The 288,358-nt window shown below is 46.3% G+C and overlaps 1 protein-coding gene across 1 annotated transcript; it reads left to right on the top strand.

Moving 5' to 3' along the window:
* Positions 1-72,858: 72,858 nt before the first annotated feature.
* On the top strand, positions 72,859-277,043 carry HCRTR1 (hypocretin receptor 1). Its single transcript, XM_085646848.1, has 8 exons — positions 72,859-73,098; positions 134,841-135,175; positions 143,582-143,760; positions 153,588-153,831; positions 223,267-223,382; positions 227,629-227,849; positions 231,828-231,949; positions 273,770-277,043. The coding sequence occupies exons 2-8, from the start codon at positions 134,956-134,958 to the stop codon at positions 273,940-273,942; spliced, it is 1,275 nt and encodes a 424-aa protein (XP_085502974.1). The 5' UTR covers positions 72,859-73,098; positions 134,841-134,955; the 3' UTR covers positions 273,943-277,043.
* The last annotated feature ends 11,315 nt before the right edge of the window (positions 277,044-288,358 follow it).

The raw sequence follows: 288,358 nt of genomic DNA, 5'->3' as shown, positions 1-288,358 counted from the left end.
TAGCGGTCTATAAGTTTTCCACACTATTGATTTTGTTTTTTTACCATAACGCCGTTTCAGCTTTTTTGGGGGAGATGGAGTATCTACTGTTATACTATTAACTGGGGGAGAGCCATCTGCGAATGCTTCCCCAACTGGATTTAATGGTAGGTTTCCTGGATAAGATAGACATAAATTATCTCCACGATTAGTAACAGGCACGGAGCTTCCATCTATGCTGATGGATGGCACGTGTGGGGTTGAAGATGTATTATTTAAACAACTTTTGGCACTAGGTAACCCAGTGAAAGATTGTGCTAGAAGTGAATCCTCAGTATTAGAAGAGGACTCCAAAGTAATATTGTTAGCAGTTGTGTGTAAGTCAAGATTTGGAAAACACATGTTTGGAGTTAAAGAAAGGCGCCTTTCCGTGTTTTGAATGGCGTCAGCAACTACACCTATGGTTTTTGGTAGCATTAAATCTATTGCCGTAAGTGTTGGAAGTGGAGTGGATGATGCATTTTTTTTTCTAGTTGTTGATCTTGTTGTTACCGGAGTCTTTCTTGATTTGGTCATTCTGCACAGGATAGCTAAACAAAAATAAAATGACTACCACACTAGGCAAGTAAAGAAATAAAGCACCCCTTTAACAGTTATATGGTCCTTCGCAAACACTCATGTAACCTATAACAATAATACCGCATTCATCACGGTATTTCGATCCAAGTTAGTGAATGACATAACAGGGGGGTGGCCCGTCCCGTCTCCTTTGGTCCCCTGAGGGCCACAGAGGGCCCGCCCTTTGCCCGGGCTTAGCCCGGCGGAGACCGCGACGCGGGGAGTGATTCCAATTTTAAAGCGCCTCCTGGCGCAGCTTCCGGGATGTTGGGGGCCGGGGAGGCTGGGTACTGTAGTCCTTTCCCCCTCCTTGCTCCACACAGCGGCCACGCGATGGGAAGCGCGGCAGCGGGAGGGAGGGAACGCCAAGGACTGCAATCTCCGCACCACGCTGACGGACCCACGGTAAGGATTCAGCAAGGGCAGGCAAGCACACTGCGCAAACAGAACACCCGCTCCGCCGGGAGTTATTCCAATTTTAAAGCGCCTCCTGGCGCAGCTTCCGGGATGTTGGGGGCCGGGGAGGCTGGGTACTGTAGTCCTTTCCCCCTCCTTGCTCCACACAGCGGCCACGCGATGGGAAGCGCGGCGGCGGGAGGGAGGGAACGCCAAGGACTGAAATCTCTGCACCACGCTGACGGACCCACGGTAAGGATTCAGCAAGGGCAGGCAAGCACACTGCGCAAACAGAACACCCGCTCCGCCGGGAGCGATTCCAATTTTAAAGCGCCTCCTGGCGCAGCTTCCGGGATGTTGGGGGCCGGGGAGGCTGGGTACTGTAGTCCTTTCCCCCTCCTTGCTCCACACAGCGGCCACGCGATGGGAAGCGCGGCGGCGGGAGGGAGGGAACGCCAAGGACTGCAATCTCCGCACCACGCTGACGGACCCACGGTAAGGATTCAGCAAGGGCAGGCAAGCACACTGCGCAAACAGAATACCCGCTCCGCCGGGAGCGATTCCAATTTTAAAGCGCCTCCTGGCGTAGCTTCCGGGATGTTGGGGACCGGGGAGGCTGGGTACTGTAGTCCTTTCCCCCTCCTTGCTCCACACAGCAGCCACGCGATGGGAAGCGCGGCGGCGCCGGGAGGGAGGGAACGCCAAGGACTGCAATCTCCGCACCACGCTGACGGACCCACGGTAAGGATTCAGCAAGGGCAGGCAAGCACACTGCGCAAACAGAACACCCGCTCCGCCGGGAGCGATTCCAATTTTAAAGCGCCTCCTGGCGCAGCTTCTGGCATGTTGGGGGCCGGGGAGGCTGGGTACTGTAGTCCTTTCCCCCTCCTTGCTCCACACAGCGGCCACGTGATGGGAAGCGCGGCGGGAGGGAGGGAACGCCAAGGACTGCAATCTCCGCACCACGCTGACGAACCCACGGTAAGGATTCAGCAAGGGCAGGCAAGCACACTGCGCAAACAGAACACAGATGGAGCAGTATGTCAAACGTATTTTTGTTTATTTTCAAGATTTCTTTTTGAAAGTGAAAAAAACAGTGCCCCCCTCACCATTGGAGTCATCTCCCATGGAGGGTTGGGCATTTTCAGTTTTTTTCTGACTGTCACCGCCAGGGTAAAAAATGTCTATATGTCAGCCCATCTAAATTGGACAGACGGACATATCGCCATTTCTCCGATGGGCCCTTACTCCATCGGAGAACTCTGGCCATGGTGGAGACTAAGTAGTCGTTGCCAAACTATTGTCGCCCTGCATAAAAAAAAATCGGTGGGCGGACCAATCTATCAGTTGCGATGGAGTATGCTTAACATCAATATATATATGAATCAGGCTGTACATTTTCTGTTGTTACCAGTCCTACCGGACATGGGGTGCTCTTTTACAGAAACAGGTGTGTGGAGAATCTGACCTGTTGCCTACACAATCAGACTGAACAGAGGTACTCTCTGATTGAGAAGGAAGCCATGTAATTCACGGGGGATGTAAGTATTTCACTTATACCTGTATAGTCATAAAATCACTAGGATCATCACCTGTGCCTCGTCCATGGATCGAAAAGTGGATTCTAGACTTTAAGAATTCTCTTTCACAGCTATCTATTTATCAGTATCCCTTCATTTAGCACACTACGGGGGATACCTTTTGTATCGGATCCCTGCCCCCACTGGCTCAGAGCCAAGGATATCAGCCACCAACTCACCACCATCCTCTATACATCCATCACCAAAGTCGCCTTTCCCAATACATGGAAACACACAGAAGTTAACCACTCCACAAGAAACCCTCTGCAAACCCCAGCAAACTCCAAAACTACTGCCCCATTTCGCTGCTCTCTATCACAGCCAAAGTCCTCAAGAAGGCCATGAACCATCAGCTCACCGAACACCTGGAGAGAAATATCCCGCTCTAAGCTACTCAATCCAGTTTCCATGCCAACCACAGCACCAAGACTGCCCTGATTGCCGGTAGTGACAACATCTGCACCCTCCTTGACAGGAGAGATTTGGCGGCCCTAATCCTCCTTGACCTCTCCGCAGCATTCATCACTGTATCCCACCAGACACTCATCTAGAGACTGCACTACAGCAGGATTCAGGGAGATGCCCTCAGATGGATCACATCGCTCCTCTCAGGATGAACTCAGAGAATCCGCCTTCCTTCCTTCACCTCTGGACCCAAGAGCACCATCAGCGGCATCCTTCAAGGTTCATCCTTCAGCCCCAACCTCTTCAACACCTTCATGACACCCATAGCCAACATCGTCAGAAAGCACAATCTCAACATCAGATCCTATTCTGACCACACCCAGCTCATCCGTTCACTCTCAACAGATGCCACCACCACAAAGTCCAAGTTCCAAAACTGCAGCCTCTGCATCATCCTTGACAGCAAACTCACCATGAAATAACAGATTAACGTAGTTTTGTCCGCCTGCTTCCACAATCTCTGCATGATCCCCATCGGTCTGAGGAAAACAGTCACTCAAGCCCTAATCACCAGCCAGCTAGACTAGAGTAACGCACTGTAAGCGCGAACCACGACAAAACTCATGAGGAGACTCCAGACGATCCAGAACGCAGCAGCAAGACTCATCCTCAACCTGCCCATTCAGATCCACATTACCCCACACGTTAGGAACATCTACTTGCTCCCCATCCAGAATACGTGCCAATTCAAGATATTGATACAAGTCTACAGAGCCCTCCACAACCTAGGACCAGCATACAGCAACCTCCACCTGAACTTCCACCAACCATCCAGTGACCCGCCTCCTTCGCACAGACACAACACATCCGCCGAAGTCACAGGAGAGGTCATACTTTTTCCTGCCATGCCGCCATGGCCTGGAACAGTCTTTCCTTCCACCTTTAGACATCATTCTCGCTGGTGAAATTCAGGAAGAGACTCAAGACTTCGCTTTTCGACAGCCCAGCAACCTGGCACCTGGATGTCACGGCGGGTGATTAGCAGCGCTTTACAAATATTGATTGATTGCTTGATTGACACATTCAAGTCACACATAGATGGCCTCAGGCTGGTGTGGAGGCTGAGAGGTTTATGCACACTCTAAACAACAAACTCAGCAATGCTCACACAACAGGACACAACCCAGAGCTGGCCTTGTGTTTGTCTTTGAGAAAGTACCACCACACTCCTCATATGACCAACAATTCCAAACAGTGCAACTCTGCATTGAAAGTCCAGTTGGTAAACATAGCCTCCTTCACCCTTGTCAAATCCTCTCCAGTCCGGAAGCATGCAAAATGAACATGTGACACAGGAAGCTAGCAACTGACATCTGTATTTCTCAGCATACAGCATTCAACTAGACTTCTCATTATCTCATGACCATTAATAACCACACCATAACACCTCCCAAATAGTTACGTAATTCTTTCATTTACTTCGCACCAGAACCGCAGGGTGCTAGCGCTCATAGTCATAAGACACTATATTGTACGCCTTGTTCAATAAAAAGTTATAAACAGCAGCAGCATTATAGTTCTTTGAAAAGTCGTCTAGGTGCTTACACTGTTCGGCCAGATCATGTGGTATAAGGTAGTTGAGCAGCACACTGAGTGGACACTGAGGGTACAGGAGCTAATGTTTGATCTAGACAGCTAGCTAGGACAGCCTCATCTGTGATTATAGGGGCTGATGAATGTCGAGAGAGATGTCTGAAATGTGGCGAGTCCCATGTGACAGATTTTCTGGGACGTTGCACCTTTATCATTTGGTCCTTGTGTGTCACAACTCTCATAAGCTCAGTAGCAAACATAGGATCTGTTTTTCGTGTCTGTTTTTGTTTGGCAAGAACTCAGTCACCTTTGCCTGAGATGATCTACCGACTTTGGTCAGTGCTCCACTGTGGTAGTTTGCTTCTTATAGCTCTTCCAAACAGCAAGGTGGCAGGATTCTCTCCGGTGGTGGAGTGAGGAGTTGAACGATAGGCATGGAGGGCTTGAGATAAGGCCTGACTCAGCCTGATTTCCTCCATTGATTCACATTGGAGCACTCTCTTTAGGGTGCTCATAAATTGATCCACAGCACTGTTACCATGGTGCCACAAGGGTGCACTTTTCTGATGCCTGAGTCTAGTTAGAAACTCCTTAAACTCCTCACTATTGAGCGGTCAGATTTAAGAATGTCTGGTTTGACCCATGCTGCAAAAATGTCTTCCAGCCACTCAATGACCTTGTCATGTGTTGATGACATTTCCTCCACCAGAATACTTTTCACTGACTACCATGAGACGATGACTATTCACCAGGGGCCCAAAGAAATCAATGAGCACTATATCTCAAGAATGTGCAGGAAGATCAGACATGGTTAATGGATGCTGGTTCACTTTAGAGGAAAGGAAATTAGATAAGTGGCACGCTTTTAGTTCCCTCTCAACTCTCTAATCCAGGCGCAGGAACCACACTTGATCCCTGAGGGCTCTTTTGGTGGCGACAATGCCATGATGTCCTTTGTGAGTGAGTTCAATGACTTGCTGTCTGAGACTCTCGGGTATGATGATCCTTGAACCTCTTAACACAATTCCTTCTTTAGTGACAAACAGTTCATCCTACACACTTTTGAATTTCAACATCATTACTCAGAGGTTGAAAACTTTGTCTCCATGACTACACTGAAAGGATGTCCTTAAGAGCAAGCATTTCCTTATCTGCATTTGTAGCAGCAATGATCTGTTCAATCGATAAGGCCGCTGGCTTGCTGGAACTTACAATGAAGTTGATGTTCTTTTCAGCTGTTTTTGATGGTGAGCAGGGCCGATGTAATGGTACTCATGAGAAGTAATCTGTAAAAGGTTGATTCTTGCCTGGCTTATGCACAATTGTATAGTCGTACTCTTGTAAATGCAACCCTCACCTCTTGATGCGAGGGGTCATCTTGACTTTTGGGTTTCTGAATATAATGAGCAGTGCTTGGTGGTCTGTAACAATTGTGAAATGCTTTCTGTAAAGAAACACATGAAAGTGTTCGCAGGCCCACACAATGGCCAGACTTTCCTTCTCTGGCTGAGAATTGGCACGTTCTGAGGAAAACAGACTTAGACTAGCATACGCCCAATCTATCTCTGAGCATTTGGATGTCCATTATGCTGAGCAAGGATTGCTCCCAGCCCCACCAGGCTTGCATTAACAGTAATCTGAGGATGTAATTTAGGATCAAAGTAAGCCATCTCAGTTCCATCTCCAATTGCATGCTTTATCCTGATGAAAATTTGGTCGCATTCAGAGGACCATCAGAACTGGGCATTTCATTTAGTCAGGTCTCTCAATGAGGCACTGTCTGTAGAAAAGTCACAAATGTCCCTTTACCAACAGCTGGCAATGCCCAAGAAGGATCGTAGCATGGTGATATCTTGTGGGGGTTTGATGGGTGACAGTGCTTGTAATTTATCTGCGTCAGGGCCTCAGGAGCAGCCACGGCCCATGCATGTAAGAGCGGTGAGGCGGTAGGGCCAGATGGGGGGGATTTCAACAGATGACAACGAGGGAACATTAATTATTTTTTTCATTTTCCCTCGTGGTCGTCTGTTGAAATCACCCCACCCGGCCCCACCACCCAACCGCTCTTACCTGCACAGGCTGCTGCTTCTAAGGAGTCATTTTCCCATCATGAATATGTGCCCCAAGAACTTGAGTTTGGTTTTGTGAAATTCATACTTTTCCACATTTAGAGTGAGACCTGCATTTGTAAGTAACTTGCAAACTTGTTTATGAGCTTTATCATGCACCTTTTGTGATGTCCTAAGTACCAGTATGTCAGTACTATAATTGATAGCATGTGTCATAGATTGAACTATTCCATGTTTAACATCTCCAAATATTTCTGCAGCAGATGACACGCCAAAACTCTACCTTTTGTATCTGAACAAACCAATATAGGTTGAAAAAGTGGTAATGTGCATACAGTTATCTTCTAATTTGAGTTGATGGTATCCCTTGTTCAGGTAAAGGAAGCAGAAGACTTTGTCTCCGTTCATCTGCATAATCATGTTTGCAATGTGGGACCCGATGTCTTTCTCTCTCGATTGCTTTGTTGGCCTGGCGCATATACACACAAATGTGCCCTGCTCCTTTACAGTCCTTTTTTGGCACTACCACTGTGGGTGACACCCATGGTGTGGGACAAGGTGAGCACTCAATAATGTTGTGCTTCAACAGTGTTTCTTGGTATTATTCATCCACTTCTTGCAAGTGAAATGCTATTCTTTGGTGCTGCTGCGCTACGGGCTGAATGTCTTTGTTGATGTGAAGTTGCACCTTTATTGTCTTCAGCTTTCCTAGGCCATGAAATAAGGATGGGAACAGACTCATGATTTCAGATTGAGTATGCTGTTTGTAATTGATAGATATTAGTCCCATGTCAGAAGCAGTTGCAAAACTAAGTAGACATGCACTGGATGAAGTACCATGAAGAACTTAAATTGAGACTTGGACAGACTGTCATGGCCCGGGTAGAAGCGCTGCCATTTTTCGCCATGTACACATTTCCTAAGTTTCCTTCTCTTTCACATAAGGACATTTGACACACATTTGATTGCTTGACAATTTATTTATTTATTTATTATTTACGGGTTTTGTATAGCGCCCGAATCACCCCATACGGGGTATCTCTGCGCTTTGGACTGCTGATTGGCCACTGAGGGAAATATGATTAGAAAAGATGTGTTTTCAGTAATTTCCTGAAAACCCCTAAATTGGTACATTGGCGAAGATGTAATGGGAGGAGATTCCAGTAACGGGGTGCCAGATAGGAGAACGCTTTACCTCCCATCCGGGCTAGTTTGATGCGAGGGATTTGCAGGTATGCAAGTTGGCTGGATCTCAGTAATCTAGTCGGAATGTATCTAACAAGTTTCCGAGCAAAGTAGCCAGGACCCAAGTTGTGCAAGGATTTAAAAACCATGCAGCAGATTTTGAATCTGACCCTCTTTTTTATGGGGAGCCAATGGAGGTCGTGAAGCAAAGGAGCTGAGGGGGTCCTGGGAAGTGCGTTATTTACTAATCGGGCAGCGGTGTTCTGGACCACCTGCAGTTTGCATAGAGATTTTTCTTTCGCTGCAATTAACAAGGCGTTGCAGTAGTCTAATCTACTGATAATCAGTGATTGAACCAAAGATTTACGGGTAGATAAGGGAAGAAAGGGGCAGACCTTACGCAACATGCGAAGGGTATGAAAGCAGGTGTTGGCGGTACTGTTAACATGTTCTTCTAAAGTAAGATCATTGTCCAGGCGTACACCCAGGTCTTTTACAACATCTTTGGGGGACGGGGCAGAGCCCAATTCCTCTGGCCACCAACTAGGGGACCATCTTAGTTTTGCCTCTCCAAACAACATGATTTCTGATTTGTCAGAATTTAATTGTAAAAAATGTTCCCTCATCCAATGCGCAACTCCTTTCATGCCCTCAGAGAACAAGTCCAGGGTGAGCGGATTTGCTTTGTCGAAAGACATCAAGAGTTGCGTATCATCGGCATAGGATATGGGGTCAAACCCAAGCCGTCTGAGGTATCCTGCCAAGGGGGCTACATAGATATTAAACAATGTAGGGCTCAAACAAGAGCCCTGAGGAACCCCCTTGCTGATCCCGGTGGTTGACGAGCTAAAGGGACCTATATTGACAGTTTGCGTCCTGTTGGTCAGAAAATCAGTCAGCCAACCAAGCGCTTTACCTCTTACACCCATCTCCTCAAGTCTGGTGATGAGGACCTGATGAGATATGGTGTCGAAGGCAGCAGACAGGTCAAGCAGGACCAATAACACTGCCTGACCCTTATCTGCTGCCATTCTGATGTTGTCTATGACCTCCACTAATGTAGTCTCCGTACTATGTTTTGGACGGAAACCGGATTGTGATTCGTCTAAGCAATGGGAAGATTCAATAAACGCGGATAGGTGTTTGTTGATGTGTTTTTCAAGGAGTTTACTGAGGAGGGGGAGCAGCGAAATGGGTCTGTAATTGGTATAGTCCTCCGGTGACAGTTTCGCATTTTTCTTAATAGGAATGACCTGGGCTGCCTTCCACTCCGCCGCAAGAACACCATCCTTTAGTGACTTATTAAGGATAGCACAAATAGGACTGGCGAGCGAATCTGACAAAGTAGCTGTAATTTTGGCAGGCATAAGTTTCTCTTAACCCACCCCGCTCACGAATTACACTTACTGAGAACATTATCATGACTCCTTGAACATCACATACAAGGCATCAACACACATTGGGCAAATATTGTTATTTATTTTCATCCACATGGCGACACTGCTATCAATAGAATCATAACACTGTGGGCCACCTAAGGTCTCGGCTCAAGAACAAGGATGTTTTTCATTATAAATAAACAGGCATTTCCAGGTTAGGCACAGGAGCACTTTTCTGTCATTGCAAGGTCACTCACTACACACCAAATCTTCAGCCCAGCTGTTCATTGATCCCTTGGCAGAGGATGTCCAATTTGTGATCAACACAGGGACTTACATTGTTTCCCTTCAGGTAATGGGTTTGGATCATCCAGATTGAGGGGTTCTTGGCACACACACCCTAGGCATCTAGGTTAGGGAACACAGAGTAGGAGTATGATATATTAGTGTATCAATATACTGGTTTTTATGCCTACATATATACATTGTTTAAGCAAGATGGTGAAGATTTTCATTCCGTTCACTGTAGTTATATGGCTAATCACTTTTATCTGCTTCTGGCTATTGATCACAGCATCATATATATTCTATTCAAGAATCATGCTAGTTCAATAAATATTGAAAACGTCCCATTGTGTATCTCTTGTATATTTCTCTGAGAGTAAGTAAGCATGAGTGACTGAGTGAAAAGGTTCTAGATCTGTTACCACAAGCCCAGAGAGGGGTTCAGGGTTGTCATATTCTGTGGTTGCCAAACCCATTTGCTACCGGTCTAGATTAAGGGGCACATCTAGAGGCACAGTAAGATAGCTGGTCTCTAGGATGGCATATCCTGTGGTGTGTACGGAACCAATCTGGCACCATCCCTACGTTTATGTTGCTCAACAAACCCGCAGTTCCTAGTGGGAAGTATGGAACAACAGGGTATGGTGCAGTCAAATTTGGTAGATTTGGTTCTTATTTAATGGATCACCTGGGTAGTTCTATCAGGTTTTCTCAGAGAACACAACTTTCCCCTAACCGGGGATGCCCATGGTGGCAGGTACTATCTTCCTCAGCTGAGTAGGTAACCCCTTTGTATTGGCTGTAGGTGGTTCAAGCGTGGACCTTTAAAAGGATCTATTCCCTTTGTGTTACCCTCCCTGTAATTCATTTGAACAATGGCTGATGTATATGCAGCAGCATTAAGCATACCTGAGAGCTACAGACATGCGGTTACTCGAAAGTATTACAACATGGTCTGACAGTTGCGGGCAGAGATGTTGTCTTCGTGGTTGAGGCTCACGAAGCATTTAGGAAAGAGGTCATCTATTCCTGGGTCACATTCCAGGCTGCAAATGGAGCTACGTGATTATTTCACACTTAGACAGGGTGAAGTACCAGATAATTACACACTGAATGAAGAGATTGAAATACCTCTCACTTACCACTTATGGTGCCCTACTTCACACAACCGTAAGCATTACACTTGGTTCTCTCAGTAATGAAGGAGCAACATGATCAGTCTTAGATGGATACACACTACATCTTAATGTTGATAACTTAGCAGCACAGGGCCCTACATATGTCTTACATAGTTTGTTATGCGAACACTTACACTTAACTCTGCTCGGGCTGTTCAAGCTGCACCACCACAATTGGTTATACCAGGTATCAGCCCACAAACGCTAAATGCAGTCATTGCAAAAGTTCGCGTCAGACAGGAGGAGATTCCATTCTGGATTGCACAGAAAACAAATCAGCTTAAGGAAATGTTTCTCCATACAGGTCCGCAGGAAAAACACAGAATATTAACAATTTGTTTGCCAATGGGGTGGCTCTCCCAGTGGAATACCTAGCAACTTGGGGTACAGCCTTTGCTGCAGTATATACCAGAGCACATGATACCCCTTCACTGGCTATTTTGCCTGTAGTACTAAAACAGGTACAGAATGAGTACGGAAAGCACCTGCCGTTCGACTTGGGGAAGAAACGGAGAGGTCATTTTGCTGCAGCATCCGCCATAATGTTAAGTAACATTAAAGAGGAAGCAGTCGCTCCAGCCATACGCCAGTGCATACTGGGTTTGGCACCTGCACAGCAGGAAAGCATTTTCCCTAAAATTTTTGAAGAAACCTATGCTACGCTGGATAGAGATAATTTGGGAGCCAGACCTGGTAAATCACAGTTAAAGAGTGATTCTGAAAAGGATAACTCTAAGCAATCACCGAGTCTTTTACAAAGAAGAAATGGGATAATAAGAAAAAAGAAAAGACCAAGATACGGGTGGGGTCTCCTCAACAGGAAGCCACTAAAAATGCTATAACTTGCGTAACCTTGATTATATTAGACCGCCTAACAGGTGTCAGGTTACTGATACGGAGCATCTCGTTCCTTTCAGGATTCATCCAATAAGCATTTGGAGAGAGTGGACAATGAGAGTGCAGATCAGAGAAGAACGTGAAACAGAAGGACTCACAATGCTCGTTTGACTACATAAATAAACAGGAAGAATAAATTAAGTCTTCCAAGCCTCACTTCAAAAAGAAGACTGTAGCCGGACTCAAAGCCAGGCATGCTTGAATATTGAGGGCTCTGCTTCTGAGCGGGGAATGGGCAGAGGCCATGCTGGACAGCATGGCAGAAGTCATGATAGTTCACCAGAAGCTGATGAATTGTCTGGTGGGAGTAGCACTGCATGAATATATCAGGGTTGAAAGGAAACATAATTTATACGAGATACTCAATTTGGAGGGGGACATACCCAGATTTATCAATGTTCTCTTTTGGGAGAACTGAATGCAAGGTTATGAGATTCTTTTGGATTAAATGGATTGGCCACCTGATTTCATAACGAAGTGCCCAAACAGAGAGATGGTAATTTTACCTGCTTTTTCCAACCTCGTTCCAGAATCAGTTTAAAACTCTTATGCCAAGGTGTGGGCGCTAGCTCCTGCGTTATACCGCAACCATGTGGGGTGAGATGACGGTTCCCCTTACCATGAAATACCATTGAGGACAACCCCACTACCTTAAAGACAATATCTAATAAAACCTGAAGGTAAAAAACAAGTAAGGGAAATACTTTAACAACTTGAATACCAAGGTGCTATAGAAAGTTGCACCTCATCAATGAATAATCCCTTGTTTCCCGTAATGAAACCTGATCATTCATATCGTCTAATTTTAGTCTACAGACATTTAAACACAGCTACTCTCACATTTGCAGTACAAAATGCACGCACTCATGAACAACATAGTGTGGAAGAAAATCAAAACAAACCTTGATATCTCTAATGGATTTTTTTGCCAAACTATAGTGCCTGGAAGCAGATATTTGGCCAAATTCATCACACTAAGCTCTCAGAGACAATTCTGTCAATTACCCCAGGGGTATAAGAATAGCCCCGCGCTGTTCTCAGCCAGGGTAACAGAGCTACTATAAAAGTTTGATGACCAGGCATTGTCCTATATTGGTAACGTATGCTTAATAGATTATGAGGTTTCAGAGCACTTGATGAGAGTAGACCACATAATTCTGAGGTTTGCTCATATGAGCTACAAATTTAATTTAAAAAAATCTGATATTGCCCATCTCAATATCCTTTTTCTGAGATAAGAGCTGTCAAGTGAAGACACAAGCCTTGCGATGCACTCCTTAGAGAAATGTGCACTACTACAGCATCCAAGGGGACTTAATTACCCAACTTAGAACATGCCAGGGGTCGCGTTTGCAGAGTGGTGCAGGGAGGGGGCGAGGCCTCTGGCGAGATGCCTGCTTTAAAAAAAATATAGGGCCATATTCACAAGGAGACAACTCCGATTTATCTCCACCTTAACACAACAAAAGCGGAGATAGATTTAACACCCCATTCACAAGCAGGTGCAAACTGCAGACAAGGCCTGTATTCCCGCGATAACTGCCCCAAAATCTAACACCACGGCGGACACCACCAACTAACTCGAATGAGATGCAGAGTAGGTGTTCCCGTGCAAAAACACACCCCTTTCACAATGAACTGACAGAACTGCGAAGCGAACCAAAAACAGGCGATACGCCGCGGTGGCCGCAGGTATTTAACACCTGCCTCAAGCAGGTGTAGAGACGGACGACTCCCTGCAGTAGGCAATGGAGCCCCATGCCATGGAGCTACTCATCATGCAGCTCGGAGCCCCAACAGGGCCACAACACCCACCCCCACCCCCAGGACCACCACCACCCCCAGGACCCGGATCCGCCCCCCCCAGACCACCACAGAGACAGCGTAAAGTAAGACAGCGGACCTACCAAAAATGCACCACTCTCACAGACCTAACACCCGCGGAAGTCATTGCCCACTACAGGCTCATAAGGACAACTATCCTCCGCATCATGACCCACATCGCCCACAGGCTGACGGTCCCAACACAGCGGAGAACCAATATCCCACCTCAGACAAAGCTGCTTGCTGTGCTGCACCTGTTGGCCTCTGGGACATTCCAACCAACAACTGCCAGAGTCGGAGGAGTCTCACAGCCAGCCCTATCAAAGTTCATCACACCTGTCCTGGATGCCATCCTCAGCTTCATACCTCAGTACCTTCACTTCCCCAACACAGCGCAGGAACAGCTGGAGACAAAGCAAGGCTTCTACGCCATAGCCGGATTCCCGGCCGTGTTGGGGGCAATTGACTGCACACATGTTCGACTCGTGCCCCCTGCGGATACTGCACACCACTACCACAACAGAAAGCACATGCATTCCATCAATGTGCAGGCAATAGTGGACCTCCGGGGAATGTTCAACAATGTCGTTGCCAACTACCCAGGCAGTGTACACTATTCTTTCATCTTCCGACAGTCCATCATCAACCAGCGCTTCCAGGATGGCACATATGGAACTGGACTGCTCGTTGGTAAGTACCAAATCAACACATCCCACAGCCACCAACGCACAAAGCACATCAGTGGGGATGCACACGTGACCAAGCCACATTCGACAAGTCAGACTGCACGACCACCTACCAGACACGAATATACCACTCCATGGTCATCCTGGGCTACACCTGCACCCAATACAGACATATCATGGCAACACAGCCACACAATGGCTGGACGTGTGGAGATGCGGAATGCAGCCAGGACACATGTGAGGCACTGCTCTGTCCTCATGACCCTACCCCAGTCTCCTGCAGGTCAGCGTCCCGTGGGGGTGGGCCTGTGTCGGCCGCTGTGCATCCGGGGCCACTGGCCCTGTGCAACTCGAGTCATCCCCCCTTGTGGTTCTGCCATTGCATGTCTGAGTGCCAGATGACTGTTGGTGTAGTTGCCAGCACCAGCTATTCCCTGAGGGCTGGCTAACACTCATCCCACACACAGCCAGCACAGGCATCACTAAATTGGTGGGCCTGCCATCACATCCTGCCGAACCAAGTATTGACTCTTTTCTCTCTGCACTGTCACAGGTGATCAAGAATATGCACTCTGCCCTTGGATGATGACACCCCTCCGGGACCCGAACACACCCGCCCAGAGGCAGTACAATGCGGCCCACATATGCACCACGGGCATCGTTCAACACACATTTGGCGTGTTGAAGTCACGTTTCAGGTGCCTGGACTGCACATGTGGGAAGCTCCTGTACAGCCCGGACGTCGTGTGCAAGATGATCGTTGCATGTTGTGTGTTGCACAACATCTGTGTTTGCACCAGGGCCCCAGGGATCCCAGTTCCAGAGGTACCGGACGATGATGATGTTGATGGGGCTGGTGGCCCACATCCTACTGCAACAGCGGCAGGAATGGCCCATAGGAACTACATCATTGACACCTACTTCTCATCAGCACTTCACATTGTGTCCGTCCGTCGCAATCATGGGACAGTGGTAGATGTCCGATTACACAACATGTGTGAATAAAACATATTTGCAGGTTACAGGTTGGAATTGTGCATTGTCATGTTACATATCCCTGGGGTTACAGATGTGATTTGCCTGGTTGTGCACATTTGCCGATCCAGTTGTGTCCTGTGTTCAGTTGTGGAGAGGTTGCTGTCTGTATCGGGATGTTGCCACTGTCAAGGTGCACTTCTGCTTATGTGCGTATGCGGCACGGTGGGTGTGTCGCTCCTAGGGCTCTGATTTGTCTGCCACTGGTGTCTTTCATGCGGTGTGCCTGTCGGTTCTGTCCTTCCACGGTGCTTCAATGTTGTGGTGTGCATGTTGTCCTCTGCAGTTGGCCAGGGTGCATCCGTGGTACTCCGCTGTTGCTGTATTTTGTTCAGTGGCATTTTCCGTATGCTGTTCTTGTGCTTGTTCACGCATTGCACGTGAGTATTGCTGCCCTCGCGCTGCTCATCCCTGCTTTCCTCATCGCAGTATTTGCTATGACAGGGCAGGAGCCATGCTCCCGCCCTGCCATAGCAAACAGTAATGTCCAGGGGTTGGGCACCCCAGGACATTGCAGGAGTTGGTCCTGGGGGGTGGCGGTCCTCAGGGTCATCAAGGGCTCCAGGAGGGGGTCTGCGTGGCCCCCCTCCCAACGTTTGCAAAGCCCTGGGAGGTGGTAGTCCCCGGGGCCTGGGGGTCCGCAACGGACCCTGTATTTAAATACAGAGTGCCCTGGGGCTGTGCTTTGAACCTAAAGATGGCGGTCGCACTCTAAGAGTGCTCCGGACCCCTCCATCATCCACGCCAAGATCTGCCGACATCGGCTGCCAGCCAACCCTGAATTGTGCAGCATCCGTGGCAAGATCTGCTGCAGTTTGTTTGCTATACCCTGTCTGCTCTGCCAACCTCTTCGGGCTGCCAGAATTCAATATGGTGGCGCTCGCTCCTTGAGCACCAGAGCCCAAACCAGTCCTGCTACTGCAGGCTCAAAGACGGCTCCAACCCACCTGAGGCTTTGGGGCCCGATGCGATAACGGGCTAGCCCAGCGATCCGCCTTACATTGGGGGGTGAAGAGCTACGTGGGCCGGAGCCGCTCCTATTCTGCAGCGACCAGGAGGTTTGGCCGCGCGGTCCGAGGTAGGCCCTCCTCTCCTCAGCACGGCCTCAGGAGCTGCTTCGAGGCCCTGTGCTGTGTCAGTTATGGTCGGTGACTGCCCTCTAACATGACCAAGGCTTCGGCCGCTGCTTCAGGCGGCAGGGTGATCTGATCGGTGGCAACTTTCCCCGTCTACCTCCCTTGAGAACGGTGACAGACCCGACCTACATGCGGCCTGGGGACCTGGCATGTGGACCAGCGGGTCTGGTGGCTTGCTGGCCAGTGGAGTGGGAGGAGCTGCGAGGCCCGAGGCCAGCCCCGGCTCCCTGGTGAGCAGGAGAAGGGTGTCTGACCCGAGGCGAGGCCTTACTTCCCTGGCTGGGTCCCCAGGATCGTTGGCCGCACCACAGCACAACCACAAATTTGACCGGCATTTTAAGTGGTAGAGACACGCTCCTCAGCTGTGCTGTCCCCTCCCCCCTCTGACTGCAGCCCTCCTGTGAGCTGGGGATGGCCCAGGTCTCGGTTTGGCCTACCGGGCCCGGTGCGGTGGTGCCATCCTGTGGTGCCCTTTAGATCGACGGGTGGGACCCCAGCGGCACAGACGGGCTTCAGGAGGCTCCTTGAAGATCCGGGTAAGTGTCGGCAATGGCTGCGAGGGGACGTGGGGGCCTAGTATGCACAATTCCCCCAAGTGCTGTGGTCCTGAAGCAGTATAGCAGCGGGCCTGGGGTGGTGGGCTCGGTCGCGCGATCGAGCGGTGAGGAGCTCCGGGAGGGAGCCCCCCCAACCATTCTCCCTCCTTTGCTCCCCGCTGGCCTCTCCAGACTTCGGCGGCCTTGACTCCTGGCCGGGGCCGATGAGGAAACACACCCATCCACGGTCAACCCCTGCCCTGCTGCACTCCGACCAACAGCTGAGGGACTATTGGAGGCTAGGATCCCGGGATGACCCCCCGAGACACCATTCTACCTGCACCACCTCTGGAGAGGGTTACAGTCTTCTCACCCGCCGGCTGCGGAGCCTCTTGGGCCAGCGGCCATGTCCCCGGTGGTCTGGCTGGGTTCTGAGTGGCTCCTTTGGGACCCCGGTAGGTGTTTGGGAAAGCAGCACAGAGGGGTGAGGGCCTGTCCTGCGTAGTTTCCCCCAAACGCTGTAATCCTGAGGCAGCACCGCAGCAGCACTGCAGTGGTAGATCTGGCTGCACCAACCGAGCAGCTAGGAGCTCCAGAAGAGGGGCTCCCCCACCATTCCCCTCCCTCCGCTCCCATGTTGGCTCCCCTAGACGTCAGCAGCTCTGGCATTTGACCAGACAGGTGAGGAAACCACCTACCGATGACGAATCCCTATGCTATCGCACTCCGTTCAGCAGCTGGGCAGCCACAGGCACCCGGGACCCCGGGAGGCCCCTTGGGACACCACTACAACCATGTTGCCTCTTGGGAGGTGAGTAGGAGGCCCCCTTGCCTTGATCTCGGTGCTTTCACACACCACCACCCGGGCGGATGCAGCCCTCCTCCTAACACCCAGGATGAGAAAAGACCGCTTCCCTAAGTCATCCAAGACACAAACTCAAAACAAAATGGACCAATATACTACAAATGATTGGAGTCCGGTGGAGGGGGCACTTGGGGTCCCTCCCTCCCCGGGAATGACCTATCGACCATCCTGCCGGCCATTGGTGCCTCTCAGGCCTCAGTAGAGAACAAGATCGGCGAGGTCCGGGTGGATATGGCCCTCATTCTCCAGGACCTGTGCAATGCCACAGCCCACATTTCAGAAGCGGAATCCCGCATTTCCACAGTTGAGGGTGAGCTCAGTCAGCTGAAGGAGCAGGTATCTCACCTGCAAACACGCACTACAGAGCTGCACCGCAGGGCTGAGGATGCAGAGAACCGTTCACTCCATAACAACCTCCTCCTGGTGGGATTTCTGGAGGGGGCCGAGCAGGGTCACACTGCTGCCTTTGTGGAAACCTGGCTGAACTCTTGGATGCCCAAAGATGCACTTTCAACATGGTTCACGATTGAATGTGCCCATCGCTCCCTGGCTTCTAAACTGCCTCCTGGTGCCCCGCACCGTCCATTCAATGCTAGGATCTTAAACTTTAAGGACAGGAATGCCATCCTGAACGCAGCCCGGGCCCTGGGTACCTTGAAGCTCCAGAACCACACCATCATGCTCTTTCCGGACAATACAATAGAGGGTCAGGCCTAGCGTCACACATACACATAGGTCAAGCAGAAACTCCGTAACTCGGGCCTGCGGTACAGACTCCACTTCCCGGCCCGCCTTCTTATACATTATTCAGAACACCACCTTCCACTTCCCGCGCAGCTGGTTTAAGGAGATGGACGAGGTGACCACGAGGTTTCTGTGGGGAGGGGGAGACCGCGTGTCGCCCTCGCCCAATGCAGGATCGCACCCTTTGACAGAGGCATGGATACGACCGTCTTCACCTATACTACCTAGCCACCAGACTCCTTGTCATTCACGACTGGTTCACTGGGGGCTGGTCTGACCCGGCCTACAAAACGAAGCTCAAGTACATGGACTTCCCCCAAATACAAGCATATTTATACGGGAACCCAATACCTAAAGCGATAACACCGATAACCAGAGCGGTCCTGGTGGCCTTGCGCACGGCCCTGCGGCACACACGATGGGACAAACAACTGAGCCAACATACGCCTCTCTGGCAAGGCTTGTGGTTAAGGGAAGCAGCAGCCCTTACGGGATTCAGACAATGGGATCACATAGGGATATCACTATTAGGAGACATTTGGGTAGGCGACCACATTAGGGCGTTCCAAGACCTGCAGAAACGCTACACCCTCCACACCTCATAATTTTATAAATATTTGCAACTTCGTCATGCCCTCAACGCACATATCTCAACAGGCACGTCACTCCCCGAATTCAGTCCGCTAGAAACTCAGGCCATGATGGGGAACTTGGGGAGGGGAGGTGAGGGGTGTCTCGAATATACCGTACCCTGGTCAATAACGGCCCAGCAACCCTTGATCCGCTCCGTGCCTGCTGGGAGGGATGGCTGGGTCCCCTGTAGGAGGAGGATTGGCGTGACGGCCTTATGGCTCCCAAAACCATCACGACCTCAGCCAAACTTCGCCTCATTCAGCTATACTATCTGCACACGGCCTACCTCACCCCAGCATGCCTACACAAGGCAGGATTGTGTCCCTCCCCAAATTGTACGCGCTGTGGGCAAGCATGGGCAGATTTTTATCACATGATTTGGACATGCCCAAACCTTGCCCCGTACTGGTCAGCGATAGAGTCGGAATTCACACAGGTCTTGGGCTGGCAGGTCCCCCACAATCCCATATGTCTCATCCGTGGGGTAATGGATGGCCTAGATGGCTCTAGATTGGACAGACTATTCCTTGGGCCGGCAGTTGCGGTGGCCAAACTGGATCCTGCAGCTACCTCGGCTCAGGTTAAACCCCCAAGCATAGCAAAATGGCGCCGAGGAGTGGACTGGTGTGCCGCTCAGGAAGAGCCCTTACTTAAGGCTCGCGGATGCCCAACCAAGTACAACAGGGTCTGGGGCAAATGGCTAAATCAACTGGAATATATGTACCAATGCACACTTCTGTACACATATGTAATGTTTTTATGTCACGGTGGTTTGCTCAACCAATAATCTGTCTGTATACCAAATTAACTTTTGTGGTAACGACTTGTATAATTGAAACATGTCCTATGCTGTTAATGCTTTTGTTCTTTAAATCAATAAATTTGATTAACAAAAAAACTGAGTGCACCAGCCGAGGGAAGTGGCTGTCCCCGTGGCTTGGGGGGCTCACAAGACCCCCCACCCAATTTTAATAAAGCCCGGGGAGGTGGCGGTCCCCGGGGCTTGGGGGGGCCAGCGAAGCCCCCCTGCACTTATTTAAATAAAGCCCAGGGAAGGTGGTGGTCCCCGGGGCTTGGGGGCCCCGCGAGGCCCGGGGCTGTGGGGCCCCCACAGGCCCCCACTACAAAAATAAAGTTGCCCCCGGGACCTGGCCCACCCGGGGGCTTTCAAAAACAAAGCGCGGGAGCCAGCGCTTCGTTTTTTGGAATTTTTGGGTGACCCCGCCTGAAAATTTTTAAGAAAATGCTTTTTTTGGGTCTGGGGGTCCCAGTGGGCTTGAGCCTGTGGGCTTGAGCAGACCTGGGAGGTGCTCCCTTTTCTTCTTTTTAATTTTTCACTCACCTTTTTCATCCTCCCTCAGTACCGAGTCACAAGATGTCTGCCAATACTTCCTGGTTTGAAGTGTTGGCAGCCAATGAGAGGCAAGCTCGTGCCTAGGAGGGCTCAGCCAATCAGATCTCACAATTCTAAAATATCAATATCTGTAAATCTTTAAATATCTTAAAACCTACTGAATGGATTTACACCAAGCGTGCTTTCTGGACCAAGATCTATCTCTCTGCCAAATTTGGTGTAACTTCATTCAGCAGTTCAGGCTGTTGCTGTATCCACAGTTTCTTAAGGAAATTAACATGGAGAAAACACATTTTGGGACCCCCCTTTTTTCTCGGCCCCCACTTTACGAATCACCCCAAAACTTTAAAGACAGGAGCTGACCTGAGTGAACAATTAGTTTAGAACATGTTATGAAGATTCGCCAAACAGAGCTAAAGTTATTGGCAAATCAAAAAGTGCTTTTCCTATAGAAACAGTAATTCATCTGAATTCTTTTATGAGGGAAACCAGCAATTGCATTGCTGATTTTCTTTTCCTTTGGTTGACTGGTTTCGGAGCCCCCAGATCCTTGTTCATAAGCACACTGAAATCTTACAGACGCTGCTTGCATGCTAATTAATACATTGCCCTCCGGTGGGGCTCACAGGTGAGTGTTTCACAAAGCATGCTGGATTTCGTAGTTTCTATTTAGCCAATATATATAAATATATATATATGTATATGTATATGTATATATATATATATTCACTTAAAAAACCATAGGTTTCACACATGTTATAGTTAGCTGGGCATTTTCCTCAGAAAAAACCAATGAAATTCCCCTGTTATAGTTAGTGCAGGCTACTATAACTCACGCGACCGTAATCCGCTGATGATGACGTCAGATATTACATCACTGTATTTACACATTTATATAGCCATGTCTTCTTCCTTTTTTTTTTAGCTATACATATATAATTTTTTTTTTTTCAGAAAGACACATATGTCATCAGTGATGTAATATCTGACGTCATCATCAGCGGATTACGGTCGCGTGAGTTATAGTAGCCTGCACTAACTATAACAGGGTAATTTCATTGGTTTTTTACGAGGAAAATGCCCAGCTAACTATAACATGTGTGAAACCTATGGTTTTTTAAGTGAATTGCAAGGTTTTTTAAATGCTAATTCCTAACTATAACGTGTGTGAAACCTATGGTTTTTTCAGTGAGTTTGTACGTTTTTTTAAATGCTAAGTTACTTTACGCCGTTCGTGCCGTGCACGCACGGTGGGCACGCGGTGTGCTTCGCGCACCGCGCGCCCACTTCACGCAGTTAGTGCCGTGCACGCACGGTGCACTTTGCGCGCACGGTGCACTTTGCGCACCATGCACGCACGGTGGGCACGCGGTGCGCTACGCACACCGCGCGCCCACATTACGCGTTATAGGCCATGTACGCACGGTGCGCTTCGCGCACCGTCCGCACACGGAGTATACATGATGCACATGATTTTGAAGGGTTTTGCCTTAAATTTGTTTCGGTTGATATGCCATGCACCCAAGCAGCGCTAAGCGCAGCTTGCGCACACGGGGTGATTGATATTGCAATTTTTTTGGGGGGTATTTTTGGGGTGCGCGCACGCTGCGCGAACCTAGTGGATATTTATTTAATTTCATTAGTGCGCGCACCCTATGCGCACTCGGCGATTTTACATAAAAAAATTAAAATGTTTTAATTACTCTTGGGGGACCGCATGGGACCTGTTGACCCCTGCTAGGGGGGCAGGAACTGTCCAGCCTGCCCCCTTTACATGTTTTTCTCCTTTCTGTTTCACCCCCCTCTCAATGCGAGAGACAAAATGGCGGCCGACACTTCCTGGTTTCGACCGATTCGAATGTTTACTAAGATGTAACAACCAATCAGAAGTGCGCTCGCGGACTGCCGAGTGCGCGCACCCAGCGCGCACCGAGCGCGCGTACAGATATATATATATTGATTTAAATGCTATTTTCTCAGAAAATACTAAACAGATTTATACCAAACCTGCAAAAGGCACCAAACGGACCTTATGGCTACCTCTCTGCCAAATTTCACGTAATTCTGTTCAGCCGTTCGGGCTGTAGCTGCGACTAAAGTCCCTATGGAAAAATGCATGGGGAAAACGTGTTTTGGGACCCCCCCCTTTTTCTCGGCCCCCGCTTGACGAATCACCCCGAGACTTTCAGGGTAGGAGCGGAGCGGAGCGCCCCATTAGTTTTGAAAATTTTGCGAAGATTCGTCAAACGGCGCCAAAGTTATTCAAAATAGAATTTTCAGATTTCCTATGGAAACACGGTCCTAACTATAACTATCTACTGGCGAGCGCCAGTAGATAATGTATATATATATATATATATATTCATCCCAAGGTTGCCCAAATACGGAGACGCACACAATGAAAAGGCTGACCCCAGTTTTCACAGCGGAGTCTTTATTCGGCAATCAGCAGACACATCCGGATATTTCCTCGCCTCACCCAACATGTTTCGGAGCTCCTGCTCCTTGATCACGGGTCGTGGCTTGCTCTGTGTGCAGATGCGTAGGGAGGCAGTCTCTTAATTAGCAATTTATCGCCCTCCAATGGGCTTCTTCCTCGCTTTGCTTTCTGGGGCTTGCAGTCCCTGCGCTAAAATATTACCCTGGATGGGTTCTGCATTGAGAACTATATTTTCAAACTCTTGATAGAGCCTCCAGTGCACCTGCTGACGAAAATATTGCCCCTTGTCATCCTGTCATAAGAACTCCCGTATATCGGGAATCGGCAGTCCGTGGTGTACACAGTGGTGCTGTCTCCCCGACCGAGGCTGGCCGGTAAATATTCATCCCAAGGTTGCCCAAATGCGGAGACGCACACAATGAAAAGGCTGACCCCAGTTTTCACAGCGGAGTCTTTATTCGGCAATCAGCAGACACATCCGGATATTTCCTCGCCTCACCCAACATGTTTCGGAGCTCCTGCTCCTTGATCACGGGTCGTAGCTTGCTCTGTGTGCAGATGCGTAGGGAGGCAGTCTCTTAATTAGCAATTTATCGCCCTCCAATGGGCTTCTTCCTCGCTTTGCTTTCTGGGGCTTGCAGTCCCTGCGCTAAAATATTACCCTGGATGGGTTCTGCATTGAGAACTATATTTTCAAACTCTTGATAGAGCCTCCAGTGCACCTGCTGACGAAAATATTGCCCCTTGTCATCCTGTCATAAGAACTCCCGTATATCGGGAATCGGCAGTCCGTGGTGTACACAGTGGTGCTGTCTCCCCGACCGAGGCTGGCCTGTAAATATTCATCCCAAGGTTGCCCAAATGCGGAGACGCACACAATGAAAAGGCTGACCCCAGTTTTCACAGCGGAGTCTTTATTCGGCAATCAACAGACACATCCGGATATTTCCTCGCCTCACCCAACATGTTTCGGAGCTCCTGCTCCTTGATCACGGGTCGTGGCTTGCTCTGTGTGCAGATGCGTAGGGAGGCAGTCTCTTAATTAGCAATGTATCGCCCTCCAATGGGCTTCTTCCTCGCTTTGCTTTCTGGGGCTTGCAGTCCCTGCGCTAAAATATTACCCTGGATGGGTTCTGCATTGAGAACTATATTTTCAAACTCTTGATAGAGCCTCCAGTGCACCTGCTGACGAAAATATTGCCCCTTGTCATCCTGTCATAAGAACTCCCGTATATCGGGAATCGGCAGTCCGTGGTGTACACACTGGTGCGGTCTCCCCGACCGAGGCTGGCCGGTAAATATTCATCCCAAGGTTGCCCAAATGCGGAGACGCACACAATGAAAAGGCTGACCCCAGTTTTCACAGCGGAGTCTTTATTCGGCAATCAGCAGACACATCCGGATATTTCCTCGCCTCACCCAACATGTTTCGGAGCTCCTGCTCCTTGATCACGGGTCGTGGCTTGCTCTGTGTGCAGATGCGTGGGGAGGCAGTCTCTTAATTAGCAATTTATCGCCCTCCAATGGGCTTCTTCCTCACTTTGCTTTCTGGGGCTTGCAGTCCCTGCGCTAAAATATTACCCTGGATGGGTTCTGCATTGAGAACTATATTTTCAAACTCTTGATAGAGCCTCCAGTGCACCTGCTGACGAAAATATTGCCCCTTGTCATCCTGTCATAAGAACTCCCGTATATCGGGAATCGGCAGTCCGTGGTGTACACAGTGGTGCTGTCTCCCCGACCGAGGCTGGCCGGTAAATATTCATCCCAAGGTTGCCCAAATGCGGAGCAAGCCCCAGAAAGCAAAGTGAGGAAGAAGCCCATTGGAGGGCGATAAATTGCTAATTAAGAGACTGCCTCCCTACGCATCTGCACACAGAGCAAGCCACGACCCGTGATCAAGGAGCAGGAGCTCCGAAACATGTTGGGTGAGGCGAGGAAATATCCGGATGTGTCTGCTGATTGCCGAATAAAGACTCCGCTGTGAAAACTGGGGTCAGCCTTTTCATTGTGTGCGTCTCCGCATTTGGGCAACCTTGGGATGAATATTTACCGGCCAGCCTCGGTCGGGGAGACAGCACCACTTTGTACACCACGGACTGCCGATTCCCGATATACGGGAGTTCTTATGACAGGATGACAAGGGGCAATATTTTCGTCAGCAGGTGCACTGGAGGCTCTATCAAGAGTTTGAAAATATAGTTCTCACTGCAGAACCCATCCAGGGTAATATTTTAGCGCAGGGACTGCAAGCCCCAGAAAGCAAAGCGAGGAAGAAGCCCATTGGAGGGCGATAAATTGCTAATTAAGAGACTGCCTCCCTATGCATCTGCACACAGAGCAAGCCACGACCCGTGATCAAGGAGCAGGAGCTCCGAAACATGTTGGGTGAGGCGAGGAAATATCCGGATGTGTCTGCTGATTGCCGAATAAAGACTCCGCTGTGAAAACTGGGGTCAGCCTTTTCATTGTGTGCGTCTCCGCATTTGGGCAACCTTGGGATGAATATTTACCGGCCAGCCTCGGTCGGGGAGACAGCACCACTGTGTACACCACGGACTGCCGATTCCCGATATACGGGAGTTCTTATGACAGGATGACAAGGGGCAATATTTTCGTCAGCAGGTGCACTGGAGGCTCTATCAAGAGTTTGAAAATATAGTTCTCAATGCAGAACCCATCCAGGGTAATATTTTAGCGCAGGGACTGCAAGCCCCAGAAAGCAAAGCGAGGAAGAAGCCCATTGGAGGGCGATAAATTGCTAATTAAGAGACTGCCTCCCTACGCATCTGCACACAGAGCAAGCCACGACCCGTGATCAAGGAGCAGGAGCTCCGAAACATGTTGGGTGAGGCGAGGAAATATCCGGATGTGTCTGCTGATTGCCGAATAAAGACTCCGCTGTGAAAACTGGGGTCAGCCTTTTCATTGTGTGCGTCTCCGCATTTGGGCAACCTTGGGATGAATATTTACCGGCCAGCCTCGGTCGGGGAGACAGCACCACTGTGTACACCACGGACTGCCGATTCCCGATATACGGGAGTTCTTATGACAGGATGACAAGGGGCAATATTTTCGTCAGCAGGTGCACTGGAGGCTCTATCAAGAGTTTGAAAATATAGTTCTCAATGCAGAACCCATCCAGCGTAATATTTTAGCGCAGGGACTGCAAGCCCCAGAAAGCAAAGCGAGGAAGAAGCCCATTGGAGGGCGATAAATTGCTAATTAAGAGACTGCCTCCCTAGGCATCTGCACACAGAGCAAGCCACGACCCGTGATCAAGGAGCAGGAGCTCCGAAACATGTTGGGTGAGGCGAGGAAATATCCGGATGTGTCTGCTGATTGCCGAATAAAGACTCCGCTGTGAAAACTGGGGTCAGCCTTTTCATTGTGTGCGTCTCCGCATTTGGGCAACCTTGGGATGAATATTTACCGGCCAGCCTCGGTCGGGGAGACAGCACCACTGTGTACACCACGGACTGCCGATTCCCGATATACGGGAGTTCTTATGACAGGATGACAAGGGGCAATATTTTCGTCAGCAGGTGCACTGGAGGCTCTATCAAGAGTTTGAAAATATAGTTCTCAATGCAGAACCCATCCAGGGTAATATTTTAGCGCAGGGACTGCAAGCCCCAGAAAGCAAAGCGAGGAAGAAGCCCATTGGAGGGCGATAAATTGCTAATTAAGAGACTGTCTCCCTACGCATCTGCACACAGAGCAAGCCACGACCCGTGATCAAGGAGCAGGAGCTCCGAAACATGTTGGGTGAGGCGAGGAAATATCCGGATGTGTCTGCTGATTGCCGAATAAAGACTCCGCTGTGAAAACTGGGGTCAGCCTTTTCATTGTGTGCGTCTCCGCATTTGGGCAACCTTGGGATGAATATTTACCGGCCAGCCTCGGTCGGGGAGACAGCACCACTGTGTACACCACGGACTGCCGATTCCCGATATACGGGAGTTCTTATGACAGGATGACAAGGGGCAATATTTTCGTCAGCAGGTGCACTGGAGGCTCTATCAAGAGTTTGAAAATATAGTTCTCAATGCAGAACCCATCCAGGGTAATATTTTAGCGCAGGGACTGCAAGCCCCAGAAAGCAAAGCGAGGAAGAAGCCCATTGGAGGGCGATAAATTGCTAATTAAGAGACTGCCTCCCTACGCATCTGCACACAGAGCAAGCCACGACCCGTGATCAAGGAGCAGGAGCTCCGAAACATGTTGGGTGAGGCGAGGAAATATCCGGATGTGTCTGCTGATTGCCGAATAAAGACTCCGCTGTGAAAACTGGGGTCAGCCTTTTCATTGTGTGCGTCTCCGCATTTGGGCAACCTTGGGATGAATATTTACCGGCCAGCCTCGGTCGGGGAGACAGCACCACTGTGTACACCACGGACTGCCGATTCCCGATATACGGGAGTTCTTATGACAGGATGACAAGGGGCAATATTTTCGTCAGCAGGTGCACTGGAGGCTCTATCAAGAGTTTGAAAATATAGTTCTCAATGCAGAACCCATCCAGGGTAATATTTTAGCGCAGGGACTGCAAGCCCCAGAAAGCAAAGCGAGGAAGAAGCCCATTGGAGGGCGATAAATTGCTAATTAAGAGACTGCCTCTCTACGCATCTGCACACAGAGCAAGCCACGACCCGTGATCAAGGAGCAGGAGCTCCGAAACATGTTGGGTGAGGCGAGGAAATATCCGGATGTGTCTGCTGATTGCCGAATAAAGACTCCGCTGTGAAAACTGGGGTCAGCCTTTTCATTGTGTGCGTCTCCGCATTTGGGCAACCTTGGGATGAATATTTACCGGCCAGCCTCGGTCGGGGAGACAGCACCACTGTGTACACCACGGACTGCCGATTCCCGATATACGGGAGTTCTTATGACAGGATGACAAGGGGCGGGGAACAACCTTTACAACGCAACTTTTACAACGCACTACCTTTACAACGCATTTTTTACAACGCATAATCCATTACAACGCATGACATTACAACGCATGACACTACAACGCATTTTTAAAAACTACCTTTACAACGCATTCCATTACAACGCATACTACCATTACAATGCATACCATTACAACGCATAATATTACACTACACTATCCAACACTTACCCTACTGTTGCACCCCCTGGAGTTAGAATAGTAATTTTTACCCCTATACTATCCAACACTTACCCTACTGTTGCACCCCCTGGAGTTAGAATAGTAATTTTTACCCCTATACTATCCAACACTTACCCTACTGTTGCACCCCCTGGAGTTAGAATAGTAATTTTTACCCCTACACTATCCAACACTTACCCTACTGTTGCACCCCCTGGAGTTAGAATAGTAATTTTTACCCCTATACTATCCAACACTTACCCTACTGTTGCACCCCCTGTAGTTAGAATAGTAATTTTTACCCCTATACTATCCAACACTTACCCTACTGTTGCACCCCCTGGAGTTAGAATAGTAATTTTTACCCCTATACTATCCAACACTTACCCCACTGTTGCACCCCCTGGAGTTAGAATAGTAATTTTTACCCCTATACTATCTAATACTTGCCTTAAATGTAATTTAATATTATGCGTTGTAATGGTATGCGTTGTAAAGGTAGTATGCGTTGTAATGGAAATGCGTTGTAAAGGTATGTTTTAAAAATGCGTTGTAGTGTCATGCGTTGTAATGTCATGCGTTGTAATGGATTATGCGTTGTAAAAAATGCGTTGTAAGTGCATGCGTTGTAAAAGTGTGCGTTGTAACGTCATACATCCCAAGGGGCAATATTTTCGTCAGCAGGTGCACTGGAGGCTCTATCAAGAGTTTGAAAATATAGTTCTCAATGCAGAACCCATCCAGGGTAATATTTTAGCGCAGGGACTGCAAGCCCCAGAAAGCAAAGCGAGGAAGAAGCCCATTGGAGGGCGATAAATTGCTAATTAAGAGACTGCCTCCCTACGCATCTGCACACAGAGCAAGCCACAACCCGTGATCAAGGAGCAGGAGCTCCGAAACATGTTGGGTGAGGCGAGGAAATATCCGGATGTGTCTGCTGATTGCCGAATAAAGACTCCGCTGTGAAAACTGGGGTCAGCCTTTTCATTGTGTGCGTCTCCGCATTTGGGCAACCTTGGGATGAATATTTACCGGCCAGCCTCGGTCGGGGAGACAGCACCACTGTGTACACCACGGACTGCCGATTCCCGATATACGGGAGTTCTTATGACAGGATGACAAGGGGCAATATTTTCGTCAGCAGGTGCACTGGAGGCTCTATCAAGAGTTTGAAAATATAGTTCTCAATGCAGAACCCATCCAGGGTAATATTTTAGCGCAGGGACTGCAAGCCCCAGAAAGCAAAGCGAGGAAGAAGCCCATTGGAGGGCGATAAATTGCTAATTAAGAGACTGCCTCCCTACGCATCTGCACACAGAGCAAGCCACGACCCGTGATCAAGGAGCAGGAGCTCCGAAACATGTTGGGTGAGGCGAGGAAATATCCGGATGTGTCTGCTGATTGCCGAATAAAGACTCCGCTGTGAAAACTGGAGTCAGCCTTTTCATTGTGTGCGTCTCCGCATTTGGGCAACCTTGGGATGACTATTTACCGGCCAGCCTCGGTCGGGGAGACAGCACCACTGTGTACACCACGGACTGCCGATTCCCGATATACGGGAGTTCTTATGACAGGATGACAAGGGGCAATATTTTCGTCAGCAGGTGCACTGGAGGCTCTATCAAGAGTTTGAAAATATAGTTCTCAATGCAGAACCCATCCAGGGTAATATTTTAGCACAGGGACTGCAAGCCCCAGAAAGCAAAGCGAGGAAGAAGCCCATTGGAGGGCGATAAATTGCTAATTAAGAGACTGCCTCCCTACGCATCTGCACACAGAGCAAGCCACGACCCGTGATCAAGGAGCAGGAGCTCCGAAACATGTTGGGTGAGGCGAGGAAATATCCGGATGTGTCTGCTGATTGCCGAATAAAGACTCCGCTGTGAAAACTGGGGTCAGCCTTTTCATTGTGTGCGTCTCCGCATTTGGGCAACCTTGGGATGAATATTTACCGGCCAGCCTCGGTCGGGGAGACAGCACCACTGTGTACACCACGGACTGCCGATTCCCGATATACGGGAGTTCTTATGACAGGATGACAAGGGGCAATATTTTCGTCAGCAGGTGCACTGGAGGCTCTATCAAGAGTTTGAAAATATAGTTCTCAATGCAGAACCCATCCAGGGTAATATTTTAGCGCAGGGACTGCAAGCCCCAGAAAGCAAAGCGAGGAAGAAGCCCATTGGAGGGCGATAAATTGCTAATTAAGAGACTGCCTCCCTACGCATCTGCACACAGAGCAAGCCACGACCCGTGATCAAGGAGCAGGAGCTCCGAAACATGTTGGGTGAGGCGAGGAAATATCCGGATGTGTCTGCTGATTGCCGAATAAAGACTCCGCTGTGAAAACTGGGGTCAGCCTTTTCATTGTGTGCGTCTCCGCATTTGGGCAACCTTGGGATGAATATTTACCGGCCAGCCTCGGTCGGGGAGACAGCACCACTGTGTACACCACGGACTGCCGATTCCCGATATACGGGAGTTCTTATGACAGGATGACAAGGGGCAATATTTTCGTCAGCAGGTGCACTGGAGGCTCTATCAAGAGTTTGAAAATATAGTTCTCAATGCAGAACCCATCCAGGGTAATATTTTAGCGCAGGGACTGCAAGCCCCAGAAAGCAAAGCGAGGAAGAAGCCCATTGGAGGGCGATAAATTGCTAATTAAGAGACTGCCTCTCTACGCATCTGCACACAGAGCAAGCCACGACCCGTGATCAAGGAGCAGGAGCTCCGAAACATGTTGGGTGAGGCGAGGAAATATCCGGATGTGTCTGCTGATTGCCGAATAAAGACTCCGCTGTGAAAACTGGGGTCAGCCTTTTCATTGTGTGCGTCTCCGCATTTGGGCAACCTTGGGATGAATATTTACCGGCCAGCCTCGGTCGGGGAGACAGCACCACTGTGTACACCACGGACTGCCGATTCCCGATATACGGGAGTTCTTATGACAGGATGACAAGGGGCGGGGAACAACCTTTACAACGCAACTTTTACAACGCACTACCTTTACAACGCATTTTTTACAACGCATAATCCATTACAACGCATGACATTACAACGCATGACACTACAACGCATTTTTAAAAACTACCTTTACAACGCATTCCATTACAACGCATACTACCATTACAACGCATACCATTACAACGCATAATATTACACTACACTATCCAACACTTACCCTACTGTTGCACCCCCTGGAGTTAGAATAGTAATTTTTACCCCTATACTATCCAACACTTACCCTACTGTTGCACCCCCTGGAGTTAGAATAGTAATTTTTACCCCTATACTATCCAACACTTTCCCTACTGATGCACCCCCTGGAGTTAGAATAGTAATTTTTACCCCTATACTATCCAACACTTACCCTACTGATGCACCCCCTGGAGTTAGAATAGTAATTTTTACCCCTATACTATCCAACACTTACCCTACTGTTGCACCCCCTGGAGTTAGAATAGTAATTTTTACCCCTATACTATCCAACACTTACCCTACTGTTGCACCCCCTGGAGTTAGAATAGTAATTTTTACCCCTACACTATCCAACACTTACCCTACTGTTGCACCCCCTGGAGTTAGAATAGTAATTTTTACCCCTATACTATCCAACACTTACCCTACTGTTGCACCCCCTGGAGTTAGAATAGTAATTTTTACCCCTATACTATCCAACACTTACCCTACTGTTGCACCCCCTGGAGTTAGAATAGTAATTTTTACCCCTATACTATCCAACACTTACCCTACTGTTGCACCCCCTGGAGTTAGAATAGTAATTTTTACCCCTACACTATCCAACACTTACCCTACTGTTGCACCCCCTGGAGTTAGAATAGTAATTTTTACCCCTATACTATCCAACACTTACCCTACTGTTGCACCCCCTGGAGTTAGAATAGTAATTTTTACCCCTATACTATCCAACACTTACCCTACTGTTGCACCCCCTGGAGTTAGAATAGTAATTTTTACCCCTATACTATCCAACACTTACCCCACTGTTGCACCCCCTGGAGTTAGAATAGTAATTTTTACCCCTATACTATCTAATACTTACCTTAAATGTAATTTAATATTATGCGTTGTAATGGTATGCGTTGTAAAGGTAGTATGCGTTGTAATGAAAATGTGTTGTAAAGGTATGTTTTAAAAATGCGTTGTAGTGTCATGCGTTGTAATGTCATGCGTTGTAATGGATTATGCGTTGTAAAAAATGCGTTGTAAGTGCATGCGTTGTAAAAGTGTGCGTTGTAACGTCATACATCCCAAGGGGCAATATTTTCGTCAGCAGGTGCACTGGAGGCTCTATCAAGAGTTTGAAAATATAGTTCTCAATGCAGAACCCATCCAGGGTAATATTTTAGCGCAGGGACTGCAAGCCCCAGAAAGCAAAGCGAGGAAGAAGCCCATTGGAGGGCGATAAATTGCTAATTAAGAGACTGCCTCCCTACGCATCTGCACACAGAGCAAGCCACGACCCGTGATCAAGGAGCAGGAGCTCCGAAACATGTTGGGTGAGGCGAGGAAATATCCGGATGTGTCTGCTGATTGCCGAATAAAGACTCCGCTGTGAAAACTGGGGTCAGCCTTTTCATTGTGTGCATCTCCGCATTTGGGCAACCTTGGGATGAATATTTACCGGCCAGCCTCGGTCGGGGAGACAGCACCACTGTGTACACCACGGACTGCCGATTTCCGATATACGGGAGTTCTTATGACAGGATGACAAGGGGCAATATTTTCGTCAGCAGGTGCACTGGAGGCTCTATCAAGAGTTTGAAAATATAGTTCTCAATGCAGAACCCATCCAGGGTAATATTTTAGCGCAGGGACTGCAAGCCTCAGAAAGCAAAGCGAGGAAGAAGCCCATTGGAGGGCGATAAATTGCTAATTAAGAGACTGCCTCCCTACGCATCTGCACACAGAGCAAGCCACGACCCGTGATGAAGGAGCAGGAGCTCCGAAACATGTTGGGTGAGGCGAGGAAATATCCGGATGTGTCTGCTGATTGCCGAATAAAGACTCCGCTGTGAAAACTGGGGTCAGCCTTTTCATTGTGTGCGTCTCCGCATTTGGGCAACCTTGGGATGAATATTTACCGGCCAGCCTCGGTCGGGGAGACAGCACCACTGTGTACACCACGGACTGCCGATTCCCGATATACGGGAGTTCTTATGACAGGATGACAAGGGGCAATATTTTCGTCAGCAGGTGCACTGGAGGCTCTATCAAGAGTTTGAAAATATAGTTCTCAATGCAGAACCCATCCAGGGTAATATTTTAGCGCAGGGACTGCAAGCCCCAGAAAGCAAAGCGAGGAAGAAGCCCATTGGAGGGCGATAAATTGCTAATTAAGAGACTGCCTCCCTACGCATCTGCACACAGAGCAAGCCACGACCCGTGATCAAGGAGCAGGAGCTCCGAAACATGTTGGGTGAGGCGAGGAAATATCCGGATGTGTCTGCTGATTGCCGAATAAAGACTCCGCTGTGAAAACTGGGGTCAGCCTTTTCATTGTGTGCGTCTCCGCATTTGGGCAACCTTGGGATGAATATTTACCGGCCAGCCTCGGTCGGGGAGATAGCACCACTGTGTACACCACGGACTGCCGATTCCCGATATACGGGAGTTCTTATGACAGGATGACAAGGGGCAATATTTTCGTCAGCAGGTGCACTGGAGGCTCTATCAAGAGTTTGAAAATATAGTTCTCAATGCAGAACCCATCCAGGGTAATATTTTAGCGCAGGGACTGCAAGCCCCAGAAAGCAAAGCGAGGAAGAAGCCCATTGGAGGGCGATAAATTGCTAATTAAGAGACTGCCTCCCTACGCATCTGCACACAGAGCAAGCCACGACCCGTGATCAAGGAGCAGGAGCTCCGAAACATGTTGGGTGAGGCGAGGAAATATCCGGATGTGTCTGCTGATTGCCGAATAAAGACTCCGCTGTGAAAACTGGGGTCAGCCTTTTCATTGTGTGCGTCTCCGCATTTGGGCAACCTTGGGATGAATATTTACCGGCCAGCCTCGGTCGGGGAGACAGCACCACTGTGTACACCACGGACTGCCGATTCCCGATATACGGGAGTTCTTATGACAGGATGACAAGGGGCAATATTTTCGTCAGCAGGTGCACTGGAGGCTCTATCAAGAGTTTGAAAATATAGTTCTCAATGCAGAACCCATCCAGGGTAATATTTTAGCGCAGGGACTGCAAGCCCCAGAAAGCAAAGCGAGGAAGAAGCCCATTGGAGGGCGATAAATTGCTAATTAAGAGACTGCCTCCCTACGCATCTGCACACAGAGCAAGCCACGACCCGTGATCAAGGAGCAGGAGCTCCGAAACATGTTGGGTGAGGCGAGGAAATATCCGGATGTGTCTGCTGATTGCCGAATAAAGACTCTGCTGTGAAAACTGGGGTCAGCCTTTTCATTGTGTGCGTCTCCGCATTTGGGCAACCTTGGGATGAATATTTACCGGCCAGCCTCGGTCGGGGAGACAGCACCACTGTGTACACCACGGACTGCCGATTCCCGATATACGGGAGTTCTTATGACAGGATGACAAGGGGCAATATTTTCATCAGCAGGTGCACTGGAGGCTCTATCAAGAGTTTGAAAATATAGTTCTCAATGCAGAACCCATCCAGGGTAATATTTTAGCGCAGGGACTGCAAGCCCCAGAAAGCAAAGCGAGGAAGAAGCCCATTGGAGGGCAATAAATTGCTAATTAAGAGACTGCCTCCCTACGCATCTGCACACAGAGCAAGCCACGACCCGTGATCAAGGAGCAGGAGCTCCGAAACATGTTGGGTGAGGCGAGGAAATATCCGGATGTGTCTGCTGATTGCCGAATAAAGACTCCGCTGTGAAAACTGGAGTCAGCCTTTTCATTGTGTGCGTCTCCGCATTTGGGCAACCTTGGGATGAATATTTACCGGCCAGCCTCGGTCGGGGAGACAGCACCACTGTGTACACCACGGACTGCCGATTCCCGATATACGGGAGTTCTTATGACAGGATGACAAGGGGCAATATTTTCGTCAGCAGGTGCACTGGAGGCTCTATCAAGAGTTTGAAAATAAATATAGTTCTCAATGCAGAACCCATCCAGGGTAATATTTTAGCGCAGGGACTGCAAGCCCCAGAAAGCAAAGCGAGGAAGAAGCCCATTGGAGGGCGATAAATTGCTAATTAAGAGACTGCCTCCCTACGCATCTGCACACAGAGCAAGCCACGACCCGTGATCAAGGAGCAGGAGCTCCGAAACATGTTGGGTGAGGCGAGGAAATATCCGGATGTGTCTGCTGATTGCCGAATAAAGACTCCGCTGTGAAAACTGGGGTCAGCCTTTTCATTGTGTGCGTCTCCGCATTTGGGCAACCTTGGGATGAATATTTACCGGCCAGCCTCGGTCGGGGAGACAGCACCACTGTGTACACCACGGACTGCCGATTCCCGATATACGGGAGTTCTTATGACAGGATGACAAGGGGCAATATTTTCGTCAGCAGGTGCACTGGAGGCTCTATCAAGAGTTTGAAAATATAGTTCTCAATGCAGAACCCATCCAGGGTAATATTTTAGCGCAGGGACTGCAAGCCCCAGAAAGCAAAGCGAGGAAGAAGCCCATTGGAGGGCGATAAATTGCTAATTAAGAGACTGCCTCCCTACGCATCTGCACACAGAGCAAGCCACGACCCGTGATCAAGGAGCAGGAGCTCCGAAACATGTTGGGTGAGGCGAGGAAATATCCGGATGTGTCTGCTGATTGCCGAATAAAGACTCCGCTGTGAAAACTGGGGTCAGCCTTTTGATTGTGTGCGTCTCCGCATTTGGGCAACCTTGGGATGAATATTTACCGGCCAGCCTCGGTCGGGGAGACAGCACCACTGTGTACACCACGGACTGCCGATTCCCGATATACGGGAGTTCTTATGACAGGATGACAAGGGGCAATTTTTTCGTCAGCAGGTGCACTGGAGGCTCTATCAAGAGTTTGAAAATATAGTTCTCAATGCAGAACCCATCCAGGGTAATATTTTAGCGCAGGGACTGCAAGCCCCAGAAAGCAAAGCGAGGAAGAAGCCCATTGGAGGGCGATAAATTGCTAATTAAGAGACTGCCTCCCTACGCATCTGCACACAGAGCAAGCCACGACCCGTGATCAAGGAGCAGGAGCTCCGAAACATGTTGGGTGAGGCGAGGAAATATCCGGATGTGTCTGCTGATTGCCGAATAAAGACTCCGCTGTGAAAACTGGGGTCAGCCTTTTCATTGTGTGCGTCTCCGCATTTGGGCAACCTTGGGATGAATATTTACCGGCCAGCCTCGGTCGGGGAGACAGCACCACTGTGTACACCACGGACTGCCGATTCCCGATATACGGGAGTTCTTATGACAGGATGACAAGGGGCAATATTTTCGTCAGCAGGTGCACTGGAGGCTCTATCAAGAGTTTGAAAATATAGTTCTCAATGCAGAACCCATCCAGGGTAACATTTTAGCGCAGGGACTGCAAGCCCCAGAAAGCAAAGCGAGGAAGAAGCCCATTGGAGGGCGATAAATTGCTAATTAAGAGACTGCATCCCTACGCATCTGCACACAGAGCAAGCCACGACCCTTGATCAAGGAGCAGGAGCTCCGAAACATGTTGGGTGAGGCGAGGAAATATCCGGATGTGTCTGCTGATTGCCGAATAAAGACTCCGCTGTGAAAACTGGGGTCAGCCTTTTCATTGTGTGCGTCTCCGCATTTGGGCAACCTTGGGATGAATATTTACCGGCCAGCCTCGGTCGGGGAGACAGCACCACAGTGTACACCACGGACTGCCGATTCCCGATATACGGGAGTTCTTATGACAGGATGACAAGGGGCAATATTTTCGTCAGCAGATGCACTGGAGGCTCTATCAAGAGTTTGAAAATATAGTTCTCAATGCAGAACCCATCCAGGGTAATATTTTAGCGCAGGGACTGCAAGCCCCAGAAAGCAAAGCGAGGAAGAAGCCCATTGGAGGGCGATAAATTGCTAATTAAGAGACTGCCTCCCTACGCATCTGCACACAGAGCAAGCCACGACCCGTGATCAAGGAGCAGGAGCTCCGAAACATGTTGGGTGAGGCGAGGAAATATCCGGATGTGTCTGCTGATTGCCGAATAAAGACTCCGCTGTGAAAACTGGGGTCAGCCTTTTCATTGTGTGCGTCTCCGCATTTGGGCAACCTTGGGATGAATATATATATATATATATATATATATATATATATATATATATATATATATGTATGTATGTATATATATATATATATATATATATATATATATATATATATATATATATATACTGTTTTATATGCCTGAATATATGCATTGTTTTAGCAAGATAGTGGAGCTTTTTGTTCTATTGACTTTTGTTACATTGCTAATCACTTTTATTTGCTTCTGTCTATTGATAATAATAGGACATATATTCTATACAAGAGTCACGCTGCTTCAATAAATATTGAAGATGCCCCATTGTGTATCCCTTGTATATTTGTCTGACAGTAATAGAGCACGAGTGACCGAGCAAAAAGGTTCTAGAACTGTGAACATTAGCCCTAAGAGGGGTTCAGGATTGTAATGTTCTGTGGTTGCCAAAATCATTTTCCACCTGTCTAGGTTTAGGGGTGCATTCGGAGGCAGTGTGTGCTAACTGGTCTCTAGGACGACATATCCTGCGGGGGTGCACGGAAACAGTCTGGCACCATCCCTACGTATATGTTGCCCAACAAACACGCAGTTCCTACTGGGAGGTGGTAAGCTACAAGACAAGACATCTTTCTATGTTGTAAGGTCGCTGTGCATGATCCTTGACTCTGCAATGGTTTGAAAGCAGCCCCTGTGTACAGCCTTGTGTTTGATGTGTTGAGTCACGGTACAGGTGACAAACTGTGAAACTGTTCGACTGGCAAGATGTTGACCGATGCCAATTATAAAGGTTATGGGGCAACCATTGACTTTCCTCGCCAGCCCAGGAGCATGCAAAATGGACAGGCCACACATGGAGCTTGGAACCAACATCTTAATTCATTAGTGTACAACATTCATCTTGACTTCTCATTGTCTCATAATCATTTATAACCATACCTTAACACCTCTCAAATAGTTATGGCATTCTTTCATTGAGTCCGCCCAGAACCATGTGGTCCTTGTGCTCATAGTCTTAAGACACTACAACCCTGACTGGTCTTTAACTCCACTGATGATTAAGACTTTCTGAGAAGATGAAGAGCCAAAAATGGCTGTGACCGTGTGAGCTGGCGTCATTAAATGTGCAATATCAATTTGGGAGACCAAATGCTAGTCAGGAACAGACATCCGAGAAGAAACTTTAGACTTTCTTATGAACCTCACCAATGCATAGCATCTGACAACAATGTTCCTCTAATCATCACCTCTAGACATGAAGAAACCATCACATAGAATATATCCTTTTTCAAGAAACTTTAAGGATCAGGGAAGTCTCAGTTAGGAGAAGACCATTGTGAACTTTATCAAATGGGATCAAGGGAATCTGGCAAACAACACCATAGTCCCCTGGAGGATCAATGGAAAAAGCTTCCGAACCTGGTTCGCTGCATGTTGTAAACCTGGCTGAGCAGCCATATTCCTCTGATCAAGGTAACTTTTTGATGGTTTCTGTGACCTGTTGCATTTCCATGACAAGGACCCCTGATCCTTCTATCCAGACTAGGTATAACCTAAGAGCCATTCCAGCACCCTCCTGAGATACCAGACCTTTGATCATTAACTGTGATCTGGAGCATCTTGATGGCCATCTGTTAATGCTCGTTTGAAGTATGCAATATTGTGTGTATATTATGGTTATTGCTCATTTTGGGGAGGGATTTAGCAACAGCATGTGCACTTAAAAGGGTGACACACAGTGCCTCCAAATGTGTTTTACCCATGGCATATGTGCACTCTCAAACAAAATGAACCACATGCTAGGCACGTGTTTCATGGAGAACAAACTGATCACTTCTCCTCAAGCAACAATTCTGCGATACATGCTTATGACCAGCAACACAACAGAGTGGCACCGAGGATACTAGGAGACACCTCCAGCCCCAAATCCATCCATTTTACCTCTTCCATGGATGAATTCCAAGAATAGTGACCGGAGCCCTAGCAACTGACCCACTGATTATGAGCTATGTTGAAACTCAAGTTCCCCTAATCCTATCTAGGGGGCACATGGGACTTTAGGGACAGCAAGTGATGAGGAGTAAACTAGAGAAGAAACAAAAGGGTTGGAATAGAAATGGGAGCTGAAAGAGAAGTGTGTCCGCTCCGACACTTTGTGTGCTTACCTCCTTCAATCACGTGCCTGGTCATTTGCCCCTTTCCCTCTTCTGTGCACACTTCCAGTTCCCTTTGTTATCTGGCCTCGTAAGCATGTTTTTCTCCTGTGCACGATGCTTCTTCCTTGTGCACTCTGCTTATCATGAGCACTATACCTCAGCATGAGACTCGCTGAAGCAGTGCTACCTCTGTGCACAGTGTGCGCAACACTGATCTGTCTGTAGACTAGAGACCACTCACTGTACTGTGTGGAAATGTGAGCTCTACAGACCTCTCACTGGAGTATGTGCAACACTGAGATCTCTCTGTAGACTACGGACATCTCACTGGAGTGCGTGAAACACTGAGCTCTCTCTGTAGACTACAGATCTCTCACTGGTGCGTGCACAATACTGAGCTCTCTCTGTGGACTACAGACCTCTCACTGGAGCATGTGCAACAAGAACCTTCTCTGTAGACTACAGATCTCTCACTGGAGTGTGTGCAACACTGAACTCTCTGTAGACTAGAGACTTCTCACTGGTCCGTATGCAAAAGTGAGCTCTCCAGACCTTTCACTGGAGTGTGAGCTAGACTGAGATCGCTCTATAGACTATAGACGTCTCATTGGAGTGCGTGCAACAATGAGTCCTCTCTGTAGACTCCAGACCTTTCACTGGAGTGTGTGCAATACTGAGCCCTTTCTATGGACTACACACTTCTCACTGGAGCATGTTCAACACTGGTCTCTATAGACTACAGACCTCTCACTGGATTTTTTGCAACACTGAGCCCTCTGTGTGGACTACAGAAATCTCACTGGAGTGTGTGCAACAATGAGTCCTCTCTGTAGACTCCAGACCTTTCACTGGGGTGTGTGCAATAGCCCTTACTATGGACTACAGACTTCTCACTGGAGCATGTTCAACACTGGTCTCTCTCTATAGACTACAGACCTCTCACTGGAGCTTGTGCAACACTGAGCCCTCTGTGTGGACTACAGAAATCTCACTGGAGTGTGTGAAACACTGAGCTCTCTCTATAGACTACCTTACCTTTAACTACCTTTAACTGGAGCGTGTGCAACACTTAGCTCTCTCTATAGACTACACTCGTCTCAGTGGATTGTGTGCAACTCAGAGATCTCTCTATACACTATTGAGCTCTCACTGGAGTGTGTGCAACAATGAGTCCTCTCTGTAGACTACAGACCACTCGCTGGAGAGTCTGTAGCAATGAGCCTTCTCTCTAGACTACAGACCTCTCACTGGAGCATATTCAACACAGGGCTCTCTCTGTAGACGACAGACCTCTTACTGGAGGGTGTTCAACACTAGGCTCTCTCTGCAGACTACACAGGGGGAACCGAAACTGGCCCTGGCAAACTGCTCGGCCAGGCCCCCTGGTGGGGCTGAGTGGGTGCAGCTGAGCTGTTTGCAAGGGCCGGTTTTGGCCGATATTGTTACCGGGGACAATTTTGGAGCCCCCAGTAACAAAAACGGCCCCTTAGGGGCCGGAAACCGACCCCACCCTGGCGGTCCACCAGGGAAACGCCCGGTGCCCACTATGGCCGGTCTGGCCCTTAGACTACTGACCTCTCACTGCAGCGTGTTCCACACTGGGCTCTCTTTGTAGACTACAGAGCTCTTACTGGAGTGTGTGTAGTACTGAGCCCCATCTATAAACTATAGGCCTCTCACTGGAGAGTGTGCACTCAACTCGAAACATAGCTTGCTTTAGTCTTCCCTTGATTTGTAAAATGAACCCTGCAACAGGCCGGAGTACTCTCAACCCAGTATGTGCACCTAGGTCTTGTCCTTATGCTACAGTACTCTGCTCAAGGTATGTGCACTGGTGTGTTCATCCAGCTCTTTCCCGAGACTGTAGAACTCTCTCTCTGGGTATGTGCACTCAGTTCTATCCCTCAGCTGCAGGACTCTCTCTGGAGTGTGCTCCACAGGTGGCCGTACTCTTCTCCCAGTCTCATCGCAGGTAATAGAATCAAGGCCCCTGAAAGTATGCTGGCTGCAGGACCATATTAGATGTCAATATAAGGTACATAATGCTGCATAAGGTGGCACATTCAATGGCAGTGCTATTTCACTATTTTGTCGTTTCCACGTGTATTCATTCTATCTCGGTAAATGCTTCACCTCATTAGACCAGGTTAACACATAAATATTGCAATCAAGAAACTAAAAGGCGACCAGCTACTCTTTGCAAAAGGTCTGCCTGTGTGCTGCACTACGTGGGACATTTATTTTAGGTTTTAGGTACTTGTTTGTCGCAGAGATACCCCTTCGGGGGTGATTCGGGCGCTTTATAAATTTCTAAATTAAATTCAATGAAATTGATGGAAAATGGCCCACTTTGAAGAGTCATCCCAAACTTTTTGCCTTCTTCCTCCCATTTTTCTAACCTATCTCTTTGTTGGATTCAGGACTCGAAGCACTTTACCACTTCTGACCAGTGCTAAACTGCATGGGCTTTCTCCTCTAAACATTGTATAATTGGTTTGCACCTGTTTGGCATATTTAGTTTACTTATAAGTCCCTTGTAAAATGGTATAACCAGGGCATAAATAACCAGAGCATATAACCGAAAGGCTACTAGTCGGCCTGCAGCACTGATTGTGCCACCCACACAAGTAGCCTTTCAAACTTGTCTCAGGTCTGCCATTGAAAGGTCTGTGTGGGCAGTTTGACTGCCATGTCGACTTGACATTTAAAACCATTTGCCAAGCCTTAAACTCCCCTGTTATTACACTAGTCGCCCCTAAAATAGGCCCTAGGTAGCCCGAAGAGCAGTGTGCTGTGTAACTTAAAGGGAGGACATGCAAATGTAATGTTTACATGTCCTGGTAGTAATAAACAGCTAAATTAGTTTTTCACTACCTTGGGGCCTACTCACATCAAAGGCTAGCATATTTGATTTCCTTAAAACACTTTAAATCTGCAATTCCTGATTAAAAAGGAGTAGCTACATCATGTTTCATATCTTTGGAGTGGTAATGATAAATCCTCTTTACTGGGAAAGTGGGATTTAACATTACTGTGTTACAAATGCCACCTTTAGAAAGTAAACATTTCTCTGCTCTTACTGCTCTGTGTGCCTTGCAGCGTGTCTTCAATACACTTCTGGGATGAGTGACAACTACACTTCGTGCACTTACTCTAGACAGCCACAAACCCAGGCAGAGTGGGTGTGACAGAGAACTTATCTGCATTCATCAACATTCTGATAGCTCTTCAGGGCAGGAAGGGGGAGGGGAGCTGACACTTACACCTGAATAGGCAGTTTCCTGTGTCCCATACAAAGGGCTCCCACTGGAGCCAGGGCTGGGGTGAAAGTGGGACCTGTGCACTTCAAGGGCTTATTTTGAAGTCACCCCCACTTCAAAGGCAGAACTAGGTATAAAAACTGGGGCTCTGACCCTATCAAGACAGTACACTACTGTATCTGTGAAGGACTCTGCTCACTGCTGTGATACAAGGATTGCCGCACTACCTGCCCTGTTTTACAAAACATTCAGCTCGGAGCTCACTCCTCATTTGGTGGCCCTCTTTAATTGAATGACAGTCAGAAGGGAGGTCACTGCATCCATGAGTGAAGCTATCATTTTGGTTATACCAAAACAAGGCAAAGATCCTAGAACTTGTTGATCATATAGGCCAATAGCTCTTTTAAATTTGGAGCAAAACTTTATTCAAAAATCTCAGCCACTAGACTAGACACTAAACTTCCTGAATCGATCCACCCGGACCAATCGGGATTTATCAAAGGTCGCCAGACACACAATAACATCTGGAGAGTCATGCATCAAGTAGAGAAAAAAACCAAAGAAGGTGGTCCCGACAGTCCCGGTAGCCCTCAACGCCGAAAAAGCTTTGGGCCATGTGGATTGGGCTTTTCTGTTCTATACGCTAAAGAAATTTGGCTTTGGTGACCATTTCATTAATATGATTAAGGCTAATTATACGGCCCGAAAGCCACAATACTTGTTAATGGTGTGAGCTCGAAGGTCTTTCGGCTGGGTTGAGGAACTAGACAGGAGTGCCCGTTGTCACCCTTTTTATTAGCGTTTATCATTGAACCACTGTTTACTAAAATACGCTGCACAGCACAGTTACAGGGTGTCAACTTTGGCTCCACAGAGCACAAGAACTCTTTATTTGCAGACGACATCCTACTATCACTGACCTATTCCCAGACTTCGCTGATCACCCTTACGGGGAAATTCGATAAATTCAAACATGTGGCGGAATTCCGAATCAACCTACCAATTCCTTTTTGCTCAACTTAACTTTATCACAGGCGGAAAGAGACTCCCTGGAAAAATACACCCCCTTCCAGTGGGCCAAGAGGATATTACATATGTGGTAATAAAGATTACCCCCTGCCTGGATGGGTTATACAAGGCCAACTACCCCCCACTGATGCAACAATTGAGAACAGACTTTAATAAGTGGGCTCCACTATATTTATCCTGGATTGGACACATTCAGGTAGTTAAAATAACGGTATTGCCCAAGTTCGTCTATCTGTTAGAGGGTCTACCCATCGAACTGGATAAAGGGTTCTTCTCGCTGTTGCGCTCTTTAGTAACGCGGTTCATATGGCAAGGTCAAAGAGCTTGCCTATCATACAAAGTGCTGCGTATGCCCAAATCAGCTGGCGGCCTTGCACTGCCGGACTTTAACCTCTATTACAGAGCAGCCCAGCTCCGAATGACCCCTGAATGGTCTGCAAGGGAATCAGACAAACATTGGCTACACATGGATAGGGAGGTAGCGGAAAAATACTTTTGGGACTTGGTCCCAAGCCAAGGAGTGACCACCTCGCAAACGTCTATTTGAGCACCCCCACACAGACTACATTGATAGTATGTGATGAAGTAAATAGTCAGATGGGACGACTTTTCCGTCTCCTTTCACTCCCATACAATTTAACCCTGCATTTCCCCCAGCAGTATGAATGGGACCTTACGAGGCGTGGCAACTAGGAGATTGTTTGACGATAACAGATCTGTTCCATAAAACTTTTGAGCATTATAAACAAGACTTCAAACTCTCTGGCACAGAACTATTCCGTTACACTGAACTTAAAGACTGGGTCCTGCGGTCGAATATGAGGGAAGTGGCCATTAGAGAATTAACCCCAGTAGATCAATTTGCAAAGAGAGGCTCTGAGACAAACGGTTGTATCTCTTTCCCATATGCACAATTATTAGAAACACTGAACTCATTTAGGCCACGACATATGGCACATTGGGAACATATTTTAGGGGAACCTATCTTAGACTCTACCTTATCAAGTTTGTGGCAAGACATTACATGGTGCAATCACTCAATAGGTATGAGGGAAGCACACTTTAAATTCCTGTACGATTGGTACCTATCCCGCACCAAATTAAATAGAATCTTTCTCTAGATGTCAGAGTTGTGCTGGAGAGGTTGTGGAATGCTAGGGGATTTTAAGCGCATATGATGGGATTGCCCGACCATCCGGCCCTTCTGGGTGGGAATCCTTACCTAAGTCAATCAATCAGTCAATCAGGGGAATTGTAAGGCCACTACTAACCCGTGAGGGTCTCACGGCGCTGAAGGGGGCGGTCCGCAGATCTGTTAGCCAAAGAGCCAGGTCTTGAGGGTCTTCATGAAGGTGTTCAGGGAGGGGGCGTGTCTGATGTCTGCTGGTAGCTCAGTCCAGGTCTTGGCTGCAATGTGAGAGAAGGATCTTCCGCCCAAGTCAAAGTCATAGTTGGATACCCGATACCGGAGGACCCAAGACTAGTCTTACTGGGGTTGCTAAACAAAAATCTCAGGTATCAGACGACAAATTAGTGATGTGGTTGTGCCTGGGGGCTGCAAAAATGGCAGTTGTGGCAGCATGGAAACAAAAATCTGCACCCTCTCTGAACCAATGGCACACAAGACTGTGGTGTGCAGTAACAATGGTATCGCCACGGACTAATACAAGAATTTTGAATATATCTGGGGCTCCCTGGTTTGCTATCTCTCCACCGGTCTGCCTCTGTGTGCATGCCCCACTCACACAAGGGCACTACACCTTTTCAAGTTATAAAGTGAGACTTCAAAAGGAAATCATGGGGTGGGCCCTACCTCTTCACAACCTTTTAAGCCTCCATGAACCTCGGGGGGACTCTCCAATACACAAGCCTAGTAACACCTATGTACCAAAGGTTATGCTTTCAGGGTTGTCATGAGGGGAGGGGGAGGGAGGGGATTCATAGTTGTTTGTTTAAGGGTAGGTCTCAAAGGCAGCAGTGTAAAGTACAGCTCTCATGACATGCAAACTGCGTCTTCTATTAACTATGTTATGTTATGTTATGTTATCTGTGATTTGTAGAGCGCGCGGCTACTCCAAGGAGTGTCCCGCCGCTATGGAAGGCCACAACAACTAACAAACAAACGCCCCAAGTCATCGTACCAGGAAAAGAAACCTAAAGCTGGAAAAGCCACGTCTTCAGGTTTCGTCTAAAAGTCAAAAGGTCCGAACTCCGACGCAGTGAGAGAGGAGGATTGTTCCACAGTAGGGAGGCATTACCCTGAAACGATCTTCCTCCTACCCGCGAGAGGCTGAACCTTGGAATAAGGGTCAGGGACTGGGAGGAAGATCTTAAGGAACGCTGAGGTGAGTAAGGCTGAAATCTTTCCCGTAGGTACAGTGCCCCGATCCCATGGAAAGCCTTAAAAACCAGGACTAGGGCTTTAAAAAAAATTCTTTTTTGCACTGGAAGCCAGTGGAGTGAAGACAGAAGGTGTGAAGTGTGTGTCCTAGGCTTCGTTAGAAAAATAGCCCTGGCAGCCATATTCTGGATGATCTGCAGACGACTCAACAAATACTCGAGGAGTCCCAGGTACAACGAGTTGACATAATCCAGTCTCGATAACACCAAGGCCTGGACCACTGTTTTACGATGTGATACTGGCAAAAGTGGAAGAACATTTTTCAACATCTTCAAAATCCCAAAGCATGTGCCAGCCACAGATTGGACTTGCATCTACATAGAGAAAGTAGAATCCAATTTACCCCCCAGATTTTTCACAGTCATGACTTCTGATAATGGGGGGGACATGTCCTGTGGCCACCAGGAGTGCCAAGCTTCATGAGGCTGAGAACCAAAAAAGATGATCTCCGATTTATCAGAGTTACATTTTAATTGGTGGCCATTAAACCATGCAAAAATCTCCATGAGGCAGTTTTTTATGCAGTCCCCATCAAACTCCGAGCCCTTCTCGCACGTGAACAACAGCTGAGTGTCGTCCGCGTATGACACTATTTTAGCGCCATACTTCTCGGCGAGAAGGGCAAGAGGGGCAATGTATAGATTAAACAACGTGGGACTAAGAATAGATCCTTGCGGGACCCCCACATTCAAGGAGGGAATTTCAGCTGAAAAAGGGGGTGTCCAGACTGTTTGAGAACGGTTACTAAGAAAAGATCTCATCCATTTCAGTACCGAGCCTCCAAGCCCACTCTCCTCCAGTCTTTGTAACAGACGCTCGTGAGGGACGGTATCGAAGGCTGCGGAGAGATCAATAAGCACCAGAACTATCAGGGAGACTGTTCAAGTGGTATTGTAGTATTGAATGCCTATCTGGCATTCAATACGGGAGTTCTTATGACAGGATGACAAGGGGCAATATTTTCGTCAGCAGGTGCACTGGAGGCTCTATCAAGAGTTTGAAAATATAGTTCTCAATGCAGAACCCATCCAGGGTATTATTTTAGCACAGGGACTGCAAGCCCCAGAAAGCAAAGCGAGGAAGAAGCCCATTGGAGGGCGATAAATTGCTAATTAAGAGACTGCCTCCCTACGCATCTGCACACAGAGCAAGCCACGACCCGTGATCAAGGAGCAGGAGCTCCGAAACATGTTGGGTGAGGCGAGGAAATATCCGGATGTGTCTGCTGATTGCCGAATAAAGACTCCGCTGTGAAAACTGGGGTCAGCCTTTTCATTGTGTGCGTCTCCGCATTTGGGCAACCTTGGGATGAATATATATATATATATATATATATATATATATATATATATATATATATATATATATATGTATATATATATATATACTGTTTTATATGCCTGAATATATGCATTGTTTTAGCAAGATAGTGGAGCTTTTTGTTCTATTGACTTTTGTTACATTGCTAATCACTTTTATTTGCTTCTGTCTATTGATAATAACAGGACATATATTCTATACAAGAGTCACGCTGCTTCAATAAATATTGAAGATGCCCCATTGTGTATCCCTTGTATATTTATCTGACAGTAATAGAGCACGAGTGACCGAGCAAAAAGGTTCTAGAACTGTGAACATTAGCCCTAAGAGGGGTTCAGGATTGTAATGTTCTGTGGTTGCCAAAATCATTTTCCACCTGTCTAGGTTTAGGGGTGCATTCGGAGGCAGTGTGTGCTAACTGGTCTCTAGGACGACATATCCTGCGGGGGTGCACGGAAACAGTCTGGCACCATCCCTACGTATATGTTGCCCAACAAACACGCAGTTCCTACTGGGAGGTGGTAAGCTACAAGACAAGACATCTTTCTATGTTGTAAGGTCGCTGTGCATGATCCTTGACTCTGCAATGGTTTGAAAGCAGCCCCTGTGTAGAGCCTTGTGTTTGATGTGTTGAGTCACGGTACAGGTGACAAACTGTGAAACTGTTCGACTGGCAAGATGTTGACCGATGCCAATTATAAAGGTTATGGGGCAACCATTGACTTTCCTCGCCAGCCCAGGAGCATGCAAAATGGACAGGCCACACATGGAGCTTGGAACCAACATCTTAATTCATTAGTGTACAACATTCATCTTGACTTCTCATTGTCTCATAATCATTTATAACCATACCTTAACACCTCTCAAATAGTTATGGCATTCTTTCATTGAGTCCGCCCAGAACCATGTGGTCCTTGTGCTCATAGTCTTAAGACACTACAACCCTGACTGGTCTTTAACTCCACTGATGATTAAGACTTTCTGAGAAGATGAAGAGCCAAAAATGGCTGTGACCGTGTGAGCTGGCGTCATTAAATGTGCAATATCAATTTGGGAGACCAAATGCTAGTCAGGAACAGACATCCGAGAAGAAACTTTAGACTTTCTTCTGAACCTCACCAATGCATAGCATCTGACAACAATGTTCCTCTAATCATCACCTCTAGACATGAAGAAACCATCACATAGAATATATCCTTTTTCAAGAAACTTTAAGGATCAGGGAAGTCTCAGTTAGGAGAAGACCATTGTGAACTTTATCAAATGGGATCAAGGGAATCTGGCAAACAACACCATAGTCCCCTGGAGGATCAATGGAAAAAGCTTCCGAACCTGGTTCGCTGCATGTTGTAAACCTGGCTGAGCAGCCATATTCCTCTGATCAAGGTAACTTTTTGATGGTTTCTGTGACCTGTTGCATTTCCATGACAAGGACCCCTGATCCTTCTATCCAGACTAGGTATAACCTAAGAGCCATTCCAGCACCCTCCTGAGATACCAGACCTTTGATCATTAACTGTGATCTGGAGCATCTTGATGGCCATCTGTTAATGCTCGTTTGAAGTATGCAATATTGTGTGTATATTATGGTTATTGCTCATTTTGGGGAGGGATTTAGCAACAGCATGTGCACTTAAAAGGGTGACACACAGTGCCTCCAAATGTGTTTTACCCATGGCATATGTGCACTCTCAAACAAAATGAACCACATGCTAGGCACGTGTTTCATGGAGAACAAACTGATCACTTCTCCTCAAGCAACAATTCTGCGATACATGCTTATGACCAGCAACACAACAGAGTGGCACCGAGGATACTAGGAGACACCTCCAGCCCCAAATCCATCCATTTTACCTCTTCCATGGATGAATTCCAAGAATAGTGACCGGAGCCCTAGCAACTGACCCACTGATTATGAGCTATGTTGAAACTCAAGTTCCCCTAATCCTATCTAGGGGGCACATGGGACTTTAGGGACAGCAAGTGATGAGGAGTAAACTAGAGAAGAAACAAAAGGGTTGGAATAGAAATGGGAGCTGAAAGAGAAGTGTGTCCGCTCCGACACTTTGTGTGCTTACCTCCTTCAATCACGTGCCTGGTCATTTGCCCCTTTCCCTCTTCTGTGCACACTTCCAGTTCCCTTTGTTATCTGGCCTCGTAAGCATGTTTTTCTCCTGTGCACGATGCTTCTTCCTTGTGCACTCTGCTTATCATGAGCACTATACCTCAGCATGAGACTCGCTGAAGCAGTGCTACCTCTGTGCACAGTGTGCGCAACACTGATCTGTCTGTAGACTAGAGACCACTCACTGTACTGTGTGGAAAAGTGAGCTCTACAGACCTCTCACTGGAGTATGTGCAACACTGAGATCTCTCTGTAGACTACGGACATCTCACTGGAGTGCGTGAAACACTGAGCTCTCTCTGTAGACTACAGATCTCTCACTGGTGCGTGCACAATACTGAGCTCTCTCTGTGGACTACAGACCTCTCACTGGAGCATGTGCAACAAGAACCTTCTCTGTAGACTACAGATCTCTCACTGGAGTGTGTGCAACACTGAACTCTCTGTAGACTAGAGACTTCTCACTGGTCCGTATGCAAAAGTGAGCTCTCCAGACCTTTCACTGGAGTGTGAGCTAGACTGAGATCGCTCTATAGACTATAGACGTCTCATTGGAGTGCGTGCAACAATGAGTCCTCTCTGTAGACTCCAGACCTTTCACTGGAGTGTGTGCAATACTGAGCCCTTTCTATGGACTACACACTTCTCACTGGAGCATGTTCAACACTGGTCTCTATAGACTACAGACCTCTCACTGGATTTTTTGCAACACTGAGCCCTCTGTGTGGACTACAGAAATCTCACTGGAGTGTGTGCAACAATGAGTCCTCTCTGTAGACTCCAGTCCTTTCACTGGGGTGTGTGCAATAGCCCTTACTATGGACTACAGACTTCTCACTGGAGCATGTTCAACACTGGTCTCTCTCTATAGACTACAGACCTCTCACTGGAGCTTGTGCAACACTGAGCCCTCTGTGTGGACTACAGAAATCTCACTGGAGTGTGTGAAACACTGAGCTCTCTCTATAGACTACCTTACCTTTAACTACCTTTAACTGGAGCGTGTGCAACACTTAGCTCTCTCTATAGACTACACTCGTCTCAGTGGATTGTGTGCAACTCAGAGATCTCTCTATACACTATCGAGCTCTCACTGGAGTGTGTGCAACAATGAGTCCTCTCTGTAGACTACAGACCACTCGCTGGAGAGTCTGTAGCAATGAGCCTTTTCTCTAGACTACAGACCTCTCACTGGAGCATATTCAACACAGGGCTCTCTCTGTAGACGACAGACCTCTTACTGGAGGGTGTTCAACACTAGGCTCTCTCTGTAGACTACACAGGGGGAACCGAAACTGGCCCTGGCAAACTGCTCGGCCAGGCCCCCTGGTGGGGCTGAGTGGGTGCAGCTGAGCTGTTTGCAAGGGCCGGTTTTGGCCGATATTGTTACCGGGGACCATTTGGGAGCCCCCAGTAACAAAAACGGCCCCTTAGGGGCCGGAAACCGACCCCACCCTGGCGGTCCACCAGGGAAACGCCCGGTGCCCACTATGGCCGGTCTGGCCCTTAGACTACTGACCTCTCACTGCAGCGTGTTCCACACTGGGCTCTCTTTGTAGACTACAGAGCTCTTACTGGAGTGTGTGTAGTACTGAGCCCCATCTATAAACTATAGGCCTCTCACTGGAGAGTGTGCACTCAACTCGAAACATAGCTTGCTTTAGTCTTCCCTTGATTTGTAAAATGAACCCTGCAACAGGCCGGAGTACTCTCAACCCAGTATGTGCACCTAGGTCTTGTCCTTATGCTACAGTACTCTGCTCAAGGTATTTGCACTGGTGTGTTCATCCAGCTCTTTCCCGAGACTGTAGAACTCTCTCTCTGGGTATGTGCACTCAGTTCTATCCCTCAGCTGCAGGACTCTCTCTGGAGTGTGCTCCACAGGTGGCCGTACTCTTCTCCCAGTCTCATCGCAGGTAATAGAATCAAGGCCCCTGAAAGTATGCTGGCTGCAGGACCATATTAGATGTCAATATAAGGTACATAATGCTGCATAAGGTGGCACATTCAATGGCAGTGCTATTTCACTATTTTGTCGTTTCCACGTGTATTCATTCTATCTCGGTAAATGCTTCACCTCATTAGACCAGGTTAACACATAAATATTGCAATCAAGAAACTAAAAGGCGACCAGCTACTCTTTGCAAAAGGTCTGCCTGTGTGCTGCACTACGTGGGACATTTATTTTAGGTTTTAGGTACTTGTTTGTCGCAGAGATACCCCTTCGGGGGTGATTCGGGCGCTTTATAAATTTCTAAATTAAATTCAATGAAATTGATGGAAAATGGCCCACTTTGAAGAGTCATCCCAAACTTTTTGCCTTCTTCCTCCCATTTTTCTAACCTATCTCTTTGTTGGATTCAGGACTCGAAGCACTTTACCACTTCTGACCAGTGCTAAACTGCATGGGCTTTCTCCTCTAAACATTGTATAATTGGTTTGCACCTGTTTGGCATATTTAGTTTACTTATAAGTCCCTTGTAAAATGGTATAACCAGGGCATAAATAACCAGAGCATATAACCGAAAGGCTACTAGTCGGCCTGCAGCACTGATTGTGCCACCCACACAAGTAGCCTTTCAAACTTGTCTCAGGTCTGCCATTGAAAGGTCTGTGTGGGCAGTTTGACTGCCATGTCGACTTGACATTTAAAACCATTTGCCAAGCCTTAAACTCCCCTGTTATTACACTAGTCGCCCCTAAAATAGGCCCTAGGTAGCCCGAAGAGCAGTGTGCTGTGTAACTTAAAGGGAGGACATGCAAATGTAATGTTTACATGTCCTGGTAGTAATAAACAGCTAAATTAGTTTTTCACTACCTTGGGGCCTACTCACATCAAAGGCTAGCATATTTGATTTCCTTAAAACACTTTAAATCTGCAATTCCTGATTAAAAAGGAGTAGCTACATCATGTTTCATATCTTTGGAGTGGTAATGATAAATCCTCTTTACTGGGAAAGTGGGATTTAACATTACTGTGTTACAAATGCCACCTTTAGAAAGTAAACATTTCTCTGCTCTTACTGCTCTGTGTGCCTTGCAGCGTGTCTTCAATACACTTCTGGGATGAGTGACAACTACACTTCGTGCACTTACTCTAGACAGCCACAAACCCAGGCAGAGTGGGTGTGACAGAGAACTTATCTGCATTCATCAACATTCTGATAGCTCTTCAGGGCAGGAAGGGGGAGGGGAGCTGACACTTACACCTGAATAGGCAGTTTCCTGTGTCCCATACAAAGGGCTCCCACTGGAGCCAGGGCTGGGGTGAAAGTGGGACCTGTGCACTTCAAGGGCTTATTTTGAAGTCACCCCCACTTCAAAGGCAGAACTAGGTATAAAAACTGGGGCTCTGACCCTATCAAGACAGTACACTACTGTATCTGTGAAGGACTCTGCTCACTGCTGTGATACAAGGATTGCCGCACTACCTGCCCTGTTTTACAAAACATTCAGCTCGGAGCTCACTCCTCATTTGGTGGCCCTCTTTAATTGAATGACAGTCAGAAGGGAGGTCACTGCATCCATGAGTGAAGCTATCATTTTGGTTATACCAAAACAAGGCAAAGATCCTAGAACTTGTTGATCATATAGGCCAATAGCTCTTTTAAATTTGGAGCAAAACTTTATTCAAAAATCTCAGCCACTAGACTAGACACTAAACTTCCTGAATCGATCCACCCGGACCAATCGGGATTTATCAAAGGTCGCCAGACACACAATAACATCTGGAGAGTCATGCATCAAGTAGAGAAAAAAACCAAAGAAGGTGGTCCCGACAGTCCCGGTAGCCCTCAACGCCGAAAAAGCTTTGGGCCATGTGGATTGGGCTTTTCTGTTCTATACGCTAAAGAAATTTGGCTTTGGTGACCATTTCATTAATATGATTAAGGCTAATTATACGGCCCGAAAGCCACAATACTTGTTAATGGTGTGAGCTCGAAGGTCTTTCGGCTGGGTTGAGGAACTAGACAGGAGTGCCCGTTGTCACCCTTTTTATTAGCGTTTATCATTGAACCACTGTTTACTAAAATACGCTGCACAGCACAGTTACAGGGTGTCAACTTTGGCTCCACAGAGCACAAGAACTCTTTATTTGCAGACGACATCCTACTATCACTGACCTATTCCCAGACTTCGCTGATCACCCTTACGGGGAAATTCGATAAATTCAAACATGTGGCGGAATTCCGAATCAACCTACCAATTCCTTTTTGCTCAACTTAACTTTATCACAGGCGGAAAGAGACTCCCTGGAAAAATACACCCCCTTCCAGTGGGCCAAGAGGATATTACATATGTGGTAATAAAGATTACCCCCTGCCTGGATGGGTTATACAAGGCCAACTACCCCCCACTGATGCAACAATTGAGAACAGACTTTAATAAGTGGGCTCCACTATATTTATCCTGGATTGGACACATTCAGGTAGTTAAAATAACGGTATTGCCCAAGTTCGTCTATCTGTTAGAGGGTCTACCCATCGAACTGGATAAAGGGTTCTTCTCGCTGTTGCGCTCTTTAGTAACGCGGTTCATATGGCAAGGTCAAAGAGCTTGCCTATCATACAAAGTGCTGCGTATGCCCAAATCAGCTGGCGGCCTTGCACTGCCGGACTTTAACCTCTATTACAGAGCAGCCCAGCTCCGAATGACCCCTGAATGGTCTGCAAGGGAATCAGACAAACATTGGCTACACATGGATAGGGAGGTAGCGGAAAAATACTTTTGGGACTTGGTCCCAAGCCAAGGAGTGACCACCTCGCAAACGTCTATTTGAGCACCCCCACACAGACTACATTGATAGTATGTGATGAAGTAAATAGTCAGATGGGACGACTTTTCCGTCTCCTTTCACTCCCATACAATTTAACCCTGCATTTCCCCCAGCAGTATGAATGGGACCTTACGAGGCGTGGCAACTAGGAGATTGTTTGACGATAACAGATCTGTTCCATAAAACTTTTGAGCATTATAAACAAGACTTCAAACTCTCTGGCACAGAACTATTCCGTTACACTGAACTTAAAGACTGGGTCCTGCGGTCGAATATGAGGGAAGTGGCCATTAGAGAATTAACCCCAGTAGATCAATTTGCAAAGAGAGGCTCTGAGACAAACGGTTGTATCTCTTTCCCATATGCACAATTATTAGAAACACTGAACTCATTTAGGCCACGACATATGGCACATTGGGAACATATTTTAGGGGAACCTATCTTAGACTCTACCTTATCAAGTTTGTGGCAAGACATTACATGGTGCAATCACTCAATAGGTATGAGGGAAGCACACTTTAAATTCCTGTACGATTGGTACCTATCCCGCACCAAATTAAATAGAATCTTTCTCTAGATGTCAGAGTTGTGCTGGAGAGGTTGTGGAATGCTAGGGGATTTTAAGCGCATATGATGGGATTGCCCGACCATCCGGCCCTTCTGGGTGGGAATCCTTACCTAAGTCAATCAATCAGTCAATCAGGGGAATTGTAAGGCCACTACTAACCCGTGAGGGTCTCACGGCGCTGAAGGGGGCGGTCCGCAGATCTGTTAGCCAAAGAGCCAGGTCTTGAGGGTCTTCATGAAGGTGTTCAGGGAGGGGGCGTGTCTGATGTCTGCTGGTAGCTCAGTCCAGGTCTTGGCTGCAATGTGAGAGAAGGATCTTCCGCCCAAGTCAAAGTCATAGTTGGATACCCGATACCGGAGGACCCAAGACTAGTCTTACTGGGGTTGCTAAACAAAAATCTCAGGTATCAGACGACAAATTAGTGATGTGGTTGTGCCTGGGGGCTGCAAAAATGGCAGTTGTGGCAGCATGGAAACAAAAATCTGCACCCTCTCTGAACCAATGGCACACAAGACTGTGGTGTGCAGTAACAATGGTATCGCCACGGACTAATACAAGAATTTTGAATATATCTGGGGCTCCCTGGTTTGCTATCTCTCCACCGGTCTGCCTCTGTGTGCATGCCCCACTCACACAAGGGCACTACACCTTTTCAAGTTATAAAGTGAGACTTCAAAAGGAAATCATGGGGTGGGCCCTACCTCTTCACAACCTTTTAAGCCTCCATGAACCTCGGGGGGACTCTCCAATACACAAGCCTAGTAACACCTATGTACCAAAGGTTATGCTTTCAGGGTTGTCATGAGGGGAGGGGGAGGGAGGGGATTCATAGTTGTTTGTTTAAGGGTAGGTCTCAAAGGCAGCAGTGTAAAGTACAGCTCTCATGACATGCAAACTGCGTCTTCTATTAACTATGTTATGTTATGTTATGTTATGTTATCTGTGATTTGTAGAGCGCGCGGCTACTCCAAGGAGTGTCCCGCCGCTACGGAAGGCCACAACAACTAACAAACGAACGCCCCAAGTCATCGTACCAGGAAAAGAAACCTAAAGCTGGAAAAGCCACGTCTTCAGGTTTCGTCTAAAAGTCAAAAGGTCCGAACTCCGACGCAGTGAGAGAGGAGGATTGTTCCACAGTAGGGAGGCATTACCCTGAAACGATCTTCCTCCTACCCGCGAGAGGCTGAACCTTGGAATAAGGGTCAGGGACTGGGAGGAAGATCTTAAGGAACGCTGAGGTGAGTAAGGCTGAAATCTTTCCCGTAGGTACAGTGCCCCGATCCCATGGAAAGCCTTAAAAACCAGGACTAGGGCTTTAAAAAAAATTCTTTTTTGCACTGGAAGCCAGTGGAGTGAAGACAGAAGGTGTGAAGTGTGTGTCCTAGGCTTCGTTAGAAAAATAGCCCTGGCAGCCATATTCTGGATGATCTGCAGACGACTCAACAAATACTCGAGGAGTCCCAGGTACAACGAGTTGACATAATCCAGTCTCGATAACACCAAGGCCTGGACCACTGTTTTACGATGTGATACTGGCAAAAGTGGAAGAACATTTTTCAACATCTTCAAAATCCCAAAGCATGTGCCAGCCACAGATTGGACTTGCATCTACATAGAGAAAGTAGAATCCAATTTACCCCCCAGATTTTTCACAGTCATGACTTCTGATAATGGGGGGGACATGTCCTGTGGCCACCAGGAGTGCCAAGCTTCATGAGGCTGAGAACCAAAAAAGATGATCTCCGATTTATCAGAGTTACATTTTAATTGGTGGCCATTAAACCATGCAAAAATCTCCATGAGGCAGTTTTTTATGCAGTCCCCATCAAACTCCGAGCCCTTCTCGCACGTGAACAACAGCTGAGTGTCGTCCGCGTATGACACTATTTTAGCGCCATACTTCTCGGCGAGAAGGGCAAGAGGGGCAATGTATAGATTAAACAACGTGGGACTAAGAATAGATCCTTGCGGGACCCCCACATTCAAGGAGGGAATTTCAGCTGAAAAAGGGGGTGTCCAGACTGTTTGAGAACGGTTACTAAGAAAAGATCTCATCCATTTCAGTACCGAGCCTCCAAGCCCACTCTCCTCCAGTCTTTGTAACAGACGCTCGTGAGGGACGGTATCGAAGGCTGCGGAGAGATCAATAAGCACCAGAACTATCAGGGAGACTGTTCAAGTGGTATTGTAGTATTGAATGCCTATCTGGCATTCAATACGGGAGTTCTTATGACAGGATGACAAGGGGCAATATTTTCGTCAGCAGGTGCACTGGAGGCTCTATCAAGAGTTTGAAAATATAGTTCTCAATGCAGAACCCATCCAGGGTATTATTTTAGCACAGGGACTGCAAGCCCCAGAAAGCAAAGCGAGGAAGAAGCCCATTGGAGGGCGATAAATTGCTAATTAAGAGACTGCCTCCCTACGCATCTGCACACAGAGCAAGCCACGACCCGTGATCAAGGAGCAGGAGCTCCGAAACATGTTGGGTGAGGCGAGGAAATATCCGGATGTGTCTGCTGATTGCCGAATAAAGACTCCGCTGTGAAAACTGGGGTCAGCCTTTTCATTGTGTGCGTCTCCGCATTTGGGCAACCTTGGGATGAATATATATATATATATATATATATATATATATGTATATATATATATATATATATATATATATATATATGTATATATATATATATACTGTTTTATATGCCTGAATATATGCATTGTTTTAGCAAGATAGTGGAGCTTTTTGTTCTATTGACTTTTGTTACATTGCTAATCACTTTTATTTGCTTCTGTCTATTGATAATAACAGGACATATATTCTATACAAGAGTCACGCTGCTTCAATAAATATTGAAGATGCCCCATTGTGTATCCCTTGTATATTTATCTGACAGTAATAGAGCACGAGTGACCGAGCAAAAAGGTTCTAGAACTGTGAACATTAGCCCTAAGAGGGGTTCAGGATTGTAATGTTCTGTGGTTGCCAAAATCATTTTCCACCTGTCTAGGTTTAGGGGTGCATTCGGAGGCAGTGTGTGCTAACTGGTCTCTAGGACGACATATCCTGCGGGGGTGCACGGAAACAGTCTGGCACCATCCCTACGTATATGTTGCCCAACAAACACGCAGTTCCTACTGGGAGGTGGTAAGCTACAAGACAAGACATCTTTCTATGTTGTAAGGTCGCTGTGCATGATCCTTGACTCTGCAATGGTTTGAAAGCAGCCCCTGTGTAGAGCCTTGTGTTTGATGTGTTGAGTCACGGTACAGGTGACAAACTGTGAAACTGTTCGACTGGCAAGATGTTGACCGATGCCAATTATAAAGGTTATGGGGCAACCATTGACTTTCCTCGCCAGCCCAGGAGCATGCAAAATGGACAGGCCACACATGGAGCTTGGAACCAACATCTTAATTCATTAGTGTACAACATTCATCTTGACTTCTCATTGTCTCATAATCATTTATAACCATACCTTAACACCTCTCAAATAGTTATGGCATTCTTTCATTGAGTCCGCCCAGAACCATGTGGTCCTTGTGCTCATAGTCTTAAGACACTACAACCCTGACTGGTCTTTAACTCCACTGATGATTAAGACTTTCTGAGAAGATGAAGAGCCAAAAATGGCTGTGACCGTGTGAGCTGGCGTCATTAAATGTGCAATATCAATTTGGGAGACCAAATGCTAGTCAGGAACAGACATCCGAGAAGAAACTTTAGACTTTCTTCTGAACCTCACCAATGCATAGCATCTGACAACAATGTTCCTCTAATCATCACCTCTAGACATGAAGAAACCATCACATAGAATATATCCTTTTTCAAGAAACTTTAAGGATCAGGGAAGTCTCAGTTAGGAGAAGACCATTGTGAACTTTATCAAATGGGATCAAGGGAATCTGGCAAACAACACCATAGTCCCCTGGAGGATCAATGGAAAAAGCTTCCGAACCTGGTTCGCTGCATGTTGTAAACCTGGCTGAGCAGCCATATTCCTCTGATCAAGGTAACTTTTTGATGGTTTCTGTGACCTGTTGCATTTCCATGACAAGGACCCCTGATCCTTCTATCCAGACTAGGTATAACCTAAGAGCCATTCCAGCACCCTCCTGAGATACCAGACCTTTGATCATTAACTGTGATCTGGAGCATCTTGATGGCCATCTGTTAATGCTCGTTTGAAGTATGCAATATTGTGTGTATATTATGGTTATTGCTCATTTTGGGGAGGGATTTAGCAACAGCATGTGCACTTAAAAGGGTGACACACAGTGCCTCCAAATGTGTTTTACCCATGGCATATGTGCACTCTCAAACAAAATGAACCACATGCTAGGCACGTGTTTCATGGAGAACAAACTGATCACTTCTCCTCAAGCAACAATTCTGCGATACATGCTTATGACCAGCAACACAACAGAGTGGCACCGAGGATACTAGGAGACACCTCCAGCCCCAAATCCATCCATTTTACCTCTTCCATGGATGAATTCCAAGAATAGGGACCGGAGCCCTAGCAACTGACCCACTGATTATGAGCTATGTTGAAACTCAAGTTCCCCTAATCCTATCTAGGCGGCACATGGGACTTTAGGGACAGCAAGTGATGAGGAGTAAACTAGAGAAGAAACAAAAGGGTTGGAATAGAAATGGGAGCTGAAAGAGAAGTGTGTCCGCTCCGACACTTTGTGTGCTTACCTCCTTCAATCACGTGCCTGGTCATTTGCCCCTTTCCCTCTTCTGTGCACACTTCCAGTTCCCTTTGTTATCTGGCCTCGTAAGCATGTTTTTCTCCTGTGCACGATGCTTCTTCCTTGTGCACTCTGCTTATCATGAGCACTATACCTCAGCATGAGACTCGCTGAAGCAGTGCTACCTCTGTGCACAGTGTGCGCAACACTGATCTGTCTGTAGACTAGAGACCACTCACTGTACTGTGTGGAAAAGTGAGCTCTACAGACCTCTCACTGGAGTATGTGCAACACTGAGATCTCTCTGTAGACTACGGACATCTCACTGGAGTGCGTGAAACACTGAGCTCTCTCTGTAGACTACAGATCTCTCACTGGTGCGTGCACAATACTGAGCTCTCTCTGTGGACTACAGACCTCTCACTGGAGCATGTGCAACAAGAACCTTCTCTGTAGACTACAGATCTCTCACTGGAGTGTGTGCAACACTGAACTCTCTGTAGACTAGAGACTTCTCACTGGTCCGTATGCAAAAGTGAGCTCTCCAGACCTTTCACTGGAGTGTGAGCTAGACTGAGATCGCTCTATAGACTATAGACGTCTCATTGGAGTGCGTGCAACAATGAGTCCTCTCTGTAGACTCCAGACCTTTCACTGGAGTGTGTGCAATACTGAGCCCTTTCTATGGACTACACACTTCTCACTGGAGCATGTTCAACACTGGTCTCTATAGACTACAGACCTCTCACTGGATTTTTTGCAACACTGAGCCCTCTGTGTGGACTACAGAAATCTCACTGGAGTGTGTGCAACAATGAGTCCTCTCTGTAGACTCCAGTCCTTTCACTGGGGTGTGTGCAATAGCCCTTACTATGGACTACAGACTTCTCACTGGAGCATGTTCAACACTGGTCTCTCTCTATAGACTACAGACCTCTCACTGGAGCTTGTGCAACACTGAGCCCTCTGTGTGGACTACAGAAATCTCACTGGAGTGTGTGAAACACTGAGCTCTCTCTATAGACTACCTTACCTTTAACTACCTTTAACTGGAGCGTGTGCAACACTTAGCTCTCTCTATAGACTACACTCGTCTCAGTGGATTGTGTGCAACTCAGAGATCTCTCTATACACTATCGAGCTCTCACTGGAGTGTGTGCAACAATGAGTCCTCTCTGTAGACTACAGACCACTCGCTGGAGAGTCTGTAGCAATGAGCCTTTTCTCTAGACTACAGACCTCTCACTGGAGCATATTCAACACAGGGCTCTCTCTGTAGACGACAGACCTCTTACTGGAGGGTGTTCAACACTAGGCTCTCTCTGTAGACTACACAGGGGGAACCGAAACTGGCCCTGGCAAACTGCTCGGCCAGGCCCCCTGGTGGGGCTGAGTGGGTGCAGCTGAGCTGTTTGCAAGGGCCGGTTTTGGCCGATATTGTTACCGGGGACCATTTTGGAGCCCCCAGTAACAAAAACGGCCCCTTAGGGGCCGGAAACCGACCCCACCCTGGCGGTCCACCAGGGAAACGCCCGGTGCCCACTATGGCCGGTCTGGCCCTTAGACTACTGACCTCTCACTGCAGCGTGTTCCACACTGGGCTCTCTTTGTAGACTACAGAGCTCTTACTGGAGTGTGTGTAGTACTGAGCCCCATCTATAAACTATAGGCCTCTCACTGGAGAGTGTGCACTCAACTCGAAACATAGCTTGCTTTAGTCTTCCCTTGATTTGTAAAATGAACCCTGCAACAGGCCGGAGTACTCTCAACCCAGTATGTGCACCTAGGTCTTGTCCTTATGCTACAGTACTCTGCTCAAGGTATTTGCACTGGTGTGTTCATCCAGCTCTTTCCCGAGACTGTAGAACTCTCTCTCTGGGTATGTGCACTCAGTTCTATCCCTCAGCTGCAGGACTCTCTCTGGAGTGTGCTCCACAGGTGGCCGTACTCTTCTCCCAGTCTCATCGCAGGTAATAGAATCAAGGCCCCTGAAAGTATGCTGGCTGCAGGACCATATTAGATGTCAATATAAGGTACATAATGCTGCATAAGGTGGCACATTCAATGGCAGTGCTATTTCACTATTTTGTCGTTTCCACGTGTATTCATTCTATCTCGGTAAATGCTTCACCTCATTAGACCAGGTTAACACATAAATATTGCAATCAAGAAACTAAAAGGCGACCAGCTACTCTTTGCAAAAGGTCTGCCTGTGTGCTGCACTACGTGGGACATTTATTTTAGGTTTTAGGTACTTGTTTGTCGCAGAGATACCCCTTCGGGGGTGATTCGGGCGCTTTATAAATTTCTAAATTAAATTCAATGAAATTGATGGAAAATGGCCCACTTTGAAGAGTCATCCCAAACTTTTTGCCTTCTTCCTCCCATTTTTCTAACCTATCTCTTTGTTGGATTCAGGACTCGAAGCACTTTACCACTTCTGACCAGTGCTAAACTGCATGGGCTTTCTCCTCTAAACATTGTATAATTGGTTTGCACCTGTTTGGCATATTTAGTTTACTTATAAGTCCCTTGTAAAATGGTATAACCAGGGCATAAATAACCAGAGCATATAACCGAAAGGCTACTAGTCGGCCTGCAGCACTGATTGTGCCACCCACACAAGTAGCCTTTCAAACTTGTCTCAGGTCTGCCATTGAAAGGTCTGTGTGGGCAGTTTGACTGCCATGTCGACTTGACATTTAAAACCATTTGCCAAGCCTTAAACTCCCCTGTTATTACACTAGTCGCCCCTAAAATAGGCCCTAGGTAGCCCGAAGAGCAGTGTGCTGTGTAACTTAAAGGGAGGACATGCAAATATAATGTTTACATGTCCTGGTAGTAATACACAGCTAAATTAGTTTTTCACTACCTTGGGGTCTACTCACATCAAAGGCTAGCATATTTGATTTCCTTAAAACACTTTAAATCTGCAATTCCTGATTAAAAAGGAGTAGCTACATCATGTTTCATATCTTTGGAGTGGTAATGATAAATCCTCTTTACTGGGAAAGTGGGATTTAACATTACTGTGTTACAAATGCCACCTTTAGAAAGTAAACATTTCTCTGCTCTTACTGCTCTGTGTGCCTTGCAGCGTGTCTTCAATACACTTCTGGGATGAGTGACAACTACACTTCGTGCACTTACTCTAGACAGCCACAAACCCAGGCAGAGTGGGTGTGACAGAGAACTTATCTGCATTCATCAACATTCTGATAGCTCTTCAGGGCAGGAAGGGGGAGGGGAGCTGACACTTACACCTGAATAGGCAGTTTCCTGTGTCCCATACAAAGGGCTCCCACTGGAGCCAGGGCTGGGGTGAAAGTGGGACCTGTGCACTTCAAGGGCTTATTTTGAAGTCACCCCCACTTCAAAGGCAGAACTAGGTATAAAAACTGGGGCTCTGACCCTATCAAGACAGTACACTACTGTATCTGTGAAGGACTCTGCTCACTGCTGTGATACAAGGATTGCCGCACTACCTGCCCTGTTTTACAAAACATTCAGCTCGGAGCTCACTCCTCATTTGGTGGCCCTCTTTAATTGAATGACAGTCAGAAGGGAGGTCACTGCATCCATGAGTGAAGCTATCATTTTGGTTATACCAAAACAAGGCAAAGATCCTAGAACTTGTTGATCATATAGGCCAATAGCTCTTTTAAATTTGGAGCAAAACTTTATTCAAAAATCTCAGCCACTAGACTAGACACTAAACTTCCTGAATCGATCCACCCGGACCAATCGGGATTTATCAAAGGTCGCCAGACACACAATAACATCTGGAGAGTCATGCATCAAGTAGAGAAAAAAACCAAAGAAGGTGGTCCCGACAGTCCCGGTAGCCCTCAACGCCGAAAAAGCTTTCGGCCATGTGGATTGGGCTTTTCTGTTCTATACGCTAAAGAAATTTGGCTTTGGTGACCATTTCATTAATATGATTAAAGCTAATTATACGGCCCGAAAGCCACAATACTTGTTAATGGTGTGAGCTCGAAGGTCTTTCGGCTGGGTTGAGGAACTAGACAGGAGTGCCCGTTGTCACCCTTTTTATTAGCGTTTATCATTGAACCACTGTTTACTAAAATACGCTGCACAGCACAGTTACAGGGTGTCAACTTTGGCTCCACAGAGCACAAGAACTCTTTATTTGCAGACGACATCCTACTATCACTGACCTATTCCCAGACTTCGCTGATCACCCTTACGGGGAAATTCGATAAATTCAAACATGTGGCGGAATTCCGAATCAACCTACCAATTCCTTTTTGCTCAACTTAACTTTATCACAGGCGGAAAGAGACTCCCTGGAAAAATACACCCCCTTCCAGTGGGCCAAGAGGATATTACATATGTGGTAATAAAGATTACCCCCTGCCTGGATGGGTTATACAAGGCCAACTACCCCCCACTGATGCAACAATTGAGAACAGACTTTAATAAGTGGGCTCCACTATATTTATCCTGGATTGGACACATTCAGGTAGTTAAAATAACGGTATTGCCCAAGTTCGTCTATCTGTTAGAGGGTCTACCCATCGAACTGGATAAAGGGTTCTTCTCGCTGTTGCGCTCTTTAGTAACGCGGTTCATATGGCAAGGTCAAAGAGCTTGCCTATCATACAAAGTGCTGCGTATGCCCAAATCAGCTGGCGGCCTTGCACTGCCGGACTTTAACCTCTATTACAGAGCAGCCCAGCTCCGAATGACCCCTGAATGGTCTGCAAGGGAATCAGACAAACATTGGCTACACATGGATAGGGAGGTAGCGGAAAAATACTTTTGGGACTTGGTCCCAAGCCAAGGAGTGACCACCTCGCAAACGTCTATTTGAGCACCCCCACACAGACTACATTGATAGTATGTGATGAAGTAAATAGTCAGATGGGACGACTTTTCCGTCTCCTTTCACTCCCATACAATTTAACCCTGCATTTCCCCCAGCAGTATGAATGGGACCTTACGAGGCGTGGCAACTAGGAGATTGTTTGACGATAACAGATCTGTTCCATAAAACTTTTTAGCATTATAAACAAGACTTCAAACTCTCTGGCACAGAACTATTCCGTTACACTGAACTTAAAGACTGGGTCCTGCGGTCGAATATGAGGGAAGTGGCCATTAGAGAATTAACCCCAGTAGATCAATTTGCAAAGAGAGGCTCTGAGACAAACGGTTGTATCTCTTTCCCATATGCACAATTATTAGAAACACTGAACTCATTTAGGCCACGACATATGGCACATTGGGAACATATTTTAGGGGAACCTATCTTAGACTCTACCTTATCAAGTTTGTGGCAAGACATTACATGGTGCAATCACTCAATAGGTATGAGGGAAGCACACTTTAAATTCCTGTACGATTGGTACCTATCCCGCACCTAATTAAATAGAATCTTTCTCTAGATGTCAGAGTTGTGCTGGAGGGGTTGTGGAATGCTAGGGGATTTTAAGCGCATATGATGGGATTGCCCGACCATCCGGCCCTTCTGGGTGGGAATCCTTACCCAAGTCAATCAATCAGTCAATCAGGGGAATTGTAAGGCCACTACTAACCCGTGAGGGTCTCACGGCGCTGAAGGGGGCGGTCCGCAGATCTGTTAGCCAAAGAGCCAGGTCTTGAGGGTCTTCATGAAGGTGTTCAGGGAGGGGGCGTGTCTGATGTCTGCTGGTAGCTCAGTCCAGGTCTTGGCTGCAATGTGAGAGAAGGATCTTCCGCCCAAGTCAAAGTCATAGTTGGATACCCGATACCGGAGGACCCAAGACTAGTCTTACTGGGGTTGCTAAACAAAAATCTCAGGTATCAGACGACAAATTAGTGATGTGGTTGTGCCTGGGGGCTGCAAAAATGGCAGTTGTGGCAGCATGGAAACAAAAATCTGCACCCTCTCTGAACCAATGGCACACAAGACTGTGGTGTGCAGTAACAATGGTATCGCCACAGACTAATACAAGAATTTTGAATATATCTGGGGCTCCCTGGTTTGCTATCTCTCCACCGGTCTGCCTCTGTGTGCATGCCCCACTCACACAAGGGCACTACACCTTTTCAAGTTATAAAGTGAGACTTCAAAAGGAAATCATGGGGTGGGCCCTACCTCTTCACAACCTTTTAAGCCTCCATGAACCTCGGGGGGACTCTCCAATACACAAGCCTAGTAACACCTATGTACCAAAGGTTATGCTTTCAGGGTTGTCATGAGGGGAGGGGGAGGGAGGGGATTCATAGTTGTTTGTTTAAGGGTAGGTCTCAAAGGCAGCAGTGTAAAGTACAGCTCTCATGACATGCAAACTGCGTCTTCTATTAACTATGTTATGTTATGTTATGTTATCTGTGATTTGTAGAGCGCGCGGCTACTCCAAGGAGTGTCCCGGCGCTACGGAAGGCCACAACAACTAACAAACGAACGCCCCAAGTCATCGTACCAGGAAAAGAAACCTAAAGCTGGAAAAGCCACGTCTTCAGGTTTCGTCTAAAAGTCAAAAGGTCCGAACTCCGACGCAGTGAGAGAGGAGGATTGTTCCACAGTAGGGAGGCATTACCCTGAAACGATCTTCCTCCTACCCGCGAGAGGCTGAACCTTGGAATAAGGGTCAGGGACTGGGAGGAAGATCTTAAGGAACGCTGAGGTGAGTAAGGCTGAAATCTTTCCCGTAGGTACAGTGCCCCGATCCCATGGAAAGCCTTAAAAACCAGGACTAGGGCTTTAAAAAAAATTCTTTTTTGCACTGGAAGCCAGTGGAGTGAAGACAGAAGGTGTGAAGTGTGTGTCCTAGGCTTCGTTAGAAAAATAGCCCTGGCAGCCATATTCTGGATGATCTGCAGACGACTCAACAAATACTCGAGGAGTCCCAGGTACAACGAGTTGACATAATCCAGTCTCGATAACACCAAGGCCTGGACCACTGTTTTACGATGTGATACTGGCAAAAGTGGAAGAACATTTTTCAACATCTTCAAAATCCCAAAGCATGTGCCAGCCACAGATTGGACTTGCATCTACATAGAGAAAGTAGAATCCAATTTACCCCCCAGATTTTTCACAGTCATGACTTCCGATAATGGGGGGGACATGTCCTGTGGCCACCAGGAGTGCCAAGCTTCATGAGGCTGAGAACCAAAAAAGATGATCTCCGATTTATCAGAGTTACATTTTAATCGGTGGCCATTAAACCATGCAAAAATCTCCATGAGGCAGTTTTTTATGCAGTCCCCATCAAACTCCGAGCCCTTCTCGCACGTGAACAACAGCTGAGTGTCGTCCGCGTATGACACTATTTTAGCGCCATACTTCTCGGCGAGAAGGGCAAGAGGGGCAATGTATAGATTAAACAACGTGGGACTAAGAATAGATCCTTGCGGGACCCCCACATTCAAGGAGGGAATTTCAGCTGAAAAAGGGGGTGTCCAGACTGTTTGAGAACGGTTACTAAGAAAAGATCTCATCCATTTCAGTACCGAGCCTCCAAGCCCACTCTCCTCCAGTCTTTGTAACAGACGCTCGTGAGGGACGGTATCGAAGGCTGCGGAGAGATCAATAAGCACCAGAACTATCAGGGAGACTGTTCAAGTGGTATTGTAGTATTGAATGCCTATCTGGAAGCTAATAAAAACAGTTTTGACAAACATAAAAATACTGCACACAAGTTTAGAAAAATAGATTATATTTTTATGAGTAAAACAAGACCAAAGCAACAAAAATCCAATAAGTAAAACCAGAGATATTAATTTTCAAAGAATAAATCAAAAAGTTGTGTTTACACATTAGGTTACTTGAGGTCGCGCTGGACTGATATAAATCCAAAATTTCAGGCTGACTGCGATGAAGGGCAAGCCAGTTACAGGACTCATGCAGGTCCAGCTGAAAATGTACCTTGAATGGAGCAAGCACCAACATCGAAGACTCAATGCGGGGAGTCGAGGAGGCGCTGACTTGTCATCGATCCTGTGTAAGGAGGTGAAGCGTTGGCACCGATCCGCACAGTCGATGAAGGCTTCGTTGATGAAACTCTGTATGATGCAGGTGCTGTGTTGTCGTCGAGCTGTGCTGTCTGTTGAAGCAATGTCATCAATCAGCTCCTGCATCGGCGTCGAAGGGCAATGCATTGGTTCTGATCAGTTCAAAGTCATCAATGCGTTGATTCACCTTTCAAGGGCCCAGGACTGGATTGGCACCACTTGGGAGGGCAGGACTCACAGGAGGTGGAAGAGTGCTGGTGTTATTTCAGTGTTGAAGGAAGTCTTTGATGGCCCTGAGACTTTAGAACAGGGGCCAAGCCATCAAGTCCTTCAAGTCACTATGGGTTCAAGTGAGATGGGTCCAGTCCTTGCCCTCAGCAGGGCAGAGATCAGCAGACAGCTGTGCAGCTCGACAAAGCAGAAAGCAGTTCCTTCAGCCCTTCAGGTCCAGGAGCCTTGTGAGGTTTCAGGGTTCCTATCACTGTTCATACCTCCTCCTCCTTTATTTGGCTCCCTAACCAGTCATTATGCACCCTTGGCACCTGAGGGAGAGTAATCCTATCTAGATAGTCTTACTGGGCGAGCTCTGTCGGTTTCTCTGCCTCGTACAGGGTCTTGTCAAAGCGGCAAACTGTGTGTGATTTTTCGGGGTCTGCCCCCGTGATCCTCCCTGTGTCATCCCTGATTTCACCAATGTATTCCTTTTCTCTCTTGACCATCAGTTGCATGCCAAATGGGAGCCCACCTTGTTGCTCTGATCATATCCTATCCATAGAAGGTGCAGAAGGGTAAGCTCAGCCTGGTTAGTGTAGATAGCGTTAAGCTTCCCCCTCAGCACCGTCACCTTCCTTTGTTGAGCCAGAGTTGGATTGTCTCTGTGGGATTTTTCTGCCGCTATTAGTTCAGTCTCTAGCATCTGCCGTTCCATGGCTCTTTGCTTATTCATAGAGGAGTTTAGAGCTATGTATTGAACCCTCAGCACCACCTTAAATGCATCCCAGGTGTTTGAGGGGAGGTGTCCCCTGTAGTATTATGTTGGAAGTATTCCTCAATCGTTTTTTGCAACTCATCTCGCAGGACTCGATCTCAAGTTAAAGATCTGGGGAAGAACCATCGTCTATACCTGGTCGGTGGAGCCTCCCAGTCTATAGTCGTTTCTGTTGGAGCATGGACTGATGAGGCTATGGGATGCATTGTTACAGAGTGCAGAGCCTGAACCAGGGTTTTACTCACAAAGACGTAATCTATGCGTGAATAGCTGCGGTGTGAGTGTGAAACAGAAGTGTAGTCCCTGCCGTTTGGGTGTAGTGTCCACCAGGTGTCCACTAGTCCTAGTTCACCAAACTTCTTTTTCAGTGCTCTGGAGCAGCTGCCAGTGCTGAGTCAGGCAGGGTGTGTGCTATCCACATTGGGGTCCCAGGTCAAAATAAAGTCGCCTAACACCATAATGTCACCCTCTGCGAACCCCCTAGCATGTCCAAGAAGGTCTGTAGAAAGGGGCTCTGGTTAGAGTTAGGGGCGTAAAGCGTGGCAAAGGTGCATAAACGCCCACGCAGGTGGCCCTTCACCATAACCTTCCAACCCTCTTTATCTGTTTTAGAGCCCGTCTGAGTAAATTGTAGTGATGTGTGGAAGAAGAGTGCCAACCCAATATGTTTGGAGGTTGTGGATGATTTATACATCAGTGGATACTCTCTATGTCGCATTCTGTGTTCCTCTGATCTTTTTAAGTGGGTTTCCTGCAGGGCCACTATATCGTTTCACCTGTCAGTTATATATTTCCATATTCTATGGAGTTTTGCTGCGGAATTCAGACCCTTCACATTCCACATTAATGTGGTGATCACCATACCTCAGGACTGTAGTGCATGTGCCTAGCCAGCCATATCTTGACTTCCTCCTTCTCCCTCCCCCCGCCACCCACTTAGAAAGAGAACGTGTCTCCTGTCTCTCCCTCTTACCTGCCACTGCGAATCGTGATGGTGGTGTTCCATGTAACAGTGTTGAATAAAAATCGAAAATTCAAACAGTAATATGTAGAATAACATTTCTATACATTTTAAACCTTTCCAATGGAATGAAACTCTACTTCTTTCTGTGGTCTGATCCACAAAGGCAAGTCCATAACGACCTAGTAACAATGTAAATATATCATTGTATCGGAGACATGTTCAAAATTATATTCACGCCCTAAGTGTGCCCTTCAAAGCGTAGTCCCCAAACCGTTGAGGCCTATATCAACACATCAGAGCTTATCCGTTGCGGTGCAAGGAGGAAGCTTCGACCTGATTGCGTATCTGGAGGTGCCTCTGACCATCCTAACTGATTCTGACAGGTTGTTTCTTTTTGCAACTCTCAGCACTTCTTCTGTGTTTTTGTGCGTGTCTGGGTTTGCCATTGCTGTTTCTTCTTTACCGCTTATGAAGAGCTTGCGAGTTCCCCAGTTCCTTTGGCAGTCTCTCATTCCAAGTTAAGCGGTATCCCTAATATTTTCGTGGCTTTTGGACTTCGGTGCCTGTTATGGAGCTTGAATGTCAAGCCAAACAGGTAGGTCTAGCGATGTCTGATCTGGTCCTGTCACAGTTTTTCCGTTATTGATCTGAATTGTAGGTGGCGGGTCAATGTGGCTGGAGTAATGTCCTGAAAGAGAGTGCATGACATCCCCTGGAAGGAGAACTCTTCCACTTTGATTGCTGCCTGGAGGATAGCATCCTTCACCTTGAAAGAGTGGAGCTTGGCTAACACGTCGCTGGGGCGTTTCTCTGTTCCCTCCTCCTACGGTGGGCCTACAAGTTGTACCTGGTCAATTTTCACCTTTAGAGTCATGTTGCTGAGCAGTTCAGAGATCAGATCCTCTACAAAAGTCTCCATGCTTGGGACTTCCACCCCCTCTGCCAAATTGCGCATTCGTATATTGTCTCATCGGGACCTGTTTTCAAGGTCTTTGCACTTCAGGATTGTGGTTTGGAGTTGCGTCTCTAAGAGGTGTGTTGTGTCTTCTATTTTGTGTGCTTGCTGTTCCAACTCTGGCACCTTGGATTCCAAGTCTAGTGTCCTAGTACCCACTGAGTACACATCACTCTGGATTGTCACCAAGCGGTTATTGATGTCCGTCTTCAGGGACTCAAGGGAGGTATTCAGGTCTGCCCTCAGTTCCTCTCGAAGCTCCCTCTTAAAGTCTTGTAATGATCCCAGGAGGTCCTCCTTAGTTAGGACCATTGTGCCCTCCGTGCAGTGGATTGTGAAGTTGCTGCGTGTTTCTGCTTGGGTGAAATAGCTGAACACTCTATTCTGTTGGGTCTTCTTTGGTGGAATAGAGGCGTCTGATCAGGGGTCACGGCGTTGCCTGGGCCTCAGGACCGGCTAAGTTCTGTGGGATGACCACCCAGTCCTTGTTACAGTTAATGGCAGTTAAAGTCTCTTCCCAATCTGGTCTTTAACACTTATCTCTATAGGGGGTAACTTTATATCATGCTGGTGGCCCTCCTTGTGCAAGCCTCTGATTACCTGGTGTGGGACTCAAGTATCTTGACGATTTGCTCCCTGCATTCTCCTTTTACCCTTGCCTTGATGCCTGAGCCGAGCTACTCCCTTCTGTCCTGAGTCAAGACCTCAGAGCTTTGCTGATTTGCATGGTGTCTCGGCGGGGGTAGACGGCACAGTTCATTCTCCCCCAGGAATCACGCCACCATGGTAGGTCAAGTCGTACTCTGCGCCTGGGAGTGGAATAAGCATGCAGCTAGTCACAGTGAGAGACTGCAACGAGCTCACTGGACCTTCACCACCACCATCTTAGGGTCAGGCGCTGGCTGTTACAGTCATGGGCTTCTGCCAAGGTAGATTTCTCAGTCGGAGCCAAAGCGCACACCCGTCACGCACATCCGGCGGTCATGCCACATACCTCAGCTCCTGTGGGTCATCACAGTGGGTGTGTTGCTCAAGCCCTTTGGGTTGGGCCGTGCACTCTGTCGCTTCTCGCCATTCCTCATTTCTGGGGGTGCCGTCCAACTCCGGCCAGGACCTCAGAGCATTGCTACTGCACTCACCAACGGGGTGAGGGCCTGAGATCGCGGTCCCTTCTCCCCCGGCAGTCACGCTGCGGGGATCGGTCAAGTCAAACCTGTGCACTTGGAAGCTTAGTAGGCATACAGCCAGATGCAACTACCGACTCTGACTGGTGCAAGTTCACGGGGCCTGCCTCGCTGCCATCATAAAGTCAGGCACTGGCCGTTACCATCATGTGCCGTTGCCGGGGTAGATTCCTCGGTCAGAGCCATACCGGCCTCTATTTGTGCACCCTCACCAGTCCCATTACACACCTCAGCTCCTGCGGGTCATCATAAGAGGTATATTTCTCAACTGTTTAGGATAAGTCGTGTGCTCTGCCATCTCATGCTGCTCGTCGCTCCTGGGGGTGTCACCAACTCCGGAGCCCGGTTAGTCAGCTCTCAGGGGGGTCCCGCTTGCCAACCAATATCCTCCGCTGCTCGCCCCACTATCTTTCAGCCTTTCTGATTCCTTCCGTTGTGTCCCTTTCGCTACCCGTTCTGGGTCAGGGCAGCCCAGGCCTCTCTCAGTCGCAGCTACTGTGCCATCTGTTCTGAATCCTAGGCATCCTTTGAGTAAGGGAGGTGATTGTACGCCGTCATGGGATTACTTCGGCTGTGAAGCCCCCTGTGCCCTTTCCATGTCACTGGGGGTGTTGAAAATCTGCTTTTTACCAATGTTTAATTTGTTTTGCCGTGGAGCCCTCATGGATCTCGTCCATCTTGGTTGGCCACACCTCCCATGTGGCGTATTTTTGTAGTGTTTTCATTGCCCTCCTGTGTGGGTGTGTTGCACAAATACTTTACACATTGCCTCTTTAGATAAGCCTGACTGCTCTATGCCAAGCTACCAGAGGGTGAGCACAGGTTATCTTTTAGTGTGTATCTAGCTGACCCTGACAAGAGGGGTGGTTCCAGCTTGTACAGGGTGCATAATCTGCCAATCAGAAATCTCAGTACAAACAGTACTTTTCATGAGTCTGGATTAGAAACATTTTTCCAGTTTGCAATATCCTCCACCCAGTGCGTGCACCACATACACAGTGGTAGTATCCTGGTCCAAACACCTCTTAATTTGTTCACTGACAGACCCTCAATCCATAAATTGCTCTGTACATTTAGTTGGATGCATGGAATGACGAACTTCCCACCCAGTGTGCGTGCTGAGCTCCTTCCATTGGCTTCAGTGCTCTCTTTCTAATGGGGCCATTGAGCGCTTACCATCGGCTTGAGTATTGTCCTCCCACGGTATGCCCTGAGCTCCGTCTATTGGCTGTAATACCACCCCTTCCCCTTTTTGCCCCCTCCCCGGCGCGTTCACTGAGCTATATGCACAAAATGCAGCAGGGCTCTGTTGCGATCCCTTCTTCACCTGGGCTCGGGTCAGTCGAGGAGGGAAACCCTCGCTAGTGGGGGATGGGAGCACACAGGCCTCCCTCTGACTGGTCCGGAGCAGCAGACACTTCACTGGAGCCAAGAGAGAGGTCAGAGCTGACGCTCACTCAACACACCGGAGGGCGTCACGGGTTCTCAGAGGAGCTGAGGATTGTAACGGGACTAGGAGCCGCGCGCGCGAGACCGAGTGCCTACTGCCTGCACAGGACAGCGAGGAGCTTTTAATACAGGTAGGAGCTGCCTAACGGTGCCTCTGTGTGAAAGACTGAGAGCTGTCACACGGGAAGACACTCCTTGGCCGGGGCTAGGAGTTGCGTGTTCTGGGACTGAGCTTTGATACAGGTAGGATCTGACGAACGGTGTCTCTGAGAGAGTGACTGAGAGAGGAGAGATGTCGCACGGGAAGGGGCATTCGACGGGATTGGGAGGCGTGTGTCCGGTGACCGAGAGTGCTTACACTGTGCAGGAGTGAAGTAGGGAACTCGGATGCAGGAGAGTAGCTCCAGGGGGCGTCCAGGTGGTACAACCCCCTAATAACGTATTTTTACAATGATAAGCCAACGTGATTGTTGCCCCCTCGCCCCTTACTGACCAAGCTGCGCCCCTGGAGATCGGTCGGATCTCTCTAACCGTGTCTGTGGAGTAACTGAGGGCTGGGGCGGTCACCCGGGAGAGACTCGGGTAGTGTTTTCCGTGATAGAGTCCTCCGTTTGGAAGGGATATGTGATGCAGATAGGAGCTGTCTAACGGGGTCTCTGTGTGAGTGGCTAAGGGCTGAGAGCTGTCACACAGGGTAGGTACTCCCCGCTGGGGACTGAGGGCAGAGTTTGGAGACTGAGTGCTGACAGTAGCGGAGGGAGCTTTGACACAGGTTTGAGCTGTCGAACGGTACCTGTGGGAGGGGCTGAGAGCTGTCACCCGGGAGAGGGTCGGAATAGTGTGTCCGGGCACGGAGAGTCCCCGTACAGGACGGAGCTTTGATACAGGCAGGAGCTGTCGAACGGCATCTCCTTGGGGATGTCTGAGGGGGCGGGGAGGGGGGGGGGTGTCCCACGGAAGAGGCTCTGCCCTCGGGGCTCAGTGTGAACGGAGAGTAGTCCTGCGTACAGGAGGGAGGGTGGCAGGTGTGGGTAGAAGCTGTCTAACAGTGAACCTGTCAGCGAGGGGAGAGCGGTGAGAGCTGAAAGCATCACCCGGGGAGAGGCTGCCTGCTGGCCGGGTGCGGGGAGAGTCCTCTGTGCAGGAGGGAGTGCTCACTCAGATGAGAGCTGTTTATCAGTGTCCCTGCTGTTAGTGACTGCAGGTTAAGCCTCTGTGTGTGTGGTTCATTCGGCGTGAATAGGACAAGGGTAGATAGGGGTTACCCTTCGTGTGAGATTAAGCACTCCGTAACTAGCACTGGGGACTGGTGTCCCGCGTGCGAGCGGACAATTTGCTTTTCATACTGGTTAGCTGGTGCACTGATAGCTTGGGTTACAACACTCAATAGTTTCTCATTATTAGAGCCCCCTGATGTGAATCCGATGCCTTCCAGCCGACAGTGGCACCCCTATTGTTTGTGAGCGAAACCCTCCGATAGCTTCTCGATGTACAAGCGCTACCCCTGGCATGAGCTCACTCACGCAATGGCCTTGTGGCGGCCCAGTGTTAAACTAAATATTCAGTACTTTCTTGAGATTGGCGGTACACCGCCACCCCTGCCTGTGAGATTAAACACTCATTGGCTTCCAGTACCTTGTGGCAGCTTGGTGGTGATGTCGTCATTCAGTACGTTTTTGTATCGGCTGTACCCTACTACGCGTGGCTCACAGTGCTGTGGAAATTTAGTGGTGCACCGCTACCCATAGTGTGCTCTCACTCACCCAATAGCTGCCTGGTGTGGAGCTCAGCAGACGGTACTTCCTGGATATCGGTGGTACACCACGCTCCCATAACGGCCGCACTGCGCCCATTCCAGGAACCATACCATATTCGTGCATCTGCATTACTAGAAAACCAGCCAACAATCGTCGTATTATGTGGTGGTAATTGTTGGCCGCAGTTTTATTACACAAGTACAACTCCCCCTGCCACCCATTGGAGGCCGGGGTCATAAATCGTTGTCACACGTTATTACAAATGTGATGTCACGCATTGTCACCTGGACATCATAAATCATGGGCCATAAATCATTCTGCATCATAAATCATTCTGCCAATTGGCCCTTACTTTGTTGCCATAAATCATTCTGCCTGATTCCCATAAATCAGCAGCCCAACATCATGGGTCGTAAATCATTGGTCATAAATCATTCTATCACAAGCCATCATAATTTTCGTTATCATTTTGCCTACATATCATAAATCATGGGTCATACATCATGGGTCATAAATCATCGGTAGGCCATAAATCATTCTGTCACAATCTGTCATCATTCGGCTGTCATAAATCACTCCGCATGAGCATCATAAATCATTCTGTCACAATCTGTCATCATTCGGCTGTCATAAATCACTCCGCATGAGCATCATAAATCATCAGCCATAAATCATCGGCTGGCCATAAATCACTGGTTTGTCTTTTTGCTCATTTGCAACTCCTAGGGTCGTAAATCACCCTGACAGCTCATAGATTGTTCTTTGTTGTTTACCACGCCCCTTTGCGTGTGGGGGGGTAGCCTTTTCCCCGGAGTTAGGCCCCCAACTCGCTACCTTGTTAGTCTCTTTTGTGCCCCACCTTCTGGCGGGGGCTGGGCTGCGAGCGCCGTCTCCGTTTGCTACCCCGCTTCCGTCAGGCGCACTCACCCTGCCGTGCGGCATCCCAAAGTGAGTGGCCCTCCTTCTGCACACCGCCCTGTTGGTGTGCTCCCATACAATACCAATACACTTGTTTTTTCCGCCACGCCGCAAGGGAGGCTTACGTCTTCCTGCGGCTCCCCCCAAATCTGGTCAGCTCCGACGGCAATCTTCCCACAACTGCAATAATGCGCTCTGCTCCGTCTTTGCCGTTAGTGCCCTGGCACACCTGCATCTCACTTTGATGCCTGACACTACTGTCGCCCCCCGCAATGGGTCATACCTCTCGTGGCTGACGTCGGGTAGGCTCTGATGGTACTCTTCCATCCGTACGCCATGGTGCTCCACTCCTTCCACGCCTTTTTCCATTTTTGGGGCGGGACGCTTGCGTCCTGTTCGGAGTCTTACAGCGCTGTCTCCTCACACCATGGGCCAATCATGAAACAAAAATTGGGAGACAGTCAGCTACAGTTTGTGGTGGCATGATACAATCTACCTTGCTCACATCCCATCCTCTACTTCAGCCCTGCTCCTGGCAGGCTCCTCCGGTAGGCACCTCCACCCTGACCTCTACCTCTCCCAGGCTCCGCTACTACGGTTTCCGGTACCTACTGGCTGTGGTACACTGGATGGGGTCTTCATTACTATCCCGCCCACAGGATTGGATCAAATGTGAAGAGCATGTATAATCTTGCTCATGTCATCACAACCATCCGGTAATTCATTGTTGTGTGGGTTTTGCAGCAGGCCTGCTAACCCGAGGCGCTGCGTGCCGTGATCCAAACCAAACTGATCTTATTCCCCGGGGGTGAAATCACTAGTTGACATCCCACTTTCTGTTTTTTTTTTTTTCTTTTCTTTAAAACCCTGTTATTAACAGCAGCTTGCTTTCTGTCAAGCGCAACTGGTTTACCGCTACACCTTTCCTTATTCCTGCATTTTGCTGTGGTATTCTCGCGTCGGACCTTTTCCTCACATCCAGTCCACTGAACCGTGGGAGGGTGAAAATACCGAGTAGGCCCTACCAGGGGGCGCATTGAACCTAACCTTCGTATCGCTATGGGTTCCTCCATGCGGTAGAATGGGCGACCTGTGCGCAACGTGCCAGGCCACCCTGGGCACTACTTCGCTTGCAGATTGCCCTACCCAAGGCGGCAATCGATAGGTCGTGCGCAAGTTGGGTTGAAGGCAGACCCATTCATTTTTTTTTTTTTTTTTTATTGACAGTAATTTCATTGAATTTCCACCATAACTGCATGGCGATCCTAAAACAGCTAGGAATGGTATGTCAGGTCGCTGCCGGGAATTGAACCCTTGACTATTAAGCGTGTCGCCCAGATCTTATGAGCAAGTGTTTTAACTAAATCAAGCCACTGCTGGGACACTCTTTTAGCTAACTGTCCCGGTCCTCCCAATTCAATTAAAAAACGCAAACGATATAATAAACCTTTGCGCGCTATAACATTTGGACCAATACGCCCTTCCTCCATTATTGTGGCCTTTGCCTCGACACTTCCGCGGGAACGAAACGCAGTTCACCGGGGCACCCAAATACCTTCCACCCGGGCATGTCCTTTTTTTTTTTTTTTTTTTTTTTTTTTTTATATATTACCGGTCACACGGACCTGTTATCTCGACTCCGGTGTGGGTTTATGGGTTTTAACCTGGAAAGGCTGTCGAGCCGCCACGCGTTTTTTTTTTTTTTTTTGGCTCCTCCTTCGAAGGCAGGATGTGCCTCCGGTGCTGGGACTTGAACCTGGGTCCCCCGTTTCAAAGCGGAAAACTGTGTTGAGCCCGGGACCCCCAATCGCACGGCTGTAAGACCAAGGCTGAATGAGCACATCCGAATGGTGGGGTCCTCTGCACCCCAGGGGGCTGCAGTACACCCCTGATTCGACTTAAGGCGATACATTTGCGACTTCAGGATTTTCCTATGTCTTTTGTGACATCTAGCCTTGTTTATCACGTATAAAATAAGGACTCCAAGGTCCAGAATGCAAAGCAAAAGCTGACATGGGTGACCCGCTCACGCATAGACCGACGGAGCTTTCGAGCTGAAGCTCCACATATTAATCCCTGCAGCGGACGGTCGTCGTTTATCACCGCGCCACAGGTTGAGCTCTCGCTCTCTCCCATGCGCCTGTAAGTATTTATTGTCAAGTGTAATTATTTGTTGTCAAGGATGTGTTTTGCGCCCTCTTGCGGCACCTTCAGAACGTTTGACCTGGACGGATGGACAAAGTTACAAAGGGGGTAGCCGAGTTCCTTCCCCATTGACCATTCAGACCGCAGATGGAGCTCTGTATCGCCCATCCCCCTTTCATTTTTACCTACCCTACCTCAGCCTTTAGCAAGGGGACAAAAGAAGTGTTTCTCAAGGCAGTAATAATGGGCAACACCCCCTAAACTTCCTGCCCTCAGTCACGCATGCAGGGGCTGCCTTCGTTACCTACAGGCATCTCCTCCTCTGATCCCCATCCGTGGGGTGGGGGTCCCCGGCTCAAAGACTCCTTTAAAAACACCTTAGAAGAAGGAAGGCGCTCGCGGACGTGCACTAGTGCTTGATATTGCCGAGGCCGCCCGGGAAGGAACAGGTACTGGAGTACCGCACCTCCCATCCCAACGGTGCTGTTGACTGATAGCCGAGTAGCAATACAGTCAAAGGGAAAGAATTGCGAGCAATCAGTACCCTAGAGGCGCTGCAAGCTCTGGCGGCACCTTAAAGTGTTTTCTCGCAATTACGGTGTTGTATATTTATATAGCGCGAACTCGACCCTAAGGTATTGGAGCGCTTTACCTGAGCACCGTATTTACACTACATATCCAGACATGGGGACAAACTTTTTTTTTTTTTTTTTATATATACAGCGCGAACACGACCTGACGTTATCAGAGCGCTTTACATGAGCCCCGTATCTTCATTACACATTCAGGCCCGGGGAGATTTATTGCTTTGCCCAGCATCGCAGGATGTGGACGCGACCTCCAGGCGAACTATTTTTTTTTTTGCATCCGTAACTGTGAATGTGGCGCTTCCGTGGGTTGCCTTGAACCTTGAACCCGTCGAGGCCGAACAATTCTTAACACAGCCGAGCCCACTGGGTTGCGGTACCAATCGGAGTTATATTACTGGTGTGATCAGAGGTGGACAACGAGCGCGCGGTGCCTTTCCTCAGGGCTGTCCTCATCTCGAGCCAGCGTTAAAGAACCTCCCGTCCTGCATCGCGGGCCCGGGTGAATTTTAATTAAACGCCGCATTTCTTCCTGGTTCTTGAAAGCCGGAGAAGCCCTTCAAGAATTTGTTTCCGGGAGGGGAAGGCTACCTGCTTTTTACTGCTTCGCTACTCCCCCACATACCAATAGAAACCAGATTCTAGTATTTCTTTTTTTTTTTTTTTGCAACCTTGCGCGTCCTTTGTGAAAATAAAGATATTTCGGAAGCTACACACTTACACAAAATAACTTAGAGCATGCTAACTTTGTCACCTCTTCTTACAGGAAATACTAAGATGCCATATAGTGGTCCGTATTTGAAGTCTACGGTTGCGGGTCACTAGGGTGCACTCAGCTCTAATTTTATCGACTTTTATCTCGTTGGGATCCTTTCCGATTCGGGGTAAAGGTCGTAGGGGTTTCGAGGAACTCGTGCCGGCTAGTCACATTTCTGTTCCGTGTGCCCGACAGAGGGCGAGCAGGGGGGGGGGGGGGGTGACGCGAGGCTCGGATTGAGGGCTGGGCAGGCAGGAGGGGTTGCCCAACCGCCGCGTTTCGAGTTGTCCCCGCACGGGATGGTGTGAAAGCGCAAGGAGACGGCCGTGCGTTTTTGCAGAGGCCGCCCCCGCAGGGGGCTCGAGGGCAGTGTCCTCCCAGAAAGGGCCCAGACACTTATATTTCCACTCAACATTAAGCACAGTAAACACGTGTCAGGCAGACGCTGTTCTTGATAGCGCACATGTTTCCGCATAACAGCCCTCCGCTCGCTGAGCCACCATCCTGTATTAATGCCACATTTGCCTACACTTGCATAGCTCGCACATCGCCATTGCGCCATAGAACAAAAGCAGGGCAGGACAACTTATTACAATATTGCCACGGAGACCGGCAGAGACGCCGCCACTCCTCGCTCCTCGAGCCCTTACCCTGCCATCGCTTCCGGCGCTGCAAGCCTCGCCATACTGCCTGGGGAGCTGGGGGTTATGTCCGCGTGTCTCGACATCGGTCCATTCCTTCACGACCTTCTGTGCCCCGGCCGGGGTGGGGACACTTCGGGCACGTCGTCCTCTGACACCTGGCACCTTCTGTTCTTTCCTGCTGGTTTGAAACCTTCATCGCGTGAGTCATGATCCCGAGTCAAAATCTTCCATTTGAAAAACTTTGGTGCCGCTCCCCCAGCTCCCATGATATGCAAGTGGGCTGCCACAGGGGGGAGCGACGTCTTATATCTCCCCTTCCTATTGTTCTTGGAAGGGAGAGGGCGGGGGCCTCAGGGCATTCTGCCCTGCGGCGCTTCCCGCTGGTGAAAACCAGTTCCTGTTCCTTCCCGGGCTCTGGCGGCCATTATGGCGCCGGCCCTCGAGCCCCCTGCGGGGGCGGCCTCTGCAAGAGAGAGCCGCAGTGCGCCCACAGTGCCCCTGGACCTATGTCCAACAAGCCACTGAATCCCCGGCTATTCCAGCATTGGACTGACTCTCAGCCCTAAGGCTATCCTCTATTTTTTGTAGATGGACGTTTCAGTGCTAGGACGCCCCAGGACCTGCATACAAATAAAAAACAAAAAACGAAAAATGAAATAATTACAAAAAAAACAATACCGCACTGCACTTGACTGACTATGGCGGTAAACTCCTCACTGTCCTAAAATGACCCAAAACAATTCTTTGTATTCCATTTCTAGCATCGAAGGAGAGTACCCAGAGGAAGGTCACCCTGACTTGCCCACTTATAAATGACGTTTCAGACCGACAAGACAGCTCGGAGTATCCGGGGCTTACGGCAGGGTCCGCTGTAGGTCACAGGATTCCAATCTTGGAGATATTGATGCAACCTACAGACCACATCTTTAAATCACGACAAGGCCATGTAGTCAGTAGCAAGGATGCCCAGGCCCCATTGTGCACAAGTAACTTGGCAATGTGTCCCCAGGTTAGGTTGTAAAACACACAAATAGTTGTTTTGCTGGGGTCCCTCACAAGCCTCCAGGCCCAAATACCAGGTCCTGCTGCACCAATGACAGCTACGCCCCTGAAGGTACTGGCCTGGGCACTCAAACTATAGGTAACAAGGTTGGATCCAAGGAAGACACGTCATTGGCTTGAGCACCTGTCACAGAGATATGGTGTTTTTTCTTCTTCGGTGAATGTCTATTCCGGCCTTGGCTGGCCTTCCTATGGTGTCAGACTTATTTATAACTCTGATAAGTTTTCCTGATATGTAGTGCTCAGTTCATGCCTAGTAGAGTTTTTATTTTGTTTCAGTTTTAGATCCAGCGAGGATGGTTTTCTGACACTTAATATTTAGTTGCAGTATTTGTGGGTTTCCTGTGTCTGGCATTTAGCACCGGCTTAGGTGGATTTTTCTGCTGTTGTATATTTAGTTCTAGGCTAGCCCAGGTGGGTTATCCAGCTAGCACTGGTGGTGTTTAAGGGCCACCTAGGAGATAGTCCGCTGTCACACGTTCAGTCTTGGACTATGGGAATCTTCCTGCTGGTAGATGTTTTGACCCAGTCTATCTGATGTTCCTGCTGTCTCATGTTTACTACCATCTGCTGTTCTGTTGCTTTGCGTTTAGTTCCAGCTAGAGTGGGTTTCATGATTTGTTGCTGGTGCACCTCGTGTCTAGCTCCAGCCTAGAGAGTGTTTTCTGCTATTTGGTGTAATTAGATAGGCTGGTTTTTCTTGTGTCAGGGCTTCAAACATTGTCAAGATATAGAAATGGGGTTGGGGGGGGGGGGGGTGTTGGGCAAATATGTATGCCCTTCTAACCTATGTTAGAAATATCAGCAAAATGTGACTGTCCAGCGCGCATGCTCATGTTCACTAACTCAAGGAAATTACGGAAAATATGTTGTTAATATCAGAAAATGCTAAAAATATGTTTGTAATTTGCGCTTATGCACAATAGGTGGTCACATTCTCCCACTCTCCCAATGTTTGTGAAGGGTGCAAGGGAGAAGAGCACACAGCGCAGAGCAGAGAGCCGGTGCTGCATGGTGCACAAGGGACGGGCCGCCGCTGCCCACTTACGCGGATCTCTCCCTGTCCAAACTGGCCCATGGCAAATTGCGTCAAGCGCAGCAGGGCAGCTGTCTGCTTCCTCAGCCCTTCTTTTATTGTGAAGGAGTGCAGCGAGGCTACCTAAAGTAAGCTTTCCTAGCCCTTGGGCAAGGTGTAGGGACAAATGGACACCCCTGCAGTTAGTCAAAGAGGGAGGTGCTGGTCACCTGGGGCAGGTCAGGTGGAGGCGCAAAAGTACATCCACTCCTCCTTACGCTGGGCAATATGTGGTGGTAAATCTTGTACCCCGGCGGGGGAGGGACAAAGGTGCTCTCCTGCCCAAGGTGGGTGCGTGCTACCTTGGGTACCCTTCACTCTTGGACGAAGGGAAATGGTGTTGGGGCATATGTGCACTGATAGGGTGCTGAGGTAAATCTCCCCATGCTTTCAAAGTGGAGAGGAGATGGTATGACAGTCAAGAAGCACCCTCACCCTCACGCAAAGTGGGGGCTCTAGAGCAATCCCTCCTGCTCCTGTGTAATACGGGTGGGGGAATGAGGGTGAAAACAAGCACCCACAAATTTTGAGCAACATAGGGTGCATTCAGTCCCCTCACCCTTGAGCAAGGGTAAACTAAAAATCAACCCATTGGCAGGGAACAGACAACCACTCACCTTGTTCTGCTAGGAAAAGTGTTTTAAAACTATTTTTGTAAAATATCTCACCATCAGATAAGCAATAATTTGTTCCCAAAACAATATTATTTTGTTGCTTTTTTAATTATGACTACAAAACGACACCACACCAGTTCCCAAAAATAACCAATATTTATCTGAACCAAACAAGACCAAAATGACAAAAATCCAACATGCACAAGCAAAGATATCACCTTTAAAAGGTTCAAAATAGTTCAGCCCATAGAAAACTATGGATGCGTCACTTTTATCACAAAATAACTGGGCTGCATCAAAATCATGGCACGAGACGGGCGTACATGCAGGAACACGGCGTCCACCCACTATTTTCACAGGGTGGACGCTGTCCCCCCTGCCAAGCAGTTGGGCCCCACAGAAATATGTTGAACTTGTCCTGGCGTAAGACACCAGGACATGTTCAGCAGTACCTCCACGTTGTCTGCTTTCCATTTTCAGCAGTAACTTGCAGGTAGCAAGGGGTGTCTTTTTTTACCTCCAGCCAGGCAGAAGTTAAGCGCTTCGGCGCTCATGATGAGCCCAGCTCGACATGAGGCACAGTGGAGCTGTGCTCATGACGAGCTGTGCTCGTCATAACCGTCGTGGCCCGCCCTCGCGTGGTTGATTCCCCGCCTGTGCGGGAGAATCAATCAGTGGGCGAGGTCGTAACGAGCTCCGCTCGTCATGAGCACAGCTCCTCTGTGCCTCATGACGAGCTGGGTTCGTCACGAGCACAGCGCCACCGCCGTCGCCCCCCGCGCTGCGGGAGAATTAACCCAGCGTAGAAGGGGTTAAGGGGCCATCAGGCCTCCTTTTGTTTGAATATCTTGACTGGAGGCGGCCTGGAACCACACACAATTGTAAATGCCACAGAGGGAAACAAAGGCACACAGCTTGCCTTCTCTTCACAAGTACTTAAGAGAGGCATGCTTTTGCCTTTGTTCTGTACCTGTATATAAATGAAAACACTGTAAGACTGTCCAATTGGTCAGTCTGTCCCAGTATTTACACCAAAAAATTAAATAGCACTATTTTATTTCTTTTATAGCGCTACTTCGTGACGTCATGATGTTATTTGCATACTGTCTTACTTAGTCAGTCCCCCCACTTCTTGTTAAAATTAAGGATGAAAACAAACGCAAGGGAGGTGAGGCACCGGAAAAGCAAAACAATGCATTGGTTCCTTACTCCCAGGGGAGGTGATGCATCGGCTCCTTATTGCCAAGGGAGGTGATGCATCTTTTCCTCACTGCAGCGCAGGGGAGGTGAAGCGTTGGTTCCTTACTGTCAGGAGAGGTGATTTGTCAATTCCATACTTTTAGGGGAGGTGATGCGTCAGATTCTGGATACGTGGTCTTTGCATACAGGTGCAATGTGCCAACATATGGATGCGCTGGGTCAATGCAGCGGTGGTGAAGCAGGCACTGCATTGATTTTCCAACCACAGAGCAGGTGATGCGTTGATTTCTTCAGCCACATTGCTGGGTCTGCGTCAGACACAGAGTGGGTGCCTCAGACTTCGGAGACACAGTGCTCAGGACTTGGGCTGCTGCAATCTTTCAGCTGCATGGCAGGTGCGGTATCGATTCTTCAGCTGTATCGTGTCGATGCGTTGGGTTTTCCACTGCACAACATTACTGTGGCAGGAAAAACAGGTGCTGAAGGTCAATGTATGGATTTTCTTTAGTTCTGTGCAGCAACACCACCTCCATGGGCCCTGAACTGGGATTGGCACCACTTGGCAGGTCAGAACTCCTTGAAGATGAGTTCAAGGTCTGCAGCTGAAGTCTTTGATGGCTCTGAGACTTCTTAACAGGAGGCAACCAAACACAAGCCCTTAGAGAACCTTGGCAAGCAGGATACAGGTGGCAAAGTACATTCCTTTCCCTGCCCAAGACAGAAGCAGCAAGCAGTAGGCCAGCACAACACAGCAACAAGCAGAGTGGCAGTTTTCCTCCAGCAGCTTCTCCAGCTCTTCTTCTTGGCAGAATCTCCTCTTAGCCCAGAAGTGTTCTGTAGTTAGTGTCACAGCTCCAATACTCTTACCCGTTTCTGCCTTTCAATTAGGCAAACTTCAAGGAAAGTCTTTGTAGTGCACAAGACCCTGCATTTCCCTGACATGGCTCCAGACACACTACAGGGGGTGGATACAACTTATCCCACCACTCTAGCTCAGGAAGACACTTCAGTCTGGTGATCGGCCATCAGGATATGTAGGGCACACCTCAGCTCCCTTTGTGTGATTGTCTAGAGTGAATGCACACAAGGTCCTACTTGTACTCATGTGGGTCACAAAATCAGTGCTGCAGGCCCACTAGCAGCATTTGATTTACAGGCCCTGGGCACACCTGGTGCACTTTACTAGGGACTTACTAGTAAATCAAATATGTCACTCATGGATAAACCAATCATCAGTACCATTAACATTCGAAGCAGTTGCACTTTAGCATCGAACAGCAGTGGTAAAGTGCCCAGAGTTCTAAAACCAGTGGGAACAAAATGTGGCACAAAGTCAATAACAGGAGGTCAGAAGCAAAAAAGACAGGGGAAAAACACACCAAAGATGCCAGGTCTAACACGGATGTACAAATTAAAAAATAAGGTGCTTTTTGCTTTAATCTCTCCGGATGTTTGCAAACCATAAAGCAAGACAGAGAGTTACAAAAAGTCATTAGTGCTTTAAAAAGATATATTTTCCCGATGTTCATGAACATGCAATACAGCCACAATGATACACTTGCTCATTCACCATTCTACATCAGGCCTGCCATCAAAATAACCCACCCACATTTCATCAGACACCCACACACCCATCATCACAAAATAATACTTCCACCATCATATAAACAAACACCATCATACAGATATACATCCATCATGCACCCACCTCCCCAAATAACGACCACCACTTTCAAACACCCCCACGATCAGATAACAACACACTCACCATCAGACATCCATACATTTGCCTTCAGATAACTACACCCATCAGGAAATCAGATGACCACATACCCATCATCACAAAGCCACACACCCACCAATAGATGCCTCTACGCACATCATTAGACCATCATACAGCAAAACCTCCTAAATCATATGCCTACTCACTTAGCATCAAGCACCAAGGTCACCATCATACACTAACACAACCACCATCATAATACTAAACAGCCACATAATGTGCCATTACATTTACTATTATATACTAATATATCCATCATCAATTGCCCACGCCCCATCATAATACAGCCATATACCTGCTCCTACACATTCACAAACCCACCATCATATGCCTACATGCACCATCATAAGGAAACGCACACACCATCAGTTGACTACATAACTACCAGAAATCCACATAACAACTATCAAATGGCAACACACCCACTCTCAATGACCACACAACCATGATCATACAGCCACACACACACAATCACATATTGAATATCACATGCCAACACACCCACCATTAGATACTGCACACCTACTATTATAAGACAATATGGAAAACCCCCAAAACCTTTAATAACCCATTGAATTTCCCCACAAAACATGAAGTCAAAAAGGATTAAGCTTACCTTAGTTTGTGGCTACTCCACAACACCTAAAATGACATGACATTCAAAATCAAATAATCCACCCCCACCTTAATAACCTAACCATAACATGAAATGTTACTCAGCCCCAACTCTGCACTGCTCATGACATTACTAATAATATATCAAATTACATCATTAATGAAATCACTGATGGGACCATTTATGACATCACATATTACATCATAAATGACATCAAGTATGACTTTATGAAATGGCACCACGATAATATCAGTACATATATGGCAAACAATCTTTCCAAAGCACAGATTGAGAGCTTTTATCTTCTCAGTTTACCCCCAAGTACTACCAGATGTACAAAGTATGTTTATAACGTTGACAGTGTACATTGTTGTGAGTTGTGGTCAGACCCAACCTCCCAACTGCATGATTTTTAGCGTACATTGTTTTGAGTTTTAGTCAGACCCAACCTTCCAACTGCATTATTAAGTTGACCAATAGCCTTCAAGAGTATATTGCACTGACCTAGGTCATTGGAAGGGAGGGGCAGAAGAGTCATTATTCTCAAGGCCCCTTGCTTTTTCAGGGCCCTGTATTTTATTTATAGATTTTAAATAGTGCCTGCATTGGTAATAATTCTTGGACAACAAACAGAGCAACCTGGTATCCTTAGCAACCTGGGTAGGTATATATTAAAAAAAAAAAAAGGTTCCGACGGGGAAGCTAACAGCCTTTATTTCCTAGGCAATTTTAATGAAACAGTCGCAAGTAAAATATAAGTTGGTAAAATACCCTCTATTTAATAGGTACCCGTACATTTAAATGCACAAGCTTGTGCAAGTATTAGGCATATTCATTGCATGTATACAATAATGGTATTTTGCGAACACATTTTGGGAAACAAACAAAATAGCAGTAGGTGCTCCTTGTTGATGGTGCAGTGTCAGTGAATAGTTCAAAATGGTGAACAATAGTAAGCAGTGATAAATGAGCAAAGCAATTGTTGACTTAAATTGCATGAACTTAAGTAATGGGGAGCCCAAGTCCCAAATGACGGTATAGGTTATACCCTTAGTAAATATTAATTAAAGTCAAAAACATGTAGCTCAACGTTTTGACCCCTAAGCATCAACTTGTCTTCATCAGGACAAGAATGGCAGACACCTACAAATATCAAATTGTAAACAAAAGATGATAATGAATATTGGTGCTAATATAGAATGTTCATAGCTTTCTTAAAAATCATTTGTCAATCATTCAAAACCATAACCTCTTCTGTAAGGTTACTTATATTTAGTAGAGATATCCTGAAAATACCAGGATATAATCGAGATCTGAATAAATAGATACATAAACAAGAATGTTTATAATTAGACCACAGACAAATCATTGTGATGGGTGCTTTTAAAAGTTGTAATACAAAAATGGGGTTACACCAAAGTGTCAGAATCATACCCATATTTTTTGGGTGTAACGTCTTTTAAGGGTCAGAGTGACAGAAAGCACAAGTAATGTGAGGAGCGAAAAAAGGAATCCACTTAGGTGTTCGTAAAAGAGAGACGTGCTCACATAAATGAAGCAAAATAATCTCACTCGCTGCTTTGCAACCAAAGAATGTATGATATGTCTTCAAATCTGTATGGAAATGAAAGCTGTATCATTAAGGACCATCAAGGCTCCAAGTCCATAAAAGAACCAAATAAATACAATGTAAAAGTATTGCCATCAAGTGGCCAAAACTTCTTACATCAGCATGGCAGCCAAGGGCGGCAGCTCCATTAGAGTGGAGGAGCGCCCCCCCGCCACCAGCAGAAAATAAAACAGGGTTTAAACCCGTTTTATTATCGTTTTATTTTAAAACCCTGCACTCACCCCCAGGACTCTGACGAGTCTTTGGGGCGGGTCCAGGGGATGACACTGCTGGTGGGGGAGTGGTGGTCACTCCCTTCACTGTGCATGAGGTGCTTGGCCCACCGTCACAGGCCGGCAAACACCTCATGCGCAGTAAAGCTCTCTCCAGTCCCAGCTGTGTTTCTGGGGCTTGAGAGAGCAAGCACAGACTCCCAGTCTACCTGGGAACGCAAGTTGTCGGCCCTCTGGCCAATCCTGAAGCTTCTCTCATGTGAGAGAAGCTTCAGAATTGGCCGCAGGGCAGGCTGGGAGCATGTGCCCAGGGCCAGAAGAAGGACGAGGCGATGTGCGGGAGACGGCGGTGGTGGTAAGGTAAGTTTATTTTAGTTTACTATTTTTGCCCCCCCAACCTTCACCATTTCCCTCCTCTGGCCAGGCTTGCCTCCCCACTTTGACAGAGAACGTTCCGCTACTGATGGCAGCTCTCCAACATCAAATGAGAGTATGTGGTCATAGTGCGGTCGTGTTCATCCTCTTCTAAGTAGACTGTGCACCGCATAGGTTGCACATGGTGTCCGAATGGGAAAAAATAACAGAAGCAATGGCAAACACAACAAGCATTTGCAATGTAATAGGTCTCGCATTCACGCGAGTTTGAGCTATTGGCATTGTAAATGACAATGCCATATATTTATGTTTTGGTTTTAAAACATAAATATAAATCAACAACAAGAGAGGGAGGGAAGCTATGGGAGCTTAATCCCCCTGGATTATATAGGTCAAACAACAAAAGAGTGAATCCTGGATTCGAGTCTCTGGAGGGTGCAGACAGGTTCCAGGCGGGCGGTGGACTTTGACGAATGTGTGACTACAAGTCCCGTCCCCCACCAGACCTCATGTTGCGAGTTGCACTTGTGCTGCACAGAATACAGCTTTCAAAAATCTTGATTGCCATTCGAGAACCGTGAGTTTAAGTGGTCCCAGACTACACAGGTTAGGGTGCGCCTTAGCGTGCGTATACCGCCGTGTTAGTCCCTCTAGGTCCTGATGAATGCTTTGTGAATAACCTTTTGAAGCAGAAACATGTTGACCCCTTTCACCTAAATTTAGGATGCAACTGGCCTATTATAACCAGTCTTTACGCATCCCACACTCTTTTTAACTGTGTCCAGTTTTCAACCATTAAAATCTTTTCTGGATAAAATTGTGACACCTTTTTAACTTCACTTTGCACATTGTCACTACCATTGCACTGTCTTTTCAAAAAATCCAGCTCCGCTGTAATTCAGGCGTCACAGCACACCAGAGGGGCACTCGGCCTCTCTGGTGGGAACCCAATGAAAAAGCATGTCATCAACTAGGTTGGTGAGTGAGGGTTCTTTTAAAACACAGTGAGCACAACACCCTTTCTTTCATGCTAAATCAATTTTTTGGATCCAGGATTCACTCTTTTGTTGCTTGACCTTGGTTTTAAAACAAACATAAAAGGCATTGTCATTTACAATACTAATAGCTTATTGCAATAAAGGGCCTTCTCGACCGCTTTTTAGATTGTAAATATCAGTGAAAGAGATCGGCCTGCGACGTCTTCAAAGTATTGATAAATAGTGCAGTGAAGATTTGTGAGTGTTGTAAATTACACAGACACATAGGGGGTCATTAGGATGGCGGGCAGAATTGCCTCCAATGGCCCGGCGGTGGCGATCCACCCGCCATCCCAACCTGATTTACCCCCTGCCATATTATAATGGCGGGGGATATCGCGGCGTTCCGATTGGCGGCCTGGCGGACTTGGGCCTCAATATGCTGGCGGTGCTTAACGGGCCCGCCATCCATATTAGGATGCTGGGTTACATAGGCCTTTCCATGGCGGCCTCGCCATGCACAAGGTGGCAGGCACCGTGCGGTGCCTGCCACGTTGTGCATGAGAATGCATAACATGGCACTTTGTGAAACAAGCGCTATCTCTGGCAAGAGTAGCGTCCCCAACAGGCACTCCATGAATACATTTCAAGAGAATTTGTTGTAAGTTCTTCGTAAAGTTATAGTTTATTCTTAAATCTGTTCAGTACTATTATTCTCATAGTATTGTGGACTTGTACAACGGTTCATTCATTTCTGCCCAATGCATTTCGGGCTTGACCCTTCATCAGGGAACTTAATATCTGAAAACAAATGATTAAATATTCATAATGGTACAGGATTGGCGATTATATCAAGTTTAAAAATTGTGATTACAAATGGTGGTAACATTAGTGGCATTTTCACATAATCACAAAGTAAAGCAAAGCACTTTACACCTCCTGTGAGCTTAGGTAAAAAAGTCATTGTGATTCGTTCACTGCGTGACATGAGTCTATTCCATGGTGCTCGCGATAGTGTGGTGATTCTCAGAAAGTAGGTGCATGTGATCAGTGGTAGTGCTGCTGTTCAAAAATCCAATGCGAGAAATAGTAACTCAGTTGTGAAGGTAAATAATCAAAAAAGTGCTCGAAATGCATTTTTTAAGAAGCCGTGTGAAGCGAGAGAACAAGGTGACCAACGGGTCCCCAATGTGTGCCATAAGCGTGGAATGAGAAAAAACTGTGCGAGTCAGGCTGGTGTACCAGCCAACCAAAATCTATTTAGCCGACGGTGTGTGCGGTTGAAAATGGGGTCTACTTACGAAAATCCGTAGAAATGTAGAAACCTGCAAAGGCGCGTAACGAGATAAATCTATGAGTTAACGAAATGCTGTGTATCCAAATGGATAACGATTGTCCGAAAGAGACAATTGTAAGCGGCTTTTGTACTTACTATTACCGTTTGTAGTAGAATATGCTCGTGTGCGGGAATCCTATTGGCTGGTTAGAGACAAAACAAACGGAACGGTGATGTATCATTTAGAGAGACGGAAGTGCGAGTCATGTGTTCATGACTAACAGTGTAGAAAGACTAACGAAGTCAATAAAAGTGCAATAATATTTCGATAATAGTGCGTGGGGTGATCTAATGAAATGTAAATGAAAGGCGTCCGCTAAAATAACGATTAGCGAAATTCTACAAGGTTAATCTGTATGAGCCTGCGGTCTTACTAAAGTGCTTGAATATTGTAATAGTGATTTACGGTGTCAATAAAGTAAAAAAAAACTCAAAAAGGAAAGAAGAGAATGAGAAAAATCTCTTTGTGTCATGAGAGTTCTCCGAATATAAAAACGGTGTACATAAATGAAAGTAAGAGAGATCAGCGAGAAAAATGTAACAGAGTTAACACGTGAGGTGACCATCATACTGACGTCAGTCACTCCTTCAGTGCAGATAACCAATGTGTATAGAACAACCAGATGATGCGGGTGACACATGTTCATGTAGTGACTCTCCTAGATGTTTTGATGATCTGGACTCATGTTACTAAAATGTGTTCCACAATATCGCATAAAGAGTTTTGTGAACAATATTCTAAGATCTATGTGTCATATGACTTGAGTGGTGTCACTACATTTTTAAAGTGCATTCCTGTGACCTTGGGCAATCATACTGTTCTGTAAACACAATTTCAATAAAAAATGATAAATATGATCTTAGAAAAAGTTTAGGCACATTATATATGCCCAATGTATAGCAATGAGTTTGGTTTGTTCAATTCTCCATGCACGCCGGTGTGCGTGCATGTTTTTGAGTATCATGCCAAGTCTTATAGGAAACAACTGAGTTCCAAACGTTCATTTAATCCCTTTGGATGTAGTATATTCAAGTGACATGTTCGAATATACAGAAACAAAGTTGGCTGGGATTATGGTTATATGAGTTGAAGTGGGTTGTCACTGTGGATTTTGTGTTCTTTAGGCGTATATTGCTCTTATGTTCTATGATTTATGTTTTGATTTTCCTTTGAGTTTTTCCCACATATGCTTGTCCTCATGGGCACATCAATAAGTATATGAGGTTGTTACTGTCACAGGTACCTGTTACCCTCAATTTCATGGGGGTTCCCTTTGTTGGATGTAATATTTGATTTCCCTTGATTATGGCATTGCAATTGCCACAATTGTGACATGGCAATGTTCCTCGATGTTTCGCTGTTGTGATTACTTGTTTTTCTTGTAATAGTTCCTTATAGTTTCTAGTACGTGCATAGGCAAATCTTGGTTGCTGGTGTGGAAATTTAGCTTGCAAACTGAACATTATCTGCGCCATCTTGTCTCTCCCCAGCGCGACACACAGGAAAGCGCACGGCAGACATTTTAGGCACCCTGGTCTCTCCCTGCTCATTGCCGATCGCCAGCGCGTCCCCCTGGCGCTGCAAGCATCCCCCGCGCGCCGGCCACCCCCGCTCTCTCATACACGGGCCATAAACCCTCTCCTTCTGCGCGACCCTGCCATAGAACCACATCCCACGCCTGACCGACATCCCATACATGGTCATGCATCTCTTTGATAACCCCCTTCCTCTGCGCCCCATTGTCCGAACCGATCCCAGGCCATCACCTAGCCCTGCGGATGCAGTTTATTACCCCTACTGTAAGGGAAACACCCCACATCAAAGGGATTACAGTAGATCAAGGCCCCTACCCCCTGAGACCCGGCCGGTCGCACACACCCCCGGGAATTGGCAGAATGTCCAGCTGTGTGATAGCCATCTCCTACTGTGGATGGGGTGGGGACTTCCACTGTAGATATGTGTGGGAATGAGCTCGAAGTGGGGATTCCGAGGATGTTCTTTCATGTTCCAAGACAATCTCAAGAATGTGCCATGTATGATAACTCTGCAATAAAGTCATAAACCTGTGTATAAGAGGCCAGGCCTCAGAGATGCAGTTAGAGCACCTCGTGACGATACCTTGCTGTCTGATCTGATGTGTTCTGCTCCGACGGAATAAAAACTTTGTTTCCTGCCTTCCAGTCTCCGGCGCCTGCCTCTTTCATTGGTAAATTATCGAATGGTATGAGAGGCGATTACCGCCGGGCAATACTTGAAGGGTTATCGACTGAAACTGCCGCTACCATTTAACAATTGGCGTCCCAAATGTGGGGCCCATCAGCGACACGTGGATCCAGTGGGAGAGGTCCTGACGACAGAGTGAACGACTGCAACGATCGGGAGAGCTCCTGCCCGATAGACCCTCGTCTGGCAGCCGATCATCCGAACTTCACTGGTTCCGAGCAGACCTCTCTCGAGTGATCTACGGTCCTGACTGGGAACCATCAGGTGTGCCGCGGCAAATACGGAAAGTAGAGGACGATCGGGCGCTGGAGGCGGAAGACGAGAAACTGTCCACGCGGTCCGGGTAAGGTCGTGAAACACGACAAATTGCGAAATAATTGATTGATTATCTGAAATACTAGTATTGCTCATTGATTGTTCTCTTTGAGATATTCGCTGTCTACAAACGGGGAGGAGTAGAAATTCTCTCTCTCTCTCCCTTTGCAGATAGTGAAGGGTAGGTAACGCAGACTTTTGTCCCCGTTGTAACCCGTCGTGCCTATCTTTATCTCCCCACTGATTGATTGTCCGAACATTGATTGTTTTGAAGAATAGTGCTCTTTGAGATATTCTCTGTTTGCAAATAACGTAGAATAGAAATATTCTGTCTAGTCTTTGCAAATAGTGAAGGGTAGGTAACGCAGACTTTTGTCCCCGTTGAAACCCGTCGTGCCTATCTTTATCTCCCCATTGATTGATTGATTGATTGATTGTCCGAACACTAGTTGTTCGATATTGGTTCTTTGGAGGTATTCTCTGCTTACAAATAACGAGGAATAGAGATATTCTGTCTAGTCTTTGCAAGCAGTGAAAAGATAGGTAGTGCTGACTTTTGTCCCCGTTGAAACCCGTCATGCCTATCTTCTCCCCACTGATTGGTAGTTGGTTCTGCCCGGACCGCTTATTAGAGGTGGACCATCCGGCTCCACTGGAAGGCACCCCTAATAAGGACATGTTCACTTAATATGGACTAGTCGCCGTAGCTTATAGCAAGCTATGGCATAAATATACAAGGAAGGACCCCGAGAGTCAGTGGCCACTGATGGGATCCTTCGACGACCATAAGATAGAAATGCTAGAAATAGCTCTGCGTAGCAATAAAACGACGCCTACTATGCTTGACAGTATCGGCATGTGGCGCAAAGAAGCAACGCAACGGAAAAAGAGGGAAGAGGTAAAAGCAGAAAAGGAATTACGAAAGGCAGCTCACCTTGCCGCTAGAAAGTTAGAGGAAGAGATAAAGGAGAGAAGGGAAACTAAACTAAGACGGGAGCCCGAAACATCAGGCCAGTACGCTGTTAGGACCCCCTCTATGCTCTACCCTGAGTTGTCCTCTAAGCAACGGACGAATGATGAATTACTATTAGGTCCCCCGATCATTTACATGCCCCCTCCATACGCACCCTCCCAATCGTTAGTGCAACACCCACAACCCCTAAACACAAGCGAAAGCAGTACAGGGGCCTCGGTCCTCACGGCCTCCGCGCCGGCCGAGCCTCTTGTACTGAACACAACGTCGGCAATAACGTTGGATGACCTTGAGATGAGAAAGAAAGATTCCACCAGAATGAATCGACTAACAAGGGAGGAACGAGCAGGAATCGACAAGATAGTAGGGACACTGGTGGAGCGAAAGGAAAGTGAGGAGTATATAACAGACGTGTATAACTCATATGCCGACAGCCGCAGACGACACTTTGTCGTGCGACTTTGTTATCACGCCCTGAATACATATGAGGATAGGTACCACGATAAAGGTCCCGAAGGCTTAGCGGCCCTATATAGGAAGGTAGACATTGGGGAAGAAGGAGAGGGCGATGTGACGAACCTCTTCACTCGTACACTCGAGGTCTATCGACACCTTAAAGAACACAGACAGGCCACTAAAGCAGAAACCCCCATAGCAACTAAGCCCCAGGAAGGAAGGACTGATACCATGATGCCCATCAAAGAGGCCGCCCCCTACTGGGTCCCCCCACGAGGTCAGGGAACTCATGACGACATCAACCACCAAGATGCGAAGGGAAGGGTTGTATATAATTGGGTCTACCAGCCATGGGACCGACAAGATATTTTGACCTTTCGAAAAACTCTACCCGACTTAAGAAAGAACCCGACTGCCTTCTACACCGAACTAGGTACAGCCTTAGGCTCAACAATAATGACTTTAGCAGATATCGACTTGTTCTTCGGATTATGTCTGCCGGCTGATGTGTGGAAGCAAATCCGGAAAGTTGACCACGCTGAACCGTTCGGATATACCTGGGTACAACTCGATACCATAGATAAACAGCGAGAACCGGGACAGAAACCCCCGAAAGCCATATTGGAGCTCCCAGACAAGATTGTACAGAAATTGAAGGCTTTAATCCCAGAAAGAAAGGTAGACTGGTCGATAGTGACGGCTTGTCGCCAGAAACCCCAGGAGGATGTGTCTGAATACTTCTCTCGATTCGAGACTGTGTTTTCCGATTATAGTGGCCAGGACATGACCACTGCAACCGGACATCACCTCTTTGTCCAGAATTATGTGAAGGGTCTGTCACAAGAAGTCTCCCAGAAGCTACAGACCAGCGAGAGTAGTTGGGCAGCCTCTAAACCCGCAGCAATCCTCCAGATGGCCCAATACTACGAAAACCAAAAGAATGAGAACGATAGGGCGTCCGAGAGAAAGAAAAAGGAACTGAAGGAGAGGGTAATGATAGCACAGTTGCAAGGGGTAACCATAGGAAGGGAACCCCCGAAAGGGAATTACCAACCAACCGCCCCTAGAAAGCTAACCCTAGAGACCATACACCTGCACCCTACAACGGACGGAGAGACTTAGATGGGAACCAATGTGCGTTCTGTAGAGGGTTCGGACACTGGAAATCCCAGTGCCCGGTCCTTCTGGAATTGAACAAAAATAGGGACCCCAGAGACACAGCATATGACCCCAGAAATAGAGGACAGGGACGAGGGTACACGAACGACGCCATCAACGACAGGCCAGGCAGACCAAACACTTTTGATCGCCCCCGACAAAACCAGTGTCAGCAGTCCGACTACGAAAGCACCCATGACTTCGCATAGGACCGCCAGGGACAAGGGAGGGATCCAGTCGAACTCCGTGTTGACCAGCAAGGTCCTTACGTCACTGCTAAGGTCTTGGGCACCAAGTCTCCATTCCTGGTAGATACTGGGGCGACACGTAGTGCGTTATCTAAACGACTGATTCCTAGGGCACCCTTGTCTGGCTCACATGTAACCTCAATAGGCTTCGATGGAACACCCTCCACTAACCCCTTATCAGCACCAATCTCCTTTGACTTAGAAGATAACGCCACTGACACGACCTTTCTACTCTCCTCCAACACCCCCGATGCTATTATGGGACTTGATTTGCTAAAACATTTTCGGGCTACCATCAGATGCTCCCCAGACGGAGTTCGAGTCATCCTGCACGATAACCCAGATCCATTCAGACCTCGTCACACACGGCGTATGCTCTCTATAACCGATGCTGACCTGTCCCTACTCGACACGTTACCTTCACATCTATGGGCTAAAACCGACTCAGATGTAGGGCGCATGGTGATCGACCCAGTACACATAACCGTCCGACCGGACGCAGTGCTCCCAAAGCTCCCACAGTATCGGATATCGCCCGAAGGCGAGAAGGCATTGGTGGAAATCATCGAGTCCCTAGTCGATGCAGGAGTGGTAGAAGAAGTAGTCAGTAATGTTTGCAACAGCCCTATCCTACCCATTGTAAAAAAGCAAGGCGAGGGAGATGAGAAAGCATACCGCTTTATTGTTGACTTGCGAGAAGTTAACAAAGTAGTCATACCTCAGTACCCCGTGGTCTCAGACATCACCACCATCCTCACCCTGATTCCGTCCACTGCCACCACTTTTACCGTTATTGATCTCAAGAACGCATTCTTTTCCATCCCCATCCACCCAGACAGCCGCTACCTGTTCGGCTTCACCTTAAAAGCCCGTTCGTACAGATTCTGTAGGGCACCCCAAGGCTACACTGAGAGTCCCAGCATTTATAGCCAAGCCCTCAAGAGGCAACTAGATGCAGTCCAACTACCCGATGGAGTGGTGTTAATACAGTACGTCGATGACATTCTTTTGGCGGCCGACACCACTCCACTTGCCGTCACAGCCACCATTCACCTCCTCCACTTCCTTGCGGAGAACGGTCACAAGGTCTCCAGGAAGAAATTGCAATTCTGCCAACCCCAAGTAACATATCTAGGCCACCTACTATCCAAAGACGGGAGAAAACTTACCCCTGACCGAATTCAAACCATCCTAGAAACCCCTGTTCCCAAAACTCAGAAGCAAGTGAGGTCCCTAGTAGGCCTCACCTCCTTTTGTCGACAATGGTTGCCAAACTTCAGTCTTATCATAAAACCTCTGCTTTTCCTGCTGGCTAAAGATGTCCCCTTCCCCCTCCCCTGGACATCCGAATGCCAATCCTCCTTCAAAGAATTACGAGACGCCTTCTGCTCGGCCCCAGTCCTAGGAACCCCAGACTACACTAAACCTTTCTCCCTCTACACCCACGAAAGGGAGGGATGTGCGTTGTCTGTTCTAACCCAGTCCATAGGCCCTAAACAACGCCCTTGTGCCTACTTCTCTGCCACTCTTGACCCTGTAGCCAGAGCTTTGCCCGCCTGCCTTCGAGCAGTAGCCGCCGCTGCTGTCTCTATCCGGCAAAGTGAGGGGATCGTGCTCTCGAACCCTCTCACAGTATTGGTACCCCATGCGGTTGACACCCTCCTAAACCAAACCAAGACCCAACACCTGACTAGCACACGACTGACTGGTTACGAACTAACTCTGCTTGCACCCCACATCACATTGAAGCGATGCACCACTCTGAATCCAGCAACTCTACTACCTCTCCCTGACGCTGACCCCAATGCGTCCCCTATACATGACTGCGTGACCCTCACCGACGAACAGACCAAGAGTAGGGTTGACCTCCGGGATACTGCCTTCCCGGACCCTGACGGAGAACTGTGGGTGGATGGCTCATGTATCAAGCTCCCCGATGGCACCACCTCAGCTGCCTATGCAGTCACCACAGCCCGAACAGTTGTTGAGACAGCCCGCATCACACAGCGATCCGCACAGGCGGCGGAACTAATTGCCCTCACACGAGCATGCATCCTGGCAGCAGGGACAACCGCAAACATTTACACAGACAGTCAGTACGCCTTCGGGGTAGTTCACCACTTTGGGCTCTTATGGAAAGAGAGGGGATTCTTGACTTCCCACGGCACACCCATCCTGCATGGAGATCTAGTCTCTGCCCTGACCGAAGCAGTCCTCCTCCCCACACGGCTGGCCGTGATCAAATGCCAGGCGCACAAGAAGGTGACAGACATTATAGGACAGGGAAATGCACTAGCTGACATTACTGCCCGAAGCACAGCCGAGAATAGGTCCACGACCCGTATGTACGTGACCAGGTCACAAACTGAGAAATGGAAGGATGCTAGGGAAACGATTAGGGATATCCAACTAGCCAGCACACCACACGAATTAACTGAATGGGCCCGGGTGGGATTGAAGGACGATGACGGTTGCTGGCGAACTAAAGACTCGAACAAATGGTTGCTACCTGACTCATACTTGATCCCCGTGCTGACCATGGCACACTCCCCCGCACACATAGGGTCTGCCCCCATGATCGAACTCATCTCCAAAGTCTGGCACAACGACAAAATCCCAGACTCAGCCAAACGTCTGGTCCAACAATGCCTAGTATGCCTCCAACACAACCCTGGGAAAGGAACTGCTGTACCCCGGGGAGGGTTTGGGGTTCCCAATCACCCCTTTTGAAGTCCTACAAATGGACTATGTCCAGTTAGAAAGGTGCCAAGGTTTTAAGTACGTACTTGTCGTTGTGTGTGCCTTCAGCAAGTGGGTGGAGGCCTACCCAACCCACGACAACACCGCTATGACAACTGCAAAAGTACTACTGAAAGAATTCTTCCCCCGATATGGCCTTTGTCGAATTTTGTGGAGCGATAATGGCCCCCACTTTGTAGCCGAGGTTATCCAACTCATCCTAAAGGGGCTGGGTGTGAAACAGAAATTCCACGCGGTCTTCCATCCCCAATCTGCAGGCCTGGTTGAGCGACATAATGCCACATTGAAGCTTAAGATAGCAAAAATAGTTGCCACCACAGGACTGAAATGGCCAGACGCTCTCCCGCTAGCATTGCTATCAATGCGTTCCACCCCCACTAAACACCACTTAACCCCCTACGAGGTCGTTTTTGGGCGGCCCATGAACCTTTGGACTGCACCAAAACCAACATCCATCCACGACGTCCCAGACGTCCTCATGTCTGACTATTTGTATAACCTAACTAAAACATTGTCTGTTATCCATCAGCAGGTGCTGCAAGCCATTCCCGATGTTTCCAGGGGCCCCGGGCACGACATCCAACCCGGCGACTTTGTCTTAGTGCGTAACTTCCAGCGCACCAAGAGTCTGGAGCCCCGGTGGACGGGCCCCCTGCAAGTCCTAATCACCACCCGAACAGCTCTTCGAGTGGAGGGGAAACGCAATTGGCTGCATGCACACCACTGCAAGAAGGTATCACCGACCCTGACGACCACGGACAACATCACCGCCCAAGAAGAACTTCTGGACAGAGACCGACCATCCCTGAACCGCCGCCCAGATACGGAGACACTTGAGCTAGTGAAATATCCCGATCCCACCGTGCCATCCAAGGAAGGGTATAACTTGCGACGAAAGGAGAGAACTTCAGCTAAGCAGACCACAAACTAAGTGGAAAATCTCAGAGCGGTAGCCTAGTCACCTCAAAGGCCACCAGGAGAGAAACTAAACAAAGTCTGTGGTTCTGCCCGCTACCGAGTCTCTTGAAGGTGATGGAAGCGCCCGACATGAAGATGATGGAAGCAACCGGACGTCCGAAGATCCACTACAAAAACCCAAAGACTGACAGAATGCACAGCTCAAAGACTATTACACTTTTCATTACCCTTCTCTTTTGCCTTCTCCTCATGGTCACCTTCTGGATCATGGAGGAGAGCACACCCGCTCATAAGACATTGCTGACCACCGTTCAACCTACCACCATGAAAGAACACCATCTGATCTCACTTTCACCCCAACTCCGAGAAAGGCGTAAGGAGTTCTGGAATATCTCTTTTGTGCAGCTGCTCCACCAACACAATCTTGCCGCCAACGCCACTAATTGCTGGATCTGTGGATTGCTACCACATGCTACTGGACACTCTATCCCTTTCATCCCTTCACCTTTTTCTGTCCATGGTTCCTGCCTCGCCTGGCTAATCCTCCTGCAAGAAAGCTACAAGGACAATGCCACTTCCGGCAGAACCATGTCACACTTCTACCATGGGTTCTGGCTGAACAAAACTGGAAGAACTTCTGCCCCCTTCTGCCCTCTGAGATCAAACACTTCCTTTCACATGGACATCCCTGCCAAAGAACGAGTTGAAATGCAAGTGTTCAACAACCCAGCCAGACCCACCTTCTCTTACCTCCGGAAACGGACGGCCGCCACCCTAACAGTGGCCCTGTCCGTCATCAACATCACTGGATTTGTGTGCCTCGAAGGCCTGGGGGCGCAGCTGGTGGGCCACAGCTCCTGCCTCATCACCCGAACATTGGACTCAGTTGATCCACCCTCCTTTGTTGCCTCTCCGAATATGTACTTCGTCTGTGGTACTAAGGCCTACACCTGGCTTCCGAAAGGTTGGGGAGGCACCTGCTACATCGCCTTTGTCCTTCCTCCGACATATGTGGCTCCAGCAAACCATCACCGACAGAAACGTGCCAAAGACATTGTGCAAGCCGACTCCACCGGAGCACAGTTCATGGATGCAGTAAAAGGTCTTGTTCCACTTTGGGGTCCAATGGCAAACAGCCGTGCCATCCGCCACTTAACCCAGGCAGTCGAAACGGCGATGAACATTACAGCTGGCGCCCTCGCCAACAACACCACCGAGCTCCAGGCCGTCCGCCTAGTGGCCCTTCAGAACCGCCTCGTTCTAGATGTGGTTCTGGCTGATCGTGGAGGAGCATGCCGCATCATTGGGTCCAGCTGTTGTACCTACGTACCGGATAACTCACCCTCAGTCTACAAAGCAATTGAACACCTCCACAGACTTTCCGCAGAGGTTCATCAGGAGCAAGAAGAATGGTCACTGGGGAGTTGGTTTTGGGACACTATTAGAAATTGGGGATGGAGGCTGTTCTCATTTATCCTAATACCAATTGTGATACTATGTGGATGCTGCTTGGGGATTCAGTGTCTGCCACCTTTATGCTCGCTTTTTATGAACTGCATCTGCCCTAAGACTTTGAACTTTGAAGCGGAACGAATGAAAGCTCTGTATGAGATGGAAGTTCGTAGTATTATGGGGATAGATCCAAACTAGACAAGCTGGCGAGACATGTTAAAAGGGAGGACTGTGGAAATTTAGCTTGCAAACTGAACATTATCTGTGCCATCTTGTCTCTCCCCAGCGCGACACACAGGAAAGCGCACGGCAGCCATTTTAGGCACCCTGGTCTCTCCCTGCTCATTGCCGATCGCCAGCGTGTCCCCCTGGTGCTGCAAGCATCCCCCGCGCGCCGGCCACCCCTGCTCTCTCATACACGGGCCATAAACCCTCTCCTTCTGCGCGACCCTGCCATAGAACCACATCCCACGCCTGACCGACATCCCATACATGGTCATGCATCTCTTTGATAACCCCCTTCCTCTGTGCCCCATTGTCCGAACCGATCCCAGGCCATCACCGAGCCCTGCGGATGCAGTTTATTACCCCTACTGTAAGGGAAACACCCCACATCAAAGGGATTACAGTAGATCAAGGCCCCTACCCCCTGAGACCCGGCCGGTCGCACACACCCCCGGGAATTGGCGGAATGTCCAGCTGTGTGATAGCCATCTCCTACTGTGGATGGGGTGGGGACTTCCACTGTAGATATGTGTGGGAACGAGCTCGAAGTGGGGATTCCGAGGATGTTCTTTCATGTTCCAAGACAATCTCAAGAATGTGCCATGTATGATAACTCTGCAATAAAGTCATAAACCTGTGTATAAGAGGCCAGGCCTCAGAGATGCAGTTAGAGCACCTCGTGACGATACCTTGCTGTCTGATCTGATGTGTTCTGCTCCGACGGAATAAAAACTTTGTTTCCTGCCTTCCAGTCTCCGGCGCCTGCCTCTTTCATTGGTAAATTATCGAATGGTATGAGAGGCGATTACCGCCGGGCAATACTTGAAGGGTTATCGACTGAAACTGCCGCTACCATTTAACACTGGGAGAAAAAAATCCCTTGAAAATCATCTTCAGTAGTAAGTAGAGGCCAGTGTTTCAGTCTAGCTTTTTAGGTCTCGCCTTTAGCCATCGGCACAGCTTTGCGGGCAAAAACGTGCAAGCGTGGCATTGCTTCCTAATGACAACGCGTGCACGTCTGGCGATTCCCTTGTGGGAGCGAGCTTTCACACCATATGTTTGTAATTAACTCGCTCGCTCACTCCCGCAAGGGAAACCGGCCCAGGCTCCCTCCTCAATCTCCTCCCACTGCTGCTGCGCGAGGCACGCGCGCTTGTGCTTGTTATTGAGAGAGATTGATTTACTTTTGTATTTATAATAGTTTTACCATTGCCTCATAGCCTAATGAGGGCAAAATTGTGTCAGCTGATTTATTGCTGCTTTGTAATGGTTGTGGCGTCAGAGATCAGATTTTGTTCTCGACAGGCTTAGCGTTACCGATTACAACTAGTGCTGAATTCTCTCCACCATTCAGATGCTAGATTTGTGTACGTTAGTCTTCCGATTTCAATCTGAACGTGTAATCAAAGCATCTGGAAACAAAAAGATAGAGAATGTTAGTACTTCCCGAGGGAAAAACTGGAATACCTTCTGACAGTGGGCGACAAAAAAGTAAGGAAATAATAGCACACGTGGTTTTTTTTTTTCTTGTTTTGTTTTGTTTGTGCTGTCATTTCCATGCTGTACTTTAAATCTTCATTTTCACTCCGTTCCACAGGCAGGTTGTGGTATCCTGGGTGTCATGGTGATACTTTGCCTGTGACACCTAGCTCTTCTAGGTCATTGTTATGACATGGGAATGTTCTAGGTGTTACTAAGGTGAGAGAATGTAATGATTTGAAGTGGGTTCCAACAGCAGAAACTGTTGAGTGAGAAGCTGTTATGGTGAGAGCTGGATGTGGTATTGGATGGGTCCTGTTATACCTTGGAATAAACCTGCAAGTTCCTGATGAATCTCCTGAGTCAAGTGTCCTTATTATATGCAAAGGAGATTCCCACATTGGCGTAGTCGGCAGCTGGACCAAAGGAGGACCCAACATCCACAACGCTCTGCTTTGATTATTTTGCAAGGTACTGTGAATTCTGTTTTGGGGGCTGGGAGCTCTCGCCGTGAAAATTTATAATATGGTTTTTAGGTTATGGATCATCACGGGCTCGCCCCTCTTATAATCGTTTTGTTCTCGTCTAAAATTTAATGGGGTTGGCAACTGCTACCAGCACTTGAAGCTGTGTGACATTCATGCTAGTGCGCTAGCTGTGTGACATTCATGCTAGTGCGCTTATCTTTCGTACTTTATTGACCGCGCTAGACTATAGGCGGAAGCGCATTATTTGAGGCAAAAACCGTTGCCTACCTTCACGCGGCGTTTTCTACTGACTTCGAGGGCTTCGCCGCGTGTGGGTGTTGCCCCGTGCCTCAGTCTTCACCATTGTTCTGGTGCGAGGATCGAGGAAAAGCAGGGAGCGTTGCCAGGCAGCCGCAGCACCGGAAAACAAAGTTGCCAGGCAGCCACAGCACGGGAAGAGTTTGTGCGTTTCACCTCCGTGATACGCACACGCCTCGTTGGTGACGCATTTGAAGAAGGAAGTGGAAGCGTTGCCCAGCAACACTAACAAGAGGCATCACTTGTCTGCTCCAGTGCGTTTCATATTGAGTTTTGCATCCGTGATACTCACACACTAAGGTAGACACGGAGGGCATCAATTTAATTTGGATTGCACATTTGGGAATATTTATTCCAAATTATTCCATATTTCAACTGTGCGTTTCACATCAGTGATACGCACACTATGGTAAAATATAGAGGCAGCTTTCTTTCAAAGAGCATCAATTGTTCACTTCCCTTTGGTTACTGTGACTCACTCACAATTTAAAAAGTTACTGGTTCGTTATTTATTTATTTATTATTATTTTTTTCTAAATTGACGATTCACCAGTTCGGAGTTACATTTACTTATATTGTCGCATGAATTCTGGTCAACACTACAGAACGAGAACAGTGAAGCTTTTAAAAAGTTTTTTTTTTCTCTCTCTTGTTACCTGACACTGCCATCTACTGTTCATTTTTGAGAATTTATTCTTCTACGATTGATAAGTTTGATTGGGAAGGTTGTTATGTTCATTCCATATTGTATGATTGTAACTTCATTCAGCAAATCTGGGTCTAAGTGAAAGAAGCATTCTAGTTTACTCTTCACATTATTTTAAATAGTGTTAGTGAGGTTTGCATTTAAGTGGGAACAGCTCTAGTGTGCTCTAAGATTAACATTATTATTTTTTGGGTGATCTGGAGTGGGTTATTATTTAGTATTTAATAACTATGCAGAATGTGACTGCTGCCCCTTCTTCTTATCTGAACCTGGTGAGCCCACTATCAAGTGGAAGAAGTGGAAGAAGGTATTTGAGCGATATGCTAAGGTCTGTGGCGTGAATCTGGGTGCAGAGAGAAGAACCGCTCTCCTTTTACATTGTCTCGGGTCGGAGGCACAAGATGTTTTTGACCATCTAGCTGATCTTTCTGCTGCTGAAAGAAGGGGTCTAAATGAATATGAAGCGTGTATTAAAAAATTAGATAATCATTACCTACCAAAAGTTAGCACAATTCTTGAGAGGTATCAGTTCACTAAAAGGCTTCAAAATGATGGGGAATCAGTAGAAGTGTATATTACTCAACTAAGGAAGCTTGCGTCTGCTTGTAAATTTGAACAACTTTTAGATGAGAGAATAAGAGATCAGTTTATGTTAGGATGTAACTTGGAGAAAGTTCGTGAAGAACTCTGGTTAAGAGATGGACCTTCCTTAGATGAGGTGTTACAAATGGCAAAGAGGATCGAACACTCTTTAAAATGTGTTGACACATTAAAGAGGGATGTGCAAGTCTCTATTCAAACTGTTAAGGAAGGCATTGCAAGTAAAAATCTGTCGAAAGGTGATGACGCTGTTAAAGGTAAATCTAAATCTTTTGTTCCGAAATGTTTTAGGTGTGACAAACTTGGGCATTATGCGAATGATAAAAAATGTCCTGCACTGAAGGCAATTTGTACCAAACGTAAGCGCAAGAGTCATCTTTCTGTTATTTGTAAAACAAAAAATTCTGCCAGCAGCGTCAGAACTGTTGAGACAGAGGTTCAGGAAGAGGACTTTGTGTGTGGTCAAATAGTAGTTCAGATTCAATCAGATGTACAACAAAATAAGTCTGGCGAGCAAAGATCTTGTCCTTTGGATATAATACAAGTTGAGGGTGAATCTACAAGAGTACTTTTTGATTCAGGGGCCAAAATCACTATTGTTTCGAAAACATTCTATCAGACGAAGCTTGCTGGGAAAGTTAATTTACTTAAACCAGATATATGCCCTTTTGCTTATGGGGGTGAACCCATACCACTGTCTGGGTATTTTGTAGGTTTAATTGAATACTGTGGACGATATGTATCGGGGAAGGTGTATGTCTCCAAGAAGGGTGACAGTATTTTTAGCTGGTTCCACCAAGCGGATATAGGGGTCATGTTGGACCCAGGGAGTTCCTCTCCAATCATTCTTAAGCAAAATTTTCAAACTGTTCATCTCAATTCTGATGGGGATGTGGTCAGTGATATTAAAAGTAAATTTCCAAAGGTATTTTGAGAGGAAATAGGATGTCTTAAAGATTTTAAATTGAGCATTCCTTTACGTCCTAACTTTCAACCTTCTTCATGTAAAGTTAGGAGTGTACCTCTAGCAGTGAGAGAGGAGATGAGGAAAGAACTAGAGAAACTTAAAGATGGTGGAATAATTGAAGAGGTTACAAACACTGAATGGCTTGCTCCGGTTGTCGCTGCACGCAAGGCGAATGGGTCTCTACGCTTGTGTGTGGACTTGACAACTAAATAAGTGGGTGGTTGTAGACAAGTATCCACTACCTAATATCTCGGAGTTACTCACACTACTAGGTGGTGCCAAAGTTTTTAGCACAATTGATTTAGCTTCTGCATACCACCAAATTGAGCTGGAGACGTCTTCCAGAGACCTGACTTCATTTATCACACCTTTTGGAACTTTCAGATTTGTTAGGGTGCCGTTTGGCCTAGTGTCGGCGGCATCTGTATTTCAACGTGCTATGGAGAGAGTTCTTGAGGGGTGTGATGGGGTTTGTGTCTATCAGGATGACATTTTGGTTTTTGCAAAGGATCACAAGGAGCATAGGAAGTTTCTTTTTGATGTTTTAAACAAACTTGAGGATGCCAATTTAACCATAAAGTTAGAGAAGTGTCGCTTTGAAACCTCTTCTATTCATTATTTAGGACACACGATTTCAGGTGCAGGCATCTCTCCAAAACCTGACTTGGTTAACACAATTTCTCGTATGCCACCTCCGTCATCTAGAGAGGAACTTATGAAGGTTTTTGGCATGGCGGAGTATTATAATAAATTTGTTGAGGGATTTGCGGAACATTGCTCGAGTATAAGGGCACTTTTGAAGAAAGGTGTGGAATTCAATTGGTCTCGGGAGTGTGATGAGGAATTTGTTGGGCTTAAGAAAAAACTCTGTAATGCACCTAACCTTAAGGGTTTTAATCCTTCTAGGATTTCTGTAGTAACTACGGATGCAAGTGTCAAAGGGTTGGGGGCAGTGTTGCAACAGGAGATGGGTTGGAAACGATCACTTTCATTTCTAGAGGTCTTAAGGATACAGAATCACGCTACTCTGTAATTGAGAGCGAGGCTCTTGCAGTATTTTGGGCCATCAGGAAGTTAAAGACATTTTTGTGGGGTACTAAATTTTTGGTTAAATCAGATCACAAACCTCTATGTGAAATATTTTTAAAAAAAGGTATCGACCAAGTTTCTGGCAGAATTAGTAAGTGGGTCATAGCTCTTCAAGAGTATGATTTTGAAATAAAATACATCCCTGGTATTGAGAACACCGTAGCTGATGCTCTTTCTAGGCTTGTAGAGGAGTCTGGTGATGAAGAAGACACAGATGATTGGGTTGAGAATGACTCACATGTGTGTTTGGTCAATGCTGGTATAATTGATGAGGATCAATGGCGGATTAAGTTATCTCAGGATCCTGTATTGTCTGAAGTAATGTGTTTAATTCAGAATGGATGGAAAAAGAAAAATGCTGGGTCAATTGAAGCTATGACATTTTGGGGTGTGAAAGATGAGTTGGGCGTGTGTAATGGTATTTTGTTACGTGGGACACGGTTGATACCCCCTTTGGAGATCAAGAAAGTTTTGGTGGATATGGCTCACGAATTGCACTCAGGTATGTCCAGGACCAAAGAGAGGCTTTGTTCCTCTTATTGGTGGCCTGGTATGGACCTACAGGTTGAAAGGGGTATTAGAAATTGCTTGGTTTGTGCCACTAGTGAAAAGTCGAAACTGGTCAGAGTTCAACCTATGATTATCAGGGAACTTCCCAGTGGGCCTTGGAAAGAGGTAGCTCTGGATATTGTGGGTCCCATTTATTCCAACGGGCAACAAAATTTTATTTTGGTGCTTTTGGATTTATTTTCAAGGTGGCCTGAGATACAGTTTACATCTGATATAGGAACTATTCATGTAATTAGATTTCTTGAAAACCTCATGGCTAGAGAGGGATTCCCAGAGTCAATCTTGACAGACAAAGGGGTGCAGTTGGTCTCAAAAGAAATGGAAACATTTCTAAAAGATAGAGGTATAAAGCATAAAAAATGTTCACTATATCACCCTGAAACAAATGGAATGGTTGAGAGGTTCAATAGGGTGATTAAGGAGACAATCTCTTTAGCAAAGAGCTCTGGAAAAAACTGGAAAGAACAAGTCTTGAAGAAAATTGAAGATTATAGGATGACTCCACACAGTTCAACGGGTCAGTCTCCCTTTGTTCTTTTTAAAGGGAGGGTTCCTTGTACTCAGGTTGAACCCTCATGGGTTCGACGTTTGGGAGATTCTGTTTCTAGTTCATCATTCAAAGAGAACACTGAAGGATGGAGGAAAAAAGAAGAGAACAAATGTCTAAGTAGGAAGGCAAATTTTGATGCAAGAAAGTCTACTAAACGTACAGAAGTTAAGGTTGGTGATAATGTAGTTGTGAGGCTTCCAGGTTCTAAAGTGAGAATCTCTAATCCTATGCATGTTGTTAAAGTGTTTAATAATGCTGTAAGAACCAATGACCATAAGATTTGGAACTTAGGAAGAATCTTTGTGTGTTCTGATTTAAATGTGGATCGAGAGAATATTTCAAGAGATGATATTGTCTTATATGACTCTCCACGCAAATTCTCTGGAGTTGTCTTATCTGAGTCTCCACGCAAGACCTCTAGAGTTCAAAGGAAGCCAGGATATTTGAAAGATTATATTTCTTTATCTGTTGTTTTCCTTTATAGTAAATGTTATCTTCCCTTGCTTACATGTTTTGAACATGTGGACTAATTCATGCTTTTAATTCGTTTTTGGGGGGTTTGTTAACGGGGGAAGATGTGTGGTATCTTGGGTGTCATGGTGATACTTTGCCTGTGACACCTAGCTCTTCTAGGTCATTGTTATGACATGGGAATGTTCTAGGTGTTACTAAGGTGAGAGAATGTAATGATTTGAAGTGGGTTCCAACAGCAGGAGCTGTTGAGTGAGAAGCTGTTATGGTGAGAGCTGGATGTGGTATTGGATGGGTCCTGTTATACCTTGGAATAAACCTGCAAGTTCCTGATGAATCTCCTGAGTCAAGTGTCCTTATTATATGCAAAGGAGATTCCCACACAGGTTCACAAAACAAAACTTTGAAATCTGCGCACCAGTTTAGTGCCTCGCAATTGTACATAGTTTATAAACTTTAGGAATTTACAAAGCTTTCCAAGACTACTCCTGGAATTCAGCGACAGTCGTAGAGTCGAGACTTGTTCTCACGTCCTACTTACAACCATTGGAAGGGCTATCCTCAGTCACTCTAAATTGCACTTTGCGTACCATACAATTGTGCATGGAAAAAATGTCATGCAAGAGTAAACTTCTCACACGGTGCTCCATAAAGCCCATGTCTTTTTTCCAATCTACTGTAGCTGCGAGAGAAACCCCACTCCCCCTCCAACACGTGCGGTTCCGTTAGGGGCTTGTTGATCTCTCTCCCTCCTTCCCCCTCTCGTTGCGAGTCTGTTGATTACGGCTCTCTTGATTATGGATTTCACAAAACGTTTTTCATTCCCCCTGCGCTCTTATTAATCTCCTCTTGTAGGACTTGATTCTAGCATCCGGCGCATACGAGCGTACTCACATCTACCACTGCCCTTGAGTGCGTTCGCCCTTTGAAGTCAAATCATGTGATTTTAGGAGACCATGCAGTGAGCTAAACGCCATTTGATCACACAGCTGACTCGGGGGAAAAACTATTTGGGCTTAATGAATCGGCCGCCTTAAAGTGCCGTTGTGGTGCTCTCGAGCCGTTCTTCATAACCGAGCGCGCCCTGAAGCCTGTAACCCTGCAATAAAGAAGCTTTTTTGGAAGCCGTTCTTAAGGACCGGCCGTGTCAGCTACACGCTTGCCTGCTGCAAACATATGAACTCCCTGCGAGTGAACTCCAACAAGCGCCTGAGGCTGCAAACGGTTTCCCACCTTCACCCCATGCACCTATCCTAATTGCCGGTGCTCTAGCTTGCTAGGACGTCCACTACATAAACATTTCAGCCTGCAGGTAACTTTTCTGTATCGTTTCTGAAGTTTATATATTTTCATTCTTCCCACGTACAATGTTTTTTTCATGCCAGTCAGTCGCAGTAAAACATGCAACGTATTTTGGGACAGAGTTCTTTCTGTATTTAATTTGTTTTTAGACAAAACGTTACTGGGAAGAGTGGCCTCGAATAGTTATCTTCCATTGTTGTCTCTGACCACTGACCTAATTGTTTACCCCAAAAATGCAATGCCGTATGTACACCTTCGCAGTTAATTCAAGTTCTAGTGGCTGGTTTTTAGCTTTGGCAACCGGTAGCTTTAGATGAATACCTGTTGTGTACAATATCATTATTTGCAGGGTGCTTTGCATCAGCCCATTGCTTACAGTTCATTGGGGTTACCATTTGGACGATATCAATATAGAAGGTTATCTTCAAGTACATGTCTGGGACGTTATAGAAGAATGTATGGCTTTACCACCTATGTCTTTATCACGCATATGCCTTTACCAAGCATGCCATGTAACCCCCATCCCACACACACATATATTTATATATATATATATATATACATCAAAACAATACCTTTCTTTGTGACTTCAGCAAGAAGTCTTGCAGATGGGGGAAGTAAATTCTAGGGCATGTGTGTTCGTTTGGGTTCCCTCCCTTTTAGGCCGAATGTGCCAATGAGTTGTGAAGCTTCTTTGTTAAAGAAATACACGTTTTTCAATTTTGGAGACACTTTATCATATTTTCATTAAACAGCAGGAAACCCCATCCTTTGGTGTGTGTGGTTGTTCACCAGTGGTATGTGCAGTAACAGTAGATGTTGTAGTACCCAGGATAATGTGTAGCATGGCTAAATACTTATAGGGTCCAAAAAGCGAGACCTATTGGCTATGCCAATGCTTGTTTAATTTTCTGACTTCTTGTAGAGAATTTAGAGACGAAAACCTGTGTTTGTTCTTCATTTTTTTGTTTCTATACTAACAGTGTTTCGCGTTCCAAATTTTGAACTCGATTTTTTGTGATGTTTAAGACGTCATCTGGGTATCCTCTTTCTTAACTTTTTTTTATAGTTGTAGCTGTATGTTCTGAGTAGAATTGTTCCGTTGATGTTATTCTTCGGATGCGTAATAGTTGGGAAAATGGTAGGTGCTTCTTCAATGAGGGTTGATGAAAACTTGCATAGTGCAACAAATTGTTCCGATCAGTAATTTTCGTGTGCACTCTGGTGTTTATTGTTCCATTGTTGTTCATCACTAGTGCATCCAAGTAGGATATTTCGTTCTTGTTAATGGTGAATGTAAAGCTGATTCTTTCATTTACAAGGTTATGTTTTTCAATTGCTGCTGTAAGTTCTGTTTCTGTTCCTTTCCAGAGAATAAAAATGTTGTCAATGTACCATTTATACAGGATGAGCTTCTGATTCCAATCGGGTTGATTTAACACATGGTCTAATTCAAATCGGTGCATGAAAATGTTGGCGTAAGCCGGAGCGGCATAATTTCTCTTAGATGTCCCCGAACATTGAGTAAATGTTTTTTCCTGCCATTCAAAATAACTATGAAATAACGTGAAATGTAGTAATTCCATCAAAAATACTTTGAGGTCATCATCTTTATCCGTATTTACAAGAAAAGACTCTACAGCTGAAAACCCCAAGTCATGGGGAATAGAAGTGTACAATGACTTAACGTCAATGGTGCACAGAATCATTTCTTTTGTGAAGTACGGTTTTTATTCTTCCAAAATGTTTAAAAAGTTGGTGGTATCCTTGATGTAAGTGGACAGTCTACCTGGGAACGCAAGTTGCCGGCCCTCTGGCTAATCCTGAAGCTGCTCTCATGTGAGAGCAGCTTCAGAATTGGCCGCCGCAGGGCAGGCTGGGAGCATGTGCCCAGGGCCAGAAGAAGGACGAGGTGATGCGCGGGAGACGGCGGTGGCGGCAAGGTAAGTTTATTTTAGTTTTTTTTTTTTGTCCCCCCAACCATCCCCATCTCCCTCCTCCGTCCTCTGACCTGGCTTGCCTCCCCACTTTGGCAGAGGACGTGCCGCTGCTGATGGCAGCTATCCAACATTGAATGGAAGCATGTGGTCATAGTGCGGTCATGTTCATCTTCTTCTAAGTAGACTGTGCACCGCATAGGTTGCACATGGTGTCCGATTGGAAAAAAATGACAGAAGCAATGGCAAACACAACAAGCATTTGCAATGCAATAGGTCTCGCATTCACGCGAGTTTGAGCTATTGGCATTGTAAATGACAATGCCTTATATTTATGTTTTGGGTTTTAAAACAAACATAAAAGGCATTGTCATTTACAATACTAATAGCTTAAACTCTCGCAAATGCGAGACCTATGCATTGCAATAAGGGCCTTCTCGACCACTTTTTAGATTGTAAATATCAGTGGAAGAGACCAGCCTGCGACGTCTTCAAAGTAGTGATAAATAGTGCAGTGAAGATTTGTGAGTGTTGTAAATTACACAGACACATAGGGGGTCATTAGGATGGCGATCCACCCACCATCCTAACCTGATTTACCCCCCATCCTTATAAGGGCGGGAGTATTGCGGCAGACGCAAAGTGTGTCCACCGCTTTTCCGCCAGTCGACAATTGTTCCGATTGCCGGCCTGGCGGACTTGGGCCTCAATATGGTGGCAGTGCCTAGCAGGCCCCGCCAACCATATTAGGATGCTGGGTTACATAGGCCTTTCCATGGCGGCTTTCCCATGCACAAGGTGGCAGGGACCGCGCGGTGCCTGCCATGAAGCAGCACCCGCCGCAATGTCTACAATGCAGAATGCGACTGCCAGGGTGGTGGTCGCATCCTAATTAGCGGTGCGGGACCACCGCATGTCTGGCGGCCGGTCCCAGCACCGCGAGGATGGCGGGCGGGCTAAAGTCCGCCCACCATCCTAATCAGCCCCAAAGTGCGAAGTGAGAGTTACATATGATCCGAGCTATAAACACTAACAAAGCGCTCCAACACCTTTTGCTGGTGGTATTGGTGGTGGTGGTATTCGTGGTGGAGGTGGTATTCGTAGTATTGTCGGTGTTGGTATTGGTGGTATTGGTATTGGTATTGGTGGCATTGGTAGTATTGGTGGTGGTATTGGTGGTGGTAGTGTTGATATTGGCGGTGGCATTGGTATTGGTGATGGTGGTGGTAGTGGTGGTAAAACAGCAACTCCACTGTTTGATCCACTACTAGTTATTCATTAAACCTAATTTTTGACCACTTTAACTGTTGCACTCCAAGCCCGAAATGGTAAATAAACACAATCCGTCCTCAAAGTCTATTCAAAGAAAAAAATAAAATCCTACGCAGAGCACTGGTGATCCCTAGCTGCATCACAGTCCAATCGACTTAAGTCTGGGCATCCTGTCACTGACTGCATAACTCGCATATGGGGTTGGGCACAGCATGCCATGTGTATGCTAGGCAATGCCAGTGCCGGCCTGATTGCAGAATGATGGAAGGCAGTGTTAATGAAGATCAATGCTAAATTGTCTGATCTGTCCTCTAGAGATGACATTGGAGATCCCAAATGTCTCCTTTTTGTGGAAACTTTTGTGAAATCCTTAGGGAAATATGTTTCCAGCTTTACATCCTTTAGTAAGGCTGAAACTAGCATTGTGCAGGGTCTTTGGCTCTTGAGCTATTTTTCAACGTGCCGACAGAAGGGGACTGGCTGTCAGCCACAGTTCATTCAGGTCCCAGTTTTATCCACAAGAGCAGATAAACTTTGGTAGCTATGGCAGGGGTTACAGCTCAAATTCAAACTGCTATCCCCACATACGAAGAATCTCAAGAAACTGTGGAGGAAGGTCTAGGACTTCAGGTTTGGGATATCAAGGAGAGCAATATGCCTTCTTCCATGGTAAAAGTTGGGAGAAGGTTAAAATTCTTTATTCACAATTGGGAGAAGATCAAAGAAGACAACTGGGTGTTAGAAACTGTCAGTGGCTTCAGAATAGAGTTTTGGGAGTTTCCAGCTCAAATGGTAAAACCCAAAAAGTTGTTGTTGGATGAAGAGAAAATAGCTTTCATAGATTTGGAGGTATCCCTGATGTTATACAAAGGAGCATTAATTTGTGTCCCAGAACAGGGAGCATCAGGGGGCTTTGTGAGCACTGTGATTTTTGTAAAAAAAAAAAAAAGGACAAAGGTTGGTGCCCTGTTATAAATTTAAGAGAGTTGACAGATTTCTAATCTGTAGACATTTCAAGATGGAGGGTATCCATCTTTTATGAGACATCTTGCAGGCCAAGGATTGGTCAGTAAAATTAGACCTCAACAATGCTCACTACACAATACCCATGGACGGGGACAGCTAGAAGTATCTGCCCTTCTCTTGGAGAGGCGTTCTTTATCAGTTCCTTTGCCTTCCTTTCGGGCTGTCCTCGGCTCTGTGGAGTTTTACCAGGGTGCTACATCCTGTGGTAAGCTTCCTTAGGCAGAGAAGAGTTTGCCTTATTATATATCTAGACAATATCCTTATTATGTCTCAGGACAGAATGGAACTTCTGAATCATTTATAGATTGAACTTCTGGAAAACCTGGGTTTCATAGTGAATACAGATAAGTCTGTCATGGTTCCCACACAAAACAGGGTTTTTGGGCTTACAGGTAGATATGATTCTATCTCAAATGATTCTCCCTCAGAAGAAGTGTCAAATATAAAGCAGGAGGTGAGATCAGCTTTGTACCAAGAATTAATTTTCCAAAAGGAATTTGGTGAAATTCTGGGTCTTCTATCGTGCTCAATTTAGGCAATTTGTCCTGGCCCTCTACATTTCAGGGCCCTACAGAGATTGAAAGCTTTGGAGTTAATGAAAGGCTTATGGTATGGGGATCGGTTCCGCCATTGAAAGACGCTTTGGAGGATCTGGAATGGTAGTTGAGGAATCTCGAAGCATGGAAAGCCGAGGCCACCTTCAGGAATGTTCCTGACTTTGGTGTGGAATCAGAAGCAAGCAACTGGGGCTGAGGAGCTCGGCTGGACAGTTCAGAGACAGGTAGAAGATGGTTAAAGGAGGAACAGTCACTTCTTATAAACTGTTCAGAAATGTTGGCTGGTCTGAATGCCTTAATGACTTTTAGGAAATTATTGACAAATTGAAGCAGACAGATTCATTTAGGCAATTTCACAGCAGTCTCTTATATAAACCGATTGGGAGGTGCAAGGTTAAAACCTTGGCAGATGTTGGGAGACAACTTTGGTATTTTTGTTGGGAACACAAGATTGTGTTAAGAGCGGAGTGTATTCCAGGATTTCAGAATGCAAGAGCGGACTGGAAATCCAGAGTTCTCAAGGACTCCAGCGTTTGAAAGTTATACCCAGAGATTTTCAGTTTGATACAAGGTTTGTGGGGGCCGATTCGGGTAGATTTATTTGCAAGCAGGTTAACCTTCCAAGTACCGAGGAATTCCAGTTGGAGGCTAGATCCAGGGGCAGCGGCTGAGGACACTTCCTACAGCTCTGGGGCCGGAACAAGGGTTATGCGTTTCCCCTCTTCTCCATGATTAAGAGAGTATTGTGGAAAGCGAGGTTGGAGTCCTCCAGCATTATCCCAGTGACTGCTTTTTGAGGTCTACGGTTTGGTTCCCAGGAGTGATGGAACTTGCAATAGCCATTTCATGACCAGGTATCCTTGGGTCTTCTACAGGGTTTAGACGGAGCGGTACAACCTTTATTTTCAGAAGGGAAGATTAACCTTCTTGTTTGGAAGATGTCAGGGGTTCAGGCAGATATTCAGGCCTTTCAGGAGAAGCTAAGGGTTTATGGGATGAGTCATGAGCTCCAGGAACAAGGAAAAGGTACAGGGGTGTTTTGAAGAAATTGTGTAGTTGGTGAGTAGAAAGGGATCTGAATCTCGTAGAAGCTCCTGTACAACAGGTAGCCAATTATCTAGCAGAGCTTTTTGACTCAGGACTTTCTTATAGGATAATTCATTGTTATAGATCTGCTATTTCTTCTGGTCATGCACTGGTTAATAATTTGGCAATTGGGAGTAATCATTTTAAAAAAGAGTTATAAAGGGTGTGAAGTTGAGAAGACTGCCTACGGCTCGTTATGGGTCCCTTTGGGATGTTAATTTGATTTTCAAACTCTTTACTTTTTGGCCAGCCAATGTTTACCTCTCTATTAAACAAATATTCATGAAGTTAGCAACATTGCTATGTTTGGTTTCATTTAGGAGAGTCTCAGACATCAAGGTTTTAGAGTTGTTTAATAGATTCTATTCACCAGAGTGTGTTCATTTTGATGTTTAGAAAAGAACAAAAACAATGTCCTATTCAGTTTTCTATCCTTTTTTTCATGATTGTGAGAGATTATGCGTGGTTAGTTGTATGCGACTGTATGAGAGCAAGGTCCTGGATTTCAGAGCGTCTGGTGTTGATCAACTGCTTTTATCCTATGTAAAACATTATAACTGTTTCTGCAGCCACATTGGCCAGGTGGATACATATGATTATGAGTGAAGTTGGTGTCGATCTTTACAGGTTTGGAACACATTCTTCTAGAGGAGCAATGGCTTATAAGGTTCTTTTGGGCAAGTGGATCCCTACCTAGAATACTTGAAACAGCAGACTGGTCAAATGGAAATATTTTTGCAAAGTTTTATTTGAGAGCAGTGGAGCATGTTAGTAATGAAGCTCTGTATGGCTTTAAACATGCATAATGGTAGCCTCCGGTCTTGTAATAAATAGCGATTCTCCAATTGCCATGCAGAGAGAACATTGATTTCATTAAAGACAACCGGTGAATATTATCCCACCCTCCTCTCCCTACAGGAGAGGTATTAAGATGGTGAGTATCCAGAATTAATATATTTCATTGTTATCTCTGTGGAGGTGGTTCTAGAAAAGTATATCTCTAAATAATTTAGTTTACAGCTCAGGAGTTTACAATATGGATGAGATTTATGGTGAGTTTTTGTCCATTCTTTTAGATAATGCTTCATAAGATTTAATGGCATTCCATGAAATGGCTTGTTTCTGTTTTGTCACAGCCTAAAGAGGAGAATGTCTACGTGCACTGCATATTTGTATGTTTTCATGAACATTCTAAGTGCTTTATGATGTATTACTATTCTTTAAAGGGTTGCTTGTTGGGACAGCAATAAAAGGCTATTACATACTGTTAGCCTCCGGTGTCTTTAATGAAATTAAGTTTCTCTCTGCATGTTAGTTGGAGAATCACCATTCTGTGGTGTCCTTCCAGTACTAGCAGGCCATGCAGTTACCACATTTGTAATTTCTCGTCAGGGGAGGTAAACCCCGTTGTGATGTAAGTGTGGGTGTAGAGGGCTTTGGTAGGGCTACCCTTACTTATCAAATCCTTAATAATAGCTCCCCCTTTGAAAGAAAATATAGGGCTGTCTGGTTGTGTGCTGTGTTATTAATGGCACAGCAACTTATACCACTAGAGGTGACAGATGCTTTATCTGCTCCCTCTTCTCTTTTCCTGCAGGTTTTTTTCACAATATATAAACAGGCACTCGTCCTACGGGAGGCAGACATTTCTGACATGCCCAGCACTGAGCCAAAGTCTCCAAACATGAAGTAAGCACAACCCTAACATTCAGTTAGTACTCTATCCTCTCTGTGCCATCTCCAGCTGACACTTGGGGGCATATTTACAAGCCCCTATCGCCACGGGAATGTCACTTTTTACGACGTTCCTCTGGCGATAGGGGCTTAGCCTTATTTACAAGGCTGCATTAAGCCACTTAACGTGGCTTAACACTGTATTTTAAATAAAGCCCCCTTTCACGCTCTGCTTAGCAAGAGAGGGGAGGGCAATGGGTATTGCTGTGGGCGTTCCATTGCAACACCCATTGATTCTGATGCTGCCCCCTATTTACAATGGTGGCGTTATTAGGAGGCAGTGCCAGAATTAAGACCAGGGAAAACCTGGTCTTACCCTGGCGCAATGAGGAGAAATGTTTCATCTCTCCTCGTTTTTGCTGTTTTCGTGTGTGCTGCGTTGTGCAGCACACATGAAAACAGCAAAAGGCCAATGATTGTTTATGTGCAGGAAGGTTCCCCTTACTGCACATAAACAATATTTTTTTAAATGTCTTTTTGCAACATCTATGTGTGCTGTATTAAGCATCATAAATAGAAGTTACAAAATGGCATTTAAAGATTGTTTATGGGCAGGAAGGGGCACATAAACAATCTTCCCCTGCAAGGGTGCCTGCATTGGCGCTAGGCTGCTAAGTGTAGCGCCAGTGCAGGGGGTAATGCAGGGCTGCACCACATTCTTGTAAATATGGTACAGCCCTGCGTTTCTGAGGGGCAGAGTGAGGCGGTAAGCCAAGAAGGCTAACGCCTCACTTCGCCACCTCCCTTGTAAATATGCAGCTAGGTGTAGACCTTTGTAGCTGCCAGTGGAGTGAGGAAATAGTGCTTAGGGCTTAAAAGGTGAAACAGACAAGACAAACATAAATGGCTAGACCATATACACTTCCCATAACCCTATATCTGTAAGAAACATCATTAGACTGTACCTTTAACTGGTGGGTAATGGTGGGTAATGTATGCTAACTTCAGCAGATGCCTGATTAAATTTGACGAAAAATATATTTTTATGTTTTGACTGTTATTTCAGAAATGATTGGCAAAAAATGATTCAAGGCTGAAACATTTGAAAATCATTTGAATCTGATAGGACGAGGGTGCAATTTCAGGTTTCGGACATTCTGGTATTGGATCTGGCATTTGTTTGGCTAGCAGGGATAGGAAAACCTTTGTTTCTGCAGTCATTACGTGATGCAATCAATATGTGGCTAGTCGCAGATCTGACGTCTCCCTCCCCACAAAACATAAACAAACTTAAGGGGCAGAAGCAGCATCCATCAAGCCCAAAGATAATATTGAGGATAATAGAAGCCAATCACCATTTCAAGTAGCTCCAACAAGCCTTTCAGTCCAACCAAAGGACTGTCCAGCATATTTTACAAAAGGTGTCTGTACGCACAGTCAGGGGTCCAGTAGTGAGCCTACAGCTGCGGAGTAGCAGAGCCTGCAGACTTGAACAGTGCCTGCCCTCAGGACATCCTATCCTTCGAATGGTTTAATGTGAAAGGTATCATGGAGGTGTTTTTGGTCCTGAAGAATGCGCGGGTTCCAAGTGACCTCCTTTCATCAGAAGCTTCCAGACCCAGTAGCTGGTTCCAATGCATGTCCAGCCAGCTTTTAATCTTCTTCCGGACTGGGACACCACAACATCAAAATTGGTTTTTTCTATTCCCGAAACAATTTTAATTTTTACACCTCTTTTGGAAATCCAATTTACACATTCCGATACCGCTCTATTTGGTTGTTTCGTTTGTGAGGATAAAAATCACAGAGCCAATGATGTCGGAGCTCATTTAGGAGACCCACCAGCATCACTCATCTGACAAAATATGATAGATACATCAGGAGAGTTGATAAAAGGTGGCATGTGCTGTTGTGCACAAACAAGCTGCATAACAAGAGACCTTCCTCAAGTCTGACTGAGAGGGTTACATGCCCAATGACCAAACATTCGGGTAATGGGCATTTACTGATATTCTGCCCCTCTCGGTTTCTAGAGGTTTCGAGAACAAACTAGGCCTGGGCGAAGCACTACGCTACGCTCGCGTAGTTTGCGAAGTTCGCGCTACTTCGCACTACGCGAACTGCACGTAGCACAGTGCGAACACGCGTAGCGTAGTGTTGCGTAGTGCTGCGGTCATTTTTTGCTTGCTCGCGGTCCTCAACGTCAAGTTGGCGACAGCGAGCAAGCAAAATGACATCCCGGCGAGACTTTTTCCTTGTTCGCGATCAGCAACTGCAAGTTGGCGATCGCGAGCATGGAAAATAAACCTCCCGGCGAGATTCCCAACGCGAGGAAGTCAGGTTTCTCATTGCGAGTGGTCGCGTATGCTCGCGACCGCTCGCGATGAGAAACTACCAGTTCGCGTTGAGAAAGCTGAAGCTCGAGTAAAAATCTACTCGAGCAGCAGAAAACTACAGCTCGCACTGTGCAAGATGCCATTTTCAATGATTGCACAGTGCCGGTTGCTTGTCCGCACTGTGCAATCATTGAAAACAACATCTTGCACAGTGCGAACATGTTACTACGCAGTTCGCGAAGTGCTACGCGTAGCTCGCGTAGTGCGAACTTCACTTTGCGTAGCTTCGCGAAGTGCTACTTCGCGAACTATGCCCACCCTTAGAACAAACCCGCTGAGGAGAGGAGTTTAAGAATGCTTCCGGTGTAACTTCAGGAAGTGATAGGAACTACCTAGAGCTGGACAGGAAGTGACTGTCTGCCAGCAACAGATGTGCATGGTGGATGATCCGCGTCCTGCGACACCCGTCTAATGTCGTTTCCAATCTGGACTCTTGTGTTTATTAGTGTGTGTTTATTAGTGTACAATTCGCTGATTACCCTCTACCTCAGTCTTATGTGTTACGGGATTTCAAAGCGGCAAACTCTACCCCATCTGAACATGCACATTGATTTTGCTATGGTAACCACCGCATCACACGAGGCATCAGGTCCATTGATGTCATTAGGTGATGCGTTGAGATGGAAATGTATCTGCAAATCTGGTGTTGCACAAAAAAAGAAACGTGGCTGGGAAGGCACCGTCTGACTGCATGAAGGAAGAGAGGGAAAAAAGAGGGGCATAGTACGTCCTCAACATAAAACGATGCTGTGGAATCCGTGGCTCTACATGGGGGCCCATCGTGAACGGGTGCTTGATACAATTTAAAGGGGCAATATTTTGCACGCTCTGGCTGTTGATTCACAAATTATTGGCATAGACTGATAAATGGGTTGAAAAGTTTTAAAATTAGTTGAATCGGATTGGACGAGGATGCATTTTTAGTTTTCACCATTCTGGTGTTGGATCTGGCAACTAGGGCCTCATATACGAGGTTTTTTTGGCAACGACAGTGCTGCAAGGAATCTTGCTGCGCTGCCCTGCATCAAAAGAAAAGGGCAGGAATGCACCATATGGTGGCGTTAGATTCTGACGCATTCCCAGGTTTACGATTCCTCGTAAATCTGGGAATACTTCAGATTCCATGGGTGTTGCGTTGGAACACCCACAGCAACACCCAAGGGGGGCTCATTTACGAGGCTCCTAGCGGATCTTTTGCGCCGCCGCAGAGTCACTTTTTTTTAAGCTCCTGTGGGGCAATGTGCCGCAGTATATTTACAAGGCCACACAAAACCACTTTGCATGGCTTTTCATGGCCTTGCAAGTATGTGCCCCTTTCACACAGAAGACTGCGTGAAAGGGGCGTTCAATGGGTGTTGCTGTGGGTGTTCCCACGCAACACCTGTGAAATCTCAAGCAATCCCAGATTTATGAGGAATCTTAAATCTTGGAATACGTCAGATTCTAAAGCCACCCAAGGGGTGGTGTTAGGGAGGCGCAACAAGGAGAAATATCCTTATTTCTCCATGTTTTTCCTCTTTCTATGTGTGCTGCATTCTGCAGCACCCATCCTAAGAGAAAAACACCACTCGTGATTGTTGTGCAGGAAGGTGTCCCTTCCTTCACAAAAACAATCACCCCTACAACGCAGAAAACCCTTGCAACTTGGCGCAAAGGTGCTTGCGTTGGTGCATGGCAGCCCATTGTGAGCCAGTACAGTGGAGAAGGACATGAATGTGCTGTTTCTCATAGATATGGCACACTTCCTCCATTTTCTTGTGACGCAGGGCAGTGCAGCAAGATTCCTTGCAGCACTGCCCTGCACCAAAACCTTGTAAATGAGGCCTATTGAACGCCCCTGTCACGCAGTGTTCTGCGTGAAAGGGGCACATATATACAAGTCCATAAAGAAGCTGGCCTTGTAAATATGCTGCTGCAAATTGCGCAACCGGAACATCAAAAAAGTTACGCTCCCGTGTTGCAAAAGTGCCGCTATGTGCCTCGCAAATGAGGCCTCTAGTGTGTTGTGCCTCCAACATGGACTATTGGAGGGCGTTCGCTTAGTAAAAAAAGAAAAGTTTGCATGTCTTAATGAACCCACATCTGAGACTATGGTATTTGTCACGATTAAGGGTTCTGGGCAGTCTGTCATGGCTCATGTTTGTGGTATTTAAGAGTAGTCCTTGACAGGCTGTGGGAATAGGATCTCTAAGGTGATAGTACCTGAGTTTGATCTCATATGAAGCTCTCTTTATTTTATGTTTGGTCACCATCACAAGATCACATGAAAAACATGTGGGATATTGATATTCTGAAGCAAATTTACTATGGCTCAGCTGCAACTTTCAACCTCGGATTATCACTCAGTACATAGAGACATTAAATGTAAAAGGTATGCATCACAGTGACTACATATTTGATTGACCGTATACTGAAGTGCAAAATCTTCCCTGGTGCAAAATTAGCACAATTGTGTAATCACATTGAGATGCAAATTTACATGTGGCTGCAACATCATCAAGAGTGACGAAACACTTTTAAGTTTGCAAATCTGTTTTGTAAGATTAAAATCACATTTAGGAACACAATCAGGTGTAAAATCATTCTTGATGAGACATTAGCAGGAGTATGGAAGAACATTTAGCAGTAAAAACGCAGATAAGTCTTAAATCCCATAATGCAACATTGAGAAGAATGTGCAGACACTTTTGGGTGCAAAAACACACTTAGGAGAAAAAAATCTCATTGAGATACAGAATTAGGTGCAAAATCTCCCTTGGTGCATAGTCAGTAGGATTATGCGATGACCTTTGGGTACAAAATCACTGATTACAGAGAGAATATACATCACTTTAGGTGTCATATGTGTGAATCAGAATGACCTTATATTTGGTTACAGCACCATAAAGTGCAAAATGACTCTGTGCAACTTAAGTATGAGTACAGAGAATGTAAAGGAGTACAAATCATGTTTCAATGTAAATTCACGTTTAAATGCAACATCAATGTAGGTGTAAAATCACAGTTGGCGCAATGTAAGCAGCATTGCTGTATCGTATTTAGAAGGAAAATCACATTTCAGAGCAAAATCATATAAATATGTAAAATCACCTTTAGTGCACCTTCAGCTGGAGCCTCAGAACACTTTCAGAAGCATAATTAACATTTAGAAGCAATACCACATTTAGATGCATAATACTTATTGATGCAGCATCAAGAGGGGTATGGAGACACTTTTAGCAGCACAAGTGTGACTCCATTGCAGACACGGAACACTTCGCCACACCATGAATGCACTCAAATGAGGAACCCTCTTCAGGTAGGCAAAGTATTGCATGTAGGGCCTGATTACAAGTCAGGCGGAGCAGTGTCTCTGTGTGGGTTACAGCTAGGGTGAACAACTGGCATGGGTACAAATTCAGGATGGTGAGTGTAAAAATTCAGAACAAAGTGTCAAAATTCAGGACAATAATTCAGGACAGGACGTCAAAATTCAGGACAAAACTTTGGGACAAAAGGTACGTTTTGCAGACACATCAGAGGAGGTCGTGCAACAGTATATAAGTAAATAGACAATCACTTAAGTACTGGTCAAAATAAGTTTATATTAGGTTGAAACAATTGTGCACATCATGGTTTTTCAGTTTGCAGGCAGTTTTGAGCAACTGTGCAGGACTTTTGTGATATTTCATATGATAATAATCTATTTCTATGGGTACTGCACTGGCTTGTCCAGTCTGATAGTTTGTTTACAATTCATGGTCCTGAGCAGGCATGTTTGTTGAGAGAAATGGTTGGGAATATCTGCTCGGACAGACATTGTGAGATGTAAAGCGGCACGCATAGGATGCAGCTAATTGGGGCCTGCAGTGCTGGACTAGAGTGCAGTCCACCGAGTGACCAGCTTAATGTGTCAGATCGCTACAAGCATCCATTTCTGTTTGGCTGGTGATGACTGGTATAGGGGCTGGTATAGTACTGAGTGATGGATAAGACCCATAGCGGAGAGGTCTTGTATGAAGGTAAGAGCATTGAGCAGGTAAAGGGAGTTATTAACCAGCCTGCACGAGCTAAAATTGGCTGTGCACTGCTGAGTGTTATGGAATTATTGTGGGTCAGAGCTGTTAGATAGGACTTGACATTATTATATCATGCCCTGGCTAGCCATATCTCAGCCCTGCTTATTTTAGCAGTATATTGGAATTAGTATACTGATTGGGCTATTTAATTTCTGTGAGTTGTATACTGCACATTCTCATTGATGCACAGAAGTGTGCTACAGACTAGAAACTTTATAAAGCTGTTGAGACATTATTGTAGGGCAGAAGGAGGCACTGTCTTTTACATACAGAACATTTTCCATTGAAATGGTAGCAAAATGCCATCATGCAGTTTTGACTGATAAATCTATATAGCGCACAAATAGTAATGCGTAGAAATGTGGTTTCAGCAAATATGTATCATTTGAACATCACCAAGTAGTGTGTCTTGATTGTTTTCATCCTATTAAAAGTCTGCTTCCAGCACACTTCTGAATTACAAACAAGAAGTCAGTTTGTGGTTTCCTAACTTCTGATATTTTTTGAAACATGTGCACTGTTTATTTACAGATATTTAAAAGTTGTTGTGTGTTACAATCAAACCAACAGCTTTCAGCATTTGTTTTCGCACCCTCAAGAACATTTGGGAAAACATGTGCATCCTACAACACATTAGTCCTTATATATCAATTGTATTAGCTTCTAAAGCACAGTGAATGATGACCTTACTGTGCACCAGGATACGACAATCTTTGATGGGACTCTTCAATGTTTCCCTCACTATCACCCTCCAACAGTGCCTCTCATCTCTCCACAGCCCCTCTCTCACATGTATTTAATTTATTTGATAGCCCTTCTCATACCAGTGTCAGATGTTGGAACACTTTACATCACACACACATACAGAGACAATGAATCATACGTATGTAAATCAGCGAATAGAGCATGTTACATAAGGCAAAGAGTGCTTGGTCTGAAGAAGCACAAACTCAGGATTCAGAACATAACATCGTGGTTAGGGTTAACTTTAATTAAAAGAATTTACCCTAATAAACCTTTTTTAGCAACATCAGGATAATGAAAGACTGTGAAGGAAACCTAACTTTGGAACCTGTACCATGCAGCTTGCATGCAGCTCTTTGATGGCAGTTCACATCATACAGTGCTAGATTACATATGAAACTTATGAACTGCACAGTAACAAAAGAATCTCAGTGACAAAAACAGTAACCCACTGAGCATCTGCACATAAAATATTGTTCTGTGATATGCATGATACACATTCTATGCAACAGGCACATAACCCTGTGCTACCTTAAATGATTCAAAACCCCCATCTCGCTCCAGCAGGTACATTAGTCACCAGACACTAGTGAACCACACCTGAATATAAGTGAGGCCGTTTTTATTGTTGCCTGAAAACTCCTGGATATACAAGGAATTTTGCAGTGCCAGCCCCCAGTAACAATCCCCCACCACCACCACCTTTTCAGCCTCCCCAGACAATGCCTGATGCCCGGTATGGCCAGTTCGGCCTGCTACCACCCTCCAATGGTGCCCCTCATCTTCACATAGACTCTCTCTCATGAGTAGTTAATTTCTTTTATATTGCTACTCATCCCAACTATGTAAGGCAGGGTGGCGGAGTGTGTTACATCACACACATATTATATAGAGACAATGACTCATAAATGTGAAAGTCAATGTATAGCAAATGTTACTTAAGATAATGGGGGCTCCAAGGTGTAATCATTCTTTCATCCATCATTCAGTCTTTCACCACTCCTTCTGTCCTTCCATCTGTGTGCTCATCCATAGCCAAACACATTCAACCATTTACAAACCTATCCATCATGTATCCTTTCATCCATCATTTCACTCATCCACCCCTCCATCCACTCTTTCACTCGTCCATCCATTATCCATCCAGCCACCTTTTCACCCTAGCCATCCACACACTCATACATCCACTCTTCCACCCACCCACCCATTCACTCATTCATTCAGACATTTACCCTTTCACCCATCCAGCAATCCTTTCAGTTACTCATCCATCCACCCTGTCACTCATCCTTCCACCCATTCACCCTCTCAGTCATCCATCCATCCTCACTTTCTCTCTCAGTCGACCCTTTCACTTAGCCATCCATCCTTCCTTTCATCCACCCACCCATCTACTCATCCACTCATGAATCCATCCATTGACCCGATCACTCATCCATCCTTTCACTCTATCCATCCTTTTGTCTACCCTCCCTTTCACTTACTTATCCATCCTTGCATCCACCCTTTCACTCTTTCGTCCATCCATTCACCCTTTCACTTATCAATTCATCCATCCTTTCACTCGTCCATCTAACCACTTGCCCATCACCCATCCTTTCACTCATCCACCCACCCTTTTACCCATCCATCTACCCTTCCACCCAGACATCATCTATTTGCCTTTTCTCTGATCCATCTTGCCACTCACTCATCCATCCTTTCTCTCATTATCCATCCATTCGTCCTTTCATTCATTAATTCACCATTTCACTAATCCATCCAGCCATCCAGCCATCCCTTCACTTACTCACTCACCCACCTTTTCACATTAATTATGAGCTGAGCCTTCGTCTGCAGAATTGACACAAGAGACCCATCAGGAACTCCACCCTCGCTGTAGTTCCTACAGCAAATGGAGGGGTTCAAGATATCCCTGTATATAGGCATTTTGAAAACTTGGAAGTCATGCATGATGCACAGTGCCAGGACGTGGGGTGACCGTGACATGGTGTTGTGTCCAGGGCTTTAAATGGGATGACAAAACTGTGGGGTCTCTCCAAAGGGGGTGTTCGATGTAATTAAAGGCTTAGCTTAAAGCAATTAAGCTAAAAATCTGTGCTTAGCATAGTGTCGCGTCCGGCTGGTATTTTGCTGCTTCTGTCATTGCATCCAGATATATAAAACAACAAGTAACGCTTCACCTACAAGAAGCCAGAACTAGTGGCTTTGTCAATGGTTGTTCGTTGCACAGAATAAAAAAGCAGCAACCATGGCTAAGTTGAATATAATATTAAGAATGCATCAGTTCTAAAATGATGGGACTGTGAAAAAATTATAACCCCTTCTTTTTAACTTCTTTCACCGCCTTCTTTTGATGAACTGGATTCTCACGTCGCAGCATGGGCGGTTTTATACATTTCTTCCATCTGACAGAATGCCCTGCCCTAGACCGAGGCTGGAGGAGGCCACCACATGCTTTACCAGCCCAGACTGGCCCATTGTCATTCTGTATGTGGCAATCAGCTGCAGACAGAATGACACTGGGCGGGGTGGGGCTGCTCTTGTACTCAGAGGAGGAGTGCGAGGCGGCCCCATCTGGGAGTTGAGTAAACTCACACGGGAACAGTGCTGCTCCCCAAAGCCCAAAATTACCGACAAAAGGCATCTGTAAAAGGGATCATCATGGACAACTGACGTGCGAGCCAAATTATGGATTCTGTGAAATTTACGGGTTGGTCACCCTAGTTACAGCTCTGCCTGACCATGCCTGGCCTGGTGTTCCCGCACCCAGGTTTCCAGGGTGAAGAAACACTGACGAGACCAGATTTTACCAGCTGGTATTTCTGGCTGGTGAAATCACATGAGATTTTGCGTGCATCGGAAGCCAAGCCTCACCCCCGGTCCTCGTCGATGTTTTTATCTGGCAAGGGGGGGGCATACAATGCATTACCCCCAGAAGTATCCTTCACCTGACTGCCTGTACCCTCACTGGTACCTACACTTTGACATCACGCAAAAGCCCGCTCCCACATTTACCGCCTGCTGTGAGTAGGTGGTAAATGCGTGTGTTAAACCACACAGAATGTGCTGAATTCCACATTTTAATTCCACGTCCACACAGTTATTCCCTATTCCGGGGCTGGGGGAGTTAACTTGTAATAGGCGGAATTCCATGCATAGACACCAGCGGTAATTGAAATTACGGCTGTGGGCTGCTGGGAATCTCCACATGGAATGCGTCCTAACTTGTAATTAGGACCTGAACATCAACTAGTGGGTGTCCAGAGTGAACTACTCGTTTGGTCTGATGCAAAATGCCAATGAGACTTTCGTCATGTAACGACTGAATGGGGCTAACCCAAATGCAGCAATATTTGAAACGGGCTGAACCACAATTCCCAAAGTGCTTAATTTGAGGTGGTGGATGCAGGTGGGGCCACCAGCTCTGATTTTTTTTTTTTAGGGACCAGCACACATTTTTTATTTCCATCATCAGACTTAGATCTAGACAGGAGACAGGAAGGAAGAAAGAGGGAAAAGAAAGAGGAAGCTAGGAAACCAGTGACAATGCAAGGAAGCAAGGATGGAAAAGGGCCTGCAATAGTAGCAGGGTGTGTCTGATGATGGGTGAAGGAGGCATGAAGTGGAATCGAGACTATGCTTCCTAGCCATTTGGCTACCCCAACATTCGACAGAGGCAAAGGACAGCTGAGAAAAACTTTGGGCACCGGCACTACTTCTTTTCCAAATTAAGCCCTGCTTCTTTATACGTTTGTGTTGTCATTGACAGGAGCGCAAGCAGAGAGGTAAAGCTGTCTGTAGTCAGACCTAAACAGAACTGAGGACCTAAACTGGCTAAAAATTACAGTGTAGTGCGTCCTCTATGTAAGGCTTAATGACCCTGCAAACTGCTTCTTTTCATTGCATCTCTTACCATAAGAGGGCAATAGAAAGGTTTCAGTCAGCAATGCTACTCCATGTGCTCTGAACCCCAGCTCTAACTTTTCATTGTTAGGAATGTGGCGATGATAGCTAGGCAGTGTATTATCCTCCTGCACATTTTTTTATACAGAGTTTTATATAGCGTGAACTTGACCCGAATGGGGTATCAGAGTGCTTTACATAGCAACAGTTGCATTACATGAGGACACATTCATTTTGGTCAGGCACGGGGAGATTAAGTGATTTGCCCAGAATCGCAGGATGTTCAGCGTCATTGCCGAGACTCGAACCCAGGTCCCCAGATTTGAGGTCAACCGCCCTAGCCGTTAGGCTAACTCCTCTCCCCCATGACATGTGCTACAGACTGCACAGCCAATAGGTGAGATACTCCCGGAAGCTTCTCCGCTTGAAGACAGACTACTTGAAACCTATATGCACAGCAGAGCAATCTCATTCACTTATCAAAAAATACTTAATTTATCAGACACACTGGTTCACTAGAGTGCACAGTGGGGGTGGGACTTAGAAAACCTTGACTATGAATGGCAAGAGGCTCTGGCCTCTCCCAGGGAAGTGGCCTTAAGGTCCAGACTCTGGCTAGTGCAGCTCAAAATTCTACACAAGGAATGTTTCACCGTTTTGGTAAAAATGGGCAGAGCCGCTGATGAGCGATGTTGTAGACGCTGTGGTCAGATAAGCACATTCTTTCACACCATATGGAGTTGCCCCATGCTGCAACAGTATTGGGCAGCTGTGATCAATTGTATGAATAATGTTTGTGGAGGGAGTATGGAGCTTGACGCCAAATGGTGCCTCCTCAATATCCGGGACACATTGGGCTTGACCGTCATGGATCGAATTTGGGTAACCCTGGGGATGATCGTAGCTAAGCGCAACATTTCATGCCTGTGGGGGCTAGAGTCACCACCACAACTAAGAGACTGGAAAAATGTCATGGATTGCTGCATGATGGCTGAAAAAGTGGTGTATGAAGGGATGGGATGTTCCCAAAAATGGGCAAAGATACAGGGAAAATGGAACGACTACAGAGGCAACCCATGCATGGCCTATACTGAGATTGGCTTTGATTTACTGTTTGTTGACCAACCTGATTTATTGGGAATTGCTGGACGGGCGGGAGATGACAGGAGGTATATAGGAGGTTGCGGGAGGATGGATCAGCTACAGTAGGGGTTGATTTTCAAAGGCAAAAATATTTATAATCAATATATCCTTCAGAAGAGCAGTTGTGGCTGTTTTACCTATGCAACAAACTAGGTGCTTATTTCACCAAAACATTGTTATCCTTTTGATAGCAGGAGATAATACAGGATACTATCAATCAATTATCACATTTATCTGCAAAAGGGAGACCATCATGAAGAGCTCCAGAGTTAATGATATGTTGACTGCCCTTGAGCAGACCCTTAGTTTTATCATGGGGTTGGATTATCTGCACACTTGGAGACACTAGAGATCTCACCCATAAGCTCCTTAATTTTTCAAATAATTTTTTTTTTAAAACAGAAATCCAGCTATGTTTTAGCCCTCTATCAATAGAGTTTTGAGAACAGGAGTTGAAAAGCAGACTAACTTATCAGAAGAATAATGGTCACTAGCAGGAAACAGATTCCCTGCACAGGCATACTCTCAGTTGTCCCATTCGGCAATATTGCATTGTGCGGCCTGAAAAGAGAAGAAAGAGCATGCCTTTAGTCCTGTAGATTTAGGCGCATGGGGTGTCGGCCTACTCACACACAGAGGAGGAGAAAAATGGCGGTAGGGCCTGTAAACCAACAGGCTAACTGTGGCTTGTGGATGGTATGCAGTGGGCTGCCTAGGCTGCAGAGAGTGCATAAATAGAGGTTTGTTGGTTTCCATACGATGGCCACCATCCAATATTATACCATGATGCACAGAGGAAAGAAATGCGGACAATCTTTCCATACTGAGGTCCTCCTGAATGAAAGTCACATGGGGTAAAATTACTACAATAATACTAGGCTTTTCCCAGGCTTTACAATTAGTAAAGCATAGAACATTCAACCCTCAAGTCAAGACATGTCACAGCACGTAATCATGGGGATCATATGAATCAATAGTGGGAGTTGGACATTTTTCTATCTTCACTGGCATTGCACGAACTGCTGATGCTTCTGCGGGGGGGGGGGTATGCACACCTATAACATATATGACAATGTGTTTACTGTGACATTAGTAATTCGACTGGTGACCATCATTGTAGAGTGGACAATTGAAATCAATCCAGGTGGGGTCTAAACCCACTTTGAACATAGGGAAAAGTTATGAGCAGGGATTCATACTATAGAACTAGGACAATGTTCCTTCTGCCTTGTGCCTTGATGGCAAGTGTAAAGTCTCAAATGAACAATGTACTTATCTTCAGCAATGCTCTTTCTGGTGCACACTCTAACCAAACATTCCTCACCTTGTGAATATCCCCAGGCGCCACCCCGGATCTGGGCATTTCAAAGCAGAGCTCCTGCATGCCAACAGGTGGCAAGACGTGACTCCGCATCGATGCAATTCTTCCACGGAAGTGATGATTTTACATACAAGTGCCACCCATGCACCCTAATAGCAGTTTCTTCCATTAATCTGTCCATGCCCTCGGAAGTAGAGCCAAATTACCAATTAAACTAGTGTGCAGATGACTAAAGTCGCATCGTCTTAGATTGAAGAAACCATACCACAGATCGGAAAGACAGGAGGGTGGTGAGGAACCTGCGAAGAGTATCCATAAGAAAAAGCATTACCAAAGGTAAACAACTTGTTCTTCTGATCTGATGGCTACATCTTCCGACAGGTCCCTCACCTTATGAACGAGTCCCAAAGCTGGAACCTAGTAGAGCTGGGCTAATATAGCAAATCATGCCACACAGTAAAGGCAAACTATGTGTCACAGGGTGCCTGAGACGTGAGGCAGTAGTGCTTTGCAAAAATATGCACAGCCAACCATGTTGATGCCCGGCAGATGTCAGAAACTGAGACGTCCCTGAAAACAGCTTTGGAAGCAGCCATGGCCCTGGTGGAATGCTTCCAAATGACTTCTGGAGGATCTTTCTTTGGATGGCATACCCTGTTTTGATACAGGGACTGGTCCTATGCAAAAAGGTGCATTTGGTCATCACGTTACCATTTTTGACTCCCGCAAAGTCCACAAAGAGCTGATTGTCCACTATGTCCAGCTGAATGTGGTGGAAGTAGTAGAACACATCCTCTGGTCTGTGTTGTTATTTCTCCTCTGGAGGGGTGTGAAGGAGGGACTATAGATGGAAAACTGACAGGATTTATGAAAGGCTGCAACCCTGTTGGGTGTGAAATATGGCCAGGTGTGAAGAACCAGGTAGAAAATTACGAAGGCTAAGCAAACTGAAAAGGCCTGTAGTTTTCCAACCCTGTGAGTATAGGTAATGAACATCAACAGAACTATTTTTAGAATAAGAAGCCAATAGGGGCAACTATGCATTAGCTCCAACTCCGATGATGGCATGAACGTCAAAACAAGGTTCAAATACCACTGTTAATAAATGGAGTTGATGGGAACAATTAAACCAAACCTTTCAGAAACTGCACCATTAAAGGAGATTTCAACAGGAAAGGTTGACTAGGAAGGCACATGAACACAGAGCTACTAAGTAGTATTTAAACTGAGCCAAAACCAGACCTTCCTGTGCAAGGAACAATGTAAACCCCAGGAGGTAGGATAGGCAAGATTACAAAGGATTCATGCATGCATAGATAGATTTGGTGGCAGGCTTCCTGGGTGCCAAGATGATGTTTGTGACCTGATCAGAAGGGAAAGGATTCCAGCTAGCACAACTCAATCTCGACACACAAAGCTGAAGCATCTGGGGACGGAGATGGAGAACTTGACTAGCATGCAGAGAGCGCAGGTTCATTTTGTGTGGGAGTGGTCGAGGTAGAAAATAAAACCTTCAGGTAAACTTAGACCACACAAAGTTTGAGCACATTTAAGTTGAGGCACTGCTTCAACATGGACTACAGGCCCCATGCTTTCATGTCACTCGGAAGAGGGTCTCAGCCCAGCGAGAAGGCATTCATGACCACCGAAGCGTGAGCATATGGGAGCTGAAAGAGTGGCCCATCAAATGGTTGGATATATCAATTCACTAGTTGAGAAAGTGATGCACTGACTTAAAGATATGTACCTGAGCAGAGAGGTTTCTTTGGTGTTGCAACCACTCCCTCAGACACCAGCAGAGGGTCTAATACCCCATCTGCCTAGTAGGCACAAGACCTGCAGAATTGAACTTGGATCTGGGATTCAGTCAGACACATTGGAATAGTTGCCAGAATTTTCACGATCCTCGAGGAGGGAAAGCCTTCATAGCTGTTGTATCAAACACCAACCCAATAAAAGTCGGCTTGTGTGTGGAAGTGAGGTGCGAATTTTGGATATTGATGAAAAACCCAGGTTGTTGGGATTAATCATCGTCCATTGGAGATGATCTCGGACCACCTTCAGGAACTCTGCATTCACTAGCCGGTCAACCAAGTATGTAAATACATGCCATGAACACCAGTATCTTCATAAATAAGCATTGCATTGTCTTCAGTCCAAACAGGAAAACTGCAATCTGCACAGTTTGGACCCCACTGTGAACAGCAAGTAATGTCTCTGAGTGGGGATAATTTGAAGATGAAAATAGGCATCCTTGAGAACCAGGGACACCAATCAGCCTCCAAGTTCAAAGCCAAAAGACCTGTCTCAAGGACAATTGTCTTGCTAGATCAACAGTTTCAGAAAGTAGAGACTCAGAAAAGACCTCAGGCCTCTTTACTTTATACAGACCAGATAGTAAATAGAGCCATTACTTCTATTGTCCTTGCTTACAGTACAGCAAGGAAAATTCATTAAAATCCCATGATTGAGGTGGGTGACTTTCATTTCTCAGTCCAAAGGTTTTCTGAAAGAGACACTCCGAGTGCTGCACCTTCTGTTTTTGATATGTTCAAGGACTATAGAGGCAGATGTGAAAAGCACGTAGATCTTGCCTAAGGCGGCTCCTTGTGAGACCTTTTGTTACCTTACAGGCCGCCCACTGCTTAAAATTGGTTGGCTTCATTGTCACTCTCATTTGCTTGCTTCCTATTCATCGGCTTCTGTAGGCTTCTGTCCTCTTCGTATGTTTGTCCCATGGATCCTGGATGTGTTAATTGTGCCCTTCCACTGCTCATTTTTCAGACGGACCATTTTCCTTTTGGTTAAGCATTCTGCGAGAGTGTGTGTTTTTCAGCTGTCTCCCTCGTGTAATTCTCTCCCCACCCCTTCCATCTTTCTCTCTCTGTTGTACGTGTGCTTGCACTAGCCCCCTTGCCCGCACCTCCATTGCGCGTGTGCTTGCTGCCAGCCTCTGTTGTCTATGTGCTTGCCCCCAGCCCCTCCCACCCAACCTTCATTGTCCAAGCGTCTGCAAAAATACTTTCTGCAATGTGATAACCCGATTGTGTAATTCTATCACAGGTTACCTAAGCACAAAATGGGTTTAGAAGGGCACAGCGAATCACCAGTTGGAAAGGGCGGTCCTTAGGGCATCTCTTCCAAATAGTGATTGTTATGGCATGTATCAGTTTTTGCAACTGAAATGCAGGCATGGAACACTGACGTTTTAGCGACTCCCAAAATGGAATGGTAACTCATTTGCAAAAGGGAATGTGTCCCGATGGTACCCCTTTCATTTAGGGAATGTACAAAAAGTTTGTTGAGGAGTAGGCAGTGGTCCAGGGAGCTTTTGAAAGGTTTCTGACTATTTTTAAATGCAGCTCTGTTTCCTTTAAATAAATTGGTCTGCAATAAAAAAAATATTTAAAAAGCGATCAAAGACATGGTGATCTGCTGACCCCAGCAGGCCACCATCGCTGTGAAGGCCATTAATTGTAGCAAGTTGTAATTTGGAAGCTTCCTCGTGAATAGTGATGATGTCAGTCAGATTGCAAACCACTACGATTTGGAACTTTGCGAATAAACCTATTTGTACATAGTTCGGTTCGCAAAATTCCACTTCGGTCACAAAAATATTACTCGCAGTTTCTGACTAGTGATTTGCAACCAGTGTTTCGTACATCTGGTCCTAAGTGCTTCACAGAAACTTCACATTTAATTCAGACTTTCCAGATATGTGGCAATGAACAAAGCTTTGGCACGTTATTCATTAGCCAATGTTTGTTATTGTTGCTGTACAGTACTGTCATTGCACTGATCTTTACTCCTTCTTTAGGCACCACGTGAACAGGAAGAGATCTGAGCCGGACTCATTTGGGTCTCTGCTGGTGCATCTCCACAAGTACCCGAAGACCTACCATGCCAGGGAGCCCCTGCCTGCCAATGCCCAAATGGATCTACCTGAGGCAAACAGCACCCCCACGTGGCTGACAAGAGCTAATGAAGGATCCCCTCTAAACGGGTCCCGCGGGCCAGCATTCACCATGGACTACGATGACGAGTTTCTGCAGTACCTCTGGAAGGACTATCTGTACCCCAAGCAGTACGAGTGGGCGCTCATCGTGGGGTATATCGTGGTCTTCCTCATTGCAATTGTGGGGAACATGCTGGGTAAGTTGAGCACAGCCCTCAAAGTCCAATCAGGTTTGTCCATCTGACCCTCCATGCGGAGGATGACGCAAAACCTCAAAGAATACGAACTTCGGGCATATTATCAAGAACGGTGTTAAAATTATCGCCGCTTTAGCGGCAGGAAACTACTGCTTAAGCGGCGATAATGGGCTTGATAATATGCCCTGGAGAATTCCAATAGAAGCCCATGTTCTGGTGTCAACATGGGCTTCTATTTGAATTCAGAAGAGCATATTATCAAGCCCATTATCGCCGCTTAAGCGGCGATAATTTTAACGCCGTTCTTGATAATATGCCCCCTCATTCTTAGTTGCAGGAAAACAGAGATCCAGGTGTCGGCGTTGTTTTACCCTTGAATCAGCTTCATAAGCGGCGCTCAAATTTCATACTGACCCTACAGTCATCAAACGACAGCTCATCATCCATGTAACGCTCCCATGGGAGGCACAGGTCACAGTGGTTAGGGCTCTGATCCCATCACGGCTGGATTATGCCAATGTCCTTTACCTGGGTATTTCAGGATATCTAACCCAGCGCCTACAGGCAGTGCCAAACATGGTGGTTTGCCTGTTGTATAAACTCCCTAAGTACTCATGTGTATCACTTTTTCACGAGAGACTGCATTGGTTTCCGGTGCATAAGCGAATAATGTTCAAACCCAGGCACATCAAACCCTGTACAATAGGGGCTCTTCTTGGATCAAGCCTTACAAGCCCGGGAGAATGGGGCGCTCAGGTCAGGGTGGGCTGTTAACAACCCCCCCACTTTAAAAAACACCGTAGAGGGGGCTCTTCCTTTACGGTGTTGGCCGCTGGCCTGTGGAGCCTGCTGCTGTTACAGCTCAGAGCAATGACTGAAGAAGGATGCTTTAAGAAATCATAAACAAGCATTTACAATGCAATTGTCTCGGCATTGTTTAAGTTAGAGCTATTGGCATTGCCACCTACAAAAAGCCACCCACACAGAGCCACACACACAGAGGCACACACATAGAGCCTCCCACACACACACAGAGACACCCACACACACACACAGCCACACACACAGAGCCACACAAATACACAGAGCCACATACACACAGCCACACACACACAGACATTAGGGGTGAGTGAAACACTGTTTCTGTATTATAGGCGACAGACAGTCAATAACTAACACAGCATTCAAAATAGCGCTACCAACACCGACTGCAAAAATATGGCAACAAATAGTACAACCAAAGAAAACCTTGCGACTCCCTATGATGAAGGTGGTACGCAATTAACAAAAAAGCACAGTTTGAATACAAAAATCCCAGAGTGTGGGGGGAGGGGTTACGTGATTATTTTGTTGCAGATCGTGATGCATTTTGGTGAAGACAGATCACGCAAGCTTTACAGACCATATAACGCCAAATGCTCAGATTTGTTTGTTTGAAGTTCTTCCAACCCTCTTAGCCTGCGGAGGGACAATGTAAAGGGCTGTTATTTACTAAACAGAGATTTCTAAAATACGTTTAAAGGGTAGAGGGACTCCCAGGTTCAGCCTTTAAAACATCCTATAATCCGAGTCTTTTTTGTTAAATGACACCAGCGGCGGATCCCGGTACTCACCCCCAAATCCTAGTCGGCCGCATTCTCCCTTCCGTGGTCCGTCCAGGCGCAAGATTCCGGGACCCAAAACTTTCTCCAAACTTCCCAAAAAACAAGCCTGGCCATCGTCAAATCCTCCTGTTGTCGTTTTCCCTCTCGGAACGCTGAAAAGCTCCAGACGGCAGAAATCCTGGAATCACTGCAGCCAGCCTCAGCGCAAGGGGTGTGATGGGAGGAACAGCGCATGCCCAGAGGAGCATGGCCTGTCGTGGCAACTAGACCCACCTCCTGCCAAAAGAAGCCCCAAACAAGCCCGCTGCGGAGTGCACCCTGGTGCCACTGAACCTGCTGCACTATAGATAGCTATGTCGGGTTGCAGCAAAGTTCTAAAGTTCTCAGTGTGCTAACGAGTGTTTTGAAACCCGAATAAAGCTTCCTCTGGCAGGAGAAGTTTGGCAGGTATGCCCCGCCTCCTCTTCCGGTTGTCAGTGCTTTCTACTTGTGTGGAAATGCAGGTAGAGCGTTGGTTGAGTACATGCATCGCACCCGATATCAGCACAGCAGTAATTTGGGGTAGTCTCCGAGATTCCTGCTCTGAGCGAACTTGGTGGGCACGCTCCCAGTAATTGGAAAGCTATGATTGTCATGCCACACGTATTCACGCATTAACTCGCGCCTTTTTAAAAAAGTTTTTTGTTAAGTTTGTTTTTTAATGAAAAAATGTACTGCCTTATTGAACAACCATCCCAGAGGGTCAGGGAACCTTTTCCGTAGCATAACCATTCACTCTCTTCAAGAGTGTGTCCTACAACACAGCCAGGAAGAAGGTCTACCCCTTAGAGGCACAGCGGGTCTCCCTGCTCTGACAGTGAAGAGCCCCTGGGAAGTCTTGAGGGGATCTCGACCAGACCCGCCAGAACAGGGTAATCAAGTCCCCCGGTGCTCTGCTGTTCTGTAAAGAAACACCCCCTGTTCAAGCAAAGGGGGGCCCTAATGAGGCGATGCCGCCATGTTTCACAGCCTGGCCACCCCAGTGGGCACTGCATGTACTCCCTTTATCTAGGCATTATTGGCCGATATTCTTGTGTTTTTGTGGTAAATGCCGGAAGGAAGCCCAGAGGGACCAACAATAGCAGCTTCACACGTGCCCTAAACAAACTGAGGTTGCTTGGCGAAGGTTTTGTTCTACCTGGAGCGAGAGCTCTGCAGCCAACTGAGACCGCCATGCTTGCCCACGCTGGGAGCCATCATCGCCACCTGTGGCCCTCACCAGAAAGGAGGCGCTGCTTGGAACAGGACTGCACCGACCTTCAAGCCGCTACAAATAAACTGAAGTGCCACGTGCACCTTGAAGAGAAAAGCGCTGCTCTAGGCGCGGCGAGGCGGGAAGTCCGCCGTCTGGACCAACCACGCTGCATCCCGCTTCAAATACCCCCATGCGTGCTTGCCGCATACCTCCAGCTAATCGCCGCAGCGCTGCCCAGATGTTGGTGGTAAACGCGCGCTCATTAGTGCAGGTTTATATATAGAGCAGGGGGAGAGGACGAGCACACCACCGCCTTTCTCCGAGGCGAAGCAGAAATGCCTCGGAGAAAGGCAGCGGCGTTTTCTGATTCGGGGGCGTGTTTCTTTTTCTCTCCTCTTGCCATTGGCTGGAGGAGAGAAAAACACGCCCGGGCTAAAAGCAACGAAAAAACACGCCCCCGAATCCGAAAAGGACTGGGCCTGTTCGGAGTGACAAACCTCTTCTCCAATGGCTGGCCAGCATTTAAGAGGCCAGCCAATGGAGAAGAGGGGAGAAGAGGGGCGGGTTCAAGACCCTCTTCTCCAAGTCATTAAATCTCGCGAGCGAGACTGCGCAAGCGCAGCCTTCGCTAGTCGAGACCTAAAAACGATCCTATTTAATAGTTAGGGCAGGAGGGCCACTGGTCAGGCTTTGCTAAAAGCGCCAGGACCCTCTGGGAGTAGCTGAGCGCTATATAACGCATGCAGGTTGTATTAAGACTCAGAGCGTTAAGCACTGACCTCCGATATCAGTGTGCTGGTTACAGGTTCAAACTCCAGCACGGTCAGCTTACCCTTCTAGCTTTCCAAGTCCACCGAAATGTGTTCTACATTAGTTTTAACAATAATAATTACATACAAATGTTCTGTTATGTACTAAGGATAAAAGCCCTGTACTAGGAACACACTATAAGTATTATAAAAATATGTTTAATGTTGTTTGAGAAGTGCATGCTTTTGTTTCTTTAGCATTTTTTAAATCAATGTACAAAAGTGCATTTCTATGCCAATTATAGAAAATACAGAGTTGGTGCTTCAATAAAGTCACTTTAGGCATATGCCTTATGACACCTCCTCAAGATGGCGATGGGGCATCTAATTGCAGCTAATAGTCTAAAAATGGGCTTTTGCTACAAGAGGGTCAATTGTCAATGTACCTTGGACTTTGAAACCCCTTTCACCCGTGCTGGAGATGTTAATACTCCTTTGAAGTTTGAATACAGCTATCAAAGGGTAAACAGGCCAAAGGAGTCCGCGTGCTGGAGCATTCTTCTAGGCCTATGCTACCAACCGGGTAAAGACCTTGTATAATGCAACTGCTTGTGGTAGCATGCACTGATTAAACATGGTAACAGCTTTGCTAGTGGGAGGGAAGTTGTGGGCTGGGGAGGGGTCCACTGCTCGGCTTCTAATAAAAGAACACACTTCTTTTCACCCTCTCTTTTGGGATAAGCAGATACATCATTTGTAGGTCGAGACTACCAGACATCGCAGCATGTCTGCTTGTGAAAGACATATTGTGAGCTTACCACGAACATAAAGGGGCTTGGAGCCTGTCCATTGCTTAACATTTGTCGGCTCTCCTGTCACTCTCCATTGCCTGCTTTTTTGTGTTCCAGCTTGTCAGTCTTGTGTTTGTCCTCTCATAGATTAGTTTCCTTCCCATCATTTTTCACTGGAGGGCTACTATGCTCCCTCTGTTTGCTTTTCAAGTACTATTTTTTCATTTAGGTTAAGCACTTCATGACAGTGCATGTGTTTTTCAGCTTCCTTCCTCGTGTACTTATCTCCCCATGCACTTTGTGTTGCCCATGCATTTATTTCTCCCAGGGCCCCTCCATGTTATGCTTGCTGTTGCTCCCCACCCCCCCCCCCCCCGCCTCCTTTGCTTTCTTGCCGTGTCCTTCTCCTCCACATGCTCCTCGATGCTGTCCGCCCTTTGCTTCTCATCCCCACTCCTGCACTCCGAGTTTCTTCCCCCCACCTGCACGCTCCGTCTGTGTCATATTCCTTCTCCTCCTGAGCCTCTCTATGTTTCTTCTGTCTCCGTGGCCTGAAGCCGATTTACATCTGCCAAAGCGAGCATCACCTGCACAAGTAAGGCTTGAGTTTAATCTTGCAAAGCAGTCTTGAACCAGGAGCAGCGCCTTTCTAACTTTCTGCCACAGGCTCAGACTCACCCTGCCAGACTCCGTGAATGGCCTCCTGCGGTAAGATCGTGAGAGTTCAAGATCTTCCATTAAATGTCATCTTCAAGTCAAGTTAGAAGACCTCCCGCTCACAGGAGCTTGGGAAAAGCATCTCCGGCATTCTGCATTGAGAAAACTTGCAGTGACCACAGCAAAAAGGTTATCCAGGCTGGATGACTTGGCTACATTTCTCAAGGCTGCTGCGCTCAGACTGGAACCTGCTTGCTCCACCATCGACCAAGAGTGGGGGCTTTAAACCCTGTTCTTGTACGATGCAGCGGTCGTCGGACATCTGAAGGCGTCCATGGGCAGCAAACTGTTTCTGTCGCATCATGTACAGATAGCAATCACTAGTTCGAGCCCGCCAGGCCATCGTGTAGCACAGCAGTCCCTCAAGCCATCAGATCCTCTTTTGGGGCACATTAAGTGTCCACATTCATGCTATGCGTAGCATCTTGCATTTGGATCCCCTGCTCAAAAATAAACATAGTAACACTTAGAGCACCTAGGGCTTCTGAGTTGCTGCGTCGGTTCTCTTGTTTTTTTTAATTTATCGTTGGAATGATGCACTCGTTCGTGTATTTTGGGACCAATCTGTGCCCATCCTGAACTGGACAACAACGAGCAGCCCCAGCATGAATAAGAACCAGGCAAACACGAACCTCTTTCCCTGTCCTTGTGATTATAATTGTTCCTACTGAGTCAAGAGTCGATCTTTAATGTGCTGCCCACTATTTCCAATGGTATCTTTAACTTGTCTTGACCTACACCGAGGGTTCTAATTGTATTTTAACTCGACTTCAATTAATCAGCGTGGGGTCCTGGGGGTTCACGTCATGTCATCAGTAAGCCCTTGACGTTCTACTATTTGTGCTTAGTGGCTCATTTTTCACTATTAAGAGGTATTTTATGTTCTATCAATTTTCTTCTAAAAGAATTAACAATGCTGGAATGATTTTAATCAGAAATGCTTTATAAAGGTGTTAACTAACTTAACAATACACTTAAACAACCCTGCCTTCTGTGTTGCTTTCCCCCATCTTGGTTGTCCCTTTCTGTTGCCAGTTTCTTCTCCTCCTCACAGCCCACATTGCCTGCATCCCCTACTCGCCCCCTCCATGTTGCTTGCCCCCACCTATGCCTTCAGTGTTGGTCCTTCTCACCCACACTTAAAAAAATGCTTTTGTGCATTTTTTAATTTTAATTTACTTATTCAACTTGGATTTGGGAATATACTTTTTTTTTTAAAAACAGCTGTGTCATAGGCTTTTTTTCTCATTTTTCTCATTTTGCCATGATGCACAGCATGGCTATAAACCATTGACAAAGCCAATAGATCTTAGAGAGACACCTCTTGGCTTTGCCAATCTTTGTTCTAGGAAAGAACTGGAGGCATACTTCTGACTCGCATCCAGGTTCCACTTGTTACCTGCGGCAGACTTCACCAGTCAAACAGAACACCTTGGTCAGACCCCATTGTGGCATAGGGCAGGCAATGGCTACTGGGCCACGACCGTTGTGGTTGGGGTTATTTGCCTCCGGAGTCCAAGGGTCCGTCCTACTATGGCTCTGCAAAATGGGCCAGTGCAGCCCTTCCACACTCAACTCTCAGGGAAGCGAGGGCAAACAGTCAAAGGCTTCTCATGGAGCTAGTGTGGGTTGGAGCCGAGAACTCAAATAATCAATGTATAAAGTCATGTACTATCTAGCTCAGTACATGTCTTCATAAATAGAGATGTATTCTAATATCACAGCAAAGGGGATTTATCTAGAGTTTTAGGGGGACAATTAAGGAGATATAGCACGATACGACAGACCTCACATCATTAACAGTGACCTAACACAACTCCTGTGGTGCTCACAATATCTACAACAGTGCCTAAGGAGAGCAGAGATAAAAAGCCTCAGGCAGAATCAGACACAGTTGTGAGGTCACTATAAGGCTACACAAGCAACTACCATGTTGGGTAACCCGTAGATCAGTTTGTTCAGATCTTGAGCAAAAGAGCTCGCCGTGTCGCTCAGTCTTTTGAGTACAAACCAGTGTTACCAGTTTGCTGGGACACAGCAGCACTGAGATTGATGGTGCACAGAATCACAGGCAGTGGCCTCACCTTTCAGATCTTGCTGCTGGGAATAAACAGCATGGGATGCCTTGGCGGAAGTCGCTCATCTTCAGTAGTTGCAGCCGCCCGGTGGTTGGGAAGGTTTGCTGTGACAGCAGTCTTATTGATGCTTGCAGGCTGCACATCATGTCAGCAGTGGCAGAATAGGTTCCTCGTCCTGCAGGGATACTGGACAGCACACGGTTGCTTGGGGTTATTGATGCTGTATGCAGTGTACCACATGATCCACGCAGGGAGGGTGGCTGCTGACCCTTCAGAGCTGTGGTTGCCACTGATAACGCCTCTGGTGCTAGCCGGCTCTTGTAGGTGCTCGACACATCAGGAACATGGCTAGGCCTCTTCTCCTGGACAGTTTCTTCTCCTGCAGAACCTGGTGCTCTCTCCTTGATACATCTGTCGAAGTCACGTAACAGGTCAGGTTCTGGGTCTTGGAATCACCGTGCACAGTCCTATGCCTCAGCACTCACACTGGCTTACCATGTCAGCTTGGCCAACAAAAAGTCACGATCCCACTTTCACATGCAGTCAAATCATTCGGGACAGAGGTGCATTGTTGTTTACCACATAGCGAACATTCCCATTCCAACACCCAGCACATTATCTCTGGAGTCAACGATCTAAGAAGCTATTACGTCCTATTTCAAAGGCCCCAGCATAGACCGAGAAGGACATTTTTCCTGCCACCAGCACAGACTGCAGGTACCTCAGTGTACTGTACAGACTGAGGGAAGCGTCTTGGAGACACCACCACTGACTATAGGGACCACCTCTCAGACATCAAAGTTGACTTTCGAATCCTCCTCAACACAGCACACAAGATGAAGACGTCCTAATGGACACCACCACAGACCCAAGAGACCATTTCACTGACCCTGAGAACAGTACAGTCTAATGAAACTGTCTTACAAACCCTATCTCAGAATGAAAGGGCTAATTAACGGCCACAATTATAGAATGAAGGAGTTCTCTATTCTGAATGACAGCTCTACAGACTGTGGGACTGGAGGCCATCAACATACAAGAAGGGTGAGAAGCCCCTCTCTCTCTGGCACGTTTATTTTTCGTTTGTGCTGCGTGCTTAAATATTTTGTGATTTTACTCACACATATTCTGTTCCCTCTCCCTTTCCCTATATCCTTCTTGAATCGCTCATCCACCCTACTTTCCCTGCACGTTTCTGGTCTTCGTTCATCTACCCTCTCCCTCTCTCTGCAGTCTGCGTGGCCGTCTGGAGGAACCATCACATGAGGACAGTCACCAACTACTTCATTGTGAACCTGTCCCTGGCAGATGTGCTGGTGACGGCCATCTGCCTGCCGGCGAGCCTGATGGTGGACATCACCGAGAGCTGGCTGTTCGGCCACACCCTCTGCAAAGTGATCCCGTACCTGCAGGTGAGAAGCTCTCCGGAGAGGCACTGTGATGGGATGAGTAGGTAGGACAGTGTTGACTTCCTGTGGAGTCCAAGCACATCAAGAAGGGCAGTAGGACAGGGTCTGTGCATGTGTATTGTGAGTCCTCTCTCAGCCACAGGTCACTGAGACTACAACTCAGGTTGAAAATGGTTTCCCGCTCTACACAAAGACGGAAAACCTAGGAAACTGACTAGTTTCTTCCTAGTAAACGTTAAATAAACACGAACACACTGAAGCAATATGTACAGGCTTGACGACTGACCTCTTTCCTGCTCCGTCTGTAAACACAATACATTTACTAAGAGTGACTGAAACATATTGAGTTCCTTTCACCTCCAAGGACACTGCTCCTGAAGACACTATAGCATAGCTCAACTTTTCAAGTACGCAAATATTAGAGTATTTCTTTAAAGAATTCACATCACCATGCAGGTTAAAGGAAAAACATTTCAAATTGTTCCTACATAATATGCGTGTATATTCGGGGTGTTAGAAATGTCTCAATGAATTGTTAACAACAGGTAATGTTTTATCTTGGTGCACACAAAACTGGTTATGTAATGATAATCCGGAGCATGCTAAAGTGGTGTGTGTGTCCTGGACTGGCCTCACACAGTTTGCCACTCCAACTACAAGTTTGGAGGCGAGTTCCCTGTTTAATGAGTTCCTGCCACACTGCTCTAGTCCGAGGCAGTTGCTAGAGCTTGTTGACTGGAATCGGCGCGCATTTTCTTTTACATTTCGCTTGAGAGAGCAATATATATGATTTTAGATGGGGATCCATTTGAGGCCGTTTTCCCCTACTGTAGCCTCCTTCCTATGCCCTATAACTATTCTCAAGAATGTTGTCTCCGCCACGGATTTCCATTTTGCTGGTTCTGCCAGGCATGCCACCTTGAGCCGGTAGAATCAGTCAGACTGGCCAACCGGTGTGACTTTAGATGGGCGTGTAGGTTAAATGCCATCAGGAGGGCGAGGAGAGGTACGGTGGCTCGGTCATCCCTTCCCCTCATGCACTAAAGTGCACAAACTTGGAAAAACTGCACAGTAGTAATGCCGAGGTCAGCGGGGGTGAGATGAACGTGAGAGGAGTTCCCTACAGGCGGGACTGTGGCCTACTCTTGTGCCTGCAATCAGCTCTTGTGTCAGGGCCCTGACAAGGCTGTTACATAAGGTTTGGAAAAAGGATCGAGCAGGCCCGGTGTTCCCAGATCCCAAAATGTGTTGGACTGAAGGCCTTCACCGCTGCTTCGACTCTATTCGAGTGTTATCTGCTGCCATGGATCGAGTACTGCCCGCCCCTAATCTTTGTATGACAAAGGCGGGCCTTAGAAATATTACAACAGAGATGGGCTGGACAAGCCACCTGGGGATGCACTTGGAGCATCCTGTTTCAACATAATACAGTTTAGACAAACATGCACTAGCATTAACTCGACTTCCTCAGTGTTCTTCATATAAAACGTCAAGGTGCATTTTGTTTGCACCCAGTTTGTGAAACTTCCTCTCACAAATACATGAAAGACACGCATAAGAAAACAGGCTGGATACAGTTTGATTTAAATGCAAGCAGGTGACTAATTTAAGAAGCAACCTGTAAGGTCCTTGTAAGGTTGAACATCTGGGGTTTCAGGCACCAGATAGTCCCACCTTGTGTTGTTTTGTTTTTCACTACCTGTGCTCCTGGCTGTCTTGTCCCTCTGTGGCGCTTCGCCCTAGAGAACTCGGAGTGGCAGCTCATTGCTCACCAGTGCAGACTGTGGCTGCAGCTGGCTAGTGGGGTACAGAAAGTACCCCATTCTTTGTCCTCAAGAGAGTAATCGCGCCCCGATTGGTTACGAATTGATTGGGTGATAGAAGTCTTTCAGAGTTTTGGGGGTAATGACATTTTACATTTTACTGCCCCTAGGGTGAAGCTTACCAGCCTCCTTGTACAACTTTCAAGCAATCCCCAATATCAAGGCTTTTGTTTCTTCAACATTGACGGTGGTGAAATGCGAAATTACCCCCCCCCCCGTAGATTGTAGTGTCGAGCACCTGAGTTTCCCATATCTCAGATTAAAAATCATTAGCCTACGGCTGAATAGGGGAGCCCCTGAAGGGTTGGGGCGCCCCGAGGGGCTGGGCGTCCCCCTATGCCACAGTGGCATCAGGGGCCATTGTTACACTCCTGCACTTGTGGTGGGTGTTGAAATACTTGTATTTATATCTATGATCCCTGTTAGTGGGATTCAGGCCCACAGCTGGTTTGGCGCGCCACCAGTGGCCAGCCCTGTGCATGTGACCCTTTCCCACCTGAATGACTAATGGACGAATCTGTAGCCCACATATTGTGTCGATTTTCAGATGCTTGTGAGGTGGCTGGAATAGAGGATTCTTCAAGCCAATCAAATTCCTTCGAAACAGCCATGGACAAAGCCTGAAAAAATGCTTTTTGCTGTGTGGCCAGAGAGTTTCAAACTTTGAACATGTATCACTTTCTTTTGTAAGGTGAACTACTGTCCAGATACCCAGGACGGTATAAATACTGAACGGAATGTGCACTAGGCGTGGTGTATTTTCCCTTTCCCCGCTGGCAGAGCCCAGCGAGTCAGATCTCTGCCCTACCTCCAGAAACCAACGGAGACCAGATGTGGAGTGCCCCAAGGATCCTCCCTCAGCCCCACCCTCTTCAACAAATACATGGCCCCCCTCACAAACATCGTCAGAAACCATGGGCTCAACATCATCTTCTACGCTAACGACACCCAGCTCATCCTTTCCCTCACCAAAGAACCCAACATCACCAAGCACAACTACCAAGAAGGGATGAAAGCCGTCGCCACCTGGATGAAGGAGTGCTGCCTGCAACTCAGCTCCGAGAAAACAGAAGTCCTCATTCTTGGCTCCACACCATCTGCATGGGATGACACCTGGTGCCCCCCCTTCACCCTCGGAAACCCACCCTCCTCCGACGGACCACGCACAAAACCACGGCATAATACTAGACTCATCACTCACCATGAACTGCCAGATCAATGCTGTATCCTCGACCTGCTTCAACGCCCTCCCCATACTCTGAAAAACTTTCAGATGGATCCCATCTGAATCAAGAAAAACGGTCATGCACGCCCTCATAAGTAGCAGACTGGACTACGGCAACGCTCTCTATGCCAGAATCAACAAGAAACTACTATGCAAACTCCAGACCACCCAGACCGCCGCAACCAGACTGATCCTAGACATTCCCCATCGCAACCACATCACCCAACACCTCTGAGATCTCCACTGACTCCTCAGCAAAAGAAGAATAACCTTCAAGCTCTTCACACATGCATACAAGGCCCTCCACAACATTGGACCTACAGAACTAAACAACCACCTCTCCTTCCATGCACCCAAGAGGCACCTTCGATCTGCTGACCTCTCTCTGGCCACCACCCACGCATCTACAAGACCACAACAGGAAGAAAGTCCTTCTCCTACCTCGCAGGCAAAACTTGGAACGACCTCCCCCTCCACCTCTGGCAAATCCCTACACTGCTCCTGTTCAGGAAGGCCCTCAAGACCTGGCTCTTCGGATGACCCCATCACTCAACGGAGACGCCCCCCTTGTCCCTCCCAGCGCTTTGAGACCCTTGCGGGTGAGTAGCTGCACGTCACCAACCCGATTGATTGTTTGATTGATTGAATCAAGCTGAAGCTCTTCCCATGTCCACTGACAAGTCTGCCATATGTGCCTGATGAGGTGTGAAGCAGTTTCAGGTGAGGAAAGTGTATCAGAGCTTTCAAGAACACCTGATGCGTGTTTCAAGGAGTAAACAACCCAGCCTTGGTTGAGAGTGACTAACTAACCTGCACAAAATCTAAAAGGCACAAAGTGCAGCTGATCATTTAAGGTGTGAATTCTGGTGGGCACATCTTCTGCAAAAACGACCCTTGGCGCCCATCTCAGCACCTGAGGGAGCTGGTGGCCTACATGGCCGTCATCTGAAAGGGTGCATCCCTGGGTCTCCCTTCAACAGTACACCAGCTCTGACCAGCCTGGTGTCAAGTGGGGCCAACTACCCTTGTCAGAAGTATGCACAGAGTGTGTTCTGGGTACTCTGTAGCAACTTTTGCTGGACAGCTCCTGGAGCGTAGTGCTCATACCCCTTTGCACCGGGATGAAAGTTCACAATTTTAACTAAAATGTCCAAACTGGAACACATGACCCAAACGAAGTGGGAATAGAGGCAGAGGTAGTTAACCCTAACGGCAAACTGGCCAAGGAGCAGCTATCTCTGAGGAATTGAGTAGAAACAGATGTGGGTATAGTGTGTTTTCCAGAAGCTCATGACCCTAGCCCTGAGGACAGTGACCCTCCTCTGAGACATCCTGGACCCGACGTTATCAGGCACCAACATCAAGGGTTATTCAAGATAAAAAGAGGCTCCAATCGCTTACTGCTCGCTTGCGGAGGATTACGCCTGGGGCGTCCCAGAAACAGTTCAAAACTAATCAAAGAAATTGAGTTACTCAAAACCCAACCTAGTTATACAAGTCTGGTGCACATATACATCTGGAAAGGGGCCGGCATGCTGAGGCTGCAGCTGCGAACAAGGCTCCCCCTATGCTCTCCCTGAAGCTGACCACTCATGAAGGTGAGAAGGGTTCTGCCGCAGGAGACATCTCATTTTTTACAAGTGTTTTAACCAACATGGTGGCATCGCCTTTGTCAGAAATTAATGATCTGCATGTTTTTCTGTCAGAGTTTCACAGAAGCAAATACCAAAAGAGCAGGTTCGTTTGTCAGAAAGAACAAAACAATGGGCCTGACGTGCGGAGATGTTTCTCCCGCCACTCATGGATCTTTGTTGACTCTCCCTCTATGTAGGGTTCTTTGTTGATTATCCCTGCCGGGTGCACCATGTCTTGCGTTGCAGACCAAGGCAGGGAACATCTGCAGCAGGACGAGCTCTAAATAGGGAAGACCGCCATAACGCCCGGCTTCACTGACAGCCAATTAGAAAAACCCCCACCTAAAGGAGGTGGGGAAATGAGGAGTTAGTAGGACAGGTTCGCTGATTTGACGCCTGGCTACTGCTCCCCAAACACCCAATGAGGCACTTACAGGCTGTCATTATGAAAACAAAAAACTGCGTCTAAAGTAGTTCGCAGTGTTTTTAGTCATGTTTTGTACTGGGCAAGAAGCCATGTTTTTTTTCTCCCAGTTTTGAGACTAGAGAGAACTGAGGCATCTATTCTCTTTGCATATCCGAGCTCACATGTTGCTCCTGAAAGCAATTTGTAGTAAACATGTGTATGCTCCCTCCGGGCTTGGAGACTGGCGCTGTTCACTTTTTTCACAAATGAGAAAAAAACGACATTCTTTTAAGACGAAAGTGCTTCTGTCAAGCTAGTCTGACATTAAACTGCAACCTCAAATGTAATTACGGGGAGCAGCCTCCGCAGCGTGATGCCCCGCGGCCTTTTTGGGCCACCGGCAAGGATTTAATTTACTCCTGTAGTGTTAGTTCACCAACCTCGCCCAAAGGTTATGTGATCAGAGGACCAAGAAAATCGGTTTTCTTAGGAAAATAACAAACAGAACAAGAAACATTTTCATCACCCACGACGCCTCCCACTAAACTACTTCAATAGCCGGCTTCGGCAGCGAAGGACACCTTGGGAGTTCTCCATGGTGCTGAAAACCCCACAGTTCGGGCAACTGTCCATTCAGGGCTCGAGCCTCCCAAACCCAACGGCTTTGTGGAAGTAACGCTCAGCTTTACATACAAGTTCGCTTGGAAGCACTGCCCTCTGGTGGTGAAAGTTAACTTGAAAACAGAGGAAAAGCCTTAGGAACGAATGAATGCCTCCGACGGTAACCCTTGTTTGTAGAACGGTTTCCTTTATGGTTTAACCAATTATGCTAGAAACTACTCGTTGGCGTCGTTATCAATCCTTTTAGCTGCTCTGTTTATCTATGTGAAAAGCAAAGGCGTGCAGACATAGCATTTTCCAAAGTAACACCCGTGACTGGCCACTGACGTCCATGGCTGTATTTACAATCGTGCTTTATTGTACCGGATACAAAACTTCACACATCTTCCCCTTAGATAGACCTTGACTGCTGGAGCTCAGATACCACTGGAGAGTGAAGTAAAGTAAGCAGTCCCGGAAACAACTGCAGCCCAACTATCTTGCACCTTCGGCCAACCAAAGGCAGAAAGAACATGCTGTATCACACCTGAAACCGCAACGGCCTCCGCACAACCAACAGAATCTCAAAAAAGAGTGTGAAGTTTACAAAGACCAATCTGTGAGAACAAGTTCACGAGACATCGTCAGCCACAAGTCAAGAAACAGTTGAAAAAGTTTATAGTTTCATTCCACTTTTATCCGTTTTTCAAAGGGCGGCCACATCAGAACTTTTCCGAGCCTGGTTTTAGCTCCCTGCAGTATCTGGCTCATCCACAGAATAGATAGAAATATTTTTAGAATGCCCCTGGGCCCTCTCAAAGAACACATGCATCAAAAGGTTTCTTTAAGAACAAATTGCATACTCCAACACAATAACTATATTACTCTTCCGGTTCAAAATAGGCAAACATAAATAGCATTTTTACTATTTTTACTCCTATATTAAAGGGGATTTTAGGATTCAGATACACACACAACTGAAACTGCTTCTACTTATAATAAGTAGATGGTCTTTTAAAGTCTATCATTGTGTTAAACGAAACGGATATCGACCAATATTTACAATTTCAAGTGATAGATGCATAAATTATGAATAGCTGCTTTAGGTTTCTCTTTGTTGTTGCCCTGAGAGGCGCTCCTGGCACATTACGACCAAATCTGGGAAGCGTAGTTGGGACCGGTCAACAGGAAATGATCCCAAATGTCTCGAATTTTCCCAAGCACTCTGGGTAAGAGGGGACTACGAATGGCAAGGTTCCCTGCTTCCCCACTATCGCTAAATTCTCGAACAGATCTTGCCCAACCCCGTTTACCTCCACCGTGAGTTTCTATACCTCACGCTTTCCTTCTGCATATCTACGACTCAATAACCTACATATCCTTTCCTCCCTGTTCCCCCTAGATCTTCCCAACAAACAGTTCTGGTAGATTGATAAGGCAAAGTCACGAAGCAGCCTTAGCACGCCACCAAGTGATGGCGGAAAATGTCTGCAACTGGTTTGATAGAAACTTTTTTAGGGCTTGTGGAGAGCATCAGGGAGCAACATTGCATTTTACCTGGCACTACAATAATGTGTGACCCATTCCTACTGACCAGTGCTTCAACATCCCACCAACTGTATTACCCCCAGATCCTTATATTCCTTCCCTCATCCTTGGTGACCCCAAACCAAGACATGTAAATTCTTCTGCTTCTCCTCTTTGAAATCCCTCCAGTCCACCGCCATTGTATCTCCCATACCAACAGTACCAAGTCTCTTACTTTCCAACCTCTGGCTACCTACTGCACCAAGTTTCCCATATCCTGTGCAAACTCCTTCAGAAACAGCGCCCCTATATTGCTTACACTTCCTCCACCTGGTATTTCCCATACTCTATAGTCTTGTTCTCCTCCATGGTATCTCCCACAATAAGGCCATAATCTTTCTTTGTTCATCCCCCGAGCATCTCCTAAACCAAGACTGCTATATCCCTTCAATCAGGATTCAGCACATAAGTTTCCTCTTTACGTACGTTTCATAGTTGGTTTTATTTATAGAGTTTGTGGAGAAGGCATGTTGGTTACGTTTCGTAGGAGGAGGGTGATACGAATTGTAATGTATTCATGCTGTGGGTGTTTCAGGAGCCCATCAGGCTACTCACTGAAGACATCGCATCGAGTTCAGGCATTATGCGCATAGTGTTGGAACACTTTGGAAACCTTTCTCAACTCCACTCAGGAATGCCTCTGTTACGTCACTAAATATTCACGGGTGGTTTTATATTATTTGTTCTCCCAAGGCATGGGGAGCTCTTTTTCTATTTGCACAAGACCTTTTCAGCTTTATCCATGCAATTATTTTGTCTGGGAATTTTTTGCATTGGTTTATTCTCACAATGCCTGAATTTAACTATATACTTGATTGGTGATATTTCCTCCTTCCTTATCGTTGTTTATATCTGTTTACAGTTGTCCCTGAAGAAGGGACAGAGATCCCTAAATGCATTGGACAACACACATATGTTTGGAAATGATAACTTCAATTGCGAAATTGGCCATTTTACCCTGTTTTTTTTTTTTATTTGTTGTTTACAAATGTGAACATATATGATTGTACAGCAGTGACATATTGTGGATGAAATGGTCAAATTAAAATAGATTACTGCTGACATTGTTTAACAAATTCATTGTGATTTTGTTTCATTTTATAAATTTATCATTGATAGATTCACGCACTGTGCAGCCAGGTCACAAGTGACAAGTTTCACTTGAAGTAGCAGCATCTTCCCCAATAAGGCCATAATCTTTCTTCGCTCACCCACCCGAGCATCTCACAAACCAAGACTGTTAAATCCCTTCAATCCTCCTACCTGCTGCTAACTCTCACACCATGCTTCCAATATCCCATCTATCACCTCAGGACTCCCGTACCAATACACTCTCACCCATGCCCATGCCATAGGCATTCCTCCTTAATTCTGAAATTTCAGAAAACTAAGGTCAGAAATCACCTTCCCTTTTCAGGCTTTATGACCTATAGACAGAAACAATTGAATTTCTTCCTGTTTGTAACTCCTCCTTCCTAAAATCCCCACCTTATGACATTGCACCAATTCCTTCCTGCGATATATTACACACCAAAGCTTCCGAATCACTTGGTGTCTCTCCCAAAAGTGATATTCCCAATGTTTCAAATATTTCTTTGCTCTTCTCCATGGTGCCACACACCCAAAGGATAAGTTTCACTTCACTTTTCCCACTGGTCTCTTCCAACAAGGACCCTTATATATTTCCTCCTCCTCCCTGGCATCTGCCACAGAAAGGCCACCATATGCCTTAAGCCTTCTTCTCCGTATTTTCTAGTTAAATACCTCCATTTTTCTTTTCTTCTCCTTTCTGATGCTCTGATATCTCTGCTCTGATGCCTGTTTCCTTCTCCCTGAAATCTCACGCACCAATGTTACTATATCATTTTCTCCTCTTCCTCATATCTCCCATACCAAATTTTTTATATACTACTCCCTCCTCTATCCTAGAATTTACAACAGCTGGGCCCTACACAACAAAGTTAACATATCACTGTCATCTTATACATACTCTCCCTACTTCATGTTGTCCCCTACACCGATACTCTGCCCCTTCTTCTTTATAGCAGCCACACCACATCTTTAATACTTCTTACCTCTTCTCATTGATATCTCTGGACAACACATTTCCTTCCTATTCTTTTATACCCTCTCTCATTCCTGACATTAACCTTATGAAGGCTCCGCTATTTCTTCTCACATAATCATTCCTGGCATCCACCTCGAGATCCCTGCCCTAACCTTCTCTGTCTTACAGGATGGAACCCAAACCTCTACTTTCAGTTTTCTTCCCTGGTGTTGTCCACTCCTGGAACCCAAGACCTTCTGCTCACCAAACAGTAGAGCTCTCACTCAGGATTTTCCAAAATCCACCAATCCATCTGCTTAGAATCCTACCTATGCTTGAAAACGTTTAATCTGTTATTTCTTGTGTAGTGAAATTTTTAATATCTTATTCTGAGGCATCTTCCTAAACCCTCAGAACTGTCCTCATTGACCCTCTTAAACATACCCTAGCGTGTATGATGAAGCCACACGACATTCAGCCTCATTAACTCCTTGTTTTGTTCCATCAGACTGTGTCTGTTTCTGTGTCAGTGCTGACCCTCAGCTTCATCGCTCTGGACCGGTGGTATGCCATTTGCCACCCGCTAATGTTTAAGAGCACAGCCAGACGGGCAAGAACCAATATTGTGATCATCTGGACCATGTCCTGCACCATGATGGTTCCTCAGGCTGTGGTGATGGAGTGCAGCAGCATTATTCCGGAACTGGAGAACAAGACCCGCCTCCTGTCTGTATGTGATGAGCACTGGGGAGGTGAGACTATCTGAAGGTGCTTTACACTGGCAACAAATGCAAGATCCATGTCCTGGGAGGAGTAAATATCTTAAGGTGCTTTACATTGGCAAAGAATGCAGGGACCTCTCTAGGCCACATGTATAATGGAAAACCTGCAGATCTTCACACAGTACAATGATATATGTTGCAGGTCCCCCTCACCTACACAGCCAGCACAACCTCTCCGTGTTAACCCCTGCACGACTACATCGTCCCGTACCTGCAAAGGCACACGCTGCAGAGCCTTCAAGCTTACACTTGCAGAGAAGCCTTCCAGCTATTCCATGGCATAATCTGCACAATACTCTAATTAATGTATACATCCGTTATATCTAGAAGGGATAAGGCTAAAATACATGACAGCGCTTTACAGTAAAACAAACAGTGGGATCCTAACAGAGAACATCTTAACTACAGGAGAAAACAGTAACAACTGTCGAGATGAAGAGAGGCACATCAGAGAAAAGGGACTGGATGTGAGGTGAAAGTGTTGAAAAAGAGGATGATAGAGATTAGGTTATTTTTTATTTATTGTGAGGCTAAACAGAGGGACGATCTTTATGCGTTCACTGAAAGGATCATGGAACGGCAGCTTCTGGCTAGGAATGGGACCTCTGTAGAAGGAGTGGGGAAGTGATTGTGGCGATTTAAGCTAAGGAGTCTCCTGTTGATAATTAATTTGCTGTAAGTTTTACCCGCCTCTGGAAATTTTCTGTGTCGGAGTTCACTTGGGGGAAGATGGTGTAGAGTTATTTCAGAGAGGAAGCTTGTCAAGTTTTTTTATAAGATGAGGAAAGTTATGACTGGACCTATTCCCTGCTGTGGTCATGCGCCGTGCTGTAAAAAAAGTTTGAGCCAAAAAGGAAAGAAGGTTGTAGTTCTTTCGGGTAAAGTACAACTATAAGTTAATGGATTTTGTCATGTAGATTTCATTTTTGATATTCCAACTAGCTGTTCAAAATTATGAGTTGTTTACCTTAGTTTGGGCATTTACATTTAGGTGACCACGTTATGGATATTACCTATACACAATCAAAAGAGAGACCTAGCCAGGGCCCCACCATAAAACTTTATGCAGGCTGCAAGGACCACGTGCCTGCTTGGCATTAAAGTGTGATCTAGCTGGGAAGTGGACGGTGTGAGTCCAACCCTCAAACCATCCTACTAGTACACCAAGTCAGGCAGCCATTAACTTTGGCTTGAGTGAGGAGAGAAATATTTGGGCTCCAACCCTCAAACTATCCCAGAAGGATCCCACTAAGACCTCAACATGAATGGCATTAACTGTGATTTAGGTTTGGAGAAAATGGTACGGTATGAAACCCTCAAACCATCCTCTCAGGAACCCAAGCCCGGCAGGCATAAATTGTGATTTGAGTGTAGAGGGAAGGGAATGGGGCCTAAGCTTTTCACTTCCTATCAGGACTCCTGGCCCGGTAGGCGCAAACTATGGGTTAGGAGAGGACAGAATGACGCCGGGTCCCATACACTAAGCTCCCTACCAGACCCCAAGCCTAGCAGGCATTTCCTAGTAAGATGCAAAACAAAAACCCTTGATATACCTCAGACGAGAATAAAACTCCCTAAATGTCCAATGTTTACTAAATCTCTGAACCTAATCCCCAGAGATAAGAGAGGTGCTTTTCAGGAGCTGCCTCTTTGCCATCAGTATTTGGCTCTGTGTTGTTCCTGGGCCAGGATAATGGAAGGACTGTTCCAGGCTGTCATGTTCCATCAGCATGCACCCCATTCATCTCTAGCTCAGCCGTGCACATGTCTGTACCGAACAGTCTAAAGAGGCAAACCCTCATTGCGCTGGCCTCATCACGCCTTTTGGAAGACTAAATGTATTGAATGGGTAACCTTGACACCCATTTCTTAACACAACGAGAAACCTGTGTCCTTTTGACATCGGGATCCGAATTCATACACGATTGTCTATAAACTGCTGCTATTATACCTTGCTTCCTTTTCACCTTTCAATTCACTTTATTTCGGGTACAAATGTGGCCATATAAGCACACGTAAAGAGACGCAACAATCCATCACTTTAAAAATATAGATGAGATATTAAAATTACAGTTTTGATGAAAACCATCAGTAAGCTATTCCCCACAATAACAAGAGTTGTATGCATGGCAAAAACAATAAATGACACACTAGCTGTTATCTCACATCGCAGGCTGGTACCTATAAAGTGCAGAGAATCGTGCCATGATCAAAAAACAGTTTCAATAAAGTGCGTATAACTTCATCATAAAATAAGACCTTCCTGTTAAAACATTAGTGATTTCCTTCTGCTAATCGCACATTTTTGGAAAGAACAAATGTTAACAATTAGATGGGGGTTCTAGTTGGGCCGAAGTGAGCGGAACGAACCACAATTGACTCACAATAAGTGTGAAAAAGGCTGCTTTTATTGAAGACGGGTGCATCTTACACAAACATGCCTTTGCCTTACAAAATTAAAGCTAGCTATACAAAAACATCTACGTATCCACCTCCCCCCACCCCTAATGTTTTCCCAAACACAATTGCAATTTATTGAACATCTCCAACTTTAGTCAATAACTTTTGCCCCTTTAGAAACTTTGTAACCTGCTTCTCAACCTATCTAAAGATCTACCTACTCGATCAATGACTGTTAACCCTTAAACCCTGTAACATCTTCTCTAACTAAGTATAACCTATCCTAACCTCATGACCTACCTGTCCCCAACCAAAAATGAAACAGTAACAAACTGGCCAAAAATAGGTAACCAACGCCACTCAGAAATAGTCCTTACGACAATTTTGACCCCCCCCAGGCCTCATCTACCATAATGCCTGATGTCCAGTGCAGAATCCAAAACTTCTTTTATCTGACTCAAACATAACTCCATCCCGTAGCGAGACAAATGTACTCCATCGTCCCTGAAAAAATGTTTTGCCGAATACTTGTGCTCCGGATAATCAACCACCACGTATTTTAACTCTGGCTGCTCCACCCTGCCAAAACCTGCCTCTCTACAAAACACCCTCATCTCTCTGTTTATCTTCCTCCTGGTCTTATCAATGGCCACTAGCCGCTCAGCCCCTCTCCAATGCCTCCTGGTAATAAACTCATTCCAAACTACAAAACACCCAGACCATTGCCTCTTGATCTCCCTCAAATTCCTCGTCATCTGCTTCAACAGAGACAACCCCACTTGCAAACCACCAAATCATTCTCCCCCAAGTGAGGAAACAGTACATCTGGGCAAATGTGACGGCGCAGTAACTTATTTAAAAATGAGGGAAAAGCTTGTGCCAACACATGCCTCCCTTCCTGTGCCAAGTAACTTTAAACAAACCCGAGTCCAATCCCAAATTTACTCCTTATCCTTTGTTACATTCTTGTCTTTCCGCCCACTTTACAAAGGAATGCCCAACAATCCAGATTGTGATCACCTCCGACTCGGGCGCAGCCACTGCACTTGCAAAGACACATGAGTGAGAAAAAAGCTGTACGTGACACTCTACTTCCCCACCCTCCTCCCCCCTCCTCCCCGCTTTGATATAGCATTTATAACAATCTGATGACCAACGTCCCAGTTGCTTCAACCTCTCTGAGCCCCACCCCAAACTTGCCGCGTCTGAAGTTACCCCAATCCTGAGTGAGTGCCAAAAGCCTCAGGCACCTCCCCTACTAACTTTAACGCCCGCCTCATCACCCTCAGAAACTGCGCTGCTGTGACTTACCCCCCCCCCCCGAAGACCCGTAGAAAACTGGCCCCACCTCCCTCATTGCACCACCCCGCAAAAAGCACCCTCATCTCACCGGGCAGGCCATTGGATCTTCTCCAGCCCACAGCGTCACCGACCTCCCCATCCCCCTTTGATTTGTCTTCGAGCACCTCAAGAAGATGGAAACTGCTTCACTCCCCATTTCGCACCCCTGTACTTCCTCCCAATGCAGCCCTGGGACCCCTTTCTGTCCCAGCAACTCCGACACGCAAAAAGCTCCACCGTAAAGCCAAGACATTCACACCGAAAAACAGTAACACCTCCTGCCAGCCGCAGCACACTTCTGGCAACACTGCTATCAATCTGACCAATAGCACATTGTTCACTGGCAACCTAACCCGCTGTCCTATACCCGACTCCCTGGCCCAATCCTCCATCAACCTCTTCCCCAGCTCGCTTGCCATTGGAGAATAACCCCACAGTAGCTTGCCCTTGAAGGATATCCCTGCCAGCTTCGCCGCTATAGTAACCTTTGACAAACCCTTCGCAATCAAGTCCAAAATCAACTGAACAACGTCCTCTTCCCTAGCCCAAGTCCCACTTCTCCACTCCGCACCTCCCTGCAGAAACTCCTGCCACGCGAGCACATAGGCCTTCCTTGTGGAAGGTGCTAAAGACCCTACCACCAGTTGAAGCATCCTTTTTCTCCTACGGACCACATCCGGTCGGGCACCGGTGTCCTGTGCATTTCCGCCTCGGTGGCCAGCCAATGGAACCTCTCCCCTTGAAAACAAGACAAAGCATCCACATTGTCATTGTCTACACCTGGTACGTGCTGTGCCCTGAACTGAATGTCGTACTGCAAGCAACCCAACCTGAATATGCGCAATAGCTTTAAGAGCTGCTCCTCCCTCGCGGACTGCCTGTTGACTACCTGCACAACTGCCATGTTGTCCACCCTGAAGTGACCTTTTTATGCGCTAGGCTCTGCCCCAGAGGGTGACCGTGGCCACAAGCGGAAACAATTCAAGGAAAGCAATGCTCCTGCTACATTTTTCCAAGATTTGGCCACTCTTCGGCACACCATTTTCCCTGCCAATACAAACCGAAACTCGATCCTGCTGCATCAGAGAATATCCGAGCATCCCAGTTCCACTCTTCAGGAGCTGCCATGGATATTCCATTGAAATCCTCCAAAACCTGCACCACATTCTTAGGTTGTCCTTCGTCCCTGCCGACAAACGCATATGGTGGTGTGGCAGCGTGATGCCTGCCAGTGACTTGCCCAGTCTCCTGCAAAATGTCCGTCCCGCCCTCATCAACCTGCATGCAAAATTCAAATGCCCCAGTAACACTTGGACCATTCTCACTTTCTTTCTGGCCAGCATGTCATTGATCAACAGCCTCATGTGCAATTTCTTATTCTCCGGCAACCTGGCCTCTATGGCCACAGAATCCAGTTCAATCCCCAGAAATGAAAAAAACGTGCTTGGACCTTGCGTGTTCTCCGGTGGCAAAGGGACACCCAGTGTCCCCATGAGCTTATGGAAACTGTCCAGCTGCTGCTGGCAGTCCGTCGAACCAGGCCGGCCCAACTGGAAGAAGTCATCAAGATAGTGTTTCACCGTATCTTTACCCGTTTTCCAACAGAAAACCCACTACAAGAATGAACTGAACTTCTCAAACAGCGCACATGATATTGAGCACCCCATGGGTATAGCCTTATCCACAAAAATGTTGCAGTCGACCTGAATGCCCAGCAACTGGAAGTCCTCAGGGTGTACTGGCAAGAGCCGGAAAGCAGCCTTAATATCGCATTTTGCCATTTCTGCCCCGTTCCCTACCTTTTCCACCAGGGCCCTAGCTACGTCCACTAAAGAGTAAAAGACTGACGTCAAGTCATCAGGAATGAAATCGTTTAGTGACCCCCCTTGTGGCCATGACAAAGGTTGGATCAGACGATACTGTCCTCTCTCCTTTTTTGGAACCACCCCGACTGAGGAAATAATCAAATCCCTGATCGGGCTGATCGCAAATGGCTCTTCCATGCGCCCTTCCCGTACCTCTTTTTGCAATTTCTGCCAAACAACTGTTTTATGAGCTGCCACTGATTTTAGGTTCTCCGCCCATCGCGCTGACCTCGGTCCTTCGTAACCCAATCTAAAAACCCTCTTTGAAACCTGCACTGAGAATTTGTGCGTCCTGCTTTTTTGGGTAGTGTGCGAGCCAGGCCTCTAAGCAATCCAGTTTAATGGGTGTTTGAGCCTTTGTCCATATAGCCCTGTGCCCCTCGACCCCCCCTGCCTCCCATACCCTGCTGTCCACTGGTGGCATTCTGTTGTTGTGGTCCCGGCCCCCCGGTGTGACCCTGTCCTGCCTATCCTGGCCCAAAGCACTACACTGGGGGGTGCCTTCTGGTGCATTTTGAGCACTTGTGCTGAAATCTGCAGTAGTCCTGTGCACATGTGCCTTTGTTATAATACCAGCAGGCCCCCGGACCTCCACCTGTGGGCTTTTTAGTGTATCCCACCCCCCACCCCCAGTGGGACGGCTTTGAAAGGGGCGATAGACCAACGGCAACCTGCTGGCTGTGTAAGTTGTCTTCAGGGTCCCAAGCTAACCTGGCACAGAGCTCCTCGTCGTAGTGTGAGCACGCGTAACCCCCGTACGTCAGATGTGCTCTCCTAACTACATCCATGTATTTAAACAAGGCCACCCACCTATCTGGGTACTTCTCACAGTACACAATCACAAAAATTAAGAAAGCTGCCATCCAGTTCTCTATAGTCATGGATACCCTGGGATGCTGGGATAGCTCCAGCTCCTCTTCTTTTGATCCCTCTTTGGATCACAGCTCCCTATGAAGCAACTTCAACATATCTACATATTTGCCCTTCCATATTTTGTCCTTCGTGGCTAACATGAGGTGCGCACCCAATGGTTTCGTCACCCCCATGTAAGGCAATTTTGGCAATCTGATTTCCTTGCTTTGTTTGCTGTCCGGCAACTGCCCAGCACCCCTTCGCTCCTGTAAGCCCCTGTCCCTTTAGTAGGCCTGGGCGGTAAATTCCGTTCCGCTTGCGGAATCTGGGTAATTTCGCGTTCCGAGGAGAACGCGGAATTGCCAAAAATTCCGCGATCCGCGGTTTGGCGGAATTTTTTGCTTGTTCGCGCTTTCAAAATGCATTTTCGTGAGATATCTCTCTCCGCGCATGCAAAGAGCATTCGTGAACAGGAAAAAAGCATTGCAAATGGGCGGAACAAGCAATTCCGCGTGTTCGCGGAACATTTGCGTGCTCGTAGAGATTTTCTACCGTTGTGCGGAGCTTTGCGTAGTCGCGCTACGCAAAGCTCCGCCCCTACCATTTAGTCACTTCTGTGTCCTTCTGTGCCATTCCGCCCGTCATTCCCCCTAACCCTGCTTTTCTGCCTCATTGACCATTGTCTGCACTTCAGTACCCACCCCCATGTCTCTAACGTACCTACCCTTGCATAATTTGAGCCCGCTGTCCCCCTCCTCCCCTGTGCATCCGTCCCTGTGGACACCCTTTGTTTTGTGCTATGAGTGCCGTCCCACCCTCCTGTCTTACCTGGCGTTATGGTCGGTGTCCTCACTGGGTCCAACCGCCTAACCAGTGTCGCAGAGGGTTGAACCATCCAAGCCGTCGCCGTGTGCTTCACATCCGATCTCGCTGCCTGTAACAGGCGAGGCACAAAGTTACTGTTCCCACCCCCTTCTTCATCCACTATCTCCCCTTCTTCCAAACTAGCCTCCTCATAATCGAGTGGCATGTCCTCCCACTCTCCCTCCTCCTCTATTCTCGTTACCCACGTATGCCTGGCCTCTTCCAACAAGCTGTGAATCGTGGCTTCAGCCTTCCGTTTGTGCCCCGTATTCCGTCACCGCCGCCCTGGAGGGCCCTGCCCCTCCGAGCTGTCACCCATTCATGACCATGTCATTGTGTACCACCTTTTTTGTTACCAGCTTGGGACCTGGGCTGCCCGCCGCATCCCGCCCCTTGTGTCCGTTCTTTGCCACCACTGCCCTAGTGGGCACTTGTGCCCCACTGGGCTGTCGCCCTGCCATGACCGTTGCAGACCTCCGTTTAACTTTGCAACTGTGGTCCCACGCCGTGCTCCAGCTGGCCGCCCTGGACCCTGCCTTCACTTCATGCTGGTAGCGAGGAGCCCATGCAACTTGCCCGCCATTTATGTGCCCCGCACGTGGTGATCCTGCAACGCAAATGGAAGGTCCGGCATGCCGTGGTTAGTGTCCCTATCTGTCCCTACCTGCCCCCACTCTGGGCACCACTGCCAGTGCCCCCCCCATATCTACGGCCCTTGGCGGTGCCTCTGGGGACCACCCGTGCCCTCCCACCCTGGACCTGCTCCGGCCCCCCCGCCTGGCCCCGCTGAGTGACCCCCCCTTTTTGCCAGGCCCACCCCCCTCATGACACTACTGCCTCAATACCCCCAGGCCGGCGGGGATCTCTGCCGCACCCTCCCAGGCCCCTCCTCTTCCCCCTTGCTCTATTCTAACAGTGAAACTGGCCTCTTCCCCCTCTTTTGTCCTGGTGGAGACCCCCTCACATCCCCCAGGGGGCCCTCCACCCCTCGAGGGCCCGGCACCCACCCCCCCTCCACCGACCACTTGTCCCTCACCCCCCAGGGGGCCCTGTCCAACCACCCTCTGATGTCCAGTGCCGCAAACGCTGCCACCCTGGACCCCCCTCCTCTTCCCCCAAGGGCACCCGATGCACCCCAGACCCTCCCCGGGCTGTCACTTGCCCACCCGTGACACTGGACCTCACAAGCCTACCCTCTTCAAGCTCCGGAGCTGCCTTCCGAGCCCTCCCCACCTTCCCCCACAAATCCACTGTTCTCCCACTGCAGGAGCACCTCGCACTGGCCCAGGCCCCCCAGCTCCCAGGCAGAGTCTAAACCCTTCATGGCACCCGCGGCCTGTTCCCTCATGGCGCATTCCGTTGCACACTGCTCCACCCTTCCCTTCCATGAAACCCAAAAGGGGGCCATTCGTAGCGCTCCTCCCTCGTTTTTCCTGTTTTGTGCCCCCGACATACCTTTGCTCCTTTTTTCTTGCTGCCGCCGCGGGTATCGCGGCAGCCACGCCCCCCACCGCGGGGCACGCTCCCAACTGGGCCTCTCACGAGGTCCATGCAGCCGGCTTCAGCCAGGAGCCACATGGCCTCCTGTCCCTTCGGGTCGTCCCTGGACATGCTGAGCGGTACTAAGTACAAGCAAGAAATCCTTTCCAAAACTTTCCCTCACTGCATAATGTTCCCTAACTAAAGGCAGATCTGCAGCCGTGTCACCTTCCAAAATGGTGACAAGGCTCCCGAAATGGCCGTCTATATACCCTTCACCCCTAGCCCAAAACTAGCCCGACCGCAAGGCCAACTGGACTCGGGCCACACCACCCTGCCCAAAAACCCTGGGGGTTGCAAGCCTCCCTGCCGGTCGGCCGCCCCCCCAAAGCTTTGTTAATTCAGATTTAATATAGTCAGACCAGGGAATTTATATGCCTCTCTCACATGCAAGGCAGCCATTAATGATCTCTCTATTCAATGAAGCATGTGGGTTTGCTCAGATAGAACACCAACTTAATGGTATCTTTGGCATACTCTAGCCCAAGCTCCTGATGTATAATAAAGGTAAAACATGCCAGAGGGACACCTAAAAGTTGCCTAAGTACACTATTTCGCTCCACATAGAGGGGGTTATGTTAGAGGACCCCCAAATTCCTGAGCCATAGGTAAGTGCTAGGAGACACTTCTCCTATAAACTTCCAGGAGGTGGGCTGCAGGTTTTTTACCAATGCGTTTGGCCAAATTAAAAATGGACAAATTAAAAAAACGTCTGATACTGTTTTTGAAATGGCGGCACCAAGGCCAATAATATGCAAAAGGAACAATACAGGAGCCAGCATGCAGCCCTGTCGCACCCCTCTTCCTAGCTTAATGCTATCTCTCCGTTCGCCTGACGGGCCAAACCTCACTGACGCTGACAAGTCATAATAAAGTGCTCTCAAGAACTGGGACAGATCATCCTCTACCCCTAGGTCAGATAAGATCTCCTATAATTTCGACCTGACCATGCTGTCAAAGGCACATGAAAGATTCATGAAGGCCAGGCAGACAGTTCCCTACCTTGTGGCAGTATATTTACTGATCAGCAGATACAGTTTTAGGCATTGCTCCATTGTGCTGAGCCCCTCTAGAAATGCATGCTGCACCTCCGAAAGCTTGTCTTTCGCCTTGACCCATGCAAGCAGGCACTCTAGAATAGCTCTCCCCACCAGCTTCACTGCCGAATCCAGCAGGGATATTGTCTGATCACATGCAAGGGATTGCGAATTTCCCTTCTTAAAAATTTGTATTATTACCGGAGCGCGCCATGTCTGCGAGAGACCCAATTAGCAGGCAGCTTTAAAGCAGTTACAAAAGAGGGGGGCCCAAACATCCGGTGACAATGTATATAGGCTCATAGGGACACCATCTGGGCCTGGAGCTTTATTGGGTGGACTCTTGTTAATTGCCTCCAGGATTTTTATCATGTGTAAATTCCATGGCTAACTAACGGGAAGACCTCCTCCTCCTCCTCCTCCTCCTCCTCTTCATAGTGGCGGGGGCCCTCAGGCTGTAAACCTCTTTAAAATGGTTTACCCAAACATCGGGGCTAGTGGTAGTAACAAGAGAATTGGGCTTGGCACTCACAGATCTGATCTTATATGCCTCCATCCAGAAAGTCCTAGTGTCCTTCAGCCTACATGCTTTTATCAATTTCACCCAAGGAATCATTTTGCAATTCCTTGTTCCTGTGCCGTACTGCAACCTTATACTCCACTCTACATCTTTGTACGTTACATAGGTCCCTGGGCAACTCCTTCAGGGCCTCATGAATTGAAGTCGATGCCTTCCTACAGGGCTGATCAAACCACTTGGCCTCTAAGGGCCCGGTCTGACGGGCTTTAGTAGCAGACTACTGATCATTAAAGTCAACTGAACAAATTAGCTGTCCCTCTCACTATACGCAGCAGAGGCAGTAAGGCAGTTGGTCACCAGGGGTAAATGGTTTGAACACAATTTGATCTGAAGGGTATTCCTATCCATATTTCTCCAGGCCAGATGCGAATATATGACATTACAATACAAACATATACAACACATGCTTTTACAACGCGGTTTTTACATCGCAGCTACAATTATAACGCATGGTTTTACAACGCATGCCATTACAACACATTTTTAGAAACTACATATACAACACATTCCATTACAACACATACCATTACAACACATACCATTAGAACGCATAATACTTTTAGGGCAACAGTAGGGTAAGTGTTGGATAGTGTATGGGTAAAAACGACTATTCCCACTCCAGTGAGTACAACAGTAGGGTAAATGTTGGATAGTGTAGGAGAAAAATGACTATTGCCACTCCAGTGAGTGCAACAGTAGGGAAAGTGTTGGATAGTGTAGGGGTATAAATTACTATTTCCATGTAACCCAAAACCCATACCCACCCTAAATCTTAAAAAATCTCCATTACTTCCCTTATAATGCATTGTAATGGCATGCGTTGTAGTGCCATTCATTGAAATGGCTGCATTGTAAAGGCATGCAATGTAAAGGCAGTTACGTTGTAACAGCTGCGTTGTAAAGGTAGTGCGTTGTAATGACTGAGTTGTAATGGGTGTTTACCCCAGATGCAGGCCCTGGGATTTAACTTTTAATGATTCTGATGCCACACTCTTAACTGACCCCTCGCCCCCCAGCCTCCCTGGTAAGCAAAGGTCTGTACTTAAGGGATTATGGTCACTATTGACACTGGAGACATTGGATGCCCCTGCTACCCATGACAACAGTTCCTGAGTAACAAAAATCTAATCAATAACAGGCGAGTACTCGTCCCTCTCAAAGGTGGGTTTGTTGTAATAATTACGGTCCAGGCTCTGTTCACATTGACCAAATAAAATGACTTAATCAGTTGGAGAAGTGCTAGGCCTCTCCATTCCCTGTGAAGTGAGTTTTGCCCTAATCCAGTATCATCACCCATGTTGTGATCACTTCTCTTCTGACTTTAGCTCATTCCATTAGCCCTGCCCTAGGTCTGCCCAACGGTGATGGAGCCGCAGGGCTAGGGTAAGGGCAATACCTATCTAGGCAGAGAAGTCTGGTCGTCCAAGTCTCCTGGAAAAATAAGATATCCTAGCTGTGAATAAAATTGACCCACACCTCACAGCCCCTTTTGCCGGCTAGCCCGGCAGTGTTCCAAAAAAGAGCCTTAATCCCATGAGCATGTATAACTGGCATTGTGTTATCCACTATCTGGATCCCATTGTCCAATGACTCTTGGGGATGACTAGTACACTGCCCTGATGAGGTCTGCTTTCTGCTAGATACCTCAGCAGACCACTTCTTGGCCACATAGGAAGTACTTAGACAATCGTTCTCTGACAGATCACCTAAAAAAGAATCCATTTTGGACTGTGATTCTGAATAGAGGTGGCTGCACAAACATTGAAAGGGGGGCCTCTCCCTCTCAGCGTGGCTCATAGCCAAATTACTGTAGAAGTAGCCCGGGCAGTATCTTAACGTGTCCTTGTCTAGAGGATCAAATGAGATCCCCAGCAAACCTGGGATTCCTGAATGTGATGATGAGATAGTCCCTGTCGAATTCTTTATACATCTTCCCCACCCATTCCACTCTACTCGCCATGAGAATCTCTGGACAAATGTCACCTCTGCACCTAATGTTCCCATGAACCCAATGTGCAGACTTGTTAATTACTTAGACAAAAGACTCATTAGCTTCATGGCGTATCACTGGGACATCAGTCAAGATGATCACATACGGACATGCAGGTAGTAATTCACAATGGGAAGCATTTTTGTGGGCAGAGTCCACCTTAGTGTGGCTTTGGCAGGGAATGCTCAAAGGGTTATGACCCCCAAAATGTGGGCCCGGTATCACTGGTACAGATGCATATGCATGTACAGGAGTATGATGATCGACCTAAAAATGTGGGACAATGACTCCAGTAGTGACATGATTGTATTGCCCCCCTTCACCCTCCACATTTGGAGGTGCCCCAGTTGGTTGGTGGGCAACAGGAGGGGTGTCAAACTGTTTAATTTGGCTTTGATAGCCCTCAAACGGGCGCAAATGGGTTTAAGCCTACTTAAAATGGAGTCCTTAAGAGCACTATAGAGGGCATTTATTTTCCCAAAGAGAGTGTCCTCTTCTGCTGGCCCCTTAATGAGCTTTGGGTGAGATTGGATACACAGGGACTCCTTGACGTGGATCTTATGGTCGCTCTTTTCCTTCTACCTGTCTGACCCCTGGTAGGTATGCCATTGGATTGAGGTTAATAAACGTCCCCTGGGGCCAGTACAGGTAAGGAGGCACTAACTGTTATTGGCTCTGCTGCCTCTGGGCTTAACTCAACATCCGAGGTGATAATCTCGCTACTAATGCAACTGTTTTGGGCACCCATCATGGCTGATTCAGGACTGGGTGGAGAGGAGCGCGACAGTTGGCGCCCCGCCAGCTCAATCCCCTTCGAGATGATGCCAACGGCCCATTCTAAGAATCGATCCAAGGTGGTCCCCGTTGCTGCAGAGGGGGCCACCGTGGCCTTGTGCTTTTCCATGTTACACAGAAATCCCCTCCAAGAATAAAAAGAGAATAATTTTAAGACAACAGTACCTGTGGCGATGCAAAGGCAAGGGGGGTGGCCCATCTTGTCCGGCCGTCAACAGGTCCGTCCTTGGTTCGGGCTTGGCCCGAGATCGTGCTGCATGCATCTTGCACTGCAAGAGAGCCGGGGCGTGCTTTAAACACAATGTCCCCTTCACGAGCTGTGCCGCTTCACAAGCTGGGGATTGTGGTTCAGAGAGTCCCGTTTTCAGGGGACAAAAGTGCTTTAAGGACGTGTGCCCCCCCTCCCAAGTTCAAACAAGTCCCGGATACATAGATATGGCGGTAGCTGCACAATGATTCAGAATACGAATAGAAACAACCAGAGGGGGTTATATTATTGGAGAATCAGGAGGGTTTGTAATAATGTGATGTATCTGAAGTGATGAGGGCTGTGAAAAGGTAAGTCCCATTCCAAAAGTTGCCACACGTGACTGACTCTTCACCAGCTCTACTGGCCTCTTACAGACACCCGCATTAGATGAATTCTCTGTTTCTCCCTGTAGACCAGTCTGCCTCCTTTGAAAGGTCTTCTCCTGTAAGTGCTACAAGCACAGCCACTGACATACTGCAGCTAGGAAGAGTCAAATTGTGCTGCACGGGTGACTAGATTGTGCAGCAAGAAATGTAACTATGTAGCAATTCTGCAGCAGTTCTTGACATAATAATAATAACACCTCTTGATAAAATGACAGTGCATTTCATATTTACTGTGTATGCGTCTCACTAGGGTTCAGGCATGACACTTTAATAATAGATGCCACATATTGGAGATTCTTCTAAAGTCTGAGTGCCCTCTTGGAATACCTGCAGCTATGCAAACATGAATTTGTGATAATAGTAAAATAAAAAAAGTCACCGCAAGGAAGACATCTTTCTAATAACCCTTTAAGTATTTAAGATTTTTGTTTAGTGCTTTGGACAAAATAATCAAATGGGGTTTTTACTTTATCTGGGCAACATTTCCACCTCTGTAAATGGCTGATTACAGCAATCGGTAGTTGCCGATGCCCAGTGTATGATACAACATCAATTTTAATTTCTTTTTATCCATTTGAGCTACTTTTTGTTACAATTTATGCATAGAAGAATTATGAGGCAGTGGCCCAATCTATAAATCTACCTTCACAAACGTCCCCAATGTTCACTGAATTTACCACTGTCTCATGCCGCTCTTGTTCGGTCAATGTACTGATGTCAAGTCAATTCTGCATCCCAACATAAGGCTGAGTTACAGACGTTTCCACCTATTGAGTGCAGCTATTAAACTAAGGCTAATGTGATTTCATCATCATTTAAAGATTTGACTTGTGTTAGTCTAGGTGGGCATTTTTGGTTCTGACTTTATATCTACAGTGATTCAGACTCTTACAGTGATATATCACTTTAGAGTAAGAAATAATAATATATGCAGAAAAATACAGTATAATGACACAAATCATTATGCTGCCAGGCAAATAGGGACATTCAGACTACACAGCCCAAAACAGCTACCAACCTTTGATGGGGGAAGATTGTCAAGTGGTTAATTTACACTGATTTTGAACACAATTTGCAAAGATATAAAAATGGTTGAAGTAAACATGCAATCTCATCAGATATTAGCAATGCACGCCAACGAATTGGCAAATTAAGCATTGCTCTTGGTTAACATTTACGTACATATTAGTCAGATTCCAACTAATCCAATAATGATGGAAGAATTAGTACTCGTAATTGAACTGTTAAGGTTAGAATTTCCCAAAGCTATCACTGTAACTTCAGGGGATTTTACTAAGAAATTGCCTCCAATAAGGACTGACAAAATTATATAGGATATGTTAGAGTTACATAAGGTCTCACAGGCATACCTACCCCATTGCAGTTGTTCAAAACAGATAAAAAGATGAGTAGACTCTGATCAGAAAAGGAAGTCATTTGCCTACATCTACTACTTCATTGGACTCCTCAGCATTCAGACCCTATGCGTTTCAGCTAAAGCAAGCCCTGGTCACGGAAAAGTCTCTCTATATTTGAAAAATCCCACGTGGTTTTTAAAAAGGCAGGCCGTATTTCCTGGGAAACAATTTTGAAACAATTATGAAGCTGTTTGGTGTGGAACATTGAAGAAATAATTACCGCGGCATAACGCTACTCACCGTGAACGAAAAAGCATTTCACTGTTTTCCCATGCGTGCTCTGAAGAGGAAATACTTTTTAGACATTATTTAAGCAATATTTATGCGCAATCGCAATCGAAAAGGACGCAATAATGTCAGAGGACAATTAACCGACTACACCGTGTGATTCGGTATAGCATATTTATAAACAAACAATCAATCACAATATAGGTACACTTCTTTTCAGTCAAAAGCGCAACAGTTTGTGCATTGTGTCCCCAAGTGCAAAATGGAACCAACAAAAAGTGAATATATAAAGTGAATGAATATAAACACGGTTTCCATGAATTCGGAGAAAAGGCCATATAAATGTATTGTTTCAGCAGCATAGGTACAATGAAACATGCTGGGTAATGGTCATTTCTTAGTGCTTGTCGACGGCGTTTCGACCCTTCTATGTATGTGGGGTCTCTTCAGGACTGACGGTTTTGGGACATCTAAAACAAATAAAGGAAAGCATAAAGCCCATATACCGGCACAGATGCAAGTAATGGTAGAGATGGGGATATGAAGAGGTTACCTGGGTGGTAATAGTAAGCGCAGCCTTGGTGAAGGTGATGTGCCACAGTGAATATGTGAAACTAAAAACTCACATGAGGACCCGGCCGGGTTCTTTCATGAAGGAATGAGAAAGCAATACATTAAGGAATATAATGTTATGTGACTGGGTATCTGTTGCAACTGGTTGGCTACAATATTTACCTCGATGTGAGGTAAGGCAGGCACTTCAGGATGTTAAAAAGCCCGCTGGCACGATGATGGATGTGCTACAGCCGTAGCAGTATAATAAAAAGTCCTTTCAGGGTGCGGTGATAACGCACTAGAATTTCTGCAGGGGGAGAGAAAGGAAGATTGGTATCCAAGCCATGAAAAAGGGGAACGGGAGGTTCGGGTGTAACTGCCTATAGGCCAGGGCTTACCAGAATAATGTGAGACTGGACGGATCTCCGTGTAGACTGCCAATGCCGCGTGACCTATCTCACTAAGGGCCATAATGTCAGAGGACGACGCACCCCTCTACACAGAAGACTATATTGCAAAGATAACCAGTGGACCATCACTTTTCGCTGCACAACCTAGCAAAACCACAAACCCCAGGCAACAATTGCTAGAAAAATTAGATAAGGCCAAAAAGAAGCACGTTAGAACCGAACTTCATGCTCGGATGCTAACGGATTACCTGAAAGCAGGCATAATTCCACAGGGGCTACAAATCAGGAATCTTCCGGGCATCTTCAGAGAAGATCCCAAATTTAAAGGCAAATTTAGTAACATTTTCACCACCTGTTCGCGCCATTGGATGGTGCTAGGTGTAGAAGCAGCATTAGAGCACGCCAAAGCTGAATTAAAAGTAATTGAAGAGTTACAGAAAGAACTCCATAGTGGAGACACACTGAATGAAGCTAAAACACTACTAGACAAACTTAATAAAACCATTGAAGACTTTAATGCATTTGAAATCAAGAAAAAGGCAGACAAAGTCACCAAAGATATTAAAAATTTCACAAAAGAAAGAGCCTATCCGTAGCTGAGAGAAGATTATTACTCGACCTTTGGCAACCAAAATAGACAAAATACCTGGGGTAGATTCAGAAGAAATCAACCAGTAACATTCTCAGAATCCTCTGGAGGCTCTGACGACTCGGACACACAGGCAGGCCCTAGTCGAGCAGACGACTACCCAGGACAGCCTTTTTTAGAGCGAGGAGGCAAAGCCAAAACCTGGCACCAATACCCAGGGAAAAGACAAACACGCAGGAAACACTACCAATGGGGCCCTCTACCATACTTACTGAAAATACAAACCAATCTGAAACCATTCCCATCTTCAATCTATCACACCATGTCTTGTCATCAGCTGAAATCTCTCTGCTTAGCAAGGGGTTGTCCTTTGTCATCACTGAGAGAATCAACTTTTTTGCACTAAAAACAGAGATTTTCCAATTCTTTAGAAAGATCAGACTTAGATTATTCTTTAGTGATAAGAAACCACTCACACAAGACTCATTGACAGGACTCAAACCCCCGTCAACTTTCTATCCTACGAACGGTATGATGCCCCCCGAATTATTTGCATTTGAGAAACTGATTCTTAAAGGAATTGACAACATGAAAACCAAAAAGTCATTTGTCCCATACAATATCACATTACTAGAACGCCAAGCCCTCAACGCACTAAAAAAAGATGATTCAATTATATTGAAACCAGCAGACAAGGGGGGAGGAATAGTTGTACAAGATTGAAAAGACTATGAGACAGAAATCAACAAACAAATAAATGAGGAAAAGCACTACAAGAAGCTAAGCGGAAATACGAAATGAGATTCTCTTAGTCACCACAGAAGCCAAAGACATGGGCTACCTTTCCAAAAAAGAATTTGAATTTCTTAACTCAGACAATCCTAGAACCCCAGTTCTCTACACAATACATAAAAGTACCACCAACCCCCCTCGACGTCCCATATAATCAGGATGTGGTTCCGTACTAGAACCTATTGGGTCTTACATTGATCACTTTATTAAAGACTTTGTCCCATTGCAAGATACTTATGTCAAGGATACCATGTACATGATCAATCTGGTAGACGGTATGCCCTTTAATCTTGGCTCTGACCTGCTAGCCACCCTAGATATAAGCTCACTCTATACCAACATACCCCAGAAAGAAAGTATAGAAATTATTGAGACTCTCCTAGAGAAAAGACCTAGACCCATTAAGGTACCGACCAGCTTTATCATCAGCCTACTGCGCATCGCGCTGCTGACCAACTACTTTATATCTGGAGGCAACTACTACCAACAATGCTCAGGGACTAGTATGGGCGCAATTTTTGCACCGAATCTAGCAAACATCTATATGGACTATGTCGAACACAAGTTTGCCTTAAATGACAACAACACGTACTGCTCCAACATCAAATGTTGGAAGCGTTACATAGACGACATCTTTGTAATCTGGACTGGCACTGACACAGATTTCAACAAATTTGTCACATACCTGAACACTGCCCAGACACGCCTCACATTCACGTCCACAACACATGAGTCCACCATAACATTCCTTGATTTGAATATCAATCATGAAGGTGGAGCACTATACACCTTCCTCCACAGAAAAATCACAGAAAGAAATATGTTGCTATCATACCGCAGCCATCATCCCCGGGCCCTAAGAGACAGCCTACCTTTTGGGCAGTTTCTTAGGATACTCCGAAATTGTACGTACAAAGCAGACTACATGAAAGAAGCGGAAATACTCAGAGCCAAATTAGTCACAAGGGAATACCCCAACAGACTAGTAAAGAGATCCCTCAAACGTGCCTGCCATTGTGCCAGGGAAGAACTACTAAAAACTAAAGAAAAAACAACTCTGGAGAAAATTGTATGTGTCGCCACTTTTGGCACACATACTAAACAGATACGCAACCTCATTTTGAAAAATTGGAATATCATCAAGAGCATAGACCCTGCATTAGAAATGCCACTGTTTGCATACAAAAGAGGAAAAAACATAAAGGACCACCTTGTAAAATCTGCCACAGATAAGAAAGTGAACACGCCGAACACACTCATTAACGCGTGGGGCCTTCCAAAAATAAGACGCCACTATAAATGGTGGTAACTGTGTCTCATGCGACCTCACATTCAATACCACCACCTTTGAACATAGCAACATAAAATACAACCTAGAAACTTTTTCAAACTGTATCACACGAAATGTAGTGTACTGTATTTGGTGCCCATGCAACCTCCCCTATATCGGTCAGACACAACAACCAGTTAAGGCACGGATCGGCCAACACCGCAGTCGCATTCGCAGATCTGTACCCATTGCCCCCCTAGTGGCACACTATAATGAGAAAAACCACAATGCCGACCAGTTGAAATGGCAAGTAATTGACATTGCTACTCTACCAGAGAGAGGAGGAGACATAACTAACATACAACAGCGTATCGAATGCCGTTGGATAGATGAGGTTAACTCCATAGAAAATGGCCTTAACTCCGTCGAAGAATGGAGAGGCTATGTGTCAACTCTCCATTGAGACACTACACCTGTATCTATAATGACCACACAGCATCAGTGTTACACCCTCTCCAGTAAGGTCCAAGCTCAATATAGAGGTGTGCAGCAAACACGACCTTTACGTCCGTATGATCTGTAATAATATGCATGTAAGGATTGTAAACATTGCATTATCACAACTAGCCGCACATCAGCAGGCGCAATCTATGTAATTTATTGTAATTTATTGTTCTACAATATTGCATCTTTTTCTTTGTACAACATCCTTTTCTTTGTACAACACTGGCTTGCCTACTGTGTAAATCTATAATGATGCAATGTATATAACAATTGAACACCCTCGCTGCCACTCGGGTACATCGCCATGGGGCATACAGGTTATAACTGTCTCCCTGGAGACACCATCTTGCCACCATTTTCAAATGCTATAATGCCTCCTTGAATATAATGCACTCAAACCTAGCTACATTGCACAGTGGAAACTACAAACACACTCGGTATGCACACACACTACCTCCAGGCACTGACAATGCCTCATAATGGTCGAGCCACCCCTTTCCTGTTATTATTATTATTTATTTTTCATTTTATATTATTTTTTATTTAATTGTCATATAATTTCATCTTACCATTACAGTATAGCCCTACTGCCCATAATTGCCGTAATCTAAGCGCAACCTTTTAATGAATTATTTCAAACAGTATGTGCCACATCTCTCTAACACACGGAGAGGTCTTTTCACGCTCTTTACCCTTGGAAGGCATTGATCATTGTATCGAACGGGCATCCGGGGCTCCATTAACACGCCTGCCGTTTCTCCAGTCAGAACGGCGGGAAACGCCGGCATAAATTAGAATATGTAGCTCGCGGTCACTGTCATCGAACCGGCAGCAGAATCCAGACGCTGCACTGCAGCCGTCTCACTCCGTCCGGTCTCACATTATTCTGGTAAGCCCTGGCCTATAGGCAGTTACACCCGAACCTCCCCTTCCCATTGTCCATGGCTTGGATACCAATCCACCTTTCTCTCCCCCTGCAGAAATTCTAGTGCGTTATCACCGCACCCTGAAAGGACTTTTTATCATACTGCTACGGCTGTAGCACATCCATAATCGAGCCAGCGGGCTTTTTAACATCCTGAAGTGCCTGCCTTACCACACATTGAGATAAATATCGTAGCCAACCAGTTGCAACAGATACCCAGTCAGATAACATTATATTCCTTAATGTATTGCTTTCTCATTCCTTCATAAAAGAACCCGGCCGGGTCCTCATGTGAGTTTTTAGTTTCACCTATTCACTGTGGCACATCACCTTCACCAAGGCTGCGCTTACAATTATCACCCAGGTAACCTCTTCATATCCCCATCTCTACCATTTCTTGCATCTGTGCTGGTATATGGGCCTTATGCTTTCCTTTATTTTTTTTAGATGTCCCAAAACCGTCAGTCTTGAAGAGACCCCACATACATAGAAGGGTCGAAACTCCGTCGACAAGCACTATGAAATGACCATTACCCAGCATGTTTCATTGTACCTATGCTGCTGAAACAATACATTTATGTGGCCTTTTCTCCGAATTCATGGAAACCCTGTTTATATTCATTCACTTTATATATTCACTTTTTGTTGGTTCCATTCTGCACTTGGGGACACAATGCACAAACTGTTGCGCTTTTGACTGAAAAGAAGTGTACCTATGTTGTGATTGATTGTTTGTTTATAAATATGCTATACCGAATCACACTGTGTAGTCGGTTAATTGTCCTCTGACATTATTGCGCCCTTTTCGATTGCGATTGCGCATAAATATTGCTTAAATAATGTCCACATAGTCCACAGGAACCGCTGTGTCTTAGAAAGACCTAGTACCCTGGTTCCGTTGTGAGTAGGGATCCCCTGTTCTTTCCCTTGACTGAAGAGGAAATACGGCCTGCCTTTTTAAAAATCACGTGGGCTTTTTCAAATACAGACAGACTTTTCCCGTGACCAAGGCTTGCATTAGCTGAAATGCGTAGGGAATGTGAGCCTCTTGCCTGCATGTTTCATGGAAATTAAACCTGTTGAATACACATAGCCTGTGCCAGTGTACTTTTTGTCAGTGACAAAGGAGATATTGGGTTGAATATTTTCGGGATGCTTTATTCCCGAGCACTGGCTGCCCTGTGAAGGTCTGGGGCTCCTAACGGAGCAAACAGAGATGGAGTTTGATTTATTGGAGCCTGACCTGCTTGCCCCCTTGAAAAAAGAAACTATTTCCTTCATGAAAAACGTGGGAAGGCAAGTAAGGAATTGTTAGAAATAGGATCTCTGGTTGGCTAAGGCTTGCGCCAAAGCCAGGCAGAGACCACTACTCTAGTCAGGGCAAGGGAGTTACACACCAAAGATAACCCCTGCTCACCCCCTTGGTAGCTTGACACGAGCAGTCAGATCCCGGAGGCAATGTGTAAAGAGTTTGCACAACATGCACACAGCAACAACACATTAGGCACACCACAAAAGGAACTCCACACAAGGTTATATCAAAAATAGCCTTTGTATTATCATAAAACACATTAGAATAGTACTCACACAATATACACTGTGCCAACTGGCACTGGGCAATATTTACAGGGGATTATATACACATAACAGGGCCACTTGGACCACTGTCAGAACCATCACAAAGTGAACATAATAAAGGTAGAATATATCATAAACGTAGAACACAACCAGTAATTACTGGCAAACACCATACTCAGCATCATCCTGTAACACAAACCATATTATGCACAGTATCACATTAGGCGTGGAATATATTCTGCCCCAACCTCATAAGCCTAAACATATTAGACCATAACCTCCTAAGCATAACTTACATTAGGGACATAACTCACTGTAGAAAATCATCTCACTAGCATAAACCACAGTATGCAAATAACCTCATACATAAACCACATTTAGAGGCATAAATCACAGTAGAGAATAACTCAAACATAAACACAGTATGCACAACCTCATAATTATAAAACCACATTAGAGGCATAAATCAGGGTGCGTAAATCACAGTACATGAATAGCATTTCCTAGCACCACATAAATCACATTAGGGCCTAGCACCCTATCACTCTCAGTCCTACTGGCCAACTGGCCTTCTCAAAGGGGTTCAAATGCCCTATGTCCAAAGTGTCAGGGCGTGCTGCCAATGCAGCAGAATCCATGTGCGCAATTGCACTGGGGCAAAGGAGTATATCTCACTCCTATCTCATTCACAAAAATGCTCCCAAAGAAAGGCTTAAACGTTGCAGCTGGCACTAATTGCTGCGCAGCTATGAATCTCAAGTGTGGGGCACTGGCACCGACTGTGCCCTGAGAACAATTATGCCCCAAACGTTGCAGCTGCCCGCGCTGGTGCGGCGCAGCTGAGAATCAATAATTAGCCCTGGCACAACTGTGCCCTCGGGCCTTCACTGGGGCTCCACAACCAAAATGCACCTAACATTGCAGCTGCCCTCTCGCAAGCGGGGCAGCTGTAGACAAATGTCCAAAGGGAGGTACGGGCACCATGGGCCCTGGGACCCCACCCCGGGGCCCTAGAAACAAAGGTGCCCTTCGTTGGAGCAGCCCCCTATCAGGCGGGGGCCGCTCAGGAACATGGCACCGACGCTGTGCCTCGATGTGCAAAGCAACATGGAGCCCTCACTCACTGGGCTCTGGTGCAGGACTCCTCTGGTCTCCTCAGATGCGGCAGACACAGCGGGGATCTCACCGGTCAAGGCAGCCCTTCTGCACACGCGCTTGCTTTCGTCTGCTTCCTGGTTGCCTTCCCCCTCTAATCAGCTATGGGGGAAGGTGGAAATGCAGCCCGCGAGGCTCCGGCACCCTTTGCTGGCCCCGCCCACAGTCAGGCAAGGCCGCCAGGCTTCCGGGTCGGGCCGGCAGCTTAGACTCTCTGCAACTGGACGCGAGGTGGGCACCTGCAGACAAAGCACATCGCAATCAGGGTGGGCACCCGCCATCCTAGGCAATAACAACGCGGGGTGGGCACCCGCGGGAATAAAGAAAAACGCGGGGTGGGCACCCACAAATTAATAAAAGCAAAATGCGGCATCAAAGCGGGGTGGGCACCCGCGAAAGTAAGGAAAAACGTGGAGTGGGCACCCGCCGCTGTAGACTTCACGGGGTAATCCCTACGGTGGGGATTCCCTCTTAAAGGGGCTGCAGCTCAGCGCTGCGCAGCCCATGCTGTTCTCCTTCTGTTTGAGCAAATCAAAATAACGCGCTTCCAGTGTGCAAAAATGCTGCAAAAAGTCCTGAAGGTCCTGGACTGCCAAAAGAAGAAGAAATGGGTCCCCTCAAGTCCTCAGAGATGAAGGGGCAATGCAGGGCCCAGGGAGGCAAGCCCATATGGCAGTCCCCCCCCTAGGCCCAAGCAGCAGCACGACCCAGCAGGATTAGGAACAGAACAAGAAGAACATTTTCATGGGGTCACAGCCCCTACATTTATACCCAGATTCTCTTTGTCTGTTAGTGCAGGGCATGGGGAAACCAGATGCAACTGGTTCAGGGGGGAATTAGAGCACTTTGTTTTGCAAGCTCCTCTTACCCTTTGTCAGGTGGGGGCTAGGTGATCAGACGCACCACAGGGGCAGAGCCAGCATTCACTAGGGTAGGCACCATCCTATTCAGAGCCAGGAGATAACCCCTCCCACTACTCCCAGTCAAGATTTCATATTCAGCCCAGTGTTGACTCACCCTGCCCCTCCTGGAGCCACACACACCTCCCAGCCCCTGTCACTCACAAGTCAGACATGCAATTCACATCAGGCAGGCAGACACATAGCACACAGAAATGCCAACTTCTAAAAGTGGCATTTCTAAAATAACCACAATAAATCTGCACACACCATTGTGCAGCATTTATTCTCACAATTTCATATATACCAGACTCGACCCCACTGCTCCTCTCATAACAGAAATTACTACTGACACATACTGATCAGGGAATCTCCAATGCATTCCTATGGGAGGGCATGCCAGCCTTACTAATGTAACACAGAGAGCGCACACACTTTACACTGGACCACAGTGCTAAAGTGCCCAGAGGCCTAAAACCACCAATACCATGTCAGAGAAAAGGCAAAAAGTTTAGAGGTGAACCAGCAAAAAAGGGCCAAGTCCAACAGGGAAGCAGAAAGGAAGGAGTTTCCATTTGCTGGCTATCATGTTTTAAACTTGTCAAACATGAAATGTACAAAGCTGGAAGTGCATTTGAGGCGCAATGAACATTTCTTTGCAATGGGAAACAATTTTGAAACAATTATGAAGCTGTTTAGCGTGGAACATTGAAGTAATAATTATCGGAGAATAGCGCAACTCACCTTGAACAAAAAAGCATTTCACTGTTTTCCCATGCGTGCTCTGAAGTTGAAATATGGCCTGCCTTTTTAAAAACCACATGGGCTTTTTCAAATATAGAGAGACTTTTCCCGTGACCAAGGCTTGCTTTAGCTGAAACGCGCAGGGAATGTGAGCCTCTTGCCTGCATGTTTCATGGAAATTAACCTGTTGAATACACATAGCCTGTGCCGATGTGATCAAGGCAGGGGATCCTGCCGAAACGCATCATAGCCCTTAAATCTGCAATAAATTAATTTGAAGAAACCAACCTTGGACTGCTGTGTCGTATTCTGGTGCGAGGAGGTGAGTTTCATTGGTTTTTACGAGTAAAATATCCACCTAACTATAACATGTGTGAAACCTATGGTTTTTAAGTGAATATATATATATATATATATATATCACAGCAACTCGCGATATTCACCCGCTTACGCGCGGAAATCACCAGCGTAGACCAACTTTTGCAGCATTATTATTTTATTTCCTCTGTGTCAGGACGCGTTTCGGCCGTCCAAGCGGCCTTGATCACCTGATCATACGTCACAGAATTGCCCATTTTTAAAGTGCAAGTGCAACATCGTCATTGATAAACATGGAAAACATACTAATGCTTATATGTACATAATTTATCATACTTAGAAACTTTTCCTGCGCACATATTAAATTCCCCATATATTGAGGGAATCTAAAACATATAATAAAAGCATAAATGCCCTATATACCTCATATGTATATTGATAATAGTATTACGCAATTTTATAGTAAAAAAGTATAGATTCAGCAATTTATCTGACTTTCTCATGAATCAATTTGTTGCACAGTATACTAATAATATTGAGTGCTCACCTGGACTATTAAAAAATCCTAAAGTTTTTCAAAATAAAGTGCTATAGTGCTATCATTCGAAGTATATAAAATACATAGAAACCTAATACGCTGAAATTCAAAAAAAGTGACAAATGCATATAAAACCATTGCATAAATACCTTGGACACAAATTTGAAAAAACTGCAAATTCAGAGATAAGAGATATAGTTCATCATTATGGAGGTAGAGTGTGTAAGATCATTGAGAGTAAAAATACTAAAACAAAGACAGCAGCCCAGTGACATGTTTAAAACAATCAATAAAAAGACACATAGATAAAAACTACCCACCCAGGAAATTCTTAAAACTAACTGTAAAAAACAATGCCCCAGGACTACAGCCCCCGTAAAAAGCAATTTTCACTCTATTCCTGTTGTTATATATGGTACCCTACATTCCAAGTTTATTTCATAAAAGGGTGTGTAAATCTTCAGTTGTATTCAAACCACCCGGCCACTTACAGTTGAACTCCAATATATTATTGGTCTCAAGCCTTCGTAGGGTAGCCTCCCTATCCCCTCCTCTCTTTGTTATGGGGATGGATTCAATGGCAAAATAATGAAGGAATCGTGGATCACTATTATGCGTGGTTTCAAAATGCCTTGCAACGGGATAGTTCTGATCTTTGTTTGTTATTGCCCGTAAGTGCTGTAGAATTCGCTTGTGGACTGCCAATTTGGTGCTGCCCACATATTTAAGATGGCAGTCACACTCCAGGACATACACACAATATTCAGTTTTACATGTCAAATGTTGTTTAATTTCTCTGTTGATGTCAGAGAAAAATGTCCTGTAGGTTTTGGTGTTAATTCCAAATTGGCATGCCCTACAGCTTGAGTATTTGTAAAATCCTTTTCTAGAAAGTAGCCAGCTCTCCTTTTTACAAAGCTCCTGGCTATTTTTGGCCAAGACATTGCCCATACTTGTGGACTTGCGGAAAGCTATGGCTGGGTTAGGGGGCATTAATCCACCTATCACCGGGTCATCTCTGACAAAATGCCAGTTGCGTCTAACGATATTTCTCAATTCCTTTTCCTGTCTTGAATAAGTTAAAATTAGGCGAACTGGCTCCACTTTTTCATTTACAATCTCAGTTTTATATTGAAGAAATTCTTCCCTTGGCTTGAGCTGTGACTTAGTCATAGCTGCTTTAACTACTCTGGGGCTGTATCCTCTATCTAAAAACCGAGCCTGGCTTTCACTTTGTTTTATTTTCATATCCACTGGGTCACTGCATATGCGTCTAATACGGAGCATCTCCCCATACGGAATACTATTTATTAAATGTTTGGGGTGTGCACTCGTGGCATGCAGCATTGTATTGCCTGCGGTTGGTTTTCTAAAAAGGGTAGTTGCCAGCGTATTATTGTACACTAAAACCTGTACATCTAAAAATGTCAATGAGCTTTTACTGATGTTGGAAGTAAAATTTAGGTTAAGATCATTATGGTTGATACTTTCTACAAATTGTAAAACACTCTCCTCAGTACCTCGCCAAACAATAAACAAATCATCAATAACACGCATCCAGGAGACTATATTGCACTTACAGGTTTGTTCATATTCACGCTTGAGGACCAGCTCCTCCCACCAGCCCATAAACAAACAGGCATAGCTGGGGGAGAAGCTGGCCCCCATAGCCACACCTTGTACCTGTTGATAAAATTGGTCATTGAAAAGGAAGTAATTATTCTCTAGACAAAAATATAACATACTGAGCAGCATTCGTGTATGTTCTGTATGTTCCATCGATCTTCTGCTCAGAAAATACTCAACTGCTCTTAGACCATCCATATGCCTAATGCATGTATATAAGGAGGTCACATCCAGTGTTACTAGCAATAGATCAGGATTCCATGCTAGATCTTTGATTTTATTCAAAAAATCACTAGTGTCTATATATATATATATGTATATATGTGTATATCCTACTGCCAGTCGCCAGTAGGTTGTTATAATTAAGACCTAGTTTCCATAGGAAAAGTGTTTTTTCTTTCGCCGATATCTTTGGCGCCGGTTGACGAATCTTCTCATAATTTTCAAAACAAATGGGGCGCTCTGCTCAGCTCCTGTCTTGAAAATTTCGGGGTGATTCATCAAGCAGGGGCCGAGAATAAAAGGGGGGTCCCAAAACGCGTTTTCTCCATGTTAATTTCCATAGGAAACTTTTGTCGCAGCTACAGCTCGAACTGCTGAACGGAATACACCAAATTTGGCAGAGAGGTAGCTCTTGGTCCAGAGTGCACTCTTTGCTTTAAAATGATGTAAATCCGTTCAGTAGCTCCTGAGAAATAAAAAAAAAAGATGTCGATATCTGGTGACCGCGGCGGATCCCCGAACCCTCCCGATCACAAGCTTCATTCTGACTGGCTGCCAACACTTCAAACCAAGAACTGTTGGCAGCCATCTTGTGCCTCAGTAAAACCAAGACACAAGCAAAAAGAGAACAAAATGATTTTTTTAAAAAAGAAAAGGGGGCAGGGTAGAAACACCCTGACCCCCCTAGGCCTGGTCAGTGGGTCCTGCGCTTCCTTTTAATGAGCCCCTGGGTGGGCCAGGTCCCGGGGGCATTCCTGTATGTTTATATGGGGGACCTGCGGGAGCATCCGCAGCTCCGGGAACCGCCACCGCCCCAGGGCGATACTTATTCAATTTAAACTTTATTTCGGCAATAAGCCATAAAAGTCAACAGAAATAAATATAACATACATATATACAATTCATCATATAAATGGGAGAAAATTACATTGAGTTGGCGATAAAAAAAATGTTTTCTTTTGTTTGTAAAAGACCCATAAGTAAGTACCGCAAGTAAAAACATAAATAGTAATATATAAGTTAATTAAAAACCAGAACAATTGATTACATGGGCTGGAGAGACGATAAGACATAAGAGAAGCACAAAAAGTGGGGACGAGGGGAAAACAGGAGAAAGCAGAGCCTAAATCCAAGTATATTTACAGCTTGTAACTACATTTTTTCCGAATAAAATACACGCTGTATAAAAATCTACTTATTCCAAACACCACTAACTGTGAGGTGTTTGACTTAAGTATACGCTCTGCCTCTTTATAAGATCTAATCCCCATGTAATTACAGACAGGTTTGATCCAACAACCCCTTGGTTTTTTGTATTTCGGGCAGAAAAAGAGTAAATGGGCAGCATCTTCTTTGGCCCCTAGAGAGCAAAGGGTACACAATTCAGGGCCTTTTACCTTCCCCCAACAAGATGTATATGCGTTAATCTGTAAAACACCATACCTAAACTGTAAGTATAATGATTTTGCTAATGGTGGACAGATCTCATCCATAAATTGCTCTAAACTAGGAATATCTTTGAAAAGCAAAAATTCCATGGTCAGTTTGCCAGACGATGAGCTATACAATAGTTCACCGTTGACGTATGACCAAAATGTATCCTTTACAAGCTTCCTAGAGAACAGTGTCATATTCTGTGGAGCATTCCATAGGTGTGCAAGCCCTAATCTTTCATACCACTTTGAAACAAACTTTACCCATGGTGTGTTCAAATAGCCATCAATCTGCGAAAGTTCAACAAACCCACTTTTATAGACACTCAGTTCCGGGGTTACCCATAGTCTGACCCAATACAACAACGGTCTTAAAATTACTTGGTAGTCTATTTTTTTAAGATTAATATCTAAAAATACAGGAACCAAGGGGGTTCTAGTTGGTATCTTTATTAGGCTACGCACAAAGTAATTTTCCATTTTTCCAAACGTATTATTACAATAGTAGCCCCAGACCTCAGCACCATACAGTGCAGCTGATTGTGCCTTGGCTTTGTATACTTCTAGAGCCGGAGATATAGCCTTGGAGTAGCTAGCTCCGTGAACTTTTAAAATAGGCATTGAATTTTGTTTGAGGGATATGGAGCTTTTATCTATCTGTCCTTTCCAAGACAAGTTACTGTCCAATAAAATCCCCAGATAAGTAAAACTCTCGACCTGTTCCAGTTTTTTTGTTTTCAAGGAACCGATTACTCCTAGGGGATTTTTTGGGGTTTATGGACATGTACTTGGTTTTGCTAGGGTTTATTTCTAACCCCTTCCCCTCACAATATTTTTGAAATGTATCAACCAAGTTTTGTAAGCCTCTCGGCGTTTGGGAGATAAGGATAGTGTCATCGGCAAATAATAATGCCGTAACCGCTTCACCACCTAGTTTTGGGGAATCGTGCACACAGTTACTTAGATAACTAGGTATATCATTAACGTATAGGGAAAAGAGAGTTGGGGCTAGCACGCATCCCTGGCGCACACCACGGTCAACGGGAATAGCCCTGGAGATTTCGCTGTTCTTTCCCCATCTGATTTTCGCAAAGTTCCCCGTGTGAAGCCTGATAAGTTCCTTAAGTAATTCCCCAGGGACCGCCATGTTCTTAAGTGTAGACCACAACAATTTACGCGGAACAAGGTCAAAGGCGGCCCTAAGATCCACAAACGCCACATATAGATTACCCTTCCTTAGATTTATGTACTTCCAACAGATGCACATAAACCTAAATACTTGATCAATAGTACTAATTTTAGATCTAAAACCGGCTTGATATTTAGTCAGTATTTTAGTCTCTTCAGTCCAATATAAAAGCCTATTTAAAATATGTCTGGCAAAAATTTTTTGTAAAATGTCAATTAAACTAATTGGGCGGTAATTACTAGGATCATAACGGTCTCCTTTTTTAAAAATTGTTATTATTTCAGCCCCTTTCCAGGAATCACGAATTGGTGTACCAGCAGCAATCGAGTTACACAGGAAGTTTATATATGGTCCCCACACTTCTACATCATGCTTTAGTAAATCGCCAGGAATTTTGTCAGGACCAGGAGCTTTGCTCATTTTCACGGCCTGCAAGGCCTGAATGGATTCTTCTAAACTGAAGTGTAAGGGGGCATTACTCGTTCCTAGGTCTATCTCATGATCCTTAAGGGACAAACTATTCTTTTTAATAGCGTAAAGCTTGGTAAAATGATCACACCATGTATTTTCATCTAGGAAAATATCCTTAGTTGATCTACCCTTCTTATTCCCCTTGGCAATTAAATTCCAGAACGTTCTTTGGTCACGTTGCTTAGATGCTTTTAAGAGATCCTCCCAGATAGTTTCATCCCAGGATTTTTTTGCTTGGTCCATGGTTTTGTTATATATTAGTCTTCCATTTTTTATGTCTAGAGGAGTACCAGATTTTACTGCCTGAATCAGCCTTAATTTAGCTTGGCGGCAGTCTTGGTTATACCATGGATTCACCATCTTGAGGGGATTCCCTTCCCTTTTACTGTCTTGTTTATATGATTTACTCAATAGTGGAGTTAATGCATCCAACAATTTATAGTGTAAATCAAGAACGCCCTGAGAACCCACTATAGGCAACTGGGGTGTTCCTATAATTTCAGAGAATACATTATAGATCTTTTCCAATATTTTTTCCGACCCCAGAATATATGGCCATCTTACCGCACGTCTATTGTTAGATATTTGTATCTCCCCACTGAGTGATGATGGTAACATTTCTTCTTCTTGTCTATTAATAAATGGGAGGGGATCTAACCATAGGTGGAGAGGGAAATGATCACTCTCTGTCCTTTGATCTACCTTAAAATCAGCTATTAATTCCCATACGTTCCGGGATGCCATTATGAAGTCTATGTGTGATCTATATGTTCCCTTAAAATAAGTCGGAGCTGCTGGTCTATCCAACAGAAACGGCCATTACAAGCCCTTAAGTCGTGCGCCACAGTCAATTGCAAAATTTGGAAAACAGCTACAGTATTATTAACTGGGCCCACTGATTCTAGGGGTAAAATATCATTAGCGGCATCTTGTTCATCAAATATTTTTTCCATACCTGAAACAGGCTCATATCTACAATTAAAATCCCCGCCAACTAATACCTTTGCATTATCTCCCAATGTATCTAAAAAGGAATCCAAAATTTCTATCGTTTTAGATTCCTTATGGGATGGATATGGTCTATTGTATATATTTATTAAGTAAATGATTTCTTTCCTTCTGGTAAGAATTTTAATGCCAAGTAGGTCAGGAGGGGAAATGGATAACTGGCTAGCCTCTATTTCTAGAGACACTTTAACCCAAATAACCAAACCCCCTGAAGCTCTACCTCTGTTGGATGGTGTTGCATTTAAACAATATGTTTTATAACCCAACCTATGGGGAATTTCCACCATCCATGTCTCCTGTAAGAGTATGATATCATAATCCTCTATGTATGAGGACCATATCTCATCCATTAAATTCTTAGCTAACCCAGCTATATTCCAAGATAACATTCTAATACGTGAATCCTCTTTTTTGTTTGATGAGGCTGGGCCTACTGATGTGATTTCATTCCCTATATTGACCTCTAAAATGTTTAAAGGATTTGCCATATTAGCATGATTAGCAACTTCAATATCAACCTTTCCCTCCCTAGACATTATATATTGCTTGTCAGTGGCCCCTGAACTAGCAGCCTCGCTCGTTAGAGGATAGAAAGATAAAAACTTATTTCCCAGCTTATCTAACACAGTAACACCGGGGCAAGTTGGTAATGTAAGGGTTGAATCCAATTGTTCAACATTCACACCTGAACCCCTTATCAAATTGTCTATTCCTGTGTCTGTGATTGATTCATTTAGATGTAAATGTCAATCATTTTGGTCTAGCATACTCAATGCTGAGAATCTATTTTCAGTTGGGATGGTAAAGTTTATATCTCTGCTAATGAGCAAGGGTCTACGAGTGTTGGGTAATAATGGTAATAATGGTACTCTAGACAAATGCCTATAGAAATACCCCAGAGAGTGCACTCCCACATCGAGCTCCCCTATATCCCGGGATGCTGCTCTTAAAAGGACGGTTGCAGCGTGCTGGGGGTATCTAAAATTTATAATTATACAATCCCCCTTGCATCGTTTTCTTGCGTTACCAATCCAGGAAACCCTTCTAGTAGACAGAATGTCATCAGAAAAAAGTGGGGGAAAACCACAGTTTTTGTGTAGCCAAGCAATTGATTTCCGTTTAAGGGAATCGTGGGATTCCTCCCGATGATTTGATATTGATGAATCTAGGAGTGGGACATTTGAAAGGACTACAATATAGGGTTCACAGTCAGGCGGAAGGTTAATATGGTTTGGTCTATGGCCAGAAGTAATGGTCCTCTCGTTATTAGATGGAAGTACATTTAACTGAGAGGTACAACCAGCCGGATGACGTATCTCCCTGGGTAAAGATTTGAATGGACTCTTCCCTCTGGTTATGGCTGGTTGAGCCTGGACTGTTGAATGTATTTCTGATTCAGGGATTGTTGCAGTCTTATCTTTCCTCCTATTCTCTAAAAGATCGCCCAACCTAGATACCTCCATAGATAAGAAATCTATTTTTTCCAAAAGGGGTTTGGTCACCAAGTCTAATTTTGATTCAAGTAAGCTAGTTACCTCCATGGTTAAAGAATCGATTTTTTCCGTGAGAGGCTTAATTATAAGGTCTAATTTATCCTCGAAAATCTTGGCAAATATGACCCAAAAGATTATCATTCCCATCACCCTTGCTAGCTGTGTTATCAGTGACAGTCACAGTATTTCTATGTCTTTGGTCCAGCTTCAACTTTGGGTGAGCATTTCCCCACTTAGATAGGGTTTTCCTGCATTTTCTTACAGGTCTCTTAAGGGGGGAAAGTAATGGCACAGGTTCACTAGGTAACGGTACTTCAGTAGATGCTTCGTGATCCAAGGAAGTGATAGTCAAAGTTTCAGAACGAGAGGTGTCAGTGCTGGTTAAATCCAACGTGGTTAAATCACTTCCGATATTAGTATCTATAAGAATGGTGTGGTCCGGAATGGGATCCTTCCCCAGTGATTTTCGTCGGTCATTGTTTATCTTGCTCACCATTTTGACCAGATAGTTGTCCAAAGTGGAATTCTTTGTGGCCATTCTGGGACTCTAGTATAGGTAGTAAGAAATCAGTACTATTTAAAAACAAATAGAACGCAAAACAGTTAAAAGAAACAATACCTATCTCATTTCATTCACAAGTTGTTACAGTACTATGATGGGACAGCAACCCTGATTCAGCGAATGTTCAGCTGGATAACGCCTTGATACAACTCACGTCATCATCATCGTAGCACCGAATGATCTCAGAAACCTTCATTTAGGGGGGTGGCCCGTCCCGACCTCTTCCGGCCTCCTAACGGCCACACAACGGCCCGCCCTTTGCCCGGGCTTAGCCCGGCGTCGCCCGCGCGCGTCCCGCGACACGGAGGAAGCCTCTGCCTTTTGAGCGCCTCCGGGCGCGAAGACAAGCGGAAGTGGCCGCTAAGCAGACTGGGAGCTGTAGTCTCCCCCTGTCACGGGCGCGATAGCGTTGGGCGCCGACAGAGGGGACAAACAGCGTGGGCACCCCAGGAGCGGCAGAGCAGCAACAAATCTCCAGCAGGACCTCCGGTGAGTAGTAGCGACAGGAATTGCACCCCCGCTCCACCGAGGGAGCCTCTGCCTTTTGAGCGCCTCCGGGCGCGAAGACAAGCGGAAGTGGCCGCTAAGCAGACTGGGAGCTGTAGTCTCCCCCTGTCACGGGCGCGATAGCGTTGGGCGCCGACAGAGGGGACAAACAGCGTGGGCACCCCAGGAGCGGCAGAGCAGCAACAAATCTCCAGCAGGACCTCCGGTGAGTAGTAGCGACAGGAATTGCACCCCCGCTCCACCGAGGGAGCCTCTGCCTTTTGAGCGCCTCCGGGCGCGAAGACAAGCGGAAGTGACCGCTAAGCAGACTGGGAGCTGTAGTCTCCCCCTGTCACGGGCGCGATAGCGTTGGGCGCCGACAGAGGGGACAAACAGCGTGGGCACCCCAGGAGCGGCAGAGCAGCAACAAATCTCCAGCAGGACCTCCGGTGAGTAGTAGCGACAGGAATTGCACCCCCGCTCCACCGAGGGAGCCTCTGCCTTTTGAGCGCCTCCGGGCGCGAAGACAAGCGGAAGTGGCCGCTAAGCAGACTGGGAGCTGTAGTCTCCCCCTGTCACGGGCGCGATAGCGTTGGGCACCGACAGAGGGGACAAACAGCGTGGGCACCCCAGGAGCGGCAGAGCAGCAACAAATCTCCAGCAGGACCTCCGGTGAGTAGTAGCGACAGGAATTGCACCCCCGCTCCACCGAGGGAGCCTCTGCCTTTTGAGCGCCTCCGGGCGCGAAGACAAGCGGAAGTGGCCGCTAAGCAGACTGGGAGCTGTAGTCTCCCCCTGTCACGGGCGCGATAGCGTTGGGCGCCGACAGAGGGGACAAACAGCGTGGGCACCCCAGGAGCGGCAGAGCAGCAACAAATCTCCAGCAGGACCTCCGGTGAGTAGTAGCGACAGGAATTGCACCCGATACTTATTGAAATGCGGGGGGCTCGCGCCCACCCTCAGCCCCAAGTATGCCACCTCCCCGGGGCTTTATTTTTGTTTTTAAAAAGCCCCCCTATGTATCCCCGGGACCGCCACCTCCCCAGGGCTTTAATTAACAAATGCGGGGGTCACATGGCTCCTGTGCAGCCCCGGGGACCGCCTCCTCCCCTGGGCTCTGCCTAATACAAAGGAGTGTGCGGTGGCTCAAGCCCCCCCACACACCCCGGGTCCCACCACCCCCCCCCTGGGCACTAATTAAAAGAAGCTGGAGGTCCGTTGCGGACTCCCGGCCCTCAGGACCACCACCTCCCTGGGGGTCTGAATAAGAAGGAGGGTGGCCGTGCGGCCCCCCTCCTGGAGTCCCCTATGGCCCTGGGGACCGCCACCGCCCAGGGCCAGCTACAGCAATGTTCCGGGGTGCCCACCCCCGGGAAATTGCGGTTTGCTATGACAGGGCGGGAGCACTGCTCCCGCCCTGTCATAGCAAACTTCTGCTTTTCCACGAAGTAAAGCAGAATTGCTTTTGGGCAAAGGGAGCTGCATGTTTGGTGCAGGAGGCGGGCAGCCGGCAGGGAACGCAGAGGCATTGGGGTTCCCCCTGCAGTCCCCAATGTGAGGGCCGGAACCGGGTGTGGGGTCCCTGGGGCCAAAAGTGGCCCAGGGAAGGGAGGCCACGCGGCCCCCCTCCTGAATAGTCAATAAAGGCCTTAGGAGGGGGCACGCGGCCCCCCTCCATTAAAAATATTAAAATGTATGAATATGTGGGCATGCCTGGGGGATGGGGTCGCCAGGGCTGAAATCGGCCTCGGAAGGGGGCAGCGCGATAAAAAAAAGGTCTCTGTCTCATGCCCTGGTGGATGGGGGCCCCAGGGCCAAAAATAATTAAGGGAAGGGGGGCCACACATCCCCTCTTCCAAAGAAAAAGAAAACAAAAGCCAGCATCTTGCCGGAGGCCCCGCCCCCTCCCTGCACCACTCTGCAAATGCGCCTCCTGGTGTGTTTTAGGTTGGGCCATTAAGGCCCCTAGTATCTTGGGGCAATGAGGTACTCTTGTGTCCGGAGGACCTCAGGACTAAAGTGGACTTCATCCCCCGAGCAGCAGTGTGCCAGAAGACACATTTACAGAGTGGTGTAAAAAGGGGGCAGGGCCTCGGACCACTCTCTGCAATACAGCTGTGTGTGGCTTACTAGAGATAACAGGAGTGCTAGTTGGCCTCCAGGGACCCTCAGGAGGCAAGGGGACTTCATTCCCAAAATAAGAGTGTGCCGAGTGAAATGACCAACTAACTATAACGTCCCTGAAACCTGTGTTGTTTCAGTGTGTGTATATATATATATATCCAACAGGGTGACCCTCAACTTCAACTGCGGTCACAAATCGAGGCGCACTCTGGCACTGATGTTAATTCAATTTATTTTATGCACACGAACACGGACAGACGCGTTTCGGCATAACGCCTTCCTCAATGTCAAAAGTCCGATTTTCGATTACTTCCATATATACAACAAAAAAAAAACAACAAAAACAAAAAATATATATATATATATATATATATATATATATATATCCAACAGCAAAGTTGCCTGCAATGAGGAGCCCACACAGGTGAGTTTCTGTAGCCACAAATTTATTGAAAAGGGAACATCTCAAGTTGCGGGATTGTTTCAGCAAAGTCGTAGTCCTGCCCAACGGGTTTCGTGAATGAACACTTCGTCAGGGGCTGAGGGCTTGAGAAGAGTGCAAGACACGGCAGTTTGGAACAGCGCTCATTTTGATAAAGTGACTCCGCCCAGGTGGGCGTGGCCAACCCCGTGGCCTGATGGTTTTCGTAGTGCTGCTCTTTACTCCTGCAGTGAGTCGCCATGTAAAACACCTCCAATGTCTCAAATGATCCCAAGTGGGTTGCGAATAGCAATCACAGCCTCTTGCGATGTTCGATCGTTCCTTTCAATGGGCGAACCTGTCCTTGAAACTGACACGGCGTATGACATGGCAGCAGGTCTGTACCTCGGTACAGCAGTGCTTCACTCGCGGCTCAGGCTGCGCCGCAATCAATCCAACAGCAAAGTTGCCTGCAATGAGGAGCCCACACAGGTGAGTTTCTGTAGCCACAAATTTATTGAAAAGGGAACATCTCAAGTTGCGGGATTGTTTCAGCAAAGTCGTAGTCCTGCCCAACGCGTTTCGTGAATGAACACTTCGTCAGGGGCTGAGGGCTTGAGAAGAGTGCAAGACACGGCAGTTTGGAACAGCGCTCATTTTGATAAAGTGACTCCGCCCAGGTGGGCGTGGCCAACCCCGTGACCTGATGGTTTTCGTAGTGCTGCTCTTTACTCCTGCAGTGAGTCGCCATGTAAAACACCTCCAATGTCTCAAATGATCCCAAGTGGGTTGCGAATAGCAATCACAGCCTCTTGCGATGTTCGATCGTTCCTTTCAATGGGCGAACCTGTCCTCGAAACTGACACGGTGTATGACATGGCAGCAGGTCTGTACCTCGGTACAGCAGGGCTTCACTCGTGGCTCAGGCTGCGCCGCAATCAATCCAACAGCAAAGTTGCCTGCAATGAGGAGCCCACACAGGTGAGTTTCTGTAGCCACAAATTTATTGAAAAGGGAACATCTCAAGTTGCGGGATTGTTTCAGCAAAGTCGTAGTCCTGCCCAACGCGTTTCGTGAATGAACACTTCGTCAGGGGCTGAGGGCTTGAGAAGAGTGCAAGACACGGCAGTTTGGAACAGCGCTCATTTTGATAAAGTGACTCCGCCCAGGTGGGCGTGGCCAACCCCGTGGCCTGATGGTTTTCGTAGTGCTGCTCTTTACTCCTGCAGTGAGTCGCCATGTAAAACACCTCCAACAACAATCCCGCAACTTGAGATGTTCCCTTTTCAATACATTTGTGGCTACAGAAACTCACCTGTGTGGGCTCCTCATTGCAGGCAACTTTGCTGTTGGATTGATTGCGGCGCAGCCTGAGCCGCGAGTGAAGCCCTGCTGTACCGAGGTACAGACCTGCTGCCATGTCATACGCCGTGTCGGTTTCAAGGACAGGTTCGCCCATTGAAAGGAACGATCGAACATCGCAAGAGGCTGTGATTGCTATTCGCAACCCACTTGGGATCATTTGAGACATTGGAGGTGTTTTACACGGCGACTCACTGCAGGAGTAAAGAGCAGCACTACGAAAACCATCAGGCCACGGGGTTGGCCACGCCCACCTGGGCGGAGTCACTTTATCAAAATGAGCGCTGTTCCAAACTGCCGTGTCTTGCACTCTTCTCAAGTCCTCAGCCCCTGACGAAGTGTTCATTCACGAAACGCGTTGGGCAGGACTACGACTTTGCTCAAACAATCCCGCAACTTAAGATGTTCCCTTTTCAATAAATTTGTGGCTACAGAAACTCACCTGTGTGGGCTCCTCATTGCAGGCAACTTTGCTGTTGGATTGATTGCGGCGCAGCCTGAGCCGCGAGTGAAGCCCTGCTGTACCGAGGTACAGACCTGCTGCCATGTCATACGCCGTGTCAGTTTCAAGGACAGGTTCGCCCATTGAAAGGAACGATCGAACATCGCAAGAGGCTGTGATTGCTATTCGCAACCCACTTGGGATCATTTGAGACATTGGAGGTGTTTTACACGGCGACTCACTGCAGGAGTAAAGAGCAGCACTACGAAAACCATCAGGCCACGGGGTTGGCCACGCCCACCTGGGCGGAGTCACTTTATCAAAATGAGCGCTGTTCCAAACTGCCGTGTCTTGCACTCTTCTCAAGTCCTCAGCCCCTGACGAAGTGTTCATTCACGAAACGCGTTGGGCAGGACTACGACTTTGCTGAAACAATCCCGCAACTTGAGATGTTCCCTTTTCAATAAATTTGTGGCTACAGAAACTCACCTGTGTGGGCTCCTCATTGCAGGCAACTTTGCTGTTGGATTGATTGCGGCGCAGCCTGAGCCGCGAGTGAAGCCTTGCTGTACCGAGGTACAGACCTGCTGCCATGTCATACGCCGTGTCAGTTTCAAGGACAGGTTCGCCCATTGAAAGGAACGATCGAACATCGCAAGAGGCTGTGATTGCTATTCGCAACCCACTTGGGATCATTTGAGACATTGGAGGTGTTTTACACGGCGACTCACTGCAGGAGTAAAGAGCAGCACTACGAAAACCATCAGGCCACGGGGTTGGCCACGCCCACCTGGGCGGAGTCACTTTATCAAAATGAGCGCTGTTCCAAACTGCCATGTCTTGCACTCTTCTCAAGTCCTCAGCCCCTGACGAAGTGTTCATTCACGAAACGCGTTGGGCAGGACTACGACTTTGCTGAAACAATCCCGCAACTTGAGATGTTCCCTTTTCAATAAATTTGTGGCTACAGAAACTCACCTGTGTGGGCTCCTCATTGCAGGCAACTTTGCTGTTGGATTGATTGCGGCGCAGCCTGAGCCGCGAGTGAAGCCCTGCTGTACCGAGGTACAGACCTGCTGCCATGTCATACGCCGTGTCAGTTTCAAGGACAGGTTCGCCCATTGAAAGGAACGATCGAACATCGCAAGAGGCTGTGATTGCTATTCGCAACCCACTTGGGATCATTTGAGACATTGGAGGTGTTTTACACGGCGACTCACTGCAGGAGTAAAGAGCAGCACTACGAAAACCATCAGGCCACGGGGTTGGCCACGCCCACCTGGGCGGAGTCACTTTATCAAAATGAGCGCTGTTCCAAACTGCCGTGTCTTGCACTCTTCTCAAGTCCTCAGCCCCTGACGAAGTGTTCATTCACGAAACGCCTTGGGCAGGACTACGACTTTGCTGAAACAATCCCGCAACTTGAGATGTTCCCTTTTCAATAAATTTGTGGCTACAGAAACTCACCTGTGTGGGCTCCTCATTGCAGGCAACTTTGCTGTTGGATTGATTGCGGCGCAGCCTGAGCCGCGAGTGAAGCCCTGCTGTACCGAGGTACAGACCTGCTGCCATGTCATACGCCGTGTCAGTTTCAAGGACAGGTTCGCCCATTGATAGGAACGATCGAACATCGCAAGAGGCTGTGATTGCTATTCGCAACCCACTTGGGATCATTTGAGACATTGGAGGTGTTTTACACGGCGACTCACTGCAGGAGTAAAGAGCAGCACTACGAAAACCATCAGGCCACGGGGTTGGCCACGCCCACCTGGGCGGAGTCACTTTATCAAAATGAGCGCTGTTCCAAACTGCCGTGTCTTGCACTCTTCTCAAGTCCTCAGCCCCTGACGAAGTGTTCATTCACGAAACGCGTTGGGCAGGACTACGACTTTGCTGAAACAATCCCGCAACTTGAGATGTTCCCTTTTCAATAAATTTGTGGCTACAGAAACTCACCTGTGTGGGCTCCTCATTGCAGGCAACTTTGCTGTTGGATATATATATATATATATATATATATATATATATATTCACTAAAAAAACATAGGTTTCAGGGGCGTTATAGTTAGCTGGACATTTCCCTCGTACAAAACCCTAGAAATTCCCCTGTTAGAAAATCACCCATTCACACACTTATACACCCACTCATTCTTCCATAGGCCTTTCACTATAAATATATAAAACATATTTAAACTTTTCAGAAAAACACACATTTACTGGATGATGTCATCAGTGATGTCATTTCAGATGTCATGAGTGATGTCATCAGTGATGTCACTGACCATGTCATGAGTGATGTAATATGTGACGTCATCAGCAGTGCATTGCGGGGGCGTGAGGTATAGTTAGCTGAACTAACTTTAACAGGGGAATTTCTCGGGTTTTGTACGAGGGAAATGTCCAGCTAACTATAACGCCCCTGACACCTATGGTTTTTTTCAGTGAATTTCAAAGGTTTTTTAAATGCTAATTCCTATCTATAACTTATCTCTAAAGATATCATGTTTAATGAGTTTCATTGGATTTCTATATTTTTCAAATTCAGTGTGTCAATTTCATTAATTATGTTTTTTTGAAATTCTTTTTTATCACCATTTTTTAAATTTATATTTTTAAATAATTCTTTTAAAAATTAAAAAATATTATTTGTTTTTATTGGGTTTTTCAAACATATTCTTTTATATTTTTAAAAATATTTCTTTAACTATATGTTCAAAACTTTATTTTATATATTTTTTTCCCATGTTTTTGGATCCGCGCACCCTATGCGCACCGTTCCCGATCCCTACTCGTTAGCATCCGCGCATGGTATGCGTTGGGTACGTGTTTAGTGCGCGATCGCAATGCAACAGGTACGCGACTCCCAGCATATACGCGACACGTTCGATGTACGTAACGCGACGTTTACGCGCTTACGTGATTCGTCATCTGCGTCTATGACGCAGTAGGTGCGCGGATCCCGCAAAATATATAACATTTAAAAAAACATATATATATATATATGTATTTCATGTGAATATTAATTGAAGACCAACTCTAAACTAGTCTTAAAATGAATATATTTGTACATCTAATCCTATAATTTTTTTTAATTCAATTTCGCGGATGCGCGCTGGGTGCGTGCTGCGTATGCGCAGGGTGCGCGGATCCCATGTGACCTGCAAAAAAAAAGATTTGATTGGTTCATTACACTTCCTCTTCTAACTATTGAAAGACCCCACCCAATTCAATCATTCTTCTTTGACCTTCTTTGGAGGAGCATCTCTTTGCAGAGAAGAAGATTTTTTTAGACTAAGTTTACACTTGGCTCTAACTTTTTTTCAACTAAAAATGGCTTCAGGCCAGCAGGCATCACCTGCATCTCCTCATACATCTGAGGATTCATTTTTGGAGGAGGCACCACGCAAAGAACGTTTTTCTTCAGTGGTGTGGAAATTTTTTACTTTTCCCGAGGGGCAGAACAAGACCAATGCCACCTTGGTCACATGCAAGATTTGCAAAAGAGTGCTGTCGCGAGGGGATCCTAACAAGAAATACTCGTGCAGCACGGCTAGTATGATGAAGCACCCAAGGACCCTTCATCCAGACAATCTTGCACGAGAAGAGTGCAAACGGATGAGAAACACTCCTGCTCCTGCGCCTTCCACCTCATCACAGCCGAGCACTTCAAGAGTGCATCCATCAGCCCAAAATTTGGACATCCGTCCTCAATTTCAAGTTTTTAAAAGTGCTCTGCACTAAGTGCAATGCGACTTTGTGCTACGGTGAGCAGTCGATCGATCTGATCTGCCACCGGTAAGAAAGTCACATTTGCTATTTTTCTTTTTTTTTTTTTATTGTTCACTGAAGTTCATTGTTTGATTCCTCCTGTTTTTTGTTTTTTTTGCAGAAAAACCCAAAAAAATTAAAAATTGTTCAGAAACCCCCCCCCCCAAAAAAAAAGAAGAAAAAAAAAAGTTCTTGTAAGAACTAACTTTCCTGGTTTAAAAAAAGAGCTAAATTTCTTTGTTAGTGTGTGAATGTATAAGTGCAGAACTATGAGGAAGTGCTGCAGCATCACACAGTAACCTCTTTTACTGCAGTGTGCTGTAGTACTTCCGAAGCACAGGGATGCAACATATGTACATAAATATGTTGCAAATCTATGCTTCTCTCTGCACGGCTGCTTAAACTGCAGCCATGTGGTGACACAGGCACCCTTGCACCATAGTGCAAGGATATCTGTGTCATGTGCTGTTTGTTTTTGTGCAGGAAGACACACCTTCCTGCACAAAACAATCAGTAAAGGCATTTTTCTCTTTCAATGTATGCTGCGCATTGTAGCATGCATTGAAGATATAAAAATGTGGAGAAATGAAAACAATTCTCCTTGTTGTGCTTTCCTACACCAATTTTAAAATGGTGCAGCATTCACACACATATCGAGATTTATGATTTCTGATAAATCTAGACGTGTCTTGTTCTATGAGTATTCAGTGCAATCATGCACAACAACACTCATAGAACACTCTTTCAATGCAAACTGGTGTGCATAATGAGGTTGTATTTACATGGAGAATAAAAAGTGCACAGAGTGCCTTTTCCTCTCTTTGTAAATATGAAAGAGTGTCTTGCGCAATAACTATGTTACAAAAAGTGACATATTTTTAGTTTTAAAATTCCTTGCGAATGATAGAAGGTAAGCACAGAGTTTTGTCTGCAAAATGTTCAAAGAAGAATGATTGAAATGATTGTGGTCCTTCAATACCTACAATGGGAAATACTATGAACCCCTCAAATCTCTTTTTTTGCAGGTCACATGATATCTGATTATGGTCAGATTTCAAAACTACATAGGTATAAACAGAGTGTTTTTAGAAACGTGTTTCAACTTTGTAGCTTCTTGCAGTCCTCCTCATTCTGCATTTTGAGACTTAGTTAAACTTACCTTCACAGTAATAGGAATAAAAAATGGTATACATTTTTTTCAGATTTTCATTGCAATCTAAATTCATATAAATTGCTTATTTTAGAATTTGGATCTGTGAAAGAAAAGGAAAAATAATTATAACATGTAATAATACATTTTTTACAACAGAGCATAATTTCCACAAAGTAATTTGTTTGCCTTTTTTGCTGTTCTCAGAATATATTGAATTTCACAAAAAATAGTGATTTCACTAAAAATAGTGATTTCAATCGTACTCATCACTTAACAGTGGGCAAAAAAAAAACCAATCAGAAAGATTGTTAAAAAAAAAACAACATGCTATTCTCAGCAAAATACCACAAGATACAAATCCCAGATATATAAAATGCTTACGGCTAACAAAATTTTATAAGTTTAACTTACAAAAACTGTAAATGTTGTCACTTTAAAATATACACCGAATCTAAGGATGAATTTTTGGAGGAGGCACCACGCCCACAATGTTTTTCTTCAGTGGTGTGGACATTTTTTACTTTTCCCGAGGGGCAAACAAAGATCAATGCCACCTTGGTCACGTGCAAGATTTGCAAAAGAGTTCTGTTGCGAGGGGATCCTAACAAGAAATACTCGTACGGCACGGCAAGTATGATGAAACACTTAAGGACCCTTCATCCAAACAATCTTGCATGAGAAGAGTGCAAACGGATGAGAAACACTCCTGCTCCTGCGCCTTTCTGAGTTTCTTTTCTTTTTCTGGCATGATTTCTCTATTTTTACAATGAAAAACAGTATCTGTAAAAAAGAATCACAAATAAATGTATATTAATAACTTTCAAATTTATACTTTTCCATTACTGTACAAACACATTTTTTATAAAAACTGACTAAGAAACTATAGCCCTGAACCAAAAGTGTGACAATGGTTAAAACACTACATGCATAGTGCATACTACTTTGAAGCAGTTCATGCCCTAAAGCCTACCTCACTAAAAGACTACATGCTAACTGACTGAATGATTACAGTACTATAAGGAGACACACTGGGTGAGTAACAGGCTGTTTGCTAGAAGTGTATGAATACTGACTGGGGAATTGAAGGTGTGAAAGACAACTGTGTAGGTGGTTAGAGGCCTGCATGCATAGTGAATAGGCATTTGAAGCAGTCTATGTGCTAAGGCCTGGCTCACTGCATGAGTACTTGGGAACTGATGGAATGATTAGAGTACAGCAAGGAGAGCGCATGGGTGAGTTTATAAGTGGTTGGCTTTTGACACAGTGAATGGATTAGTACTTGGTACTGAATGGGTCACTAGAGGAGTGCAAAGGGAGTGACAGGATGTTTGCTGGACTGTATGGATACTGACTAGGGAATTGAAGGTGTGAAAGACAAGTGTATAGTATGTTAGAAGACTGCATGCATACTGCATAGACATTTGAAGCAGTCTATGTGGTAATGTATTGTTCACAACATGAGTTCTTGGAAACTGACTAAATCATCAGACTACTACCAGGACAGTGCCTGGGTAAAACTTTTACATTTTCAGTTCTGGCACAGTGAAGAGAATAGTACATGGTACTGAACTTTAGTGTCAAACCCTGACTCATTTTATCAATGCATAAGCAAAGAATAGCTACTAAAACTTGACAACATGACCGGTTTTAAAACAGTTATCTGTCAGCAAATACACGATGTTACCAAATGCTTCTATCACAATCCTTACCCAAATGCACACAGACTCACAGTGTGATTTTAGACAAGCAACACTATCCTAGGAGTTTACCAAAACTCATTCACTAGTCTAGAAGAGGTAAGGGTACTGCACACAATCTACATATTTAAGTACAGCACATTAGTGCCAAAGCATGACTCATTTTATTAATGCATAAGCAAAGACTGGCTTCTAAATCTTCTAAAACTTGACAACATGACCGGTTTTAAAACAGTTATCTGTCAGCAAATACACGATGTTACCAAATGCTTCTATCACAAACCTTACCCAAATGTACACAGACTCACAGTGTGATTTTAGACAAGCAACACTATCCTAGGAGTTTACCAAAACTCATTCACTAGTCTAGAAGAGGTAAGGGTACTGCACACAATCTACATATTTAAGTACAGCACATTAGTGTCAAACCATGACTCATTTAATCAAAGCATAAGCAAAAACTGCCTTCTAATGCTACTAAAACTTGACAACAAGACAGGTTTTAAAACAGTTATCTGTCAGCAAATACACGATGTTACCAAAGGCTTCTCTCACAGTGGTTCCCAAATGCACACAGACTCACAGTGTGATTCTAGACAAGCAACACTATCCCTAGCAGCTTACAAAAACTCATTCACTATTGTGCAAGAGGTAAGGAGACTACACACAATCTACATATTAAAATACAGCACTTTTGTGTCAAAGCAGGACTTATTTTATCAATGCATAAGCAAAGACTGGCTTCTAATGCTACTAAAACTTGACAACATGACCGGTTTTAAAACCGTTATCTATCAGCAAATACATGATGTTACCAAATGCTTCTCTCACAGTGGTTCCCAAATGCACACATACTCAATGTGTGATTCTAGACAAACAACACTATCCCTTGCACTATACCAAAACACATTTCTTCATCTAGAAGGAGTACTACATTTTAGTATAGAAACATAACTCATTTCACAAATTCATAAACAATGACTGGTTTCTAATTCTACCAAAATATAAAAACAGCACAGTTATCTGTCTGCAAACACATGAAAAACACAAATGCTTATCACAGAATGGTTTCTACATGCACATAAACTGTCAATAAGATTGTAGAGAAAAAAAGTACTCCCTACACTTTAGCAGGAGAAATACATTAGTCTGATTAAAATCAAAATAGTCTACATACATCCCCTCACAATTAAATAACTCACCTTTCAAATTGTTTTGTAGATTAAGAAGTATATCAGTCACACACCAGATATCAGTCACACACCAGATTTTCTTTTACAGAATCTCTGCACTGTGCACCTCTCAGCAAAAACGAAGAATGGCAAAGTTTCCCTTTCATTTTCCACACATATACATGTAAACATCAAATCACAATCCTTCACACATAAATTCAAAAGCAAACACACATTTCTATTGGTTAAACATTTCAACCCTTTCCAAAGTAAATACATATCAACCCTTCCCCCAATCTGCCTTCTGCCTGTTACCATAGAAACAGGTCATGGAACACTGCACTGAGCACACAGGTCACAAGTTCAGCACACAATGTTGCTAAACAAGACAGCAAGTGTGCTTGACTTTTCAACATATCAGCTTATCATAAATAATGTTCCTTACAATCAGTTTTTGTTAACCAATAAGAATCATGCCTTTAAAAAACAGAAATATACACCCTACCTTTCAGTGTAGAAAGTTGTCATACAACCAATGATTTCTTGTCTTTTTTCAATTTTTTTTTCCTTGGATCAGCGCACCCAACGCAAGAGGATCCGTGCACCAAACGCGATAGGATGCGCACACCCTGTGCGCATTTTGCCGTTTTTAAGCACCTCTAGAGGGTCAGAGTATTTCCACTCTGCCCCCTTTATATTTTTTACACACTTATTCCCCTTGCTTCTTCAGCCTCACTTCTACCGAGGCAGAAAATGGCCGCCAACAGTTCCTAGTTTCGAATGTAGACAGACACTCAGCAACCAATTAGCACTCAGCGCGCGATCGGGAGGGTGCGCGCTCGATTCGGGGAGGGTGCGCTTACGGTGCGGGTAGGGTCCGCGGATCCTCCCCGGCCATAGATATCACTAACTTTTTTACCCTAATTTTCTCAGGAACTAATGAACAGATTCACACCATTTATGCAAAAGGCACGAGTCTGAACTGAGGACTACCTCTTTGCCAAATTTGATGTCATTCCGTTCAGCGGTTCGGGCTGTAGCTGCGACAACAGATCCTATGGGAAATTGCATAGGGAAAACGCGTTTTTGGACCCCCCTTTTTTCTCGGCCCCCGCTTTACGAATCACCACGAAACTTTCAGGGTAGGAGCGGAGCAGAGCTGGCCAAAAGTTTGGAAAACTTCGCGAGGATTCATCAACCAGCACCAGACTTATTGGGAATAGAATGTTGCGGATTTCCTATGGAAAATAGGTCCTAACTATAACTATCTACTGGCGACCGCCAGTAGATAATAAATATATATATATGTATGTATGTTGATATACATATATTTAGATAGATATCTATGTATATGTCTATATATATATATATTCACTGAAAAAACCATGGGTTTGACACACGTTATAGTTAGGAATTAGCATTTAAAAAACCTTAGAAATTCACTGAAAAAACCATAGGTTTCACACACGTTATAGTTAGGAATTAGCATTTAAAAAACCTTAGAAATTCAGTGAAAAAACCATAGGTTTCACACATGTTATAGTTAGCTGGACATTTTACTCGTAAAAAACCAATGAAATTGCCCCGTTATAGTTAGTTCAGCTAACTATAACTCACGCGCCCGCAATGCACTGCTGATGACGTCACATATTACATCACTCATGACATGGTCAGTGACATCACTCATGACATCACTGATGACATCTCAAATGACATCACTGATGACCTCACTGATGACATCATCCAGTGAATGTGTGTTTTTCTGAAAATTAAATATGTTTTATATATGTATATCTCAAGGTCGATGGAAGAATAAATGGGTATATAAGTGTCTAAATGGATGATTTGTTTTTAAAAAATTGATTGTGTAACTGACTGATTAAGTGTATCTCTCACTTTGTGTATAAGTGGCTGCATGGGTTGGTGAGTAGCTACATGGGTGTCTATATAGGTTAGTAGTTGTTTTTTTGAGTATCAGTCTGAGTGTCTGTATGGTTCGGTGGGGGGTATTACGTAGTGCATAGGTGCATGAATGAGTGACTCACTGTTTGTATGTGTTGAAGACAGCATGTGTGCAGGACTGTATGGGTGGATGAGTGTGTGTATGGGTGTGTTAGTGAGTGAATGACTGTCCCAATAGTGTCTTCAGGAGTAACTACATATGTTTTAAACTAGTATATGTGACTATTGGTGTATATATGTGAGTATATGTGAGAGGGAGAGATTGAAAGAGTTCCTGTATGAATAAGTATGTGTTTCTATAAGTGATTGTTTAAAAGACTAAGTATGTGTAAGTTTCCGTAGAAGTAAGTGTGGTGGTGTGTGTATAACTGTATATGCAGGTGAATGTATGTTTGATTCTTTATTAGCATGAGTGACTATGTGTGTGAGTAACTCTATGGATGAGTGGCATTATGTAACAGGATGTATAGGTGTATGAGTACATATGATGAGTGAGTACATGTATGAGTGACTGTATAGGACTGTTGGTGAATGAGTGGATGTGTATGTGGATCTTAGAATTACTGAAGAGGTTGTTGTAACTGGTATTGGTATGTCCATTGTTTTGAAAATTTTAGTCTCTATTTTTGAATGTGTGTATCAAAGCTTATATTAAGGTGAGAGGAGGTCTGCCACTCTATCACAAGGATGATGTCATCAGTGAGGTCATCAGTGATGTCATTTGAGATGTCATCAGTGATGTCATGAGTGATGTCACTGACCATGTCATGAGTGATGTAATATGTGACGTCATCAGCAGTGCATTGCGGGCGCGTGAGTTATAGTTAGCTGAACTAACTATAACGGGGCAATTTCATTGGTTTTTTACGAGTAAAATGTCCAGCTAACTATAACATGTGTGAAACCTATGGTTTTTTCACTGAATTTCTAAGGTTTTTTAAATGCTAATTCCTAACTATAACGTGTGTGAAACCTATGGTTTTTTCAGTGAATTTCTAAGGTTTTTTAAATGCTAATTCCTAACTATAACGTGTGTCAAACCCATGGTTTTTTCAGTGAATTTGCAAGGTTTTTTAAATGCTAATTCCTAACTATAACGTGTGTGTAACCCATGGTTTTTTCAGTGAATTTGCAAGGTTTTTTAAATGCTAATTTTTTTTTTTATTCTTCATTTTTTTCAAACATATTTTTTATTTAATTTTCTTTCATTTTATAAAGACTATGCTTAAATTTTTAAAATCCTTAAATATTTTTTTTTAATATATTTTTTAAAATAAACATGTAAAATGTATTACCAGATTTTATTTTTTTTTTTTATAGTACGCGTACCGTAAGCTCACGGTAAGCGTACGGTTTACGCAACGTCCGTAATCTATCTACGCTGCTTGCGTATAGTTACGCACTTTGCGTAGCCGCGCGTACTGCGCGTGGGACGCGTGCGCGCTTACGCCACACGCGCACGTTACGCGGAAGTGCCGGGAAATGACTGTTATGCGCATGCGCGCAAGCGCGTGTCTTTTTTACGCGCACGCGTACTTTTTGCCGTAAGCGTACCGTAAGCGTACCGTAAGCGTACGGTAGGTCATGTGATCTTGAGACACAACTTTTGATTGGTTGAAACTACTTTCAGTTCTAGAACTCTCCTACACCACACCCATTCCCCTCATTTCTGCTTGTGATCCCTTGGGAGAAGGAGCTGGTTTGTCTTTGGGATACGATGGCAGAACAGCAGAGCTCTTCTGAGAGTGAGGCTAGCACCAGCAGCACTGTCTTGAGGCAGAGATCGAGGAAACAAAAGCCTTCTTATGTTTGGGATTATTTTACTTTTCCAGAAGGCCAGCAAAAGGTGAATGCACCCTTAGTTACTTGCAAGCTGTGTAAGCGTGTACTTTCTAGAGGTAATCCTAACAGGAAGTATTCCTTTGGGAATCACACCATGAAGAGACACCTCCAGGATGTACACAGAAGGACACATGGTCATCTTTTTGGAGGTAACTCTTCAGAAAGACGACCCAGTACATCCACAGCAGCTCAGCCTGGACCATCATCTGCAGGGCTGACTCCTTCTTCTGCAGGTCAGGTGAGCCCTTCATCTGTGGGGGGAGAATCTCCTTTTGCTGGCCCTCTGGAAATGAACCTTCGATTTCGGAAGGTTGATATTCATTGCACATTTTGTAAAGGTCTAATTTGTCATAGGGAGACCAGTGTTTCCCTAGTGAACAACAAAATAGATCAGCACATTTGTAGCTTTGAATGATTTTCCCATGCTTCCTTTCCTCTGTCCCTGCATGAACACAACGGTTCTTTTAAGAGCCAACCTTATCTTTCATCTTTTTTTTACATATGTTTTTTAAAACCTTTTTTTTTTTTTTTTTTACCGTACGCGTACGGTGCGCGTACCTTTTTTTTATTTTTAAAAAAAAACACTAAAAATCAATTGTCACATTACAAGGTCCTTGAGAGACTACAATTATTATTATTGACTTACCATACTCACTCAAAAAAATATTTATTCATTTGTTTTTTTAAAAAATAGTTTTAAAAATGGTTGTAGTTTTCGAAAATTTTCTATATCGATCTGAAAAAAAAGAAAAAAGTATTAATATTTTTTTAACAATTTATAATACAGTATACATATTTACATTTTTTTCAAAAAAATATTTTTGCCTTATTTTTGCTGTTTTCAGAATATATTGCATTTCACTATAAATTGTGAAAGCAATTGCATTCATCATTTTACAGCGGGCAAAAAAAAATAACAATCTCAAAGATTGTATTAAAAAAGCCCAGAATCTCTTCTCACTTAAACTTATCATTACAGAAATGCATATTATTCTAAAAAAATATCATCTAAAAACAATAATTATTTCTTTAAAATACCGTCTGATATGTTTGTTTCAGAAGTATAATCACAATATTATATCTCAAATAACTCCAAAATACATCTGATTTCATTTCCTTTAGGCCAAATAGTATTTTTTTTTTTTTTTTTGGAATAAATTTCCAAGGCAAATCCATTAAAATTCTAAAGTTTAATCTGTCCAGATCTCACCGATTCTCTGTAACATTTCGGTTCACGAAAATTTTTTGAATAATTTATTTAGTCCACAATAGAATTGCTTACTTTTCCACATGGCCAAATAGTAATTTTTTAAATCATTTTTGAAAAAATTTCCAATGGCAGTCCAATAGCATTCCAAAATTTAAAATGTGCAGAAGTTACCGATTATCTATAAATTATTGGTTTTTCAAAATTGCATTAAAAATTAAAAAAGTCCACATTACAATTGGTTATCTTTCCTTTAGGCCAAATGATAATTTTAAAAATATTTTTTCTACAAAATTGCAATGGTAATCCAGTAAAATGGTAAAATTATTTTGTCCAGATCTTGCCAAGTCTCTCTAAAATTTAGGTTTCAGGAAGATTAGATAGGAATTTGCTAAATCAAAAGGCAAACGTTGTTTGAAAATCAATTGGGAATCATTACACAGTGTCCAGCCTTTTTCACATTTTAGATAAACTGTGTAATGTCCAGAAGTAACAGTAGGTCCATCATGGAAAATTATTGCAACAGTTACAAAAGTTTTTCCTGAAATTGATAATTGCTGTCCTGTAAACTTCTTTATTAAAGTATCCAATTTTGAACCATCAGCTCTACATCGTTGCATCATTAAAATTACATACTGTCCGTATTCCCTTAAAATTAATGTTGAAAACATGTCAGAATTACACTCACCACATTTCATGCTATGATTAGCATCTTTAACTAATTTTGCAAAAGTGACTGTTTTACTCTCTGGCAATGTCAAATAAATAAACCTTTCATTATCAACAATAGAGCCACATATATTATAACAATTATCACAACTATGTTCCCATTTATAAGAGAGACCAAAAAAAATGTCAATGGGAACTCCTTCTTCTTCCACTACCTGAAGAAAATACATCAAAAATTCGTGTGCATCTTGCTGTTCATTTTGAGAAAACTGTGTTCGTCCTGAACATACATCTAAAAGTTTTCTAATATCAGTAGCACTTTCTATTTGAGTTTTATCTTTACTCAGCTTTTGAAAAAGGAGACTCAGCTCTGAACAGAATCTTTTTCCCTGATTTACTATTATCTGCTCTTGCAAACTTTCCAGATAAAATGCAACATTCAGCACTACATTAGCGTAGCAGTTGACACCAGAGCTATTTTCAAAATGACATCCTACAACCTGTTCTTCATTGTCCTTTTTCTTTTTGCTTGCAATTACATCACTCCTCTTTTTTTTCCTCTTCTCTATCTTCATTACAGATATTCTCATTTCTCCTTTTACGAGAAACTACACGTTTCTCCAACACAGGATACTGACCTAAATGAGGAGCATAGCTTCTTCTTAATCTATTATACTCCTTTACACAGTTTGTATCAGCACTAACTTTTGAGTCATCAAAGTCTATCATGAATAAACCTGATAATGTTTTGACTCGTGACAAAGCTACATATGCCATACCTTCTTTGAACACAGTTGAACCAATGTTCACAAATGCACAATCTACAGTCAATCCTTGAGACTTGTGGATAGTTACAGCATATGCTAGAGAAAACGGAAACTGCTTCCTACGTACATATAAGTCTTTCACAAGCATAAAACGAACTGTACAACGACAAATATCTTTAACTTCATCTATCTGATCAAATTTTATCTGTAAACATTCAATTCCTTCTTTTTTCTGATAATTAATAAAACCCACAACTCTTCCCATCGCTCCATTCACTAAGCCTTTCTCAACATCCAAATTTCTCCTTAAAAATACTCTACAGTTCATGCAAACATATAGATTTTTTTCTAATCCTGCTGTTTTGGAGATGTTCTTCTCTAGTGAGTCCAATTTATTTTTCAGTTTGCCTGTTACTGTGACAGTAATTCTTCCATCCTCAATTTTGTCCACTGCTTCCAATTTCCTGATCTCTTCCTTTTCCAATTTCAAAAGCTCCTCATTAAATATTGAGCATTCACGTAGAGTTGGCATTAAGCAGATGACACTTTTGTTTTCTGCAATATTCTTGTATATTTTCTCTGCAACTATTTCTTCCTTTGGAAATAAATTATGTAGCAGCCGACTCTGTAATGCTTTTTTCCCAACTTCTGTGAGTAGTCCAATTCTGATATCTTTCAGAATACTTCCATATTCTTCATCGTTTGCTTGCCTCATATTAGTTGTAAGTTCCTTGTACTCAAAGAAGGACCAAATATTTGTATTTCCAATGCTTCCCAATGACTTCTTCGTGTCTTCATGTGTCACAGTATTAAACACTGGTTGTCCTTTAACTGGAGTAAGTTGCAAAAGATCCCCAAAAACTATGACGTGTTTTCCACCAAATAACACGTCATAGTCTGTCTTCAAAATTTGCTGCATTCTTAAATGCACAAAGGCAAGCATTAAGTTTGATACCATGCTCACCTCATCAATAATGAGAACTTGCATCTTCTTCAATACTCTTGAAACTTCCAAGGATGCTTCTCCAGTTAGCTTGTTGAATTGTATTTTGTTCTCATGCTCCACTGGTAACATTAGCAAACGATGTAAGGTGATTCCTTTTATGTTATATGCTGCTAACCCAGTTGGAGCAGTAACCACACAAGACAAAGTAGAATCCGTTTTTTGCTTTAGGTAGCTTCTGATGACTTTAATTAGGAAACTTTTTCCAGTGCCAGCTTGTCCGCTTACATACATCCTGATTGGATGAAATGATGTGCATGAGCACTCTTTTTTTATATGTAGAAATCCGTGATCAATTTTGTTTTTGATCTCTTCATAAATGTGTTGCTGCTCTTGATTCAGTTGTCTTTCCAAATTTTGTAAGTCTATAAATTCTTCTTGAGCTTGATTCATAGCCGTTTCCACTTCATTCATGGCTATTGATGCTTCATTTTCAACGATTGGTTGTCCTAGGGGATCTTGACTGTATGTTCCTGAACTTTGGCTGTCCTGAGAACTGTCTCTAGCTATTTCTGCTGCAATTGTAGTTTCCTGTTCAATTTCTTCATTTAACATTTGCAGATAAGTTGAGAATGTACTGCATTGTATGCTGTCTTTGCAAGCATTAAAAGAATCTTCATAGCTCTGGAATTCTCCCAGTAGTTCATCCTCTGTACGCCATGGTTTAAACAACTGTAAAAGAGCCAAGTAGTAAAATTCTTTCTTGTCGGTTGTGTCGCAACTCAGCTTCCGGTGATTTATCAAACTTCCTTTGGTTTGCTTCACCAAACATCCTTCTTCACCAACAACTTTATATTTTCCACTGTTGATGTCTTCTGCAGCTTTCCGTGAATAAATGTAGTTCTGCAGCACTTCATAGAGACACATGTTCTCCAGATGATGACTTCTCTTGGGATAATATGTGTCCAACATGTTTGTTTTCAATATATCTGTACTTTCTGGGTCATTCTCGGCCAAATATTCAATTTCTCCAACAGATTTCAGTACCCGATTTCTCATTGCTGCAAGGCCTAAACTTGCCCAAATTATTCTTCTTGACTTCGAGTAGAGACTTGCAGAAGATAACCTATCTGAACATTCGTAGGATCCAATTTCTCGATGCGATAACATCTTCAAACTGAAACTGTACAGCTTCTTACTGACAGTCTTCTCGTGAGAAATCTCTTCCCACATTTCCTTCAATTCTGTTTTTTCTGATTTCGTAATGTAAGACGTTACATATCGTGCAACAGCAATGGAATTGTCAGCTACATACTGTATATCCATGTTAGCGTTCCACATGGATAAAATGACTGGGTTGTAGTCATTTATATTTTTTGATTCTTCTTTTCTTTTAAGGTTGTAGGTATTCTTAGGTGATTTTCTTGTGATAGTATGTCTCACAGCTGACATAAAACTGTTGACTCTTCCATTTGAAAGAACAGGTCTAGGAAATCCAAATCGACATTTAGTGTAGTATTTTTCTTTGCTCTTGTATTTCCGTCGACAGTATTTTCCACACCGATGACTTTGGAAACGTAGAACTTGCTCCTTTAACTTGTTCTCTTCTTTGCTTTTTGGTATACCACATGTTGCATATTCTTCAATGTAAGATAACACTGCTTCATCAGTATCTGTTCCAAACTTTGGGGCATCCTTGATCCACAGCAGCATATGAATATGAGGAGCACCTCTTGCCTGGTACTCTTTTCTCCAAAAGAAATCCACTACTTCTCCAAGGGGTGGATTTTTTTTATTGCAGATGAAGGACATCATAGCCTCAAATCTATGATTGAAATATCTGCAAACATTAACCGGATCCAATGAGCACAGTTCTCCTGCTGTCTTGTATTCGATGTTTTTAATGTTTGAATTGTCCTCTCGTAGAAAATCCAGTAAATCATCCCAAGCGTACTCGGCACAGCTTAGGGTAAGGAACCATGTTGGTGTTCCTAAATTGCGTAACATGCATTTTAGTTCACCATGGCGTCGGTACCAATATTCATTTGTCCCACGCTGACAAGCCATCAGATTGATCAGTTGTGTTTCCAAATGATCATCTCGGTGCTGCACTTTCTCCATAAAATCCTTAGCAGACACATTTTGTAAATGTACTCCACTTTTTAAAATGTGATTTACTGCATAAGACAGTGCAGACAAGTCGCTTTCAAATAAAAGATGGAACAAATAAGGAATACTTTGTCGAAATCTGGGATCTTCAGCATATAGTCTTGTAGTCCGATACTCTGAAGCTGGAATCTGTTCTGGACGTTCATCGTATCGTCCTCCTTTTCCTTTAGGAAACAGCTGGGGAAAACATCGAGCTTCCAAGCTCTCCTCCCATACACTCACGGGATTTCCTTTTGCTTTCTTCATCTGAAAGAGATCAATATTGTCTCCCATAACTTCTTTCGAATGGAGAGGATGTATGCTAAAATGTTCATAAATTTCTTCTTCCTTTGACTTGTCCACTTTTTCAATTTGTCCAGTTGGTGTTTCTGTGTGTTCTTGAAAATCTTCTTCTTCTTCTTCTTCTTCTATATAAATTGATTCATACCATTTGTTATTTTTTTTCAAATACAAATTTGCTCTTTGTACTTTCCGCACATCTACCAGCTCCTGCCAAATCTTCTTATTCTTTGTAGGTACACCATTAACCAGAATAATTAATGGTTTAGTTTCCAAAGTATCCGCATCAATAGTTTCCATATTTTTTTTCAAATCCAAGGGCAAATACACCACTCTACCTTTTAAACCTCTCAGTAAATCTGAAGGAGGTAATTTACCAGTTTTGGGCTCCATACGTACTATGGTCTGGAACGGATGAACACATTGAATGAGTATAGACTCATATGTATTTAATTCAGAAAGTTCAGCAGGAATAGCATCCAATTCTAAATTATTATGTACAGCTCTGGTCGGCATTCTATTTTCCTCTAACTTGTTGTAACAGTATTTACAAATACGCTGATCTTCACCCAATTCAAAACAATTTTCAAGAAATATATATGTGGCAAAATCCATCCACTTATAATTATCTTCATTTTCACTCTTTCTGTAGAGATCAACATTCCTAGTTTGTTTTCTATAATGAGTTCTGCGGCAACAAATACAAGTAACATTTGGTCTTTCATTAGAGACTATTGCAAATTTTGTTATGTGATCATTAAATGTGTTACTTACAGAGGGTTCTACATTCTCTTCCACTTCTGCCTCATTTACTGTGTCCTTCTCTGCACTGTTTTGTTCAGGACCAAAGTAACAAAACTGAATTTCATCAACAACCTTCTCTACATCTGATACCGTTCCTCGGAACAGAGCCCTATTCAATTCATTTAACTTTATTGCTGGACTTTTGGCAAAATACAACCGTCTCACAAACTTTCTCATTTCAGTATGATGAACAGCCAGCATCCTAAAATGATGGAAAACACTATTGCACACTTTTCTAGATAGACAAGCAAGAGAATGACCCTGCAAACCAGTATTCTCTCTCACTCTGCATGGATCCAGACTTTGAAGCACCTTAATCTTTTGTTTTACACTTTTTTTACTATATTCTCTTAGAAACTCTCGAAATCTGTCAATAGATTCCTGACGCACAGTGCAAATACTACTACAATTCCAAGTGCACACTGGGGCTTTAGGACGTCTCCCCATTGCCTCATCTGCCATCACTTGTACCTCATCTCTTGGAACCATTATCTCCTTCTCCATTATGCAACCATTTTTTACTTCGTATGAACGACCTCTGGTGTCAACTGCATGCAGCAAACTATTACTTTGAAAATAGCTCTCTTCATTAAAAAAAGGTTCACTACTTGAACTATGCATCCACTTTCCTAAAAACACTTTACAAAAGTTTGTTCTGTTCACTACTCTTTTGCTTTTGCTTTGTGATTTCAGTACATTAACCATTTTATCTAATGTACGCATCCTATTCAAAATTAATATGAATAGTTTCCTTTTTAATTCTAATGCTTTTGCTGCAATAGCTTCAATTTCTTTTTTTCTCTTGTAATATTTTGCCTTTTGCTTATATTTCTTTACATCCTTTATCAAATTGGACATAACTCTTCTCTGAAACATTTTTCTACGTATCTCTTTAAACGCTGTTTTTCTGTTTATGTTAAACTTTTCAATTGCAGAAGGTATATTTGCATTAACTAAATTCTCAATTTTTTGCTGTTCTCTATGTTTTGTTACATTTTTCCGAGGACAGACATTTTGTACATTTTTCTTTGTTTTGAATATTTTGTTAAGAAATTGTTTTTTCTGCTTACCAGAAGATTTTTTCTTTTTCCCAACATGAGCATCTTCTACTAACTTTGGTCCTCCAGTTGTCTTCAAATATAGTTTTTTTTTTAGCGTTTTTTGAGCTCGAGATTTTGTAGGCATCTTAAATTTTGTTCACTGTTCTTCAGCAATACCTGAAAAAAACTAAAAAAAAAATCCTTTATTGTATTTAAATATATTACTACATTTGTTTTCACAATAGTCATAAAACAAAATTTCTTTGCCAATTTGAATGCACACAAACTGCTCTTTTTTTTGGGCAAGTGAAAATCTCTTTTACAAACTGTCACATTATGAAACCACTTTTCAGATTTTTTAAAAAGCCCATGTCCACAGTGCTACACTCCAGCAAGGGCAACCAGCCTTAGTGAAGCTCAATGTATTTGCATTACAGACTGAAACCTGAAAACCCCACTGGCTTGTAAATACTGTGCATGACTATACACGGCAAGCACATGGGTGTGTGCTAAGACTCTGCTTCTTCCCCCAAAAATTCGCTCCCCCTTTCCATCTAATGCAACTGTGAAATCACCAGAGCAAGACGCAATAAATCTCTGCCTATAATTCCTCTATGCACACAGAGTCATGTTTTCACATTAGTCCCAAAACGAAATTTCTTTGCCATTTTGAAAGCACACTTACTGCTCTTTTTTTTTCGGGCCGAGTGAAAATCACTTTTACAGACTGACACATTATGAAACCTTTTTTAAAAATTTATTTAATTGCACATGTCCAAGCTGTTTTTTTTTCAGACCACCACCATGTGTATTCTCTGTGTCTGCCTACACTCCAGCAAGGGTAACCAGCCTTAGTGATGCTGAATGTATTTGCATTACAGACTTAAACCTGAAAACCTCACTGGCTTCTAAATACTGTGCATGACTATACATGGCAAGCACATGGGTGTGTGCTAAGCCTCTGCTTCTTCCCCAAAAAATTCGCTCCCCCTTTCCATCTAATGCAACTGTGAAATCACCAGAGCAAGACGCAATAAATCTCTGCCTATAATTCCTCTATGCACACAGAGTCATGTTTTCACATTAGTCCCAAAACGAAATTTCTTTGCCATTTTGAAAGCACACTTACTGCTCTTTTTTTTTCGGGCCGAGTGAAAATCACTTTTACAGACTGACACATTATGAAACCTTTTTTAAAAATTTATTTAATTGCACATGTCCAAGCTGTTTTTTTTTCAGACCACCACCATGTGTATTCTCTGTGTCTGCCTACACTCCAGCAAGGGCAACCAGCCTTAGTGATGCTGAATGTATTTGCATTACAGACTTAAACCTGAAAACCCCACTGGCTTCTAAATACTGTGCATGACTATACACGGCAAGCACATGGGTGTGTGCTAAGCCTCTGCTTCTTCCCCCAAAAATTCGCTCCCCCTTTCCATCTAATGCAACTGTGAAATCACCAGAGCAAGACGCAATAAATCTCTGCCTATAATTCCTCTATGCACACAGAGTCATGTTTTCACATTAGTCCCAAAACGAAATTTCTTTGCCAATTTGAAAGCACACTTACTGCTCTTTTTTTTTCGGGCCAAGTGAAAATCTCTTTTTACAATTTGAAATCACTTTTACAGACTGACACATTATGAAACCACTTTTTTTTCTTTTATTTAAATGCAAATGTCCAAGCTGTTTTTTCAGACCACCACCATGTGCATTCTCTGTGACTGCCTACACTCCACCAAGGGCAACCAGCCTTAGTGATGCTGAATGTATTTGCATTACAGACTTAAACCTGAAAACCCCACTGGCTTCTAAATACTGTGCATGACTATACATGGCAAGCACATGGGTGTGTGCTAAGCCTCTGCTTCTTCCCCCAAAAATTCGCTCCCCCTTTCCATCTAATGCAACTGTGAAATCACCAGAGCAAGACGCAATAAATCTCTGCCTATAATTCCTCTATGCACACAGAGTCATGTTTTCACATTAGTCCTAAAACGAAATTTCTTTGCCAATTTGAAAGCACACTTACTGCTCTTTTTTTTTAGGGCCAAGTGAAAATCTCTTTTTACAATTTGAAATCACTTTTACAGACTGACACATTATGAAACCACTATTTTTGATTTATTTAATTGCACATGTACAAACTGTTTTTTTTTCAGACCACCACCATGTGCATTCTCTGTGACTGCCTACACTCCACCAAGGGCAACCAGCCTTAGTGATGCTGAATGTATTTGCATTACAGACTTAAACCTGAAAACCCCACTGGCTTCTAAATACTGTGCATGACTATACATGGCAAGCACATGGGTGTGTGCTAAGCCTCTGCTTCTTCCCCAAAAAATTCGCTCCCCCTTTCCATCTAATGCAACTGTGAAATCACCAGAGCAAGACGCAATAAATCTCTGCCTATAATTCCTCTATGCACACAGAGTCATGTTTTCACATTAGTCCTAAAACGAAATTTCTTTGCCAATTTGAAAGCACACTTACTGCTCTTTTTTTTTAGGGCCAAGTGAAAATCTCTTTTTACAATTTGAAATCACTTTTACAGACTGACACATTATGAAACCACTATTTTTGATTTATTTAATTGCACGTGTCCAAGCTGTTTTTTTTTCAGACCAACACCATGTGTATTCTCTGTGTCTGCCTACACTCCAGCAAGGGCAACCAGTCTTAGTGATGCTGAATGTATTTGCATTACAGACTTAAACCTGAAAACCCCAGTGGCTTCTAAATACTGTGCATGACTATACATGGCAAGCACATGGGTGTGTGCTAAGCCTCTGCTTCTTCCCCAAAAAATTCGCTCCCCCTTTCCATCTAATGCAACTGTGAAATCACCAGAGCAAGACGCAATAAATCTCTGCCTATAATTCCTCTATGCACACAGAGTCATGTTTTCACATTAGTCCCAAAACGAAATTTCTTTGCCATTTTGAAAGCACACTTACTGCTCTTTTTTTTTCGGGCCGAGTGAAAATCACTTTTACAGACTGACACATTATGAAACCTTTTTTAAAAATTTATTTAATTGCACATGTCCAAGCTGTTTTTTTTTCAGACCACCACCATGTGTATTCTCTGTGTCTGCCTACACTCCAGCAAGGGCAACCAGCCTTAGTGATGCTGAATGTATTTGCATTACAGACTTAAACCTGAAAACCTCACTGGCTTCTAAATACTGTGCATGACTATACATGGCAAGCACATGGGTGTGTGCTAAGCCTCTGCTTCTTCCCCAAAAAATTCGCTCCCCCTTTCCATCTAATGCAACTGTGAAATCACCAGAGCAAGACGCAATAAATCTCTGCCTATAATTCCTCTATGCACACAGAGTCATGTTTTCACATTAGTCCCAAAACGAAATTTCTTTGCCATTTTGAAAGCACACTTACTGCTCTTTTTTTTTCGGGCCGAGTGAAAATCACTTTTACAGACTGACACATTATGAAACCTTTTTTAAAAATTTATTTAATTGCACATGTCCAAGCTGTTTTTTTTTCAGACCACCACCATGTGTATTCTCTGTGTCTGCCTACACTCCAGCAAGGGCAACCAGCCTTAGTGATGGTGAATGTATTTGCATTACAGACTTAAACCTGAAAACCCCACTGGCTTCTAAATACTGTGCATGACTATACACGGCAAGCACATGGGTGTGTGCTAAGCCTCTGCTTCTTCCCCCAAAAATTCGCTCCCCCTTTCCATCTAATGCAACTGTGAAATCACCAGAGCAAGACGCAATAAATCTCTGCCTATAATTCCTCTATGCACACAGAGTCATGTTTTCACATTAGTCCTAAAACGAAATTTCTTTGCCAATTTGAAAGCACACTTACTGCTCTTTTTTTTTAGGGCCAAGTGAAAATCTCTTTTTACAATTTGAAATCACTTTTACAGACTGACACATTATGAAACCACTATTTTTGATTTATTTAATTGCACGTGTACAAACTGTTTTTTTTTCAGACCACCACCATGTGCATTCTCTGTGACTGCCTACACTCCACCAAGGGCAACCAGCCTTAGTGATGCTGAATGTATTTGCATTACAGACTTAAACCTGAAAACCCCACTGGCTTCTAAATACTGTGCATGACTATACATGGCAAGCACATGGGTGTGTGCTAAGCCTCTGCTTCTTCCCCAAAAAATTCGCTCCCCCTTTCCATCTAATGCAACTGTGAAATCACCAGAGCAAGACGCAATAAATCTCTGCCTATAATTCCTCTATGCACACAGAGTCATGTTTTCACATTAGTCCTAAAACGAAATTTCTTTGCCAATTTGAAAGCACACTTACTGCTCTTTTTTTTTAGGGCCAAGTGAAAATCTCTTCTTACAATTTGAAATCACTTTTACAGACTGACACATTATGAAACCACTATTTTTGATTTATTTAATTGCACGTGTCCAAGCTGTTTTTTTTTCAGACCAACACCATGTGTATTCTCTGTGTCTGCCTACACTCCAGCAAGGGCAACCAGCCTTAGTGATGCTGAATGTATTTGCATTACAGACTTAAACCTGAAAACCCCAGTGGCTTCTAAATACTGTGCATGACTATACATGGCAAGCACATGGGTGTGTGCTAAGCCTCTGCTTCTTCCCCAAAAAATTCGCTCCCCCTTTCCATCTAATACAACTGTGAAATCACCAGAGCAAGACGCAATAAATCTCTGCCTATAATTCTTCTATGCACACAGAGTCATGTTTTCACATTAGTCCCAAAACGAAATTTCTTTGCCAATTTGAAAGCACACTTACTGCTCTTTTTTTTTTCGGGGCAAGTGTAAATCACTTTTACACACTGTCACATTATGAAACCACCATGTGTAACTACAACAAAAACAATTCCCATTTCTATTATTCATTTCTTAAGTTACCACATACATCCCCTCTCAAACTCTAAACTCACCTTTAAAATTAGTTAGTTGTGAAAGAAATGTGACACTCAAACAGCAGATTATCAGAGCCAGGATCTCTGTTGTGTTCACCTCTCTCCTCTCAGCAGAACCAGATAATGGCAAACTTTCCCTCTATTTTTCCACACATATACATGTAAGTTTCAAATCTCAGTGCTTCCCCCTTTTTTTCAAATGTAATCACACATTTCTATTGGTTGAAAACCAACCCTTTTCCAAAAGTACCCTGCCCCCAACTTGACTTCTGCCTAGTACCCTTCCCCCAACTTGACTTCTGCCTGCTACCATAGCAACAGCTCATGGAACACTGCTGTGTGCAGTTAGGTCAGAAGTTCGACACACAATGTTTCAATTCCACAGAGCAAGAGTGCTTGACTTTTCAAACCTTACAGCAAATCCATAGTACTGTTCTTTGGTTACACATTTTTTTGTACCAATACAAAACATGCTTCTATTAATTTTCACATACAGCCTAGTTTTTATTCTAGAATGGTATGAAACAGCCAATCAGTTCTTTTTGTTTTAAAAAAATATGTATGCCTCCATTTCCAAACTGTCTTTCTTTTCATATTGCCATTCTACTGAAAGACACCTCCTGAGTGCATCCAGTTCTCCTTTGAAGATGTTCACAGTGTGGATTGTAGGGCACAGCTATGTCTTCTGGAGTGAAAAGTTTGCAGAGAAAACAGATATGGTGAGAGACCTTGCTTTGCCAAATGTAGACATTAAATGGATTGGTCAGAGAGGGTTAAAGTGGCACCAATTGATGCCATTGGTGAAATCCTTCATTCAAATCCAACACCCTGACCTCATAATAGTGCACTGTGGTGGCAATGACCTAGGCACTTTGACTGGGGTAGGTCTGGAAATGCTTATGAAGGACACCTTTGCACAACTGTTTACACTTTTCCCTAAAACTGCCTTTGTGTTTTCCAACATATGCCAAAGCCAAAAATGGAACTGGTCCAATCATTTCTGTCCACAGATTGACAAAGCAAGAAAGCACGTCAACAAATCTGTTTCTGCTTTCCTCCGTGACTATGGTATGGGTGCCATTTACCACAACAACTTGCGTTATGACATGCAAGACATTTATAGAGGAGATGGTGTGCACTTCAATGATGAAGGGAACAGAGTCTTCCTCTTGAACCTTAGACTCTGCATCGGTACTTACTTGTAGGTACCACTAAAAAAATGACTTCATAAACACACCAGCTCTTTTTAGAGCTCCCTAATATCTAAACTCTTAAATCTGCTTTTCATTTATTTATTTTTATTTTTTTTTACCGTACGCTTACCGTAAGCTTACCGTACGCGTACCCCGTGATTTTTTTTAAAATCAATAAATGTTTTTTTTGTACTTTTCTGTCCTTCTTTGACCCCCTTACAAATGTTAGGGGGTCTGTAACTCTCCTCATTGCCCCCTTTCCTTGTTTTCACTCTTTTTTTTCAGAGTGAAATACACAAAATGGCGGCCGCCGCTTCCTGGTTTCGGCCGATTCGAATGTTTACTAAGATCTAACAGCCAATCAGAATCGCGCTCGCGCACGCCGCCGTACGCTTACCGTAAGCGTACGGTAAGCGTACCGTAAGCGGGCTCAGATATATATATTGATTTAAAGGCTATTTTCTCAGAATCTACTGAACAGACTTACACCAAACCTACAAAAGGCACTTCCTTGACCTAGGGACTACCTCTCTGCCAAATTTTGAGTAATTCTGTTCAGCCGTTCGGGCTGTAGCTCGTTCTAAAGGTCCTATGGAAAAATGCATGGGGAAAAACGCGTTTTGGGACCCCCCTTTTATCTCAGCCCCCGCTTGACGGATCCCCCCGAGACTTTCAGGGTAGGAGCGGAGCGTAGCGCCCCACCTATTTTGAGAAATTCGCGAGGATTCGTCGACCGGCGCCAAAGTTATTCAAAATAGAATGTTGAGGTTTTCCTATGGAAACGTGGTCCTAACTATAACTACCTACTGGCGACCGCCAGTAGGTAATATATATATAGATAGATAGCTAGATAGATATCTATATATATGATGTGCAACATCTTAAATTTTATGCCATAGATTCAATTCCCCCATTGAGGCGAGGTGGAGACAGGGAGGCACTCCTTAGGAAACTTGAAACCAGGTACATTCTGGAGCTTGACAGTAAAAGCCCACATGGGCTCAACACCACTGAGGACCTATACACCTGGCTCTGATGCGAAAACATCCTTCAGCCATCAAACTATTAAAAAATTATTAAAATACTATAGTTATCTGTAAACATTTCTACTCTCAAATTTTTGCATTGAGGCAAGTATAGGAAAATACTGCTGCTACTACGAGCCCTGCATATTACTTTCTCTGATAAAGTAATGAGCAACCTAAGCAATAGGTTTTTTAATATGTAAGCACTTATTTTCGCACTGTCACTTTAAAAGCGTTGCCTAAACTCCTTGGAGCAGAAGCACATGCTAAATCACTGGGTATACACTAGCGTCAACTCGCACTGAGAAATCCTTTTCCACTTTATCAGATAGTAAGAGGCATTGAGCTGTTACAGGCAAAAACAAACTGAGGAAAGACTTTATCTGTGTGTTATATATATTTATTTATTGTATTTATACATTTCAATATATATATATATATATACCTATTTGCACATGGTCAGCAATTCTATGAACAAAAATGTTTTAACATTGTGATATTGAGCTGCTATTTTTCATAACGCAATTTTAACAACGACAGTCTGTTTTCTATATTTATTGTACGCACTTGCACTTTAAAAATGGGGAAGTCTTGTAGGCGCGTCATGTGATCAAGGCCTGTATAGGCCGAAACGCGTTTGTTCCGGTTTCTGGTTCTGGAGGTAATGAACCGTGGGAGAAAAAGGTTAACTGCAATATATATATATATATATATTTCTCACTATGACTTCATGTGAGAGAACATGTAATCCTGAAAGTTCTTAAGGTAGAAATTGTATAGCCTAAGAAACTAACTGCCTAGATTCCATAAATATTTAATCACTCTACAGTTACCGGTTGGAAATATGTGTAGAAGCAGAATTTAATCAAACCCCAAATAAGATGGTATGGTATAGGTCCATAGTATATGTGGTAATTTTGTGCCAACAGATTACCAACTCAAAACAAATCTAGATGTCAAAACAAAATCAACACATGAAAGAGGAAAGTGGTTTGAAACAAGATGTTTAGAATAAAAAAAAAAAAAACATAAAATACGAAACCTAAAAAGAAAAGGGCTAGAATCCAAGGTTATGTCTGGGAAAATAAAAACAACACAAATAAGTTATAAAACATTGGCAAGAGATTAAACAAATAATTTATTTTAATATGAAATAGCAGGAACTGAAGGAGATAATAATCTCGGGTGACCAAAAACTGTTCCTGAGATTGGTAAGTAGAGTATTTGAGACTAATTCTACTTTGCAAACAAAAAGTAATACAGGAACACAAGTGGGAAATCCATCTCCAGAATCAATTTGGTAAACCGAATATAAAAGTATATAATAACCCAGCAAATACAACATGACCTTGATCATGGAATACAGGATTCTATTTAATGTGGTTAGTATTCCAAGCATCATTTGGCCACTGAATTTATCTATAGGAGCAGCAGGACCAAACAGTCTTCCCACTTTGGGGTTAAAAACAACATTGAATGGTGGGAAAAATGGTATTCCCTTCTAATTCAATATATGTCAGTGAATGGAATTATGCTTGAGCATGGACCTCTATTCACCAAAATGCCAAGGTTAGTGGAAGTGACCTCACATGCCCCTGGAGCTTCTCTTGCACTCACACATACATATGCTTATACATACACATGCATTCACACATACTGACACATACACACACACACTGCTTACACATGCACTCACATTCACACATACACACACTCTCTCTTACATAAACACACTCAAAACTGCAAGCACGCACACAACATACATACATTTGAAAACATTGTTTTTTGCTTGCGTTACCTGCTGGGAAAGTCATATTCCAACTATTTGTATACCATTTTTTATTAAACTAATATCGAATAATGTAATATTATTCACTATTAGCATAATAAAAAATTGGCAAAAGACAAGGTGAGTGAAGCCCCGCCCACGTCCATAAGGAGGAGCTGCTTCTGTTCTTTCCCCTGATTTTGGCACTGCTGACGCTAGAAGTCACAAAGGCGTTGCCAGGGGTCGCAAATGGTATGCCAGGGTCCGCTGTAGCGAACCCTGGCGACCCCTAAATGATGTTTATGTGCTTGAGTCCTTGAAGGGAGCAATAATACAACTCATATATAAAAAGGATGATGGGAGTATACCCCAAAATTATAGATTAATACGATTGACGGAACTGGGATATAAGATCTTCACACATATTTATTTTAATACACTTACAAGAATAGATCCTCACCAAAATTCTTCTTCCTTTGGAGCAGGGGTGGGCCTTAGAGAAGTGCACTCGACAGTGGACCACTTCTTTGCTGAGTGGACAACAGTTCGAAAGCCGACAGAAGTAAATAAAAGACTCTACAAATGCTTTTTCGACTTCTTTACAACCTTTGATATCCCAGTGCAAAATGGCTTGCACCAGGCATCTGTTTGAGCACCAGCATTGTTTAGTTTCTATGTAGCGGATCTCCACTCCATTCTAAAAAAACAAATTCCTCCTTCTCACCAAACATGGGAAGTATACACTTACTTTGCTTGCTGTATACTAACAATCTAATACTCATGGGTCATAAAGTGATTAGTCTGCAGGGGAAGATGGATGCCTTTACAAATTATTGTGAAACTGTTTTTTATTTATAAGTATTGGGGGAAAACTTAGATAATGAACTTTTGGAAAAAACAATAACATTATACATAGTTGCTATATAAGGAAATAAACTGAGGAAGTAAATAGATATAAATATCTGTCTGTTATGCACGAACACTCCAAACTGGACCGATCACTTTCAGCTCCAAAAAATATGAGCAACAATATTGGTAGGGGCTCTCTAAAATTCAATAGGAAATAGGGATGACATTCATTGTTCCCTCTCATGACTGCATACCTACCTAAAATACCTTCAGTGGTATATGAAGTTGAAATTGCATATCTGAGTGGGAAATTCCCTTGAAAGTGCTTCCTAAAGAGAGTACTAAACATACTAAAATGTGCTATGATTCAGGCACTTAGGCGAGCATTTGCCCTTACACCATGGACAGAGCTCCTACAAACACGCCTGTTAAGTTTCATTAATAAATTGTCTAAGGTATAACATCCACATGTGGTATCTTGTCTTTGTTGGCAAGAAGCTTTTAATAATGAGAGACAATTGCCAATCAATCTAATCAAAATGGTTGACAGATGTAAAAAAATAAAAAACATGAATCACTTGGAAATATAGAATCATAGGAATTGTCCCCCTCTAAAAAAGCCCTGAAAAACTCCGCCAAATCAATATCAAAGAGGCAGGATTTTGAGTATGTCAAGGATAAGTCATCAGTGAAGCTAACACTAGAGCTCCTAGGTGACGAGGAATGATTTCCCTATCTATATAAATGAATGGACCATGATTTACGATTAATGGTTTTAAAATTTAGAATAAGCTGTCATCTCACACTTCTGGTGCTGGAATTCAATGGCCTGATACAGATGAATAACGGCAAATAATATTTTCTACTGAACAGGACATGCACTTTAGAACACATCCATCTTAATAGATTGTCTTCTGTTTATAAAATATATGCAAACGTTTTTAAAACCTTTGTTTTCTAAATATTGTACCTTGATATGCAAGTTGGCGATAGAATTTATGGTCAATACACACTCTTTAGATGTGTTAATTGCATTCGGAAGATGTATGATTGCTGTTATAAGTAACATGAAACAAATAAATGTGATACACGTGATGTAAGTGAATGTATTTTTTTATCTGTTTTTACATGTGTAAGATAACATTTTAAAGGCAAATGTGTCCAAATAAACATACTTAAACTTGAAAAAGACATTTCCAACTTTGGTCCAGAAGTGCAATGAGTAGTTCGATTATAATTGTACCTTAGCAGGTGAATAATGAACTTATTGGAAGGTACTGATAAAAATGTAAAATATCAACACAAAAATTCCTTTATCCACAGACTGCTGACTATAACATAGCTTGATCAGGAGTCTCCCATTACAGAATCTTTAAATTGACAATTGCCTTAGATTACACCAGTAGTTGGAGGCCTAACGGATATTAGTGTAATGAACTCTGAGTCGTTCTGGTCTTGCTTCAACGTCCTAAACCGTACCACCCAGCCTACTCGTGATGCAGGCCTCTCTTTTGTAATTTTCCAGATGAAGTTTATCCGAAGATCTATCACATCTGCTTCTTTCTGGTCACCTACCTGGCCCCGCTCTGCCTCATGTTTGTGGCCTACTTTCAGATCTTCCGCAAGCTCTGGTGTCGCCAGGTAAGGAGGCTTTCAATGGTCAGAGAGGGCAGCTCAGAGCATGGCTGCCAGACACACACACACACACACACACACACACCAACCCCCCTTCCCCCATCCCAGCACTTGAGCAATAATTAGAGGAAGTATGCTGCTTCCAAGGGTGGAGCCTTTCAAGTTGGTGATCAATGGTAGTTTAGAACAGAGCTGTGCTTTACGAAAAAAAGGAGAAGATGGCAAACATACACCCCAAACCCCCAATAAAACCTCATTAGCCAAGTGGGAATATGGGCTAGTTTCTGTCAGGAGTGGAGCACCGCCAGACTGGGAAGAGAAACCAGCCCTGGCAATGCCACTCGACCGCCCTGGGGGGGGCACTGAATAATTCTAGTTGCGAGCACCGCTGATGCTTTTCTTTAGTTACTGGGGGCCGATATTGCAGCACTGCTGCAAGACCGGCCCCCAGTGACAAAACCAGCCCCTACGGCCGCAAAACCGGCCCTGCCCCTCCAGCGCACCGGGGAAATACGCAGTGCCCGCTACGGCCAGTCCAACCCTGGAGTGGAGCCTTTTATGGGTGGGGAAGAGACAACCCAAAGCAGGCCAGTGGGTAAAAAATGTGAGATGCTGGTACCCACATACACAACCAATAAACTCCGCATTACAGAGAGTTGATCGGGTAAAGAGAGCAGGTCTCAATTCACCCAATCTCAAACAACCCCAAAAATATTTCCTACACCTTGAAACTCCTGGCTTTAAGAAACCGAGAACACTCTCTGTTCTCATTTTAAATTCGCTTCTCATTTAGCGACGCCAGCTCACATCCTTTAAAAAATACATTAAAAGCACCATACATGGAATATTAGCTGGGTAACTTAATAATGGCAATGTTTTTCATGGAGGGCTTCTGAGCGGCATTAAATACAGAATGAGAGCTAAGCTCGAGAAGCTCGAGTTGTCTATGATGTCACTCAGAAATCCAAAGCCCATTATTCACATTTTACCTATCTGTAATTTTATGTTGTCTATCGCCCCCCTAAATCATCTGCCCCAGCAAACAACATGAATGGAGGAGCAAAGGGTGCACCATGTACAACATGTGTTTAAAAAAAAAAAAAAAAGAAAGCTTGATTCCTACAAACCACCCTGCCCACCCTTGAGACATCGTCTCCTGCCTCTAAATTAATAATTCTAGGCCTGCCACCCAGCCCACCATCCTGTGCACAACCCTCTCCACCACTCCACCCAAACTAAACTGAAAATACCACCTTTCCCCACCACTTTATGTACATTCCTGCCTCCTCCCAGTCCAAAGCTGTGCCCCCACTCCCACTGAGAGCAGAGAGCCAGCACAGCACTGGCAGCGCTCTTTGAGAACCGCTTGCCAACACGACTTCACCCCCCCCCCCCCCCCTCTCTGCACAGGGCAGTAGAGACCCACACTGAAAGGGAACAGGCAGTTGGCATAGGCACAGCAGAGCCCACATCCTCCCATCTCCATCGCTTCCCCTGGGTGACATCACATCAGTGGTTAACCACTTTGGGGACGTATTACGAAATTCCGCCTCGGTCAGTCACACTAAAGGCTTCCAATGGAATCTGTATATAACCAGGTATTTTTTTTCCTGGAGAAGCCATAACAACCAATGCGTCTCTCCTATCTTATTCATAGTGCATCTGTCGCTCTCCCTCAGCACGGTTTGCACTCTATAAACCCAAGGTGAAAAAAATCGCCAGATCTCAGTTACCCATCTAGACTTTTATAATATGTACAGCCCCCAAAGTCATCTGGCCCTGCTAATAATCACTGGGCTCAGGCAAAGGAGTAGTGGGGGTGCCATACATAATGAAGCGTCTCCTCCCTGTCCCCAATGTGAAAAACCCTTACCGGCCACCCTTAACCAACCCCCACTACCTTACCTATATTTCCTATCCCTCCTGTAACTCTGGTAAAAAAAGGTAAAGATTTTATTTGCATAGTTAGTTGCTTTCAGGCAAAGCAGACATGCAGTGCTGCACCGACCGGCTCTCAGAGAGTCCTCCAAGTAACCCTGGCCTAGAAGGCCTTTTAGCAACAGCGAATAACGAGTATTGTTACCAACTTTTGCTACATCAGAGCAGTGAGTCACCAAATTTAGATTCTGGTGCAAATGAAAGAGGCTTCTCATAGAAGCCATGCATAGTAAAGGAACAAATACACCCTAGAAGTAGAGGTGAAACTGTAATGTAGAGTCTGGTTCAAATGCAGTGTTTAATAGGTATATGTTGATGTTCACAATTATGACTATCTGATAGCCACATGACACCAATAACAATGGGTGTTTAAGGTAGATGGGAATAATTCATCATCCATAAGGCAGCATAGGACAGATAAGACTACAAATTACATGCACCAGGAAAAGAGGCAAAAAGTAACACTGTGCATGACTCTAAATAGACGGTTTTACCAGGTTTCTCCAAAGAGTAGTATGTGAGATACTGGAGCTCTCCAGCTACCTGTAACTCTACTCTTTATAGCCAAGCCTGACTAATTATAAGGTTTTTGCTTGGCTGAATTAATACATGTATAGCAAAATTGAAAAGCATGTTTTTGAGACAAAAATGTATTTATTTTCAGGACTCATAGTCTGATGTTTGGAGAAATATGGGTGCAAATCCAAAGTATATTTAAAGTTGACATTTGAGTGATAAGTCATGGAGTCTTTGGTAGACGTATTGGTAATATTCTTACTTGGGTGTCAGGGGCATTGCAGCTAGGACTGATATCTATTATCAATGTAGAGTCATTCCACATTGATATTGGACTCCCCAGAAATTGCACAGAGGCATCCATTTGTTGCATGCCTTATGTTGGAGATGTGGAGCTGGAGGCAGCTACTTACCACAAATCATATGCAATGCGCTCCAACCGTAAACAATTGCTGTGTGGTCGTCCCTGAGCTCCCAGAGACTGCCCAGCTGCCCGTCGATGCACTTGGCCCTCTTGCACGACATGGTGGACTGTGTGACCCCCACCTTACATACTCAAAGATGGCCGGCGTCGCCCCTCGCGTCAGCTAATGTGTGCATTCTGTGGCACTGGAGGCAGCCTTCTCTCCCTACCCCCTTGGAGCTGGCCAGGGGGGTGGGCTGTGAACACCTGATTTGCAAGCTTAGCGATCAAGTGGAAGTGTTTGAGGCTGTGTGGGAACCATTCCTTTGGTACCCTTAAGTACTGATCATGATGCATGGTCAATTCCTAGGGGATTGATGTGTCAGTGCCCTGATCTCCTCCAGGCACATCAGTCCCCCACTTAGCTGGTATGCCCCCCAGCACTGTGAGTAAATACGAGTCTGTCTCCACGGGCACTCAGATATCAGACCCGAACACGACAGCGGTGCCTTAACCCACCTAGGACAGCTGCGTGATGCTTCAGTTGGGATAGTCCCTATACCCCTATGATGAGTGTTTTTCCACGTTCTTGAATGGCGCTCAGACCGCCCCTGTAGGCGGCACTTATTTTTTATCTTGTGTTATCCTCTATAGTTCATTGATTGTACATTACTCTGAGGTATTAGGTCTACCTACATCTCTGTTGTGGCTATATCTGTATGCCATGAACAGGCACCAGACTTAACCGCAATGACAAGCATTTTCAATTCTTAGCACCAGTTACCCGGAGGTTATGAATTGGAGATTCATTGAATTGTGACTGAAGGTAACAAATAACTGTTTGCCTCCAATCACTCCACTCAGATCCTTTAAATATGGAATTCCTTCTGCTAAATACCCCCTGCTGGAACCAGCCCCTAGACTCCTTTTTTCTCACCAGCAATGACTGGATGGCCTGTCCTCACCACAGTACTCTAAGCTTGTTTTCCAAGCAATGCCCAAATGCTTCAGCCTTTAGAGCAATCCTGCCCAGAACCTCTAGCCTCCACAAGTAATGCCCTGATACTAAAACCTTTCCCACCAATGCCCCAGCTCTCCATCCATCCCAGAAATGCTAACGTGCTCCCCACCCCAACAGTAGTTTCAGAATACCAACATCATGTTCCAGCAAAACAGAGATGCTACTGTCTGCCCAACAATGTCGATGTGATTCAATCTCCACCAGTCATGCCAAGATTCTTGAGTCATTTGTCGCAATGCTCCTACCGCCACCAGGAAAGGGCAAATACCAGAAAAGACTATTATCTCGCTCCTTTCCCAGTTTACATTCTCTCTCGTGCTCGTCAATTTGTGAGTTTTCATTGTTTACAAATGTTCCATCTCTCCCTCTGTCAGATTCCTGGATCTTCATCTGCCCTTAGCAGGAAGTGGAAGGCAGGCTCAGGGCACCATTCAGTCACGCAGGTATATGAACAAGCTGTGCCACGAGCCAGTACCTTCCTGGCAGAGATCAAGCAGATGCGGGCGCGCAGAAAGACGGCCAAGATGTTGATGGTGGTGCTAACAGTGTTCGCTCTGTGCTACCTGCCCATCAGCGTCCTGAACATACTCAAAAGGTAAGACAACTGGTGGTAGGAGGGTCCTGCTAACCGTCATCTTACAGTTAGTCTGGCCTTATTATACTGAGCATACAGTCTTTTGATGGTGACCCATATCTAGGCTTAACTGTTTTCAGTTTCTTTTTTTGGCAAGTTCTGGTGGTTTTTTTTTCAATACCTTAAACAAACTGATTATCAGTGGTTACACATTTTCGCGCCATTAAAAACAACACAAACAGGGTTTTCCCAGTGTTTATGGAATGTTTTGCTTTTAATTATTGCTTGCCTTCTACACTGTTAATACATGTTTATAGACAGCATGTGTTCAGGGTATATGAGGTCCAAATACATTTTTACCAATCAAACTTATTATAGTATACCATACAATACTTCTTTAGTAAATCTTTGGTCAAGCGTGCTAGCTCTTTCCTTCCTATGTAAACGTTTATCTGTGAAAAGGCCCTCTCAACATTGGCACTTGAGACGGGCAACGCCAAAACAGCCAGTATACAATTTGCTAACTCTGGCCAATGACATAGCTTTCCATGCCAATACTGGCTCACTAGAAGATTATGATTCTCTAGGACGTGTTCTGCAACATATGCCTTGAATTGGGCACATATGCCCTCAGTTATTGAAGCGGTCAAAAATGAAGCAGTACTTGTCTGGAGAAAATTCAGAAGGGATCTGGAACTTGTGCAGAGTACCTCAGTGAGACTTTGGCTGGAGAAGGGACATTTCTATGCATCATTCAAGCCATTTCCCATAGACTGTAAAATAAAGTGTCCTGAATTGCTCCTCAACATTTCTTTGCTTATCAAGTGGCAAGAATTCTAACTTGGAGCATGTTGCAGTGCCAAAGTCATGATCATCAGATTTCTTGCCTTTGGCATCATCACTAAGCAAAAATTCTGTAAACGGTTGCCACTTGGATAGTATAGCATTCACAGCCCCTAGGCCTGAGAATCACCGGCTAAATGACACAGCTAGGATGACTCTTTCTTTGATGCCACACAAAGCACAAAATGAGAAATATTAGCATTTTAGTTCCCGGCATAACAAAACAGTGCACCAGAATGGACTACAAAGTGAATAGCATTCTTCATTAACTGAAGATAGTAAAGATGCTTTCAGCATACCGTCTAGCAAATGGCAAGGATCTCTTACAGGGAAGCACTTCAACTCAGGTATAGATTTTGATAGGTCATCATACAACTTTTTCATATATGTAACTGAATTACTGCAAATACAAACAATATCACTCCAATCTTTATTGAACTTGGTATGAACTTTTTGCAGCAGCGTTCCAAGTGACACTGTGTTCCATGTTTAACAAATATCTGATGTCATGTTTTCACCACTGTCTCAGATGCTTGGTGACAACATTCTTTTCACATATACCTGTCACTACACCTTACATTGAATGTTGAAAGCCTGGGGTGTTTGGCATTTCACCTACAATGAATACTGACTCCGTAGAAAAGGGGGCTGATGTATTAAAGGATTTCACCTATTCTCTGTCTGTGGGTAAATGTGATGGTATATATTGGGAAAGATTCTTATGAAACCAACCATTTTACCTATCAGGGAAATCAAATGTAGCCAAAAATAATTTCCTGATTCTCTACAGTTTATAAAATAACTAAATAAGACCTAAAACCTGCTTCTAAATGCTGCATCTTTAGACCAAAGACCACAAAACTGAAAAAAAACAGGAGGAAGAAGAGACAATATTTAAGTGACATTCCTAAACAACAAAACTCAAGCAGAATAATGATAGCCCAGTCTTTCTTGCTGCTGCCTTGTATAACAAAGTTATATTGTATTGGCACCTTCAGAAAGAAATACAAATTACTCTTTCACTCATCTTTTCCTTTCTTTGAATGGCACTTAGTTTGTGGTTGCGAATGGTTTTTTTCAGTGTTTATATGCTTACACTGGTAATGGCTATTTTCCTTTCCATGGGGTTTTATCAGTTATTATAGGGTTAAACCTAAAACCAGATAGTCTACCCATATCTGTGGAGAGGTGTGGTGCAGCGGCCAAGGCAGCTGACTTGGGAGCACTGGGTTCACGGTTCGATCCCAGGCTCCGGTAGCAGCTCAGCTCAGCACCATGTGACTCTGGGCAATAGCTCACTTAATTTACACAACGGCCCCCAGCACCCTGAGACCTGTAAGGGTGAGTAGTTTGCACTTTACAAATATGGATTTACATTTACATATCGAACACCACATTAGCCCTAGTCTAGGCTTCCCAGAGCCCCCTCGTTTGCACTAGTACTTCAGTCGCTGGTTGTGTGAAGGGTTTTGCTACAGTAAGGCTAGGCTCTCATATCTGATGGAAATGATGAACATTGTTCAGTGTTTTATGTAACGTCAAAATCTCCCCTATGGCCACTACCAAGCAAAGTGATGTGAGTGGATTGCCAGGCGCAGGAATTGAGACAATGAATGACGGGCAGAACAAGTTATCTGACGGCAATTATCAGGAGCAAAGATTTTAAAGAAGTAGGAGAAGGTATAAAGGGTATCTGAAGCCAGAGGACATTGTGCAAATTGTCATAGGAGACTTTACACTACCACCACCTAAAGACATTCTTTACTCATGAAGTAAACATAACTATAGATCTTCTGGATACCATACCTGTTGCCATGACTTTACTTAGCATGGGTCACTCTATTTCCACATTTAAGAGTTCAGACTAGCTTGCACCCCACCACAGATTTTTAACAGACTACTTCCTTCTCACACCGTCCGGGTAAATGAACTGTGTGATGGTGAAAATTCAAATCTTCCATTTATGTCTCCTACATTCAGAGATGAGAAAACCCTTTAGACCCATAGCAATTAAAACCTACATTTTTCTGTGAATGCTAGCTTATCTGTGCGGTCTTTAAATATTATGCTTTTGTTTTTCTCTCTGAATTACAGACCCTAGCTCCAGTCAGCATCATGGTGTGTCTCCATTGAAGCATCCCACTTTCTGTAGAGTTTGTGCAGTCAGGAGCTGCTGTATGGGGTTTTGATTACAAGAGGAATTAAAGGTTGATGTCTCCGAGCACTTCCAGATTTTTGCAGCCTTGACTTGGAGGGGAGCTGTGTGAATGTAACCTTAAAATCTAACCTGCAGGTCAAAAAATCCACCCAGTTTCCCTGTGGTCTACTAAATATGTGGCTTCTTGATCATCTGGATCTGCCACGATGTGCAGCAACTTCTAAATTCTGTGCTTGGGTCAAGTGTAAGTGGTCAAAGCTGCTGATTGATTAATGGCTCCTTCTGTGACGATGACGGCTCAGGGCCAATTCACAAAGGTAAACTTACACTTTTATGTAAGTATACTCTTTTTCGCTAGTCACCAACAAATGATTTAATAGTAAGTTTCCGAGTGTGGAGACTTTGCAGTTGGGATGGAGAACTCCGCACATAAAAAGAAGCCTGTTGTATCTTTTAATGTGCGGGGCTCTCCACCTGGACTGTGGAGACTCCGTACTCGTAAACATACTATTAAATCATCTGGACTATTAAAGCATTTATTTGTGAATAGCAAAAAAGGTTAATCTTACACAAAAGTTTAAGTTTACCTTTGTGAATTGGGTCCTCAGTGTTCAAAAGATCATTCTAATAGACCGCTTACCATCACAATCATCATACATTAACCATGAAGGGACGTCTCAGGGTAAAGAGCACAGACTTGTAACCATCAAAGCCACCGCCCTGCATCTGCAAAAACAACTTATCATTGTCAGTCAACAAAATGTCGGACCCATGTTGTACCCTCCCCTCTTATAATCTACATTTTACTCTGCTGTGTTTCTCCCCTTTCTTTTAATCCCTTGTAAGTGGTATGGTCTGTGCTATTGTTTTCCTGTTCAGCTCTCTCTAAACTCTGCCTGAAATCTTCACCACAGACTATGATAGTTGGATTACAAACTCCTTCTTTTCAGCACCTCCAACAGATGTTTATGTTAACTTTTTACTCTCTTGTTTACCAGGGTGTTTGGGATGTTCAGAAATACCAACGACAGAGAAGCCATCTATGCCTGGTTCACCTTCTCCCATTGGCTTGTTTACGCCAACAGTGCCGCCAACCCCATCATCTACAACTTTCTGAGTGGTAAGTAGATCTATCCTAGATATCAATCAATCAATCAATCAATCAATCAATATTTGTAGAGCGCGGCTACTCATCCGTGAAGGTCTCAAGGCACAGTAGGAGGGCTGCAGGTCCGTCTAGCCACTGGGGTTTTGCAAAGATCCAGATCTTGAAATCCTTCCTGAAATGGGTCAGCAACGGGGATTGCCTGAGGTGGAGAGGCAGGGTGTTCCAGGTCTTGGCAGCGAAGTGGGAGAAGGATCTTCCTCTAGTTCTGGTCTTGCGGATCCGTGGGACGGTGGCAAGGCCCAGAAAGGTGGAGTGCCAGTGTCTGGTGGGTATGTGGAATGAGAGGGGGTGGTTCAGGTATGCTGGTCCGGCGTCGTGGAGGGCTTTGTAGGTATGTGAGAGCAGCTTGAAGGTGACTCTTGTTGACTGGGAGCCAGTGGAGTCCTCAAAGGTGTTCGTTGATGTGGCTGTGGCAAGGGATGTTGAGAACCAGTCTGGCTTTGGCATGTTTAACGTTCTGTAGCTTCCTGAGATGTTTCTGGGTGATGCCTGCATAGAGTGCTTTGCCGTAGTTGAGTCTGCTGCTTATGGGCGCGTGGGTGACCATCTTTCTGGACTCAGTGTGGATCCATCTGAAGGTCTTTTGAAGCAGGCGGAGAGTGTGGAAGCATGATGAAGAGACAGCGTTTATCTGATGGTTCATAGTGAGTGAGGAGTCCGGTATGATGCCGAGTGTAGGACCTGGGGTCACCAAGCCCTAAGGGGGTAACGTGACTCGAGCGGCTGGGCACCCAAAGGCTTATGTGTAAAGCGACCATACAACACACACATCCTCTGAGGCAGGAGATGCACACATTAAGGGACGCCACACAGTAGGATTTATGCAAATGACTCAAGCTTATCTAAGCAGTCAGATGTAAAAGCAGTTCATTAGATGGCAATGGCATTACTTGAATACATTAGCAGTTGATTCTCCAGCATTTCATGATGGTGCCATAGGCAGTACCTGAATACATCAGCATTACATTCACCAGCGATTCACTAAAAGACCATAGGCCACACCTGTATACTTTAGCATCAGCTTCGTGAGCCCTTCTTCATAGTTTCACTAGTGTTACCTGGCGAACCTGGGGGGAGCGGTAAACACAGCAGTTAATCTTGGCGCTGCGCCCCTCCCACCTCTAGCGTTTCGCTCCGCCGTGGCACCTCGCGCAGCGTCTGGTGACGATCAGCGCGGTGAAGTAGAACTGGGAACCTTAGCGCCACCCCTGGGAACTAGTAGCGACTCAGGGCACACTTCGCGGGCTTACCGCTACTCGTGACACCACTGGCGCTTCAGCTGGGGGTCGCAGCGCTACTGGACACAATCAGGCTTTAAGCGCTTGGGAGCAGAACTGGGAACATAGCGCTACTCGTAATAAGCAAGCATGAAGCACTTTTGAGCCGGATCTCACAACATAACACTACGGGTAATAATCGAGCATTAAACACTTTTGAGCAGGGTCTAAGAACATAGCACTACTCGTAATAATCAAGCATCAAACACTTTTGAGCAGGATCTAAGAACATAGCACTACTCGTAATAATCAGGCGTTAAGCATTCCTGGGCAGACCGTAAGAACACAAGGCTACTCGTAATAAGCAAGCATTTAACACTTTGGAGCGGGCCCTAAGAACATAGCCCTACTCGTAATAATCAGGCGTTAAGCATTGCACCCTTCTGAGCAGTTCGTGAACCTTCAGCGCTACCCGTACTTGACAGGCCTCAAGTAGGCGGTCTCCGGATACGCGGCAGTCTCAAGGACGGGGGGGGGGGGCAATCCCTCGGACAGGAAACAGAGTCTCTGATGCACGGAGGGAGTCCCATGGAGGGGATCCCAAGTCTCCGGGTGCAGTGCCGCTCCCGGTCGCTAGGAGGCGCACCGGGTCCTTCCCAAGCCTCCCGGGGAGCAGGGGGGTGAGTCCCAGGCCTCTGCACGGCCACGCTACCTCCCAGCCCCCGGGGGTTACCTTGATCTCGGCGTCCGAGGAGTCTTCACTGCGGCAGGCGTTCTTCGCCGCTTCGGGCCCCACAGGTAATGCGCTCGGCGTCGGGGGACGATCCACAGCCTCTTACGACCCCGGCAGCGACCGCAGCAACGGGGCCCCGGGCTTCTCCGCAGGTCCCGACTCGCTGAAGGGCACCCTCTGGCCTCTGGGCCGTGGCGGTGAACGCGCTTCTGGTCCCCGCGCCGGGGGGGGGGGTTGACAAGTTAAGCACGATGACCAGGGGCTCAGCGCTCAGCGTGGGACTGACGCAGGGGATCCCAGGCCAGGTCAGGGAGCGCAGGGGTCACAGCAGTCCAGCCTTCAATCGTAACGTGAAGTTTCAGCATTCAGTTTTGTCTTGCAGTTTCAGCAATCGGTTTCAGCATTCAGTTCTGGCGTGAAGTTTCAGCACTCAGTTCTGGCATAAAGTTTCAGCATTCAGTTCTGGCATGACGTTTCAGCATTCAGTTCTTGCGGCACAGATGTCACTGGCGCCCTTGGGGGGTTCTGTTCCTTGGGGGTAGGGACTGAGTTGGTGACTAGCTCCTTCCTAATCAAGCTTAGCAGATGGCCCCTGGGTTCTCCTATCACCTAGCTAGATCAGTGGGCTGTACAGGATCCCTCACTCACTTAAAAGGCAATACCTAAGTCCTGTCACTTTCAGAGGCATAAGTCCCTGGCTAGGCCCTACCGCCTAAACTCCTGCGTGGATTTTCCCCAGGTCTGCTTTACTCCCACTGGCCAACTAACTAGAAAAAGTTCCCTCCCTCTGTTAAGTAGCCCTAGGTCAGGTGACCTCTATCCAAGGCGGCAAAAGTAACAACCCCACCTCCCTTCTAGAAGGTTCCAGCACATTCCAGGAGCTTTCCCATTCTACCTATGGGACAAAAAAGGCGGGCTGGTGTCGCAACATTGTTGTGGGGTTCCAGCCAGCTCCTGGCAGCCGGGTGCTACTAGTAAAGACCACTCCGCAGTAGCAGGGGCCTGTGGCAGCCATCTTGGGAGAAGGGAGCACCTGCACCTTAACACTGATTGGCAATGAAAAGGCGCCCGGAGACCTAGGTCCAACATAAAAATGAGGGTGGAAAAAATGAGGCACGATCAAAAATAGAGGGGGAGACCACCCTAGGGCTGACAGGTCCAACACGCGTCCCCCCCAGCCGAAAGAGGGGAGAGCTACCCAACCTCTAGGGAGTTCTCATCGCTAAGGCGGAAAAACCTGGAGAGACCGTCAGCATTGGCGTGGTCAACTCCGGGCCGATGTTCCACCCGAAAGTCCATCCCCTGTAGGGAAATGGACCACCTCAACAACTTGGGATTTTCGCCTCTCATCTGCATGAGCCAGCGAAGGGGGCGGTGGTCAGTCTGAATTAGGAAGTGAGTTCCAAAGAGATATGGCCTCAACTTCTTCAGAGCCCAGACCACCGCGAAGCCTTCTCTCTCAATGGTGCTCCATCGCCGTTCCCGAGGGAGGAGTCTTCTGGAGATGAAGGCCACAGGTTGATCTTGGCCCTCGGTGTTGAGTTGCGAGAGCACCGCACCTATACCGTGCTCTGAGGCGTCTGTCTGTACAATGAATTCCTTACTGAAATCTGGGGTTGCGAGTACTGGAGCGGTACACATCGCATGTTTCAGCGTGTCAAATGCCTCCTGGCAAGCAGCTGTCCATATAACCTTACGAGGTTGCTTCTTCGAGGTCAACTCTGTCAAGGGGGTTACGATGGTACCCTATCCCTTGACAAACCGGCGGTAATACCCAGTGAGGCTGAGGAAAGCTCGGACCTCTGTTTGGGTCTTGGGGGGCTCCCAAGCCAAGATGGTTTCTATTTTGGCCTGGAGGGGTTGCACCTTACCTCCGCCCACCAGGTGTCCCAGGTACACGACAGATCCCTGTCCAATCTGGCACTTGCTGGCTTTAATGGTTAGGCCAGCGCGTTGCAGCGCCTGCAATACCTCCTGGAGGTGCTGCAGATGGTCCTCCCAGTTGCTGCTGAAGACAGCTATGTCATCCAGGTATGCCGCTGAGAAGGACTCCAGACCAGATAGTACCTGATTCACTAACCGCTGGAATGTGGCCGGAGCATTTTTGAGCCCAAAGGGCATCACTCGGAACTGGAAGTGGGCCTCAGGGGTGGAGAATGCTGTCTTCTCCCTTGCTCCATCGGCCATGGCAATCTGCCAATATCCGGATGTTAGATCAATGGTGCTGAGGTACCGGGCTGCTCCCAGCTGGTCCACCAGTTCGTCCGCTCGTGGGATGTGGTGAGCATCTGTCTTCGTGACAGAGTTCAACCCCCTGTAGTCCACACAAAACCGAAGTTCCGGTGTGGTACCCGGTGGGGCCGCTTTCGGCACCAACACCACCGGACTAGCCCACGGGCTGCTGGAAGGTTCTATCACCCCCAGCTCCAACATCTTGGCTACCTCACGCTGGATGCTATCCTTCACTCGGTCAGAGAGCCGGTAAGACTTGTTCTTCACCGGGGGGCTGTCCCCTGTGTCCACATCATGGGTACACAGATGAGTGATTCCAGGCGTGAGGGAGAACAACGAGGCGAACTATCCCAGGACATGGCGGCAGTCCCTCTGTTGCTCTGGGGTTAAGGATGGGGAAAGGACTACAGCTTCTACCGAGCCATCCTTCTCCTGAACCGCTAGAAGGTCAGGAAGAGCTTCACTCTCTTCCTCTTCGCTCCCATCCGTCACCATAAGGAGAGCAAGCTCTGATCGCTCATGGTGCGGCTTCAGGCGGTTGACGTGGAATACCCTCAGGGGCTGTCGGGGGGTCTTTAGATCCACTACGTATGTGGTCTGGCCTCGTCGCTCCACAATGTCATACGGGCCAGTCCACCGATCCTGGAGGGCACAAAGCTCCCCAGGTTCCATGACCCACGCCTTCTGTCCAACGTCCAACTTGACCGTCTGAGCGTTGCGGTCGTACCACTCCTTCATAACGGTCTGGCTAGCCTCTAGGTTCTCTGAGGCCGCCTTCCACAGCTTGGCCATCTGGCTGCGGAACGCCAGCATGTAGCTGACAATGTCACGGGAAAGCTTCTGCAAAGTCTTCTCCCACCCCTCCTTCACTAAACTGAGGGGACCCCTAACGGGATGGCCATAGAGCAACTCAAACGGAATGAACCCGACTCCCTTCTGCGGTACCTCCCGGTAGGAGAACAACAAGCAGGGGAGGAGGACGTCCCATTTACGCCTCAAGTCCTCTGGCAGGCTCCGGATCATTCCCTTCAAGGTTTTGTTGAAGCGCTCTACGAGCCCGTTAGTCTGGGGGTGGTAAGGAGTGGAGAACCGGTAGGTCACTCCACACTCCTTCCACATGGCCTGCATATAGGCCGACATGAAATTTGTGCCCCTGTCCGACACCACGACCTTGGGGAATCCCACTCGGGTAAAAATCCCCAACAGTGCCCGCGCCACCACCGGTGCAGTGATGGTCCTCAGAGGAATAGCCTCTAGGTACCGAGTGGCGTGGTCCACCAAGACCAGAATGAACCGGTGTCCCGCTGCGGTCGGAGGGTCCAATGGCCCAACAATGTCTATGCCGACCCTCTCAAAAGGGGTCCCGACCCCCGGGAGCGGTACCAACGGGACCTTCAATTTAGTACAACAGGACAAATGGAGGGACAGGAGAGGCCGTTTTCCACTCACAAAGGAATGGGAGGTCCAATAGGAACAGGGGCCCTAATACAATAATAGCAAAAAATGTTCCTATAGTTCCTCAGAGAAGGATGATATGATACTCCTATGTGGGTATGATCTTTCAGTCAGGTTATCTTCTAGAATCTTGGCTTCACTCTTGTAGTCATCAAGTGTGCTGCAATTTCTCCTAATTCTAAGGAATTGACCAAAAGGTAGGTTTTCCTTGAGGGATTTGGGATGGTGGCTGCTGTAGTGAAGAAGACTGTTACGATCAGTGGGTTTTCTGTACATGGTGGTGCTAAGAATACCCTGTGCAAGCTGGATAGTGAGGTCTAGAAATGCTATCCGTGATGCGGATGCTGTGATTGTGAAGGAAAGGTAGGGGTTGAGGTTGTTGATCCAACTGAAAAAATCAACATAACTATCCTGATCCCCTGTCCAGAAGATCAGGATATCATCAATGAAACGCTTCCAGAAAAGAATGTGATTGCGGTGGGGGTTTGTTTCATTGTGGATGTGGGTGGCCTCAAACGCTGCCATATAGAGACAGGCCACACTAGGAGCAAAGGTACTCCCCATAGAGGTACCTTGCGTCTGATGGTATAGTTGGCCCTTAAACTCAAAATAATTCTCAGTTAATGCCAGGGTGGCACACTCCATGATGAATGATGGTGGTGTAGTTAGTGCCTCAGATGTTAAATTCAAGATGTCCTCAATTACCTCTAGGGTGGCCCTCTGAGGGATGTTAGTGTAGAGGGCCACAACGTCTAGAGTGATAAGGAATTTGATGTCTGTGGTGTCCTGAAAATGATCCAGTAAGACGCGGTTAAATTTTCTCAACAGATGTCACACACCGGTGATTAGTCACTCTAGTTCACCTAGGGATCTACCACCTCGGCGTTTTTAATATAGTCAACATTAATCCACTAATGTTGGCGTATGATGCGACACTGCACCATCTAAGTTACAGAGAGTGTGTCACCATGCAGGCTTCACGTTTCACCTGTGAATATATTAACCAGATCAAACTTGTTTGATGATACCTTCCTTTCTTTCCAGGTAGCTCCCGGTACCAACAGGTATTCAATACATAGATTGATCATTAACCCCAACCAACCAGGTTGTGTAATGTAGATAGTTTATAGTTAACATATCCCCCTAGGTCCTGAAGAATCGCGAGTATAACTCACTCATTGCGAGAAACATGTTGACCCAGTATTGCAATATACATACCACTTGAATAGGAGACATTACACTCACACAAGTGCTCTGTATACACGTTTTTAACTAAGGTAGGAAGCCATCTGAATAAAATTTACCTCAAATAGGCATTCCTTACCCTATTTTAATATCACTTATCTATATCTACATTCATTTGGCCCCATACCCGCACTTCATCTATACGGCAGTCGGATTGAAGATCTCCGCCAAAGAGCCCCTTTTTTAGGGAGCCCGTCGGGCATTGCACCGCCGGCCCGACGAGGAGCAGCCCAAATGATGAAGCATGACACCTGCAAGGGTGTGTGAGGGCATTTATATCCGACATAAGGATTTTCCACACTGACTGTACGGTGTGTTTTATCCTCCTAAAGCCTCTTGCGTTTACACTACTCTGTCTCCTTCTTCTCTGAGGAACTATAGGAACATTTTTTGCTATTATTACCTTCAATTTAGTCCCAGTCTTGCCACTTGCCTGACAAGACTTACAGGTCTTACAAAAGGTGTCTGAGGCGATCCTCATCCTGGGCCAATAAAAATGTGGGACCAACCGTGCAAAGGTTTTGTCCTGGCCCAGATGTCCGGCTAAGGGTATCTCATGCTCTAACTCCAGCAGGAAGGCCCGGTAACATTGGGGGACCACTATGGCCCTCGAAGATCCATGTACCGGCACCTTAGGCTCACTGTACAGGAGACCATCCTCCCAATACAAATGATATCCGCCCGCCTCCTGACTGGCCACTTGGGCTTCGGCCTGTCGCCGCATGCCTTCAAGCGTGGGGCACGCCCTTTGTGCCTGACAAAATTCCTCCCGGGTAGGCCCTCCTTCCACATGCCAGTCGGCAAGGGTCGGCAAGTCCCCCACGGGAACGACATCCACCTCCGCGGACTCCGGGGGCACCTCTGCAGCCTCCCCATCCATCTCACAGGGCGTGTCCTCTACCACCTTCTTCTTTCCACACTTGGCGTTGGGTTGGGCCATGATTCCAGGCTCCAACCCGGGGTGAGTTCCATGCCGGGCAGCCATGGACCGCGTGACTAAGCAAGTCCACCCTGGTAATCCTAGCATCTCGGTATGCGCTCGAAACTCGACATCTTTCCACTTGGTGTGCTCCAGGTCGTTCCCTAGAAAGCACCCCACAGGCAAGGCAGGGCTCACCGCAACTCTCAGTAGGCCTTTGACTCCTCCCCACTCAAATGGAACACGAGCCACTGCATAGTGACTCACACTGCCGTCAGCCAATACGGCCGGGTGGAACTCCTTGGGGACTACTTGGTCTGGGGACACCAGCCGCCTCACTACAGTGGTCATGCTGGCTCCTGTGTCCCTCAGAGCCTCCACCTCCTCCCCGTTAACTCTCACCCTCTGCTGATATTTAGCAGTGTTCGGGGGCAGGGACACTACGGGGGACCACCTCTCTATCCCCGAGTGAAACCAGGGTCAGGCCTGTCCACTCCCCTTCCCTATCTAAGGGCAACTCCACCCCAAGCGCTATACTACTTACCCCGGGGCTCTTCCCGCCCGGTGGGGCTGGGGGTCGCTTGCGATACTTGGGATCTCCTTTGTAGCGTCCAATCTCCCCACATTCGTAGCACCTCACAATCCTTGGCTGCTGACTCCTGTCAGGGTAAGTGGGTTTTGGGGAATTGGACGGGGGTGGGGTTCCCACTCCTTTCCCAAACTTATTTTGGGGGCCTTTTGAGAACTCCACCTTTTTATCTCCTCCCTCTTTCTTCTGGGGGAAACCCTGTCCGCCTTTCGAGCCATCTCCCCCAGGGCCCTCGTGAGACACCCGGGTGCTCACCCAAATATCTGCCTCCTCCGCAAGCTCACGGGGATCCGTTAACTTGCGGTCCACCATATGTTGGCGCAGCTCCGGAAAGCACTTATCCAAGAGGTGCTCCCGTAAAAAAAGATTGTACACCCCTTGGTAGTCCTGCACCTCGCTGCCACGCACCCAACCATCTAGTGCCTTACGGGCATAGTCGAAAAAATCCACCCACGTCTGTGTGGACAGCTTATGGCTGCCACGGAACTTCTGCCTGTACCTCTCGGGGTTGAGACCAAATTTCTTGAGTAAGGCCTCTTTCATCGGGGCATACCAGACCTGACCTGCCTTGGTTAAGTATAACAGAGTGTCCCTGACATTGGGAGGGATATAGCGATACAGGCCCCCTCCCCAATTGCTCTCGGGAACCCCATGGGCGGTCAAGGCCACCTCGTATGCTTCCAACCACTTGGCAATATCGTCCCCCACTGTGTAGCTGGCAATGACTTCTTTGGGTAAATAGAATTTTGGCTCATGGGACTCTCTTGGTACGCTGCCACCATTGTCCTTATTGGACGCATTTAACTGGAGGGCGCGCAGCTCCAACTCCTTCAGCTGAAGCTCGTGCGCCAGCTTCTTTTCCTCCATTGTCCATCTCTTGTTTTCTCTTTCTCTCTCTCTTTCATGTTCCAACTTCGCCAGCTCCCACTTTAACTGCCTCTCCTTCCTCCTGTCCTTGTACTCCTCTGGAGACGCGCTCCTCCTAGACCCTGTCCTACTACTGGCCCCAGAACGTCTCCCTGGGGGCACATTTTCAGACACATCTACATTTAGTATGTCTAGTACTTCCTGGGCGCTCTCCTCCTGAGGTGCATCTGGCGCCTCCTGTCCCTCATCCGCTCTCCCCTCTGGGTGGGCCTCCACCCATGCCCTTAAGGCGGTACGGAGTTCCGGTCCTTTGGCCCTCCGCACCCCAGGCACCCCCATCCCCTGCCCGAATTCCCTCAGTTGCCTTACAGTGTATCCCTCGAGGTCAGCTAACCAGAACTCCATCGTGACAGGTGGGGACCTAGAGATTAAGGAAGAAAAACTCTAGGATATGGGTGACCGTTACCAGCTAACTAGGATTTTACACCCTCAGTCTGGACAGTGGAATGTAATCAGTGCAGTAATAACAGTTGCAGAGCTTCAATACAATAGGCGATTAATTGTGGCGCCCTCCGCTTCATGGAAGGGTGCTGTATGGTCACAGGTCCTAATACCACCGCTCGCCAACAATGTAGGACCTGGGGTCACCAAGCCCTAAGGGGGTAACGTGACTCGAGCGGCTGGGCACCCAAAGGCTTATGTGTAAAGCGACCATACAACACACACATCCTCTGAGGCAGGAGATGCACACAATAAGGGACGCCACACAGTAGGATTTATGCAAATGACTCAAGTTTATCTAAGCAGTTAGATGTAAAAGCAGTTCATTAGATGGCAATGGCATTACTTGAATACATTAGCAGTTGATTCTCCAGCATTTCATGATGGTGCCATAGGCAGTACCTGAATACATCAGCATTACATTCACCAGCGATTCACTAAAAGACCATAGGCCACACCTGTATACTTTAGCATCAGCTTCGTGAGCCCTTCTTCATAGTTTCACTAGTGTTACCTGGCGAACCTGGGGGGAGCGGTAAACACAGCAGTTAATCTTGGCGCTGCGCCCCTCCCACCTCTAGCGTTTCACTCCGCCGTGGCACCTCGCGCAGCATCTGGTGACGATCAGCGCGGTGAAGTAGAACTGGGATCCTTAGCGCCACCCCTGAGAACTAGTAGCGACTCAGGGCACACTTCGCGGGCTTACCGCTACTCGTGACACCACTGGCGCTTCAGCTGGGGGTCGCAGCGCTACTCGACACAATCGTGCTTTCAGCGCTTGGGAGCAGAACTGGGAACATAGCGCTACTCGTAATAAGCAAGCATGAAGCACTTTTGAGCCGGATCTCAGAACATAACTCTACGGGTAATAATCGAGCATTAAACACTTTTGAGCAGGGTCTAAGAACATAGCACTACTCGTAATAATCAGGCGTTAAGCATTCCTGGGCAGACCGTAAGAACACAAGGCTACTCGTAATAAGCAAGCATTTAACACTTTGGAGCGGGCCCTAAGAACATAGCCCTACTCGTAATAATCAGGCGTTAAGCATTGCACCCTCCTGAGCAGTTCGTGAACCTTCAGCGCTACCCGTACTTGCCAGGCCTCAAGTAGGCGGTCTCCTGATACGCGGCAGTCTCAAGGACGGGGGGCAATCCCTCGGAGGGGAAACAGAGTCTCTGATGCACGGAGGGAGTCCCACGGAGGGGATCCCGAGTCTCCAGGTGCGCTGCCGCTCCCGGTCGCTAGGGGGCGCACCGGGTCCTTCCCAAGCCTCCCGGGGAGCAGGGGGGTGAGTCCCAGGCCTCTGCACGGCCACGCTACCTCCCAGCCCCCGGGGGTTACCTTGATCTCGGCGTCCGAGGAGTCTTCACTGCGGCAGGCGTTCTTCGCCGCTTCGGGCCCCACAGGTAATGCGCTCGGCGTCGGGGGACGATCCACAGCCTCTTACGACCCCGGCAGCGGCGGCGACGGCAGCAACGGGGCCCCCGGGCTTCTCCGCAGGCCCCGACTCGCTGAAGGGCAACCTCTGGCCTCTGGGCCGCGGCGGTGAACGTGCTTCTGGTCGCCGCGCCGGGGGGGGTTGACAAGTTAAGCGCGATGACCACGGGCTCAGCGCTCAGCATGGGACTGACGCAGGGGATCCCAGGCCAGGTCAGGGAGCGCAGGGGTCACAGCGCTCGTACCTTGATCCCCAGCAGTCCAGCCTTCAATCGTAACGTGAAGTTTCAGCATTCAGTTTTGTCATGCAGTTTCAGCAATCGGTTTCAGCATTCAGTTATGGCGTGAAGTTTCAGCACTCAGTTCTGGCATAAAGTTTCAGCATTCAGTTCTGGCATGACGTTTCAGCATTCAGTTCTTGCGGCGCAGATGTCACTGGCGCCCTTGGGGGGTTCTGTTCCTTGGGGTTAGGGACTGAGTTGGTGACTAGCTCCTTCCTAATCAAGCTTAGCAGATGGCCCCTGGGTTCTCCTATCACTGGGCTAGATCAGTGGGCTGTACAGGATCCCTCACTCACTTAAAAGGCAATACCTAAGTCCTGTCACTTTCAGAGGCATAAGTCCCTGGCTAGGCCCTACCGCCTAAACTCCTGCGTGGATTTTCCCCAGGTCTGCTTTACTCCCACTGGCCAACTAACTAGAAAAAGTTCCCTCCCTCTGTTAAGTAGCCCTAGGTCAGGTGACCTCTATCCAAGGCGGCAAAAGTAAAAACCCCACCTCCCTTCTAGAAGGTTGTATTTGTAGTTGAATTTGTAGGGCGCGCAGCTACCCTCAAGGGGTCTCCCGGCGCCAATAGATTCAGTGATTACCCATCGCAGTTGTTAAGGAGAAAAGAGCCAGGTTTTGAGGTCTTTGCGGAATTTCAGTAGAGATGGTTCGAGTTTCAATGTAACCGGAAGAGAGTTCCACAGTCTGGGGGCGACGCAAGAGAAGGAGCAGCCGCTCATTCTCGAAAGTTTGAATTGGGGAATCACAAAGTTGCCCTGAGCTGAAGATCTAAGGGTGCGGGATGGAAAGTATGGTTGAACCAGGGCCTTAAGATAGCCTGGGGCCCACCCTTGCTTGATTTTATGCAAAAAACAAAGGGCCTTGAATTTTATCCGGTTTGTAATACGGAGCCAGTTAAGGTCTCTAAGAAAAGGAGAGATTGAAGATCTCCACGGGACCTTACAAAGGAGGCGAGCCGCTGAATTCTGTACCAGCTGAAGTCTCCGCTGGAGCTCCTGGGTAATGCCAAGGTAGAGCACATTACCGTAGTCCAGGCGAGAGGTGACTAAAGCTTGGACCACCTGGCGTCTTGACCCTACTGGGAGCATCCACAAAATTTTGCGCAGCCACCCCAGAATGGAGAAGCAGGTGGCCGCTACCTTAGCCACCTGATGTCGCATGGAGAGTGATTCATCCATAACAAATCCAAGATTGCGTACCTGAGTCGCTGGAAGAGGCAATGGGCCCATTTCTGCCGGCCAATGTGAAGGGCCCCAGAGGTGCTTTTGCTTGCCCAGGATGAGCACCTCTGTTTTATCTCCGTTCAGTTTCAGGAGATTTGCCTGCATCCACTCTGCAACTCGACTAAGTCCTAGTTTAAGAGCAGATGGGGAGTTAGCAGCGGCCGATGAAAGGGAAAAGAGAATCTGAGTGTCATCGGCGAATGAGTAAAGGGAAAGACCAGAGTCTTCCACGATGGTAGCTAGGGGTCTCACGTAGATATTAAAGAGCAGAGGGCTAAGTGAAGACCCCTGCGGAACACCATACGCAGATGAGCGAACAGAGGAGGAAGAACCGGACGAGACAACCTGAAAGGTGCGATGATCTAGAAAAGAGGCCAGCCAGTCGAGAGCAGAGCCAGTCACTCCCGCAGTTCTCAGGGCTCTCAGAAGAATAGAATGTGAGACCATGTCGAATGCGGCGCTTAAATCTAAAAGAATAAGCGTCGCGGTCTCGCCATGATCGAGATGGATACGTAGGTTCTCCGTAACCCCCAAAAGGGTTGTTTCAGTGGAAAAATGGGAGCGGAAACCCGATTGGGATAGATGTAGAAAACCAGTGGTCTCCACATGAGATATAAGATGTAAGTTGATATGCCGCTCCAATATCTTTGAGAACATGGGCAGCAAAGAAATGGGCCGGAAGTTGGCAAGCGTTTTCGGATCTGCACCGGGTTTTTTTAAAAGTGGCACTACCAGAGCCCTTTTCCATTCATCCGGGACTATGGATTCCCGCAATGAGGAGTTAAGGAGCTCTTGAATAATTAGTAGAGCATCAGGGGAAAGTTGTCGAAGGATGCTCAAAGGAATAGGGTCCAGAGGAGAGCCTGAGTTGACTTTAGTTAAACAGGCATGCAGCGAGTTGGAATCTAGCAGAGGCCATTCGGAGATCAATGTATCCTGGGATGGTGGGCTCGATAAGGTCCAGGTGGAGGTGTCAGGCAGGGGTATAGGGGAAGCTCGAGACAGGGCATTGTAGATAGTTTCGACTTTAGATATAAAAAAGTCAGCAATTTCATTGCATTCCGCTTCCCCTAACGCGGGTGGAATGGGGACAGTATTTGAGCCAGCTAGCTTCTTAACCATAGAGAAGAGGGCTTTCGGTCGATTAATGGCCTTTTCAATCGACTGTGAGACAAACAGAGATTTTGCTTTTCGGAAGGCTTGATGGTATTGCCTGAGTGCTACACGGTAGATTGATTTGTCATTTGGGGCATAGGTTTTTCGCCACAACCTCTCCAAATGTTTGCATTTGGATTTAGTAACTTTTAAAGCATCTGTGAACCAAGGGGCGGGGGCGAGATGCGGGGTAGATGGCCTAAGACGCGGTGGCAGGTGGTGGTCAATATTAGATGTTAACCAGTGAGATACTTCCTGAGCCAAAGCAGTGCACCCAAGGTTGATATCGGGGCAATTGGCCATAAGAGAGGCGTTAAAGGCCGAGATATTTAGCTTAGACCAGGCTCTAAGGTAATTTCTAGTGCCAGAAAGGAACTGGCACTTAGTGAGATCAGCAGGCAGAGTGAAATGAATAGCATAGTGATCGGACCAGTCAAGGGGGAGGGCAGGGTAGGTGCAATCAAGCAGAATGTTAGAGAGGACAGGGTCAAGTAAGTGTCCTGCCTGATGAGTAGGACCTTTATTGCGAAGTATTAGATTAATAGCTTCGCAATCTGATAAGAATGTGCTGCTTAGTCGATTCTGTGGGTCCTCTAGATGGAGATTTAAGTCTCCCAAGATGGTGAAGTTTGCTGCCTTCATGACAAGGGGGGCTACGCAGTCCGCAAATGAGGTTAGCCACTGTGTAGGTTTATCAGGGGGACGATAAATAAGTAAGCCTGATAGTGTCAGTCGAGGAGAGACGGCTATCTTGAAAAGTGCGGCTTCACAGTTTGGAAAAGGGACAGCATCCAGAGAGCAGGAATAAGTGTCTTTAAAGATAATCGCTATCCCCCCACCTTTTCCGGTGGCTCTATCTTGCCTGACTATTACGTAACCGGGTGGCAGGGCGCAAGCTATGTCAGGGCCGGAACTCGCCTGAAGCCAGGTTTCCGTTAGAAACAGGGCATCTGGCTGGGTGGAAGACAATAAATCGAAAATGTGATCACTATTTTTGGGCAGAGATCTGCAATTAATACTCCAAAACTTGTAGGGAGGGATTGATGGTACTGAAGGTACAGTATAACCGGAGAAAGCATAGTTACAGTGCAAGCATTTTGATGAAGTTATGAGTGAGCAGTCAAGAGGAGTACAAGAGGGAGAGGTAACATTAAGGCTGTGAAGCTCCTCAGAGGAGTAGGGAACTAAGCTGCCAGATGGAGGGCCCAAATGGGCAGAGTAACGGGCCGCTGGGCGCCTCAGGGCGCGGACGGGCACAGACGGGCTTGCCTTTGGCGCGCCTCCGGCGCGCCGTCGGCGCGCCCGCCCGCTGCGCGGTCGGGACATAGTCTTAATTATATAGGAGTGGAAGACGGAGGGGCTAATCCCAGCACAGGTGCGTGGAGACACTCAAACCCCAGCGGCGGCAAGCCCTGCCTCCAGCGTGTCAGCTTCAAATCGTCAGCGGGAGGAGCGGGCGTAGAAAGCGGCGGTGCAGGGTGAGTGCAAAGCGTGTGATTAAAAACACGGAGTGCAATAGAAGCACACAGCAAGCATACAAATTTAAAACAACTCAGCAGTCAAACCTCCGGCTTCCGCCTCAGAGGAATGCAAACATTGAATCTAATGCGAGCGGGAGGGAGCGAGAGAGTAAGTAGGCGAAATGGGCGGGGCTAATCCCAGCACAGGTGCGTGGAGACACTCAAACCCCAGCGGCGGCAAGCCCTGCCTCCAGCGCGTAAGCTTCAAATCGTCAGCGCGAGGAGCGGGCGTAGAAAGCGGAGGTGCAGGGTGAGTGCAAAGCGTGTGATTAAAAACACGGAGTGCAATAGAAGCACACAGCAAGCATACAAATTTAAAACTACTCAGCACATTCCAGGAGGTTCCAGCACATTCCAGGAGCTTCCCCATTCTACCTATGGGACAAAAAAGGCGAGCTGGCATCGCAACATTGTTGTGGGGTTCCAGCCAGCTCCTGGCAGCTAGGGTGCTACTAGTAAAGACCACTCCGCAGTAGCAGGGGCCTGTGGCAGCCATCTTGGGAGAAGGGAGCACCTGCACCTTAACACTGATTGGCAATGAAAAGGCGCCTGGAGACCTAGGTCCAACATAAAAATGAGGGTGGAAAAAATGAGGCACGATCAAAAATAGAGGGGGAGACCACCCTAGGGCTGACAGGTCCAACACCGAGGTTTCATGCATGGTCCGTGGGTTTGGGGGGGGAGAGGTTCCTAGCACAGCGGGCCACCAGGAGTCGTCCCAAGAGGAGGTGGTGGGCCCCAGGATGAAGCCTTCGGTCTTGTCCGAGTTGAGCTTAAGGCAACTGTCTCTCATCCAGGTGGCGATGGCCTTCATCCAGTCGTAGAAGTTGTTTCTGACGATTGGGGGCTGGTTGGTGAGGGAGTAGATCATCTGGGCGTCATCGGCGTAGGAGGCCATGTTGAGCCTGTGGTTCTTAACAATGGCTGCAAGCTGGGCTATGTAGATGTTGAAGAGGGTGGGGCTCAGGAAGAAGCCCTAGGGGATTCCACAGTCAATCTCCATGGGTTCCGAGAGGAAGGGGGTAGTCTGACTCGCTGTGTTCAACCGGTGAGGAAGGAGCAGATCCAGTCTAGGGCTTTGTCGCGGACGCCGGCGTCGAGAAGTCACGTGCTTAGGGTGCGGTGGGAGACTGTGTCAAAGGTGGCTGAGAGGTCCAGGAGGATGAGGGCTGCTGTTTCGCACTGGTCGAGGAGAGAGCGGATGTCATCGGTGGCGGCAAGGTATTGGGTAACTCACCGCACACCCAGGTGTCAGGAGATCAAAGAGGACCTGTTTTTGTTATCAGTACTGCTGGCAAAACCTGTGAGCCTGAGTACCTGGTGGCCTTTCTTGGAATTATGGAGGCTTCTCAGCTGGAGTCCTGGATTTACCCAATTTGAGTCACTCTAAGCTCTTTAAGTGTGCAGCACCCTTTAGCATGCATCATTTGGCAAGACACATGAAGAATCACCTGAAAGTATTATCCCTCTAGTTAAAGTGATCTTTATTGGCATGACGCGTTACGCTGTGTTGCCAAAGGTATTGGACTTGATCTGTAACCAAAACACCAGCAATTTGCGACAACAAAGGGTTGGTCGAGGCATGGAAAGGCACAGATCCCACTAAACTGGGGTGAGTGAGGCCAGCACATGAAATAAACAATGGCTCTGAGAAGGAAATCTTGCTCTCACTTGAACACCAATGCATTAGTAATGCAACAAACACAATAAAGAAATAACACGCAATGGTCAGGCAATACGCATCGGAGCAAAAAAGAGTTTGGTAAAGCTAAACCTTAAAGAAGAAAACTCCAAAAAGCATACTTTAAAACAATATCCTATAATAATTTGGTATGTCTATAATATCCCAAACATACAAAAGTAGACCCATTTAATTGTCAGTCGAATGCCAGAGACCTACAAGCCCACATTGAAATTGTAAATACCTCTTTAGCAGGGGTTTTCAGCAACACCACAAACACACACAGTCACACATAACAACAATTTAGAAGTGAGGCGCAGTAGCTCAGTTCAACGTTCGTAGTCTCGAGAGGTGATGTCACAATGAAAACGACATGCCGTTATTAATAAAGGAATCAAAACATGCCGCAATCCCCAGGCGTTGAAGATACTCTCGTAGATGATCAAGAGACCCAGAGACTGCCCCCTTCATGTCTGGGAAGTCAACTTTGAGGATCATCAATAGATAATTAACTGGACCCTGGTTGTTCGCTAGGTTTTTAGTCCCTGAGATCTGTGTTATATTTGTGCATAATCAACCACCTCGAGGTTGACATTTTCTTAGCCTGACTTTGTAAAATGACTAAAAACACCCCTTTGCACCGGTAACGGTGTTTATATTTTATTTATTTATAAAGTTTTATATAGCGCGAACAAGATCCTGAAGGATATCAGAGCACTTTACAAAAGGTGAATAATTACAATATAAAGGGGTCAAAGGAGAAAAATACAACAACTAATACATATCGGGCTAAGAGGGGGCAAACGATGAGGTAAAGAAGAGTGGCATCAAATGAAGGTTTAACAGTTGTAGGATCAGAGATTTCGAGCAGACGATCATAACCCATTTAAGGTAAGAACTTGTTCATAAGGAATCTTTTGGCTTCCAGTTTGAAAGCAGCCGTGGAGGAGATTCTGCGTACTTCCGGTGGAAGAGAGTTGCAGATCTTCGAGGCAGCGCCGGAGAAGGCTCGTTGGCAGGATTTCCTTTTGATATAGATATGTGGTTTCAGGGGGAAAGAGTTTGCACTTCTTGAGGGTCTACCACCCCCAGATAGTACAAGTTTTTGCGCTAGGTAACTGGGTGTTTTGAAATGTAGGGCTTTGTGTACCAGACAAGCCATCTTTAACTGAATTAGAGCTTCGTAAGGCAACCATTTAAGGGATGCTAGGACTTGGGATATGTCTGCATTTCTTTTGGTACCTGTAACCAGCCTAGCTGCAGCATTCAGAGAAGCCCTTAGAGGAGCAAAGGTATATTTGGGGAGTCCACAGAGCGTAGTGCTGCCAAAGTCCAGGCTCGGCAACACAAGCGCTTGGACCACCTGCTTGAAATCAGATTGTGGAAGGAATGGTTTGATATTTCTGAGTGTCCTCATCAAGTGATTAGATCCCTTACACACATTGCCGATATTAGTCTTCATGTTCAGATGCTTGTCCAGGGTGATTCCAAGAGATTTCTCTGAGTCTATAATGTGGGGGGAGCAGTTGAAGGCAGTGAGGTGATTCAACCAAAGGTCTGTCTCGGGGATGTGGTTCGGAGGAGAGATGAGAAGGAATTCTGTTTTGGAGGTGTTGAGCATGAGGTGGTTCTGAGTTAACCAGTTTTTTTATTAAACAAATGTTATTTCGTCAAGTTGCACATATATTGCAGGGCTCTGCACTCCAGAGACAGCTGCAATTGGCTTTTGCCAATTCCAACATTGCTGTCCGGAGCTTAAGCTCCGTGGAAGCCCTGCGCTCAACAACCTAGCGAGCCACTTCAAGCCCCACTAAATCATCAGAAAGGGCTAACTCCCGACATCAGACGATCGGAAGCGTCTGCCGCTGTGGCCGCCGATCCACCCGGTGGCTGCTTTGCCGTACTATCGGCAAAATCCTCCCATGGTGATCGCGCCTCAAGATGGTGCTCGAGGTGAAACGGACCCACGTTCGGACGTAGAAGTGCGAGGGCCGTGACATCAGGAACGGGTCCCCGGAAAACTGCACCGGATTGCAGCGAGATCAGGGGCTACCCTATCAACTTACCCAGCGGGCGCCCGCAGCTGAGGCGAATCAGTTACACGGAGGGCACAGCCCGTGATCGCTGGATCTGCAGTCTCCATCCGCCTGTGTGGCCCGACCGCAGTGTGTGGAGGGTAGCAGCGGATGGGCTGGACAGGTTTTTCTTGATCCTGAAGGCACCAGTAGCTGAGGGGAGAGGTGAGCGCCCCCCCTCCCCCCAGCGCAAGGCAAAATGACGGCTTCTACCGTGCTGGCCTGCTGTGAGGAGTGATGCGTTCAGGTGGGCTCTGGTGGCAGGGGGAGACTGGCCCTACCTTTCCCCTTGAAGTGCTGTGGTGCCTGGTATGTGTTTGGTGTGGAGAGGGGACCCCTGTTGACTCGAGACTGAGTCCGATGGCTGTCTGATCCTAACATGGCTGCCAGTGTTTCTTTCCCCGAGATTAACTTTTCATTGCGCAGCCCTACAGGGACAATGCCTGTCCTCAAGAAGACATTGGGATTCCCTTCGGACCATGGTTTTTCACTCCCCCTGTGCCAATCTGTCACTCTCTGAGTGCACCTGATCATTGCCTGGACAGCTGAGTCTGAGCATTGTGTCCGTCGCCCGGTGGAGCTGCTCGGCTCGGCTCAGCTATTGAGGAGATAGGCCTTGGTTCATCCCCTTGCCCGTCACCTACCGAGCCGGACTCTGGGTTCAGTTTCTCCCCGTCTCCCTGTCTCTCCCTTATCCCCTGCTTCGAATTTCTGTAATTCTGCTCCCTTCTTTAAACTGTGTCTTTTTTACCGTGGAGACTGAACATCCTTGACCGCTGCCCGGTGGAGCTGTCCCATGCAGCTATAGCGGAGTCTGGCTCTGGCTCACCCCCTTGGCCGTCACCTACCCAGCCGGACTTCGGACATTGCTTTTCACTGTTCTTCATGGCTCCACTATCTCTTCTCTTCAACTACTCGACTGCTATGTTCACACAGAGTACCTTCCCCCTTCAGATCCCCTTGGCCCTATCCACCTGCCTCTATCCTATCTGTCCACTCTATCCTCCACCTTTTCTATAACGTGTGTGAGAAGTTGGCCTGGTATATGATGTTCACTAGTTAAAGTGACCACCTTGTACCATGCCAAGCAACCCTTATGGTGTGGTTGTAAGTCAACCTTTTCGGACTAGCTGCCCTAGTTGTAGCGTAGGCTAAGCAGTCTTTGAGGCTAAACTCGTTAAAGCGTGTTAAGCAGGCTGTTTTACCAAATGTAACCCCCTTTTATACCAATGAAAGGACACCACACAGATATATATTCAAAATATATATGTATTTATTTCTCAAAGTATCCCCTAGACTCTTTATGAGCACAGGAGCACAAATCGTTAAACAAGACAATGTTATAATATACAAAAGTTGCACTTTATATGGATGGGCCCTGGTGGCCACTCAAACCATATACTAAAATAGTGGTATAAGTACCACGAACAGAAAAGGGAAAAGGCCTAGGGCTTCTAGAATCGCTGGGCCTACAAGGAGCTAACTTCAGTTAGTGACCAGGAGGTCCACGGGTCGCGTGTGCAGTGAGTAAAGTCACACGCGTGCTCCCATAGGTTTTCAATGGGTGCGTAAAAGTTACAAAGTTACTGCAGAAAGGATCTTCTGGTTGGACTACGATCTCAAGATTTGAAACACAGACACTAGAGATGATTCTCTACACTGGGGCACCGGAGTGCCAGCGTTACCTCACCCACAGGAAGCGGGTACATAGGTCTCGAAGTGCGTCGGGTTTCTTCTATCGATTCAATGGAGCCTGATGACAAAGATGCTGCAGGCGGTCGGTCCAGAAGAGATGCGTTGGATCCAAGGGTGGATCGGAGTTGTAGAAGACCTGAAAGCAGAGGGGACAGTGTTCACAGTCACTAGCCAGTGACCGGCGTGGCACCAGGTAGGTACCAGGCGATGTCGGGTGCAAACAGGTGATGAGGGGTAACTTGTCTCCGCAGCCACGTGGTCCCTGAAGGTCGACGACGTCCAGGAGTCGGTTCACGAGCTGTCCCACGCAGGTTCTCGCTGTCGGCGGTGTCGGCGACTCGGAAGAAGCAAACAAGCCTTGGCAAAGGCAGGAGTCGTGGAAAGAGAGGAAAGCTAATTGTTCTGACCAGCAAGGTCAGAGGAGCTGCTCTTTTGGAGGGCAGCTAGGGCCAGTCTGGAGCAACCAGACCAGCGTCGTTGATTTTCAAATAAGTCGCCAAAATGGCCACTAGCCAACGGGCCAGGGACCGGGCAGGCGCGTCGAGATGCAAAGTGCAGAGGGGCCCCACGCAGATCGTGGAGATGCTGGAGAGCTCACCTTTGGTGCAGATGCTGGTCGGGTGTTGGGCTTCTCAGGACCCAAAGCCCAACTTGGAGGGAGCCTCTGTCGTTGCGCTTGCAGCTTGTCGTCGGTCTTCCAAGATGGCTGGCTCCACGTGTCTCGGTGCCTCAACGGGTTCCTTCTTTGCAGGGACTGTGGATCGGGCGGTGAGAGGTCTGGAGGTCCAGTTCTTGTCGGGCTCTGGGCTCGGGCTCCGGCAGGAGGCGGCGGCAAAGCAGACGTTTAATAGCTGGTTGGTGCTTGCGTTAGCAAGATGGTCACTCCCTGACCATAGGGGAGATTTCCTTCAGTCCTCTGTGCAGCAGAGCGTCGAAGTTCCCGTCTTCTTCTTGTGGTTAAGTTGATTCCAGGATGTCTGAAGTCTTAGGACACAGCTCCTACCTTTAAGCGGATTCTAGGGGCCGGACTACCTGCTAGGTCCCTCCCTATGGGTGGGACCAGGAAGGGGGGTGGTTACACCCCCAATCCTTTGTCCAGCTCGCCCCAGGTCCGGGGCTGGTGTGCCCCAGGACCGGTTTGAACTGGCATATGCACCGAGGCTCCTTGTGAGCCTCAGGCATGTCTGATTCTATTGAAGCCCTACCTGACCAATACACAAAATCCTGTCTGGGGTGGTGCATGCACCTCCCCTGGCAGGAAACCCTTTGTCCACGTCTCCCAAGCTGGAAGGACTCCCAGCAGCAGGAGGGCAGACTTGTGTCTGTGGTGGCAGCATCCATTTTGTGGAGCTGAGGCTATGTCTGATTTTACCCGGGTTTCAGGTACTGTACATGTCGTGTCCCTCTAGAAGGGTGGAATGCTAACCCCGTCGCCAGAATTGGCGAGGGGTTAGTATTCCAATTCGTATGACACCTTACTCGACATGTTTTGATAAAGCCAAACCAAAGATAGCATTTAACCGCGAGGTTCATAATGCACTTAAGTGTATATGGTATGGCGTTATCTGGAAACAGTAAAAGGAAGTGGTTCCGATCACTGCAGACAGGCTCAGCTCATGCCAGAGCACCATCTCACATGAAACCAAGCACTCTGCCTTCAGGATTGTTAAGGCCTGCCATAGGAGTGACTTATAGGTTAATATGTGTCCCATTTAAGGTTAGGTATAGGTATACTACACCTAAGTAAGAGGTGATTACACCAACTTACCCCAGCTGAGTGATCAGCCAGTTGTGACAAATTGTTAGGCCAGGCCAGGGGTGGCATAATACATGCTTCAGCCCCTGGTAGGCCTTAGATACACCAATGCCCTGGGTACCTAGTGTACACTGGTACAAGGGGCTCACAGGGTGATCCAACCAATTGGGTATGTACCTAGGGTACATGGAGTCCATTTTAAAGAGAGAGCAGATAGGCTGAGATCCTGAATGGCAGGATCTCAGGCCAACTAAGTCGAAAAACCAGCTAGACACTAGGCAAAAAATTGGGGGTAACCATAGTCAGATATCCACCTTCCTACACAACCCCCCCCCCAAACGAAGGGAGATAAGGCTGTCCTTGACCAGGTAAGCCTATATTGCCCAAGTGGCCATATAAGGAAGAACCAGCACTGGCATGGTTACCCCCTATCTCATGGTCCACTAAGCAATCCCTCACCCTAAGGGTATCAGAGGGTCTCCACCATAGGGAGTTTCTACCTTTGGTGTGTCTTGGCAAAGTAAAAGGCTGGTGTTGAGATGGAGTACTGAAGTGAGTGTCCTCAAAGTGAGGCCTCAGCTTCCTCCAATCATCCTCCACCATGGATGCCTTTCTTTCCTTAACTGAGTTGCACTGTGCTCTCAGGGTCAGCCTCTGGCTACCTACAGCTGGGGGCTGGGTCCCTTTTGTGGGCTTACTGGAGGGACAGGTCAGGTTCGGGGCCCTAAGGTCCCATGTTTGCCTGTACCCAACAGAATCCCTCTGGGGGAGGTCCCTAACTACCTGTAAAGGAGATCCCTCAGGAATATTTTTACCCATCACCTGGCTAGGACTACTAGCCAGGCAATCCTCATTCTTTTGATGGGGGGGTTCTTGTGGACAGGGGCCCTCTTGGGGTCCACTGGCCTCCCTGACCTCTGCAGCCCTGGGCTGACTGAGGCAGGGTAGAGAGAGGCAGGCTACCTGCACCAGACTGGGTCCCACCTTGGAAGGGGCCACTGACATCAGAGGCTCTGCCAGGCCAGGCCTGGCTACCTCTGGGGCAGTTCCTTCACAAGGGGTGAGGTCAGATCCCTGAGGAGGCTGACCTTTTCCTAATGTCTGGGGAGAGGGAGACTTTTCTTCCTCCCCACTACTCTCTGTTTGTGTGGAGTGATCCATTGTTTCAGGCTTCACTACACCTATGTCAGTCTGAGTATAGGCTGAGACCATTACAGCCTTGCCAACCTTTTCAGGGGGGCACTCAGTTTGTGTTTGAGCTGTGACTGTCACAGCTCTGCCAGTCTCTACAGGGAAGTCTGTCTGTGCCTGGGCTGTGGCTACCACTGCCCTTCCAACCTTTCCAGGGAGGAAATCTATTTGGACAGGGGTTGTGAATGGCACAACCCCACTACCCTTTTGTGAAAGGCCTACCATTTTAGAATGGGTGTCTTGTTCAACTCCAGCCCAAGCTGAGAGTTCTAAGTCATTCCCCAGTAAGCAGTCTACAGGCAAGGTTGGGGACACTGCCACCCTTTTAGGGCCAGTGACACCTCCCCAGCTGAGACATACCTCTGCCATGGGATGACTGTTTTGTTTGCCATCAATGTTTGTTACCTGGTAGGAGAAACCAGGCAAAAGCTGCTCAGAGGGAACTAGCCAATGGGCCACCATGGTGATGCTAGCTCCAGTGTCTCTGTAGGCCTCAGCTTTTGTACCATTGATGCAGGGCTCCTGTCTGTACCTACCCAAAGTGTTGGGACAGGCAGTGAAGTTGGCAAACCCCATGCCACCATCACAGACAAGAGTAGTTGCTGTAGGGGAATTGGCTAAGCCAGGGTCACCCTGTGTTCCCCAAGTAAACCCACCCAAATTTCTGGGGGCACTCCCACCACCTGGGGGATTACTGCTGACAGTAATAGGTGGTGTGACAGGAGTAATTGGAGGAACAGTTTTGTTTTTAGCCTTTGGGCAACTGCTGTCAGTTTTCCAATGCCCAGGAATTTTACATTCATGACAGTGAGGCTTTTTACCTGTGGTAGAGGAGGGAGCTTGGGACCCACCACCCTGTGTGGAGTTTTGGGGCCCTGAGGAAGATTTCTCTTTTGCTTTATCCCCACCCTTCTCTTGAGGCTTGGGGGTATCTTTCTTTTAGTCACCACCCTGGTTTTTAGGCCTGATCCTGGTCCTGACCCATTTATCTGCCCTCTTTCCCAATTCTTGGGGAGAGGTCAAATCTGAGTCTACCAGGTGTTGATGGAGAAGCTGGTTTTGACAATTACTTAAAATCTGCTCTCTCATCATCAAATTGTACAATCCTGTATAATCAGATACCTTACTTCCCAGCAACCAACCCTCCAAAGCCTTAGTGGCACATTCCACATATTCAGACCAGTCCTGAGTCTGTGCCTTCTGGGTATCTCTGAACATTAACCTGTACTGTTCAGCGGTTAAGCCTAACCCATCAATCAGGACACTCTTCAGGGCTCTGTAGTTTCTGACATCCTCCTCTCTAACAGTGAGGAGTCTATCTCTGCCTCTACCTTCAAAGGAGAGCCATAAGATTGCTGCCCACTGGTCTTCAGGAACCTGCTGCACTTTGCAGGCTCTCTCAAGAACAGTCATCCACTTGTGGATATCATCCCCACTTTTGTAGGGGGGCACAACCTTGGACAGGTTCCTATTGTCAAAGACCCTATCTTTGTCCTTAGGGACAATGCTGCCACCAGTGGGTATAGACCCACTCTCTTTAGGTTGCCTAGCCTTACTCAGTTTCTCCTCCATGAGAGCTACTTCTAGCTCCTGTTTCCTGATTCTCAGCTGGGCTTCCTGCATTCTGGCCTCATGCTCCCTCCTCTGAGGGGTGGTCATCCTTCTCCTGGAGTGACCTTGAGAGCCTCTAGAGGCATGAGAAGCATTAGAGTCACCTGAGTAATTCCTTTGCCTCCCAAGCCCCTGGTTAAGTCCACTGGGGAGATCCAATGGGGTGATCCCATTGTCAGTCCCCAATAGCCTTAGTTTAGCTGGGCCATGTATAACACTTGGCACTGGGCTATTTCTCCCTTCATCCTCACTACCATCTGTATCCCTATCACTTTCATCCTCTGTAGTATGAATCTCATCGAAGGGGTGACTATTGGAGAGGGGTACCTCAGTAGCATCTTCAGAAGGGGGGCCTCCTGTTCCATTCCCTAAGGGGCCTAACTGGGGGGCTTTCTTGAGAGCTCTCTGATCTTCATCAGCTTGTAGAAGCTCTCTGAGTTCAGCAGAAGTAGGGTTCTTGGGCTGTTTAAGGCCCCTGATATTTGCCAACTGCCTGAGCTCATTTTGATTTAGGGTAGCAAAGAGAGTTGGTGCCCTCAGGGGGTCGCTCTCGACAGAGATGGGTACCTTGGACCCCTCTGCCCCCTCCATTGCTCTTAAGTGTGGGTGGATGTGTTGCAATCTACCTACACTTGGGTATACTTACTAAACCTATCTAGTAGTTGTAGTCAGGGTGTGCTACTCCCTTTGCTCTACAACAACTAAGTTCAGTAGAACTTAAGTATATCTATCTTGTTTTATATGTACCTACAGGTACCTATGTGATCTTTCAATTGGTAACCAAGAGATTACAATGGTAAAACACAGCAAGCTCAAATCCAACCGCTGCTCACCAATGTGAGAAGTTGGCCTGGTATATGATGTTCACTAGTTAAAGTGACCACCTTGTACCATGCCAAGCAACCCTTATGGTGTGGTTGTAAGTCAACCTTTTCGGACTAGCTGCCCTAGTGGTAGCGTAGGCTAAGCAGTCTTTGAGGCTAAACTCGTTAAAGCGTGTTAAGCAGGCTGTTTTACCAAATGTAACCCCCTTTTATACCAATGAAAGGACACCACACAGATATATATTCAAAATATATATGTATTTATTTCTCAAAGTATCCCCTAGACTCTTTATGAGCACAGGAGCACAAATCGTTAAACAAGACAATGTTATAATATACAAAAGTTGCACTTTATATGGATGGGCCCTGGTGGCCACTCAAACCATATACTAAAATAGTGGTATAAGTACCACAAACAGAAAAGGGAAAAGGCCTAGGGCCTCTACAATCGCTGGGCCTACAAGGAGCTAACTTCAGTTAGTGACCAGGAGGTCCACGGGTCGCGTGTGCAGTGAGTAAAGTCACACGCGTGCTCCCATAGGTTTTCAATGGGTGCGTAAAAGTTACAAAGTTACTGCAGAAAGGATCTTCTGGTTGGACTACGATCTCAAGATTTGAAACACAGACACTAGAGATGATTCTCTACACTGGGGCACCGGAGTGCCAGCGTTACCTCACCCACAGGAAGCGGGTGCATAGGTCTCGAAGTGCGTCGGGTTTCTTCTATCGATTCAATGGAGCCTGATGACAAAGATGCTGCAGGCGGTCGGTCCAGAAGAGATGCGTTGGATCCAAGGGTGGATCGGAGTTGTAGAAGACCTGAAAGAAGAGGGGACAGTGTTCACAGTCACTAGCCAGTGACCGGCGTGGCACCAGGTAGGTACCAGGCAATGTCGGGTGCAAACAGGTGATGAGGGGTAACTTGTCTCCACAGCCACGTGGTCCCTGAAGGTCGACGACGTCCAGGAGTCGGTTCACGAGCTGTCCCACGCAGGCTCTCGCTGTCGGCGGTGTTGGCGACTCGGAAGAAGCAAACAAGCCTTGGCAAAGGCAGGAGTCATGGAAAGAGAGGAAAGCTGATTGTTCTGACCAGCAAGGTCAGAGGAGCTGCTCTTTTGGAGGGCAGCTAGGGCCAGTCTGGAGCAACCAGACCAGCGTCGTTGATTTTCAAATAGGTCGCCAAAATGGCCACTAGCCAACGGGCCAGGGACCGGGCAGGCGCGTCGAGATGCAAAGTGCAGAGGGGCCCCACGCAGATCGTGGAGATGCTGGAGGGCTCACCTTTGGTGCAGATGCTGCTCGGCTGTTGGGCTTCTCAGGACCCAAAGCACAACTTAGAGGGAGCCTCTGTCGTTGCGCTTGCAGCTTGTCGTCGGTCTTCCAAGATGGCTGGCTCCACGTGTCTCGGTGCCTCCACGGGTTCCTTCTTTGCAGGGACTGTGGATCGGGCGGTGAGAGGTCTGGAGGTCCAGTTCTTGTCAGGCTCTGGGCTCAGGCTCCGGCAGGAGGCGGCGGCAAAGCAGACGTTTAATAGCTGGTTGGTGCTTGCGTTAGCAAGATGGTCACTCCCTGACCATAGGGGAGATTTCCTTCAGTCCTCTGTGCAGCAGAGCGTTGAAGTTCCTGTCTTCTTCTTGTGGTTAAGTTGATTCCAGGATGTCTGAAGTCTTAGGACACAGCTCCTACCTTTAAGCGGATTCTAGGGGCCGGACTACCTGCTAGGTCCCTCCCTATGGGCGGGACCAGGAAGGGGGGTGGTTACACCCCCAATCCTTTGTCCAGCTCGCCCCAGGTCCGGGGCTGGTGTGCCCCAGGACCGGTTTGAACTGGCATATGCACCGAGGCTCCTTGTGAGCCTCAGGCATGTCTGATTCTATTGAAGCCCTACCTGACCAATACACAAAATCCTGTCTGGGGTGGTGCATGCACCTCCCCTGGCAGGAAACCCTTTGTCCACGTCTCCCAAGCTGGAAGGACTCCCAGCAGCAGGAGGGCAGACTTGTGTCTGTGGTGGCAGCATCCATTTTGTGGAGCTGAGGCTATGTCTGATTTTACCCGGGTTTCAGGTACTGTACATGTCGTGTCCCTCTAGAAGGGTGGAATGCTAACCCCGTCGCCAGAATTGGCGAGGGGTTAGTATTCCAATTCGTATGACACCTTACTCGACATGTTTTGATAAAGCCAAACCAAAGATAGCATTTAACCGCGAGGTTCATAATGCACTTAAGAGTATATGGTATGGCGTTATCTGGAAACAGTAAAAGGAAGTGGTTCCGATCACTGCAGACAGGCTCAGCTCATGCCAGAGCACCATCTCACATGAAACCAAGCACTCTGCCTTCAGGATTGTTAAGGCCTGCCATAGGAGTGACTTATAGGTTAATATGTGTCCCATTTAAGGTTAGGTATAGGTATACTACACCTAAGTAAGAGGTGATTACACCAACTTACCCCAGCTGAGTGATCAGCCAGTTGTGTCAAATTGTTAGGCCAGGCCAGGGGTGGCATAATACATGCTTCAGCCCCTGGTAGGCCTTAGATACACCAATGCCCTGGGTACCTAGTGTACACTGGTACAAGGGGCTCACAGGGTGATCCAACCAATTGGGTATGTACCTAGGGTACATGGAGTCCGTTTTAAAGAGAGAGCAGATAGGCTGAGATCCTGAATGGCAGGATCTCAGGCCAACTAAGTCGAAAAACCAGCTAGACACTAGGCAAAAAATTGGGGGTAACCATAGTCAGATATCCACCTTCCTACAACGTGAGTCTTGGTTAAGTTATGCTCTAATATCTTATATTATTGTGTTAAGATCACGTCTTTCTTTCCCTAGCATTTATTATTAATTGTAACCCTAATTGATGTAACAATGTAAAAATGTTTTGATGCTATGTCCTCATGTAAAGCGCTCTGATACCTTCGGGTCTAGCCAGCGCTATATAAAACTGTTCAAATAAAATAAAATAAAACAATACCAAAATTCTATCATGGTGACTTTGACTTTTGCACAAAATATCCAAACACATACCAACAACACCCCCCTCTACCTCCACGATCGAACCATATCCACATAGTCCTGACCACCACATAGAAATACAACAGAAAGGGTAGACCCCACTGGGCCCTCCCGTATCATGCCCCCACAGCCCGAAAATATGAATACGTATCATCCCACCAGATGGTCCGCTGTCACTCGTGGCGGGTCTAACAACAGACCCCGATAATCCGCCCACTGTTTCCAAATCTTGTAGTGTTTGCGTGGGCACCCCCTAGCTACAAAAATAGGTTGTTGTAACCCCATGCAAAAATCAAGTCCATTTTTCCATGCGGCTACCGATGGGGCCCTCGGTGCCTTCCATACCTTGGCAATGTCCCTTTTCGCCAGTGTAAGACCCAATTGCATAAGATGTTGCTTATAAATATTGCCTCCTATTGCCTTCATGACATGAAGTAAGGCCAGTTGCGGCATGCAGGGGAGCTCCCACCCCAGAACCTCCGAAAGGCAGGAATATACCCCTGCCCAAAAGTGCTCAAGAGACGGGCAACTCCAAACAGTGTGAATGAATGTACCCTCCCCGCGGCCACAACGAAGGCACACAGGTGAGGCGATCAGCCCCTCCTTCCACAGACACACTCGGGTAAAATAGACCCTGTGCAAATGCTTGAACTGAACCAGGCGAAGTTGCCTCGCTATGGCCGCCCCTCACGGGGCTGCCAAAGCCTCGGTCCAATCCTTCTCCTCCAGCATGCCCACATCCTCCTCTGAAGCATAGGGGAGCAATGGGTGACCAGGGATTGGTAAATTCGAGAGATTTTCCGGTCAGTGAGATCACCCATGGAAACTTTCGCCTCTAGTGGGCTGAATTCCGGCAGCGTTTCCAAGCCCTCCAGATAAGGGGACAGGGCATGCCGAAATTGAAGGTAGCGGTAGAATTGGGATCGTGGCATAAGGAATTCTGTCTGCAGATCTTGAAAGGATTTGAGCATCCGACCCCTCATAACATCCCCAAGGACTGAAATGCCTATCGCGTCCCATCCCCGGAAACCCTGCAGAGCCGCCAGCTGAGGCAAATGCCCGTTGCCCCAGAGGGGGGTTTCCCGAGTCAAGTTGTTCCACCACCCCATTCAGCACAAGACCTGCCTCCAGATCAAAAACACCACCCGCATAGTCGACGGCAGCGACCCGTGCAGCGGCGCTGAGTAAAGTATTGTTTGTAGGGAATGGTGTCCCATGAGTTGTCACTCAACTGCATACGCTGGGTCTCCCCTGTCACCGTGCCACCATTCGTTAAGAACCAGCAAGTGTGAGGCTTGATAGTATGAAAGAACGTCAGAGGACGTCAGTCCCCTGCAGTAGGTGGACAGGAAGCACGTGCTCAGAGCCACCCGCACCTTTCCCCCCCTCCCACAGTAACTGTCCCAGTGCTGCATTCACCTGTCTAAACCATCGGTGCGGGATCTGATATGGATGATTCTGTAATTGGTAGAGGAGCCGGGGAAGCGCCACCATCTTAAAGATCGCCGATCTGCCATACAAAGACAGAGGCATACGGGACCAGGACATCAGATCCTCACAAGTCCATCCACACTGCGGCCAGGTTATGCTCCCAGGAGACTGCAGGGACTTCCGATAAGAATACGCCTAGATATTTCAGTCCCCCCACCGCCAACTGAAACGAGGAAGCCCATACTCCAACACCCGTCCGATCGCCCAGAACCCATAATGTTGACTTACGGGGGTTCATATAGAGTCCCGACGTTTCCCCCAAAATTAGCATAATGCCCAACAGGCCCCGTCCTGTCTATATCTGTAAGAAAGAAAAGAACATCATCCGCATATAATGCGATCCTATCAGACAGAACCGGCGCCCACTCAAATCCCTGGATCTGTGCGTCAATGCACACCCATGCAGCCAGGGGCTCCATGGCTAGTGCGAATAAATATGGGGAAAAGGGGCAGCCATGCTGCGTACCCCGCCCGATAGAGAAGGACGACGAGAGTGCCCCCGCCACCCGCACCGACGCCGTTAGATCTGTGTACAGTAGCGTCAGGTAAGAGAGAAAGCGTGGGCCGAGGTTAAGCCTTCGCAGCAGGGAGAAGAGATACAACCAGTTCAGGGAATCAAACGCCCTGTCCATATCAGCCAATAACAGTGCGGCTGGTTCCCCCAAATGCCTGATGGCCGCCACTGCCACATGCGCTCCTCTAATATTATGTCTGGTCGCCCTCCGGGACATGAACCCAGCCTGATCGGGGTGCACCAGGGTGGAGATGTGGGGCAGGAGGCGATTGGCCAACGCCTTGGCCAGAACCTTCGCCTCTACATTCAAAAGGGAAATAGGACGATATGAGGCATGGTGCTCCGGGGGCCTGCCCGGTTTGTGGAATACTACCACCTGTGCATGCCTCCAGGCCGGAGGAAGCGAGCCCCGCTCCCGAGCCTCTTCCACCACCGGCCAATTGTATGAAGAAGCATCTAAAAAATTCACTGGGGAACCCATTGGGTCCCGGCGCCTTCCCGGGGTTAAGTTCTACCAGGGCCGTTCCCAACTCCTCATCCGTCAGTGGTAGCTCCAACTGTTCCCGCACCTCATCGGACACCGCTTTAGGTCGTAGGTCAGCTATGAACTTGTCTATGACGGCGGCCAAGAGGCATTCTTTCGGAGCAAACAGATCCGCATAATAGGCGGCAAAGCTTTCCGCAATAGCCAGTGGGTCGATAATCGGCTCTCCCGCCGGGCCCAGTACTCCCGGTAGGGCCTGAGAGTAGAAGGTTCCCTGGCAAAGCCGGTGTAGCATCTTGCTGGACTTATCGCCCCATTGATACACCCTGCTACGTGTCGCCAGCCAGACTTGGCGGGCCTCATCCATTAAGAGGGTCGCATAGCTCTGTTGCGCCTACAACAATTGTTGTCTAACTTGACTGCCCTCTACCTCCCGGCTCCTGCGTTCGAGTGCCTCCATACCAGCCTCCACTCGCAGCAGCTCCTCCCTACGCACTGCTGCGCACCAGGAAATATCCACCCCCCTCAATGTGGGGTTCAATGCCTCCCATAATGTCTCGGCGTGAGAAACGGACCCTACGTTAGCTGTCAGGTAGTGGTCGATGGCTGCACTCATGTGCTCCTTATAATCGTCATTCTGCAGATGCCACACAGACAGACGCCACCTGAATGGTTGTCGCCCACGACCTATCTGAAGCATGAGGGCCACCGGAGAGGGATCTGACAGGCCCTGGGGAAGGATGTCCGCTGAAACTACCCTACCCACTGCCACAAAAAGATAGTCAATTCTGGAATAGGAATCATGGACTGCTGAGAGATAGGTGAATTCCCGTCTATCCCCATGGAGGCGCCTCCATACATCCACCCAATCAAGCCCTGTCACTAGGGAGTGTAATTTCGTGGAACGACCACTCTCCGAATCGCCCCCACCCCGCCATCTTTCCCGGCTCAACTCCATGACATTATTCCAATCCCCGCCGACTACAGTGAGTGCATCTGGCATGTCAGCCCAGAGGGTCATAATCCGCTCCACCAGATTCCATTGCAGAGGAGGGGGCGCATAAACACTACCCAATATCAGGAGGTCCTCCCCAATCTTGCCCTGAAGGAATATAAATCGCCCCTGTATATCTGTCCACTGTTTGTCATGCACATAGGGGACCACCCCCCGGGAACCCATCGTGAAGCCGGAGTGGAAGACCTGCTGATACCCATATCTCTGAAAACCTAGGGCCTTCGTGCCCAGTAGATGTGTTTCCTGTAGCAGGAGCATATCGGCCCCGGCCCATTTGGCCTGTTGAAATATGGCCCCACGTTTAACCTTGTCTAAGACCCCGCGAACATTCCAGCTAACTATGCAGAGAGTACCAGAGGTCACCTGCATCCTATTCGGTGTATGGGCTATCCGGTCGTGCCACTATTATCATAGCCGTTGGGACTTTTCGGTGCGTGTGTGGGACGGTGTGCGATCAGAAAACATAAACAACCCCCCCCCTACAAACCCCCTACCCTATACCTCAAAAACACTGAAGTACCTGTCGCGGCGGGGCGGGATCCCGATCCCCAACAGGAGGATGAGAGCCGCTCCGACCAATGGATCCCCAACTCACAGTCCATGCCCCTCGGGCACGTCCCCAGCCAGCAAGGGCCAGTGGGCACCCGCGGTCCGGTCTGACCACCAAACGGAGGCCCACCAGGAACGGCAATATGATGCACTCCCAAAGAATGTCCCCTCACCTCGCGGCCCGATACGACCACCGAATCTCCAAACGGCACTGGCTCCAAAGAAGGAGGGGGGGAGGAAGAGGGTCGGCAGGCAATCCCCCACTGGCGCAGTGACAATCACGGGCCCCCAGGCGGCTCACGGACCCAGCAAACAAATCCCCTCTCATCCAAGAGTCTAGTGGGGTCGCCTCCAGAATGAGGTCAGTGCTCCATGATGGCAGGCAGGCAGCACCCCCACCCACACCCCGCAGCCAAGACCTCCGGCTGCTCGCAGAGCAAGCCTGCTCAACGGGTGATGTGGGGAAAAAAAGGTGCACCACGGCAGGTTCCAAACTCGGCGGCGTCTCCCGCTGACCAGCTCCCGGGATCCACTGCGGGACCTCCGCAATGCAGACACACAAGGTCCCCTTCATCCCCCCCAGCACGTACAGGCACTTCCAGGAAGAGGGAGGGGAAAGACAGCAGCGAGTAGGCACCCCTCGATATTGCAATGGGCCCCAAGGAGGCCCCGGGTTCACAGAGGGCCTCTTCCACCCCCAAACTGCAGCATGGCGGCCTCTGAGGGAGGTCTGGTGCCCCAAGATGACTGCCAGCCAGCTGCGCCGGTCACTCCTGCTGCACCCTACCTCCGTGGCCCGGAAAGGCCACCGAGCCGTGCTGCACCGCCACCAGTCCTGGCCAAATCAGGGGACACCAGCCATCCACAGGCCCTCATCCGGGCTCGCGAAAGACCAACAGCCAGCATGCCGTTCGCACCACTGCTACGACGGCTCCTCAGCCCGGCCGGATAGCAGGCAACTCCCCGGCTCCTCACAGGGCACACCTCCCACAGGCCGCAGCTCCTCTCGGCGTCCGCAGCTCCATCTGCGAACCTTCCGCGACGTCAACACTGGTCCGGGGGTATGCGGCCGTGCTCAGACTGCGGCAGAACGGCTTGGGACCCGATACAGGGTCAGAGAGACAGGATAATAGGATAGGATAATGTGGGGCTGGACGGTGCACGCTTAGAACACGATCGCCATTACGGCTTGCCAAGCCACGCCCCCTGGGTTAACCAGTTTTGAGTAGACGTTAGGATAGAGTTGAGTGAGATGATGTTGTCCGGGGAGGAGAGTTCCAAATAGAGTTGTGTATTGTCCGCATACATGTGGAAGAGAATGTTCGTGGAATTTAGCGCTTTATCGAAGGGTTCCAAGAACAGGTTGAATAGTATAGGAGATAGGGCAGACCCTTGGGGGACCCCCATGAGAACTGGAGAGGGCTGGGAGAGATTGTGTTGCACCTGACCGGCGAAGCCCATTCTGTTCTTCAGAATGTATATGATGTTATCGTGATTGACCGTGTCGAAAGTGGAGGAAAGGTCTAGGAGTATTAAGAGGCAGGATTTATTTTGGGCGAGCATTTTTAAGAAGTCATCCAAGACGTGAATGATAGCCGATTCAGTGCTATGCCCCTTCCGAAAGCCAGATTGATGCTGGTCTAGGAGTTGGAAGATCTCTATGTGAACACAGAGTTGGGAATGGACGCATTTTTCTAGGAGTTTGGCTAGGGTGGTGATGTTGGATATAGGGTGGAAATTGTTAAAGTTAGCCCTATCAGCATTAGTATTTTTTTAGTATGGGTAATACCTGAGCTGCTTTTAGGCACTCTGGGATCGAGCCCTGTGACAGGGAAGCCTTTACAATCCTTGTCCAGGTGGGGATGAGGACATTCTTGATTTCTTTGAAGATGGAAGGAGGCAACGGGTCACTGCAATGATTAGATGGGTTGATACTCTGAAGAATCTTGTTGATGTCTTTTTCACTGAGGGGAGTGAAGGTGCCGCATGATGTATTGTTCTTGGTGTTCAGGCTGAGCTTCTCAAAGAGGTCCGGAGGTGGTGCGGGCCCCGAAGATGGCAGTAGAGCCTTTTTAGAGGCGAGTTCAATGTTGATGAGACTTGCTTTTTCTGTGAAGAAAGCAGCCAGTTCGTCGCATGAGGGTGGGCTGCCTCCAGAATCAGAGTGGTTTGGAGCTACTACTGATTGCTGTTTAACCAGTTCAAAGAGTTTCTTGGGGCGGTTAGCGACCTAGTCAAGTTGGTATCTAAAGTAATCTGCCTTAGCGTTCTTGATTAGTTTGTAGTAGGAGCTCCTAACATCTCTAAGAAGTTATATCCATTGTATATGAATGTTTCACTGCTCGGTCCCAATATTTTAGTTTCGGTGGGGAGTTTTTAGTCCAATAGTTAAAATACCTATTATCTTATCGATAAAATTTGATAAAATAATGGTTTCTTTTTGGTGGTATGCATTTATAATAATTTGTGGGTCAATCACTCGGGCTCTTCCCTACTAAAAAATACACCATTAAATAAGTTGGCCAAAAACGGGGTCAGTTGACCATCGAATACTTTCATTAATTTAGATTGAATACAATCCGGCAAGCCTCATGTGAAAAGGCCTGCGTAACCCCTTATGCCTGCTTCAAGCAGATGTAAGGATTTGATGCAGTGAGGCCGTAGAAGTGGTGCAGTGAAATCGCATAGACACTTCTACGAGCCTTTTCTGTGATGGAAGGCCCACCCTGCATATAGTATACCCGTCACAGGTATAATGTAGCGCAGAGGTTTACAAAGTGACGCATCTGCCTAGATGCGTCACTTTGTAAATATGGCGCAGTGTGGTGCATTTTTTATTCCACCGCAGCATCACAAAAAGTGACGCAACTGCGGCGTAAGGGTCTCATAAATAAGGCCCAAAGTATTTCAAAGTATTTCCACACTTACCAGATAGCAGCTTCATCTCTCTCGCACACATGCACTGTACGCTGGACTAGCAGTGGCATTTTTCACATAAAAACACACACTATCTCAGCCTTGCTTTAAAGGAGGGCAGTGGACATGCTGTCTCAACTGGCTGCATGACTAGCATGCTTCTGGAAACCTCTACAGCTTAGGATGTCAACTGTGGCGAACTTTACTGCTGTCAAAGTAAACTTACAAGCATTGGCAAACCCAACAGCCTGGCTTGCATTTTACGTCTTGACTAAAATATTTTTTCAAAAGCCTGCTGCAGTGAGAATCAAAACTAAAAAATGATTGCTTTGTGTGTACGATGCATCTACAAATAAGTAATTTCATGTGTTATGATTCAAAGTTCCTTTGAATTGTAAAATAACTCTGCATGCACTGCAGTGCACTCTGTCGGAAGCAGGATGATACACCACAAAGCTAGAAGCATTAGGTGAAAGAGAAATACTCCTATGGGAACAGCCAAAGCCCACTAGGTGTATATTTTAAAGAGTTGGCAACAATTGATCGAGCCAAACCTTAAAACGATAAACATGCCCACCTAGTATAAATCCATGACACTCTGGCAAACATCTTCTCGGTGAGTCAAATGTGACTGACCTGCTGAGTTCTCTGTGGAGACACTAAAGCATCTGCCCAGGATCTGGCTGGAAAATGTGTCATCCATGACCCATTAACATCTGGAGAAGATGGGGCTTATTTACAAGCCCCTTGCGCGCCCATAAGTCACTTTTTCCCATATTAAAAGTGACGCACAGGCGGTGTAAGGGGCTTGTTAATAAGCCCCGAAGTTCCTTGGTTTTAAGCGTCCAGCGTTGTTGTGCCTTAAGATCCCACACAAATGTTCAGAATGGATGTAAAGATTTTATTTAGTGCACGAAGATTGAGGCTAGATGCAGACATTTACTTTTAGGAAGAAATTCCCAGAAATGTTTAAATCTAACGGGCTGATTTAATTCTTGGCAATAAGGATGCTCCATCATACCAGTGAGGAAGTATCCTTATCGCCAAGAATGCAGTCCGCCTGCCGAATTTAAATGTGGGTGGACCTTAGGGTTAATCACGGCAGAGACTACTCCATCTCTGCGTTGGTTTATCCACTCTCAGGGCCTTGCGGGGTAAAGGCTGTTGGAGGCTGACCTGCCATTCCACCCACCAACCCACCTAATTTAGATAGGCAGAATGACAGGTCACCTTTCACTGCCCATCACCTCCAGGAAAACCTTGGTGGTAAGGGGCAGTGAAAACTGCTAAATGCTACTCTCACCATGGGAGAGTGCTCCCATGGGAAGGGGAACATTCTATTTTTTATTTTCATACTGTTCATTCCTTCCTTTTTTTTTTTTTTTTTTTTAAAAACCTTTATTTGTGCATAGTAAAAGAACAAATACGGGCCTACAACCATCAGGCCGGCCACAATACGGTTGAGCACAGAGACAAACAGTACATCCCCTGTGCGTCAAGGTCAAGATTAGCAATGATTCAGGATTCATACACTGGAGGGATCCTTGACACCAGGGGAAGGAGAAGTGAAGGTTAATTTTAAGGTTTTCAAAAAAATTTTTATCGAGAAAGAAATCAGTAAAGGATAGAAACAAGGAGATTCGAGTCCGCGAGTCGGCTTCATACACTGGAGAGCAGCAGCATCATTAAAACAGCCATAGAAAATCTCATACAGTAAGGCGATGCAGTTAGATAACAGGATCATCACAGTAGTAAATACGCACCCCCTAAAAGCCGCCCCCACTCAATCCACCCCACACCCGGACCCCGAATCGAAACAAGTATAGCGCAGAGACATGAAAGAAAGAGGCCCATAGAACTAAAAAGAAACAGTAAATTACCCCCCCACCCTACACCAATGCGGAGGCTATGGCCTGCCCCCCCCCCAGCATAGTGCCTGTCGCCCAATGAACCCGAAATATAGACGAGAGAGAAAGTAGGAATAGAGTAAAGAAACTAAGAGAAGAAAGAAGAAAGGAGGCGGGGAGGAGCCCACGTATCCTCGGAGCGCCCGACACCACCGGCCAACCAAGCCTCCACACACTGAAACCCCACTACACCCAAAGGCGGTCGTGTGAAGATAGCATGTAACAACAAGGAAATGAAGGCAGACAGATCGCGACGAGTGCGCACAACATATGCAAACAATTCCAGTCCCAGTCCAGCCCGTCCGTGAAACTATGATGATAGAAAGTAATCTAGCCCTGGCCCGATCGCGGGCTTACGATTAGACCCGCCCCCTCGTGAATGCCCCGCATCCCGAACAGACAAAGACAATATGGCCGCTTGGAAGAAGATGGAGAAGTAGAGTCACAAAATGGCCGCCGATCATCTATTGAGGTCCCCTTGCACACCATATAAAATCCAGACCTGGCTTGTAAAGTACATGAGTTCCACATAAAAGGAGCCGTAGGCCACCGTGAACGGTTCCTCGAGGTCGTCAGGTGTAGTTCAGCTGGAAGGTCCTGCGGGCACGGTGAGGCAGGCAACAACAAAGCAGGCAGCAATGACCGGGGAATCAAAGTATCCGCCATTGAGCAGGAGAGCGATTGATCCTGAGCGCCGGGAAAGCCAAACGCAGACACCAGTGGAGCACCGCTACACCCAGTCGTTACTTCCCCGCAGGAGGACCACAGCACTGGCAGACTCACGTCTTGTTGATCACAAACGGGGCGCTCACGACCCGCAGCAGACAGTGTAGAGTCGAACCGCTCACTCAGCGTTTGCAAGCCGACACACAATTGCAGACGAAAGTCCCGCAGGGCAGCCAGAACGGAGCCGTATGTCAGCGGAAGCTGCGCCCCCACAGCGGCAGCAATCCGGGACGGCACTGGGGAGCTGGAGTCTGGTAGAGGGAGGGCGAAGCGGGCAGCGGGCGAGACCGGAGCATCACCCCCCAGCAGCGAGCAGGCAATCAGCGCCATGTTTTACCGCTGAACGGTACCGTGGCCAGGGGGGGGATCGTGACAAGGAGGCAATTCCCAACAGGTCTGCGCCGCAACAGGTGAAAGCCAACAGTCGCTTCCCCTCCCTCGGGCTCTCTTGCAGCCGACTAGACCATAGAAGAAGGGGGTCTGCAGCCTTCCACAGCGTGGTCCACAGAGCGGGGTAGGAGACCCGTCACGCCGGGGCTTACCCTCTAGCTCCAGCCCGTCAGGTGCAGGGTGCAGGAGGTGTCCGGGCGTCTCTCCCCCGGCTCCTCCGGCGACCGTCCGTGGCGTGAGGCGGGATCGGGACCTCGGGGCTCAGATTTGCACCAGCGGGTCCGGTGACTGCGACGCTTCCAGGGGGCCGGCCGAGGCCACAGTAGAGCAGGGGTCCAGTGCGGGGAACAAAGGCACCAAGAACTCCGGCATCCGGGCGGGCTAAGACTTCGGGAAAGCGGCGGCGCAGTCAGCGCGTCGTCGCACGCGTTGCACCTCGAAAATCGGCAAGGATAGGAATCAGGATGATAGTCCGAGGCCAAGGGCCGACGGAGCCGGGCGCTCAAGCGACTGCTCCGGTCGCCATCTTGGCTCCTCCTCCCATTCCTTCCTTGATGACCAATATGGAGCGTATTAAATTGAACCCTTGCTGAGGCTGGTAACCTATGAAGTGGTCTCAACAAAGGGGCAGCCATATCAAACTTACGGCTACACATGTCAAGTTACCCAGTCTCATTTTGTAGCATCGAGAGACACTTAATAGGGAACCTGCGAAGTCTAAAGATATAAAGAATTATCTGCTGCAACGACTACTGGTATCTTCTGGTATCACCTGGAACATTCACAGAGTCCAAAGCATTCTTTGCAATAGGACAAGCCTCATGGACTCTCTATTCTTAGACAATGTTGGAAAAGCATTAGGCCTTACTCTTGCATTAGATACATGACCCAAAGAAGAGTCTACTTCTTGCTGATTAGCAAGGTAAGGGATTCCTCACCATTGATCTAAACTTCAGCAGTACAGTAATGCAAAGAGTACGCACGGGGGCCTGCACCACATCTCCAGTTTATCTGTGTGGGACTCCAGAACACCGCAGTAACTGGGACGGACACACATCATATGGCTTGAGCAAGACATCAGTCACGTTGGCATGTATACCCACTTCTAGCATAAACAGCAATTACAAGCCGAGAGGGGATTGAGTCCTTCTCAAAAGTGTAGCGTGGTAGTTGTAGTCTATGGAGTGTATGGTTGGCACAATATCATTTACTAAACTACCTAAACTGTAGCTCTGATCAAAATGTGACATCAGTTTTAGAAGCAGGCAAAATTTCTGGTCCTGACTTCTGCCTTGGCACTAAAGAGATTGCTATGTGTGCCGTCAGAGGCAGTGAAGGAACACCATAAGGCACAATGTAACAAATACATTCACACAGTCCCTGCAGACTAGCAGCTTCAGCTGCAGCCACCCTTCGTCTTGAGTTCAGCATTGGGCAAATTCTCTATATGCCCCTCCATTTTGAACCTATTCTATGTCACTGATCTACCCGTTATCTGTGTTGCCATTGCCATGAATTTGCACTATGGACCAGGCTCAAGGGTACTGAGGACAATCAAGCTCTAAAATGGATACGGATCGCTACAACATTTCCCTTCCCATTCCAAGAATCTTTCCCTTTTTGGCAGCAGCTTGCACTAAAGACGACACTGCCTCCTCCTCGCTGGAGGCCAGGCTCAACACCAACTCCAGGACTTATTCAGTAAGCGACTCCAAATATCTCGCTGGTTCATCCTCATGGTCCGGTGATAGAATACTTTTTTCCCTGTTTTGATTGGAATACTTATATTTGGAAGATGAATCTTCACTCTGGGATCTCGATTTCTTATTTCTATGTTTCTTTGTAGCTGATCCCCTCTAATGTCCTCCTCCTCTTGTACACAGTGACTATGATGGAAGTGTTATAAGAGGCAAGAACAAGCCATTCTTCACTCTCATTAGCTTCACTATCTAAAGCTAAAATGTAACAAATAATCAGTTTTCTCCTCTTGAGCAGCGATACACCAGGTAGATGGGTCATGGGCGTCAATCTTGGACCTCACCTTTTGCAGCAACTCTTGAAGCATGAAAGACATTTACTCATGGTGAGGAGCCAAAGTACAATTAATAAATAAGAAAAAGCTAAATGGCTTTTGAAATCGACTGACCTTTAGTGCTAGTGGACATGGCTTCTAGCATGTCTGTGGTCCCAACACCTGAGTGACCGACAGGAAACGGACGAAGAAGGTAGCAGGGCTATTTATGTACAATGGGTCTGTTCCAGGTTATGCAGCATAAGTGTGATGTCCTTGGACAGATGTAGCACTGAGTTTCAAAAGTTGCTGGGGCCCCTTACTGGCGCAAGGTCACTTCAAGGATAAAAAATCCGCAGTTGAAACAAAGTGCCAAGAGACCCTTCATGCTGAATGTGTTTTCTACAAAAACACCTGTTTATGTGCTTGTGTGATTCACGGTGTGAAATAGTCGTAACCCCACGCACTTTATAATTTCTTTTGATGCAAACCCTCCTTCAAGTCTAACTTATATTTTCTTTCCTTCCTTTGCCAGGGAAGTTCCGGGAACAGTTCAAAGCTGCCTTCTCCTGCTGCTTTGGCCACTTTGCGGTAATGAGTAGGCAATCCGCTAGTCAAAAGAGCCTCACCACACACTGCAAGAGGCACAGCACCTCCAAAGCCTCTGAGCAGGTGGTGTTAACCAGCATCACCACTGGCCTGACATAAGGATGGCAGATCCTGCATCGTCTTGGGTGGCCGCTGCAGAGCCAGCTGTGATCCTCCAGCCAGGAACCTCCTTCAGGGAAAGGACTCATGGCACTGCAAGGCATTTGGGACTCTTGCCTTTTCTCCTCCATCCTTGGGCTGCCAAGTACCAAGATCATCTTATCAGGAAGGCAATGTCAAGCACAACCGGATGTCCTAGCAGCAGTAGCAGCGACGTCAACAGAAGGGGACACAGCTAGGAGCAAGAGGCTCTCATGGCAAGAAGGGTTTGGAGATTACCACATTGCAAGCTTAAGAGGGCAACCACCAGTCTCTCTATCTGACAGGCACAAACAAACAAAAGGTTAACAAAACATATGCAATGAGAACATGCAAGTTCTACAGGCAGAGTTCCTCTGCAAGTGTCACTTGAGTGGCAATACTTCATGCTGCGACTAGTAAGTAACCTCTATGCGCTGTCACGAGAGAAACTAAAGCTGCCCATAATACACTGTAAACTGGCTGTGGAGAAAGAGGTGTTGTAACCACCCAGAAGTTTGTTCGTAAATGAACCTGTACCTGGTAAACAGGCAACTTTAAGGCGTTTACAGAAGCCCTTGGCACCAAACAGTTTAAACAAACACAGGTCATGGCCAAACCTGCTTGTCTCCCTGCGCCTTTCTTATAGTTTACATCTGATGAGACGATGGAATGACACACTAGTGTACACCGCTGAACCAAAACGGAGTAACCTGTGCCAGATTTTCCGGGCGAACACACACTATGCAAACGATTCACATTTAGAGAAACTCTATGTACGTTTATCCATGTAGATATTCTTTAAATTTGGAATACACCCGGTCCTCGTGGGCTAACACTGAAGACCTCAGAAGAAAGATTCATATATGAATTTGATCTGGAGTATAAATAGATGATTACCATAAGGGGCAGTCAGGGGCAGGAAGTGGAGGGGTTAACTGATGCAATGGACCCATGGGACAGTGAGAGAGGCTTTGGGACAGGGTGAATGACATGCAGCTACACTCTTAAAGTTGTAGACAGAGAGGATAGAAGTAACAATAGGCATCACCAGCCACACTGTCCTTGCACACTAATATGTCCTTGCTGTCAAACTAATACATGAAATTACTATAACTCTCCCTCCAAGCTTATCAATCCACCCCAAATTTGAATCTAACTCCCGACCCTTCTCCCAATTCCACAACTTTCTTAATCAGTGCATTTAATATCCTCCAAGAGGCCAATAGAGGTCCAGTACAGGCTATACCGATCCGCTCTACTGGTCTTCTATAACCCAGGCCTATCGGTCTCACAGCCAGCCTGCCCACACGTGTACCGCAGGGCTGACCCTCTCCTGGTGCCTTCAATTTCTTCTACCCACTTTTCTCAACTAATCATAAATTGTAAATACTACTCATCACTTTTGTTCTCGTGTGACTTTCAACTAACACCCCTGCTGGCACATTCACACAGCCTTCCCTATATACTCCTTTCTGCTCTCACCAATGCAGACTAAATCCTCACTTTAAACCCGGCCTATGGGACGGCATTCTTTGAGGCAGCTGTTATAGTTCATGTACCAGGTCTCTATTTATCAGGGTTAACTTCCATTCTTTACACTTGAACTCCTCAATGCAATTCATCTCCTTATGCAGAAGTTTTAAAACATTCCTGAACTATACCACCCAAAACCTTTCCTTTGTACTCTCTAGCAAATGAGCCCTCAGTCGCATTGTTATGGCTGTGTAAGAAACCTTCTTACATTTTACCTCTTTTTGTCCACTGCCATACTCCCTATTCCCCCTCCTTTTGAATTCTTTCCACCGATAGGCCTTCACCTCATAAACTTCCTTCAGTGGGTGAATCACAGCCTTGTCAACACACTGTTTGGGTACTGCCCTAATTGCCCCCCAGTTTCTTTCTCATTTTCCGCCTCCGCCTTTCCCCACGTCCCTTCCCCTTTTCCCTTTGTTCTAGGTATTTGTTTAAAAATTGACACCCTCCCATGTGACAGTTTGCGAATTGGTCAACTTGCTCCCTTTCATTCCTCCCCTCTAGGCTACATCCACTTGAAGCTCGCTCTCTGCCCTGCCTGTCTCACCGTCTCCACACATGGACCACCACAGCCCACATTTTCCCCTGCCCCTGACTTCTTTCCTTCTGACGGCTCTACATCCCACATCTCCCCTTCCCGCTGACATATTCTTGTGAACAATGCCATATCCCAGCCACTGCCCCTTCTATGTCCCTCAGTCTTTACCAAAGACCCTCTCTCTCTGCTTGCATTCCTTGCCTTGACCCCACTGTTACTCAATCCCCCTTCCATGCCATCAGTTTCCTCTCAGCTGCCCTTTCTTTTAGTACTACCCATTTTCTGTATTCCCCACTCTCCTCCATGTCATTGTCAAAATCTGTGCAGCACATCCGTCATCTCACACCTTCCTATCACTATCTTCATTGACGCTCTCTTTGGTCAAGTACACCCCCTTTGCTCCTAAATGGCCTCCTGACATTGTGCAGCACAACTTGCCCACTCCATGGCTGTTATCACAACGCCCATCATCTCATTCCCCTCACCTTCTTTGTCTGCCTGTTTGAGTGCTCTCACCATATTTGTGAACTTACGTGGCCCTGTCCCTAGTCTCTTCCATAGAAGAGGCTTTCTCATTTTCCATTGCTGCCAGGGTTCCAGATTGCTTATGTGTGACATTTTTATAATTCCAGTGTAATTATGAATGACATTCAATGACTACGAGTGACACTTTCTCGCGAGCAAAATCAAGCAATGAAGACGAGGGAAACATTTTAATATCAGAAATTACACCCATTTGTGCAACGAGAAACTTTAGAAAGACCTTAAAACTGCTACAAAGCACCAGAAATGATCATAGCTGCCAAGTTTTCAAATTGCTTCTGTGTGACATTTCCATGAATCATGTGTATTTATGAGTGACATTCAGTGACCAAATGTGTAATACTTAGAATGACACTTTCTTGCGAGTAAAACCAAGCAATGGAGTGCACAGAAATTGCAAAATATCAGAAATGACACACTTTTGAGCAATGAGAAGTTCTAAAAATATATTGAAACTGCTGCAAAACCCCTGAAATGGAAGATTAAGACTTGCTTTTTATTGAGCACTAAATGTCTGAATGGTTTGTGGCAGCCTGTCTTATATTGTGTGTATTACAATTTGAAACAATGTATTCACAGTGCTTTTAGTCGCAGGCTGTGAAATTGTAGCACTATAATACAGAAGTCACTATTTTCCAGTACACCAAACATGACTCAATTCTGTTTCACTCTGGTTACTCATGAAATCTATTCAGTGAGTGCATTAACCAATTGAATTAATGGTGAAAATGCCTGCCTTCATGGTGAACAGCACAGGTTATCAGTGGCAGCCCTTTTGGATTAATGCACTTCCTGTGTTATTCATGGATCTCCTATGTTTATGCCAGTATGTCCCACTCACACACTGCCCCATACTTATTCTATAGGTGGGGCAGCCAGATTAAATCATTCTAACATTCGGCCCATGTGTGATCCTCAGCAGCTCTGCAGAGACTGATGTACACCATGCTCTTTATATTCTCTACTTTTTAGTAGCCCTAATGACTCCCTAGTGTCCCACTCTAACCCACGAAGACCAGAACTCCGCTTGTATGTGCTTGCTACACATCACAGGCTATTTCCACTCACATATCCCATGTGTGTCTGCGAAAGAGGCGCGCCCAAGAAAGGTACCCAAAAGAGAATGACACCGATCGAGCTCTGCAGCGGGGGACAATGGATGCACACTCCACAGTGTGTGTTGCCGCATTAATGTGCGGAAAATCAGCTTTTATCAAAGGCATAGAAGCACAACTGCACCTGCCGCCTGAAACTCTAACATACACACATAACACATTGTCTGAAACATGACCGCTGGTCCACACGTGCACACACTGTGAATCATAAGATCATCTGTATCCATCTATAATGTTTATGTCATAAAATACAAGAAGCCACGGTAGTAATACCTCAGTTACAGGTGAAGCTCTTAAGTTATCACACTGTGTGTAGGTAGGTAGGTTGCCTGTGTTTTTCTTTTACATTGCGATATGTAGTGCTGCTTAGCTTTTTCACACTGAAAACAAAACAAAACTATCATAAAAATAAAAATTAGGTATGTGAAACTATTCCCTCACCTGTCAGAGCAGACAAATTCAGATCCCGGCGGGAGCTTCTAACTAGTCTGTCCTTCATACTGGCCCCAATCAGGACCGGACTGGCCGTAGCGGGCACTGGGCAATCCCCCGGTGCGCCGCACGGGTGGGGTCGGTTTTGGGCCCCCAGGGGCCGTTTTTGTTACAGGGTCGTTTTTGCAGCATAGCTGCAAAATCGGCACTGTAACAAAATCGGCCGAAAACCGGCCCTGGCAAAGAGCTCGGCGGCACACTGGGGTGCCGCCGCGCTCTTTGCCAGGGTCGGTTTTGGTTCCCAGTCCGGCCCTGGCCCCAATGCGCTGTTGTACCCTCTGCGGTCTGCCACTGGACTCATGCGTCATTTCTCACATTCTCCCTTACGCATGGGGTTCATGAGGCTCAGGGCCGTTTCTAGGTGTTTTGCCGCCCTACGCGAGAATTGAAAAATGCTGCCCCCCCCCTTTAAAAACGCTACTCGAATTAAAGGCAAGAAGAACATTCATGCAAGCTCTTAGCTGAATAGACAGTCTTCTTCACAACAGGCGGTATTTTTTTCCGGTTGAAAGGAGAACGGCAAACTTTTTATTTTTTTTATTTTTACAGTAATCATTCACTTCTTAAGATCAGGCGACGCTGGCGCTGTTTAAGGTTGCACCATCTCAGCATTTAGGCTTTCGTCTCGAGGGATAAATGTTCATAGTTTAGGATTGTTGGCACAATGTGTATGAACTTTGTTTTACTCCTATGTATGTATTCATAAAGGCTTGGATATCCGTTCCTTAAACTCCTTTCAAAATTATTAATATTTGATACAAACATGTTTAATTACTTACGTGATGAAAAAGGTACCCTTGCTATTTTTATTTGCGTTTGTTCAATATAACTTCGCCAAATTTCTTTTCAGAAAACATGTGCTCGCTGCTTTCCAGCAAACTCACTTTAAATACTTACTTGCAATACTTATTTTTACAGGTTTTAAACAGTTAAGTTAGCTTTTTAGGAAACATTTACTCCAGGCTGACACTCCCATTCACATTGTAAACATTTCCTGCAAAAATAGTGTCTAAAGGTGCTTCTTTTGTCACGTAGTTGATGGTCTCGACATGAAAAGCAGTAATTGTAGTGCATTATGGGCGCCATTGTTTACTGCTGAAGCGCTAGCCTAGTTTTCTGCCTTTTATAAAATAATTAATACAACATTAAATAAAATGTCAGCATTAGGCCACTTTTTAAATATATTCATTTTTATTGTTAAACGCATTTTTGATGAAATTCTTGGTACAGAACCTCAGCACTCCACCTAGTGACTATATGAGTTGCTACACTTGTATATCTATTACTACTCTAATGAATTTTTATGACCATCCCTACTTAGTAAAACTAAATTTTGTCAAGGTCCCCCAAATGCAGTTAGCAGCTAAAATGTTTAATAGTGAACACAGAATACTGCTGGCCTAGCATGTAAGAAGTTAGGGGAAATTTGTAGGTAAAATCAAAGCTAGCAGAACAAACATGATATTTAATGGTACAATTCCACACCCGCCTCAACCAAATAGTAATGCTATAGAACAGACACCGCACCACACCGCACTGCAAGGTTCCCGCATAACTGCAAAGAATAGATAATGGATAGTTGGGTGACCAGAAACTTCGCTAACACACAACGTGCAGGGAGAGCACATACAGCAGCAATGCAAGATTTCCCTCACAGAACAGGTAACGAATAGATAGCAGAAGTGCAAGCTTTTGTCGGAATCAAACAGTTTTAAATTGGGCAACAGGGGGATTCCCAAACTCATGTTTTCTGCCGCCCTCTCCCTTTTGCCGCCCTAGGCGGCCACCTAGTCTTGCCTAATGGTAGAAATGGCCCTGATGAGGCTCTCACCTCAGGCTACTCCTTGCTGAGTCGTTCAGCGACGACCAAGGAGGAGACAGAGGGGCAGATTTACAAGCCTCTTGCGCCACTTTTGCGTCACTTTTAACATAGAAAAAGTGACGCAAATCGGAGCAAGGGGCTTGTAAATCTTCTAAAGAGTGTGTGTAGATAAGACAGAGGGCGGAAGTGACCGCACGAGAGAGAGATAACATGAGTATATGTTTCTGTTTTACGCGCTACGTTATATGATGTCTGATACTCTTCATTTTGCTCCTTGTTAGTAGTTATTGTAAACAGACGTTGTGAGCAGCCACGGCCGCTGCAGGTAAGAGCGGTGTGGCGGTGGGGCTGGCTGGGGGAGGCTGGGGGAGGCGGGGGGGGGGGTGATTGCGAGAGATGACCACGAAGGGAAATTAAAGAAATAATTAATTTTCCCTCGTGGTCGTTTCTTGAAATCCCTCCCCACCCGGCCCACCGCTCTTACCTGCAGCGGCCGCAGCTGGTGGTTAGACCTTCCAAAGAGAGCGGTTCAGAATAGATGGATGCCAGGGAACTGCTTTTAAGATGCTGGTGTGTTAATGTATGTGGGAATTAATAAATGCTTTGGGCAAATACATGTTGCTTTTGTCAACAAAAGAAAAGTTATTACAGATATCGAGGGCCCTTTTCAAAGTGCCACAGGCACTAGTAGTGAAGGCAGCGTAAGGACGAGGTGCAGCAGTTTGTAACCTAACACCCCAATTAGCAGCCCAGCCCGCTCAGGAAAATCCAGAAGTCGGGGTTGCATCTCAGAGAGGCGAGCAGGGCTGGTAGTATCTTTTTTTGCACATGAGAAAAATACAATGTATCCCCGTATGCTGTGTCACCATGGCAACGAGTCCTCCAGGCCTGGCACAGGCAGGCTTAATTTCTTCCCAGGCAGAGTTGTAGTGCAGAGATTCAGTGCTGTGCACGAGGTACTTTTAGAGCGCCTCATGACCCCCCAAAGCATGTCAGAGAGCTATACCGGTGTGATCAATGCATTTTAATGCGGTGATGCGGACGCCAGCATCAAAATGCGTTAGTCTAACTCCTGATGCGGTGTACTTGACAGGGCTGTTTTCTGTCCTGACATAGTGGTACCCTTGCCCCCTTTTTCCCATCTTCACCTACCTGCATCGAGCCTGTTGTTAAAATCCATATTAATAGGGGTCAATGAATTGGCTACTTCCCCATTCCACTCCATCCCTGCCACTCTCTCTCATGCCGCACCCAACCTTTAATTTGGCGAAGGGAGCGGTGAGTGGTGTAGCCCATCATGACTCTCTCATGCCAGTATCCATGGTCAGGGAATTCTCCAGCTAAACCCCCTGAATTCCTGCAACCTCTCATGCCCTGCAACTCACTCCTTCGTTGCCTCCTCGTTTCTTTCCCCCTTTTTGGATTGCTATGCAACTGGAGTCCCTAACCCTTTGAACTCAAAGATACTTCTACAGATGAAAACTTCTTGGACTAAGTGGCATCTCCTGCGCCAGGGAAGGGCCATCAGAACCGGTCCGGCTCCGTTACTGTGCACGTCGAAAGAGCTCCTGTGCTTCACGGCCTCTTCATTTTGTGACACATGAAAGAGTTATTTAATCCTTCAGATCCATGCAATGGCTAGGCTACCGCGCCACTGGTTAAGAAGCTGCAGGTTCCCATTCTGCCTCCATTGTACCTGAACAGAAAGCATTGTGCTTTTTCCCAGCAATGTCAAAGGGTTTTACTGGGCACAGGTTAAAATTGTATGTGGGGCATCCAACATGGCATGAGCGCCTGTTTTAAGTTAAAAACTATTCTCCAAGAAAGAGCAAACTTTTCAGCACCAGTATCAAATGACATGTAGTGGTATAAATGTATGAGGTCATTAATAACGAGAGAAGGCTTACTTCTAAATGTGTAAATACATTTTCCAGAAAAAGCACATGCAGAAATATTACCATCCATTGCCTCCACTCAGGGCCACTCATGCGATGCACTTAAGACACATGGCCAGTGAAGCTCGGGCTATGTGATTCCATTGATATGGGATGGAGAGGGAGGGCAGTCTGATGCACTACAAAGGGGGAGGAAAGGTAGTGTGATGCCATGGAGCACAGGACGGAGATAGAGGGCTAAATGAAACATTAAATGTACGGGATGCAGAGGGAGGACAATGTGATGCTCTGGAGACATAGAATGGGATGGAAGGCTATGTGATGGATTGAAGAGATGGGACAGGGATGGAGGGTTGTGTAATACACTGGAGCCATTAGGAGAGGTTGGGTTGTAGATGTATACCAGCAACATGAACATTGAGGGATGGTTGTGTGATGTTCTTAGATTACATGGCACAGAGGAAGGGTTGTTTTATTCGCCTGAGAGGTTCGAGATAGAGGAGGATGGCTTTGCGAATGTTCTGGAGCCATGAGACGGGGCTATGTGACTGTGTTAGTTGTGCTGCTCTTTACATGTACAGTCCTGTGTTGGGGAGGTGTTATGAAGTGTTTAACACCACACAGTGTGTATCACACATCCATGCACTCTGGAAGCTGGGTGAAACACCAGAAATAAAGGATTACAAAGGACCTCTGCACCCCATAAAGCTAGAGTGTCCTCCATGTGTTGTGGCTGAAAACCTAATAAGCCCTAGGTTGTCATCACTGGTGACAAAATACACTGGTGAGAAGGATGGACCTGCGGCACAACCACGCTTTCTAAAGTACACTCAACAGTAGGCATTACCCCACAGCACCTTGAGTCCCAGCAGATTATGGCTCATCGCACCCCATCCGTGATAGTAGGGGAACTCTTCTCTCTCCACAAACTTGTCAGAAGAGACTGAGGAGCTCCTGTATGGAAAACAAAAAACATATAATACACGAAGGAAGTAAAAGAAGACAATACCTATATTAACAGATCTGAAAGTGAAAGTAATAGAGAGGTGTGGCTGTAGAGAGGTGTGGCTCACTGGTTAGAGGCGGCTGACCCGTAAGCAGAGATTCGGCCAGGGACCAGGGTTCAATTCCCGACGCAGCAGGGTTGTGGACCAGGGTCAAAAAACGGACTCGTTAATTCTCGCCTCGGTACCTACTCTAACCAGGAACACACTCGGCAACTCTGGGCATTAAGCTTGCCTCATCTCTACAACGGCCCCCCACAGACGCCGGGGATGCCTGGTTTCACCTTGGAGACACCCAGAAAGGGACCATCTCACAGGGAAAGCCAGGACGGGTTCCCCAGCGGTCTTCAGCGCCGGGACACCTCCTTGTGAGGTAGCTGTTCGCGCTCTACAAAATGCTGTATTATTATTATTAAAAGTGGACTCTCCAACTACAACAAAAGGAATTTATGTTGGTATGGTGCCCCTTATGTGACAATCAGACTGACTACCTTTCACATTACCCAGTCAGCAATACTCACACTACTGCATACCAGACAGAAGATGCAAAAGAGCATTTACAATTGCTAGCTCAAGTGAACTGCCTCAAAAAATTGTCAATCAAGAGGTCTCTGTAGAATCGGGAAACAATGAATGTCTGCAACTAGCATCTGAGGTAGCTAGCATTAACAAATGGAAAAATGCCCTATCATGTTTTCAAAGTACAGACCATGAAAGCAGAAACACCACGATCTGCACTCTAGAAGGAATGCCACAAGTTGTGAGCTATTAATGAGGGTCTGGTACTTCGAGGTTTTTAGATTATAAATCCTCACTCGCTGTGATTCTGACTAATCTAGCAAGCACACCAGGGTCATCAAGGGATATAAAAAATAAAAGAGAGAATTCAACAGGAGGTCTGGTTGGCCAACAACCACATCCTGGTGGAGCAAATGATGATTGATAGTTGATGGTGCCAAGCTGGTGTTCAGATGGCCCGGTGACAATTAATATGAGTGTGAGGCACCATGGACGGACATTAGCACTGACTTGCTACAAGAAGGGAGATACCTGTTTAGTTCTTATTGATGCATGCATGAAATTTAGAGCTGTACAAATCATGACCTCAACATTCTTTCAAGGGTGTCAAACAAAGCCTGAAAATAAAATCATAGCTGCCAACAGTATCCTTGCCGTTCAGAAAATAAACAACATTCCTGACTTCAAAGGAGTTGGGATCTAGACATCCCTTGACACCCTTGGAGTATACCACAAGTAGATCACTCAACGATGGTGGGATCACGGGGTACACCCCAAAACCTTACCGCAAACTAATGCTCACAGGTTGATGAATCGGTGACGGTGTTAATCAACAATTGCATAAGGCAATGTGCCCCCCTAAGTAAAGCTCCTCCAAACACATCAAAAATATACTACATTGAATAAAGAACCACTCAATGTAGTATATTTTTGATGTGTTTGGAGGAGCTTTACTTAGGGGGCACATTGCCTCATGCAATTGTTGATTAACACCGTCACCGATTCATCAACCTGTGAGCATTTGTTTGCGGTAAGGTTGAATAAAGAACCACTCGGAAACAAATAGAAAGAGGGGCAAGATGGCGTCTGGGTGAGAGGACGCCGTAACACCGCTCTCACAGCTCTCTGCGACTCACCTTGGATTACTTGTCTACGGTCCCCACAGTAATGGAAGCAGTAATGGAAGTGCGTCAACCTTTGACACCGCTGACCGTAGAGCTCTCACGGTGTGAGTGAGGTCTGGCGAGGCGGTGAGGAGCTGGTCTGAGAGTAAGACCCGGGCAGTAGTAGCGGCTCTTCGGCTGTGGTTTCTCAGCTTTCGGCATTTCGGGTTGATTAACTAAGTGAACCCGGTATCCTGCTGCGGCTGCTGCATTGGCGCCGGAGCCCGCCGGAGGGGAAACGGACATTTTCCGTGCAGACCTCTGGACCCGGTGAGCAGTAGTAGCTCTCATCTGCATTCTCCAGCTGTGTTTACCGCAGGCGATGGAACCATGTGTGTTGCTCTGGAGACGGGGCTGAGAGCAGAAACTGGAGGTGAGGCTGCATTGAGCATGGAGTATGGCGGGGGTAATACCGTGCTACAGCTTTAGTTTGAGTTCAAGTTCGTGACTCTGTGGAAGTTAGTGTCTTACTACAGTCGCAGACACAGACACGTAAAGGAAATTCTTTGTATCATTACAGCGTGAGTTACGAGCAGTCTGCTGTCTGTTGTCTATCCACGGAACTTTTTACCGAACTACCGAACTTTTCTGTATGCCCTCAATTAGTTAAAGTGGCTGCTTTTATTTACTACTCCCTGTTTGGTGCTGAAGCCCTGAAACTTTCTCCTCTCTCTCTCCTCTGCTGCGTGGGGAGGGGGGGAATATTCATCACTTGTTTGTTGGAACTGCTGAGACTATTTAAAAAAAGCAAACCGTGTTCCTCTCTATCAGTTGCTGCTCAGCCTGGTCTAGGTAGTGCAGCCTTCTGCTTAATAAGGTCTGTAATCGGCCAGGATAAACGGATAAACGGATAAAAAAAAAAACATGCACCTCATATACCACGAATGGTAATTAAAGGATACTGAATTGAATACAAACTTAGTTATGCAGAGCTGAGTTAATTGAATGGGGCAGAGCTGAGCTGTGCTGAAGAATTTGGGCTCCTTGCAATGAGAGCTGGGTCAGTAAGGAGTAAAAATCTGTTTGGACAGCTGAGGCAGCAGTCAAAGCAGTCAAAGCAGAGATTAAAATTGGGAATCCGATTCATAAATGGGCATACACAGTTTATCTCTGGCCCTATCAGGTATCAATCGGCGAAAGCAACTATTCAAATCGTGCTTGGAAGCCATCACCTTACAAATGTTATAAACTACATATACAATGTACCTCGTGAGTCCAAAACACTGTTGAGATCACGGCTCCCTGTTCAAGCGAAGCTGCTTAATGGAGTGCGTGCCACACAGAAAGCACAGCAAGCAATAAAGATCGAGGTGCGAGGAGAAGCGCTCACCACAGTCTCCTTGTTCAGCACCCAATCGTTCTGTATCTCCATTTTAGGATCTGGTAAAATATCTATCAGAAGTTCAGCTATGGAAGACCTGGTTCATGGGGCTTGCTCTGGAGATGGAGATGGAGCTTCAGTTTCGTTGTCAGCGTTGAAGGAGCCTATAAAGCACTCTGAGACCAAACTAGGAAATTTCGGAAAAAAAATAGAGAATAAGTTGGAATTATCAAGGGACTTTAGCAATTCAACGATACCCTCTAGTAGTATAGAGGGGGATGCCTATATATCCGAAATTGAAATTGACAATGTTGTTGACTCCTTTAAATCGAAGGAAAAAAAAATAGATAAACGATTAGAGACAAAGGGACCAGAAACTCGAGGGGCCAAGGCGAAGGAAACTAAAGATAAATTACGAGAAGAAGGGAAGGGGAGAGAGAAAGATAAAGATAAAGACAAAGACAAACCAAAACGGAAAGATAAAGAAAAAGACCCAGATAAAGACAGAGACAAAGATAAAAGCAGAAATAAAGAATTGGAAATCGAAAATGCAAAGACTATGGAAAAAAATAAAAAATATCTTGCTGAAAAAGAGAAAGTTCAACGTAAAGATAAAGAGAAGGACGATACCACCGAAGCAATAGATGATGCAGAATTAATGGCAAAAAAAAAAGCTAAGCGACTACAAACTATCAAGAATTTGAAAGCAAACGCTAAAGCTACCGCCACTGACCAAAGCAATACATTACAGCCTAGTATATCCAGCATCTTCAGTCTTATACCCAAGGAAGGGGCGAAAAAAGCTTCAGAACATCCAGCATTGGTTGAGTTATCTAAGAATGAAGAGAATAGAATGATATATTTGGAACCAGACCATGAAACATCTACGAAGCTTCTTATAAAGCAATCTGGCTATATTAAGACTCCCAGCTCCATACGCAACCCACGCATCGCGCAGCTGAGACAATCTGAAGCGGAAAACCCATCTGAGGGATCGGAGGCAGACATATATGAGACTGGTTTATCCAAAACAAGTGATAATAGTGATGACAATATCAATCCTGCTCGAGGTTCAACATCTGAAGGTACAGACTCCTTAGGCGCCAAGAAATTCAGTGTTCCAGATCAAGGTAACACCCCGCGGGGGAAAAAATGTGAGAAAAGGAGAACAAGGAACCTACGGAATAATAAGTCAAACCTCGAAGATAGTTCAGATCAAGGAAGTATAACTAGGCAAGGTAGTATAAGAAACAATAAATCCAATCATTCTGACGAAGCTATACCGGCTCAGCACAGTGGAGAGGAATTAAATGGGAGCGACAACAAACTACAACATGGCTTGGTTATAAGAAAAGAGAAATTGCCTGAGCCTTCCTTAAAAGATATTTTGATGACTATCAGAGACTTTCATAAGGATACAAAGAAAGACAGTGAGAGGAATCATGCTGCTATTCAGAAGCTAGAAGTAGTGGTCAACAAAGTAGGCAGTACTTGCACCGAGATATCGGAAAGGATGGCTTCGCTAGAAACTTGTACTGAGTATTTAGAGAAAGACGTTGCCTGCCTCCAAAAGCAAGGAAAATCTCAAGAAGGGATTATTCAAGATTTAATGTTTAAGATTGAAGACCAGGAGAATCGATCCAGAAGAAACAACCTCCGGTTTCTTGGCATTCCGGAAGCCGTGGAGAAAAATGATGCTAGGGGATATACAAGTAATCTGTTGAAAAAAACTTTCCCTAAATTAGAATCCTGGGATATGGATAAAGATATCCAGCGGGCCCATCGCTTCCCCCAAACACAACGTAAACAGGCCAAGAACTCCACCACATACCCAAGGGCAATGTTAGTGTATTTTGGTAACCTTATGTTACGGGAAGCCATTTACGATCTAGCACGGCCTACCAGTAAACGGGAATATAATGGATTCTCCTTCTTTGTAAGACCAGATTTTGCACATCCAACAGTTGAAAGAAGATGGAGAATGCGGCAGCTTTTTTCCCCTTATGAAAAAGCTGGTGCTACTGTGATCTTACAAAACCCTTCTCGTTTGAAAGTAATCTTCAAAGGAACTACGCGCTTTTTCAACAGCGAAATTCAAGCGGAAGGTTACTTGCAAGAAATATCGGATTCTGGAAGGAAAGACAATTGATAAACATCAAGGGAGTTAGTTAATTGCCTGAGACTCAAAAATGTATTACTGTCTGGGTATAGACTTCAACTTTTTTTTTTTTTATGGTTTGTTTTTTCCTCCTTTCCTATCTTTATTTTATTTTTTTTCCTCTCTCTTTATCTCTTGCCTGGACACCCACATTTTCAGTTTCCAATGGCGGGCCCAAAGGCTATGAGAGCGATTGTGGTGCTCGGACCATACAGACGCCTATACCTGGATCTGGCTGGACCCAGGATGCCTCAATGGGAGGTTGAGGGGGGTGGGAGGGATTGGGTGGTGG

This window comes from Triturus cristatus, chromosome 3_2 (assembly GCF_964204655.1).
Source record: "Triturus cristatus chromosome 3_2, aTriCri1.1, whole genome shotgun sequence".
Classification (NCBI taxonomy): domain Eukaryota; kingdom Metazoa; phylum Chordata; class Amphibia; order Caudata; family Salamandridae; genus Triturus; species Triturus cristatus.
This window is presented reverse-complemented; position numbering and strand designations above follow the sequence as displayed.

Excerpts from the sequence above, each read along its gene's own strand:
- HCRTR1 (XM_085646848.1), top strand. The coding sequence starts at position 134,956 with ATGGATCTACCTGAGGCAAACAGCACCCCCACGTGGCTGACAAGAGCT. Across the intron at positions 143,761-153,587 it reads AAGTGATCCCGTACCTGCAG|ACTGTGTCTGTTTCTGTGTC; the intron begins GTGAGAAGCTCT and ends TTGTTCCATCAG. Across the intron at positions 153,832-223,266 it reads ATGTGATGAGCACTGGGGAG|ATGAAGTTTATCCGAAGATC; the intron begins GTGAGACTATCT and ends GTAATTTTCCAG.